General features: G+C 41.1%; 10 protein-coding genes across 17 annotated transcripts; 7 read left to right on the top strand and 3 right to left on the bottom strand.

The window, feature by feature from the left end:
- Positions 1–110,705: 110,705 nt before the first annotated feature.
- Positions 110,706–129,939, bottom strand: LOC137752178 (putative methyltransferase-like protein 21E). Of its 3 annotated transcripts, XM_068526916.1 has the most exons (6): positions 129,704–129,939; positions 127,753–127,883; positions 125,973–126,052; positions 115,384–115,550; positions 114,159–114,276; positions 110,706–111,373 (listed from the first exon to the last, which is right to left on the bottom strand). In XM_068526916.1, the coding sequence occupies exons 3-6, from the start codon at positions 126,040–126,042 to the stop codon at positions 110,970–110,972; spliced, it is 759 nt and encodes a 252-aa protein (XP_068383017.1). In that variant the 5' UTR covers positions 126,043–126,052; positions 127,753–127,883; positions 129,704–129,939; the 3' UTR covers positions 110,706–110,969. The 3 variants fall into 3 exon arrangements, with proteins under 3 accessions (XP_068383017.1, XP_068383018.1, XP_068383019.1); XM_068526917.1 differs by lacking the exons at positions 125,973–126,052; positions 127,753–127,883; XM_068526918.1 differs by lacking the exons at positions 125,973–126,052; positions 127,753–127,883; positions 129,704–129,939 and adding an exon at positions 127,008–127,082.
- Positions 129,940–130,987: 1,048 nt separating this feature from the next.
- Positions 130,988–159,288, bottom strand: ERCC5 (ERCC excision repair 5, endonuclease). 2 transcript variants are annotated; one of them, XM_068526912.1, is made up of 15 exons: positions 158,758–159,288; positions 151,880–152,055; positions 150,848–150,963; positions 150,330–150,416; positions 149,195–149,255; positions 146,959–147,102; positions 144,792–144,999; positions 143,330–144,454; positions 141,507–141,754; positions 141,030–141,149; positions 140,646–140,859; positions 138,722–138,866; positions 134,663–134,863; positions 133,424–133,508; positions 130,988–131,684 (listed from the first exon to the last, which is right to left on the bottom strand). In XM_068526912.1, the coding sequence occupies exons 1-15, from the start codon at positions 158,843–158,845 to the stop codon at positions 131,091–131,093; spliced, it is 3,612 nt and encodes a 1,203-aa protein (XP_068383013.1). In that variant the 5' UTR covers positions 158,846–159,288; the 3' UTR covers positions 130,988–131,090. The 2 variants fall into 2 exon arrangements, with proteins under 2 accessions (XP_068383013.1, XP_068383014.1); XM_068526913.1 differs by having other exon boundaries at positions 131,398–131,655.
- A 2,998-nt stretch (positions 159,289–162,286) lies between these two features.
- On the bottom strand, positions 162,287–187,859 carry BIVM (basic, immunoglobulin-like variable motif containing). Of its 2 annotated transcripts, none has more exons than XM_068526915.1 (10): positions 187,486–187,859; positions 181,243–181,843; positions 177,734–177,863; positions 175,148–175,243; positions 174,749–174,853; positions 174,436–174,530; positions 167,645–167,777; positions 165,851–165,937; positions 164,800–164,896; positions 162,287–163,944 (listed from the first exon to the last, which is right to left on the bottom strand). In XM_068526915.1, exons 2-10 carry the CDS (start codon positions 181,718–181,720, stop codon positions 163,651–163,653), a joined length of 1,515 nt encoding a protein of 504 aa, XP_068383016.1. In that variant the 5' UTR covers positions 181,721–181,843; positions 187,486–187,859; the 3' UTR covers positions 162,287–163,650. The 2 variants fall into 2 exon arrangements, with proteins under 2 accessions (XP_068383016.1, XP_068383015.1); XM_068526914.1 differs by lacking the exon at positions 187,486–187,859 and adding an exon at positions 186,337–186,532.
- A 138-nt stretch (positions 187,860–187,997) lies between these two features.
- On the top strand, positions 187,998–199,258 carry POGLUT2 (protein O-glucosyltransferase 2). 2 transcript variants are annotated; one of them, XM_068526568.1, is made up of 10 exons: positions 187,998–188,516; positions 189,752–189,957; positions 191,698–191,903; positions 192,081–192,158; positions 193,202–193,374; positions 193,496–193,733; positions 195,095–195,304; positions 196,008–196,097; positions 197,270–197,377; positions 199,039–199,258. In XM_068526568.1, exons 1-10 carry the CDS (start codon positions 188,335–188,337, stop codon positions 199,054–199,056), a joined length of 1,509 nt encoding a protein of 502 aa, XP_068382669.1. In that variant the 5' UTR covers positions 187,998–188,334; the 3' UTR covers positions 199,057–199,258. The 2 variants fall into 2 exon arrangements, with proteins under 2 accessions (XP_068382669.1, XP_068382668.1); XM_068526567.1 differs by lacking the exon at positions 199,039–199,258 and having other exon boundaries at positions 197,270–197,494.
- A 9,475-nt stretch (positions 199,259–208,733) lies between these two features.
- TEX30 (testis expressed 30) lies at positions 208,734–215,481 on the top strand. Of its 3 annotated transcripts, XM_068526702.1 has the most exons (6): positions 208,734–208,832; positions 211,954–212,027; positions 212,512–212,742; positions 213,524–213,575; positions 214,092–214,297; positions 215,129–215,481. In XM_068526702.1, exons 2-6 carry the CDS (start codon positions 212,013–212,015, stop codon positions 215,300–215,302), a joined length of 678 nt encoding a protein of 225 aa, XP_068382803.1. In that variant the 5' UTR covers positions 208,734–208,832; positions 211,954–212,012; the 3' UTR covers positions 215,303–215,481. The 3 variants fall into 3 exon arrangements, with proteins under 3 accessions (XP_068382803.1, XP_068382804.1, XP_068382805.1); XM_068526703.1 differs by lacking the exon at positions 211,954–212,027; XM_068526704.1 differs by lacking the exon at positions 214,092–214,297.
- Positions 215,482–219,743: 4,262 nt separating this feature from the next.
- On the top strand, positions 219,744–239,690 carry LOC137751885 (leucine-rich repeat transmembrane protein CCDC168-like). The gene is given in 8 exon segments (XM_068526531.1): positions 219,744–219,971; positions 220,096–220,129; positions 220,227–220,260; positions 224,785–229,138; positions 229,718–230,901; positions 233,371–236,810; positions 236,979–239,462; positions 239,611–239,690. Coding segments are annotated over 8 exon segments (11,838 nt in total).
- Positions 239,691–239,884: 194 nt separating this feature from the next.
- On the top strand, positions 239,885–242,886 carry LOC137751884 (leucine-rich repeat transmembrane protein CCDC168-like). The gene is made up of 2 exons (XM_068526530.1): positions 239,885–242,433; positions 242,841–242,886. Exons 1-2 carry the CDS (start codon positions 239,885–239,887, stop codon positions 242,884–242,886), a joined length of 2,595 nt encoding a protein of 864 aa, XP_068382631.1.
- A 289-nt stretch (positions 242,887–243,175) lies between these two features.
- On the top strand, positions 243,176–245,714 carry LOC137751883 (leucine-rich repeat transmembrane protein CCDC168-like). Its single transcript, XM_068526529.1, has 2 exons — positions 243,176–245,596; positions 245,691–245,714. The coding sequence occupies exons 1-2, from the start codon at positions 243,176–243,178 to the stop codon at positions 245,712–245,714; spliced, it is 2,445 nt and encodes an 814-aa protein (XP_068382630.1).
- Positions 245,715–246,256: 542 nt separating this feature from the next.
- On the top strand, positions 246,257–248,166 carry LOC137751882 (leucine-rich repeat transmembrane protein CCDC168-like). The gene has a single exon (XM_068526528.1). It carries the CDS (start codon positions 246,257–246,259, stop codon positions 247,847–247,849), a length of 1,593 nt encoding a protein of 530 aa, XP_068382629.1. The 3' UTR covers positions 247,850–248,166.
- Positions 248,167–277,969: 29,803 nt separating this feature from the next.
- METTL21C (methyltransferase 21C, AARS1 lysine) lies at positions 277,970–285,692 on the top strand. The gene is made up of 4 exons (XM_068526970.1): positions 277,970–278,078; positions 281,133–281,284; positions 284,079–284,196; positions 285,298–285,692. Exons 1-4 carry the CDS (start codon positions 277,970–277,972, stop codon positions 285,690–285,692), a joined length of 774 nt encoding a protein of 257 aa, XP_068383071.1.
- Positions 285,693–288,358: the final 2,666 nt, after the last annotated feature.

The raw sequence follows: 288,358 nt of genomic DNA, 5'->3' as shown, positions 1-288,358 counted from the left end.
AGACACATAAAACACTAGAAAACCTAAATTAAAATAATTTAGAAAGAAGCTTCATGAAATGGAGTGAGGAATGAGTAGATGGGTCATGAATGTCAGAGGCAGAAAACAGCGTTGGAATCCGGACTTATTAGCTTTCTAAGCCATTTCACCTCGCGGAGCCTCAATCTTCTTATGTGTAAAATAGAAACTATACTAATTTCTACCTCACTGGGTTTTTGAGAGACTCACATGAGACTGCAGACGTAAAAGTACTCTACAGAGTATAAATCCCAATCAGGTATTTCACTAACATTATAAAAGAAGTAGAGAATAACTGCTAAAATATGGTCAGAATATAACTGTAAGGGTTCATAGAAAGGGGATAGAATTGAATCGAAGATTAGAAATGGGTTCTTTGGAGCAGGTGTAATTTGAGGCGGGCCTTGAGGATCAGTCTAATTTGAGAAAGTACAAGGGAGGAAGAAAGTCTTCTGGGTGACAGGAGTAGGAAGGAGGTCGAGGGAGAAGTGAGGCTGGAGGGCAGCAGATGCAAAAGCAGGTGACAGTCACAGCATGGGGAAGGGGTGCTCATGGTGAGAACACTGGAGCCGAGGATGGGCACCCAGGAGGACAGAAATGAGTAAGAGTACTGTTGTGGACAGAATATTTGTGTCCTCCCCAAATTTGTTGAATCCCTGACTCCCAGTGTAATAGTATTTGGAGATGGAGTCTTTAGGAGATAATTAGGGTTAGAAGAGGTCAAGAGGGCAGGTCCCTGGCCTGATAGGATTAGAGCTTTGTAAGGACAGTCACTAATATTATAAAAGAATTAGGATACATACATACAATGGAATATTACTCAGCCATAAAAAAGGAATGAAATTGGGTCATTTGTAGAGACGTGGATGGACCTAGAGAATGTCATACAGAGTGAAGTAAGTCAGAAAGAGAAAAACAAATAACGTATATTAACGTCTATATGTGGAACCTAGAAAAATGGTACAGGTGAACCGGTTTGCAAGGCAGAAATAGAGACGCAGATGTAGAGAACAAACGTATGGACACCAAAGGGGAAAAGCGAGGTGGGGGAGGATGAATTGGGAGATTGGGATTGACATATATACACTAATATGTATAAAATATATAACTAATAAGAACCTGCTGTATAAAAAAATAATAAAATAAAATTCAAAAGAAAAAGAATTAGGGAATAATTAAGAGGTCTTGAGTACACTCAGAGAGATAGGGTCTCCTACAAGCCAAGAGAAGAAACCTCAGAATAAAAACCTACCCTTCTGGCACCCTTGATCTTGGACTTCCCAGCCTACAGAACCATTAGCAATAAATTTCACTTGATTAAGCGGCACCATCTATGGTATTTTGTCATAGCAGCCCAAGCTGGCTAAGACAGGCTCCAAATACGGAAAGCCTCAAAAAGCAGCCAGAGAGATGAGACTGAATACAGTGGGCTGTAGGTTCCTGAGAGGCATGACCAAATGAAAGGGGAGTCTTTGGAAGATGGTCTTGGTAATGGTGAGCAGGGTGAAACGGAAAGGAATGAGGCTGAAAGCAGAGAGATGAGAGTGTGATGAAAATCATTGGAAACAGCAGTGAGGGTGGAGAGACTGAATCAAACGGGCATTTGTAGGACTTAAACAACAGTATCCAGAGACTGGGAATAAAGGAGCGGGAAGAGTTAGCCTAAATCCTAATTTTGGCTCTCATCTTTGTAAAAAATGGTTGAGGGGCTTGGAATGAGCAGGCTGAATTGCTCAAAATAAGAAACTCAATTATTATTACAATCCATCTCCTTCACTATTAATATAGAGCCCTAAGCCTTTGCTCATGGGTTGGCCAATCAAAGATCAGCTGCTAGAAGGACTACGCTCTGTTTGGCTTAGTTCCAAGTTTCCAAGAAAGTTGCTGCTACATCCCCCTGCGTCCACATCGAGAAAAGCAGGACCAGCCAAGCACTCCCTCCTTTATCTGATAAGTTTATTTGTAAATGGGTGAGCTAGCATTTGTGAATAATATGGAGCCCTGTAAAAACACTGCCACTCAAACACAAAAATTAGTATGCGGAGACACACAGCCATGATAACAAGTATTCATGGTCCACGGAACAGCTAACCTTTAAAAATTCAATGTTTTCCAACAGGAACTTCCAGAATCATAACTTGGAATTTCATTATTGGGCTATCCATTAGTTATTCAAAGAATAAACTTATAATTTAGATATCTAAATCCTAAAAGTTTCGTGCTCAATAAAATTATCTTAATAGATATTATCTCAAATTTATAAAGTTGCTTCTTTCCTTCTGAGAGTCTATCTTTTTGTTACAGTCATTCAAAATGTTCCAGAGATGTAAGCGGAAGAAAATATGACATCAGACCAAAGAAATTATTTTAGACATTTCTTCATTACTAAAAAACTTGTGAATTGTTCATAGATAGACAGATAGATAGATAGGGAGAGATTATAGATACAGATATATAGAATCTAATTCAGAACATTAGAACTAGCAATAATTTTACAGGTCATCTAATGTAATGCTTTTATTTAACAGGTGAAACCACTGAGACCCAAGCTCGTACAGACATACCTCATTTTATTGCACTTTGCTTTATTGCAGTTCACAGACACTGTGTTTTCTACAAATTGAAAGTCTGTGGCAAACCCCCCTGTGTCGAGCAAGTCTGTGGGCGCCATTTTTTCAATAGCATTTTCTCACTTAGTGTCTCTGTGTCACATTTTGGTTATTCTTACAATATTTCAAACTTTTCCATTTGTATTATATTTATTATGGAGATCTGTGACCAGTGATCTTTGATGTTACTATTGCAAAAAGATTACAATTCGCTGAAGGCTCAAATGATGGTTAACATTTTTTAACAATAAAGTAATTTTTAATTAAGAGATACATACATTTTTTAGGGGGTAAGGGGAGGAGGGATAAACTGGGAGATTGGGACTGACCTGTACACACGACTATATATAAAATAGATAACTAATAAGTACCTATTGTGTAGCACAGGGAACTCTACTCAGTACTCGGTTATGACCTATATGGCGAAAGAAGCTAAAAAAGAGTGGATATATGTATATGTATAACTGATTCATTTTGCTGTACAGCAGAAACTAATACATTATAAATCAAGTGTACTCCAATAAAAATTAATCTTAAAAAGATACGTACATTTGAAATAAGGCCATTGCACACTTAATAGACTACAGTATAGTGTAAACATAACTTTTATGTGCATTGGGGAGCCAAAACCTTTGTGTGACTCGCTTTATTGCGATATTCCTTTACTGTGATAGTCGCTTTATTGTTGTGGTCTGGAATCAAACGGGCAATATCTTCAAAGTCTGCCTGTATACAGTCCACGGTTTCCACATCCACAGATTCAACCAACCAAAGATCGAAAAAAAATTTTTTTTAATTCCAGAAATTTCCAAGAAGTAAAACTTGAGTTTGCCCTCTACTGGCAACCATTTACATACCATTTACACTGTATTAGGTATTATTAAGTAATCTAGGGATAATTTAAAGTACTCAGGAGGATTGCATAGGTTACATGCAAATACCACACCATTTTATGTAAGGGACTTAAGCATCCTCAGATTTTGGTATCCTCTGGGGGTCCTGGAACCAATACCCATGGATACTGAGGGACCACTGTGTTCACATTTCACAAAGAAAAAAAAACTGAGGCAAGAGAGTTAAAATAATTGAGCAAGATCATCTCTTGGGTGAGTGGCCACGCTCGGACTAAAGCACATGTCTGGGATTCAGAACCTGTCCTTTCCAAAGCCCAAACTCATGATCTTTTCATTTTATCATCCTGCCGGCCTATCTTCTTCCCAGCCTGTAATCCAGGAGGCAACATTCAGAACCCAAAGCCATCCTAAGAGAACCAGAGGAAGTCACCCTGGGCCTAAAAACACCCAAGAGAGCCAGTCAATTTGGAGAAGATCCAAACTCATCCTTAACCAGGTCTTCTGAGATCTGATTTCTCATGCAGTTACTGAGTTGAGCTCAAAACCAGATCTGAATTGGAGTTCACAACAAATACATAACCCCTGTTTCCTTTGACCTGCCCTTCCCCTGGCTTCCCTTGGGAGGCTTGCCTTTTTGCCCTCTGAACTCTACCTACCCCCCTCCCATGTACCTTCTGCTTTAGAAGCACTCAGGTCCCCACTCTGAGCTCCATGAGTGTGGCCCCTCCCTCGTTTGAAATCAGAAGCTTGCTTTCCCACCTCTTCTCTCTCAGGTTCCTGATGTGGCAACCTAATTGTTACAAAACAGAATTTTCCAAACCGTTTCTCTAAACATACAGATAAACAGCTTTTCAAGTTCAAATCAGTTTTTCAAACTTGGTTGACTATATTCCCTTCTTGGGAATTCACTCTACACACATTAAAGCTTTGGGGAAATTCATAGCTAAAAACAGAAGAGACGAAAAAGAGATGGAGGAGGAGGAAGAGGAGGAAAAGGGGGGAGAAGAATTTGTTTCTATTTAACCCAGTGTTTGCCATGCTCATCTGACCGTAGACCTCTTTGTTTGCATAATTTCTCAAAAATAATATTCTGTGAAATGTGTTTTAGGAAAATTTGCATTAAAGTCTTTATGCCTGTAATTGGATTAGCATGTGACTTGTACCTGCTAATGTATTTGTGATTTAACTTAAACTTCCTAGAAATATACCTTAACCCAAAGGAACAATTCCCAGAGGGAGAATCTTATACAATTGACAGTCCCTTGAGGGAGCAGAGAGTGACAGTCTTTCCAGCCCCAGGAAATGTCATCAGGAAATGCAGCCAGCCTAGCCCGGGTCCCCAGAGGCACCTCCATGCCTACTCCCACCATGAACACCTACCAGGGGTTCAGGAGTCATGGTGGTAGAGCTTTTTTGTTTTAATCACATTTTTCTACATAAAAGCATACAGATCTAAAAATCCCTGAGGAGAAAATTGAAACGACACGGTTTATCACAGTTTTCTTTCTGCAGCGTTTATTGAAAAAGGCATCATCACATGGAATCCTTTTGAATTGAGTTTTGATTTTGTAATTTTATTTATTCATGGTTCGCTGATGTCAAGGTGTTGTGAGAGCTTCAAATTCTATTTCAGATCCACCTAATTGTGCTTAAAAAGATCTAGGAAAACAGTTCCCACCGTGTGAATTATCTGCGTTGTCTGTGCTCTAGGTAACGGCTCCCACAGCTTCCTGCAGGACTCAGACCAAAGGGTGGTCTTCCCTCTCACCATCCTATGGACAACTTGCTCCAACTGAGCCAAGTAAAGCCTGATTGACCCGCCTCAGGAAGACCCATCGCCCCTCACTGATGCTCCACTACCTCTCTGGAAATGATGTTGCTTCAAACGTTTTCTTTAGAGTCAGTGATGGATTAACCAAAGCCCACACTAGCCTGTACTTCTGCTTCTCCTGCCCCTACATTTATTGTCCACTGTCTGAGCCTGTTGGTTTCTCCATCTACTACTCATGTTCTACTGCAGCTGCAGCAGCGGGTGAGCTGGAGGATAAATAGAGAAAATTCCTTCTAAGGTAGCCTCATCTGCAGCCGTGGGACTGGAGATTGACAATGGCTTGTTGAAGCTTCAGACCAGCTCATGATTTTGTCTGTTTGCATCCTTCTCAGTCACCTAACATTCATTCATTCTTCAAAAGAAAAATGGGGGCTTCCCTGGTGGTGCAGTGGTTAAGAATCTGCCTGCCCATGCAGGGGACACAGGTTCGAGCCCTGATCCTGGAAGATCCCACATGCCTTGGAGCAACTAAGCCCACACCACAACTACTGAGCCTGCGCTCTAGAGCCCACGAGCCACAACTACTGAGCCCTCGTGCCACAACTACTGAAGCCTGTGCACCTAGAGCCCATGCTCCGCAACAAGAGAAGCCACCGCAATGAGAAGCCTTCACACTGCAACCAAGAGTAGCCCCTGCTCGCCGCAACTAGAGAAAGCCCGCACGCAGCAACGAAGACCCAATGCAGCCAAAAATAAATAAATAAAATAAATAAATTTATTTTTTTTTTAAAAAAGAAAAAGCTTTAAAAAAAAGAGAGAGAGAGAAATGGAGGGCTTACTTTTCTCATGACGAGGGCATATGAAGAATCACAACCCGGGATTATCTCTCACCGAATTTGCAACATAGCTGGGTGCACCACTTTATAACAAACAAAATGTTAAGGACACAGTTGCAAAACAACAAGGCAAGCAATGTCTCAGGATGATCTTTTATTCAATACATTCACTTTGTTTTTTTCCAGAAAAGCGTTATTTAGCTCCTACTTTGTGCCAGGCAATATGCGCGGGGCTAGGTATGAATTAAACGAGAGTTCCTGCTCTCAAAGTGCTCACTGAAGGTCCAGGGAGAGAGGGAGAAAAATGAACCAGCACCTACATGACAGCATAGACTTCTACAAATGCTTTGAAGGAAGTATTTCAAGAGCACTGTAGGAAAACAGGAAGTCCAGCCAAGGAGAGTCTAGAAAATAAGAAAGAGACCCTGAGGTGAGCTTTGAAGACAAGAAAATGTTTATCATGGGGATGAAAGAGAGCAAAGCATTTACGCCAGAGAGAGCAGGGAAATAAAGGCTCAGAAGGGAGAGAGAAACTGCTGAGCCCAGGGCCCTGGGTTCCTGGTTGTGGAGCGAGCATTTGTGGCCCACGGGCATGCCAGGGAACAATGACAAGACAGGAGGCAGCAGCCCAACCATGGAGGGTCTGTTGCATCCTACAAAGAAACCTGGACTCTCTCACCTTAGGGCAGTGGAGAGTCATAGCAGCATTTCAGACAAAGAAATCATATCATTTAATTTGAATATGACAGCGATGATTGCCGCAGCACTAGAGGGGTAATTGGAGTAGAGTTGGTGTGGAAACAGAGGGAGCCTGTGCTCCCAGGACAGAGCGGCGAGGAATGTAGGGCGATCTCCCAAATTCCGGCTTCGAAGAATGAGGAGCTGAGGGTTCCATTCACTAAAAGGGAACATGTCTGTAGAGGATTGAGTTTGGGTTGAGTAATTTCAGGTTGCCTATGGGGTATTCAAGTAGAGGCGTCCAGTAGGACGTTAAGGCTGGAGATTGAGGCTGGAGACCAATTTGAGTGTTTTCTGGATGTAGGTGGCAGTGGACGCCATGTGGAAACAGGAGTTTGTCAAATGGTGTCAGATCATCCAAAGGAGATCACGAAAAAGGAGAGGAGCAGAAAGAGGCAGGAGGGACTCTAGGCAATGCTGACACCCACTAGGCAGGAAGGAAAAAGGAAATACAAAGCAGATGGGTAGTCCAGAAAGAGCCAGGGAACCAAGATGACAATGGTGTTACTGAGGTGGTTTGCCCACACTGCTAGCTTGAGTGAGAGGAGGGATTCCTCACATGGCGTAGGCAGCTGGGACCTCTAATTTTTGCAGGTTTCCCTGGGGACCAAGGGCATGACATCGGAGACTTAGCTCCTCTCATTTGTGTTCTGAACATCGGCATCTATCTTTTGCTCTGCTCTTTTGCTGGTTTGGTAATCAACCAATGTGAAAGCAATCTGATTCATCACCCTTATGCATCTGCAAACTGGGAACATTTCTGTGGTTTTTCCGACCCCATTTCATTATCACTTTCATTTTACAGATAAGGAAAAGGAGGCTCAGAGCAGTTGAGACTTCGTTACTTGCACAGGTAATAAGAATTAGCACCAGTACTAAACTCCCACGTGGCTTTAGATCCTACCATTTTTCACTGGTTCCACTGGTTCTGATAACATTCCCCATTTGTACTCTTTCTGTCCTTTCCAATTCTTTCTTCCAAATGAATCCATATTGAAACTGGAGACTGTTCACACAATTTCACCTTGCCACCCTCTCGTAAATGGGAATCTCATTGCACATTCTGAAAACACAGCTTATAAAAAACACAAATCAGTGAAGATATTTTGTTTCTGTGCTGTATCTGTCTCTGCTATTTGGGGAAAACAAAAATGAAGATAAAAATGAATGGATGGGGCTTCCCTGGTGGCGCAGTGGTTGAGAATCTGCCTGCCAATGCAGGGGACACGGGTTCGAGCCCGGGTCTGGGAAGATCCCACATGCCACGGGGCAACTGGGCCCGTGAGCCACAATTACTGAGCCTGCGCGTCTGGAGCCTGTGCTCCGCAACAAGAGAGGCCGCGATGGTGAGAGGCCCGCGCACCACGATGAAGAGTGGTCCCCACTTGCCGCAACTAGAGAAAGCCCTCGCACAGAAATGAAGACTCAACACAGCCCTAAATAAATAAATAAATAAATTAAAGAACGTGAATTTCTTTAAAAAAAAAAAAAAATGAATGGATGAATGAAAACTTCAACAAATTTCAGTTAGGAAATAATGGCCTTAAGAATAATACCACTGATCACGTTTTAAGTGGAAAGTACCATGAAGGGGGTGGGCGATCAATCTAGGAGAATGTATACAAATGCTCTGCAAATAATACGTTAACAGAATTTTCATGACTATGTATCATATCCAGGAATAAGCCCCAGGAAACCCTAAAAGGCAATTGGTCTAAAGGTTAATATTTTGAGAGTCAAGACCACTAAAATCCTGAGTAAAATACACTGTGAGAATGGGATGTTGTGTAAGATTAGGTCAGATTAAGGGGGGCTATCCTTGTTTAGTCAAGGAGCATAACTCTTTTTTAAAAGGTGGCAGAATGTGTCCCTGATGATTCAAATTATTATGCTGCTACGAGGAAAGAACTGGGTCAAAACTCATTATCAAGTGGCATTTCCACAAGTAGCGAGGGAATACTCTATTTCCTATCAGACATTACATCCAGAGTCTGGGTAGATTTCCTTTCTGAATCTGAGCCTAAAAACCTACTTCATTTCCTCGCCTTTTCCCAGTATTTATAAGGATCCAAGTTTCAACAGTGACCATGAATAGCAGACAAACTATTCCAATCCCCTGCGCTGTAAAACTTATTTTAAAAAGTGACTTGTAAATTCAGCAGCTTGGGTCAGTTTCTTCCTCTCAACCAATAATGGCCAACCATCCCCATTCCTTGGGACAGACAGAGAGAAACCTTCATAGCCAAAAACTATTTTATTTTTCTTATTTAGAATAAATCATTTTTGGCACAACTTTGCTTCCATTCCTTCCTCCCTGGAGGATCATTATGGAAAATTTAGTAGCCTGGACTTGCATTATCAGCTTTGGTTTTTGCTTTAGGGCCATAATTGTAAGTTACTGAGAACATTAATTGTGGTGTTCTTTTGTTCCCCTGGCACCTTTCTTCAGACAACTCTGGGCAATACTGTTCAGTGTTTTATCTCTTGAATTCTCACAGAAGCCCTAGGAGATAAAAATACCACTATGATTAATCTACTTTTTAAAATATGTGCTTCATTCTACCCACTGAAGTAAGATGCCTACTTATTTATAACTTCATAATCAAACAAGAGTCATGGTCTATTCCTGACATTTAGGCTTTATGAGGGCAGATATTTTATGATGTTTACTGGATGGATGGATAGATGGATAAGTAAATATATACCATATTCTTGGTATATTTTATTCTTTTCCCCATTTGTTTTATTTCTGACAAAAATGAATGGAAAAATCGATGAATGGATGGGCAGATGAAGAGGTGAATGAATGGATGTAGGCTATATATATATGGAAGGATGGATGAATGGATGGTGGATGATTGGAAAATGCATGGTGGAGAGGTGAGTGGGTGGATAAATGGATGGATGGCACTGCTGATCATGACCCAAGACGTCATTTTATGCCACAAATGAGTCCACAAAGAGGAAGAATCTCAAATGACACCTAGTAGGAGCTCCAGCTGGGAAAATAGAAAGTCCATAGAGACAAAAGGAAGAACTACACTGGATTGGAAATGAGTAGTGTTAGCTGGAAGAAATCTTCAGGTAAACAAAGCTTATTTGTTTCACCAAGTTTGGGATTAAATCCAAATTCAGGATTAAGTGCTGCTTTAGTTCTACAAACGTGCCCCAGGGTTTGCTACAGGATAATGAAGAGGAAACAGAGAGCAAGGCCAACCCATCCCTTCAATCCTCCAATTGAACCAGAACAGATCCACTGATATCACTTTTATGTACTGTGGCTCCATATAAGAGTTTACCAAAAAGGGAGCTTCCACCGCTTAAAATAATTTTAAAACCAATCTCTAAACTAAGAGGAATAATGTCTTGCTTACGTCACAGAATCGGTACAAGAATCAAACGATCTACTGTAAGTGAAAAAGTGTTTTGAAAATCACCAAGGGCTTTATACGTATAAAGCATCACCAAAATCGTAAGAAATTTTTAGAAGATCTGAGATTTAGGAAAGAGCTAATTCATTTTAATTATGCCTTTCCTTTTTCTTCCTTTCTCACCCATCCACCCAGCCCTAGGTCTTTGCAGGTTCGATCTTCTTATAAAATCATAATCTTCGTATATCTTATCCTTTCCTCTATGCTTTTTACGTCTGACAAAGACTGAGGCTACGAATATTAGAACAAGTTAAGAATTTGGTTGCAAGTATGAGGGCTGGAGAAGACAAAATAGTGTTGGAAAATATTTTGATTTCTGAAGCTAAACTTCTGGGTGGGTGGGTGGATGGTGGGGGGGGCGTGAGGAGAGTCTCTGAAAGCATCCTTCATGTCTGAATTATATGGGTCATCTTGGAATTCTAAGGATCCTCAAAAATAAATCATTGGATCTTTTCAATATAAGCTTCACCTTAAATCAGAGTTGAACCAGTCTTGCAGCAACATCAGCCTGTCCAACAGCAGTTGGAGCCCTCTTGGAAACCAAGAATCAATCGTTTTCCAACATGTATGTTCTATCGGAGATTTTGGGATATGATTTTGATATTTTGATACTATTTTAGTTATCTACCGCTGCAGAACAAATCCCTCTGATGGTCTGTCTCCCTTGGAGTCCTTCATGAGATTGTAACCAGATGTTGGCAGGGGCTGGAGTCATCTGGAGGCTCAACTGGGACGTTGGGAGACTGAGTCCTTCTCCCTCCCCTTAGGGGCTCAGGGCGTCTCGGCATGGTTTCTTCAACAAGGTAGCCAGACTTCTTGCACTCCCAAAAAGGGACTGTTCCAAGAGAGAGGAGACAGAAGCTGCTGGTCTCTTAAAAGCTAGACCTGGAACCGACACAGTGTCCCTCCCTTTGCATTCCATGGTCAACATGAGCCAAAGACCAGCCCACACCTACGGTGGGAGAAGACAACACAAAGAAGTGGATACCCCGAAGGGTAGTTCATGGGGCTGTCTTTGGAGACTTGATGTCATACAGCATTACTATATCAGTAGAAAAGTGCTTCTGCTGATCAAAGTCATTAAAAGGGAGAACTTGTAACATCACATACATTATCATTCCTCATAATAAGAAGAATCCGAATCATTGGCAGGAGGACATTATTCCACTGACATACTTTAGAAGCACACTGTGTACACAGTGGCTATGGTCACGAGGAATTTGATTGAGGATCTATCTCTGCTTATGAACTAAGATTATGAGTGTCCTCTGTAACCTCAAACTCCTTTCTTGATCTTGAAATATTATTAGCTGTTAGGAAAGAAGAAATGAAAGTGTAAACACAACGTGTGTTTTCCAATACACTGTGGTCTGAACCTTTGAGTCCTCCACCCCTCAAATTCATATGTTGCAATGCTAATACAAGAAATCTGCAACTCCAAAGACGGCCTCAGCTGACCATGCTGGCACCCCGATCTCGGACTACCGGCCTCTAGAATGGTGAAAAATCAGCTGCTCCTGTTTATAAGCCACCCAGGGGGCCGTATTTTGTGATAGCAGTCTGAACAGACTAAGACACAATGCTATTCCTGAACACATAAATTACCTTCTTTAATTTGATTCCAGGTATCTCACTTACTTAGGTCACTTGCTTTTCTCAATAATCTTCTGAAGTAGACAGGGTTCATGTGTCCTTTTGACTCCTAGACAACCCTATAGATGTGCCCCATCCTGGTTTATCTTACTATTTTCATTTACGTTTGCCCGGTCCAATATGGGGAAGGGGGAGAGTGCTCTAAATGGTATTCACCTTGATCCATAAGCAAAGAAAGAGAAGAGAGAGAAAGAAAAAGAGTAAAACTGGAGAGGCTTATCTGATCAGCATAACTGATAAATCCTAACTTTGGAGCTTCATGTAACAAGAGCTGCAACACCCTCTAACATTAATAACTGAAATAGAGAGTCACAGACTCAGGCTCTGGCCCTTCATCCACAACCCTGACCTTCTAATTATCCTGCTTTCTTGGTTGCAATAATGTAGTCACACGTTAAAGCCTGTGACAAGTCACTGAGTTCACAACATATCTCAGAAGAATTGAGAACAAGCAGTTACTACAAAGTCTCCATCCTTACCAACAACAACAAAGCGAAGTAGGAAGTAAGTCCCCTACATACAAGCTTTCAAATTGTGAACTTTCAAAGATGCGAACGTGCGTTTGCATGTCCAATCACGTAAGTTAGTTCATGTGTCTGGCGTACTTTGTCATGTGCGTGCACCCTCTACAAGTGGTTGTGCTTTTGTGTACTTTACTGTGCAGTACTGTGTAGAGTTCAGTAGTACAGTATCTTTATTTCTTGCCTTTTCACTCAATACCAGCCCCTGGATGCCAGCTGTTGTCCTGTACTACTGTACTTTTCAAGGTACTGTACTGTAAGATTAAAAATGTTTTCTTTATTTTTTGTGGGGTTTTTTATGTATTATTTGTGTGAAGAGCATTATAAACCTATCACAGTACAGTACTGTATAGCCGATTATTAGTTGGGTACCTAGGCTAATTTTGTTGGACTTAACGAATGCGCTCTCGAAACGGAACTCGTTCGTATGTAGGGTACTTACTGTAATAATCTGGGCAAAATAACCCATTGTTATTTATATGATACTATAGTCACTACAACTTTCTCCCACTGTAACTTAACCTGTAAGTCTTATTGTCAATGAAGCCGCTTAATTGATAACTTTGTGAGTATATATGATTTGTTATAACTTAGTGTTTTATAGGGACATTTACTATCCTCCATCCTTATACAACATTCTTAACGGCATTTCATCAAAATAATGCTTCTAGTAAACCCCAAAAGTACAATCAAATCACTTTTTAAGATTATAATTTTCAAAGTGGATAATATATTCTGTAACTTAAAGAGAAAAACAACAAGGTATATTTCCCTCTATACTGCTATTTTGGGATGACATCTGAAAAGACCCACTTTAAAATGACTGCTGCAGAATCACATGGTCCTTTGTTCATTCTTTCATCGATCACTTGAGTATACACTCTGTGCCAGGCACCGTGACAGATGGCTCCTGCTTTCAGGTATGTTATAATCTATTTGGGAGTCAGACAAACAAGCAATAATATGTGATGCTTGGGACCATGGTAAGATTTGCAAGTGTAGAGGAGACATAAAAGACATAAAATCACACCCTCAGTCTGCTTTAGGGCATGAGAAAGATTAATAGAAAGAAGTAATCCTTGTGGAAACACTTGAAGGAAAAGGACTTAGTCATTCTCATCAACAGGACAAGAGAGTGTTTGAGAGAACAGTGTGTGCAAATGTGTAAAAGTGCAAAACACAAGAAATTCTCCTGTATTCAGAGACTACAAGAACCCAAGTACTGGGGAAGAGAAAAGTGCAAGAAGCAGAAGATGAAACAGTCGTGTGGGATGGGGTCAGATGGAAAAGGCCCTTGTTTCCCTTGCAGATAAATTTGGACTTGATTCCATAGGCCAAGAATTGACAGAAGAGGTACATCCTTAGCTTATTTGCTTGTGAGGAGCTGCCTCGAGGCTTAGCTCAGGCCCCTGGCTCAAGAAAACTGCATCTCCATCATCAGAGCCTGCATCTCCATATCAGAGCCTACAGAGCATTTCTCCATGGGGAAATGCCAGCTAGGCATTGCTTCCATAGCCACGGTATCAGCATGGTCATCTTAACTACAACGCCTGAATGAAGACCCAAACAATCTCAGGAAAAATCTATCCCAATACTATTCCAATATTTTTAGCTGGACACTTGTAGACTACGAAAAAGAACTAAGGAAATCCTTGTTTGAACAGATAGTATGTGCTAAACAACCTAAATTTCTCAAACCGGGATACACAGTTAGATATGAGTATGGTGTATCTTCCTGGTGTGTCAATTTTGCTCAACATTGTGTGTCAAAAATAAACATGTAGATATTTTTCTAAATCAACATGATATTTTAAGATTAAGAAATGTGACTTCAAAACGTTGTAACCTGCAGTTCAAACTCTTCTCCCGAATGCCCATCCCCCCTCCCACTCCCAGGGGACAAAACCATTCTTGGATGCAGTTATGGGCATCAATGTAAAGGTCTGAGAATCCAGTGCTCCATAAATTATGTATGGAAATTATGTTGCCTTAGGAAGAAACACATTCTAGGGAGCTGATACATGTTTTATACTTGGCCATAATTCAATGTTAGTCCATATACGTTAACACCCAATTTTTAAAGACAGGAATAGTAGCACACTGGCGTTCTCCTCAACTGTTTAGCCTCTTTCAACAGCCCTGCCTATTTCACAAGGTTATTTTAAGGATTAAATGAGGAAGTGAAAGCACTTTGTAAACTGTAAAGTACTACCCTGATGTAATGTTTCATTAACAAATTAATTTACAAATGGCTAGGACAAGGTGCCTTTTGAATGATGGTTTCATTCCTACAGGAATTAGAAAAAAAATGCTCTAGTGTAGTCCACTGAGCAAAATGAAGGGCTAGGGCATTCCGTGATGTCAGGGCACAGATGTGCAGAATTCCAATTGTCGACATCAGACAGTAGCAATCAGGCAGCATGTGGAAACCCATCTGGTTCTCATATTGCCTGAGCGAAGTGGTGAAGTGGAGGATTTTTCCTTCACTGAATTTGAACAAATCCTCCTGAGGTTACACCAAAAGATTAAAGACAGTGCTAACTGTCCCCAACTTGGTCCCCATTCTTTGATGAGCTCTGTCCGCAAACCCTTGACTATCACATAAGACAAAGGTTGAGGTGGTAGATGTCAGAAGAGAAATTTCAGAGTTCATGAGTGATTCCGTGAAATTGTCGCCAGTTCATTCAACTCAGAAGGTATGCATGAGATGTCGGAGGTGAACCAAACATAAACCAGACCTATGCAGTTTTCAATGCTCTCAGCTGTGTATTTGTGGGAAATACATTTCTTGGAGGCTTGCCACTTCTTTGTTGAGTACCATGGCTGGGGTTTCTGCTTAATAGTGGTGGTGGAGGTGCTGGTGACAAAAATCCTACAGCCAAACACAGAAGCCTGGCTAAAGAAAATGAACTTTGTCTCAAGAAGATGCACAATTAGCTCCATGTGTTAACAGAAGAACGTTATTAAATCATTTAGTCGATCATCTACGTCAGATGCAAAATATTTTACTTTAACCCCTTCTAAGGCCATGGTATGTTCTTATTAATAGACCATTCTGTGGAAATAAAAACATGGAAAGCTGATGGTAAATGACAGAAGAGATACATTGACATTTTAGAGGATCAGTCTTGGTTCTCGGGTGTCCAGCGTTAACCAAACGGAATCCATAGATGTAAAAATAAATTCTTCAGCTGACCCTGAAATGTACTTGATTACTAGTATATGTGCCAAGACCTAGTATACAAAAATGGGGTTTTCCTTATTTATCTTATCTACTAAAAGATGGACCCCAGCCAATAGCTGAGGGAGCTAATATGGTCCTTATAAACATGAAATACAGTTGGGGACATCTAAAGACATTTAAAATGCTTCTTGTTTAAGTAAACCCAGTGTACTGCTTGAAGACTGATGTTGTGGAACCCAGTATTAAAATGTCATTTCCTCCAACTTACCTAAACTTCAGACTGATGCCAAAGACCTGAGGGTTCCTCCCAACCAGAATCCTCTTGCCTTAGAATGATATATACCTGCGAGCAGTTCTGCAACTTGGTTCCACACAGTAGTTTATCTTGACATGTTATTGGACATAGCTCCTAAATTGGGGATCTTTCTTAATTCACATTTCTGATTTGTACTGTCTTTCACGTGCATATTTTTGTCTGATCTTGATCAAGATGAACACTTGTAGTTATACTATGGCTGCCCTAAACCCTGCTCTTGTGCTGACTGCACACAACTAGGATGACATCAGTATTAAACTGAGCTTTGCACAAAGCTAACAAGTGGAGGAGATTAAACTTCTCAAGAAATGGATGTTGGTGTTTGTTTGGTCTGAACAAAATAGCAGCCTAAAAGAACAGACACGGACACTTCCCTGGTGATTCAGTGGTTAAGACTCCGTGCTTCCAATGCAGGGGGCGCGAGTTCTACCCCTCGTTGGGAACTAGGATGCCACATGCCCCAATGCACGGCCCCCCAAAAAAAAAAGAAGAACAGACACTTCCATTGCTCACCAGGACAAGGTGTGTCTCAAAGACTCTCTTGATCAGGTCTTATCATTATGCTTATTAAGAATAGGAATAGCTAAGGACATTCTATGTTACAAAGCACTGCACACATATATTCAATGTTTTAAAAAAAACATCATAGATCAATGGAACAGGATAGAAAGCCCAGAGATAAACCCATGCACATATAGTCACCTTATCTTTGATAAAGGAGGCAAGCATATACAGTGGAGAAAAGACAGCCTCTTCAATAAGTGGTGCTGGGAAAATTGGACAGATACATGTAAAAGTATGAAATTAGAACACTCCCTGACACCATACACAGAAATAAACTCAAAATGGATTAAAGACCTAGGTGTAAGGCCAGACACTATCAAACTCTTAGAGGAAAACATAGGCAGAACCCTCTATGACATAAATCACAGCAAGATCCTTTTTGACCCAGCTCCTAGAGAAATGGAAATAAAAACACAAATAAACAAATGGGACCTAATGAAACTTAAAAGCTTTTGCACAGCAAAGGAAACCATAAACAAGACCAAAAGACAACCCTCAGAATGGGAGAAAATATTTGCAAATGAAGCAACTGACAAAGGATTAATCTCCAAGATTTACAAGCAGCTCATGCAGCTCAATAACAAAAAAACGAACAACCCAATCCAAAAATGGGCAGAAGACCTAGATAGACATTTCTCCAAAGAAGATCTACAGATTGCCAACACACACATGAAAGAATGCTCAACATCATTAATCATTAGAGAAATGGAAATCAAAACTACAATGAGATATCATCTCACACCGGTCAGAATGGCCATCATCAAAAAATCTAGAAACAATAAATGCTGGAGAGGGTGTGGAGAAAAGGGAACCCTCTTGCACTGTTGGTGGGAATGTAAATTGACACAGCCACTATGGAGAACAGTATGGAGGTTCCTTACAAAACTAAAAATAGAACTACCATATGACCCAGCAATCCCACTACTGGGCATATACCCTGAGAAAACCATAATTCAAAAAGAGTCATGTACCAAAATGTTCATTGCAGCTCTATTTACAATAGCCAGGACATGGAAGCAACCAAAGTGTCCATCATCAGATGAATGGATAAAGAAGATGTGCCACATATATACAATGGAATATTACTCAGCCATAAAAAGAAATGAAATGGAGGTATTTGTAGTGAGGTGGATGGAGTTAGAGTCTGTCATACAGAGTGAAGTAAGTCAGAAAGAGAAAAACAAATACAGTATGCTAACACATATATACGGAATCTAAGGGGAAATAAAGGTCATGAGGGGCCTGGTGGCAAGACGGGAATAGGGACGCAGACCTACTAGAGGATGGACTTGAGGATATGGGGAGCGGGAGGGGTAGGAAGTGACGGGGTGAGAGGGTGGCATAGACATATATACGCTGCCAAAGGTAAGATAGATAGCTAGTGGGAAGCAGCCGCATAGCACAGGGAGATCAGCTTGGTGCTTTGTGTCCACCTGGAGGGGTGGGATGGGGAGGGTGGGAGGGAAGGAGATGCAAGGGGGAGGAGATATGGGAACATATGTATATGTATGGCTGATTCACTTTGTTGTAGAGCAGAAACTTAACACACCATTGTGAAGCAATTATACTCCAATAAAGATGGAAAAAAAAAAACATCATGAAATTGATGTTATTAATAACTTCATTTCACAGAGAAGAAAACTGGGGCTCATGGTGGTGATGTGACTTGCCCAAGAACATACAATCAACAAGTGACTAAGATTAAAAGTCAGATTTTTTTTATTCCTAATCTTGAGAGTTTTTTTCCGCTACATGCATCTTTCTCCTTTTACATAACCATGTGTCATTCTTCTGCAGGTTACAGGGTAATAGAATACGGGATGGGCTTTTAAGCTCTGCAAGTTCAATGAAGACCTTCAATTGCATGGAGTATTTTTTGTTGTAAAGCAGTGGCTCACCTTGGTCTTTCTCATCAGTCAGCTCACTTGCAGTTGGGCTAGTTTCCACTGACAAGATCATCCTACCCCTTTCTGTTCACTCTCAAGGGGCCCTGGGCAGGAGAGCAGCAGGAAGAGGGGAGGTAAGTATTGTGGTTTCTGGTCCACAGATTTTGATCCCATCACTTTAGCTGCTTCCCACACTTTCCATCCCATGGGCATTTATTATTTATTATACATTCCTTCTTAGGAAAGAACACTGGTTAATTCAATCTGCTCACATGATCATAAATATTTTCGACTAAGGAACATTGGCCAACATGACTCACATAGTAAGAATCCCTTTAGCCTATCATTTCAAAAGGAAAGGTAAAGAAACCAGGTGCTTCCTGTGATTCTGTGGGTTTATCTATAAGAACAGATGTAAGTAAGGAGGTTTAAGGAGAGTGAGAATCTTCTCCCAAATCCTTTACCTAGCTCTGCCGCTTTCAGCTCTGCATTTGGGGACTTCCTAGAACACCTTTCTGTTAGCATTAGCGGAAGGATAAGAATGAACCTTCCTGGATTGGATGCCTTCAGACCCAAGATCTTCTGAGACCCATCCACCGTGGGCAGGAAAGGCTAAGTAAACGTCCTTCATATAATCTGGGGTGCTCTCATGGCCCATAAATACTGCCAATGACGTTCATCCTCTTCATAGCCAGGATCTGTGACTCTATCTCCTCCTTATAAGGAGACTTTCAGACAATTAAAGAATAAACACAAACAAATCAACAAATGACTTCTTCAGCAATATTGAAACTGCATCTTGACATCGATCTTAAAGTGGACTGCCTCCAAGTGGCCACCTACAAATTGTATGTTCATGATGCACTCATTATAGAGAAAAATACTCATGACGTTATGAACATTTCACACACCTCAAAACAGATGTATTATAAAATGTGTACCACGGTACTAGAGGGCTATTGACCACTGGCTCCTTTGGAAAGTGTTGGGTCTATTATTCCACAATCATTTGTTTTGTCTCTGATTCAGCATTATTTCTTTGGTCTACGTGAGCACTTGAATCTATTCAGGTACTCCACCTGAAGATTTGAGCAGGTTGTTGAACAAAGTGTCCATTTGATACTTAACAACCCTCTTATCTCAGATTCAATAATTCAGTTTTAAACAACTGCACTATTTCAACACTCACTTTATATATGCTCATAAACCATAATGAGAAAAAAGCCTTCCCTTGAAAATTACCAGCTGCTCTAAGCCTGGAACACAGTAGTTGCTCAATAAATAATTGTTGAGTAAAAGTAAAATGGACTTATCAGACAGACTTAGATCCTAGACATGATGGAGAAGAGGCACAGACAAGCCTATCAACTATCCCCAGTGGTATTTGGAGCCTCTCTTTCACCCAGTAAAAAAGAGCAGCCGGGACACAGACTCAGATGAGACCGGTGTTTCTGTGAGAAAACTCGGCAGACAAGCAATGCTTTCCTTTCCCATAAAATTGCACATTTTCACTCTCTCTCCCCAGTACGGCAGGACTTTCTGGAGGTATTTACAAAATCTTTTCTCGGGCTTCCCTGGTGGCACAGTGGTTAGGAATCCGTCTGCCAATGCAGGGGACACGGGTTCGAGCCCTGGTCCGGGAAGATCCCACATGCCGCGGAGCAACTAAACCCGTGCGCCACAACTACTGAGCCCGCGTGCCTAGAGCCTGCGCTCTGCAACAAGAGAGGCCACCGCAATGAGAAGCCCGCGCATCTCAACGAAGAGTAGCCCCTGCTCACCTCAACTAGAGAAAGCCCGCATGCAGCAATGAAGACCCAACGCAGCCAAAAATAAAATAAATAAAATAAATAAATTTTAAAAAAAAAATCTTTTCTCAAATCAGAGGCCTACTTTAGTTATTTGCTTTTCTAGCAGAAATTTTACCCAAGGGAATATCTATGTTTCTTTTTTCTGTTGAAAGACTGGGAATGTACATACCCTTTATTAAAAAGAAAATTTAAAAATCTCATCTGGGTGAAGGTGGAGAAGGCAGGCTGTGTGCTCTCACCATCTCACCAAGAAGCCTCCTTGTTATTCTTTGCCTTTTTCTTTCTTGGGTTTAAAATTCTGTGATATTATGAGAAACAACAAAAGGCTTTTATATAAATCATCTAAGTGCTAAGGTGACAGACACACTGAGGAGAAAAGAATTAATGTTTTTGGCTCTCAAGCTTCAACAGAAGGAAGGCTTTGTTAACTTTCAGCAAGGATCCTTCTGCAAGTCCTTGCCCCACTCCTAGGCGTTCTTCTCCAGAAAAATAAATTAAATAGCACTATTCAGACTTTAGCTTCGTCCCCAAACCAGGGCAAAAATGATGTCTTATCAGTGCCTTCAAGTACTATTTATTTGAGTCTGCTTTAGGTTCTGTCAAACATTTCCTCTGAAACTTAGGGAAGACCTGGGGCTCTACCCGAGGATGGGGTCCCAGGAGCTAACCTTGCCTTCTTCACAGAGGGGAAAGGAAAAGGCAAATCTGAATAAGGTGGCCTCAGAAAGTAAGAAATTGTTCAAATATGCCAAATCCACAAGGAAGAGATAAGGCAACATGTATGTGTTTTATTAGTGCTTCCTCATTGCCTAGAAAAGTGCCTGGTACATAATAGGCAATCCAATAACTGATCAATGAATGAATGAGATCCAAAATGTAGCGATTCAGGAAATATGAGCAATTGCATGTGTTCAGGATACAAAATAGAATGAAATCCCCTCTGTGTAGCATGCCCTCTGTGACGACTGAAGAAAGAGCAGTTGTTAGTTACGGAGTGTTCGTTCAAATATCACCGCCAGCAGCCCACTCCACCATCACATAGCAAAACACCATCTGGGTTTCTGTAAGCCAGTTAGGGGAAAGCCTTGCAGGATTCCTAATCCCTTCAGGGAAGTACTCTTCCTGTTGGACTGTCCATGCTGCATTTCTGGGAGTCTAGTACTGCCTGGACTTTTCTCTCTTTCATCAAGCCAATCACCTGAGTCAAAGAGAATGGCAGCATCTTGGTACATCAGGGAAAGCAGGAAGGAGTCAACAACAAGAGGGGCAATGGAAATCTACAGGCCACAGAGACGATCTCTTTTCACCTTGAAGTGTCCCAGAGAACATTCTAAAACTTCTGGCATAGGCAGGTGAAGTTGATGTATTGAGAGAAGCAGACATGATTCCATGACCTCTGTACATTGGGTCTTCCCTTTATGGACTTCAGGATCCTTCTAAGACACCTGTATTTCACTGAGACACTGGCTGCCCTGCAAGATGATGGTAGCACTAGGAAGTAGAAAGAAGGAATGGGATGTCATGCCAAAACAATATTCTACGTAGATGGGGTGCAGCTAAAATGTTACCTACAAGTCGGTAGGGGGTTCAAAGGTATAAGCATTATAGGGGTTGGTAAGCAGTATAGGGATTTAATGGGATGTGTCAAGTGCTTTTTTTTGGCCATTGGTTTGTGGGTGGTGGGTGGTGAAATAAGTATAAATGTGGGAGGCTTCAAAGAGTGCCCTCCAACATCAAGAGATAAATGGGGTCTGCTGTCGGAAACCTGGTGGTGCAGTCCAGGGACGAGGAAGAACTCGTAGGAGAATGGATCTGCTCTGACTGAGCATAGGGCAGATGAAGTGTGCCTTCCTGGTAGGTATCTCTTCCTTTAGAAAAAGTACCATATGGGGGTATGACTTTCAGTCCACAAACTCGAAGGTGCAGGAAATGGCACACATCTTTACTTTCTATAAATCAATTTAATCGCAGTTGTGAGCCTACCTTCTTTCATATTTGCAGGAAGCCTCAGTCATTCCTGGGGTCCCCCCCTCAACCAATCCAGGGCTACGCACAGTTCAGTGCTTTACACAGGAAACGCACTGAGATGTTCCCTTCATTTCTGCCTGATCCTCCAGCAGACTTCTGCAGCCCTGTGCCCACCCGGGGCAGAGGCATATCTGAGGAAGCTGTTTGTGAGTTCTCTCTGCCAGGATGCACCAGGGAGCTGTCCCTTTTAGGAAACTTACCCCATCCTCTGGGGGCTACCCTGGGGAACCATGAAAGTTTCCGATGCTTTTCTCACCCTTTCACCCACCCGCTTCTGAAACTTCTTTTAGTTGAGGGGGGGGGGGAAATTCTTCTCTGGTCATGTTTCTTCCAAGCCACTGTGTTGCTTTCTGTAAGGCATTCCACATACCTCCCCATCCCGGGACTTCCACTTTTGGGGAAAAAAAGGAAGTTTTGCAGACAGCTTCTGCTTTCCACTCTGCCACAAAATTTTCCTGGGGCAAGAAACACAAAGGTAGGCAAACTCTATGCTAGGATATGGGGGGAGGGGAAGGGAAAAACCAAGAGCGAAAATATATAAACGAATATTCAGCTATATAGAAAAGGGATAGACCAGAGCAAAAGTCCAGATTAACAATATTCCAGAGGTGCTTTGAAAGTCAGATTTCCTCATGAAAGGCCCTAACTTGGACACAGGTGTCACAGGTGGCATATAATGCAACATCCTTGATTTGCCCTAATATGAGGCCAACAAAACTCCACACGGCCACGAATATCCGTGGCCTTGTATGGGCCACAGTTACTGGTCAGGTTATAATCACCCACCTCACCCAGCAGGCCTTGCCTGCACCCTGCCCCTCTCTCCCCAGGGGCTACGTGGGACCCTACAGTTGATCATGCCAACCACCTGGATGGGTTTTATTATCTGTAGTTGAACTGAATAGCCATAGTTTTCCAGATGAGCATCTGCTGAGTAAGGCTGTTTTCACTTCCTAGGGCAGCCACGACAAATCCCCGCTGACTGAGTGGCTTTAAATGACAGAAATGTATTCTTCACAGTTCTTGAGGCTGAAAGTCTGAAATCAAGCTGTCAGCATGACCACACTCCCTCTGAAGGCTCTAAAACAGAATCCTTCCCTGACTCTTCCAGCCTCCGGTAGTTCCCGGAAATCTTTGGTGTCCGTGGCTGGCACATGCGTCGATGTCTGTGTGTCCACATTTTCCTCTTCTTGTAAGGACACCAGTCATGTCCGATTTAGCGCTCAGCCTGCTCCAGTATGACCTGGTCCTAACTGGATGACATCTGCAAAGACCCTATTTCCAAAGACGGTGACATTCACAGGTTCCGGGTAGACATGAGTTTTGAAGGAGCGCCACTCAACACAGGACAGAGGTCATCTCTGAAGAGGTGGCCACCTGTTCCTTTGGGCTGCTTGGAAGGACACACACGTTGGAAACTCAGAGCAGTAGGAAAGGTGCCTCTCTTCGTAATGAACGGTGTGTTCCCTCTTGCTGCAGCCATGACAGGCGGTGCACTGTCACTGAATGTCAACTGTTCTTGTCCTGTCTCTATAGCTCAAAAGCAGCTTTGACATTAGGCAATTCTCTACTGTTTACTGGACCACCCTGTAGGAGAAATGAATACACGGTTTAGGATTCCCAGACCGGAGTCTATTCAGTCACTTAGCTTCCCTCCCAGACTTGTCAACGAGAGTGTGTTGACGGCCACAGCTCTGTCCTCCAGCGGCTGGGGGAAGGGATAGGCTTGGATTCAGAAGCTCAAACTCTCCTTTATAGGATGGATAAGTTCCGGGAATCTAATGTACTACATGACGATTATAGTTAATAATACTGTATTGTATACTGATATTTGCTAAGAGAGTAAATCTTGTGTTCTCACCACACACACACACACACACACACACACAAAATTGTAACCATGTGAGATGAGGCAGATGTTAATTAATGTGATTGTGTTAATCCTATCACAGTGTGCACATATATCAAACCATCACATTGTGTATGTTAAAAAAATCACATTGTACAACCTAGACACATACAATTCTTTTCTGTTGTTGTTGGAGTATAATTGCTTTACAATGTTGTGTTTCTGCGGTACAACGAAGTGAATCAGCTATACGTATACATCTCTCCCATCCCTCTTGGGCCTCCCTCCACCCCCCCATCCCACCCATCTAGGTCATCACAGAGCACCAAGCTGAGCTCCCTGTGCTATACAGCAGGTTCCCACTAGCTACCTATTTTACACGTGGTGGTGTATATATGTCAATCCTAATCTCCCAGTTCATCCCACCCTCCCCTTCCCCGCACCCCGTGTCCACATGTCTGTTCTCTACGCCTGCGTCTCTATCCTTGCCCCACAAATAGGTTCATCTGTACCATTTTTTTAGATTCCACACATATGCATTAATGTAAGATACTTGTTTTTCTCTTTCTGACTTACTTCACTTTGTATGAAATCATACCTCAAGAAGGCGGGAAAAGAAAATAAATAAAATTCTGAAAACTCAAAAAGAAGCTCACATCCACTCATTTCATAGAATGGCCCTGAATAATTCCCAGGGCTGAGACCGCCGAGCTGACCATGCTTCTTCAGCTCCAGCCACACCCTGGTTGCCCACATCCCAGGTCCTCCCTGAAGGCCAGTTCAAGAAAGTAACCCTAAGGGCTGTTCATCACGCGCAAATCTGGCGCATCAAATGAACTGACATAAACTCATTTTCGAGAGCACAGATGTGGCGAGAATAGGGTCTCTGGGTCTGTGGTGGAGCAGCTGATGCCTATCCTGATTGATGGCAGCTTCTCTGGCTGAAGGTGGGCGCCACCCCACAGGGGTCAGTCACTTGGGGTGAACAAGTGAGAAGGGGCCACGATCCGCACCGCACTGGAAGCCCCTGCTCTTTTGCAGTTGACACTAGAGCAAGGGGCAGGTGGGCCGACTCCGGACAAGAAGTCCGGATGTCTCCTTTGCCCGTGAACAACTTTCACCCAGCCCCCGATTTTGTTCGAATGGGATTCAGAACTACAGGACAGCCTAGGAGCAGAGGCCACCTGATGGCACCATCTTTGAGGCCCCAGGACATGCATAAGGCCTTGAGAAAACCCTGCTTCCATCATGTTGGAAGCCGAGACTCCAACAAGAGGTGAGGTCTGAACTAGGAGTCAGAAAAACGGCCCCCAAACTCCAAAGGAAAACCAAAGGCCAGATCCCAGTAGGGTAGCCTCTGGGAGCAAGAAGTCATTCGAAAGCTAGGAAGCGCATAAGGACCAAATTCACCACGTCAGGTACTTAAGGAAATTTGCACCATCGGGGTCAACAAACTGAGCTGGGGAAGATGCTCTTTCTCACTGTAGCGTTGGCCTAAGGGGGGAGCTGAGGGAGCTGGTGGGATACCAGAACCGGACATCTATGGAGAAGCCGAGGGCAAGACAGGGTACCCATAGGAACTCCTCTTTGTTTTGTATCCAGCCATTTCTCCAACTTAGAGGTTATTAGGATCAGCTAATCGGTAGTAGGGGAAATGATGTACTGCTTTTGACATCTACTTATATTTATCAAAATACGTAGGTCAGCTTACTCTGCCTACAAGCCTTATTAAGATGTGGTAAGAAGTAGGGACCCTGATTTCTGTAAAACTGCCATTTCTTCGCATCTCACTAGAACGTTTAAGTGAGGAAAAAGAACAATGATGTGATTGCTTTTCATTGCAAAATACATTTTTCCTTCTTTACTTCTGGATTATTGCCACTCGGTTCCTTCTGGCCCCGCTCCCCATTCCCACCCAGTGAATCATAATTCTGTTCAGACTCAAGTCTTCTGTCTAACTTCAGATTTCTCTCCTCTCTGGGAGTTAGTCTTCTGGGGGCCCCAAATGTAATACAAACTGGCTCAACAATCTCACAGTCATGCACAAAAAATTGATAGAAATCTATTCGCTAGATGGGAAATCATGTTACGATTTAATCCTTTCCCATCTCTCTGCCAGGTGCTTCATGTAGTAAAGCTGTACTCAAGAATCTCAATACAAAAGAGATGTGATTTTTGGTAAGCCAGGCAAATCGAAAGATATGATATCTCCCTCTATCCAAACAAGAATATTGATAAGGCAGCAGTTTTCTGCTAATGTTGCCCAAAAGTATGACTTTGTTTCAATTCTCTGTAAGTGTCCAAAAGGAAATGCTGATGTAAATGAATACTCCGTGTTTCTGTTACAAATTCGCCATGTAACCTTGTAGGAAACATAAAGCCCGTAATCAAGTAAAACTTATCAACATATCAACAAATATTCATTGTGCATTTTTTGTGCCCTAAACATAATATACTAGGCCTGTTTACGGAACCAAACTAGTAAAACTTATATACCACCATGCCCAAACCCCCAAGGAGTAAATTTTTTTAATTTGCATGAAAAGATAACTAGCATAAAAGCAATGGAAGAAATCACAAAGGAAAAGATAGACTGACTTGACTGCATGAAAATGCAAACCTTCTATTTCTCAAAACACAAGTTTACCAGATGATAAGCAACAAAGTGAAAAATATGTATTATTACGATACACCAAGGATAATCTCCTTGATATATGATGAGGTTATGTTATGATAAGACACAAGGACCCAGTAGATAAATGGTACACGAACAGGACATTCACAAATGAGGACATATAATAGTTTATAAATATTTGAAAAAATTAACCTCGGTAATTAATCAAAGAAATGAACATTAAAACAGCAACAACAGCAACAAAAATTTAATTTAGGCATTTAGCCAAGACATTTTTAATGCGAACCGAGGAAATACAATCTTTTTTGTATGAATCTTACAAGTGAAGTAAAGAAACAAATGGTTCCTTTATCACCCAAGTACAGCAACAAAATGGGAGGAAAAATCCACATCAGTAAGTTATGGAAGAGAGAATTTCTGAGGAACAATAATTTTTTAATTAATAGAATTGGAGAACTGAAAGTATTTGGTTGAAGGCAGATTGTAGCCTGGAATCTGTTCAATCTCCTGAGAAATTAGGGAATAACCTTGGCTGTGGGGAGCTGGGAGGAACACAGGGGTCATGGAAAGGGCTTTGTGCTATATTAAACATTCAACTACATTCTTACAGTTGGCATAATTGTAACTTTCAACTGGCTCTCTTTTATGTTGGCCATCATTATAGGCTAAGATTATCAAACCAAAATTATAGTAAAGCAATTCTACAGACGGCCAGTACAAGAAGGTCTGAGCACCCAGCTCTCTGCTGATATGACTTAACCTAGCAGATTTTAGAATATCAGAAGGAACAGCTGGACTGCATAGTCTTCAAAAATACCTTCTAATTGAGTTTCTAGAAAATATCGTATGATGCCTATATCAAGGCAGTCAGAGTTATTGGGTCCCAGGGCAGACCACCCCAAAGTGGCATATTGATTATTTTGAATTAAAGTTACTCAAGAAACAGCCAATGCAAGAAGGACACTTGGACCCTCCTCTCTGTCTTCCTGAAAGCAGGAAATAAATCTCCTATATGACAGGTGCACTCCCTGCATCTGGAGGTAGAAGGACACCCATCACCAGAGAGGGAATTCGGGGCAGAGAATCCTGTATAGACAAACCTTGTTTCTTCTTTAACTGGCTACCCCAGGCCGAAACTCTTGTTTACATTCTTCACTAATTAAGCACCCAAAGCCTAAGTTTCTTGGTCCTGTCAATTTTTCACAAATTTATTGTTTCTTTGTCTAAAAACTATAAAAGGTGCCTGCTTTGGCCTCTTCTTAGGCCCCATTTCTATGAAACCTGGGTGCCCACAAATTAAAATTTGTTTCTTTTTCTCATGTTAATCTGTTCTGTGTCAGTTTCATTAGTAGTCCAGCCACAGGAACTCAGGAAGGGTAGGGGGTGGGACAGTTCCCCCTTCCAACAGTGTTTTTCATTAGGCACTACCTTGTATGCCTTACCCATCATACTGGGGGTAAAGCTGACGGCTCTTTTGAAAACTGTGGGGTTTAACGAGGATTCGTGCTTAACGAGAAACCACCACTCCTCTCTGAGCAAGAGGAGACAAGGCAAAAGCTACAAGCAGAACCAAGAGTCTCCTTCAAGTACTACCTTGAATCATAAAAATAAATGAGTGTCCCAGAACCCAACGCTCTACCCTCTCTTATGGTCACATTTCAGCCTAGAAAACTTGGAAAGTGGGTGTAAATATAATTCACAGCGTTCAAAGAAAAATGTCAACAACTTGCCCGTACAACACCTTCTTAGGACAATAAGCACCTTCCTTCCTGCACAGGTTATAAAGTGAACTCTCCAGTGTACGAAATGCTTGTTGGATCCTTTTTTGTGGACCAACTAAATGTTGGAGAACAAGTCCTCAAAAATAGTAACTTCGGTTTTAGAATATTGATCTGGGGCCCTTCTTTCAGGTGATAGTTAGCTTTTAGGGTCATCAGGCATCTTTTCAAGGCACTCTTGGTGCAAGATGATAAAAACCTGACACCTTGCAAGGCTTTCTGTCTTCTAAAGGAGAAGTTAGCTAACCCACTCAAAAGTAGTATATGCTCTTTAAGAAACTACTTTGAAAGACAACAGAAAACATTCTTTTTTAACACACATTTAAAAATTGTACATTTCCATCTGGCAGGATTCCTTAGCCTGTTTGAATGTAACTGTGGGTTTATATTCACGCTGTTTATGTAGTTTGGTCCAAAACTTACAAAATCAAAGGCTGAGAAAAAGTCGATAAAAGACATATGTATCTATTGTTAATTCCAGAGTATTATTTCCCAAGGAAGTGAAGAGGATAGTGGTAGATTACGACAGAATCAACATACCTCACGTCTCCGTGTTCCTCAGGAAAAGCACTGACCTATGAAAACCAGACTTGTAGTTCTTTAAACAAGCAGCTAGCATACTATTAAAGAGAAATCGTCAATAAACAAATGAGTTTGTAATTTGACAGGATAGAAAGTGTCCTAACTTTTAAAATAGATGAACTACATTTCAGACAAACAGTTTATTGAGAATGGAATTCCACCATCGAGTGATTCCTCAAAAGCTCTGCGGACAAAACATTATTAAACTTGATTTTTTTTCATCAGGTGAAAAAAAAACAACTTTGCACATTCAAAACAGAGATTCTTATCTCTTCATCTGTGCCTCCAAATATGCTCCTCCTCCATCTTTCATATCTCAGGAAAAGGCGCCATCAGCCCAAGTGCTCAAGCCAAAAACCTACTATCTTAGTCTCACACCACCCATCCAACTCTCAGCAAATCCTGCTGGTTCTCCCTTCAAGATCGTTTCTACCATCCTTCTCCAGGATACCAACTCCTCTTACCTTGACCGTGAAATTGCTTGCTAACTAGATTTCCTGCTCCCACTTTTGTCCACCTTCAGATAAAATGATACAGAGGGCCAGGAGCAACTTTTAAAAACTCAGATAAGATTATGTCACTCTTTAGCCCACCAAATCCTCTGTAGCTTTTGGATTACCCTCAGAATAAAATCCAAACCCTTGACCTTGACCTACAACAACACACAGGATCCATCCACCACCTATCTCTGAGTGGACTAATGGCTTGCCTACTCAGACTATAGTGCTCTTCTTCTCCCAGTTATTCACTCAGCTCATACTCTCACTTCATCTAAATCTCCACTCAAATGTTCCTTTAAAAAGGCCTTTCCTGGCAACCCTCTCAGAAATATCCACCTGCAACCTCTACTCTATCATTCTCTATGCTTTACCCTGCTTTGGGTAGCCCTCATCACTATTATATATTAATACATATTTGTTACTGTTATCTGTATTTCCTGCTAGGATGTTAATTGCATAAGTGCAGGATCTCGGCTGTATTCATACCTGTGTCCCCAGCCTTCTAAGGCGTACCCAAAATGCAGTGTCCATTCAATGAATATTTGTTGAATATTCATGCCCTTTAATGAAGACAATTACAAAAAGTGGGTGAGATGATTGCAAGCCTTACTGTTATCAACTAAAATCCATTCCACATATAAGAATGTACTTTGATCTAGAAAGCAATGTGAAAATAAGTATCAAGAGACTAAAATGTTTATTACACCAACTTCATTACATTATGGTCATATGTTACATTTTGTGTATAATGTAATTAATATGTACAATGTCAATTGCATTATACTTTTCAATATCCATAGCATCTCTTTACAACATATTATGCTGTCTCATTTGAGCCAGAAAAATAACTGTTTATTTTCACCTTGATATAATAAAATCTTTATCCTCCTTAGATTTGGTATTTCAAATGCTGGGAATTTGTCTCAAGAAAATTATTCAAAACTTGGGCAAAAATTTTTTAAAGTGAACAACTTAAAAAGAAAATCTAACAATATCCCAGAGGTTTTTAATCTCAATCCTACACCAGGTAAGGTGTCCCAACAGGATATCAGCTGTTTTAACTGATCAGAGAAGTCCCCAGACTGTTAGATCAACCCCTCATCATTTGGCTGAACCCAAACCAGAATGTCTTTCTTTCTTTTTAACATCTTTATTGGAGTATAATTGCTTTACAATGGTGTGTTAGTTTCTGCTTTATAACAGAGTGAATCAGCTATACATATACATATATCCCCATATCTCCTCCCTCTTGCGTCTCCCTCCCACCTTCCCTATCCCACCCCTCTAGGTGGTCACCAAGCACTGATCTGATCTCCCTGTGCTATGCGGCTGCTTCCCACTAGCTATCTATTTTACATTTGGTAGTGTATATATGTCCATGCCACTCTCTCACTTCGTCCCAGCTTACCCTTCCCCCTCCCCGTGTCCTCAAGTCCATTCTCTACGTCTGCATCTTTATTCTTGTCCTGCCCCTAGGTTCTTCAGAACCTTTTTTGTTTTTTTTTAGATTCCATATATATGTGTTAGCATACAGTATTTGTTTTTCTCTTTCTGACTTACTTCACTCTGTATGACAGACTCTAGGTCCATCCACCTCACTACAAATAACTCAATTTCGTTTCTTTTTATGGCTGAGTAATATTCCCTTGTATATATGTGCCACATCTTCTTTATCCATTCACCTGTCGATGGACACTTAGGTTGCTTCCATGTCCTGGCTATTGTAAATAGAGCTGCAATGAACATTGTGGTACATGACTCTTTTTGAATTATGGTTTTCTCAGGGTATATGCCCAGTAGTGGGATTGCTGGGTCGTATGGTAGTTCTATTTTTAGTTTTGTAAGGAACCTCCATACTATTCTCCATAGTGACTGTATCAATTTAAATTCCCACCAACAGTGGAAGAGGGTTCCCTTTTCTCCACACCCTCTCCAGCATTCATTGTTTGTAGATTTTTTGATGATGGCCATTCTGACTGCCATTCTGATGGCCATTGTAGTTTTCATTTGCATTTCTCTAATGATTAATGATGTTGAGCATTCTTTCATGTGTTTGTTGGCAATCTGTGTATCTTCTTTGGAGAAATGTCTATTTAAGTCTTCTGCCCATTTTTGGATTGGGTTGTTTGTTTTTCTGATATTGAGCTGCATGAGCTGCTTGTAAATTTTGGAGATTAATCCTTTGTCAGGTGCTTCCTTTGCAAATATTTTCTCCCAGTCTGAGGGTTGTCTTTTCTCTTGTTTATGGTTTCCTTTGCTGTGCAAAAGCTTTTGAGTTTCATTAGGTCCCATTTGCTTATTTTTGTTTTCATTTCCATTTCTCTAGCAGGTGGGTCAAAAAGGATCTTGCTGTGATTTATGTCATAGAGTGTTCTGCCTATGTTTTCCTCTAAGAGTTTTATAGTGTCTGGACTTACACGTAGGTCTTTAATCCATTTTGAGTTTATTTTTGTGTATGGTGTTAGGGAGTGTTCTAATTTCATTCTTTTACATGTAGCTGTCCAGTTTTCCCAGCACCACTTATTAAAGAGGCTGTCTTTTCTCCATTGTATATTCTTGCCTCCTTTATCAAAGATAAGGTGACCATATGTGCGTGGGTTTATCTCTGGGCTTTCTTTCCTGTTCCATTGATCTATATTTCTGTTTTCGTGCCAGTTCCATACTGCCTTGATTACTGTAGCTTTGTAGTATAGTCTGAAGTCCAGGAGCCTGGGCAAACACCTCTGTCTTTCTCCTTTCATAATGTACATATACATGTGTTTGACAGGTAATTGATAAGATGTTATAGAGTGTGAATACATGAGGAAAGAGGCTTCTAAATGGCTTTCTTTGTTATTAAAAAGACAAATAAAAATACAAAAGATGTTACTACCTATTCAAGATGGAAAGTGTCACAAATCTCAGAACAGTTACTAATTGGTAGTGACCCAATTCTAGCATACATTTTATGTTAATAAAAATATATCTGTAGTAAAGATACACAGATAGATCAATGGAACAGAAGTGAGAATCCAGAAATAGACCTTTAAATTTATGGTCAATTGATATCTGACAAAGTTTCTAACCCTATTCAATGCGGAAAGAATAGTCTTTTCAACAAATAGTGCTGAGACAATTATATATCCACATAACACATAATAAATTTAGACCCTTAGCTCATAATGTGCACAAAAATTAACTCAAGATAAATCATAGACCTAAATAAAAGTGGTAAAATGTTACAACTTTTAAAAGAAAACATAGAAGAAAATCTTCATGACCTTGGGTTAGGCAAGGAGTTCTCAGTTATGACACCAACCAAATGATAAATCGGACTTTATCAAAGTTAAAATCATTTGTGCTTCAAACAACACCATTAAGAAAATGAAATGACAAGCCACAGACTAAGGAAAAATACCTGCATATCATATATATGACAAAGGACTTATATTCAGAATATATAAAGGACTCATACAACTAAAAAATAAAAATACAGATATATATAGTCAAATAAGGAATGCTGAAATGAATTTACAAATTGTGCTAAACTGGCAATATCTGCAGGGACAATAATCAATTGCATTTTGCCAAACACAATTTGCATTTCTCTGGAAAGGAACTTTTATCTGCATTATCAGTTTTCGAAAAGTTAACTTTCAGCTCCACAGGGTTGGAAAGAATCTTAGTCAAGGGCAAATACAGGCAGAGATAATTCAGATGAATGATCAGATCAAGACACCCACTACATTTCAAAGTCTTTCACAAATTTTTATTACACAATCACATGAGATTTTCATGATAAGAAATGGTATTGAAATACGGACTATGTTAAAATTTACTAGTTGTTTACAATGAGATATCATCTCACACCAGTCAGAATGGTCATCATTAAAATCTACAAACAATAAATGCTGGAGAGGGTGTGGAGAAAAGGGAACCCTCTTCCACTGTTGGTGGGAATGTAAATTGATACAGCCACTATGGAGAACAGTATGAAGGTTCCTTACAAAACTAAAAATAGAACTACCATACGACCCAGCAATCCCACTACTGGGCATATACCCTGAGAAAACCATAATTCAAAAAGAGTCATGTACCACAATGTTCATTGCAGCTCTATTTACAATAGCCAGGACATGGAAGCAACCTAAGTGTCCATCGACAGGTGAATGGATAAAGAAGATGTGGCACATATATACAATGGAATATTACTCAGCCATAAAAAGAAACGAAATTGAGTTATTTGTAGTGAGGTGGATGGACCTAGAGTCTGTCATACAGAGTGATGTAAGTCAGAAAGAGAAAAACAAATACTGTATGCTAACACACATGTATGGAATCTAAAAAAAAAAAAAAAAAAAAGGGTCATGAAGAACCTAGGGGCAAGACAGGAATAAAGACCCAGACCTACTAGAGAATGGACTTGAGGACACGGGGATGGGGAAGGGTAAGCTGGGACGAAGTGAAAGAGTGGCATGGACATATATACACTACCAAATGTAAAATAGATAGCTAGTGGGAAGCAACCGCATAGCACAGGGAAATCAGCTTGGTGCTTTGTGACCACCTAGAGGGGTGGGATAGGGAGGGTGGGAGGGAGGGAGACGCAAGAGGGAGGAGATATGGGGATCTATGTATATGTATAGCTGATTCACTTTGTTATAAAGCAGAAACTAACACACCATTGTAAAGCAATTATACTCCAATGAAGATGTTAAAAAAAAAAATTTACTAGTTGTTGAACATTTTCCCAAAGTTTTCCCAATATTATATATATATATCCTTCCAATCTCTGTGGTTCTAAATTTGCCCCCCAAATACATATCCAATTGTGAATTGGGATTGACAACGTGGTTTCCTCAAAAGCACTTCTAAGTGTTATGACTTTTGACACCAGAAATCTAATGAAGGGCTTTTGTGTGCCTAGGAAAGCTGCCCAAAGATCCAATCAACATCACACAGAATCATCACCCACCAGGCCTATTTAGGTCTAAAATCCCTGACCTTCCCTTGCCCAAAATTTGCCCCTCAATTAAAGGTGAACTTCCACACTGGAAAATTAGAGGCTGTTTCTCCTCGAAGTAAGTAAGCCTTAATCTCCAGTTGCCATACTTCCTAAATCCCTAAATCACTTTTTGAGCTATCATCAGCACAGGAGCCACTTCCAAACTATAAAATAGACTTGTGTTCTGCATCTTCCATGTTAGTTAGCAAGGGCCTCAAAATGATTTCTGCCGCTTTATTTCCCATTCCAAAAACAGGTGACAAATCCTCAATAAAATACCAGCAAACTCAATTCAATAGCGCATTAAAAGGATCATATACCATGATCAAGTGGGATTAATTCCTGGGGTGTGAGGATGGCTCAACATATGCAAATCGATAAATGTGATACACCACATTAACAGAATGAAGAATAAATGTCATACGATCATTTCAATTGATGCAGAAAAAGCTTTCGACAAAATTCAACATCGTTTCATGATAAAAACTTTCAACAAGTTAGGTACAGAAGAAATGTACCTCAACATAATAAAGGCTATATATGACAACCCACAGCCAAAATCATACTCAATGATGAAAAACTGAAAGCTTTTCCTCTCAGATCAGGAACAAGACGAGGATGCTCACTCGCTCCACTTCTATTCAACATAGAGCTGGAAGTCCTAACCCGGGCAATTAGGCAAGAAAAGCAAATAAAAGGCATTCAAATCAGAAAGGAATAAGTAAAACTGCCTCTCTTCACAGATGACATGATTATATATGATATGACATATTTTATATATATATATATATATATATATATATATTCATATCATCTATATGTGTGTGTATATATATATATATATATATATATATATATATATATATATATATAAAACCTATAGACACCACCAAAAAATGGTTGGATCTAATCAATGAATTCAGTAAAATTTTAGGAAACAAAATCTACATATAAAAATCCAGAGAAAAGTATAATTTGTAAAGATACATGCACCCCAATGGTCATTGCAGCACAATTCACAATAGCCAAAACATAGAAACAACCTAAATGTCCATCAACAGATGAATGGATAAAGAAGATGTGGTACATATATACAATGGAGTACTACTCAACCATAAAAAAGAATGAAATAATGCCATTTGCAGCAACATGGATGCAACCAGAGATTATCATACTAAGTGAAGTAAGTCAGAAAAAGACAAATACCATATGATATCACTTACATGTGGAATCTAAGATATGGCACAAATGAACCTATCTACAAAGCAGAAACAGACTCACAGACATAGAGAACAGACTTGTGGTTCCAAGAGGGAGGGGGGTGGGGGAGGGAAGGACTGGGAGTTTGGGATGAGCAGGTGTAAACTATTACATATAGAATGGATAAACAACAAAGTCCTACTGTATAGCACAGGGAACTGTATTCAATGCCCTGTGACAAACCATAGTAGAAAAGAATGTTTAAAAAAGAATGTCTATATATGTAAACAGAGTCACTTTGCTGTACAGCAGAGACGGGCACAACATTGTAATTCAACTATACTTCAAAAAAAATAAAATTAGAAAAAAGATATCATCTCTACCTATTAAATGGTTATTATCAAAAAGACAAAAGGTAACAAGTGTTGGCAAGGACGTGGAGAGAAGTGTTATATGCTACTGGTGGCACAGTCATTAAAGAAAACAGTATGGAGATGCCTCAAAAAATTAAAAACAAAGAACTACCATATGATCCAGCAATCCCACTTCTGGGTGTATATTCTAATGCAATGAAACCAGTAGATCAAAAAAGGTATCTGCACTTTCATGTTCACTGCAGCATTATTCACGATAGCCAAGCTATGGAAGCAACCGAAGTGTCTGTCGACAGAAAAATGTGGCATATATATATATATATATATATATATATATATATATATGTATGTATATATGTATATATACACACACATATACATATATATATATATATATGAAATATTCAGTTTAATTAAAAAAAGGAAATCCTCCTGTTGGTGACAGCATGGATGAACCTGGAGGACATGATGCTAAGTGAAATAAGCCAGACACAGAAAGGCAATCACTGTATGATCTCACCTACGTGCAAAATCCAAAAAAGTCAAGCTCGTAGTATCAGAGTGGAATGGTGGTTGCCAGAGGCCGAGGGGAGAGGGAAATGGAGTGACATTGGGCAAAGAGTACAAAGTTTTGGTTATGTAAAATGAATAAGTTCTGGAGATCTATGTCCAGTAAGGCGACTATAGTTAATAACACTGTACTGTACACTGGAAAGTTGCTAAGAGAGTACTAACGTGTTCTCAGTACACACACACAACAAAAAAGGTAGCTATATGAGGTGGTAGATGAGTTAATTAGCTTCACTACGGTAATCGTTTCACATGTACACATATATCAAAACAGCACATGTACACCTTCAATATTTATAATGTTTATTTGTCAATTATACCTCAATAGAGCTGGGGGAAAAAACAAAAAATAAAATGAATATGTTTCCTTCATTCCAGCTGCCACAGTCCCTCATTTCACTCTTCAATCTTGAACATTCTTACCATACATAGTGGCTTCAGAGTACAAACTGTGATTGTCTCTGTTTGGCTGGCGCTAAGGAAGAACTAGGACCCAGATCCACCAGAACCTCCCCCAGGGCCTTCACTACATAACTGCTGGCCGGCAGGCTGAGGGTCAGCGTAACCCAGCTCAGCGTGAGCCTAGCTCTTGAAGATTTGAAGCAGTGGAAAAGATATACGAACACTTGCCAGCTCCTCTGTAATTTCTTCATGACAATGAAATGCTCGAATTGTTGGGATTATCATTTATTATGTATCAGATATATTTTGTTTCATTAACAATTAAAAACTTGTTGATTGGCATCAATTAACAAGTATAGATGTTTGAGTGGAGATATCCCATCGTCCTCACTACTGTCACTCCATCCACATTAAATGGGGTCATATTGGTAGAAGCACCAGCCATCATGCAGCCGTGTCGTATAGTGCTGTTATTTATGCTTACAGGATAGACCAGTCTCAGTAAGACACAGGAGGACAAGCTAGTTTGCTGCTAATAGGGCATGTCTCTTTCCTCACGTAGCTGAGTCATCAGTTCAAAACCTTTTGTGATAGAAAAAGTGATGTTGAGAGAGTTTTCTGGACTGTGTACCAGGGGAACCAAGCCAGCTCAAGACTGCATGACTAAGTGACCTGGGACATCCCAGTAATCTAGCCAGCTCTAGCGAGAATATGAGCTCTGGATCGAAATAATCTATAGAGTCTCTAGAAAATAGAGCAAAAGTTGGGACTGTCCTAGAACCTTTCATGTCCTAAAGAAGGTAAGAGGCTCTTTTTTAATGTCTCTCTTTTTATCTGGAGACAAAACAGAACGCTCTGATATGGACAATTTGACGCAAGCATTTCAATGTTTCTGTATTTATACAGTTGCATAAAAATGGACATGATAAAATGTTAAAAGCACTATTTTTTAATCACTAATGTGAATAACAGAAATTGAACTCCACTGTATCCCCGAGCCTGTTCCGCATGCCCACCCCAAGAGACAGATACAGTAATAGGATAAGTCTCAGGGACACAGCAGTGATATCTCTTTTGCACACTACATAGAATAATTTTTTTTTAAGTTGAGTGTTTCTTGAGCTTTTTTTAAGGAGGCGGGAAATACCTGCAAACAGCCACACCACAGTGTTACATAACCAACCATAGGATGCAATCCACAGCCATTCTATCAGAGACCGAATCTCAGAATTTCAGGATGAGACAGCACATCAATATTCACCCTGTAACCTTCTTCCAACTTCCTTCCTGGGCAATGGACAGGACATTTGAATTTGGTGAAAGATCCTGAATCAGCACTAAGGACTCTGACATCACCAGAGATGGATGCTTTGTGATTGGATGAAACGGTTTCACCTGTCATATGCTAAAAAGGTTTATCTGATAAAGAACAGGAGTCTGATATTGAAAGATGATTGAGGAAATCAGCAGCAGGTTAAATATTAAGCACTTCTTGGAACGTGGTCACTGTGTTACAGGTTACCACAGCATAGGAGATGAACCTTCAAAGGACCTCAAGGTCTTTGGCTCTGAGTCTCTGCTGAAGTGTAAGAATGTCAAAGTATCTAAATGGGTTCCAGAACTGATGCGAGAAGGAAACATGACTGCTTGAGGGTGCTTTACTTCTCAGATCCCCAGATATCTTCTATTCTGCCTCCAGGGCTGTTACCCTCAAACACCTACAGCTCTTGGGGAAATAAGGTTAAATCCATCATCTTGGCGACCTTCCAATTAAGATGCTCTCTTGACTTTGTAAATGGTTCTTATTGGAACAATGGTATATTGTTCCTATTTGAAAATTTTGCTCTCCTTCCTTCAAAATATTATCAGATCTCTCTGGTTCTTCATGATGCTACAACAAATGCTAAGTCAATCTTTTTATTCTTTAAATATTTATAGAGTACTTCCTATGTGCCAGGCACTGTTTTAGATATGAGAGAGCGGAATTAGTGACTAGTTGGCCTTGTCATTTCTTATCAAACCATAGGAACTGTGACTTTACCCATATTCTATTTTTCACACCCATGTTGTATCCCCTCCATAACACTGGGGACCCATCTTTTGTCTGCCGCTGACACTCTGTACCTTGTATACCTCTAGCCTGCAAGGATTTCCACACCTGCAGCACCAGATTGCCTCTCCTCAAACAATAACTGTCAGACTTAATTAGCTTCCATTTCGAGAATTTCCATCTTCAACCACCAACCAGTACAGCCATCCCCAGTCCTCTCTGTGCTACAACCAACCTTCTGCCCACCTTCACAAACGTGTTCGCTCCAACTTTCCACCACTGTGATCTCCACATAATCCATGACAGAAAAATATGTCTTAGTTTAAGACATGATTGAAGCTCATAAGTTATATTGTTTATAATTGACCCTAAAAACACTAATGATATGCTCATCCACTTGTGGCTCCATATATAGAAAAATGCTTGCCTGCCCCCTCTGTATCGTTCAAGCACACTCTCCTTCTCCTTCTCCTCCTCCCCCTCCTCCTTCTTTTCCTCCTCTTCCTCCTCCCCTTCCCCTTTCCCTTCCCCTCCCCTCCCCCTCCCCCTCCTCCTCCTTCTTCCTTCTCCTTCTCCTCCTTCTTCTTTTCCTCTTCTCCTCCTCCTCCTCTTCCTCTTCTTCCTCCTTTTACTTCTCCCCTTCTCCCCTTACTGTCCCTCTTCCTCCTGGGAAGCTGGTTCCAAACTTCCCCTCCTATCTCATCACAGGAATCAGGTACATTAAAAAAAAAAAAAAAAGTGGTAAATATTTGTTGAGAGACTAGTAACCAGATTCTAAAGATTTTTTCCTTGCTTGAAATCTATTTTTGTTTATTGTGATTTTGGTAAGGAGATACGTACAACTGAAGAAGCAAAACACAATATAAGAAGTATTTAATTCCTTCATAACTCTTAGAAAAAGAGAAAACTTCTCAGAGAAAAATAATTAGCATAATCGAGTTTACCAAGTAGATCAGGTAAGTGGCATCAAAACCACCATTTTGATGTTAGTACTTGCCCAAAACTGATACAGGATGAAATTAGAGGCATGGAAACCAACTAAGAGATGACCACGGTCCTAACCAAATAGCATAGTCCTCGCCAATTTTTCTCCCAATTGAAGACAGAAGCTTTTCTCTTTCACATTGTTTGCAAACTGACATCACCCCCTAGGCCACTTCCACCCTCCTCGCTGTGGCGTGCCATTGGCTTTGTACAAGATTAACTAAGAATAGTTAACAGCAACATATGAAAAGTGAATAACCACTTTTGATTGTTTGTATCTAAAATCCAGGCTTCCCGTTTCCTTTGAGTAACGGAAAATGTGAAAACTGATTATGAATTGAGCATGAAACGGTCAGAGCATTTGGCTTTTAAAGATGAAAGCACAAAAATCATTATGCTTTGCTGGAGCTCCGTAGACATAATGACAAAAATGGAAGGAGTCTTCCTGCCAGCCCTTGCCTTTGCCACTGGTAAGAGGAAGTGTTGTCAGAGCCCATCTCTCTGCTTCCTTTGACCTATTTCTAACGTGTCTATTATCAACCAACATTCGGCAGTCAGGGAAGCTCAGATTCAGGCAGTAATAGCCTAAGTAGGCAAACCATACCTATCTCTTATGCAACCAGATTTGATCCTTGATCTGAAGCAACTACAATAAACCTATTGAGACATTTTGTACAAGGATAATTGTTTTTATAGTAAGTCAGTATCCATTTACAGATTATTATATACTGTAAAACAACTAATATGCTATTTATGTGCAAACTATTATGCATTCTTGACACGTAAGACACCAATTCAGCTGGCTCCCTTTCCTAAGCAACGGTGACAACAAAAACACAGGGAGTTCCTGAGTTTCAGTTGTTCTCAGCTTGCTGTCAAATGTTAAAACAACATTCTTTCAGTTCAAAGTTAACGTAACATTTTCTAAGTTTCTAAATTGCATCCTTAGGCTTTTGACTTCTACTATTCCCACTCTCTGTTTCCAAAATGGGGGTAAAATTTTAAGAGACTGGAAACCCTCTGAGTAGCGTTATTCACACTGCCAAGCATTAGAGCCCTTCTGCATTATTTTCTACATGGGATAAATGAAATAAAGATTTAGGCAATAATTCCGAGAATTTAATCAATGTTAGTCATCAATATGGGTGATTCAAGACAGTACAATTTTAGTCCTTGGTAGTAAAAGTTTTCAACCTGGATTTTCCAGATAAATAACTCTATATTTCTCTTTGTCACTATGAACAAAGCTTTAGGAGGAAACTTTTCTTCTTTTTCATTAGACATACCTGCCATTCAAGTTGCTACTCTTAGAGAAGCATATTCTAAGCAAACCAAACTAATGGACTGTCTTGCACTATTGTTATTAATTTTCCTTACAGGTGGTGAAAATAGACTGTTCCCACATCTAGCCTCTTGATTGGTTTAATCAACTTCACCTCAAGCCCTACTGAGTTTTAACTGGCCAAAGTAAGTCATAAACAGCACAGCCATAGATTCAAGCAATGCTCATCATCATACAACTTCCCTGAAATGGAAATGCAAAGAACTAGGACAACAGAAAAACAATCACACAACTCTTACTCAGAGGGGAGTCAAGACAGAGAAAAAAGTCGCAGAGGAAATACGTAAGAACTCAGTGAGGTAATTCAACATTCCTGTGGGCGTCTGGAAGACACTATAGGAAAGCAACTGTGTATACCTAATGTATGGAATAAAAGAAGTCGGCCAGAAGGGGTTCTGAGAGGCTATGTTGTTTTTTTTTTTAAATCAGACTTTTCTGAAAAAGATAAACCTAGAATACTTTCAGTACAAGAGAAAAGTCAGTGTCACATCAGCCTGATGATTGCTACCCATATAGATCAGTCACTATCAAAAAGTCACTGTATGTCCTGGCTGTTGTCCTGGATAATTACAGTGTCAATTTTTGCTCTAAAAAATGTACCAGTTTAGAAAACAAATTATTCGGTGTCCCTAATTCTTAGTGGGAAAGAATAATGACATAATAAATACATGTGTAATCTTAAAACCGTCTCATCTACCGCCTTCATTCTGATATTCCTCAGTCTTGGTGAGAGTAACCAGTAAGAAACCAGCCTTCAACCCGACCTTTCTAATCCAGCTGAAACACACGCACGCACGCACGCACGCACACACACACACTCAGTAGTTTGGTGCTGCCTTTAAGTGTTTGACCAAACCTTCCCCAAACAAGAATCAGCTCTTGTTTGCCAATCAATGTATCACTTTATCCAATACCAAGATCAAGACTCAGTTGCTTACTTGGTCTTACTGACCCTTACTTCATTCCACCTCACTGGACACAGAACCTAAAGGTAAAATACATTATTTAATGCTTATTACATTGATTTGCTCAGAAATAGCTATACCTTGGATTGAATGTAGATAAACAGTGGCAAAATACATCACCCAAACCTTGGTGTGCTTGAGAAAATTCGGGCTGCCGGCCAGTAGCTGCGTCGCACTTTGGCTACAGAGGTCTGAAGAATACCTCCATCTGGGAAACTCACATCATCACCACCCCTCTTCTTGAAGGGCACTGTGCTAGATACTGTCAAGTTACAAAGAAAATTCCTTGGCCTCTTTTTTTCTCATCCATTTTTAGTTTCCTTTCTTATGCTGTAAACTCCTGTAAATCTTCTTAAATCCTTCTGCCACCATGTGGGAAACACACGAAAAATCAAAGATGGTTCTTGCCTACATAGATCTTAAAATGTAGAAGAACAGGGAAAACAGAAACCATAGAGCTGTAGCACAGAATGTGATGTAGTGTCATGAAATAGAGACAAAGTTCTGTTAAGCTTCCAAAGAAGGAAGAAATCATTTCCATGGGGAGGGGGAGAATGCATAATAAGACAAAAGAATCGGCACTGGAGAGTGGAAAGTGTTGAAACTGGTTATATAATGAGGTTACATAATGGCAGAGATATTATGGTGGAGGGATTGGTCATCCAGTTTCTCCCCCATCAGCACAAATAAAGGAACAGGGGTTGAAAGTGGAGAGTATGACTGGGATAAAGCAGTTAATTCAAAACAGCGGAATGAAGGACTCTTTAGGGGTAAGACTTGTCCTGTCTAAAAAGGGTAGATTTTTGATATGCCTGTTATATCTGGGGAGCTCAGACTGAGAAAGGAAAATATATGTGTTCATAGTATTTGTGTGTGTGTGTGAGTGTGTTTACAATGTTACTGAAAATGTACACAATTACTAGATGCTCATTTACAGAATGCGGGGATTGAAGAGACTACTACTGCATACATTCACACAATGGCTGCTTTCTGCTCAGAGAGAGAGAGAAAAGCGGGCAGGAGCTCCACGGGGACCTACTCTCCATCAAAGATTCAAATTCCGTGTGAGAGTCGGGAGATGGAATAGCCCCAGATCCACGCTCCTGTAGAAGTCTATGTTCGAGTTTGGCAGCTCTGATCTGGGATCACACCTCCTAGCTCAGATCGGGCTACATTTGCAGATCAAATGCTGGCAGGAAGGGGAGAAGAGGAGAAGCAATTACTATGGTGAAGTCGGCTCACTGTAGTGTCTTCTGGACTTGGTGACAGGTTCCCCCACTCGAAGTCTCAATTACTTTGATTGATGCACAGAACTGTTCATCTCTCTCCTCCCCAGGGAGAGAGACAAGAATCAAGTGCAATATTGCAGAGGAAAAAGTGGTTTTATACACGTCATCTTAATTTTCAGTGATGGAGAATGAAGAAAAAGAGCAAGAATTCTAAGTAGCAGAGAAAGGTTCAAGGTTAATTTGATTGGCAACGTATGAAATGCCACGTACCTCAGGCCATTTCAAATTGCCCCTCATTCTCTCCACAGTAAATGAAAAGATTCTTTCCAAAGACGGGACATCAGCGGATAATGGCTGCTATTACATATTCATGCACCACTTGACACTCGGTCGCTTACTTGGCAGGAATTCTTAAGGCCCTGTTCACAGACGCTGGTGTCGGAAAGGTGAGGTCGGGATTGAGCGAGCTCTCACGAGCACTTTTTAGTGGACAGAGGAATGCAGACGGGACAGTACATGGAGACACGGACCACACCTGCGCTGGGCAGGTGATTGATGCCTGCGCTGCCTGCCCCTTCAGTACATGCTGGGAGATGCACTTTCCGAAGACCATACCTTATATGTTATCTAAGGACCATTTGCATAAGCCATAGTTTTAACAAAGGGCACTTCTCAATGCTGGGAGAAAGATGAAAAAAAACCTCATTTGAAGACGGGAATAAAGACATAGGCCTATTAGAGAGAATGGACTTGAGGATATGGGGAGGGGGAAGGGGTAAGCTGGGACAAGGTGAGAGAGTGGCATGGACATATACACACTACCAAACGTAAAACAGACAGCTAGTGGGAAGCAGCCGCATAGCACAGGGAGATCAGCTCGGTGCTTTGTGACCACCTGGAGGGGTGGGATAGGGAGGGTGGGAGGGAGGGAGACGCAAGAGGGGGGAGATTCGGGGACATATGCGTATGTATAGCTGATTCACTTTGCTGTACAGCAGAAACTAACACACCATTGTAAAGCAATTATACTCCAGTGTTAAACAAATAAATAAATCAGGTGAGACAATTCTCCGTCTACGTAAGGATGATTGCCACTTCCTAGGGAAACTAAGACATTGTTTTTTAAGGATTAAACAAAACAGGAACCAAAACCACAGGGGAAGGCGTAAGTTTTAACATGCGGTTGAGTCCCTGAGAGGTGATGCAACCAAACCACACTTCTCTGGAGCACTGTCTGAAAGACATTCGTGTTGGACCCATCTGACACTCAGGCGTTTGCTGTCTAGTATGCTTCAGGCACAATGCTGGCGAGTTTCACCCCCATTTAAGCCAGTTTACGCCACGCAACGAAGATATGGCCACAGACGGAGTTCGTAAATGCAGCCCAAGAAGAGCTGAAAAGAAAACAGAGATGGCTGGGTGCACGCCATCCCATCTGAGAAAGAAATGTAAAGCACAGAGGTGACTTATGCAAGAGCATTACCTTCACATTTTGAAACCATGATACCTCTCTCCCTCCCTCTTTCTCTCTCTTCCTTCTTCCTCTCCTCAGTTACTTTAGTGACATGGCCAATTGCTGAATTGCTCTTCATGATTAGCTCTCTTCTTTCAAGGTCAATGATTGCCCTTAGCTTGATGACGGTACTCAAGGTAACGCACAATTCAGATAAACCTTGAAATGTTGACCTATCCTAAGTTCAGCGTAATTAAAAGGTGTGCCTACGCCTGAGCCAACTGTTTGAAACACATTCGCTAGAAACCTAATGTCTCTGAACTTACCCTGAACATCTGTTGGTGAATTTCCTCCACAGGCCCCTAGTTCCGAGCAATTTTCAGAAAGCTCTAAAAATCTGCATGAAATTAATAACAGCAAATACACTTGAGCTGATTCTTTAAAATTAACTCTAAATGACAATTTCTGGTTTAAAGTTAGGAGGAAACAGACTTTCTATTTATATACTCCTAGAGGATATAAGGTGGATTCAAATACTTTAGGAGTAAACTACTGCCCCGTTGGCAGAGTCTGTGTTTTGACATGCAGTGGCATTTCTTGAAGAACTGTTCCTGAGAGTTATTCTGACCACAACTGTTTTCAAGGCGATCGATTTTTTTCGTATTACTAATGGCATGGGTGCTCCCAAAGAAATAATAGAGAAAATAGGAGAGAGAGAAAGCGACATTCCCACTGAAACTATTCTAGAATAATCTTGCCCCCCTACCTCTAAACGTCATCCCGGATGCCAGCACGCATGTTGCCTGTTTATGTCTGGCAGGGCACTCAAGGGCATTGCTTAAAGAACAAGAGGCAAAATTCTTATTCCATGAGAACAGTTAATTCGTCCGAGTTCAACAGTAAATCAGCTTGAGATGGTTGAACTTGAGCAAGGAAACATGCTAAGAAACAGGAAGTGTATCAGAGTAAACTAAATTCATTTTGCAAAAAAAACAACTAACTAGAGGTTTCTGATTTAAAATATAGAAATGTCTAAATTCACCAGGTCACCTAGAGTGGGAAGACCAAATACGAGTGGACAAATGCTCTGAGGTAAAAGCTTGCCCGGGTAGTGACCATGGTGGTCTGTTCTACATCCATCAGAGCCGGGGCAAGGGAAGAAGCTGAATTGCCGTTACCAAAACACGCTGTAATCTCCAGTGCTCGGGCCCAGCTGCAGTTATAATGTTATCTTTCTGGCTATTCTCTAAACCTGATAATACTGTTATTCATCTGTAAAATGAGGACCAGAATACCTACCTGCTAGGGTTGAGGGAACTACATGAATATAAAGCTCAGCACCATCCCCGCCATGCAGTAAACTCTCTACAAATTAATGCTGTTATAATCACTGTCACGTGTATCATCTTGCACTCTTTAGTATTTAGCCATGAATTGATTTTATTGGAAAAGATGTATATTTGACAGTAATCCTTTTTTTCCATTCATCCAAAGGGTATGTGCTGAGTTCCTTCTAGAACATTCTAGGCAGCAGGCAAGGCAGAGGGACTGAAATCCCAGGTGATCAGAGTCAGGCAGGTGTAAGACTAACTGTGGCTGATGGGCTGCTGAAACTGTAGACCGGCCTAGGCACTGCCAATTCACAACTTCAGAGGCCTTGACCGCCCAACTTCTAGACGATAATGGGTTATTTGGGCTAAAAGTAAGTAAATAACACTTTCATTTCAGCAAACCTAAGTAAAGTCTCTCTCATCAGTATCCAGGCGTACTCCAAATAAAGGTAAGCCAAACAGGAATGTAAGAGGTCCATTTGGGAGAACCCATAAGCATTTGAAAGTCAGGAAAATAAAAACATAAATTCACTTAATGGAAAGAGAGCCTCAGGAAACACTAAGCCATTAGGACTGTTGCCAAAGATCTCAAAAGATGAAAACAGCATCTTCCAGCCCTGTCCTGGGTTTAATCACATCGAGCCACACCCACACACCCCTTTGCACACTCGTTCTTCTCCAGGCTGTCCCACGATGCACATTTGGCTCCAACACACAAAGCAGCCTTGCCAAGACCTTCAAGTACATGTGGATGTTCTGAATGATAAGCAAGTGCTTACATTAGCTTTAGCTCACACATTAAGTCTTAAGGGAAAAAAGAGAATGCATGCGTAGCTTTGGTGGCCTTTAATACTGACAGTGTTTTTCCTACCTTTAAAACATTCTTTTTGCCATGATTCCCTAAAACACCCCAATTTTATTCACCTAAAAATTTGCTATGTGCAATGCCATTGTATCCTTATAATTACTCATAACATTTTAGGATAATTTTTGCTGCTTTTAGAATGACACTAGCCTTCCCATTCAGAACCCCTCACTTTTACATGTTGAACATTGGTACAGATTTTAAATCTATTGATCATCTGTGGCTAAACACAGCATTGCATTAAGAATCTTGCACTTTCCTTTTACATCAATTTACAACAATTCTTTGTTTTAATTATCATTTGAACGTACCCCATACATTTTTACATTTCATCCTTCATCTACATTATTGCTAATTTTCCATTTAGATTCTGCTTTTTAAGTACTCAAAAGAAAATCCATCCTTATACCAAAGTAGGAGCTATTTATGAAATGGAAATGTTATCAATGATGTGGATGAAGAATGAAATTTAATAGTAAATTGTAGGACTTTGTTAGTGCCAGGCAGAAAGCAAAGCACTTTACATGTACCATCTCATTTAATCTTCAGGACAATCTTATAAGGCGCTGGTGTCATCACACCCACATTACAGATGAGAAACTGAGGCTGGGAGATATTAAGCCATTTGACAAAAAGTCACACAGCTAAGAGACAAAATTCAGAAGCCCCATTTGTCTAACTCCAGGAATGAGACTCAAGCATTACACCATGTGCAGAAAATTTTATGTGCTTTTTTATGCATGTGCTTTTGTGCAAAATATTTTTCAGTGTTGAGGCAGCCAAAGGAAATCCACACACAATGGAATAAAGGCTTTGGCCCTTTTAAGCCTCTTTAAACTTTCATTTTTTTCCTTCTAATATACCCCTTGCTATTGCATTCAGTCCCGGTTAGAATGCCATAAAAGAGGTAATAACACAAATGATACTAGAATAACACACATAGTCATAGCATAAATCCATGGGCAAAACAGAACAACAGGAAAGCAAAGTCTAAAGGCCCTTGCCTTGTGATGGCTGCTGCCTGCCCAGCTCCCTGGCTTTGTAGCAATCGGCTGCACACTGCACAACAAAAATTTCCATCTCTGAGATGTTATTACGGGCCTCGTAGAACAATCCACGTAAGGTCATATTTGCATAAGTCAAGTGTTCCACGGTCTCTACAGTGTCTTTACCTAAGGCAGGATTCAATCACTGGTGTGGACCATAATCAACCCACCAGATGCCCTAAATGCCAGCCAGCTTTCACTTAGATATGGAAGGAGTAAGGCCGGGAACTGAATTTCCAGAAGCCCTGGCTTCCTGCCTCAGAGCTGCTTTAGGAATGAGAGAGAGAGACCCAGTTAGAGGGGCTGCAGGTCTTCAGCCCTTCCCTTAACCAAGGTGACTTCTCTTCTATCTGGTTGGCACGCTGGAGTTTCACGAATGATTTGATTGGAAAGACTATCTGATGCTAAATACGAAGTTGGAACACCACGAATCCAGGGCAATTCCTACCTTATACGTCCACGTGGATGGGACTGGCCCAAGATTTAGTATCTTACCCGAGATTTAGTATCTTGCCCAATAAGTCAAGGCTGGAAAGTATCAAAACCTAGACTGGAACCCCAGCATTCAAATTCCTGGTCCTGTACTCAAACTCACCACAGCTTGAACCTTATCCATTACTTCTGCTTCTTTCTACTCCCACCCTGGGACATCCAATGTTATTTTTTCCAATTTTGGTAAATACATAAATGTGAGAGACCCACAGGTCATTCCTCCATCCAACCTTTAAAAAGTGGGCAGATCTAGGAGCCATATAAGACTCATGGTCTTTGGAGCAGGGGTACCTTTGGTGAACTGTGCCTGCTTCCAAATCCCGTACTATATGTCTGAACACATACACATTAATCTGTCTAGCCTAATTCCTTCAGCAATTATACTGTTTAGTGCTCTGAGCTTTACCAAGTACCTGCACATATTTTGTCTCCATGTAGAAGCTGGTCCTTTTGCAGAGAAGTGGAAAACTATCTACTGGGAATGTTGAAATTTAAGGTTAGATGAGGCTTTACCAATGATCCAGTCCAACTCTTTCAGATCTATCAATACAGCTGAGAAAACTGAGACCCGTAAATGTTAGTAGCTAAGCCAAGACTGAAGACCAGATCAACTGATTCCTAGCACCCCTCTCACCATGCATTCCAGTCCTGTGCAGTCAAACCCAGTGACTTCAATAAGCCATAATGTTCTTTATGATTTTGATAGCCCCACTCATACCTGAACATGTCACCTGGTATATGCATACCTGGTAGCTCAAAGCAGTTGTTTGCGTAACTGTATGAATAGATCTAGGTACCTCTATACATTCTCATAAATCCTCCTGCTTTCCTTCATAGCACCTATCACAGTTTTGAGATATCTATTTTCTCATTTATTTTATGCATTTATTTGTTTCTTTCCTTAATGCCTTTCTCTCCCTTGATGATATGAGCTCCATGAGGGCAGTTGCTAGTTCTATCTTGTTTAACGTTGGTATTTCCAGACCCTAGCACAATGGGTAGAAGCTGAATGAATGAATGAACTTCACAATGCCTTGAAAATATTTCTGCTACACTTAACAGTATTTAATTTGTGCATTCACGGTTTAATAAACTAGGAGTTTCTTGAGGGTAGTGTTAGTGCCTTGTTGTCTTGACAGCACCTAACTGATGCCTTATTAATACAAAGGCTCTCAATAAATATTTGTCAGGTGAATAAATTTATTCATTCATTAATATAATCTAGTGATACTGGACATATAATAGGTACACAAACACACTTACTAATTGTTTAACTGATTGATTGGTTGCTTGATTGATAAAGCTCCAGAAAAATCAGATGTTTTCAGGGGGGCATTTTTGGGGGGCCACCTCCTCATCACGAAACCTAGTGGTTTTTTTTTAATATATATTTTTTTAATTTTATTTATTTATTTATTTATTTATTTATTTATTTATTTATTTATTTATTTATTTATTTCTGGCCGTGTTGGGTCTTCGTTTCTGTGCGAGGGCTTTCTCCAGTTGCGGCGAGCGGGGGCCACTCTTCATCGCGGTGCGCGGGCCCCTCACTGTCGCGGCCTCTCCCGTTGCGGAGCACGGGCTCCAGACGCGCAGGCTCAGTAGTTGTGGCTCACGGGCCCAGTTGCTCCGCGGCATGTGGGATCCTCCCAGACCAGGGCTCGAACCCGTGTCCCCTGCACTGGCAGGTAGATTCTCAACCACTGCGCCACCAGGGAAGCCCAAAAACCTAGCGTTTTTATGAGGACCCAAAGATGTTTATTTGAAAAATTATCCCTCTGAATTTTATTCTTCTATCTTCCCTTTCCTTTTCTACTAGTTACAACAGAATTACATTAATTTTGTAGAATAACTTTGTACTGCTGGTGAGGACAATGTACAAAGGTGCACCGTTCCAGAGCAGGTTAGAGCAGCCTTCCTCTATACTCATCACTTCAAGTTCACTGATTCATAACTTCCAAAACCAAAAAGGAGCCAAAGTTCAGGGTAACTACTTACAACTGTGAGCATCACAGCGTATAATAAAATAATCACAGAGCTACTGTTTACTGGATTTGAGAAGGTCACTGTGAGTAAGGCTCAAGGCTAAGTGTATCATGGGGAATCCCTTGGATTTGTCTATACCTTTTAAGAACATCTTTGGAAAGCAGGTGACAGCTGTAGAAAATAGGACACACTCAAATACTCACACTCACATACCACACACTCACGTAGATCTTTTCCACTAACATTTTAGCTTTACTTTTGAAATTTTATGATGTCTATTCTACAAAGTGGAACGTAACAGAGATAGTTTCTCAACCACTATTGAGGAAGGAAAAAGCAACAGGAGTTAGCCTTTGATCTTTCTACCATATTCCAGGTGGAATGAAAAGAACATGCTGTATTTGGCAACCAGTGTGTATGTGGACATACAAGCACATAGAGGTTCTACCTGTTGTTAGCCCCGCGCTCAGGGGAATCGAGGAATCGATGGATAATTGAGACCTGCCACTGATTTCAAACATTTCATTTCATGTAATCATTTTACCCTCTTCCTTCACCATACACCTTGCTAAAATGATATTTAAGCTCCTTTCTCTCCCTGTTTCGGCCCATCTATTGGTGAAGGAGTTTAAAAAGCATGAACTCACTATGGCCAGGCACCATGACATGATACTGCAAAGATAAAATAAAGGTCCGAATGATACACAAACTCTCCCTCAAAGCCCGCATCGTCAAAGGCAACCCATATTATGGATATATCCCCTCCTGGGTGGTTCCTACATGAAGTGTACAATATCCAACATGTTCCAGACTCCATAAATTTGGGGCCCCAGCAGGAACCTAAGCTGATAGTCTCGGGTATCTGGGCTCATCTAGTGAATGGGTACAGTGAGCCCATCAGGATCTTATTTGGAAGAGACCATAAGAAACTGCCTCTCAGAGACCTCATCAAAGGGAAGAGAAGGTGGGCAGAATGTGCATGCCCAGAGGAAAGCCTCAGGTGGAGGTTCTCAGCTTGAAGAAAGGGAAAGAGTGTCATGGGGCGAGGGGAGGGGGCGAGGGGAAGCCGCAGCTGTTTCACTGAAACCACACTGCTTAGGAAAACACTCCTCTTCCTCCTATCAGAAATAATGATGGGGCTTCCCTGGGCGCAGTGGTTGAGAATCTGCCTGCCAATGCAGGGCACACGGGCTCGAGCCCTGGTCTGGGAAGATCCCATATGCCGCGGAGCAACTAGGCCCGTGAGCCACAACTACTGAGCCTGCGCGTCTGGAGCCTGTGCTCCGCAACAAGAGAGGCCGCGACACTGAGAGGCCCGCGCACCGCGATGAAGAGTGGCCCCCGCACGCCGCAAGTCGAAAAAGCCCTCGCACAGAAACGAAGACCCAATGCAGCCAAAAATAAAATAATTAATTAATTAATTAATTAAAAGAAAAAGAATTTTTTTAAATAATAATGATGATGGTGATGGTGATGATGATGATGATCAAGGTGGGGGAAGAGTGAGACAGAAGATCAGCAGTCGTTCCCTATTTCACAGTAAAACGTAGCACAGCTTCCATCACCCCAGGGCTATGATCTGCAAACATAGCAAAACCCAGAGAACGCCGTGTTAAAGCCCAGGGGTCGTGTTAGCATCCAGCAGTAATAGACATGCTTATAAGCACACCTGGGGACTTTCCAAAGTATTCAAAATCCTGTATGAGCATCTTGGGACGAGTGAAATTTGGGTCATTCCTGTTAAAGTGCTCCCATTTATACCCACAACGCAGGGAGGCCTGAGAAATCTCAGGAGATATAGATAGATAGATAGATAGATAGATAGATAGATAGATAGATAGATAGGCAGATAGATATAATCCCTTCATAGTACATTTTTTTAAAATTAAATGACCATCAGATATATGTGACTTGGGAACCCACACGATCAAGTTCAGATTGCATTTTCACAAAACTTACTAGCTGTCTACTATGTACAGGACACTGTGCTAAGCGCTATATGGGATTTAAAAGATTTTTTAAATATGGTACTTTTTTCTATTGAACATGATCTATTACTGAATACATATTTGCATACGGCCACACATAAGAAATGCCTGCTCCCACCACAGCTTTTACTTAGATCTCTGGCAAACTCTAGACATTCAGGTCACCAGCATCAGCCAAGTAAGTCAGCTTAAGGTCTCTAAGTTGCAAAGGAAATGCACTTCACTCTCAAGGAAAAGAAAGAGAGCCACCCTCAAGGCAGAAGCCGTGGGTTTGGTGTAACGTATAAATTTAACGTCACTGATTTTAAGTTTCGTTACCTGTATTTCCCTGGTAACCAACAGCTTAAGAAGTGACAGTTGACAGCAAGGAGGACAAGACAGAGAAACTAAACACTATGACAATCCCATGTCCTTGACTGAGGTGATAGGCTGAGGCACCTCCACAGCCCCAAGGGCACAAACACGTCAAGATGAGTCAGTGCGAAGTCCCTGTTCAACTAACTTCTCTGAGTCATCACAAGGAGGATAAGCTATGTTCTGTCTCTTCTGGTAACCGAGGCAACATACAGATACACCACACTTGAGATTCCCAGCATTTACTTCAAAAGGTGTTCAACTGACCACTTAAAGGCTAAAGCCCAGGAATATCCCTCATAAATTACAGCGACATATGGAAATGAAGACCCAGAACAACTGGCCTGAGTTAAACCACAAGTTGGAGGTAAAACCAAAACGAGAATCCAGGTTCTGTTACCTGACCGGGATGTGAGAGGAAATAACAGAGCCCGAGAACTCCGGAACCTGAACTAGATTTTCATCTCTAGCCTTATGGGTTTTTTTGTTGTTGTTGTTGGTTTGTTTTCTAATGCATTTTAAATTTATTTATTTATTTATTTTGGCCGTGTTGGGTCTCCGTTTCTGTGCGAGGGCTTTCTCCAGTTGCGGCGAGCGGGGGCCACTCTTCATCGCGGTGCGCGGGCCTCTCACCGTCGCGGCCTCTCTTGTTGCGGAGCACGGGCTCCAGACGCGCAGGCTCAGTAGTTGCGGCTCACGGGCCCAGCTGCTCCGCGGCGTGTGGGATCCTCCCAGACCACGGCTCGAACCCGTGTCCCCTGCATTGGCAGGCAGACTCTCCACCACCGCGCCACCAGGGAAGCCCTCTAGCCTTATGTTTTGCAGGTGAAATAAGTGAGACCTGGAGAGAGAGGTGACTTGCTCCAGGTCACAATTCAGGGATGAGTAGAATTGGGACAAGAACACAGGGGTCTCACGGATGCTAGTGTTATATTCTTTCCATCAGCATCCACTCTTTTCTTAAACAGTTTAAACGAACTTACATCCCACAGGCTAAACCGCATCGTTCGGTCTCCGTTTCACCGTCGTTATACTATTTGAAGCTGATACTTCTCCTACTTGCCTTCATCTAAATCAAACTAGAAGAAGGAAATTGGCCAGATGAACTCACTGTAAGTAACACAGCTTTCAACCCCTGTGGCAGATATTTTAAGCAACTGTTGCCATATATGTTTCAACTTGAGAGATTTAATGAGGAGGAATGACGCCCCGACCCACCGGTGGGAACAAGTGTAAGAAAGAAAATGCGGAATGAGCATATAGACATCCTCCTTTTCAAGTTTTCAAACATTTATTAAGAACCTACTGTATGGGGGCTTCCCTGGTGGCGCAGTGGTTGAGAGTCTGCCTGCCAATGCAGGGGACACGGGTTCGAGCCCTGGTCTGGGAGGATCCCGCATGCCGCAGAGCAACTAGGCCCGTGAGCCACAATTGCTGAGCCTGCGCGTCTGGAGCCTGTGCTCCGCAACAAGACAGGCCACGATAGTGAGAGGCCCGCGCACCGCGATGAAGAGTGGCCCCCACTTGCCGCAGCTGGAGAGGGCCCTCGCACAGAGACGAAGACCCAACACAGTCATGAATAAATAAATAAATAATTTAAAAAAAAAAAAAAAAAAAGAACCTACTGTGTGTGCGAACTCTGCCTACACTTCAAGTCTGCTACATTCTTAAACATAAGTGGCTCGGAGTCTCAAAAAGGGTGACCTCAAGTCTCTTGACAGTGCCTGTGAAATTTAATAATTGGGAGGCTCACACCAAACCTCATTTACAGCTCCTTTAAATGAAATAGATCACAGTTAATAAAGAGCCTGCAAATTAAAGTAACCCAGCAGTCTGAACTAGCAATTAAAATGACTTTTTTTTTTTTTTTTCCTATCCAAGGTGAAACCATACGCCGGAGCGGATTTTTGTCAGGTCCAAGATAAATGAGCAGTTTGGCTCAGCGGGGGATAATTCCAGTTCATACTGAAAGATCCGCTTCAGTATCAAAATCTCGTTCTCTCAATGCCAGGGTCCTGCCACCGATCACCTGCACGCACCTGGGTTCAAGAGCCTTCCCTGTAAGGACACAGCGTAAGGTGTGCGACCACCTCATTCCTCCCACACCCTCAGGAAGTGGGGAGTCTAGTACTGGCAGAACCCAAATGCCAGCAGAAGCCTAGACTGACTTTCACCTTCCTTACACATATTGATGGGATCACCCGGCACTGTTACAGAAGTACGTAGGGAATGGGGAACAGGCTGGGAGAGAAATGTGCATGGCAACATCTAATCCAGATCAAAGCCCATCTCACTTGGCCAGCGGACCCCTAAGAACAGGTGAGAAGGAATTCTGGGCTCTGGGAAATGCCAGTCACCTTCTGGAAAAAAGAAACTAGTGGCCCATGAAGCAGGACATAACTCACACATAATGTTTGTTATGTATACTACAACAGCAATCAATAACTTGCAAGCTCAGCTGTTTGGAGCACATCTTCCCAAGGACCTGACTCACCCCCATGTCTTCACTTGCCAAGGTGGGAAAGGGAGTGGAGATGGTGGAGGGGGCACGCCAGATGCAGAGTCAGAAAGTAATTACTGATACCAGAAGACAGAAGGAAAAGATAGGTTGAAAGAAAAGAACAAGGATAGGTAAACAGATGGTGGACAGATGGATGGTTGGATGGATAGATACACGGACAGATAGAGCTGTATACATATATTTATATCTCAGGGACAACAGGGGTGCAATGATGGACCAATGAATGATCAGTAGAAAAGGAGAAGCAAAGACATCTTTGTTAGAAGCCTACTTGTTTCTGGCACCGAACTTCGAGCTTCCCATGCATCATCTCATGTAATCCACCAGTGACAGCACTACTATTTTGCCTATTTTACACATACCGAAACTATCGACACAATCAATAATATTATCAGGGTTAGAGTTAAAACCTAGTTCTGGGTAGCCACAAAACCCTTTGGTTTTCCATTATCCACGCTGCTTCTCATCCAAAGTCATGCTAAAATTTGGAAGACGCTACATTAGAAAGTGGACTGCAAGCCACATAGTTCTGCTCTGTGAGCGCATAATTATAAACTACACCCTCAAACCTACTCAACCATTTAGCCTCCTACCAAACACCAGGATAAAAAGAGCACAGCAGACTCTTCCCGAACGCTCCAGGCCTTGACAACAAGCAGGTGAGAAGCACACTTCTGTCCAATACTGTCTTTCACCACCTCCGTCCTTAACACTCCATGGTCCCCACACCCCACCTCCCAGACCCTTCTTTGCTCCAGCAGTTCCCACCTTCTAAGGTACAAACAAATTGCCTAGGATTTTGTGATGTTAGAATCCAGGTGAAGTTGATGCTTCCCGTCTGAAGACCACACTTTATGTAAACTAACCTCTGTTCTATACCTCGTTGTGACTCGTTGTTCGAGAAGATCAACATGTGAAACAGAAAAGGAGATTTAGCATCATTCTCTGGGCACTAAGAGCATTTAGTACACATAACAATAGGAAATGTGATGTGGACCCGGGATTTGAGCTCTACGTATATTTAAAGGGAGTCATGGAATCCCCCAACGCCTCCCCAAATTACCCAGATGCAGTTTTATGTGAGTAAAACCAAAGGCTGCACAGTAAAGAATAATGCCATCTTGATGCTATTTAAATATATATTTACTTCTTATTCATGATCTTTCCCCCATTTAATTTTCTCTGAGAAATTATTCAGGTCACTTTTTAAATGGGTTTCAATGTTTCCAGGGCTGCAGCTCATTATAAAAATGTTCACAGCAGATAGAATCTTGCTTCAGCACAGCACTGTTTTCAAGCTGGCAGACACAGAAATAGGTATGTGGATATTGTACCATAAACATTAATTTAGTATTATGTGGAAGGTTGATTGATTAATAAATACATAAGCCAGGAAGCCTAGTTTAACTCTTAATTCACTTTTTTTTTATTTCACAGAGAGGGAAAAATTAATCTAGAAGTGTTGATTGATTGAGAGTTTTAGTCTCATCTAGATAGCAATGGAAAATGACTACGAACCTGAAACTTTGCAAACTGCATCATTTGCAAAATAAACCCAATCAACAAATTTCATCACACAGTGATGGATGGTCAGAAAGAAAGGGCTGTAGCGATCACGGAGAAGAAGAATGTGTAATCAACCAAGGAAGCAGCTCGCCATGCAGAGTGGAGAAAGGAGGAAGAATTAGCAAATATTTCCAGCTCAGGGGTGGACACAAATGAAAAAAATATATATATATACTTGAAACTTTTAAAATTAATGAGCATCAGAGCACTCTGGCAGACTAGCAAATTAGAATTAGTACATTGCGTTCTTAAGAATGTACAGAATATAAACATATTGTGCAGTTGTGATCCCACTACAAAGACTGCATGATGTACAGAACTGACTTACTCTAGTGCCATGATCAGAGGGTCATGTTTAGAACCAAATGTTCTATATCTAGACTTACATAGTGCTGAATTGTTTTTCCTGAAAACAAGGGAAACATCTTCATTGTTCTCTTTTTTGAAGAGTAGCAATGAAGCTGAGCAGGGCAATTGCTTATAAATTAGACCTGCATCTCCTTCCTGTGATTTTGTTTTTCCTTTCCAGATCATATTTACACAATGACAATCAAGGTCAAGTTCCAAGCCCTAAGCCTCAGAAAGCTGACATCAGAATCATCAGTACTGTTTGCATTTAGTGTGTCCATGGGAGGAAATGGAAGGAAGGAAAGAAGTTAACATTTGAGGACCTACTATAATAAGAACTGTGAAATATCCTACCAGAGATTCAGATCAAAGTTCTCACATCAACACTGTTTTATTAACCCCATTTTTCAAAGGAGAAAATGAAAGATTAGGGATGTTAGCGAGACTGGCCAGTGCTGCAGCAGCTGTTACGTGGCAGAACCCCATTTATGTTGGGCTCTGTGCATGTTCTAGAGAATGATCTTTCCACACCCTGCCTCAGAATGACTGCAGAGCTTGTTAAAGCAGATCGTGGGCCCCCACTCAGAGCTTCTGATTCAGTCAATGTGTTAGTTTCCTACTGCTGCTGTAACAAATCACCACAAACTGGGTAGCTTCAAAACACAATTTCATTATCTCACAGTTCTGTGGGTCAGGAGTTCAGATACAGCACAGCTCAAGTGGGTCCTCTGCTTAGAGTCTCCTGGGGCTGAAATCAAAGGTGCTGACAGGGCTGTCTTCCTTCCTGGAGCCTCTGGGGAAGAATTGGTTTCTGCTCTTATTCAGGTTGTTGGCCTAATTCAGTTCCTTGTGGTTGTAGGACTGAGGTCCCCCTTTCCTTGCTGCCTCTCAGTCAAGGTCCAAGCTTGGCTTGTAGGGGCGGCCTGCACTCCTTCCCATGCTTTCCGTGTGGCCCCTTCCAGCAAGGCCAGTCTCTCTCATGCTTTGACTCTCTCTAAGTTTCCCTTCTGCTGCATCTCTCTGACTCCAGCCAGAGAAAGTTCTCTACTTTTAAGGATGCATTGTGATTAGACTGGGCCCCCTGGATAATCCAGAATCATCTCCCTATCTTAAAAGTCCATAAACCTTAATTACATCTGCAAACTTCCTTTTGTATGTAATACATTCACAGGATCCTTGGATAAGAGGGTAGACGTCTTGGGGGGGGGGCATTCTACCCACTGTAGCCAGTCTGGGCTGGGCCCCCAGAATTCCCATTTCTAACAGGTTTCTAGGTGATGCTGCTGGTCAAGAGACCACACTTCGAGAACTCCTGCTCTGGCTTTTACTCCAAGTGTGGCCCAGGGTATCAGTATCACCTAGGATTTGTTAGAAATGCACAATCTCAGGCCTCATCCCAGACTTAGTGAACAAGAAGCTACTGCTTAACAGCATCCCCAGGTAATTTCTGTGCTCATAAAAGTTTGAGAAGCATTGCTCCAAGGCAATTAATAAAACGGGAAAAGGAATGGAGTGAAGTATATGTTTTATTTATTCTCAAAGCCTTTTGGAAAGATACAGCTCCTCCTTGGTCCAGGTATTGCCCTTTTGTTTTCTTGGCAGGAATGGAGGGAGGTATCTTACCTATAAAATTTGTACTTGTAAAGAATTCCTGCACTCGCTCACTCTCTCTGTCTCTCTGTCTGGCTTTATTTGCCCACCCCTACTCCCCATTTTAATTCAAAGGGGGGAAAATCTCCCCATGACTCAACCACAGAAATGTTTGGCAACCTGAACAATTGCAGGTTGGATTTGATTATTCACTGGGCAGCGTTGACAGGGACATCCCTCCTTTGGTCAAATCCAGGATTTGATGGGACTAGATTTCAAAGGCTTCTCAGATGAGTTCTAGGAGGAAATACGGTACTTGCCATCACCCATGACCAGAGACAGGGTGAGTGCCGACGGGTGCAGCATATTCTGCTTTTACTTTGACATTAATAGGATTTCCCCAGTCCTGGAAAGAGATTCAGCAAAATCTAAGGGCCCCAGAGGAGAAGGAAATGTCATTAACCCTTTTCTTGAGGATGTTATTGGTTTTCTGTGACTTACCATTAGACGAAAGTGACTGCAGTTAGAATATATTGAAGAAGACTGCAAAGTAGTACAGACAGGCTGCAACTAAACACACAGCTCACTTCTATCTCCGGCTCAGAAACGCCTGAATGTAATTACTGTAACCTAATCATTAGACAGCCAGAGGAAAGTGAAATATGTTTCAAGATGTAGACATTAACCGAACATTATCTCAAACTCTCTTGCTTTCTCTTAATTTAAGTTGAGATAAAGAGAACAAAACAAAAATGGAAGGATGTTTGGTAGTGAAAATAAGAACATATGAGTACAGTGAAGTTCTATTAAGTGTACTCTATTGGTAAAAGACAAACCAACAGACTAATCCCCCCCCCCCCAACACACACACACACTCTCACTCACTCACTATGCTGTTTCTTTTCTAGTGCACTGAGTTCCAGGCAATGAAGACCCATATTGTCTGCTTAAATCAACTGATTATTCCAGAATCAACACGAAGAATCATATAAACCAACTCTCGTTCCCAGCGCATTCTCATGATTCTTGCACTTATTCTCCTTTGATTGGATAAGGAAACCATGGGAGCATTTCCAGTACTAAACCCAATCCCCTAAAACATTACCAAAGTATCTGTGGGTACTCAATAATAAAAGTGTGTATTGACAAAGGATGTCAGCCACCCAGAAATGTTTAATGAGGCACCTGAAAATGTACGCAAATGATACCAGCAAAGAGTCGATAAGGCGATGGCCATTCAAGCAAGATATGGGACAAAAGCCAAATACATGATAACCACTCCAGAACTCTTGACGGGAAAAACAATTCCCACCTCTCTGATCAATGCCATTCCCCCACCTCCATTTCTGGAAGCTATTTACCTCAAGAAGCATTTACAAAGAGAAAAAAGTTTCGTGAAATCTGCAGAGTGTTTACTTTGGAAAACCACCTGGCAAAATAGCTCAGCTTTCAATCCATCACGGATGAGCCAGTGTTATCTTAGATCTGTGTTTACTGGGGGTGGGGGTGGAAATAAGAGAGAGTCCAGATCAAAGGTGGGATCACTCTGGGGTCACTGGGGGAACACAAGATGACCCTTCACTGGATTCTTGACCTGATGGCCAGTAGTCTGGTCGACTCTCCCCCAACTCTTCATCTCTTTATATATATAAATTTACTTAAAATATGTATATACAATTAAGTAATGATACATTGAAAGTATATATAATTACTTGGGTGCTCCCCCAACATACATTTCTGTCTCTCTTCTTTCTCACATGCTATTCTATTTCTCCTTTCCATTTTTGTGACCAGAAACCTCCTAAACATCTTTTAAAATCCTATCCAGATGCTGCATGGCCTAAAGTCTTGCACATCTGCTGTTGGGGATTGTGGCTCTGTCCCTGACGTGTGGTTGATTGCCACCACCGTCTCAACACTCTTGTTGCTTGGCCACCAGCACTCCAGTTGCTCTGGCCCTTCTCTATCTTCACAGCCATTGACTGCTAAGCTATCTGCTGCAGCTGCTAGCTGCAAAGCTGCTGCAGCACTAGCACTTTCCTATTAAAGGAAAACTTCCCCTCAGCGATTAAAGCCATTTGAGACCTTCTGTCCCTCCTCCCAGGGTAGTTGGGGCAATAAACTTGAAAACCAATCCAGAGAATATTTAAAGGATATTTAAAAATATTTAAAGCCTATATCTCATAAACTTTGCCAAATGTCTACTCTATACCTGGTACCCAGCTGAATATGGTAAATATGTTAGTAAGGACACAGCCTCTCCAGACAAGCAAGGCTTAGAGCAATTCAAGAAGTGCTGTGATCACAGAACATACAGTTTGTTACAGGAATTCAAGGAACAGCACACAACTGGTGACATGGGTTTTAGTGCCGGGAGACAACACTGCCTGGGTCTTTCTCATTTCTGCACATCTTCTGCATAGAGGTGCTGACAGCCTTTTCTTCTTTCAGGAATGTTTGTACAGCTAACAGCCTTGGAAGGTAGAAATGGTCTCTTCTGCTAGAACATGGGGAAGAAATGTTTTGCCCGTGAAAGATGTTCACTGTTGCTAATTATTGGAGAAATGCAAACCAAAACTACAATGAGATATCACCTCACAGTAGTAAAAATGGCCATCATCAAAAAATCTACAAACAATAAATGCTGGAGAGGGTGTGAAGAGAAGGGAACCCTCCTACACTGTTCATGGGAATGTAAATTGGTGCAGCCACTATGGAGAACAGTATGGAGGTTCCTTAAAAAATTAAAAATAGAGCTACCATATGACCCTGCAATCCCACTCCTGGGCATGCATCTGGAGGAAAACATGGTCCAAAAGGATACATGCACCCCAATGTTCATTGCAGCACTATTTACAATAGCCAAGACATGGAAGCCACCTAAATGTCCATCCACAGAGGAATGGATAAAGATGTGGTACATATATATATATATATGATGGAATATTACTCAGCCATTAAAAAGAATGAAATAATGCCATTTGCAGCAACATGGATGGACCTAGAGACTGTCATACTGAGTGAAGTAAGTTAGCCAGAGAAAGAGAAATATCATATGATATCGCTTATATGCGGAATCTAAAAAGAAATGGTACAAATGAACTTACATACAAAATGGAAACAGACCCACAGACATAGAAAACAAAATTATGGTTACCAGTGGGGGAAAGATGGGGGAAAGGGATAGTTAGGGAGTTTGAGATTGACATGTACACACTAATATATTAGACAAACGGATAACCAACGAGGACCTACTGTATAGCACAGGGAATTCTGCTCAACGTTATGTGGCAGCCTGGGTGGGAGGGGAGTTCGGGGAAGAATGGATACGTGTGTATGTGTGGCTGGGTCGCTTTGCTGTTCACCTGAAACTATCACAGCATTGTTAATTGGCCATACTCCAATATAAAATAAAAAGTTTAAAAAATGCTCATTGTGCAGTATAATAAAAATCTTGTCTCCCTCCTGGGCAAAAATCAGGCAAGTTTCCTTACAGCCCATTTCTTATGAAAGATTGGGGTTTCCTAAGCTCAGGGTTCCTCAGCTGTGAAGCAAACCCGGTCCATGTGCAGCATCCAGGATGCTCTGTGCCACCCCTGTGACTTTGGGGACAAAAGGAGCTGACACAGGCATGAAGCACGTGCTGCTTGCTCTGCAGGGAGTAGTAAAGTCCTTTGTCTCTTACCCGGGAGTGTCGTGTCTTCTCCCAGCATCCACGACACTGCACTGGGCTGAAATGTTACCCTGAAAGGGTAAAATCTAGGAACCTTCACAGTTCTTGACATTTAGAAGGGGTCGGAGAACTATTTTGTGGGCCCTGACACCCACTTGAGCTAAGACAGGCAGGCTTCGTGTAATTTAACCACAAGGACGTTCTAGAAGACAAAGTGAAGGGCACATGGGCAAGCAAGAAAGCATGACCATACAGCGCATTTAGGAAGACTCAAGTAGAGCAGGTTGGCCAGATTATCATCAGGGGTTTTACACACAGTCATGAAACTAAATCATTGCGTTCACTTTGGGCTTAGGGTTCATTTCAAGTTAAAATTTTTAATAATATTAAGCATAGTCTTTGAATTAGCTAACACAGTACTTCCCAAACTGATGTTAAAGAAAAACTGTTCTGTGTAGTGTTAATTGGTGTTCCAAGAAAAATAGACTTTCCTTGCACAATTAAGTGAGTTCGTTAACTGCAAGCAAAGTTCAATAGGTTTTTTTTTTTTCCACTGAAGCATCCCCAATACTTTAACATGGCAATACATATTTTGAATTACCAAAGGGAAGACTTAGCACGCAGCCTAGCCCAAGCTAACCTGATCAGATGTCCTTTCTTTAGGGAACCCCAATTAAACATTTCCCAGAATGATTTTTCTGTTCCTGCTGATACGAGTAATGTTTGTCTAATCCATTTAAAAATCACTATAGCCTTATAAGCAAACACAAAAAAATTATAATTGAATAAAATTAATCTTTGGTCAAATTTGCTTTTAAAATGTGTCCATGGGATTAGGCTTCTGTGGTCCTAAACCCTCATGACCTAAAAAAATTAAAATTTCATAAAGGCTGATGTGCATCTGTTCTCTGCCCTAATGACCTACAAATTAACAAATCATTCTATTAATCGCTCTAGTTAACTAACCCGTTCCAAGATCAATTCACATAATACTAAATATATATAGTATATGTCAATATATCACAACCAAACACAGCAAGTTGTGATCTACCCTGCACAATTCAGACGCTATATACTTTGCCAAAGAATGCACTTAGAGTTTCTAGGTCGTTGAAAATAGAGCATAGTATACTTACATTATTTTAATGTGAAAAATATACAATATATATAAAATACTGTGTGTATTATATGTGTGCATATGTATCATATACGTACGTTTTGAAAACACCTATGCAAGTTCTTTCAACTCTAAAACTAAGAGGATTAGAAAACCAAGTAGATAGCCCTCTACTGTGACAAAGTTGATAGCCCTCTGATTTTTAGACATTTTACAGCTGAGATAATGGATTAATCATCGTTCCAAGCACACACTACAATATAAAGGTAAATATCATTTCCTTAAAGTTGTAGGGAAAATTGATATTTCCCACATTGAAAAGCTCTCTTGACCAAAAATATTTGGAAGATTCTGTCATCATCAGCTTCGATCTATTGAGGAGCAAAGATTCAATTTGCTGGCTTTCTTCTGTCTGTAAAGTCACCCCTGAATCCCTCACCCCTAGCATAGAACTATCATATGGAAGACCTCCAATCAATATTTATTGAATCCATAAATAAATTTTTCACCTTGAAATTGATACAATAACTATATCTTACAATTTTAAGTACATTTGTTGATTTCTATGAACTGCTCTATCACCAATCCAGTTAATTCAAATGTATATAAAAGTTCACTAGAAAAACAGAGAAATGTAAAAGAAATGTTTAAATGGTTTGTCAGAAGCAATGATGAAATTACTGAAATCCTGAGGATTATATAAAAAATGAGACTTAAACAAAACAATGTAGTAAACATAGACAATATTCTGCTTATACAGATGTTTCATTTAAATTGAAAAGCAAACACGTTTGTCATTATAGTTTTTCTTTAGTAAACTATTTGACAGAGTTTTACAATATTTATTTATTTGGGCTCTTTGGGCTTCTTATAGCAAGTAGTGATTATTTCATAAATCCTCTGGATTTTAGCAAAGTAATATTTTGTCATTTTAAATGTCACGCAGAGAAGTCAGAAATTTATGGTGAAATCAGTAAAAGATTTGAAACCACACAGGTGACTTACCTGTCCTTATGTCTGAGTAACTTCCACGTCTCCTGGGTTCATGGGCTTTGTTCCTTCATTTCTTTGTTAGTCTTGGTGTAGCCAGGATAATCCTCAGCTGCAAAGTCTCTTCATCAATTTCACATATGAGGATGCACTGCCACACACATCCCTTAATTATTAGTGCTTATTAGACTCACATCAAGACCTTTCCTACAGAAAGATAAAAACAAAGGATTCCCAACGTCAATGAATTCATTATCTATATGAGAAGACAGTCATATACAAAACTAACCGTTCTATAGAATGAAATTCGTTAACTCATCCATTCGAGTCTTCATTGATTCATTCAGAAATGTTTATTTAACATATATTACAGCACAGGTTCTGTGGAAGACACCGCAGGTACAAAGACTAATAAAATACCATAGTCCACTGGCAGGCTTCTCCCTCCCCTTACGTTGCCTCTACTCTGCCTTAGTCCAGGCCCTATAGCTCCTCAACAACTGAAAAAGACTACTGTCTACAGGTTTCCCAAAATCTCCAGCCGAAAGACAGCTGTTCAATCTTCCTAATGCACAAATTTGTTTAAGTAACCCCCCTCTTCAAAAGCTTTTAGTTCCACCCCATAATCCATGGAGTAAACTATAAATTCCTTAACTGACAAGAATTTAGGGACCTCACTGTCTTGGCCCCAATCTGTCTTTGCAGTCTTAAAAAACGAACATATCAAGGAGTGATTTACATGACACCAGCCCTTTTGCATATAGCATTTCATATACATTACCCGAGCCTTTTCACATATACTAACTCCATGACAACAATGGAGATTCACAGAGCACTGTTGTGTGTTCCCCAAAAACATTTCATTTTTCCCCTTTGGCACACCAAAGGCTTGATTTCTAAGCTCCAGATATCTAGGTGGAGCTATGTGACTAGTTCTGGCCAATGGAATGTGAACAGATTTGGGTTTTGTATAGGCCTGGTCCCTAAGAGATCTCCCACACTCCCTTCCTCTCTCTTCCCTTCTGTGGCAAACTTGGGGGTCATACGTTAAGGATGACGGCATCCCAGGATGGAGTGCCTGAAAGTCATCCCCTACCCCACACTGCCTCACCACCACCCCCCAAAACCAAACGGACTGGGATGTCAGGAGACACTTGATTTTCATTGCTTTAAATCACTGAGATTTCCAGGTTTGTCTTTGTGGTGTAAGCTATTTATTCTGACAATGCAGACCGAAATTAATTTGATATCCTTTTAGAAATGAGAAAACTAAGATTCTGAGTGGTCAGTGACATCCAGATTCACAAGGCTCATGAGCAGAACTGTAAACGCGGGTCTTTACTTTCTGCGATGGTTAATTTTATGGGTCAACTCGACTGCACTAAGGGATACCCAGATAGCTGGTGAAACATTATTTCTGGGTGTTTCTGGAAAAGATGAACATTTGAATCAGAAACTGAGGAAAGATTATCCACACCAGTACGGGTGGGCATCACCCAATTCGTTGAGGACCCGAATAGAACAAAAGGGCGGAGAGAGGGTGAATTTGCTCTGTTTGAGCCAAGACATCTATCCTCTGCTGCCCTTGGACATGGGTGCTGCTGGTTCTCAGGCTTCCCGGGCAGACTAGGAGTGGGACTCACAGCACCAGCTTTCCTCATTCTCCAACTTGCAGACGGCACGTCGTGGGACTCCTCAGCCCCCATAAGCGTGTGAGCCAATACCTATAATAACACACCTTCAGCTCGTTTAAACTTCCCGTCTCATTGCTCTACTCTTCCTCCGCTGATGCAGTGACGCCCCTCAGGCATCACTGAGCACCAGCTAAACTGAAATGCTTTCTGTTCAGTAAACACTCATCACACTACCCCAACCTCCAGCTTTCGTCCACGGTGTTGCCCGGGGAAAAGGCTCTTCCTTCATATACGTGCTTCTAAACCTACTCATCAAGGTCTGACTCCAACTCCTTCCTGAAGCCCCTGAACAGAGGAATGCCTCACCTCTGTGTCCATGGAGCACCTGTCTGCCCCTTTCTTACAGCTCCAGCAATGTCATCCACCTGCATATATTCTCTCGCCCATTGGTCCAAAGGCTTTTCAAGGACAGAGACCATGTCTTATTCTTCATGGTAGAACCCACTCTGTTGAGCCCTGTACCTTATGTACGAGGCATTCAAAAATGTATGAACTGAGTTAAATTCAAATTTTTAAACTTTTATAAATGTTGATATATTTTCTACTTCTATTAATTCTTTTAAACTACCCCACCCCCAAGACATAACATACAAGGTATTATGACTCTTTTTTTTGAGAGTGCTACCTTAGTAGTTGCATTATAAAGACAAAAGAATCGAAAAAGACACTATAGGCAGCATTAGATTTATATTGCCTTGCACGTAAGTCACTCAATAATCGTGTTGAATGAATAAATGTGGTGGTTTAACTGTTTAACCTGTCATTAGTACCTACATAGATTTACAGTGAAGGTCAGCGAAAGTCACTTCTGATAATAACACAGAAGGCTGATGTTTTGCAAAGGATCTTCCGGACATGGTGTCAACTTTGATTTCCTCTTTAAATACAGGACATTAGTTCTAGTCTTTAAAGTGTACTTTGAAATCCTCTGATCTTCTCTAATGAGCCACTTGATTACATAAGCTTTGCTTCATGTTTCAGAAACGAACCCGCAGTGTCTGTTCACCAGAGACAGACTTAGGATATCTGAGTAGTGGAGAAGACTATTAACAAGCAGTTATTCTTGTTTTACTTTTGTTACCACAAACCAATTCACTTCAGCAGTTTTTACCTACTAAAAAAAATTACACAAATTAGAGCGTGTCTTTAAAAATGAATCGCTTCTAAATAAACCTTCGATGCAGTTAGAATTATGATACTTATTACGAAGAGCTGTGTCTCCTTCCATTTGGCGCTAGTGACAAAGGTTAAAAATGCCCTCCTATAAAATACCGCATAATTAAACAAAGCAATTTTGTAATTACCCACTACAGAGCTGGATAAATTCCAAGTTTCATAATTATTCCAACCTACGGATGATCCACTTGTACAAAAAAATAAGTCCAAAGGATAAAAGAACAGCATTTCTCTTCAGTACAGTTTCGTTTCCTTCCCATTTCTCTCAATTTGTTCAGCTACTCTTCTAAAAAAATTAAAATAACTAAGAGCAAACAGTCTTCTGCTCCTTGTGTCTCGCTCCTCCAGTAACAATGCATAGTTATGGGTATAGAATGTCAGCGTTTCTGCGTGAGAACTGCTGAAACCCAACACCAGAAATGAGACGTAGAAGTGGTGCATGGTCTATTGAACACTCAACCCCCGCCATCAACAGGTGCAAGAATGATGCCTAAGGAGATGTTGAGGGAACTCATTATAGTAATCTGATAGAGACAAAACTCTGTTAAAGGCAAACCCCTGTTTCCCAGTCGGATCAAATTACACACCAGACAGGCAAATTCCCACCACGCCGCCTTCCTTGTGTTGAGCTTCTGAAAATTTCAATCTAAGCTATACACTATCCCCTCAACTTCTTGAAGTGCCAAGGGGACAGGCTCTCTCACCAAGCTCCAAATATACGTCCAGCTAACTCAGGGTCCAGCTCCACTTCCCCTGTTAATGGAGGACATTGCCTGTAGGTAATTCTATAGAGGGAATCCATTATGTACAATCCAACACACCCTGAGGTGACCAAAAAAAAAAAATCGTTTTTAGAAACCCTCAGAATTTCCAGGTCACTGAATGAATTTTAAAATCACAGTGGTGACCAAGTACTTTCATCAAATATCCATGATATACCTTAGGCATTTTTCTGAGTACCAATGCTAATACCTTGGCCAAATTTCACCTTTGAGAAGGTACCCTTGTTAATTATTCAGTCGTTTTTCTCTGAAAGTAGTATTCTTGCTTTAGGCTCAGACCACTTCCGTGCAGCACAATGAATAAATGTTCCCACATGCCAAGAGGCTGGGTGGAGTTTCTATAAATGAAAAATCTAAAAAGTGATGACATCTGTTGAAGTTGGATTCAGATCTCACTATTAGAGCGTGATAATCACCTTCCCAGGAGGTCGCGTTTACCTTCTAGAAAAGTGCAAAACAGAACACGTTAAGCAATGATTCACAAAGTCCAAGTTCAACGTCCTTTAGAGACTCACCTCAGTCTGAGCATTCAGACCAAGGGAGAACAAGGGTCATTACATGAATATAGTGGTCCAGGCAAAGTGGCCTGGATTCGTCTTTCAGCCTCCTCTCTTTCTGAGTTTTGGTATAAAAATATAGGACTAAATGATCTGATCGCTACACAAATCGAACACCCAGTTTCAGCTGAAAACCACTTGGAGCAATTTTATATTTATATGCTGTCTTTATGAGAGCATGCATACACTTATTATGCCAGACACCTTTCTAGGTGTTTTATAAAAAGTTATCATTTTTAATCCCTATGACAAGTTTTTTTTTTTTTTTTTTTTTTTTGCATGAGAAGGTCGAGGTTCTAAGAATTTAAGTGACTTTGTCAAGGTCACCCAATAAGGAAGCAATATAACTGAGCATCTGTCTCCACAGCCCATGGTCTTTCTACTAAGTCATGTTACCTCCATGGATTTTAAGTTCAAAATGCTGAGTTTATGTTTCTTAACCTCTATCCTTATTTTCTTATTTGTAAAATGGTAACATTCCCAAGGTCACACACGGCTGGCAACTGGCAATGAATGATGGGATTTGAGCACTGGTTTTCTCTCTTTCCAACACACCACATTCAAAAGAAACCAAACATTTGGCCTTCCTCTGCCAATACTTTTCTTCCTCCAGTCTCCTCCTTCTCAAAACTTGGGGATCATCTTGAAGGCATGTTTCCTCTCAGTGACATACATCTTGCACTTCAAAAAGACCTGGTAATTCTACCTTCAAAATATTACTCAAAACCATCACTTCTCTCCACCCCCAACCCTACCCCTAGTACTGGTTGCCATCATCTGCGGCTGAGGCTAAGTGACCTCCTCCACCACCCAAACCCTCCAACAGAGTCAGAGGGACCTTTTGGAAAAAGAAATCAGGCCATATTACCTCAGTACTTAAAACACTTTGGCGACTTCCTATTTTAAGATCACTTTGATCTTGACTCCCAGACTCTCTCCTAGGCTTCTCATTCATTCATTCTGTTCTTCAGATGTATCAAGTCCTTTCCCACTTTGGGGACGGCATACATGCTGTTCCCTCCGCCCTGTGCACTCTCTTTCATCATCCCACTTCGTAGAGACTGCCTTGCTGGAGACGATTTCCTTGCCCCTCCACTCCCGTTTAAACTGGGCTCCCCTCTTACCTCTTTCATAGCTCCCCGCATTCTTTCAGCTGCAATAACAAAGAGATCCAAAGAAACAACAGCTGAAACAAGGTGGGAGTTCATTTTCTCTGCCACATTAGTTCAAAGCTATAAGGAGATTCTGTCATCTTCAAAATGCACCTTCCGTCTTGAGGTCCGAGGCTGCCATTTCAGTTCTCATCATCTTCCAGCAGGAAGTAGGAAAGGGCCAAAGGAAAGATTTCTTTTCAGGACACTCTCCAGAAATGGTAAAAGTCAGTTCTGTTCATATCCCGTTGGCCAGAACTTAGTTATTTGGACAAGCTATAAGAGATAATAGGTGTTTGCTGGTGTTTCCCCCCAAAACTCAGGCATTCTATTATTATATGTTCTCTTCACAGGATTTATTTCAGTTTATAATTACTTATTTACTTGGTTCATGATTTGTTCAGCATCAGTTTCCCCCATTAACCAATGTTACTTCTGGCCTCCTAACCAGATAGGCAAGTCATCCTTCTTTCATTCCTCAGCCACGATGATATCAATCCCTTCTTTCATTCCACAACTATTTGAACATCCACTCTGTTTACTCTGCTGGCCACCAAGAATACAAAAATATATAATATAATCTTGTTTCCCTAAGAAATCTCGAAGTCTATTTGGGAGACAGGCTAGAAAATAAACAATTCGAATGCAGCGGAATAGGTGCTATAAAATAGATATGCTTAGAAAACTACAGGAACACATTTATCGAACACCTGTTGTTACCTCATTGCATCTGATGTCATTATCATCAGATCATCTGAACTTTAAAGACAAGGAAGCTGAGGCTTAGAGAGTTCAAGTAATTTGCCCAAAGTCAGACATCTTGGAAGTGAGAAAGTAGAATTGCAGTTCAAGACTATCTGATAACGAACTCACTCTCTTTCCCATCAATGAGCGCTAATGCAATTCTACTTTATATTCTAACGCAAGTTCTTCTCTTAAGATGGTTCCCAGCTCTGCCTCTGCTTGTCCACAAGCACCCAGCTCCAGCCAGGCCCCTACAGTGTCCTCAGTCCTTTAATGTAATGGTCTCCCATGCTCTTTGCCTCAGTGGAGGAACCCTGCCACTGTGGAAGGTAGACAGCACAGAGAAAGAACACCTGTGTTTGCTGCTGTTCCAGTTACGCATTGCTGCAAACTACCCCATAACACTGTGGGTTAGAACAACTAGGTATTATTTTCTCTCATGGTTCTGAGGGCTGACTGGGCTCAGCTGGGTGGTTCTTGCTCAGGGTCGCTCATGCAGTTGCAGTCAGGTGCTGGCTGGGCCTGGAATCATCAGAAGGCGCCCTCGCTCACATTTCCAGTGCCAGGACTAAGGTGGCTGGAACAAGTGGGAACTGGGCAGACCTGTCCTTGTGGTTTGCTCTGGCCACCTCACAGCATGGCAGACTCAGAGTAGCGCTGGGCTTGCCACGTGGCAGCTGGCTTCTGCCAAAACATGCTTTCTAAGAGGCCAGGGAGAAAGCTTTAGGCTTCTTTTGATCTAGCCTTGTAAATTCCAGAATGTCACTTCTGCTCAATTCAGATAAATCTAATAAAGTCGAAACCACTAGTCCAGATCCCAGGGGAGGCAAATTAAACTCTACTTCTCAATGAAAGAAGTAGCCAAAAATCGGTGACTTTCTTAACTAACCTCATGTGGAATGAGACAGATCTCCGTTCAAATCTCAGCTTTGCCGCTTACTAGCTGTGTGGCCTTAAACCAGTTACTTAACCTCTCTGAAACAGTGTTCTTATCTGTAAAATATTGAAAAGAGTATCTGTCTCATTGGGTTGCTGTGAGAATCTAATGAAATCCAGTGTGTAAAGAACCAGGTACCAGGCAGGTAGGTGCTCCGTAAATGTTAGTATTCTTTCCCCACCATGATCCACCCTCACTCCCCAGCGGGTGGCAGAATAATTTCCATAAGCGTTTGTTAAATGAATGAGAAAGTGAAACTATGCAATTCATAGAGCTTCCAAAGTAACCTTCCAACACACTATTCGTCATGTCACTCTTGTACTTGAGAATGTAGAGGACCTTTCAGTTGCTGCATGGAGTAACCCAAAGTCCCCTGCTGTGCATTCAGGACTCTGGGACCTCGCAACCTCTGCTGTCCTGTGACAGGCCTCCCAGCCCTCTTGCTAGCACAGAGCACAGCACAGTATGGTCCTTACAAGTACCCCTCACTGGAGCAGGAGCCAACTGAAAGAGCCCCCAGTGGGCAAAGTGAAAGCAATCCCAGCAACAAAATGAATAAAGTATCAGTACTACTGGGCTATAACCCAAATTACAAAATAAATATTCATGCAACCATACAGACATAAAATAAATCATTGAATAAATTAATAATGGGGGAGAAGAGACATATATCTTGTGCAGAAGAATTCCAAATAATTTATGTAAATATTCCTCCCTCAAAAAATAGAGCATAACTCCCCACTCCTTAACTATGGGCTGCACGTGGTGACTGCCTTCCGAAGAGTACAATACGGAAAGGGAGAAACCTGGCAATCAGCACCATAGCCAGGTAATCAAGGTCAACCTCAACAGTTGTAAGTCATGTTGATGGTATGTACCCTTGATATGATGTGATGGGAATAGCGCTTCACCTCTCTGATCTTCCCCAAATCCATAAACCCCATCTAACCATGAGAAAAACATCATACAAATCCTGAGGAATGAGCACTTGATGAGTACTCCGCAAAACCCTCAAGGTCATCAATTACAAGGAACGCCTGAGAAACTGTCACAACCAAGAGGAGCCTAAGGAGACATGACAACTAAATATGATGTGGTATCCTGGGTGAGATCCTGGCACAGAAAAAGGACATTAGATTTTTTTAAAAACTGAGGAAATATGAATAAACTATGGACTTTAGTAATACTAATGCATTAACACTGGTTCATTAATTGTAACAAAGGTATCATAGTAATCTAAGATGTTAATAATAGGAGAAACCAGGTGAAGAGTCAGATCTTCCTCGACTTACAATGGGGTTACATCCCACTAAACCCCTCCTAAGTTGAAAATATTATAAGTCAAAAATGTATTTAACGCATCTAACCTACCAAACATCATAGGTGAGCCTAGCCTACCTTAAATGTGCTCAGAACACTTACATTAGCCTACAGTTGGGCAAAATCATCTAACACAAAGCCTACTTTATAATAAAGTGTACAATATCTCATGTAATTTAGTGAACACTGTACTGAAAGAGAAAATCGGAATGGCTGGCTGGGTGCAGAACGGTTGTAAGCGTATTGGTTGTTGACCCTCGTGATCACGTGGCTGACTGGGATCCAGGGCTCACTACCGCTGCCCAGCATCATGAGAGAGGCTCGGATCGCATGTCGCTAGCCTGGGAAAAGATCAAACTTCAAAATTCAAAGTATGGTTTCTACTGAATGTGTATTGTTTTTGCACCATCGTAAAGTTGAAAAATCCTCAGTGGAACCATCGTAGGTAGGGGATCATCTGTATCTGGAAAATCGCTGTATTTTCTTCCCAATTTTCTGTAAATCTAAACTTACTCTAAAACCTAAGTTTCCATTGGAAAAAACAAAAACAAAAACTAGCCCTTGCTGGACAATGTCCTCCTACCCATTGCACAGAAAAGACTGATGCCTTCTGTGGCTCTAACATAGTGGTCACAGCAGGGGAGGCTCAGATCCCGGAAGTTGACCTGTCTTTGTATCTGGGTTGAGGTGGAGTATGGTCTCCACAAACGGGCAGCACATCTTCATGCTAATCCAGCCCACTTCCTTCCTTTTGTTCATGCCACGAGCATCTCCCAGTTCCCTAAGTTCAAGACTTCAGAGTCAGCCTCTCCTTTTTTTGTCCCATTTTCTAAGCCCGGTTGCTTCTAACTCATCATTTTATCTCAAATCCAGTACGTCGACTCAAGACCATGGTCTAGTTCAGGTCCTCAGCATCGATCATCCACACACCTTTATAATTCTCCCTGCCCCCAACCTGTCTCCAGTTTCAATCTGTCCTCCAAGGTCACTGGAATTAGCTTCTCCAAACAGGTATCTGATGGTGCCAACCCTGCTTAAACGTTTCCCACTCCTTTCAGATAGAATGCACACCTACGAGCACTCACAGAAGATTCTGTGCTCTCTGACCCCAACCCACATTTCCACTTCCTTTCCCCACCCCTCCCTCTGATACACCTTACACTGAAGTCACACCAGGTTGCCACTGCACTTCACAAATACATTTTGGATTCTCAGGACTTCGAGCCTTTGCAGCTCCTTAGAGCTCCGACAGGAATGCTCATGGCAGAGGATACCTCTTCTCACGGCTTTCTCTCACTCCCCCAGACAGGGACTCTCCCTTACAGCGCCACCCACGTGATTATACCGATTTCCACAAGAAGAATCTCGCACGTGTGAGGACCACCTGCCACCCACCTATGTCCTCCACACCTACAACAATGCCTTTCCATGACGGGAACCCAATTCACGTGCGTGCACGCTTCCACTCAGCAGCTCCCCGCAGCCCCTCTGGGCCACACTCCCTGGGTGCCCTTGTCCTCACCACCCTCCACCTCCCACCCCCATCAGAACCTTCTTTCTGAGATGACCGCACCCCTGTTCACTCGGCTGAGGGTCAGCCAGGACTGTCTGCAGCAGAATTACAAAAGAGGTGGCACCTTGAGCTTGGCCGCAAGGCAAAAGCACAGGAGGCAACACAACTGGTGACCGTCTCTCTCCCCTTAGTAAAATATATTTCCTCGTGTCGCTGACTGGTGTCCTTTGTATCCGGCTGACTCGAGATGAAGCAGCTGCAGCCCTCGAGGGGACAAGGGAAACCGTCTGCTTTTCCTAATAACTCTAGCATTCCGGTGCTTCCTCTCCGACTAATGAGAGTTACAGATTCCAACAGAGAGCACAGGAGTGGTCCCTGCCCAGCCCCAAGCCCAGAGGCTGGTGTCCCACTAGCCTGGCTGACGTGTCAAAGTCTCCTCCTGGCCCTCAGAGTCGATGAAACACTCCCCCAAAGCAGATAGAGATACCATCAGATCACAGGTCCAAGAAAGGAGTAATGAATTGCTTAGAAACCAAATTCCTAAGAGAGGAAATTATAAAATAAATTTCCTCAAATCAGTCATACAGAAAGTCAAACATGTTCACACAAACTGGTTTTAAAAACTAAGCTTAAAAATTGGGGCCTGGACCACTGAATACCAAGGGGGTATCGAAGGCTGCAGTCTCAGACTGTTTTCCAAAGTTCTTTTTAAAGAACTCTTTATTTTATTACAGTAAAGCCCTTTCTTTGTTTTTGTACAATTTGTCTAATAATTTGAATTATAAAGCACATGAGTTTTTTCCTCTGGTTTCCTGTTTGTTTTTCACATATATTATCTCTTCTCCTAAATAGTAATTCTTCTTATTCTTCAAAACACATCAGGCTAACGATGGAGTGTGGAGGGGTGGAGTTTGGCACAAAATTACTAGAGACCAGTGCTTACAGGTGGGGCCCAACTCTGCCTTATATCAGTAAAATTCCGAGTGGCATGGACATATCTACATGGCCAAATGTAAAACAGATAGCTAGTGGGAAGCAGCCACATAGCACAGGGAGATCAGCTCAGTGTTTTGTGTCCACCTAGAGGGGTGGGATAGGGAGGGTGGGAGGGCGACGCAAGAGGGAGGAGATATGGGAACATATGTAGACGTATAGCTGATTCACTTTGTTATACAGCAGAAACTAACACACCATTGTAAAGCAATTATACTGCAATAAAGATGTTTAAAAAAAATAAAATTCCTCCCTTGCTGAAAAGAACTAAATTTTTTCCCCTGGGACCTAAACCTGTTCCCCATAATCCTGATAACACCTGATGTGGTTCTATACCCAAAGTAGAAATTCAGTGAATGTTAAAAGGCTAGCATTGTTTTAGGCTACAATTTTCTTAAAATTTTTTTAGCAAATTTTATAAATAAGTTTGCCAACGTCAAGAGCAACTAATATCTTAATAAGAATCAAAATCAGAAATACCGTAGTTTCTTATTTCAACAGGTTCTACATTTGATCATTAGAGAGCAGGAATGTAACACGTCTCTCTTTTTTTTTTGTTCTCCAAACTGATATTTGCATCAGAGTTAGCAGCTGATAACAGAGAGATTATGAAAATTCTGGCTAAAATTAAAATGCCAAAACTGAATCTTCTGGATAATGAGAAACTGATTGCCTCTATTACTGAAGAGGAAATGAAAACAGCAATAGAGAAGTTTGTAAGTAGCAAGTCTCCCATGATGATGAGTACCAATTGGAAGAAGATAAAGCTTTTGAGGGAGAATCAAAAGATCTGTTGTGCAGGATTTATGAGGACTGTCTACTTATGAGACCCATGAAAGCCCCAACGCAAGAGCATTTGTTCTTGTAATCTGTCAAAAATTCCAACATTGGTCCTGTTTGCTTAATTAATTGCACTGGAAAAAAAACAAAAAAAGCCCTCCAGGTAGAACCTGGATGAAATAATTCAGCTTGAGATGGGCGGCGGTTTTTCGCATGGCTGACTTACTGTACGTGCAAAATTTCTAATTTGCAAGTGCTAGCAAAGAGATCAGACCTCCCTTCTATAGCAACTTTTGAATTTGCACAGAAGCCTTTATCATGTAGAGGAGAGGTATTTGCAAAAGCTTTTAAACAAATTTCATTTTCAAGAACTGTAGTAAATGAAATATAAAATGTGAGCCTCTTTGTTACTACATCAGTTACCAGTAAGGGTGCTTCCTTCTCCCTGGGAAGAAACATGTGGTACCTAGATGCCTTTTCACTTCATTTCATCTGTTGACAAAAGAAGTTTATTTCAATTCAATAGTGAAGTGATTCAAGGTAAAAGTTAAAAGTCAACCATCCTTGGTAACTGTGTACTTCATTTCACAGTAATGTGTTCATTCCACTTTTCAAATTACTTTTAAAACCTGGCTTCATCAAAGCCAGCAGAATCTGCAAGTATACACTTAACAGAAAAAAAAAAAAAAAAAGACAAAGACAAAAACTAACTGCTTAGCAAGCGGTAAAGAATAAAATCCAAATCTCTTCAGCTAAAGGCAACTTTTCCGACAGACGGTCTTCAAGTAATCCTTACAAACTTTGCAGTTGATTGTTTATTTATTCCCTTTGGTTTTTCTCAGAAGATAGCCCCATACTCATTCACAAAGGAAAAGAGAAAATTCCATGTTATTTCAGTTGCTTCTGAAATCACCCTACGAGACAACACAAGCACACTTCACATCATTCAACTGAGAAGAACTTGGCTATGGTGACATCAGAATCTCCCCACACTCCCATCTCTCAGCACCTTTTGTTTCGATTTGACCTGAAAAGCCTTTGATACAGATGAACGACTCAGAGCGCAGGTTCTCCTTAAGGCAAGATTTTCCAGACTGGGAGCTTATTTGACTCAAAATATTTATTTCCTTTCCTTTTTATACAATTATTAAGAAATTTTATTTCCCAATGAAGTAAAAGGTTAACTATAGCATATTAGAGAGTGAGGAATTGTACCCCCATGTTCACTGCAGCATTATTTACAATAGCCAAGATGTGGAACCTAAGTGTCCACTGATGGATAAATGGGTAAAGAAAATGTGGCATATGGCATTAAAAAAGAGACAATTGTGCCATTTGTGACAACCTGGATATACCTTAAGGGCATTATGCTAAATGAAGTTGAGTCAGACAGAGAAAGACAAATGCTGTATGATCTCACTTATATGTGGAATGTAAAAACAAACAAACAAACCAAAGCTCGTAGATACACAGAACAGATAGTCAGTTGCCAGAGACAGGGAGTAGGAGTGAAATGGGTAAAGGGAGTCAAAGGGTACAAACTCCTAGTCATAATATAAATAAACATGGTAACTACAGTTAATAATACCTTAGTGTATATTTGAAAGACGCTAAGAGAGTAGTTCTTAAACGCTGTCATCACAAGAAAAAAAATGTGTGACTGTGTGGTGATGGACGTTAACTACATTTATTGTGGTGATCATTTTGCAATATATTCATACAAGGAATCGTTATGTTTTACACCTGAAACTAATAGTGTTATACATCAATTATATCTCAATAAAACTAAAGAGTCAGGAATTAGTAAACCTAGGTATACTTAAGGGTACTTACTGAAAGAATCTTTTAAAACATTAACAACTTTGTTATAATACATATTTAATTTATAAACTGATTTTTTGTCATTTTCTTATCCTCGTTTGCATGGGAAATTAATATCTCTACTTTTCAAATATCAAAACCAGGCTAACTAAAGAACTATTGCAGATTTTTATGGTTATAGGAATATACTGTTACTGCACCTTGCCAAAACTATTACACATTACTGGAGACGTCATAACAAGAAACAAATTGCTGGAGAAGCTATTAACTATTTAGTATTTCTAGCTCATATGGAAATACTAATATTATGTATTCATGAAGATATGATAGGTATGTTTAGTACGAAATTAATATTCTCTCAGTGGAATGGTTGGGTTTTTTTGGTTTCGCTTTTGTTTTTAGCATTTGGGCCAAATTCTCATAAGTACCGATGTCTTTCAAAGTTAGCACAGGTAGGTCTTCCTCATGATATAATGTATTGGGGAGACTGCATTCCAGAACAATTTATTATGGTTATGAGAGCTATCTCAACAGATTGGCTGACCCATCTAAGAAGGAGTATGCCGAGCACAGAATGGTAACAAGGCGTTGCTCAAGGGGTGGCCAGCTTTCGAGAAATTCTCGAAAAGGGTTTCATTAGGGGCCACACACTTACCACTCGGAATTATCAGACTCCAAGGCCTGTTGAGCCAGTCCTCAAACCTAGATGCAGCCTGAAAGAACTCAAAGCAGGCTGAAGGGCCATGATCGAATGGGAAGCGTTGGTGTCTGCGTGTGTTTGTGTGTTTGTGTGTGTGTGTGTGTGTGTGTGTGTGTGTGTACAGCATCTGTGCCTACATTCGCCAGAAGGTAGAAAGAGTCAGAAGAGGTGACAAGTGAGCTACATCTTGAAAAGTGACTCAGAGGATGTCTTATGAATAAGGAGGGAAAAGGCATCCTGTAAGAGGGGAGTGAGTAGCACGCAAATGCACAGGGGTCTGAGAAAACCCGCTGAGTTAAAGGACAGCAAGATGTTCACAGTGGCTGGATTGTAACGTGAAGGGGAAAGGTGTGGTGTAATGTCAGTTTCTCCCGGGAGAGCTGATGATTCTGGAGGACCAGCCTCCAGGACTGGCTTAGAGATATCAGCCAGGGCACGTGACCGTTTAGGGTCCAGAAGGATGGCCTAGGAGGGGCAGAACGGTATAATGCTGGCAGAGACTGTGGCCCAGATTCTGGAGCAGATTGCCTGGCTCTGCCCCTTTCTGGCTTTGTGACCTTAGGTGCTTTACCTACTCACCTGTAAAATGGGAATAGTCAGAGTATCTGTCTTAGGGTTATTATGAGGATTAAGTGAGTTAATTATTTGTAAGGCATTTTGCAGGCATCAGGCAAAGAGTAAGCATTACTTAAGTGCCTGGTAAATAAAATAGTGCTTGCAGCAATTAAAACATCAGCTTTTTATCAAGAGTACTTGCTCTGGATTCCAGGCTTGAAGAGAGCCATTTTTTACAAAAAGATACTTCAAGGATCACTGAGGTCTCTTGAGTCTAGAATCTTAACCCAATAACTTGCTCAAGGAAGAATTCCAGTCCTGACTCATGTATTAATTGAACTGAACATTAAGCAAGAAGTTATGGGTTGTATCCTAAAGGTGGTATGCCGAGCACAGAATGGTAACAAGGCGTTGCTCAAGGGGTGGCCAGCTTTCGAGAAATTCTCGAAAAGGGTTTCATTAGGGGCCACACACTTACCACTCGGAATTATCAGACTCCAAGGCCTGTTGAGCCAGTCCTCAAACCTAGATGCAGCCTGAAAGAACTCAAAGCAGGCTGAAGGGCCATGATCGAAACTTCCTCAACAGAAGTTGAACATGAGTCTCTTGGCTTTAGCAGACAGGTAAGGAAAAAGACCGCAGATGGATGAGCCCCAGGCAGAGCCAAGAGAAAAGCTTTTTCCCTCAGGACTCTCTGATTATCCTTTTCCTCTCTGAAAAGAAATCATTCCTTTTTATAGGTTCTTCAGAAAGAAATACAAGGTTATTAAGAACATTTTTTAATTCACATAGCCCAGATATTTTGGGGTAACTGTGTCATATTACTGAGTTATGTGTCCAGATTGTATATTTTAAAAATTGCTGTATATATATATGAGCAAATGAAAAATGAACTGTGAAATTCCTTATAATTGCAGCTGCAATCTCCTAAATGGAGCATTAAAAATTTTACAGGAACCTCTGGGTGGCACTTTGTCTTCAACTTAAGCCTGTGTGGCATGAGAGTCACACAAACCTCATTCGGACAAATAGAAATGGGGGACAGTTTGCTGAATTGTTTGAGATTTCTATGGCAATCTACTGTCCTCTACTCAAAATAATGAAAAAGACAATATGCCAATTTCATCATAATAAAAGAAATGCATATATACATGTATGTGACACAAAATTCTGACTTTTAAATTCAGTCATACTAATGAAAAATATGTCAGGACCAGCGTCTATTAAAAATTAATTATTGCAGTTAACAATTTCAGAATAAAAATCCCTTTCCAATGTTTACAACTTAGAGGCTTAACATTTCCTTAAAATGCAAATTAATTTGAATGTCTCAGCCTATCTCTCCGCCACCACACCATCATTCTTCCCTAAATAAAACTTTACCTATAAAAAAAATGGGTGAGAAAACCTGGATAAAAGATAACTTATATGTATCGATAACTTGGGTTGGGTGGAAACCATGACGGACTTTCCTATGTGACTTCTGGAAAAAACAAATACATCCAAAGATGCTTCATTTAACTAAATAATAAAATTTCTTTTGAAAAACAATAAGAAAATGAAGTCAGGAAAATAAAAAGAAGAATGCTTTCTATAAGAGACTAATGAAAGACTTCTCATGTCACAAGTTATATTACCTTTCAATACAACTGTGCTCCCTAGTGGGGACTTCTGAAAGGTTTCGTTCAAATTTTTCAGAAGTTCGTTTCATGTAAGCATCACCACATATGCCAAATGATCCATTAAGGATACTCCATTATAGCTTAAAGAGTTTTGAGTTAAACACACAGGGTATCGTGGCCTAAGATGCTAAGAAAATACACAGCTCCATTTCCATTTGATGTAACTCTGCAGGAAGATATTATCCACAGAACATTTGCTGCATTAAGGCAAGTATTTATACAATGGCTTCAGAACAGTTTTGAAGCTTCTGACCTCTCTGGACCAAAGTCCGTCTGTCTTAAGGTTTTGGAAAGTTAGTCGATTCTCATTCTCACACGTGAGATCTGTGTATACAGAGGGTGCATTGCAAACATGCCTAAGGATTTAAATTATATCCTTGTGTTTCCTAGAGAACTTTCTACCACCAAGCCAACCCACTCTTCTGACCCACACCTCCAAGACCTTCTGTATCGGGTCTCTCTCAAGCTGGGAATGTCAGAGGTTAGAGTATGGACTGTTTGAACTTCTCTCTGAGTTATTCTGCTCTCTATGTGCCATCCCACTGAGAGTCAAGGGTCCTGAAAACACCTTTGAGCCCAGATTACATAAGGAGTGTCTGCATGCTTGGAAAGAAAACCAATAGCTGCAAGTCACTGAGAATATCCTATACTCCAGACACTAAGCCTGCCCTGAGAATGTTCCACCACGTGAGCCCCTGAAGCCTGTTCAAAGTCAGTGGTGCAAAAATATCCCCAGGGGGATCTTGAACAAGTGCAAAGCCAAAGATGCAAAAGGAAGTTTAGACAGCTTACTTCTGGAAAGTAGAGTTCTCCCACATGGTCCTTTATGTTTTGCTTTCTTTCCACTCATTTGCTCTCGCCATAAATCACCAAAACTCAGTTACGCAGGATGGAAAGAATGCCAAGAACCCAACTAGTCTGAGAGAGATCGGGAGTGATGTGAGGAGGCTATAAGGACCAGGGAGGACGTGAGCCCTTATCTTTAGGATTTTTCATAAAAGTGGAGGCAGGGAAGGAAGGCATTCTAAGTGGTTGAAGGCAGGATGAACAAATCTGAAAGACAGGAATTGCCATGGAGTATTCAAGCAACAGAGAGCACGACTGCTTCACCGGGTGGAAGGTCTGTGTCGGGGATCACTGGGGTGGTTGGGGCCAGATAGAAAAGGTTCTTGAATGTCAGCCTAAGGGAGCTGGAATTTAGCACACAGAAATGAGAAGTCATTAAAGGCTTTTGAGATCCTGAAAACCACATTTCAGGAAGGCTTATCTGATGATGATGTGCAGAAGAGATTTGGAGGGACAGGGTGCGTTGAGGAAAACTGGAAAATAAGAAGTATCCACGCGCCCTCAGCCAAACCTCTGCCTTTAGCTCCGTTTGGTGACTTGGCGTCAGAGGGAGAAACCCAAGCAGGGGATAAATAAAGAACTTCCCCCATCCATCTCACCGTCTCCCCACTCCCCGGGGCTAATCCCACCCCATCCCCCAGAACAAGCACCCCTGGGAGAATCCGAAGTCCAGCTCTGTGCTCCTCCTCTCTTTATTCACTTACTGAAGACGTACAACTAGATAAGGAGAAGCCTTTCCTTTTAAGGGAACTGGATTCTGCTTAGCTGATAAGGACCCTTTAAGGTCGGCAAGTCCCCACCTGGGACAGGGCCAACTAAATAGGTCTGAATTGCCCTGGATAAAAGGCCTCAGTCTACAGACGCTCCTTATCAAAGCTACTAATCTTTCTGAGTATTCTTCAGGCTGTACTCAGCCCTATTGAAGTTTTCTCCCACCTGCTTGCCAAGTTTGAGGTCCAGAATGTTGCCGAATGCCAGGTCAGACTTGCCAGTCTCATTCTAAGGAGAGCACACCTCTCTTTCCAGCGAGACCTGTGCTGACCTCAGCTTGCTTGACCTTATCTTGTCTCTCTAGCACTGTGGGTTTCCAGTGACCATAATGGACCTGACCCACCTTCTCATAGGGGTGCAGTCACCTAAGGAAGGTGCAGCCATCCAGTCATAGGTGGGAAGGTCTGACACACATTGAGAGCAATGGAAGGAAAAAGGAAGCTTCCATCTAAGTATCCTGGATTTCTCCTATCATACCATAGTGAAAGGGCTAAAGTCAAATCATTCTAGAAGATACAACGTACAGATCATTTCCACGGGGTCTTGTGAAAGTCAGAATCATGTCAATGGAATTCAATCTTAAAATGCCTTTGTGGCACTGGTATTAGGTATAAGGCCTAGAAACTCATAGTGATTATGTGCACAGGCCAAAAAAAAAAAAGAGAGACAATGAAAAAGAGACTTCTTTGCCTCTCTTCTTTCAAAGAGATGTAAATTGGGTCATTGAAGAAAAACTCAGAATGCTGGCTCTCAAGAAATCTTCATCACTAAATTCAGGTCGATACATTTCTTTCCTGTTGTACAAATTTGGAAAGTTTTTTTTATAAAATATTTACATCCTAAATGAAGATGAGAGAAGGCAAAGAACAGAAAAATGGAATTGTTAATGAAATGCAATGGAAGATAACAAAGGTACTGAGGGACTTTTTTCTATTTTAGGCACCTACATAAAATACTACAGACTAAAAGTAAGATTTCTATAAGCAAACACAACCCAAAGTCCTGAAAATGCAGATGTGTCTGACAGTGATACACAGGGATGTATGATGGAAGGTCTGAGTTTGTTCTTTCATTAAACAGTTAAACCTTTAATAACAGGAACTTATTAAAGTTTAAGGAGAGATAATTGAGATCAGCCTTGAGGACCAGAATGAGTTTGGCAAGTGGAATAAAAGAAGAGAACATTTCTCATATAGAGAAGAGAATGAATTAAGGCCTAGAAGCATAAAGGGGCAGGAAGCCACTTTCAACTCTTCTTAGCCTGTGTTCATTCCAATGGAGGTAAATGACTTTTGAAAAGTATAAAGAATGAACAAATGTAAGGAATTTTATAATTGCTGTTATCCTTTGGAAGCTGAATTTGTACAATCTGTATTTCATTCTAGAGATACCAAAAATAGTATAGCATATAAGTGAAACAAGTCAGAGAAAGACAAATACTGTATGTTATCACTTATATGTGAATCTAAAAAATAATACAAACTACTGTATATGCAAAACAGAAACAAACTCACAAATATAGAAAACAAACTAGTAGTTACCAAAGGGGAGAGGGCCGGGGGGGGGGGAGGGGCAAATTAGGGATATGGGATTAACAGGTACAAACTACTCTGTATAAAATAGATAATCAAGGAAGAATCAACATTGTGAAAATGACTATACTACCCAAAGCAATTGACAGATTCAATGCAATCCCTATCAAACTACCAATGGAATTTTTCACAGAACTAGAACAAAAAATTTCACAATTTGTATGGAAACACAAACTACCCCAAATAGGCAAAGCAATCTTGAGAAAGAAAAATGGAGCAGGAGGAATCAGGCTCCCTGACTTCAGACTATACTACAAAGCTACAGTAATCAAGACAGTATGGTACTGGCACAAAAACAGAAATATAGATCAATAGAACAGGATAGAAAGCCCAGAGATAAACCCACGTACATATGGTCACCTTATCTTTGATAAAGGAGGCAAGAATATACAATGGAGAAAAGACAGCCTCTTCAATAAATGGTGATGGGAAAGCTGGACAGCTACATGTAAAAGAATGAAATTAGAACACTCCTTAACACCATACACAAAAATAAACTCAAAATGGATTAAAGACCTAAATGTAAGGCCAGAATTATAAAACTCTTAGAGGAAAACATAGGCAGAACACTCCATAACATAAATCACAGCAAGATCCTTCTTGACCCACCTCTTAGAGAAATGGAAATAAAAACAAAAATAAACAAATGGGACCTAATGAAACTTAAAAGCTTTTGCACAGCAAAGGAAACCATAAACAAGATGAAAAGACAACCCTCAGAATGGGAGAAAATGTTTGCAAATGAAGCAACGGACAAAGGATTAATCTCCAAAATATACAAGCAGCTCATGCAGCTCAACATCAAAAAAACCAAAACCCAATCCAAAAATGGGCAGAAGACCTAAATAGACGTTTCTCCAGAGAAGATATGTGCTTGCCAACAAGCACATGAAGGGATGCTCAACATCACTAATCATTAGAGAAATGCAGTTCAAAACTACAATGAAGTATTACCTCATACCGGTCAGAATGGCCATCATCAAAAAATCTACAAACAATGAATGCTGGAGAGGGTGTGGAGAAAAGGGTATCCTCTTGCACTGTTGGTGGGAATGTAAATTGACACAGCCACTATGGAGAACAGTATGGAGTTTCCTCAAAAAACTAAAAATAGAACTACCATACGACCCAGCAATCCCACTACTGGGCATATACCCTGAGAGAACCATAATTCAAAAAGAGTCATATACCACAGTGTTCACTGCAGCTCTATTTACAATAGCCAGGACATGGAAGTGACCTAAGTGTCCATCGACAGATGAATGGATAAAGAAGATGTGGCACATGTATACAATGGAATATTACTCAGCCATAAAAAGAAACGAAATTGAGTTATTTGTAGCGAGGTGGATGGACCTAGAGACTGTCATACAGAGTGAAGTAAGTCAGAAAGAGAAGAACAAATACCGTATGCTAACACATATATATGGAATCTAAAAAGAAAAAGAAAAAGAAAAAGGTTCTGAAGAACCTAGTGGCAGGACGGGAATAAAGACGCAGACGTAGAGAACGGACTTGAGGACACGGCGAGGGGGAAGGGTAAGCTGGGACGAAGTGAGAGAGTGGCATAGACATATATACACTACCAAATGTAAAATAGATAGCTAGTGGGAAGCAGCCGCATAGCACAGGGAGATCAGCTCAGTGCTTTGTGACGACCTAGAGGGGTGGGATAGGGATCGTGGGAGGGAGATACAGGAGAGGGGAGATATGGGGATATATGTATATGTATAGCTGATTCACTTTGTTATAAAGCAGAAACTAACACACCATTATAAAGCAATTATACTCCAATAAAGATGATAAATAAATAAATAAATAAATAAATAATAAATCTTACTATCTTCTCACCTGTGAGGTCTGTTCTGATCTTTCCAGGCATGCAATGGTAGTATAGTAGTTCTGCTTTCTCCCTTCTTATAATTTTTGTTTTCTTCCCAAGCAGTGATCACTCCTCTCTCATCTTCTTGCTCTGAGGAGGTTAATTTAGAAATAACTCTTGACGTCTTTTTCCTTTTCCACAAGCATTCTTTCATTCTGGGCTTAATCCTCTTAGCCACTATTCTTTGTCTGTTATGGCTACTCAATAAATATTTGTAAATTTAAAAAAAAAGTTTAAATAAATAAATTAAATTAAATAGATAATCAACAGGATATATTGTACAGCACAGGGAATTATAGCTGTTATCCTGTAATAACTTTTAATGGAGTATAATCTGCAAAAATACTAAATCACTATGCTGTGCAACTGAAACTAACATAATATTATAAATCAACTATACTTTAATTAAAAAAAATAGTAGGCATATTAGGAGCATTTTCCCTTTGGTAGACCATAGAAAAACTTAGTACCTAGGTATTTGCTCCTGAACAAAAAGAATAAAACAGTGGAAACTTCTCCTTCTTCTGCTCTTTCACCAAGTCATAAATCCCTCCTTAATTGACCTCATGGTCTCTACAGAGAAAAATGGAGAACCACAAAGGAAGAGTAGAAATGCAAAAGAGAAATCTAATAATTTCTTGAAACATTTTTTCTACTACTATCCCCTCCCCTCTGTACAGTGGTTCTTAATGTTGCTAGGTTCTGGATTCTTCCAAGAACTGATGAAAGCTGTGGACCCTCTCCCCAGAAAATTGCACACGTTGGTCAAAGTTCAACCCAAAGAACAGAATCCACTTGGGAATTGTATTTTGTATTTTTCACCCACGACAGAACAGAAAGGCTCCCTGGATGGCAGAAAGTAAGTTAAAAAGCATAGAAAAAGAGTTAATAGAAAACAAGCACAAAAATATCTGCACGCATGTAGCCTATCCAAGGGCTCCCAGCTCAAAACTTCACCATAGAAATAGAGACCTTAAAACAACAAGCCCAGGACGAGATAAGGCAGGGAACAAAGCACTCTTCATTAAGCACCAAAGAAAAACAGAACATGGTTATTCTTTCATGTCAACGTGTCCACCCTGCAAAAGCTGAATTGTAAAACCAACAGGAGAATACAATCATGTGACTTGATCTTCAATTTCCTCATCTGCAAAGTGGGTACAATAATAAAATCCTACCCTATCTACCTGCTGGCATGGCTGTGAAGGTCACCATAGAGAACGTATGTGGAAGAGTTCATAAGCTCTCAAGTGGCTATTATTATTATGTCTGATCCAAGATATAGATCACCTTTAGGGAAATGATAGATACTTCTATAAACCACTTGAAAGGAAAGGCTATTTATTACTACTGAAGTGCTCTAATCAGTTAATAGTAAATAGTGCATTCTAAAATTAGCTGCCTCAACATAAGTCCGCTAAATAATATCTGACTGATCAAGTAGCATTTCCACTAACAAATATCTATTAAACACGGGTGAATCTGCAGCAATGTTATTATTGAACCAGTATATATGGAACGCCAGATGCTCCAGAATATTACTCAAAGGAAACAAGCAGAGGGAGCTGAAGTTCAGCCTCCTACCGGAAATGCACTTTAAACTCAAGAGATCCCATTGGAACTCACCACCCTCCCCTCTGCCCAAACTTCCTCCTCTCTCCTTTTCATTCTCACCATCCATAGCATCACTATCCACCTGGGCTTTCATCACTTTCCATTCCACTTCCCCCTCCTTCGACCCCCATATTCAGTTAAGTAGCAAATCCTGTCATTCAACCACCACTTCAGCCCTTTCAATCCATCGATACTGTTTTTGTCTAGACCGACTTCATCTCTTGAAGAAATGATGGTAGAATCTTTCTAAATGTGAGTTCTTCATATTGGGAGCAGGTAAGTTAGATCAAGCGTTTTAGCTGTGTTGCTCAAATACACTCTAACTTTATGAGTTTTCATTTTGAATGATCTACCGGTGACTGACAGGAGTGTGCTACAAATCTCCCACTATGATGGCGGATTTGTCAATTTTGCCTCATAATTTTGTTAATTTTTGCTTCTGAAAAATAACCTGCAGAGTTGTTATATTCTTATGCTTCCTCCTGAATTTTTCCTTTTATCAAAATGTAATACAGTCATCCCTCGGTATCCAGTATCCTCAGGGGATGGTTCCAGGACCCCTGTGGATACCAAAATCCACGGACGCTCAAGTCCCTTGTATAAAATAGTGTTGTATTTGCATATAACCTCTACACATCTTCCTGTATACTTTAAATCATATCTAGATTACTTATAATACCTAATACAAGGCAAGTGCTAAGTAAATCGTTGTCAGAGTGCAGCAAATTCAAGTTTTACTTTTTGGAAATTTCTGGAATTTTTTTTCTGAATATTTTCAGTCAGAGGTTGTTTGAACCCACAGATGCAGAACCCACACATACAGAGAGACAACTGTAATCTTCTTTAGCCTTAACAATGTTTTTTACCTTAAGGCCCCTGCTGCTTGCTATTAATATATTTCAACTAGCTTTCTTTTGGTTAGTATTTAGCTGGTATATCTTTCTCTATCATTTAATTTCCAATAGTTGTGACCTTGTATTTTATATCTGTCCCTTGTAACTTACACACAGCTGGCTTAGTGTTTTTATTTTTGCCTTCTGATTGTAAAGAATTTTTAATCTATTCCAATAATCTTTGCATAGTAAGTGGGAAATTTAATGTAATTATATTTATTGTGCTTATTTCTGCCATCTTACTGTATGCTTTCTTTTCATCTTTTTTCTACAATGTTTCCTCCTTCCCTGCTTTCTGTTGGTTTCATCAAGTGTTATTTATCCCTTTTCTCTCTTCTATTTATTTGGAACTTACAAGTTCTATTTCTAGTCTCTTAGTGTTTAGAGTTTTAGTATTTTGACAAGTTGTCCCCATTTCTTGGTACACAAAAATAGGGCAGTTCATTTGGGATGATGGGAACGGTATCTAGGCAAAGTATGAGGGCAGAAGTGAGGTCCTCCACGTCCAAGCCTGGCCATACTCATCCTGTGTGATGTTCCACTCTCCTCCCCTCTGTGTGTATAAAAGCCACGTGGCTAAAGGCAGTGGTGTCCCAGACTGGAAGAGACCTGGATTGCTGAGTCATCACTCCAAGGACAATCACCGTGAAATTTCAGGGTTTACCTTAGCATAGTCAAATGCATAATTAAAGTCCAAAGATAATCAGTATATCTAACCTTAGATGATCTTAGAATAATTTAAGTTCAGACACCCCCTTCCCATCTTACACAACTATGCATACTGATTTTACCACCCTTCAAATTCATGGCCATCTTTGTTGTCCTATTCCTATTTACCCACATGCTTGCCGTTCTTTCTTACATCTCATGCCTTTCTTCTGGGTTCAATCTTCTTTTTCCCAAAGTAAATTTATACTGATGTTTTTAATCCGGAGTTTTGTTGGTGGTAAACTACTCAGGCTTTCTTTATCTCTAAACCTCTTTATTTTGCCCTGCCTCTTGAGATATAGTTTAACTGAGTATAAAATTTTTAGTAACTATTGCTTTCCCTTGGCACTTTGAAAGTATTATTCCATTACATTCTAGCATCTATTTTTGCTGACGATAAGTCTTATGTCAGTTTAACAGTTATTCTTTTGTAGTTGAGCTATATCTTTTTCTCTGGTTGCTTTTAAGATCTGTTTGCCTTCGGTGTTTTGAAGTTTCATCAGGATGTGTTTAGATGTGGGCTTATTTATTCAACTCAGGATACACCGAATTTCCTAATCTGAAGACATATGCCTATAATCAATTTTTTCAAAGTTTCAGTCACTAAGTCTTCCAGTATTTCCCTTTCCCCTCCTTCTCTTCTTTCACTCTGGAACTTCTACTAGAAATATGTTGGACCTTCTAATTCTATTGTCCACATCTCTAAACTTCTCTTTGTTATATTTCTATCTCAACCTTTCTGTACTGTATTCTTGACAATTTTTTTAGATCAGTCTTCCAGTTCACTAATTCTCTCTTCATCTGTTCACTAACACTGTAGCTCTATCTGGACTTTATCTCACCCTCTGAGAATTTTATTTCAAAATCTTTTTTTTTTTAATTTCTAGAAATTCTATTTTGTTCTCTGTCAGATACATCTGGGCCACTCTGATAGTCTTGTTCTCATTTTGATAACTTACGCATTTAATCATGCTGTAGTCACTGTCTGATACTTCTATCACCTGGCCTGCTTGGAGACGAAGCCCGTTGTTTGTCTTCCCTGCTGACTCCTTCAGGAAGAACTGTTTTCTACCAGCTTTGAGTCCCAGTTCCACAACTGAATAGGCATGTTATCTTGGGTAAATTACCTAACTAAATTCAGTTTCCTAGTCTGTAAAATGGAATTAGGGACTAAAGCACCTGTTTCAGAGTATTGCTGCAAGTGTTAAATAAGGTCATATGTACATAGCCCTTAGCATAGAGACTCAGCTCTAAAAACGTAACTTCTGTTACCAGTGCTCGGCTCTGGATTCTCTCTAGTACCTACCACAATGCCTGCTACTTGTTGTTACTCTGTGAATGTTTGATGAAAAAACAAAAAAGTAGATGAAAAAACTGAAAGTTAAATCAGTTATGGCAAACCTTGCTATAAAGGATTATCCAAATACTAGTACTCCTCGGGCTATAAATGCCTAACTTATAAATACCTCAAACATTCATTCATTCATTCTCTATACAAGGACAACCACTGTTCTAGTGATGCGATAAATGACAATGAATGATACAAAGTGCCTGCTCCCATGGGGTTTGCATTCCAGTGGGGAGGATCTGATTCTAGATAGAGAATTTATTAGATAATTGATTGATAGATAGATACATAGATAGATAGGAAGCAAGAGGGGAGGAAGGAAGGCAATAGTTAATGATTAAGGCTTAGAGAATTAAACTAAAGTGATGCACTGGGAAGTAGTTGGGTTAATACTTTAGATCTGAATGGACTTACGCTATAGTAACACTGAGCTGAGTGAGATCTGAAGGATAAGAGAGGACCAGCCATTTGAAGATACGAATCAAAGCATCCAGGCAAATGCGACAATGAATGCAAAGGCTTTTAGGGAGCAGGCTTTGCTCTTTGAAAAATCACAAAGGCTAGTGTGTCTAGAAGGCAGCCACATTAGGGGACGATGGTCTAAGACAAGGTCAGGGAAGTAGACATGGGCCATATTATGCAGGGCTCTGTAAACCACGGTAAGGAATCTGGAGTTTATTTGACCAGTGCTGGGAAGCCACTGGAGAGTTCTGAGCAAGAAAATGTCATCACCTGAGTTCCATTTCCAAAATACCACACTGGCCGATCAATGCTTGAGATGGAGAACTGTTCGCGCAGATGCAAAAAAACAAAACAAAACAAAACAAAAAAACAAACAACAACAACAACAACAACAAAAAATGAAAGCTGGGCAGTTGCATCCTTTTTTCCTGACCCCCAATCTACCCTGAAACTGCTGTCGCTGCCACCACTACCCTACCATCACCACCAGTGTCCACACACAAAGCTTTGGTCTCATAAGGCCATCTGGTGACCAGATTCGGAACTGTTTGATCCTGTAGCCTCTGAAAACACCAACATCTTCCCAGAAAAATCTCCCAAAGTCTTCTAACTTCTCAAGTCAAATTCTTTCCAGTCCTACATTTAAAAACATCTGTTATTCAATTTAGTTATTTTCTTTCTTTTTTTTTTTTTTTACAAATATGAGAGCAATAGGATCTTTTATTATTTTTCACTCTAAGTAAAACAAAGTCTAGACTAGACTCTAATGTCATAATCTTATATGGCTATAATTTTATTAGTGAAATTTAGTATTAATCATAGTAGGTTTCATGGGGGGGGGGGGGGGAATGAGCCTGAAGTTATTCCTCCCCTTACAAACCACTTACAAACACTTCTAGAACATAACTAAGGGGTAACCAAGATAATTTATGATGTTGCTTTACTAAAAAGGTTCGAAGTCAATCTCCTGTATGTATTTTTAGTTCAGAATGTGGTCCACATGTGTAATCATAACATCTGGAACAGCTGGTATAAGCCGAAAGAAGTTCATGATATTTTTTTTTTTCTTTGCTTAAGATAGTAACAGTTTGAAAGATGAAGCTTTGTTTCAAAGAGGAAAGCTATTTATAACTGGCAGTTGGCAATTGTTAAAGCTAGTTCTGGCTAAAATATATATATGAAACGAGCTGCCCTTTTCAGCGGTGTTAACGGTCAAATCAGAAAACTCTCAACTTTCTCCTGGCTAATAAAAAGCAGCTCTTTTTACATTCATTTAAAAATATTACACCAGGGCCACCAATCCCCTTTTGAGAGTATTTTTCCACTTGCAATAATGTGGCTAATTGCAATGATATAAGGAGACCTACTTTGCTACGCTGATATTTTCTCGTCCATCAAATTGAAAGATTTTAAAAGCGATGCTTACTCACTCAACTTTATTCAGGAAACTTTGACACATGATAGCATAAAGAGCTCCTGCTGCTTTGCTAGGCGGAGCTGAAGCAATGAATTTTTACCCCAGACATGATTAGTTGACTCTTACTTTGGGGATGCTTTTGGGTCTTCCAACATCAAAGCGAGACCTGGAAAAGAAGTAGTAAAATTCCTCTTTGTGGGAAAATTAATTAACGTGTGATTTTCAGTATCTGTGAGTGGATGAAAATAAGACAGCTCTGTTGAAAAGCACTGCGGCTCTCGGTAATGATCTTCTTTCTCCCAGCCCAGCCTTCTTGCTATCTTATCCCAAAGTACCTCCTCTCATGGGCATACTCTACATGAAATGAGTTAGGGGTCTTAGCCCTCTTCTTAGCAGACACTTGTCACAGAATCTTTCACCACCATCGGCAGCAATTAGCACTAATTTATACCCTGGACAGCCGTGGAACAGGAAGGTCAGTGATGGAGTGAGCGGGCCGAACGAATTACCCTCTCGCCCCTGGAAGTGAACTTATCAGTTCTGTGCGGAGCTGCTATGTTCCTGCTACCACTGCCGGGCCTGCGAGGTGGATGAAGGAGGAATTTAGTGGTGGATGAAGGAGGAATTTATTCTCTAAGGCTGTCCAACAAGAGTACTGGGGAAGGTCGGGTCACGGAGTGGGACAAACAAAGCTGCTGAATTATGACCACCAAGCAGCCATCACCCCAAATTACCTCACCCTTTTCCATCTCTCCCTGTCGCTTGAAGTTTCTTCCTATAATATTATAAATCCAGTCAAAGCAAGTGCTCTGTCAGCATTTTTCTCTCCCGTCCCAGAGCCCACACTGTTTATACTCATCTCTGCACAACAAGATCACTCGGAGGCTGGGAAGAGACGTCATCATTTGTCTTAGCTTTGCTTCCCTATATATTCATCCTCCCTCATTTCAGGAAACACAAGGGGGGATGGTGTGAAAATAAGGAAAAGAAGACCTGTGCAAAACTTTCCCTTTGTAGAATAGTCATTCTACTAAGTGCCCTTGTGTTTTGTCATTCTAATATCTTCACCATAGCTACTTTAAGTCAATGGTTTGAGAAATCCTTGAGCGAATTGTCAGGGAGTAATTAAGAACTCTTTCCTCAGCTACAAGTAGCCACCAGATGACTTGGCACCACTCATAAGACAGCAGAAGGCAAAGGAATGTTGGCATCCTGCCACCTTATAAAAGTCGCTCCTCCCTTCCACTTAACTCAGATGCCAGCGCTTTCCTGAAGGCTGAGAAGAGAGGGACAGAAAAGGGAGCGGGCATTTGATTAACAACATAACAACAAATAAACCAGAGCACCAGCGTATAAGTCAGTGCCCTCCCGTCTTCCTAAAAAGAACAATACGTTTGAAACTCAACCAAAACTATTCAATTTCCACCTTTGTGTTACCTAGAAAACACTTCTTATCTGAGTTTTTAAGCATTCGCTTGGAGAAAAGAACCAAGAAGAAATGGCTGACCTAGAAATAATTCAGCCTTGCAGGGATGCCGGGGCCCAGACATTAACCAAAGCCAAGAGGGACCTTTCAGGACCATTTATAACCAGATCAATATGTCAACTAATCTTGCCCTCAACTCACTCAAGCTTTTGTTGAAATTGAAAGATTAGCCCAGAAAAGAAACTGCCAGAAGAAACGTGTAGGAGACAAATTTGTTCTGCTTAGTCTTCATTTACCTTCCTCAGAGGAAGCCAGGATGAAGTTAATGAGGTATCTGGTCTGGACATCTTTTATTCTCATCCACTGATGAAACACCTGACAATAGAAAATGTTCCGCAGTGTTTGTGAAATGAAAGAATGGGTAAATACCTGGATGGTCATTTAAAGGCTAGTAAAGGAATAAACTCTATAGCAATTAACTGAGCTCATTCCATTCAGCCAAACTGATGCTCTTGGCTAAAGCCCAGAATTAAAGTGCCTGGAGCAAAATGAAAAACGTGTAACACTAGCTAGAGGGTGACGCTCTTTCATTTATTCAATCAACAAACATTTATCAACAGTTAGGATGTGTCAGCCCCCGCACTAGGCACTGGGGCACAAAGATAAAAAGCATCGACGCTGTGTCAGTCAGAGTTCAGTTTAGTTGACAGGGTGGAGATGAGAACAAAGAATGACAAAGCAGTGGGGAATCGCTCTCCTCAGTTACATCAGGAGGGTCCCGGGGAAGGGGGCTACCAGCCCTGGGAAGGTGATAGAGGAGGGACATTTGAGCTGGGCCTTTGGAGAGTGAGCAGGAAACCAAGATGGAAAAGGACGATGGTGTTCCAGGCCGAGGGGGCAGGCAGAAGAGAAGGAAGGGGCTCCTTGGGAAGAGAGAGTAGCTGAGTGTCCAGTTCATAAGGAAAATGAACAGGGTAGAGAAAAAAGGAGGCAGAAAAGGTGGAAAGAGGGAAAGAAAAGTTGTAGGGACTAAGAAAGCATGTGGGGTGGAGTGTGGGTGACCAGGGCCTGTGTGCTACCGAGAAAGACGTTTGGACTTGAGTCTACAGGCCACAGGGTACCACAAAGGAGTAAAGTAGGTGAGTTAGCTGCTCAGATCAGCTGGAGGACAATTTACCTAATTCGGTTGGCTGAGTCAGTGTTCCTTTGTTCCTGTTCACTTCCTGGGTGTCCTTCTGGAAGTTCTGAATGAGTGAATGTTCACAGAGAGATTCTTTTTTTTTAGAAAACAACACAGTGTGGAAAATAGGTTGGAGTAGAAGAAAAAGTCAAAAAGACCGCTTATGGCTACTTCAAGGGCAATACTTAGGAGGTAAAACGGATAAGCCTTGATGACTAAATGATCCACGAATTAAGAGAGAAAATAGACTTGAAGATGACTCTGAGGTTTCTAGCACAGCACTGGAATGGTTGAAGAAATGCTTATCAGAAGAAGACTAGAACCTCTATTTTCCACTCCAAATAACAGGCACTGGGCTCTCAACATAGATTCAAAATTTTCATCACTGTGTTGAACTATTACAGGCTTAAAGGCATAGGCCAATGGCAGGTTTCCCACCTGTGCCAGAAAACAGCAAGAAATACTTTGATCCTGACAAGCCTTACAGAGATCAAGAAAAGTATTATCTTAAAATATTGCAGTTTAGCAAAGGTATAGTTTTTGTTTTCTGTGCCTATGGTAAATGAGAAAGCAAAGGCGACGTTTGGAATTAAGCATGAAAATGCATTTCAGTGATAAAGCCCCATGTTCATTCATTGCTAAATTCCTGATTTTAAACACAATCTCAATTTTACCTCCCCTGAGAAAAGCACGCATTTGTTTCCGTATTAAAGTTGGAGCTCAAAAACCTGTGCGAGGTCCAGAAACAACGGACAATGATAGAAAAGTGAACCACGTTTCGTATGAATATGAGACAGACAGTGGCAGTGGCTTGTCTGGGCCAGGGTGGCCCCTCCCTCGGTCTTACAGACTTTTGCCTCCTCTGGCCCAGGCCTTGGGGACCCAGACCTGTGCATTATTCATTTTGCCTTTGGCACCCAGAGCACAGGCTTTCAAATATGCGGACAAATGGATGGACATAGCTATGCAAATAGTCTCTTCCCTGTTGCGAAATGTACCTGAAAAGTCACATTTTCCCAAGCTTCCCCTCAGGCATTTTAAATACTCAAAACCAGGTAAATGTTTCCATTTATGCTGAAGTTTGCAAGTACTCCACTATGTAGGACTCTTAACTCCGAAAGGAGAAGGTTTTTTTTTTTTTTAATTATAAGACAATTAAGTATAGTTTTGCACAGTAAGGTATTTCATTTGGTTTTTGTTCTGTATCCAAGTGACACAGGAAAATTATTACTACTTCCTAGCTGGTTCTAGCCATTGGTTTTATTTTTTGTTCTTCCTCTTTCTTTTCTCTTACAAACCCCGGGAATCAAGGGTAAAACATGTTTTAACAATATTTATGTTACAAATGTAAACACAGGGAAGTCAGAAAATATTTTAATAAGGTTTTCAAAGTCATTATAATTCATCCAAGCTGTTCTCATGCAAAATCCTATATTCTTGTCCTGTTTTCTAACTACATAGTTTACTGAGGAAAGGATAAGTGTGGGTAAACCCTGTTTGCAAAGAGAATCTTCATTTTTAACTTCTGTTGACTCACATTTGTAACCCAGATAAAATGAATGACTGAATTGTTTTACTTACACTCACAGGGAAGGCTTCATTTTTCTTACTCTATTTCTTGGTAACACCTATCAAGATAGCTAATTGAATTGACTATTCATAATCTACTCTACCTCCTCAAAGCCATGTTCTACTTCCCCTTTGATTTACTATCTGAAACATACCAAAGATGACCTGAAGCATGAGTGAATTTAAATCCCATATGAATTAGTGCCAGCTTTTGTATTTTGCCTTTACATTCAAGAAGAGCTTTTTTCTGACTTCTCATATAGAGACGGAAGAAAACAAAAAGATGGGTGAAACTAAGCCGCCTACAGAGCGCCCTTTAGTGAAAGACCGAGGATGCTGTCTTCCAACCTGGGTCTGCCCGGACAGGATTTGTTAGGGGAAAAGAAACTCCTCTTCCTGAGCCCTGCACAAAACATTTTAAGGATCTAACTCCCAATGCAACAGATTTCTTGACATCTAATCACAGCTGCCTGGTTGTATAGCTGATACTCTATTAAAATTCCAAATCAGCTTATTAAGTGTATGCAGTTCTTCCATGAATAAAAACAGGAATTCTAACAGAACCCTCCTTAAGTCAGTAACAAAGCTGGAAACCGTCAAGATGATAAGTCACTAAAACCTGGAGAATTCATCTTTAAATTGCTATCAAAGGAAAGAAAAACCAAAAGTGTGGCAGTCATTCAATGTAGCAACAGCCTCTCCTAATAAAAACCAACATGCCATGGGTGTAGATATTGACCAAGACAAAGGGGCAAAGTTATGTCTATTAAAGATTTTTCATCTAAGTGGCCATTTGACAAACCTTAGCATTGTGAGAACGTTAGGTAAATTTAAGGTTTCACTTTGTATGGCCTGTTTCCACAAAAGATTTGAAATAGTTCAAAACAAGATAGTATGGTAAGATGATCTATCGAGAGAAATAATTTCTCTAGAAGGAATTGAAGTTAGAAAATAAAAGCTTTTCCCCAATGACACTGGGAGGCCCTACGTGCTGCTTTAAAGCTGCATTGTCAATGGAAATGTGGCTATGAGTGGTGCCTACAAAGAACTAGATGCAGAGCGCAGACCCCTGGGAACACTGGCAAGGGCTTCCATGACCCCCTAGGAGAGGCAGTCACTTCCACAATCCAGCAGGAGAAGCAAAGCCCCACAGATGGTGAAAAAGCACTTTATACTTAAATAGTAACAGTATCAGCTGCCCTGGACCAAAAACTCTTCCCACTTTTTCCAGACCAAGCAAGCCTCTGGAGTTCTTGAACAATACAAAGAGTAGAGCCATCCTAAAATGAATACAATGTTCTTCCGCTGACCCTAAAGATTGAGAATACCAGTGTGTTCTTAATCTTTTTTTTAAAGTGAGAAGTATCATTTTTTTAACACCAATATTGTGGTTCATGTCTGTTCTCATAGTGAAATATAAACAGACCTAGGAAATTCAACTCAAATAAAAAGTGGACTAAATATGCCAACTCTAGTGGCCAAGATGGCTGTCTTTGGCTCGATGCTATTTTGAAATGATCAAGTGGCATTGAATGGTAAGTAGGATTTCTTTTAAAAGGGAAAGTTCCAAAGCAGGTTTATTACTATGACTTAACTTGAGCTTTCTGAAGAAAACACAAATGGTTTTAAGAAAATATCGAACGTGGCTTTCAAATTCCCTAAATGAATCTACACATATAGGAAAAAATGTCTAACGTCAGATACGAAGATCACATTCCTTCTTGACCCTTCAGCTAGGAGCCAAGTTCAGGTAGGTACTTACAATTTCCCATCTCCTTCAGGTGGATGACCGCTCCCTACCTATTACTCAACCCTAGCACGGGCTTGAGTAATTTCATCAGTTAGCAAAAGGGAAACGTTGGACTCTGACCTTGCAAAGCAAATAATTCTTTGAGTTTATGGCGGATAGGAATTTCTGCAGGAAATCCCATACTCTCCCTGGGTGGGCCCAGACACGTACAGCAATGCATTTCACTACTACATTTCCTACAGACCTGAAGTCTAAAGTCAGATTCCTAGAAGCAAGATTTCTTGATTCCTTCCATATCTATGAAGTACAGCCACTGCCTGCATTCCATTGTTAAAGTATTATGTTTAGAAAAAGTGCTTTCCACCTAGGTCAGACCACCTCTGTAGCACTGCCTCAAGTCTTGAAGACCACAATTTAAGAGGAGATATTGAGTAATTGGAGTATGTCCAAGGAATATAATCAAGATTCTCAAAGTAATGGCAAATGGCAGATGATTGAAAAAGAACTGGAAATGTCTGGCTTGAAAAGGACAGACTGTCTCATACTTCTCTCATTGCAGTTTTATAGAAAAGACTTGTTTTGTGTAGAGAGGCTTATTTTTTGTTATATCTAAGAGGCAAGCAAATTTCAGTTCCATATAAGTACTTTCTCATAATTAGAATATACTGCATTTTCAGAGATGATTTCACACTAAATAAGAGGTTGGACTCCTAACCTCGAAATTCCAGGTTCCTAATAGTCTGTATAGTTGGTTAGTTCTTCTTAAAAAATATATATTTTTTTTTGGCATGAGAATTTCTGAATCATTTCTGGAGTCAATAGTTTCTTCTATAGCAACTCAGTCAGACAAAAACACTTGATTTGAGGCCAGTAGGTACAATTCCCATTACCTTACAGATGGGGTAGTAGGTAAAACCAAGAAAGCATGGACTTCAACGTTTGACTTAAGTTCAAATCCTACTCCACCATTTGTAGCCTGTTGTGACCTAGGTTACCTAGCTTAACCTCACTAAGCTTTAATTTCCTCATCTGTAAAATGGGATAATACTATTTACGTACAAGACCGTCGTAAGAATTAAATGAGATAATGAATATAGGGAGCTTAGCAAAGTCCCTGGCTCAAAGAAACCCTTCAATAGAGGGCAGCTGTGATATCAGACAACTCACAGCCCTTCATTGCCCCTGCACCCCAAGCACTGCACTGTTTGAAGATTTTCCACATGCATCCTAGACATCCACGTACAGAGGAAGGTGGGTGGGGAAAGGGAAGGACAAAAAGTTTTGTATGCCTCATCCATACACAAAGAAATACCTCTGAACGCACACACATTTCTTCTTAAAAACTTTTTACTTTGGTATAACTGTGGATTCACATGCAGTAATAAGAAATAATACAGAGACATCTGATGTAGTCTTTATACATTATACGCCTTTTAATGTCATGTTATTTTCTCATGATGTTAGGCATTGTTGTCCGGTATTTTCCCTCCATCTAACGTATTGACGCAAAAAGTGGAAATCATAAATGTTGCTGAAAGCACTGAGAACCTGGGTGAGCGCCCTCCCTTGGGGCCTGTGGGTCACTGCTTTTCCCTTCTCTCGACACATTTGGCCCCCGGCTGAGTCTTCCTTTCTAGGTAACACCTGCCCACTGCTTTGTGGACACACAGTCCCTGTTCTAGGAGACTGAACTTCCTGGGTTCTTGGAAAATGGTGTTTTTGTGGCTTGTTGAGCAAAGGGTGTGGTTTGTGTTGAACATGGTAATATTCCAATTTCTATTGATTAATCAATGAATATTCCAGTACTGAGGTGAGGTGGTATGTTTTCTTTCTTCCCACAACAATTAATTAATCTGTATTGGCTGAGTCCCAGGGAAAATGTATCTTAGGATATATCTGAGGTTGGTTTCAATACAGTTGGGGGCTTTCAGGTGGAAAATTCTCCATTTAGCAATTACATGCAATGAGAAAACTCGGAATTCATAAGTGATTCAGTAACTCACAAGCCATGAGAGTGCAATAAAAGCCACAGAGGGACAACCTGAGCCGGATTCGTCACCTACACCAAACCAATACTTCTCCCAAAATGGCTAATCAACAGGATCTTGTAGGGAGATTTTTAAAAATACAGATTCCTGTACCAAAATGCACCCCTACCAACCCCTGAGGGTTCCAACCCAGTGGGTAAAGACAGGGCCAGGGAAACAGTATTTTCTCTAAAGTTTCACAGGGGTTCTGACTGCCAGCCAGGGCTGAGAACCACCGCTCTGAGCCAGCAGATCAACACGATGCCTGTGCACTCGTATTAGGAAAGAGAAAAGGAATGCTTCCCTCCAACCCCACTTTCAGAATATTCCAGTTGCTTCTATTTTTAAATATTTTTTACAGTGATGATGAGGAATTCCAGTTTTTCAAATTACTTCACGGAGATCATCTAGTTGGAGGTATGACTAGGCCAGTTTCATGGAAGAATGTGGCTCTAATTCATCACAAATTTGAAAAGAGAAAAAAATGCTACACCCCATTGCCAGAATATTTCACTTGTGGCAATAAAAAAAAAAAAAAAATCTCACCAATGCCAACATCTTCTAGCTTATTGGGCAGGTGGTGAAGGTAGGTGACAAATGGGGTGCTTGCCCAGATACCTACCTACTGCAGTGAAACCAACAACTGCCTCACCCCAGGCCTGACAAACTCCTTTGCACCACAACAAACCCTACCCCAAATGCTGTCACTCTTGTGTATATCAGAACTTTCCCTCTAAAAAGACAATACAAGAGTTGGGAGTCAAATCTCTGGTGCTAGGAGCATCTACACATATTTTAATTAAGAGCCCATTTGAATATGGAGCTATTACACACTGTAGCAATAAAATTAAACATTGTCACTGTCTGTTCTTTAATAGCTTACAAGCATTTTATATTCAGAGTCCCCAAGCTAGAGTTTCAAGAAATATCCCTTTAGTCTTTGACTGTGAAACAATCTCCATATAATTTTCCATACTCCCCTTCCACCTCACAGACTATTTGTAACCACACTTAATGAGCTAGACTCAAAATGAACATAAATGGTGCATCAACATAAAAGAACATTAAGGGCAAGCAAAAAGGTTAGTCTGTATCATACCATGCTGATAAAGTTGTCTTTCCAACAACTTAGAAAGGATAGAGCCCACAGGAATGTATGTAGGGGGTTCATGGAAGGTCCCACGGGGAAAAGTGTTCATTCGAGGAAGAGGGTGCATTTTAAGATGTGAATGATCGGACACAGAATAGGCGAAAGGGCGCATCTCCCTGATCTGCCAAAAATGCCCTCGTTTCAAATGATCAACATTCAAGGTTGAAGTGTCATGTATGACAACAGCAGTTCTCAAAGTGTGGTCCCCAGGCCAGAGAACCTGTTAGAGATGCACATTCTCAGGCCCCACTCCAGATCTGCTGAATCAGAAACTCTGGGGTTGGGACCCATCTAGTTGTGTTTACCAAGCTCTCCAGGTGATTCTGAGCCACTGTACTACAAGAAATGAAAATATGGCCAGATATTTACACTCTTCCCTCTCCTCCCCCCCCCCACACGTACACAAACACACACACATGCAGCCATGAACATGTGTATAGTGTTCAAATAACGGGAAACCAGCCCTTGTTTTCCCTTTTCTTGGAGACTATTTCATTTCGTGTGCACTGCGCTGAGGCAGGGGTGGAATTTAAACAATCCCTAATGAAGGCAGACGGCACCAGGTATTTATCACATTTTACTGTGCTGTATTTACCCCTTACCGCTTTGGGTACATTTGCATATAATCTTTCATAATTCAATTCACTTGTTTAAATCATTTCTTTTATTTTCACTTATTTATTCAGACAGGGAAGTTCATTTTACAGATCACTGGGGCCTCCCAGTGGCAATGTTTGGTAATTTCAGACTCGGATTTAATTCTCCGAGCTTTGAGGGAATGGTATCCAAATCCTTAGCCTTTCACCTAGTTGGTAGAAGCAAAAGATAGAATCAATGCACACTTTTTATCTGAAGTGGATTTCACGGGCATTCGAGCTGACACGTCCTCAGATGCTGGCTTCCACTTCTTGCACCTATCAGACTCCACGTTCAGGCACTTGCTGAGTAGAGAGGTCGGTCAGCGGCCTCCGGTATCCGCTGGTCAGTGCACACACCAACCAGGAATATATGTAATAAATAAAGAGAGAAGCTTATCCTGCGATTCCTTTTCCTCAGTAATGTTGAGGTTTTCTCTCTAGTTTCCTCCCTACCATCCCGCCTTGGAAGTTGTCACTGCCCCGGGGTAGCCAAGTCCTGCCGGAAGTTTACATACATCCTTCTCTGTTTTCTGGAACATTCTGTGCTCTGGCTCGCGTCGCCCTCCAGCGGCGATGGCCAGGGTCCTCCGAGCGGGGCCCTCAGGGACAGCCACTGACAGCTGCCCTGTGCTGACGTCACGGCAGCAGGCCCCCAGCCCGGCCCCGCCCGCATCGCCTTACATCCCGTCACCGGTCCAGGCCTCCCGCCACGGTGTGAGGCTTACTCAGCAGTATCAGTATCGCCCTCCCGGAACCGCGGGGCCTGTCAACGCATAAACCTCAGGCTGATGGACACCCTTGGCCGTTTCCACTTAGCCAAGTACTTTGGTGCCCTTCCAGTCTCCCCGGCACAGCCCCGGTGCCCTCTGCTTGGGCTGCAGAAGGCCACGCTGCCTGAGTCAGTTCTGCCCTCGCCTGGGAAGATTGCTGAAAACGTGGTTTCCTGGACTGGGGTGCTCCCGTCACCCCGCGGCTTAGCTCCGTGCTGATGCAGTGAGCCTTCCCACCTAGCAACAGCCCTGTAAACACCCGCGTCACTGACAGATCGGGTGATGTTCTAAAGGTCAGCCCCGCCCCCCTTGGCCTTTCCCGCTGAGAAGTCACCTGAGGGCATCCACTGCTTTCACTTCATTCGGCCTGAGCTGTTTCAAGATCACTACCTATCTTTAAATAAATTAATCTAATATGTGTCCGATTTCTTTTTTTTTTTTTTTGCAAAGAAAATTTTATTTAAATCTTTGTTTATACACTCATTCTCTTAGTGATTTACTGTTCACAATGCAGATACATAGCAATGGTATCCCACTTAGGCTAATTTGTACAAATAAAGACAGTATTCACTAAATTCCGAGCAATTCGTGAATTGCTCCGAATTAGCTAGAATAAAATTCAAATTCAGGATTTTCTTGCAAGGCTCAGAGTGGAAAATCGACACAGGGCAGTACTTGAAAAGAGCACAAGCTTTGGTGCCTTAGAGACCAAGGTTCCAATCCCAACCAGACACACATCAGAGAAGCTGCTCACCCCCACTGAGCCTCAGTTTCTTCATGTGTAAAATGGGCTAATACCTCCAGGGTATTAGAGGTATTCAGTGAGCTCTATGTAAAATATCTAAAACAGAGACCAAAGCTGTGAGTATTCCGTAAATGGAGTTGTTTCAGCAAGGATTATTAGAAGCTACAATTTTTCCAGCGAGTGGTTCAAGGGGGTTACTCTCGGCTGCCCAGAAAGCGCCCCTGTCTCCACCTCCTTTCCCAGCTACAGGTTATTTCTCCAGGAAGTCCTCACTGACGCCCTGGTTGTGGATTAGGTCCCCTCCTATCAGCACACCTGACACTGCACTGAAAACACGTCTGTTCCCCCCTCCATGCATTGACTTCGCTGCATCTGCCCATTTGCACTGAACTTGAAGCCGCCAGGAGGACTGCCCCATCCACCTTGTTCACTGTGTGTCTACAGCCCCTGCTTGGCATATTGTGGGGTTTCAGTAAATACTGAATGAATGAATGAATGAATGAATGACAGCCATTGGATGGCTACCTAGAGAAGAAAAATAAAATATCAGGAAAGTAAAAGGTATTTACATTAGTTATTTTGCATTCTTATAATTGCCTTTAAGTCTCCTTGAATTACCTTCAAAAAAATATGAAATCTGTTCCCAGCAGCTCTAGCACTTTGCTCCCCCTACCCCAAGAATGCTGCACATTCTTATTATATATTATATTTATTAGAATAATGGTATAATTATTCCAACTAATTATAATCATTAGAATTATTCCTCAATTCCTCTTTTGAATACATGATTATAAAATGTGTTTATCATGTTTGACACCCTTCTCATTCTTAAACTGACGACATATTAATCACAGAGATCCTAAGGAAGAAGGAAATCCTTGGTAGAAAAGTGTTAATAATTTACTAGTTGCAAACTGTACTTTTACCTCTGAACACCAGGTGGGTAAAAAACATTACTCATGTTTTTTAATCTAAGAATTTCTTACATTTTTATGGCCTGTTCTTGGGGCTTATTTATGATGGTTTGGGACAAAGAGACAACCTTTACCATTATGATTTATACTCTTCCAACAAAGGAAACACAGAAAGAGATAAGAAACCCAAATTAAACCATGGCACCAGATAAGAAAACCCAAATTAAATCATCACACACACACACACATAAAATCCAGTGAAGGTAAGGGGTGACTGATAATTTAAAATCAAAACAAAGAAGAGTATAGACATACAGACTGTGGACAATGAAAAATGGAAATTTTCAAAAGCCTAAGCTACAAAATCTAGCACTTACCAAATAAAAAACTTTCAGATGCCTTGTGTCCTGTATTTGTGGCATTATGAAATAATGCCTAGCCATTAAAGTATTTTTATATGCCTTATTTTAGTTTTACTCAGTTTGTGCTTTTGTTTAGAAAACCTAACAATACATTTTGGTATGCTAAAGTGTTAGTGATTAGCAGCAGATAGCCAACATTTTCCTATTTTTTTTCTATTAATGCCGTTTATCGAAAAATTGACCTGGACATCTGTTTTCATTTTTAGTGATGCTTTTAAATTCCTTGATGGTTGAGTGCCAATTCTAAAACTTGACTGGATTTCAAGGAAAGACAATTGCCTCAGAAACAAAGAAACTGAGAGAAGTGAGAGGAAAAACTCCTGCCTTCAAGCTTTCCCAGTATAAGCACTGTTGATGATAGAGGCCAAAGGTTAGTTCAATAGCACAGGCAGTCAATGGTGTGTGCCCAGCAATCTAACTACAACATAGCTATACGCAATCCGAGTGAATACTCATGTCCAGGCCAGAAACTCTTAGTAAAAGGAGTTAGTATGACCACAGAACCAACTGATGCTACCTAAGGCGACCTAAGACACAACTGTCCCATTAATACAACCACACAATTGTACAGAACACTGTCTTTGATTACGTGTGAAACTTGGAAGCAGAGCACATACTGAATTTGGGCTTGCAGGTAAATATTCTAGACTTAATTTCACATTACAAACTCAAAAATGCCAAAACCTGGATGTGGAAATCATTTGTGAACTATTTCCAGACTCCATAAAGCAGACGTGAAGAATTAGGTCCACACACAAACACACTACCAAATATCTATGATTTTTCAATTTTGCTTTGCCCGTATCCCCTACGTTTTGTGAAAGGATTTACCTGCTGCATTCCCAATTTTATTTAGTACTGCCTTATAATTTGGTGGAAAAAATGCACATATTTGACAATTTTTTTGCTTCCTTCACGTGTAGATTTCCATGAAAATTAAGTTAAAATGGAATCGAGAAAAGAGGCACAGTATAATTAACTTTCTTCTAAACTTATCACTAAGCTTACTTATCTGATCTACTTAATTTGACTTTAATTCTTTTATTTCTAGAGCCCAAGGTCCCAAGATTGTTTTCAAAATTAGTACATGTAAATATTTTCTTGTACCAAAATCCTACCCAGTGGATATGTTTTACTACCAAAGGATATTCAGAAATTACTTATCTGCTCTCAGGCCAACAGCAATGCTTAAAGCAAGTTGGACGTGATCTCTGTGTACAAAGACCAGGCATTCACAGAGAACACCAAGCTCCTGGAATCTGAGGATTTAAAGGAAAAAAAAAAAAGGAACATTCCATTCTGTTATGTTTCCTCATCTTCTTTCTTTATTCTATGGCTCCAAAATCTCTTAGGAAGTTACCCAATGCCACAATTCTTTATCCAAAAAGAGAACCAAATATTAATATGGAATGAAAACCAATGTTTTAACATTCTGGTAGACAAAAATTGGTACAAATGAAATAGGGTGGATCAGTAAATTCTAAGACAGAAGATTTGAGTACAGTATTTAGTTTCCTAAAGTCAGTTGATATGGCCTGGGGCACAAAAACTCTCGTGTTTACATGCATATAACGGAAATTTTAAGCTGCAGAGTATTGCCAGCAAGTTGGTATGTCTGCTGTGAAGCAATAATGATTCTGTGATAACCTCTATTAAAACCCTGACAGGCAGTATTGTTACTCTATTAGAAACCCAGAAAGTTACTGCAAGAAATAGACTAAGGTTTTCAGTAGCGTAGTTGAACCTGTCAGAATGAAAGACAGAAAGAGAGAAAGAAAGAGAGGGAGGGAGGGAGGGAAGGAGGGAGGAAGGGAGGGGAGCAAAGGCAAAATTCACAGTAAATTCTCTTGGATTAAAGTTAACAAATCAATTCCTAGCCATTAAAAAAAAAAAAAACACTGTAAGATAGAAAAAAGCTACTCAAATTACGTCTTTTGGAATTCAATTATTGTAAAATTGAATCCAGAAAAGTGTGGAGAAACGACAGCAAAAAGATAAAAGTAGACAAACACGCAGAATGGAGTGAAGCAGGAGCGACACAGGGTATGTGGGTGGGTGCTACGATTTGCAAGGGAATGCTATAAACAGGATAAAGCAATGGATATTGAGCATTGTGTTTACAGATTGACACTTAGAGAAAGAGGAACTGTTAAGAACCACACGGCTGGCTTGGTTCTAACAGTCTTTGAAAGAAGGACACTTTATCTAGTCTACCTAAAAATAGCTTAGTAGTGATATACAACCTTTTTTTAGCAGAGGAGCCATTTTTTTCATTTGTTACCCCAAGATTCATGCTGTTTCATCTAAAACCCTCCTAGAAGCCTCTGAGGCAGCTTCTAGGAACCTTGAGACTCTGCTGGCCAGCTCAAAAACCACAGCGGCCGTAAATTCTTTCAGAGTCAACAGATCCTAATATAATTTGGGGGAAGGAGGGCAGAACCTCGAAAACATGGCTCAGCTCCAGCTGCGTGTGACCTCAGCTCGGCCGCCTGCGGGCTCAGTCCTCGTTCGGCCCGTGTTCACTCTTGCTCCCTGCGTGAGCTGTGCAAAGCACCTCTCAGCTGATGACTCTGATGCCCTTTGCTCTGTGATGTCCAGCAGCTCGGACCAAACACTCCCGAGTCGGCCTCACACTCACACTCAACATGGAGAGAAGGTGGGTGGGCTTTAGCTTCCACACTCCTCTAGAAACGACCCCTCCTCGCCACCTCGGGGCACAGTCCCCGCTGGGGTGGGGGGGGGGGGCTGCCATCCTCACCACAGCCTCCCCGCGGGCCCCTCCGCCCTGCGTAGTGTCCTAGGAACATCAGCCAGAGCGGTCCTTCCACGGAGGGGTAACTGTTTCACTCCTCCACTCCAAACCGTCCCGCCATCCTCCACTTCGCCGGAGGAAAAGCCGAGGTCCTCGCAATGGCCTTGAGGTTACGGCTGCCCTCATGTGCTGCGCAGACCCTCAGGGTGACTCATCGCCTCCACGCTGGCAGTGCTGCTGGCAGGCGGCCCTGGGCTGTCAACGCCGGCGGGCATCGCCTCACCCCACCCCTCCCCCGGCGTAAGTCACCTCGCCCAAGGTCACCGCCTTCGAGGGCCACCCACGTCCGGTGACTGAGCGACACGGGTTATCAAGGCTCAGAAGTCTCAGCGCCCCCCATCCCCGCCCCCAGGTCCAGAGCCCCACGGGGGTGGGTCGGCTGAGGCTGTGCACGGCAGCTCCGCCTCTGCTTCTGCCCCGCCTCCTCCTGTTCCTTCCACAGGTCTTGATCCCAACGACACTCCCTAAAAATGACCTGCACACCAAATGCCACCTCCTGGCCTGCTTCCGGAGAACCCAGCCTGCCATGAAGGCCCGACGGGATCCGGCCTCCCCCTCCAGCCGCCGATGCCGAAGCTTCCTAGTCTCCCCCGCTCGCCCTGCTCCGAGCTCACCGGCCTCCGATGTTTCCTCCTGAGGACCGGTGGGCTCCTGCTTTAAGGTCCTGGCAGAGATGTTCCTTCTGCCTGGGACACACCTCCCCAGATACCTGCACTGCTGCTTCCCTCACCTCCTTCCAGCTTCGCTTAAATGTCACTTTCTAAATGAGCCTCCCTGAAACCAGAGAAAAAGATTCTAATCTTTTCCGGATGCATTTGCTTACCTTTCCAGGTATTGATTTCACTTGAAAGAAATGACTTCACTCACTTACAAAAGAGTTTGAAAATTACTGTTTTAAATACATAAAGGCAGAGCAATGGTTAAAAAAAAAAAAAAACACGGGCTCTGGACTCAGACCTGGGCCTGACTGCCTAGCACTGCCACTCGGAAGCTGTGTGGCTCCACCCCTGGTGGCCCCGGCTCCTTTATCTGTGCAGTGGGGATACTGATATTACACAGACTCTTAGAATGGTCGTGAGGATTAGTTGACTTTATGTACACAACAGGCTGTGAAAACTATAAAGGGGCGTATAAATACTGGTAATTATTGAGAGATGACCCCAGGAACCGTGCATACCAAACAAAACACCCACTGAGAGTACATTTGCATCCTGGCTTAAGGTCAGAGTCCTAGGAAATCAACTTTTCAGCTCTGTTCAACCCTGAGTAGACTGAGAACTTCCAGCAAAGCAGAAACGGCTGGGCAAGTACCACCCTGAGGGCACAGAGCCCGCCGAGCAAACATCACCGAGAACCCGGAAGAGTTACCAACCGCTAGTCTTGTTACATGGTACAAAATCCTAATATTTTGCTCTTCTTGCACTGACTTTAATTACTTCAGACTTTATTCTAATCTCTAAGGTCCTTGTGAAAAAAAAAAAAGCACACAGGATTTCAAATATCTAGGTCTCTATATGTTTATCAGAAGAGCTTTAAACTTTAAAACCAGCCATATGTCTGGTTATTTGAGATTAGAGACTGAAATCTTTTCATGTGTATTTTTATACACATGAAAAGTTTTTATATTTATCTCTCTTTCTGTGATGCAGAATAACTGTACTTGGCTTAAAAATAAAACAATGACTCCTCCAAAATCTCAACTGCTTTTATGTTTTCTTCCATTCATTTTTCATTTACTGGGGTGAAATGTCCTTGCCTGTAACCTCGAATCCACCAGCTTGATTGATTTCAGAGGGTGTGCTGGAGACCCACCCTGCCAAGCAGAGAAGACAGACCACCAAGAAGCTGGCACTAATGAAGCCACAATAATCTAACATTGACCATTACATTCTATGTCCACCTATTCAGATTCATTTGTAGAGCCCACTATAGTCCATTTCTTTATTTCTAAAGAGAGAATCACATAAGCTTATGTTTAAAACATTTTAGACACACCATTATTAAAAACCATCATTGGGCTTCCCTGGTGGCACAGTGGTTGAGAGTCTGCCTGCCAATGCAGGGGACACGGGTTCGAGCCCTGGTCCGGGAAGATCCCACATGCCGCGGAGCAACTGGGCCCATGAGCCACGATTACTGAGCCTGCGCGTCTGGAGCCTGTGCTCCGCAACAAGAGAGGCCGCGATAGTGAGAGGCCCGCGCACCGCGATGAAGAGTGGCCCCTGCTTGCCGCAACTAGAGAAAGCCCTCGCACAGAAACGAAGACCCAACACAGCCAAAAATAAATAAATAAGTAAAATTAAAAAAACCATCATTCTACAGTTATACATTAACAATAATTGCACCATTTATTAAGATGATAATAATTATAAATGGTACTATAGAAATATAAGGAAAGCAGACATTGTCCTAACCAATTACCACACAGAATGGCTTTGCCATTTTATACACCTGTGTGCTATATCTGGGAAAATCCCTGTCTGGGGCAAGGCATGTGTGCACGCGCGCGTGTGTGTGTGTGTGTGTGTTTGTGTGTGTCTCTCCCCTTGGGAAAGTCAGCTATATCAGATCATCCAGGTTCTTTGTTAAAGCAATAATAATCACTAGAAATTGCCTTCCCTTTCCAAGTCCTCCTCTGAGGATATCATGCACTCCTCCAATTTTTCTTCATAGCTTTATACAACTTAATATTCAGGCTAGGGAAACTGGAAATCTCCTCCAGGTTAAACAACTCCTTAAATCTATCTACAAATTTATTTTCCTTCTCCAACCTGAATTTCATGACCCAGAGGATGACGGTGGTTTCTTTGCACAGATGGTCAAAGGTAATGAGGAGTTCTTCCAGAAATGGATGAGCATAGACAACATCGGCCGCCAGGATGTAGTCAAAGTTGCTGGAAGCCTTGGGAAAGTTCTTGTCTAAAGCTACACCCCAGGAGAGCTCTTTAACCTGAGGCAAATGCTTACATTTCATTTTGGTGTTTTGGGAAATATTATATTGCAGGTTTCCAAGTAACTCAGGTAAATCTGTGGCAGTCACGTGTGCACCTGGGAAACAAAGGACAGTAGGAAAAGTAACCTTCATGGGATAAGGTAAAGCAATTAGGTTTCAAGCCACCATGCACTTTGAAATTCTGCACAAATGCTAACCTCATGTCAAGGACTGGTCAGTACACACACACAGGAGGGAAATCCCTTCAAAATGGATGCTAAGGCACCTTTATGCCTCCCCTTAAAAACAATTAGATTCCCCAGGCACTTCTGCACTCTGTTGCACTTTTCTGTTCTCCTGGTTTTTTGTCTGTCTTGTTTTGTTATTGTTGCTGTTATTTTCTATTTATCTACTTAAAAAATCAAGAGAAAGGGAAATTCAAAGTATTTGGTACCCTCACTGGAACAATCAGATGTCACAATTGAAAGATGAAAGGGCTCTTCACTAAAAGAAGTCTGAGCCCCAGTCATGTGAGACCAAACGGGTGTATATAACACTGGGCGTCCTATCGTTGACCAGGAAGTGCTCAAGTGTAAGAAATGGAGGGAAGAGAGAAGACTTTTCAATGTCATTACACGGAAAGTATCAGGACACCCATGTTCATGGCCACGTTTTCAGCTTGACCCCATTATAAGTCTGTCTCTTCCCATTAAGAGATGTTAAAACCTAGCTACAACCCACATACAGTGCTCATACAACCAAAGATCATAGACACAGGACAGAATGCTCAGATGAAGAAGATATAAGCAATCCCCGAGGTAAAAGTGAATACTGGTGGTCATTGTCAGGACGAAATCAGAAAGCAAAAACCAATAAAATTTGGCCCTTAAAGTGAACTTTGAGCAGTAGCAGAGCCTGGAAACAATGTGTAAATAAGCCTAGGACTGGCTGATTCTACATCATCAGACATGAAAGCAGAACTGGAAGGGAAGTCTAGTTCAGCCCAGACCGGTTTAGAGCCCATTCTTCACCCAAGATGGCAAGTTTCTCTGGCCACTGACTGTATTTTCTGGAAAATATTAAAATGGGAGGAAAATAAGCATTTCACTGGTAGAAATTCATATCACATTCATATCACAGAGATATGAATCTCTACATTCTAGTGGGGTGGGTGGGTCTATCATTTTCCACAAATCTTTTTAAAATCCCAAGAGAAGGAATGACCCCCTCTGTCCCCCGATCCTGCCCATAGGAAGAGAAACTATCTGCCTATTAAGATCTTTGTGTCTAGAGAGGTAAATATCACCACTGACTAAACAAAGTTTCCACCTTTTGATATTTGTTTCAAGTTATAGGAGCAGACCAAAAGGATCAAACCATAATTCAAAAAGACACATGCACCCCAATGTTCATTGCAGCACTATTTACAATAGCCAGGTCCTGGAAGCAACCTAGGTGTCCACTGACAGATGAATGGATAAAGAAGATGTGGTACATATGTACAATGTAATATTACTCAGCCATAAAAAGGAATGAAATCGGGTCATTTGTAGAGATGTGAACGGACCTAGAGTCTGTCATACAGAGTGAAGTAAGCGAGAAAGGGAAAAACAAATATCGTACATTAACGCATGTATGTGGAATCTAGAAAAACGGTACAGGTGAACCTAGTTCCAGGGCAGGAATAGAGACATAGATGTAGAGAACAGACATGTGGACACAGTGGGGAAGGGGAGGGTGGGATGAATTGGGGGATTAGCTTTGACATAAATACACTACCATGTGTAAAATAAATAGTTAGTGGGAACCTGCACTATAGCACAGGGAGCTCAGCTCAGTGCTCTGTGATGACCTAGATGGGTCGGATGGGGGGCAGGGAGGTCCAAGAGGGAGAAGATATATCTATACGTATAGCTGATTCACTTTGATGTACAGCAGAAACTAACACATTGTAAAGCAATTATACCCCAATAAAAAAATATTTTTTAATTCTTTTTAATGAATGAACGACTTCCCAAAACACAGATTCTGCTCTTAAATGAGGAAGTCTTCAGGTATACATCCAATGTGCCTCTGCCACAGTCCATACTAAATGGAATGGTGACTTTAGAAAGCAGTATCAGGACAGAGCAATCTAAAAAATATATTTGGAGAGGACTTCAAGGGTCTTATATTTCCCCAGTGTTTAGAAAGGTGTAAATTGCTAAATCGTGAATTCCTCTCAAGATTTTAGAGTGGCAGGTGTGCACTTCTGAAGAGCAAGGAAATCAAGACAGATTTGGGTAGCACACATCAGAGAAGGCAGCTAAATTAAGGCCGTGAAATAGATAACGACAACAAAAAAGACTGAACTGAAGCAGGCTCAGGCATACATAGAGACAATCACACATTTAGTTGGAAAAGAAGATGCTGGTGAAAGAACAAGGGATTGCAAAAGAAAAATGGAAATAACTGAGAAAATTAATTGATGGACAAATGCCTAAACTTAGAAGCAGACGTGATTTCTCATACTCTTTCTCTATTCTAACAGATGCTTTTTCATAAAAGCATAGGACTTCAAAACCCAAAAGGAATATACAAGTACATGGGAATGTTGAAATGGGGCTAACATTTAAATAAAGATCGTCTGAGTCCGCACAGTCAGCTCTGCCTATGCCTAGTATTTCACACGCCCTCCAGCAGTCGGGATGCTGGGGTGCACATCCCAGTTAGCCAGGATAAAAATCCAGCTTCCCAGAAAACCAAACGGGTGACTTTAACATCAGTTTCCTGATAAAGCCCATTCAACAAATTAAGGGGTTAAAAACAGGCCCAGGTCATAGTAAACTGGATAGTAAAAGCAACTAATGATACAGGATCATGGGATTCTCTGACCCCACTCAATCAAAAACAGCTGCTTACCAAGTAAACTCGCCACGATGGAGACTAACCCTGTTCCAGCTCCAATTTCAATCACATTTTTGTCAACCATGTTATACTGCTTTACATTTGTTTCCAGAAAATAGCATAGAACAAGGGCCTATGAAAATTCAAAAAAAGAAAAAAAGTAGTGTTTGGCAAGTAATCACAGAAAGTAAAATTAAACTCTATTAGATAAATACCCCACGAACGCTATGATACGTATGTGAGCCCATGTGAGTGCATGTGTACATACATACACATCACTACAGAAAATTATCCACAGAAGTACATCCTTCAATACGTTCAACACTTAGGATAGGAAACGTCCTTGGGGATTGTTGGGGAGAAAAGAGAACTAAGAATATAGAGTTCAGTTACTTAGGCTTGATTATCCTTAAAGGAAGCAACTTCCAATAGTAAGTCATTTTAAAGAAGTGTGTGGGGCTTCCCTCGCGGCGCAGTGGTTAAGAATCCGCCTGCCAATGCAGGGGACACGGGTTTGAGCCCTGGTCCGGGAAGATCCCACATGCCGCAGAACAACTAAGCCCATGCGCCACAACTACTGAGCCTGCACTCTAGAGCCCGCAAGCCTCAACTACTGAGCCCGCATGCCGCAACTACGGAAGCCCGCGTGCCTAGAGCCCATGCTCTGCAACAAGAGAAGCCACCGCAATGAGAAGCCCATGCACGGCAACGAAGAGTAGCCCCTGCTCGTCGCAACTAGAGAAAGCCTGCGCGCAGCAACAAAGACCCAACGCAGCCAAAAGTAAATAAATTTATAAAAGAAAAAAAAAGAAGTGGGTGTTTGGGATTGAGGCAGACAGTGAGGGGCAGGGGTCTGCACCCTTCATAGGACAATTGATAAATAAGTGGTGGCCTTTAGAATATTCTGCCTGTTGAGACTGAAACGGATTTCATTATAATTGTTTAACTCAAATGGAACCAGTTAAATGGGAAATTAAAACGTTTACTATTCTAAACTTCTGTGACTTACGGTCTCAAAAACCTGAAGGTGTAAACAACACTCTTTATTAACGCTACAAATCAGAAACAGAATTCATTGGTAGAAGCATCTTCCCAATTTCGTGACTTCTAAATTTTAGTGTTGTTTGAGGTCACAAAAGAGAACCACGGAGCCTCCTTTCTCCTTCCAAACGGTATATAATAACGAACAACACTGGATGAGAACTCACTGAAATGCAGCAAACTTTGTATGAATTCATACCGATGGCCAAACAATAGCGCCGTAACAATCCATGGCTTCAGTAATCCGAATCTCATGACCAACGAAATGAAATCCCTCCCAGGAGATGGCTGTTACAAGAGCTGGAACAAAACACCTCTGCATGATCTCTGCAACCACGTTCCTGTCATCATCGGCTTCTCTGTTCTCTGAAAGGAGGGGGAAAAAAAAAAAAAAAAAAAAGGCAGTGGTTGTGGTACTAAACCATAGCGAAGGGGAGCCGGATGGAGGTGCAGCATCTCTACTTATGCTAAGTTGCTTCTGAATAGGCACTGATTTTAGGTGCAACATAATAACAGCAAGGTAAGCTATTTGAAAATAACTCCTAACAGAAGCTAATATTTCATACATCAGGATAGCAACATCCTGCTGATTTTCACTGAGGCCGAAATCACCATTAGACATTTCTGCAATGCTATGTGAAATAAACAATAACTGACATACTTTTTTAAAAAGCAATGTGTTTTAAAGGCTACCAATCTATTCATAGAGCAAAAGGAAGATTGGTGATGGAATCTAAGATCTCAGCTATGCGTACTGGCTACACAGTGCGCTTCCAGTTATTTCAATAATGGAATAGTAGCAGATCCTTTATGACCTGCCTTTATCCAGACAAGAGACATTTGATACCACCCAGCAGTATACCCTTGCGTTATTTTATTATTACTTATTTTATATTATTATTTGGTGACAACTCATGGCATCTTAACATCCACAATATCGCGTTATGTTTCATAAGCAACATCAACCACCAATTACTGAGCACATACTTCACAGGCCAGACCACGGTAGATACGTATGTAATATTTCTCGTAATTTTTGCAACAACTTTGTGAGGTAGGCATTATTATTTGCACTTTTACAGATAATGAAACTAAGACTCAGAGGGCTTTGTCAGCTTGACCAAGCTCATGCAAATTGTAAATGAAGGAGCCAAAATTTGAGCTCCTTTTTGGTTGCTCCAAAGCCCCTCTCTGCACTATTAAAAAGCTATGATATAATTTTTAAAAATCCAATTGTCTCTAAGAATTCAGAAACTAGTTATGGAGCAAGATACACATCTCTCTCTCTAAGCCTCCATCTCCCTGTTTGTAAAATGTGAAAGATAAAAGAACCTACATCAAATAGTGTTGGAAGATTTAAATGAGATGATGTATATAAAGTGCTTAGCACTTTGTTACATAGAGTTCAATAAATTATTATAATTATTGTCATTGTAACTGTCATTATATTTTGGTCATGAAACTAAATGATAAAACAAGATCACCACATAAACAAAAATACTGGATTGTGTGGTATCTGATTGAAAATTCTATAGTTACTCGTAGAAGCAGTGAGTAGAATGGTGGTTGCCAGGGGCAGGGGGTGGGGGAAATGCGGAGATGTAGGTCAAAGGGTAAAAAGTTTGTAAGATGAATAAGTGCTGGAGATCTAATGTACAGCACCATGACTACAGTTAATAATAATGTGTTGTATACTTGAAATTTGCTAAGAGAGTAGATCTTAAATGTTCTCTCACACACAAAAAAAAAATTAAAGAAAATGGTAACAATGTGATGTGGAGTCTATGTATGTATACATGGAGGATAAATTAGAGATTAGAGGTATTTACCGCAGAATGGTGACATCACTGTGAACTGAGAAAGTAAGACTGTTACTCCAAAGAAGGGACTGGGAGCTTAAAGATGAAGAGGCGTCTTTGAACAGCCCTAGTTGGGGAATAATCCAGGAAACAGATGAGGTTACACATTAGGACACTCTGGCACATTTTCCCATGTCTTCCTCCTTTTCTAGTCCCTTACTAGCTTCTCCTTGCAAGAGAGGAGAAGCCATTCATCTGATTAGCAGCCTAAAATGTGGATTGGACCATGGTTTTTCCTAGTGTGAGGGGTAGCTGTGCCTTAAAATGTCAGCCCTCATGTGCTGATACCCCCTTTCCACCCCCCTTCATGAGGTAGGCTGAGCTGGGCAAAGTCCTGCCTCAGAGAGAACTTAACCAGTAACAGTATCTAGGGCTGCAGTCCTGTATTTTCAAGTAGAATAGAATCATTGCTTACATCTAGATGATATAATGTTAAATGTCGGCCATTCTAAACACGTCTTTCAAAATTCTTGTACACACCTCAAGGCTGAAATTACATTCAGCAGTCCCAAATTCATACTTGCTGTTTTGAAATATTTTTTAGTACAAGATATAAAAGATGATATGAATAAATGGAGAGAGGCTCTATGCACAAATGGGGTGACTTAATACTATAAAAATGTCATATATATTCAATACAATATCAATCACAATTCCAGTTAGCTTTTTTAAGAAACTTGATATACTCACCCCAAAACTTAAATGGAAGAATAAACATCCATAAAGAGTTAACTTTGCAAAAAAAGAATAAGAGGTAGGAGAATATTTGCTTTATTAGATATTTAGGTATACCACAAAGCCATAGTTACAAAAACAGTATGGTATTGGTGCAAGAGATAAATGGACCAGTGGGCAAAACAGGGATCTCAGAGACAAACCCATGTACATAGAGAGGGTGGGTTAGCTGCCACATTATATGGAGAAAAATAAAACTGGATCTCTACGTAAAATCTTTTATAAAGGCAGATTCCAGAGGGATTAAAGACCAAATGTAAAAGGAAAACAAAAATTTAATAGTATAAGATGATATCTTTGTGAAAGTAGGGAGGAGAGAAACTTCTTAAAATCTGCAATACCCAAAAGTGATGAATATTCTTATATCAAAAGTGAAGATTTCTATTCTGTGGATGAAGATTAAAAGTGTGGATGAGATTAAAAGATGACAGATGAGAGAAGGTATTCTACAATGTCTAAGACTGAAAAGAGATAATATCTCGAATATACAAGAAATCTGTATAATCTCCAAATTGACAAGGAGAAAGATAGTAACCACATTGAAAAATAAGCAAAGGAGATAAACTGGCAGATTACAGAAGACGAAACCAAAAAAGCCACAAAGCAACATGGAAATGTTCCAACTCAGATATAGACAAATTAAAACAAGGTATCTCTTATATTCATAAAACTAACAAAAATTAGAAGCTGGACAGTGCTGAGTGACAGGGGGCTTGTGGGGATGGCAGAACCTCAGGTGCCACTGGTGAGAATACAGAATGTTGCAGTCATTCTGGAGAGCAATCTAAGGTATTTTGTTAAATTAAATATACAAATGTCCTACAACCCAGCAAACCTGCCCCCACCCCCACATTTTTACACAAGTCCTTAAGTGGATATGCGTGAAAATATTTATCAAAGATACACATCAAACACACTAGAATGGTTGCCAGGAGGGAGTGGAAAAGGAAAGGAAGTAGGAAATGGGTAAAAGAAGAATAGATGAATGGATGAATGAATGAATGAATGAATGAGACAAAATACAGACAGATACACTTACAACAGTGGGGCCTTTCTGAGATGATGAACACGCACCACGTAAGTAAGTGAAGGCCGCAAGAGACTTTCCAATTTCTCCACGGCACTGAGGCAAGAACGGGAGTGAGGGATCATGAGTCTCTGAGTCCTAAGGGAAGATGTAGTTGTCAAACTGTCCTATGAGCTCCAATAACATCATTTCCTAGCATGCGAGGAATACGGTGGAAAGATGGAGGTAAATTAAGTTTGCCCCTGTTGGAAAATTCCTTCAGTGGCCACAATCCAGCAGGGAGATTCAGCCAAGATGATTTCCTGTCCTAAATTCTGTGATCCCTTCACAGAGCCCTGTCTAGGATCCAGACAGAACCAAGCATTCTCCAAAGGACTCTCTAATCTCACTGCGTGCCAAAGAGGGGCCCCCTCTACCACCCACTCTATCACCACCACAAACACTGACCTTTGGCAGAGATGCAGAGAAAACAAAGAGATGAAAAACGGATAGTCTTCAGCAAGAGCCACCTCTTCTAATATATTTCACTATATTTCTCCTTAAACCATGGCATGTATCCACATTCACAGGAAGAGCTCTAAGAACCAAATAATATTAGTAATATGTTGTATTTGAACTTTAACTTTCATTTCACTAGATTCACTTGCCTTGCTAAGATAGGGGGTGGAGGGGCAGCTTTTGCTCTGGAAGTTCTTTAGGGAAAAGCAGAGAACATTAATTGCTTCCTTGACCTTTAGCTGAATGTGCCCTCTTGGGCCTCCTTGCAAACCCCTTGTAAATGCAGCACTTCTTTGACAAGTCACCTAAGGTATCGGGGATTAATAGGTGTTAGAGTACACTAAATCCCAGGGCATCTCCTAAAGTTCCAATCATTGAATATCTACAATGAATCCAGTGAATATCTACAGCTACCACACTGACATCTCCGACTTTGCACTTTCTTTTAGAGGTTAGTTGACCAGATCAGTGCTGCTGTCCCAACAACTACAGTGTAATAACAAATGATTCCTGTTTTTTCAACGTCTTTCTAAATAAACAGAGCTAGTCATTTTTTTTTTTTAAAGAATGACATCTTTACTTCTATATGGAAATGAGATTAAAAATATATATGTGAATATATTACATAATCAAAAACGACTTACAGCCCTCCAAAATAATCTTCCAAGAGATTTCATGAAACAACAGTAACCACTATTAATTGCACATACACTCTAAAAGAACACAATTCTATCCATCGTACATGGTCATTTGAAATTAGTCATACACCTAGGATGACCACATATCCTTTAGAAAACATTATCAGGCTGAAGAAAATTTAACTGACAGTGTTTTAGTATTCTCTTTTGCATTTAAAGACTATGTAACTACCACTCATTCCGTAAGAAGAGACACTCATAAAAAATAGCATAATTTATAGCAGGAAACCAAAATATACTGAACTTGGCTACTTGAAATAATTTGTCTAGATGTAATACACTGGAGTTTAAAAGCAAATGTACACACACGAACAATTATGACCATCTTAACACTTTGCTGTTTTTCAGCATTAACTTCTATTTAAAGATTTTGAGGTAACAATTTTTTTTTTGGCAGCGCCTCGCGGCTTGCAGGATCTTAATTCCCCGACCAGGGATTGAACCCAGGCCCACCTCAGTGAAAGCGCTGACTCCTAACCACCGGACCACCAGGGAACTCCCTCAGGTAACAATTTTAACCGTAGTTATTTATTTAAATCAAAAGACAAGCAATATCACCACCCATTTCAAGGTTGATGACAAGAACCGTTGGACAGGAATCTAACGGAAAGAGCTGCACTATTACAAAGGTGTCCCTAATGTCACCTTGTCGCAATAACAGGGGGAAATCTATGCTCCAAACATAATACACAAAGAGTGGGTCCCTCAAAGTGCATGCTTAGTTATTTGTTGACTATGGGATTGAATCTTGAGACGGTTAATGAATGAGTGGATATTCTTCGGTTTTTAGGTAAGATCTGAACAGCAACTTTCACCAAAAATTAACAGCATTATCACACAACAGAATTCTGATTTACACTTCTGAAGAATAATTTTTCCATACATATTCTCTGCTTGTTATCTAGTACTGAGGTCTCAGGACAAATAACTAAAACGAGGAAATGTTACACAAAATGTTGGATTTGGTTTCCCAGCAAGAAAATCAGAAAACTTCTGATATCTATACCATTAGATAAGAGCTATCTACTAGAATCTTAGAGTATTATTTTATTAATGAATTTAATATGGAACACAAATATTAAAACAGATTGTAAATAAAACATAATCAAGAAAGTATTACAATTATGTTGCTCTCTTAGGCTTATCTATTTTAATGCTTTTTTATACATAAAAAGGCTTAACACCATTTTCCGGCTATTAAATCTTTGCTGATAGTGAATAAAATCTACCAGGTGCTCTTGTTCCCCAGAGAATTAAAGGGGTTTCAAGTATGAAGTAAAAATTAGCAAGATTCTGCCACCTCACGATGATGTTTTTCTTAAGAGGAAAATTCGACAGTGAATTGATTTCCAAGGCTGGATTGTAAGAAGCCTTCAAAAATAGAGGCTCTGTCTGTGTTCTTCTCTTTTATACTTTTAAGGTCAATAACAGCAATAATAAATGGAAGGGTCAGATCACAGAAATACATGAAAAGAAAAAAAATTCTTTAATAGCTATGACAAGTGAATTCAAGCTTCCATTTGAGGGCTGTCACGGAAACCTGTCTGTGAAATTTAAAGTAAAAACCCCTCAACGAAATGAAAGACACTGTCATTCAATCGAATCTTCTATTCAAAGATGAATGTCATGTGCTTCTTAGAAATACCTAGAGAATATTTTTTAAAGATGTTAAAGATATTTTCAGATTAGTAAATGGTCACAGGTAAACCTGAAAGCTACAATTCTGAATGCTTCAGCAGTGTCACGGTCTCGGGCCCTTATGTTGAAACTAATTCTTCAGACATTTTCACAAATGTTTTTTGTCTGGATGTCCACATACTTTCAAGAATAAAAAGAAGCTGTAACTTTCATCACGTGGCTCAAATGATAGCTACAATTACCAAAGAAAGAAAATTCATTTTTTTACTGACACTGCTCAGGATGCAAGTGGGAAAAAAAACAGAACCAAATCTAGTTGTACTCAGAGCCTGCTGCTGGGATCGTACCGGGGAGAGACAATTAAACAGATGCCAATGAAGTGTGATAAGTGGAATAAAAGAAATATTTCTGAGGTGCTATGGGAAGCACCACTGCTTGGTCAAATCAGGAGAAGCATCCTCAGGGAGGAGGCATTTGAGTTGAGGTGGAGAGAAGGGGAAGGCTGCCAGGCGGAGAAGGAAGGAAGCAAGGCCAAGGGAGATGCAACACTGCCAGGGTGTGGCGGCCAGCTTGAGAGCCTGGAAGGACCGGGGAGCTGGTGTACAAACTGGCGCAGAAAATAAGCCTGAAGAAAGCAGGCTGGGATCAGACCTGTGGGCAACGTTGACCTTTCTTCTACAAGGTGAACAGGAGCCAATAAAAATCATTAGGACAAGAACTGACACAATCAAAATTGGTATTTTAGCATTGACTTCTGGCAGCAGCAGCTGAGGCTACGTTAGAAGCTAATGGGAAGACGTAATGATCTAGACAAAAGATGCAAGAGTCGGAAGTGAGGCAGCAGCCCTGGGTCTGGGAGCCAAGCGTGAATTTGTGAGCTCTTGAGGCAGTGGTAGACGCCCCTGTCAAGGGCAATAAGTGACGTTCAAACTTGACATTCAACCCTGAGTTTTGAAGATATCTGAGGCAGATAATCATGTTTGAGTTATTTTTATTCAATACGTGGAACATTTATTAGTCTTATCTAGCAGATACTTATTCAGGTTACGTTTTAAACATGTAAAACGTGTCGATGGATGATTTTCACATTAGTAATTATGCGGCTATAGTACTCCAACTAGTATATTAATATATTAACTCAGACTCTAGTTTGGTATGTTTCTTAAGCAGCAATAGAATTACTCAAACTTTCTTCTTCCTATATTGAGGCAATGTTGCTTATAAAAGCCATATTTTCCATTAATCCAACTCTGTAAAGATTTATGAAGATCCCTGTGAAAGATTTTGTGCTATCCCTAAGTAATACATTGTACCTGGTCCTGAAAAGAGTCAACTGACTAGTGGCTGGAAATACAAGATCATCCCTAATGAGCAGATTTTAAGTCCAGCCATTAGGCCTCAGTTATAGCTAATTCATTCGTTCCCTCATTTACTGAGTACATGGGAACTATGAATACAAAGACAGAGCAACATGTAAGTGGTCGAATAGAGACTTAACTAGTTAACTCAAAAACAGAAAGAGAAAGCTCCATGCCTCAGAGAGCTCAGGAAAGAATGACCTGAGCCTTCATGACTATGGGTTTACAAGTCAGATAAGGAAGGCAAGATATGCCGTACGTAGGCATCTACGTGTGCAGAAGCCCACTGGCGAAAGACTCTTGACCAATTTTCCAATTTGGGAAACTCTGCGACCTCGAATATAGGATAAGTGGGGGTCATAAGCATGAGATAATACACTGTGTGTCATGCTAAGAAGTCTCGATTTTATCCTATAGGAAACACTGAGGCACTGAAGAATTTTAGGGAGGAGGAGAATGTGACAAGATGTGAATTTTTAAAAAGATCCTGTATCTGTGGAGAAAGAACTAGAGAGGATAAAGAAAGGGAGCCAGCCCAGGGTTGGGGAGGCCAGTTGGAAGGCAGTTACAACAGTCAAGAGAAGAAATAATCAAGATGATGCTGCAAACAGGGGGTGAGGGGTAGAGAAACATATTAGGAGGTAAAAATCAACGGGATGTGATGGTGATGGGTGTGGGGAAAGGGGAAAGACTGGCATGATTCCAGGTTTCGGGGTAGCCGGAGAAATGATGTCGCCATAAACTGAGATAGAAAATACCGGCGGAGGGGCAAATCTGCAAAAGGAAAATTATTTTTTAATGCATCTGGATCTGCCATCTGGCACGCTAGCTACAGAGGTGTGCCGCTTGGATTAAGAGAACGTGCTGCAGCAGGTTCCCCTGGCTCCTCGGAGGCCAGGCTTCCCCTGGGGCTGCCTCTAAGCCGGCCCTCTCCCGCTGCAGAGGACACTCGTCCAGGTGGCAACTTCTGTGGGGTGACTCCCCGCGGGCCTGCCCGAGACTTTCTCAGAGCTGTGATGCGGCCTCTGCCCACCCGGACCTGCAGTGATGCGAAGGCTCTCCCGGCCTCCTTCTGCCCCTTCCTCCTTTACCCTCCACAAACATTTCCTCCAATAAGTCTCGCGCATGTTAAATCCCATTCTGGCACCTGCTTCCTGAAGGAACCGAACTAACACAAGGCAGAATGGAGGATGTCAAGTAAGCAGTTGGAAGGACAGATCTGGGAGTCACTGTGCATGGGAATCACTGCGCCTCGGGTTAGTACGGACCTGTTCCAAGGCTGCAGACCCTGAGGAGCGCCCTTTATAACACACTGCTACTTGTGCTAACAGCTGGAGAGCCGCCGTTGGCAAGAGCAGGCAACCTAAGAGATTCGGAATAGTTAACGTGGATGAGGTTTTAGACGGTTTAGATTATAATGCAACATTAGAAACCATACACAGAGGAATTTTTAGCATCCACTACAGTCCTAACTTTAATCTGTGCATAACTAAGTGACATCCTATAATTCTTTGGATCTTCAGGCCAGTGTTGAAATACAAGAACTGGGCTGTGGGTTTGCTCCATCCTTTCCAAGCACAAGATGACTAAGTATAAACAGTTAGGACAGCAAAAGTCACTACCCTACAGTACTTGAGAACTGAGCGTTCTACTGGTTAGTGGGAGCTTTTCCAACAAAATGCAATCTGACTCTGTCCCAGTGGCACACACTTAATCCCCTTAGCACTGTGCCTATGAATGTATTTTTAAAGCTTCAGCTGACTATGTAGGTGATTATGGGCTGTGTTTGTTCATGTTGTAAACTATTTTCTTGTTAGTTCTGTCTCCACCTTACTTTGAACTTCTTCCATAGCCTTTGTAATTTGCCAAATTATCATATGCAAAGTTGAAACCAAGCACTGCTACTAATGGTAATGATAATGATGACATTTTATTCATAAACTGCAGAGAAACTGCATCTTCATTCAAATCATCTAAATGGCTGGATTCTCTAAGTGATTATGACTTTAAATGTTTAGATTTGCAAAAAATTACTACAGCAAAACCGTACATGTTGAAGCCACATAGGCTGCCAACACTGGGCATACACCCAGCTCTCTCGGCCTAAAGATATGCTCACCTAGGTAGAGGCCACCTGGTATGCCTAAAAAAGGTGAAAAAAACAGGACTCTAGTGCTTAGAAAATATCCACAGTGTAAAGGAGAAAGAGAAAGAAGCCAAGATAATTAAATTTGTACTACAACTGTTCTACAAAAACATGGTAATAATTCTTCTAGTCTATGTCAAGAGCATATGTCTGCATTTTTTATCTCAAGACAATGGGGATAGTTATATTACGTAATCTATGCAAAGTCATACTTGATATTTAGGATGATGTAAAAAACAGTGGGTCAATTCCAAATAATTCCACTGGTAGTAGAATTCAACCTTAAATTCTCCTTACCACAAGAGGTCAAAATACATTATTATTTGCCTCTAATTAATACATCAGAGGGACCATAGCACAGTCTAGAAGTATTGTATAGTCTAAAATCATTTTTCATGGAAGCATTTGTAAAAACTTTTAGTTTTACATAAAACTATTTTATCTCTCTTGCAATCTTCCTATCTGAAAAGAAATAACCATGAAATCACAATCATATATTTAGTGTATAGCACTTGGGGAGAAATTTACTCCACTTTTCCAGATTTAAAAAAAAAAAACTCTAAATACCTAGCAAGTCTATATACTTGATTTATTATCTGTCAAAGTTATCTCTAACATATCATCAGGCCCACAGGTATAGGAGGGGACATTAAACATTATAAGAGATAGTTACAGGTTAGCAAACATAAGCCAAGATATAATATGCAATTGATAAAAGTCCTAGCTCTCTTTATGACATCAGCTAACACTGCAAAGGTAAACATTTACATTCTGTTGTTTGTCTTCTTAGAATTGGCCAAATTACATAAAGAAACATAAAATAATTTACCTTTTTGAGCTTTGAGATCCATTAAGCGATGAACTAAGGGATGGCTATATATTGATGCTTTCTTGATCATTTCTTGAAAACTAGGCAAATCATACATTAAAATATCAAATGGTAATAATTCAAAATGTGTGTTAAGTGCTTTCATATTTACCTAATAAAGTTTAACATCAAATACAGCAGAGAAAATTATATTAAAATATCTTATTAATAAATCATGATTTTAAAAAGAGTGCACTGAAACGCAATCTATCTAGTACAACCAAAATTCAGGGTCAGAACTTTTAGAAGCTCCTGGAAAAAGAAAACATGTTCTTCACCAGAGACCACCTCAGCTATCATGAAGCAAGGCATCATCTTTATACTGACTGGTCAGAGAGCAATCCTAAAACTTAAGAGGTGATTAAAACTTTGGGAGAGAATGGGTTTCATTCAGTGTAGTGAAAACCATAGCATCAATCTAAAACAAAGCTTCCTACATAGTAACAGATGCAAAGTTGCTCTCATCCATGGTCATCAGCATGTACCCAGGGGCAAATAGCCCAACCACCAAATGGTTTTTTTAAGTAGCTTCTTCTTTAAAAAAAAAATCCATACCATCTCAGCAAACACATTTAAAATTAAAGAAATTCAAGTATTTTATGCCTCTCAAGCAGAGCATATCATGTGAATAAGCTTAAACAACCTGTAATTCCTACTTAGGAAAACAACAATTTGATGTTCTAGGTATCAGTTTTTGAATCATTTAATAATCACTGTACTACCATGAATTTATATTCACTCCTTTCTTCCAAGGCTCCCAAAACACATTTCATAATCAACACGTTTTTCTTTACAATATGCTCAGTAAATTAGGAGACAGATTATTTTCCCTACAGTTTACAAACAAGGAAAATCAAAGGTGACGTGGCTAAACAGTAGCCCAAGTGGTCACCCATTTTGTTCCCAATTTAGTTTCTCTTCCATTAAAGAAAGCGGTCTTTATGACACATGCCTACCTGGAGGTCAACATTTATTAAATGTTAAGCCTGGACATACCTATATATACGAGTTAGCTGAGTTTCTAGAAGGTTAAAAAGTATCATCCACAGCTCTTGCTTCGCTGAGGAGACCTCCGATGGTGCCTGAAAGGCGAGCACCGAAGCACGCACTTTACTACTGCACACACCGCCAGCGAGTCCTCACAGGGGACTAATCCTGACAGCTGCAGCTTCACAGCCTCTGATCATACAGCAGCGAGGCTGGAACGTCCAGAAATAAGGGGCTTGAAGAAAGTAAGTAGGCACATTCCATGTGAGTGTCTCGTGAACAGAGCAAGAGCCAACAGGTAAGGAAAAACTATTCCTGCAAGAAAGTGAAGGCTATCGGGGCAAAGCGATTATTTTTAACTTTGATGCCAGGAGTTATTTAAGAGTCCACAGCTATGACGTCCTGTGAAACGGAGGCCATGTGTTTTTCAGGTCACCTATCTGGGTGCAGACACCATTTTTAGAATCAGACAACCACACCAGAATGTTTGAGAGTGTGTGTGCAGCAGTGATTTGGACGCAGGGATTATACTTCCACAGTTCCTTCCTACTCAGAGTGAATAGGAAGGCTGAGGGTGTATGTCACCTGTGCACCTGCTCCTGTGCATTTAGGGCTGCATCTCAGAGTACGAATTAATTCCCCTGATCACTGAAAATAGCCTGAATAAGAAGTTATTACAGGTAATGAAATCGAGCAATATTGTAAAGTTAAACTTAGGAGTGTGGGTACAGCTTCTAAGAAATACTTCACATACCATGATGGACGGAGGTCACGTTAATGTACCGGACAGGACTAGTGGTCTGGGAGCCCGATTTTAGTCATTCCTGTCAATAATTAGCCTGTGATTTTTAGGCATTGACTCAGTGTGTTTCTTGGCTTCCTCATCTATAAAGCAGAGACATAAAAGGTACATAATATCTATTTGTGAGATGAATATGTAGGTAAAAAACATCCTGGAAACTGCAAAAGCCTAAATGATGAAAACAATTATTCATAGGCAGCTAATTCTGGGCAGAGGACACACTCCCTTTTTTGGGTCTTTTTAAAACAAGAATTAAGAATTATTTGGCACATAAAAACCACCTGTCTTCTCCCACAAGTTATTTAAAAGATCAAGAAACCTCAGTGCTGGATTTCCTAAGGGGCAGAATATCTAAATCAATCATCTAAACCGACATGATGACAATGATTAGTTCAGTTTCATTGAACGGTTAAAAAGAAGTACACAGAGACTTCTGCCTCCCAGTATAACTAGAAAAGCAGATTTTACACACACACACACACACACACACACACACACACACCTGTTACAAGGCATCAGACAGCTTCCAAGGCAGCCAAGAATTCCATGCTTTTGCTGATTATTGATGTAAAGGGGCTGAGAAGCCCAAGAGAGGAACACAAGAAAGGACACCAGCAGAGTTTTAGCTAGGGAGACAAGGGAACTAGGGAGACAAGAGAATAGTGTTTGGAGCTGGCGAGGCTGCCAGGAATTGGGAGCCCAAGATCCCAGAAAGAAGGGACAGAGAAGTAAGCCTGACACTCAGCACTGACTTTTCATTCAAGGTATTTGCACAGTAAGATGTTTAGGGCAAGAGGCTAATTTTCCAAGCATAATGTGGCTAAAAACAGAGCAAAGCTCAAAAGATGAGAGAAACACCCCAGCAGACGGTTAGTACCCCTGGAAAACTACTTTTTAGGAATGGGAGGAAACTAGGAGATGGAGTCTTACAAAGACTAGCCTTGCATCCACTCGGTCCTGATTAAAGTAGAATAACATTCCCCTCTGCTGCCTGCCGGAATACCTTGTGGAATCCTCTCCAGAGGAAGATGCACAAGATCCACAATCTTTTATACGTAATGTCCAGCATTCATTCAAAGTTTACTAGTCATACCAAGAAACAGACAATAGAAACAAACACACAGGTAACCCAGATATTGGAGCTTTTTGACACAGACTTTAAAGTAATTGTGATTAAGATATTATAAAAAATAGATGACAAGAATTACACCAGAGAACTGGAATCTATAAGTCAAATAGAACTGAAGATAGAATAAATGAAATAAAGAGCTCCATAGATGAGTTTAACAGCAAATACAAAGAAAGCAAAAGATTAATAAGCTGAAAGATAATTTTATAGAAAAAGTATATGATGGTCACCATCCTAAATAAGTTATAGGTGTCCCACTTACTTTGAATAATGATAAATTTGCTTTGCTGCTGTTTGTCTTTAACAGGCAACCTATTTTCTAGGTAATATAAGCACCCTGAATTTTGAATTAGAAGATTTGAGTTCAGGTCACAATGGTTTCCTACGAGTTGGGTGAATTTGGTAAAGTCAGTTAACATCTGTAAACTTGTTTCTTCCCTTGTAAGAGGATATACCTTGGTTGCAGGGTTAAGAGAAAAAAAGGTATAATATCAAACTGTTCTGTAAATACTGTATTTATGGCATAAGCTACTAATGATTTTTTTCCAGACTTCTATCTTTATTAGCATACAGACGAGTAAACAGGCTTTTTTGCAAACATATCTAGGTCTTCTATTAATGGATCCGAATATCTATTTTTCCTCTCTTTCTGGATACATAGCCCATGTAGAGATTACTTTTCTGAGTACTCCTAGTATATGGTCAGTTCAGTTCAACAGGATGGGAGCAGAAGGGATTTTTCTAGTCACCATTAACGTAAGACATTCGGCTCACCCAAGGACTCTGGTTCTTTCCTCTTCCAGCAGGTTGAAATGCAGATGTAGCCGTGACCCGGTATAGACAGCTGAAGCAGTACAGCAGCCTAGGGGATGGCTGAACCTGGGACCCTGAATGACATCAAGGTGCACAACTGCCTTACCAGCTCAGACTGGCCAGACTGTTGACTAAGAGGTAACGTTCCAGCGTTTAGGCCACTGCATGTGAACATCTCTTTGCTACAGCAGCTTAGCCTTCACTCCAGCTACTGCAGTGCAGGACAAATGTCAATTACCTATGAAAGGCAACAAAATTAAATTTTAGAAGAACTACTGCTTTTCTACCTACAAACACATATGCAGAAAACTCCCAATTATAAGTAGCTTTGAGAAATGAGAATAACGTGAAAAAGTTAATGTCTCTCTCCCCAACCCTTCTCCAAAAGTGTTCTGCTTTAAATACCTCCAGAGAAAAGAAGCATTAAGAAAAGACTTGAGGGGGCTTCCCTGGTGGCGCAGTGGTTGAGAATCTGCCTGCCAATGCAGGGGACACAGGTTCGAGCCCTGGTCTGGGAAGATTCCACATGCCGCGGAGCAACTAGGCCCGTGAGCCACAACTACTGAGCCTGCGCGTCTGGAGCCTGTGCTCGGCAACAGGAGAGGCCGCGATAGTGAGAGGCCCGCGCACCGCGATGAAGAGTGGCCCCCGCTTGCCGCAACTAGAGAAAGCCCTCACACAGAAACGAAGACCCAACACAGCCATAAATAAATAAATAAATAAATAAATAAATAAATAAATAAATAAATAAATAAATAAAATTAAAAAAAAAAAAAGACAAGACTTGAGTTTATGTGGAAGTCAGTGTTGATTTTAGTAGAAAGCTGTTAGAGAAGACTGAAGCAGAAGACGTATTTCAAATTATGAAGGAATAAATAACGAGCAAAGAAAAGCAGCAGCTGTAGTCCAAGTATTTGAGAAGTGGGACTGAAATGTAAATATAAATGAATATAAATATATTTATATAAATAAGATGAATATAAATATAAATATATTTTCTTCTCGTCTAGGTAGGAAGGTCAGAGGAAACGCACATTGAGAGTGAGTACCGATCAACAGAAATCCTTTTTCCCTTTTTAATGTTGTCAGAAAGCATCAGACGTTGTATAATAATAGAAACATGAACAGACAAAGCCTGTAAATACAAGGAAATATTCAATGAAGTGGAAAACACTAGAAAAAGGTAATATATTTAAAAATAAATGTCAAGTTTAACGTCCATATTTTTAAAAACCACACAACAAAGACTGTGCAAATACTCTGAATTTTATTATTTCCTCACAACAAATTCATGACGAAATGTTAAGCTGTACCCAGTTAGAGAGGATACATGTGTATTTAGGCGTCTTTAGATTTTCCTCTTCCTTCCTCTCGTCGTACTTCTCCGTTTCCCCTCTTTCTTCCCGAACACAGACCTGGCGGTGACCAGGACGGGCTCTGCCTTCTCCCCGCCGTCATCGCTGGAGCTGCTCGTGGCGGCACCTCCGTCTCTCCCGGGAGCAGGCCGCGCTGTGCTCTGTGCACCTGCAGAGCTGACTGTTGACTCTACGGCTGCTTTTCCCCTTTGCATGTTCGCTACAGGGAAATATTCCTCATCCCCACCTGAAGAGGCATCGGATGACTGCGAGAGGTAGGCCTCCCCCAGAAACCCACCACATTCATGCCCCCGTTTAGAATCCGAAAGCCTCTTTCTTTTCGGGCTGGATGACTCTTTCCATCTGTTTGTTGTGCCTCTCTTCTGGGTTTTTCCTTTTGCCTCATCGAGGAACTCAGAGTCTTTCTCCATGGCAACAGAAACTGCTTCTATTTCACTGGCTGCTTCTTCTCTTTCTTTTCTCAGCATACATGTCACAGCTCTGTTAAGTCTCTGGCTCTTAATACCCTTAGCCTCCTGTTTCTCCTGTTGAGCTAATCTAAAGAAAGAATCAATTCGGAGCTGCGTCTAAAAAAATGAAATAATATATAATAATAATAATAATAAATCAGACAAGTAAGTAAACTTTCTAAAGCAAATCGAAGAATTCCACCCTGATTACTGGCATTGGATGACTCTTTCAGAAAATACTAATTCATTCTCTCTCAAAGCCCATCTCTCCCAAATGAATGACTGGCAGCAAATTTTACTTTCAAGATCATACTTAAAGCAGTACACGTACCACCTCCGTCAACTAAGCCCTCCACCCACATATCAAGTAGGAAGTCCCTTCCTCAGCATCGAAAGAGAGTTAAATATTTTTCAGGGGCCAAATATATCATCTTCTTTTAGAGCAACACAACTTCATGGGGTCTGTTTCTAAATTCTACTCTTCCCTTCTTTGAAAAACATTGTCATCATATGATACCTTCAGGAAGAAACTTCACAGTATTATATATTAGGAGTCGTAGGAAATATTCTTGACTTTTGTTCAGCAAATCCACTTTCAGGAAGACATTCTTTAAAAATAGTTACATTTGAGAAAAGTTACATGCCTGATGTTCATCACAGCATTACATACGAAAACCTGAAAATTCAAGGTCTACTAAGTGAAGTGAACCAAGTTAAATCTCTTCGACAAAATGTAATCTGGCCATCTGAAACAATGAAGGCCATGCAATACACAGGAAAAAAACTTACCTTAACCAGTGAATGGGGGCTTTATTTATAACAAATTGCACTTATGTCTGATAATAAATGTATGTGGGAAGGAGGGGAAAAATAAGAGAAAATGGACGTAAATGTTAACATGTGTATTAGAGGAAGCAAACAATGAGTAATTTTAATTCATTTTTTTCACTTTCTAATTTTGGGGAAATAAACTTATATTAACGTCTACAATGAAAAGGGAGAATAGTATTACAACAAAATTTATCTGAAATTAAGGAGTAATCAGTCACTAAGCCAACTAGCTTTCCTTGTCGGTGGGCGTACAATGTTTCAGGTACAGAAAGTCATCAAACAACACGAAAGTTTCTGGAAAGGAGGTCTACTTCAGTTTTTTGTTTGTTGGTTGGTTGGTTTTTCCAAAATTAACCCAATCTAATGGAACAGGATTTAACTTAAACATGTATCTTGCAGGAGATGGTCTGAATTCTGCTGAATGGTCTACCTGTATGTATGTTTTGTGGCCTGTCTCTGGGGTGGGAGGGGGTTTCTGTGTGGGTAGGAACACACTCATGCATAAAGCGAGATGCTGTTACCTACCTAAGGGAACCGAGGGTCATACAGAGCCTTCTTTTCACCTCAAAAATCTCTCCTGCCAGTATACTATGACTGAATTAGTACCTTTGATGATTCATTTACAGAGTTAAAGAATATCAGTACTTGAAGACACTTAATAATCAGAACTGCTTTGGACTGGGCACTTCTTAAACTTTTTAAAAATGAAAATAGCTCTAAAAGGGTAAAATATTTAACCATAAACACACCTCAGTATGCAATCCATTATTAGATTGCTTTTCTCAAAGTCAGAGTGAATACAAAAGGATATCAAAGTTCAGCCCTAAGAGTGAAAGTGGAAAATGAAGACAAAGTCCAGCTTTCCCGTTTTCTGTTTTCCTCTGTTCTCTTACTAAAGTATAATAATTTTTAAACGTATGTTACGTGCCCTAAAATAAAAGTAACTGGTCTTTAACAGCTGGCCCTCACAGCCTTCCTAACTTTACTCTCTATCCTGAACTTAGGAAAAGAGCTGCCATGATTACCTGCTGGACATTCAGTTGCTTTAATACAGGAAACAGAGATTCATCTGTCTTCATCCTGTTCCAGCCAAAATACCGCTGACAAAATATGCAGGCAGTTAAGACTCATACATGTTTTTAAAGACATTTAAACAAGTGATAAATAAAAAGGTCCAAAGAAGCCACCCTTGATTCCATTCCCCATGTCTCCAAAGATTTTCTTATTTATAAAGATTAAAATGATAAAAGAAAAGAATAACAAAACAAATTATTCCAACATAATCATCTGGCACGATGTTCTTATAAATATCCTCTAAGATAAAAAGATATTCAACTCTCATTTTAGGACATCAAAGACTCATGACTATGAAAAAAGGTTAATCTAGAATAAAAACAAATTTCTAATATCACATATATTTCTTTTTTCTTTGAGAAAAGATGTAGTTAGATTAATACTATGGCAAACTTTTAAACATCTATCCAAATGATTATTTAAATATGCAGAAAGGAACAGTAATAGAAAGAATACAACTAAAAATCTTTTCTATTCTTTCAGAATGAATACTTAAGTATGTAGTGTATCTATGAATGCTTATCACTACTTACTTCAAATAAAGATTCTCTTTAAAACTAAAAAGATGATTCACAGTAACTAAAACATGGAAGCATCTCAAGTGTCCATCAACAGATGAATGGATAAGCAAAATATGACGTTACATACAATGGAACGTATTCAGCCTTAAAAAGGAAGGAAATTCTGACACATGCTACAACTTGGATGAAACTTGAAGGCATTATGCTAAGTGAAGTAAGCCAGTCACAAAAAGACCTATACTGTATGGTTCCACTTACATGAGGAACATACTTACAGCAGTCAACATCACAGGGACAGAAAGTAGAATGGTGGTGGCCAGGGGCTGGGGGAGGGGAATGGGGGAGTTAGTGTTTAACAGGGATAGAGTTTCAGTTTCACAAGATGAAGAGAATATGGGGATGAATGGTGGTAACGGTGACACAACAATGTGAATGTATTTAATAACCACTGAACGGTATGTTTAAAACGGTTCAGATGGTAAATTTTATGTTATGTGTATTTTACCACAAAAAAAAAAAATTAAGGAGAGAGAGAAAGGAATAGAAAGGAGCATCTTAGGTGATGCAATATTTTTTTAAAAAACTGATCCAAGTTCATGTCCCGTAAGTTTTAAACCAAAACACATATTAGACTTGCTATTCCTGAGGTCTGAGGAAGGGAAAGGATATTCTCTAATCTTGTCGAGATCGGGTTTGCCCCACAGAAACGAGCCCTTGGACTCATCCACCACAGGCTTGAGGTAAGCGTCCGCCACGGCCAGGTTAGGGAAGCCAGGCGTGAGCTGCAACTTGCGTAACTTTTTTTTCACTTTGGTGTCATAAGGATTAGGTCTTATCTTCTTATTCTTTTGAGCTTCATGCCACCACTCGCTACAAGGCAAAGGAAACGAACCTTCGTGAAGCAGTAAGACCTTATGGCACATGCACCGCAGACAAAGAGCTAAACGTAAAGTTCAGAGACGTAAAGTCAAGTCCCACCCAACTCCAGAACAAAGCCTGTGACTTACAAAATGACACTGGTATATGTCTCGTGTTATTCACACAGTATACAACGAGGCCATCACTGACCGCCCCCTTCCCCTGGGCTTGGCGCTGTGTTAGCTGCTCTACAGGCGCCGTCATCACACGAGCACAGCCCTCACCTCACAGACAAGGAAGCTGGACTCAAACAGAAGCCGCCTGCTCAAGACGTCACAGCTGGGACTGGTACAGTCTCCCTCCAGAGCCCACACTCATAGAAAAGTCACAGTTCCTCCCTTTCCCAGTGGTAAAATGAAGTAATATCAATGTATCCGTATTATTTACCTCCAGTCAACTACAATCAGGAACCAAGAACATTTAAGAAAATGTAAAAATGCCAAGAAGATGTTAAATTTTTAAAATGCAGAATATAACTCTACATCAAGTGTGATCCCAATACTGGAAAAAAAAATGTATATATGCGGAGAAAGAAAGAAAAAGTAAACAGAGATATTGAAAATAATAAAAAACACTAACAACTGTTATTTTACCGTGTGCTAGGCAACGTTCTAAGCGAGGATACAGCTGTTACTTTTCTTTATGTTTTATTCCTTTTTCAATTTTTCCATTGTGAGTATAAATCACTACGGTGGGTTAAAGCCCATTCTTTGACCCTCCTCCCAACAAGAAGTGGGGTCCATGTCCCTTACCCTTGAGTCGGGCAGGCTCCGTGGCCGAGGAAGGGACATTGTGCCAGGCCTTTAAAGACTGCAGTTTCCACTTCCTGTCTCTTAGAATATTTGCCTTGAAAGTAGCCAACATGCTGTGAGGAAGCTCCAGCTCGTGAGGGGGTCCAGATGGAGAGGGTCCAGGCCCCCCAGGCCACGTGCCGGCCGACAGCACCGCCTGCCAGCCACGAGCGAGCCACCTCACGGGGCCCCTCTAGCCCAGCTGAGACACCCCCGACACACCTGGCACCAGGAGAGACACCCCCACCCTGCGCAGCCTGATTGAACTGCGGATTCACGAGCAAAATCTCTGACTGTTGCTGTTTGAAGTCACTGAGGTTTAAGGTAGCTTGTAATGTGGCAACGGACAACCAGAAAAATTTACACAATTAGGATAAGTAAATGGCATAAAAGTTAAAAACATAAATATAACCCTCTCCAATCTACGCACTAACGGAACCTAAAACACCCTACCTCCGGGGCTTCACATACTCATTGGTCTCAGGACCTGACTCACAGGCTTGGTCTCCACCAGTGCTGCAGCTCAGCAAGGCAGGAGTGCCATCTAGTGTTCTAACTTCAGTCTTCGTGCAGGATCAAAATGCAAAAAGGAAAAAAAGATCTATCTTCATCAGTTTTAAAATACTGCTCAAGAGGGCGCTGGGAGAATAGCTATAATTCTCCCCTACTCTCTTGTGAATTTTCATCTCTGAAAGAGTAATCATGATTGCCAGCCTGGAAGAGCAGCACAACACACTGCAAGCTCACCAAACCAGAAGGATCACCCCTCCTTCAAGCAAGAGGGCCAGGCGCTTGAAGGTGAAAGGTGGCATCTGCCAATCAGCCAAGCTCGGGGGACACAAGAGGGAGCCGCAGCGACCGCGGTAAAATTGAAGGGTTTGTGCCCTGACCAAGCCAGTGGAGTGGAATTGCTGTTCTCTGTTTCTGGGCTATTTGGGAATTTGGGCTCAGGATTTTCAGATCTCATTTCCCCCCAGGAAAATCCAAAATTTTCTGTGAAATCTCCCCCAATTTAAATGTTGGTAGCCCACTCAAAATTAAAGAACATACTGTGTAGGCCAAAGCGAACACAGCTGGGCTGAACTCAGCCTGCAGACTCAGAGCAGCTCTGCTGTAAAGGGGGACTGGCGGGCCAGGGTCTGGTTAGGAAAAGGGAAAGCAGAGAAGAAAGCAAGGCGACACACCCTCCCAGTCTAACTGCTCTTCCACTGTCTCCGCGCCCTTTAACTGCACCTGTCCTAACCCTGCAGAGCCAGGCAGGCGGGGGCAGCTCCTATCTGCCATCAGCAAGCTAAAAGACCAAGGCAGAAATTGCTAGAGCTGACTAAAAACGTAACCATTCAAACAGCAACAAACGAGCAAGAACTGTTGAGAAAAGAAAAACGGCGTAAACAGGCATTCACTAGATCAGCATGGCAAACTGTCAACAAACATGAAAAAAAAAATTACTCTCACCAATAACCAGGACACCAAATCGAAAAGTTAGATACCATTTTCACTTATCCTAAAATAATAATCGGATAAGAACTCAAAGACATGTATATAAAGTCACTCAAGGCAGTATCTGTTCAGACTTTTAAAAAAAGCAGAAATAACAATAGGCATTTGATTAAATTAGTTATTCATGATACATCAAAAGACTCCTATGGAGTCATTAAAAACAGCAATGTAAATCTATGCGTCATTGATAATATGCCCTGTCCTATCACCAAATGAGTTGCAGGTAACATAAAAAGTATACAGCATCGTCCCATGCTTGTAAAAAAAAAAATAATAATAACAGACTTATATGAGTATACTTGTGCGTGTGTGTGATTATATATAAAACGCATGTGTATATTGTGCATAGAAACGACTAACACTGTATAAACCAAAATGTTGTCTGTAATCTTTTTAATTCATATTTTGTCATTTTTCTAATGTGTGTTTATTATTTGTATAAAAGTTACTTGTACTTTTGCAAGTTATTTACATACCATGACTTACAAGCAACCTAACAACGTACCTCCAGTATATACATTTCCTCAACAATAAGAAAATTATGAAAAGAGAGATGACGAAAGCAAAAAATAAAATACATCGCTACGTGTGCTAAGGCTGGAGGACAGCAATCATTCAAACAACTTTGTATTTAATTCTAATCACTGAATCTTCAGACCAGAACATTCCGAAATTTTTCAAACCAGGAGCTACGACTGGAGAGAACACTAAAGAATCATTAAATCAGCTACTGCCAAATAGTATCCCATGTCAAACTGATGATTAAAAGATGCCATCACAACCTGTGACTAGACGAAAAACCACTGAATTGTACTTTAAAAGAGTAAAATTTATGCTGTGCGAATTATATATTTTTTTTTGAAAAATGCCACCAAGGAGCAACCTTAAGAAAGAACTACTTTCACAGACAACCTCGTAACTAGCGCCATCTCAGAATCTCCAAAAACGAAGAGTGTACCCCAAGTACAGCACAACTCTGGGTTCCGGACAGAAGGAGACGCCACCACTGAATACGTCAAGTCTACACGCAGAGAGAAAACGTTCCTGGCATACAGCCCCATGCCCCTGTCTGGCCGACCTCCCTCAGAACACTCGGCACTCAGAAGTACAAGCATGTGGATGCTTCTCCCTCGCCCCCAGGGTGTGGCAGCTCCTTGAGGACACAGCCTGGGGCTCAGTCACCTCCCCTATTCCAGCCTAGCACACTGTCTAGCACATAGTAGCTGCTCAGGAAATATTTGAATGAATGAAACGGTAACCTCTACACTCCCAGGAATTCCCACTGGACTGGCTATGTATCCTTAAACTCGGATAAGCCTGGCACCTCTAAAAATAATTGCCTATGATTTCATCAAACTCTAGAAAAGGGAAAACAAACTTTAGTAACCCCAACCATTACCTCCTCCTGTTTTCTCAGGGAACAATGATTTGTGACAGTTCACGACGTAAATAATAGTTCTGTTTAATTTGGGTATTTATATATAAACACCTGAATTAAAGAAATTAAGAAAGGACTTACGAGAATCTTAGGAGAGGTTCCAGGCCATGTCCAGGGAATTCATTGAGAATTTCCATGGCTGTAACACAACCTACAGTTGGTATTCCTTCTGTATAATCACTTCCAAGCAAATAGGCCAAATTTATTAATTTGTTCCGGTCCAATCCTATAAGAGTAAAAGTTATTATATATTTTTCCACTTTTTATTTTATAAACATTTATTACATAACATTTATAAACACTTCATTATATAGATAATATACATGTATATATCCTTATCCAATATCCAAAGGTATCTCTCTTTTGCTATTTGAAATAGATTCCTTTTTTTTAAATGGCATTGGGCTTGGATTTTTAAAGTTTCACGCATCCTTGCAGTTTTAAATGCCACATAACCTCTGACCCCCAAATTCGGCCCTCTCACCAGGACCTCTCCTCTGAACCACAGTCACACACACTCAACTGGCACCTTAACGTCTCCGTCGGGATGTCTAACGGGCATCTCAGAGACAACACGTCCAGACCCGGGTCTTCACGCCCGCAACACCTGCACCTGCTCCTTCCCCCGTCCCGCCAAGGGAAGGTTGTCTCTCGGGAAGCCCTGGGAGTCACCTGTGGCTTCCCCTCACCAAGGCCAGCCCACTCCATGCGCTGCTGCGGGGGTGGAGGGGGTCATCCTTGACTTCTCCTCCTCTCACATCCCAACCCAGTCTACCCGCAGAGCCTCTCCACCACACTCTGGACCTACTGGATTTTGGTCTCCTCCTTCCTCTCTGACCTCACCTCCTGCCATCCTCCTCCTCGTTCACTCACACTGGCCCCTGAATTCGTTTCCCGGGCCTGCCGTAACAAAGTGCTCAGACTGAGGGGCTGAAACAAAGGATTCATTTCCTCACAGTTTTGGGGACTAGGAGCCTGGCCTCACGGTGTCGGCACGGTTGGTCCCTTCTGAGCCTCTCTCCTTGGCTGGCAGACGGCCGGCTCTCCACGTGTCTGCACGTGGTCTTCCCTCTGCGTCCTAATCTCTCCTTCTTACAAGGACACCAGTCGGACTGGATTAGGGTCCACCCAAACGACTTCATTTGACCTTAGTCACCTCTTTAAAGAACCTATCTTCAAACACAGTCATACTCTGCGGTACCAGAGGTTAGGACTACAACACATGAATTTGGGGGAGACACAATTCAGCCCGTAACTATCTCCATGCTTCCCTAGAACACACCAAGCAGGCTTCTGTCTCAGGGCCTTTGCACGTGCCAGTCCCTTTGTCTGACATGCTCATCCCCATGGTATCCACAGCACGCGCTTCCTCTCTACTTTAGGCTCCAGTCCAAAAGGTGCCCATTAGTAAAGCCTTTTCTGACCACAAAGGACATGCACTTCCTGCGACTGCAGGTCACTCTCGCCTCTCTTTTACTGCTTTGTTTTTCTATATGGCTCATACCACTGTCAAATTATGATTTATGTATTTTTTTACCATCTGTTTCTCCTGCTAGACTGTTTTATTCTCTGCTGTTTCCCCACTTCCCATTGCCAAGAACAACAACTGGCATATAGGAATCGCTCAGTGTGTATTTGCTGAATCAACGGGAGGATGAAGGATCACTGCCAGAAACAACAAGGACCACGAGGCTCATGATTCCAGGGGTGACCTCCACCTGTCTCCCCACTCTACCACCTTTGGTTTACTCTGGAGAGCTCAGGTAACCAGTTAGAGCGTAACCAGACCTGATGATTAAAACTGCAGAAAATGTCTGGGGTTTTAATTTCTTAGTTCCAAATTAAAAATCGTATTCTGCTACAGAAGCAAAAGATCGTTTATATGAAAACCTGTATAGATCTACCATTTCCATTAATGCACCGAACTAGCTCCTTGGAAAGAAAGAATTCATACTACAAATTCTGAAGGTAAATTTCAGAAAGCAGTCGTCTTCTGAAGTCTTACCTAATTGGTTGTGAAAGTCCACATACTGGTAATATTCTACAAACTTGTTTTTATTAAAAAAGTTTTTATAGACATGCCGTGCTCCGAACAGCCAAATGTCACTGTCATCAGTGATCGTTCCGGAAGTTTGATCAGTCAGATCCAGGATGGCGCACTGAGCTTCTGCTTCCATGGGAGCCTCGATGTAGGGGATGCCGAACAGGCGAAGAAGTTCCTGAAGAGGTACAGACACGCGATGACCCCTGCTGAAATGCAGGACCTGGCCTCCACCGGGAAGTGGGAGCAGTGCTTAAACAGGTAACTTAATGCACGAGTCCTCGGGGAGTCTGATTAAGGAAAGATGTCGGTAGGTATTGTTCGAGGACACCCAAGCTGTACACCTACCTGGCTTTCCTGGAACATCTGTCCCGTCACAGTAGCGGCGACCCGTTCTTGCTGCTGTTTTTGAGCTTTCAGTGAATTCTGCTGTGTTAAAAGGTTGCTCTCCAGCGCCTCCAGCTCCTCCTATAAGATAATTTGGTTTGTAGATAATTTTATTAATAACCCAATTAAGTTCATTGGTTATAAAAAGCCTGTATTTAGTCTGACTGAAGTTACCAATAAGCTTTTTCTCCTTATGCAGGTTTCCGCTTGGATTTCTGAGCAAGTCTGTAATACCTCTGGAGTTCCCTCACTAACCCACACGGGAAGTGGACACTATCCCAGCCAGCAACCTCCACAAGAAAGGAGCCATGTCAGCAGGAGTAAGAAGATGGGTGCAAAGAGCTATTATGTCTTCATCCAGCAGCTCCTTAAAAACTCAGAAGCTACTTAAACCTGGCTTCCTCAGCAATGAGTAAAAACACGATGTCACGTTATTACCAGGTCAACATCTTGCCATTCGTTGAGCAAGTCGTCTGCGTCTTTTTCAGTTTCTTCAGGTGGCTCAAAGTCCACGGCCTCCCTCTCAGAGTTGTCTCTCGGGAGGCCCTGGGAGTCACCTGTGGCTTCTTGCTTCTCAGTTCCTACTGGTTCCTCTTCACCTTGTCCAGAGGGAGGTCTGGAAGCTTCGTGTAACTCAGCTTGAAGTTCATCACTGCTATTTATACTCTGCACTTCGATGAAACTTCCTGTACCAAAATAATAAGATCATTTTGTCTATAACTAAAACATTTAAATTACCCTGAAATCATCAAGAGCTTTCCAAAGTATCCTGAAAAATGTTTTACCCTAAAAAGAAGAGATTTAAATGTCACAGAAAACATGTAACAGTAGTATATTGTTATTAAATAAATTTATTGATAAGTGCCTGTAACTTCAAAATAAGCCTTTTCAATTAGACACACTGGCACTGTCTCTGAAATTAGGGACCACGCTCTCAAACATTTGCACGTTTGCTTTATACAAAAACGTCCTCTGAGTTAACTAATATTGTTTTGAAATTCAGAAAGAACTACCAGGGTGTGTACACAATCATGGAGTTTTTTTAAAATGTTTTTATGCTATTTCACTATGAACACAGCAAAGAATAACACTGTGACACAGAAGAAAGAATCCTGAATAAGGACACAGAAGAAATAGCTCTTCCTCTTCCACTTCCTTCCTTCCTCCCTTGATGTCCTTTCTTCTCTTTAAAAAGCATTTATTGATTCCCTTCCTTCACTTCAGGGGGAGGAGTCTGGATCTGAGGACACACTCAGGACGGAGGGGCTGGGACCAAGGGGACAGCCAGGACCAAGGAGGAGGCCAGTGATATTGGGAGCTGGTTACACACAGAGACTGAGCAAATAAGTAAATACACTGAAGATGGCAGAAGGTCCCTCACTGTTAGACAGGGAAATTATAAAGAAGGCAGAGTGCAGAATGAGATCTGGGATGCTGGAGAAGAACTGCAGATACGAGCGTGAGCTCACGAGTGTATACACAGCCCCACGAACAGGTGCCAGGGTTGGGATTCAAACCCCATCCAATGGCCCCAGAGCCAGAGCTTCTTGGTCTACACTGCACTGCTCTCTCCCGTCTCCACCCTCTGGTCACCTCTGCAGGGGAGCTGAACCAAGAAGGCCAAGTGTCCCCCTGGCTCAACCTCACCTGGGAACCACGTGGCAACTCAAGTTTCTGGCCGTTCTACACATGTCCACAAACGACCACAAAGACACTACCATGAGGACTGACTCTGGGGTTAGATATAAATTTCAGTGAGTAGGCAATTTTGCAGATTTGAAATCTGTGAAAAATGAGGATTGACGGTACATAAGCATACATAGATATAGACATATAATATACATGTGTACATATAGATAGCGAGAGAGACAGAGAGAGAGAGATGATAGAGCCAATGTGGTAAAATGCCAGCCACTGAGGTCCTAGGTGAGGGAAATAGAATGTTTTGAGATACTTGTTCAACTTTTTAAAATTTGTAATTATTTCAAAATAAAAAGTTAAAAAATTAAAGGGAAACTCACCTTTACCTTCTCCAACTAGGGCACTCCCTCCCTTTAAAAACAACAACGAAAAGAGTAGCCAAACAGCAAAGGTCAAGATTCCATTACTAGCTATGTGTCCTTGGCAAAGTCACTTGACCTTTCTGGGCCTCTAGTCCACCATCTGAACGATGTGGATCTGGACTACACTAAAGCACCTCTCGGTTCCTGCAGATGCGAAATCCTACTTTTCTTTATCTCTAAAAGAGCACAAGCACTTACCGTCAGATTCACTTTCTTCAGAGTCTATTTCCGTTGGTTCCATGGACGCTGGAACTGAAATTAAACCCTGGCCTGCAGATTCAACGGTCTCATGTTCTTGGATGGTTTTCAAGAAATTCTCATGCTCTTTGGCATTAACAGATGCCACATTTCCTAAGTCACTTATTGTCTCTAAAGGGACACTTAGCGTATCACTCGATTCTTGCAAACTGACGGTGCCTTCAGGAGCAGGGTTTTTTTCAGATTCTGTTTCGTCATCACTTGAAAGAACAGAGGTGTCACGTTTACTCTCAGGTGGAAGAAGAAGACCTTGCTGTAGCTCAAGCACTTTGGTATACGTTCCACTCCTTGACACGGAACTTGGACTTGCCGGAGGTGTTGGTATCCGCTCTGGTCCGCTCTGGAGCCCAGGTGCGTCCCTGGGTAGCACCACAGTGTTTTCCAAAGGAACTGGGTCTTTTCCATCCTTAACTGCAGCCTCATCGCTTGTCTGAAAGGCTTCCTTCACCGGGGGAATAGACGACATCTGCTCTTTTGGCACGCTAGAGTTGCTGCCTTGACAAAAGGCAGTCCTCGGTAAGTGAGCCGATTCTGTCCGCTCTTTTTCAGCATCAGCGCTGGTCACAGGCTCCTCTGCGAGGCTCACACTGGCTGCGTGAGACGCTGCTGCCAACGGCGCTCCTTCCCCGTCTCTCATTTTAGGTCCTTCCTCAGTCTCCTCATCAGAACTGCTCTGGAGCGGTTTCGGTTTTCTCGCGCCTGCCCCTCCTGTCCGCATGTCGCTCCTGGCACGCACTGTCACGTCTTCATCATCGCCATCGAGAGCTCTCTGAATGGCCAAGAGAGTCAGCGGCGACACAGAACCCGCACGGGCGGTGGCGGGCGCTCGCCTCTCATGGCGCAGCCTGCAGGTCTCACTCTCCAGCTCATCTTCTGAGCTGCCGCCCAGCAGGGCCGCCTGCACGGCCAGTAAGGTTCTTGGGGAAGGAGGGGAGGCGTCAGGCTCTTCCTTTGGCTCCAGCTTTTCACACGGAGATGACTTCAAGTCAGAAGACCTGCTGTGCAGTTCACTGCATGAAGGAAGAGACTCTGAATCCACTTCTGCAACTTTCTTCGCTTGAATACCTTGAGAAAAATTAAAATATTCTCACTACGTAGTTTTACAGTGTGACAACATGCTTCTCGTTAGATGAATAAGAGCGTACGGGTTCTCATAAATGAATTTATAAATTCTCATTTAATCAGCAACTAAGTTAATTCGTTAGTTAATTTTAAAGTGGGTTGGTATGATACTACTTAATACATTAATAGCTATATACATTTATTATTGCATTAATAATAATTATAGTCAATAAATTAAGTAGGACTTCATTCATATTATCTGGGGGTGGTAGCTTACAGAATTCAGAGACACGACATATTTTTGGTTTTTAACCGTCAAATAAGTGATGGTACCTGATACCTTTAATCAAGATGTAATGTGAAGTATCTTCAGAGACCACCCTCCTTGACTCTACCTCCTTCAAAAAGCCTCCTTCATCTTCATATTGCCTTTGGATTTGTCCTGAATGTTGTTGATTCATTTCCTTTTGGACATTTTCTATGTGTTGGTTTAGATAGTTTTTTTTAAGCAAGCCTTTGAGCTGGTACTGTGAAAAGTCATTGGACTCCTAAGGCAAAATAAATAAATAAAATGATTTCTTATATTAAATACAGATAGTATTCCCATATTTCCATCCTTTTCCCACAAAGGGGATAAAGAACAATTGATTTTTTCCATTGGTGGTACTTTCATACTAGAAAAGTAAAATTTGAATAGTAGGAAAAAGCTATAATTGCTTTGTTAAAGGATAATCTTTCAAACAAAAAGAATTGGGCAAAAGAAAGGAAATCATGGATACTGTTTATGATTCCATCATTTACTCAAAAAACATGTATTGAGCATGTGATGCATGCCAGGCACTGTGACATGCTGATTCTGGCTAAACGGACAATCTTTTAGAATGCAAGTGAAGTGCCCAGCACAGTTCCTGGTCCACAAAAGACACACAATAAATCATTGCAATCACAGTTATTAGTAATACTTAACATTTATAAATCATTTCCTGAGTAAGACATTCTTCTAAGTGTTTTTAAATATATTATCCCATTTTATTCTCAACCACCGATGAGACAGACGTCACTATCTCCATTCCACAAATGAAGAAACTGAGACTTAAACAGCTTGAGTAACCTCTCCAGAGCCGCATGGCTAGTAAGTGGTAGATCTGGGGTCAAAAGCAGGTTACCAGGGCTTCCCTGGTGGTGCAGTGGTTAAGAATCTGCCTGCCAGTGCAGGGGACACAGGTTTGAGCCCTGGTCTGGGAAGATCCCACATGCCGCAGAGCAACTAAGCCTGTGCGCCACAACTACTGAGCCTGCGGCTCTAGAGCCCGCGAGCCACAACTACTGAGCCCACGTGCCACAACTACTGAAGCCCGCGTGCCTAGAGCCCGTGTTCCACAACAAGAGAAGCCACCGCAATGAGAAGCGTGCGCACCGCAACAAAGAGTAGCCCCTGCTCGCTGCAACTAGAGAAAGCCCGCACGCAGCAACGAAGACCCAGCGCAGCCAAAAACAAATAAATAAAATAAATAAATTTATTAAAAAAAAAAAAAAAAAGCAGGTTGCCAAGCCTTATACTAAATTGCTCCTATTACTATTACGATTATTACTCTTATTCCTTACCAATACTACTATTATCAATTTTGCACTTGCCCAATGTTCAGACAATGCAAAGGTCCAGCCTGTATGACTTAGAACTTCCTTTAGCTACCAGAGGGACGGATCCAACGAGCTGTGCGCCATCCTACCCAGGCCTACCCATCCCAGAGGCTCTGTGGTGGCAGAAAGAGAAAAAATGGAGCAAACCATCAGGACTGCCTCTCTTTCTCCCATCCTTCCCACTGTTGTTTACATAATCCAAATTCTATTTCCTCAAAGACCAGCCAGAGATCCATTTACACTCAAGAAACAAAATGCTGGATGGATAGACTGAACCTGGATGTTTCCCCTGAAACAAAAATAAATTTACTTCTGTCCTTTGGATATCATTTCTGTACACCTTAGCATTTTCCTATGTTCACGTTCTTCGTGGAAAAGCAGAAAGGAGTGATGGGAAAAGAAACAGCTCCTGCCTTTTTCATATTTTTGGTATCAAAACATGTTAATATTCTACAATGTATATTATGGGTTAAAATAACTTTTATGAACTAACCTAAGAATTGAACCACTAAGCATACACTAGGCACTTACTATGTGAAAGATACTGAGCTGAGTGCTAAAAATACAGAGGGAGCAGGGTAGGCACATTTGGGTGCTAAAATCTAAAGAGACACTACAAGGTGCTGTGAGAACACAGAGCAGGAGACAACACCTGGTCTTGGTGGAAAATCAAGAAAAGCTTCTCTGATTAAGTATTTATAAGTTCAAACTTATAAATGCATGTTTCATAGGCTCTCGGAGATACATAAATGCCGTTTACTGTAAACGTATATTGTATAAGTAATGCTTATCAATTTTCTTTTTCTAATGAAAAATTTTGCTGATATTCTTAATTCTAAGCATTAATGCGCTGTTGTATAGTTTACCTCCGGCATTGCTTCAAATAATGTTCTTCTCCGCTTGGTAAATTCTTTCATATCAGTCAAGATTTCATGCTTTATTTCAGGGGGCAGGCTGCTAAAGTCTTCAGACTCAATGTCTACTGCATGAGGATTCTGAAAGAACGCCTCCTGTAAAGAGTAAAACGTAACACCATGAAATTTACACTTTATACACTTAATTCTATTCACCATGACAGATTTTTTTCAGTGCTTATATCATAAACAGTGTTCTGCATAATCTACAATAGGCTAAACACAGTTGTACATTATCTGCCATAGGCATCAAAGTGAATAGGCAGATTAGGGAATGTATCCATTCACTCATTCATTCATTCAAAAGAAAAAAAATACTTGCCAGGCACTGTTCTAGGTGCTAAGGAACTACAGAGATCATGCCAGCTAAGGTCCCTACTCTTAGGAGCAGAAGAAGACACATGATAAAAAAATAAATGAACAAGATAACAATGAGAAAACAATGCAGGTTAATCTGATAAGAGAGTTAATTAGAAGAACAGAAAGAGAAAAAACATTATTTGATAGAGAAGACCCCCCCTAGAAATAATGACCTGCAAGCACGGACACAAAAGACACCCAAAAACCTGCTCTGGGACAGAGCATCTCAGGCTGAGGGAACAGCAAGTGCGAAGACCCTGAGGCAGAGATGAACCTTAAGAATTTGAACAATATTTATAGTCCCCTTAGTTAGATAAGCTCTGTCTTGCTCTTAACCTAAAATCAAAAGTAGTCATTAGTAAAGATAAAGTAATACAATTTGCTCTCTTGTATGTATGCATGTTGTGTGTGTGTAAACCAGCAAGCACTTAGGACAGGCCAGTCATTTCACTCAGAGCTTCCCATGTTTTCCCTCAGGAATGCTCCCATCGTCCCTACGAGGAAAGCATCAATATTATTGTTCAAAAAAAAAAAAAGGAAATAAAGCCTTGGAGAAGTTGATTTGTCTAAGATCTCACAGCTAGTGAGCTATGAGACCTGGACTTAACTGCAAGTCTTTCTGCCCACAGGGTCCACGGTCTTCACCAAGACTGTGCTCACTTGCTGCATTAATAATGCAGGACCTTCACAAGCTGAAGAATCTTGCAGTTTCAGCTCAAAAGTCTTCTACCAGACATACCAGAATAACGTGAACGTACAAGAAATGGTGAGCTTGGGAATCAAAGAATGCTACCCGCTCTTCTGAGAAACGTGGAAAAAATTTCAAAAACTTGTACATGCAGCACCACCTCAACCTGTAAGCAAGTTGTGCGTTAAGATACGCGTGGCGGTGGCTCTGCAACCTGTGCACGGTTCTCTGACGCTCCTGTTGCCTAGCTCCCCTCCCAGTAAGTGGGGGCTGGCCCTAGCCAGCTACCAGGGAACAGCACGCCGTGGAAGCAAGGCTGCGCACCTCCCACAGCTGGCCAGAAAGGGCAGCGCGGGCCCTGCTGGCACTGCCTCTTGGGCTCCTGCCCCGGGAACACAGCGCCACGCTGTGCCGGAGCTCAGGCCACACGGAGAGGCCACGGGCGGGGGTTCTGGCTGACAGGTAGCGTCAGTCGCCGGGCACGCAGGGCAGGAGGTCTTTGAGGGGCTCCAGCCCCAGCTACCGTCTGACTGCACCTACATGGGAGACACTGAGAGGGAACTGCCTCGCTGAGCTCATCAACCCCCAGAACAGAGAAGATGATGATGATAAAAGACTGTTTTCACAGCACTAAGTTACGCAGCAATAGGTACCACACCCTGTGCATGAACATACATCTTCATAAATATATACATACACACATACCCTTGATACACATACACATACCCAAACACACACACACACACACACACACACACACACACACACACACACACGTATTCAACTATACAGGGGCGGGAGGGGTACTAATATACAGCAAAATGTTACTAGAAGTTATTCATGGGTGATAGGCTTTCCATATTTTTATACAAGCATTTCTTATTATTTCTATTTATTTATTGGTTGGTTGTAAAAGCAAGATGGCTTACTTTGGATGTCGAGATATGCATAATTCCATACATATAAGTCTGTGTGTATTTTATATGTACATACATTCACATGCACACCCCGTAAAGAAGGTGTCTGTCTTTATTTTTTACCAAGAACATTCATAAATCCATACTACTTCATTAAAATTATTCATTTGCATGTTATTCATTTCAAATAATAGAATCCTGAATTCAAAATTTATTTAAATACCTGTAATGCCTGTTTTTGATTCATTCTCTCTTGCCATTCTTTTTCATCCTCCTCTTCTGAACTGAAAGTCAAACACACGTTTATAATATCTATGATTTAATGACAACTTACAAAAATATTTCTTGAGTGCAAGGTGCTGCTAGTTACGGGAGCTACAACAGTGAGTAAGACGGCAAGAAGTGTGCCGTCCTCGGTCTCACAGTCTGGTGGGGACACCTGTAAGCGAGCGATCATAACATGACCTCATATCTCCCATCACCAGGGCAGAGCAGGTTGCCGGAGCTGCAATTAGGGGTCACCTCACCCCAGGAGCTTTGTGAAATCTCCTGCAGTTACACTGCCTGATTAAGGGGTTGAAGTTTTATCCTAGAGAAGGAAGAATCTAGGAAGTGCTTTAAGCGAGGAACTGACAACGTCAGATTTGGGTTTAGCAGGTTCTACACTACCAGCCAGACACTGGACTTGGCAGGGAGGGGTTCCCGCAGAAGGGTACGATCAGAGATGGAGACACAGACAGAAGTGTGGAAGCCAGGACGGTAACCTGGAGACACGATGATGGCCGCAGCGGTAACTCACAAGCTGTGTGGCCTCACAGGAGCCCCGGGAAAGGAGCGGGGGAAGGACAAGCTGGCCCTCCACCTGCACGTCAACCAAAGAAGCCGCTGAGGACTGACAGCCAGCCGGAGGGAAGAGCGCACAGGGGTGCCCGAGGAAGAGTGGCCAGAGAGGGTCCCAGACATCAGGCTGAGAAATGCAAAGCAGCCGCTGGATTTAGCAGGGAGGACGTCGTGTGCGGACTTTAGTGATGGCGTGAGAGAGAAAACACCGGGCTGAGAAGCAGGTAGAGACAGCTGGTGTCAGTGAAGTGTAAGAAAAACCAGAATCCACGTCTCCACGAATTCTAAATGAACAGTGCTAGCACAGGCTCCAGAGAATGAAAAAAAAAACCACCACAAACCACCAAAACACAAAGGTAGTAAATAAAAAGTTTGGTCTTAAAAAATATTCTAAAAGGTGTCGAGAATGCGTATTTCAGATGCATTAATTCCCACATGCCTTATTATGTAGATAAAACAGAAAGGTTTAAATCTGTCTGAATACAGCAATAACACTTTTAAGTAGTTAAAACATTTACCTGTTTTTCTCTGCCTCTTGTAAAGGTGGCAAAACATAGATGTCATCTTCTCTTTGAACTTGAGTAAGACTGGGAAGTGCTTCCTCCCTGAAAAGCACACAGAGACTTCAGCAGAGATCACAGGAAACAGTATCCTGAGAGTCAATAATATTCCCCAGTGATCACACAAACGCTGACAAGGAGCAGAAAAGGGGAAACCCAGGGGTGATGGGTTTGGCCCCTGCTGGCCTGGCTGCCGGGCTGCTGGACGAGAGAGCAACCTCCAGAAAGAGGGGACCTGGTCTCGGCGTGAAGAAAAGTGTTCTGAGAGTAAAACGTGCAAAAGCAACGCGGCAGCTTTCCTTTCTCGTGATCAGAGCTGATTCTCACAGAACAGAGAGTTTTCACAACTTCAGTCAACTAGGTCAAATGGACACCCCATTGATTCCTCTCATTAGGGAAAGGCAGCCACAAGAATCTGATGCAAAAATTTTAAATGTTTAAATTAATCTTTAAAATTAATGTAATTCCCCTCTTGCCTTTTGCTTTTTAAGGCAGTTTTGATAACTTGTCTTTTCAAAAATGTTTTCAAAAGCTTCTCGGTAGTTTTTTTGGAGTCAGTGGTTGCCAAGTCCTTTCTCTGCCTTCTTTTAGCCTGTGAAAAGAAAGGATACAGGATTTTATTTCAAGGTATTAGTATATCAAAAACATTCCTGTGGGTTTTTTCCCTAGAGAATTTGGTTTGTCTGAGTTTTCGACTATGGTTGTTTTGGTATCTTCTCCTAATTACCGTATGAGTGAATACCTTCAGGTTTTTGCTGTGGAAAGGACACCCAGAGTTTCCAACTAAGGAGTACTTAATGGGCTGGCTATCATACAGTATATTTGGGAAGCTATTAATTTACTTTCAATTTCTTTTAAATGTCCTTTAATGTCCTTAAGAAGCCTAAAACTTAATGACATACAAGTCAGTAAATGCTTCCCTAAAGGGATTATTACATTAATTAACTAATTTCTTCTTTAAAATGCCACTGTTAAGCCAAAACCAATTCCCGATATTAGTTTTTATAAAAATACATTACTGGTATGTAACTCTGTCCTTCCACATCCAAGATTATGTCATAAGAAATCCTAAAATGTACAGAAATATAAGAAATGTCCAAAACAGGGAAAAATGGAAGAGTCTCGGTGCTTACAGTTTAATACAAGGCAGAAATATCAAAACATTCTTTTCATTTCTTCTTTTTTAACTGAGATAAATTGCCCTGTAACGTTGTGTAAGTTTAACTGTAGAACACCTAAGAAGACACTCTAAAGGGAAAGCTCTCTATTGTACCTTCAGTAGTTTTATTAAAAGTTAAATATTATTGCACCTGTGATATACTTTCAGAAACAAACCTCTTTTAAAAGAAAAAGTGTTTGCTCAAGATAAATGTTTAAAAGTTGAATTAAACTGGATATATGTCGAAGTTAAGTCTTGACTTCCAAAATTCTAAGGAGGAAATTTAAATTGTATGTGAACTTTTCCTTCTCTCTAAGAACGCACGAAGAACACAACAGGTGACTCTTACCAGCGTCTGTTTCTTCAGTAGTGGAGTGTCCCCATCAAACACAAAAACAGGGCGAATTCGAAAAAATAAGAGTTTGCAGAGCCGATGGAACAAAGTAAGAAGATGAGCATTTTCCACTGAGTTCCCGTGGCGATCCCGAACTCCTTTAAGTGCTTGGTTTAACCAGATGCTAATATCTAGAAGGATTGTTAATGGAAAACACTTTGCAATTTCTTCCCTCACCCTCACAATTTCAAATTCCTCATGTCTGATGTCACCCAAACATTAAAACTGAGCACTCATCACAACTCACTTGAAACTGAAAAATGGTTAGCCCTGATGGAATCTACCTAAAATCAGTTAACTTTATTTGGGCCCTGTTATCACTATTTACATTCCGAATTTTAAAATCTTACATAGACATATGTCTCCTTTAAAAAGTCTCATCGCAAAGGAGTGCTTCTTTAAAAAAAAAAACTAATGATCTGTATGGAATTTTAGTAAATAAACACAACTTTTTTGGAGAACAATTTGGCAATTCATAGCAAAAAAACTTCAAAACTTGCATTCTATTTTATGTAAGAATTCCAATTCCAGACATTTATCCTCAAGAAATCATCATAGACTTACAATAAGAGTTACTTATAAGACGGCTTGTTTATAATAATGAAAATACTAAGAATAAAAGTTTTCCAACAGGTCTTTTTTTAAATTAGATTATGATATAGTGATTTGCTGGAATCCAAGGGTCCCTTAAAAATGGAAGTCGCAGAAGCACATGAGGCAGAGTCACAAAATATTATTAAAGGAAGTAAAACAGGTTACAAAAGTATGAAAAATATAATTCCATTTTATAACATATGCAATATGCTAAATATAAAAAAAGACTCGAAGTTCAGACATCAAAATATTAAGAGTAGTTGTCTTCTGATGTGATTACCTAATTTTTCCTTCTTGGAGTCTTCTTATATTTTTAAAATTTACTAAAGAATGCTCTTTAACAGATTATTTTCTATTTGTTCATAAGAGAGGGACACAGCCCTCCGCCCGCTCCCCTGACCCACCAATAAAGTGCTGACTTCGGCAGTGATGGCCCTCGGGCCCTCCCCTTTCCTCCTGTCTGCACTGGCTACCCAGGTGACGTCCGTCCCCCCATACCACAGCCCATAGAGCACCGAGCTCCACACATGCGCGTCTGCCCCAGAGCGCTCTCCTGACCCCAGGTCGGACGGCCTCGTTGACATCTCTACTTGATGCCTCAGCCGTTTCAGACTTACCACGATCAAAACTGAACTCCGTATCTTCTCACCAGGCTGCTCACGCCCCCATTTCAGTGGATGTCACTCCCATCCACCCAAGACAGAACCCTGAGCGCCATCCCATGTACACCTCCACCCAGCCATTGCCAGGTCCTATCAGTTCTACCTTTTAATCTGTCTTGAAACTGTTATGTTAGATTTCACCGACAGACCTGTAGTGAAAACCCTTGGAAAGCTCCCACTGCCTTTAGAATAATATCCAAAAGTCCTTCCCACGGCCTACGAACCCTGAATGATCCGTCCTCTGTTCACCTCTCCTGGCTCAGGTCGAGCCACTGGGCTTCTCTCAAACCCTGGAAGTCGCTAAGCTCCTTCCTGCCTCCAGAGTCTCCTCCTTGCGCCTTCCCCAGCCTGAAAGAGCCCCTCCCTCTCTGAGCCTAGAGATCCCCTACTCTTAGGTCTCACTCTAGGGGTCACGCCCTCAGCCGAGATTAAGACCTCCTATTCAAAAACACCTTGCTTATTTCATAGCAGAAATGTTTCTATGCACTGGGGATACAGTACTGGACAAAACAAAGCGTTTGCCCTAATGGAGTTCACAACCAGTGCGGGGGGAATCCAGACTGTGAGCTCCATGACATGTGTAAACCACACTGCTGGGCACTGCTCTCCCTCTCAGAGCACACAAGAGGCAACAAAGACCTGCTTTCAAATGAGATGAATGCTTAAATATTTAAATGAATGTACATTACCTAGTTACTACCATAAAAAATTAGGCCCATCAACAATTAACTTAATAAACATTACATAAAAAATAACTAGAGGAGAGCAAGCTATTACTAGATTCATTCCTATAATATTTGAGGGCTACTAGGTGCCAGGCATATCTAAGATCCTAGGGATAGAACAGTGAACAATACAGCTATGAACAAAACAGACAGGGCCCCTACCCCTGAGAAACTTGCATTCTAATGGGGAAGACAATGAAAATCAAGTATAGACGTCTAATACATTAGGTTGCTGGTAAGTGCCAAGAAAGAAATAGAGCAGAGTAAAAGGACAAAAGTGTGATTGGTGGTCAATAGCTCTTTAGTTAGGGAAGTCCTATCGGAAGAAGTAACGGAGCCCTGAACGAACAAACAAGAGGAACGAGGGAGAAAACAGTGGGGCAGGAGGTACAGCAAATGCATACGCCCTGGGACAGAAGCAGGCTTCCGTTTAAGGACAACATGGCAGGTGCACGGCCAGAGGAGCAGTAAGAGGAAGTGATGGGTGTATATAGTCACTGGAAGGTTTCTAGAATGTGACTGAAGGAGCACCCCAGTGGACATGTGAGGAATAAACTATAAGGAAGCCAGCTTTAAACTAGTTACAACAGCCCGACTGAAAGCAGAACGCAGTGGTGAGGAGGATGAGAAGTGGTCAGAAAAGGATCCATCCTGGAAGTAGGATCTGGCATTGGCTTAGCTCTGTATTGGGTCAATGGTGTTGTTACTGGGTAAATATTTCTAATTGGCTTGTTTCTGGTTGCTACACCGTTGTATCGGATGGAGTAAGTTTCTACTTAGCCCATTCCTTCAAATGTTATAATCAATGAGAAAAATATAATTTCAGATCAGTAGCTCTCAACTCTGCTGTCCTCTGAAACCAGATATGAAGCTTTTGAAACACAGATTGCTAAACATAGGTACACCTAAAATTCTAAATCATAGAGATTGAGATTGGACTTTTTTTTTTTTTTTTAATTAATCACAGGTAGTGCCAATTCTCAGCCAGGGTTGAGCGTTCCAGCTTAAAATTCTTTTTTTTTACACTCTTTGACATAAACCACAGCAAGATCTTTTTTGACCCACCTCCTAGAGTAATGGAAATAAAAACAAATATAAACAAATGGGACTTAAAAGATTTGCACAGCAAAGGAAACCATAAACACGAGAAAAAAGAAAACCCTCAGAATAGGAGAAAATATTTGCAAATGGAACAACAAAGGATTAATCTCCAAAATATACAAACAGCTCATGGAGCTCAATATCAAAGAAACAAACAATCCAGTTAAAAAATGGGCAGAAGACCTAAATAGACATTTTCATCAAGGAAGACCTACAGATGGCCAGGAGGCACATGAAAAGATGCTCAACAACACTAATTATTAGAGAAACGAAAATCAAAACTACAATGAGGTATCACCTCACACCGGTCAGAATAGCCATCATCAAAAAATCTACAAACAATAAATGCTGGAGAGGGTGTGGTGAAGAGGGAACCCTCCGGCACTGTTGGTGGGAATGTAAATTGATAAAGCCACTATGGAAAACAGTATGGAGGTTCCTTCAAAAACTAAAAATAGAACTACCGTATGACCCAGCAATCCCACTACTGGGCATATACCCTGAGAAAATCATAATTCAAAAAGAGTCATGTACCACAATGTTCATTGCAGCTCTATTTACAATAGCCAGGACATGCAACCAACCTAAATGACCATCGACAGATGAAAGGATAAAGAAGATGTGGCACATATATACAATGGAATATTACTCAGCCATAAAAAGAAATGAAATAGAGTTATTTGTAGTGAGGTGGATGGACTCAGACTCCGTCATAGAGTGAAGCAAGTCAGAAAGATAAAAACAAACACCGTATGCTAACATGGAATCTTAAAAAAAAAAATGGTACTGATGAATCTAGTTGCAGGGCAGGAATAAAGAGGTAGACATAGAAAATGGACTTGAAGACATGGGGTGGGAGGGCGAATTTGGGGTAAAATGAGAATAGCATCGACATATATACACTACCGAATGCAAAACAGTTGGCTGGTGGGAAGCAGCAGCATAGCACAGGGAGATCGGCTCCGTGCTTTGAGATGACATAGAGGGGTGGGGTAGGGAGGATGGGAGGGAGGCTCAAGAGGGAGGGGATGTGGGGACATGTGTATGCAAATGGCTGATTCGCTTTGCTGTGCAACAGAAACTAACACAGTATTGTGAAGCAATTATACTTCAATAAAGATATACTATAAAAAAAAATTTTTTTTTTTAAATTTTATTTATTTTTGGACGCACAGTGCAGCGTGTGGGATCTTAGTTCCCCGACCAGGGATTGAACCCTCGCCCTCTGCAGTGAAAGCACAGAGTCCTAACCACTAGTCCACCAGGGAATTCCCGCAGCTTGAAATTCTTAAAAAAGAAATATGCAGAATTAGGCAAGCTGAAAATATTTCCATAATTTAATTTGTCTAATTTCAATAAGTTTATAAAAGGCAACATTAAATTTATCCCAGGACTGGAAAAGTTAAATTTGCAGCCAAGCCAAAAACCATTTTACAGATGAGACCCAAAAGACCAGTAACATTTTGAAACAAAAAATAAATTACTTTAGTTCTATTGTTAGGTGATGTAAAATTTAATTAACCCCTATTAGTATGCAAAGCCTAAAGAGACTGTAAGATTTTGTTAATAGAGTTAAATGTATTTTACAAATGTTAAGGTCCATAAGAGACAAAAGTTTAATTATTAATTATTTATTATTTGACACAAACACTTAGATTGCATAAGTAAACAAGACACTCATCTAGAAATGGTAAAAAGACCAAATTATTTTAGGGATCCAAGAATAAATTATGAACCTCGTATGTCATGAGTAATTTCTTCATTAACAAATAAAACCAAAAAACCTGAATATATTTCAGATACTTGACTTGGAATTCCCATGAAAATGAAACAAAGCAAAATCAATTACAGAACAGCAAACAACTAGTCTCCTTTTACATATATGTATATATGCATATATATATACGTATATATGAAGTTACCATTGTAACTACAGTACCTTTGACAGTCTTCTTTTAATAATTCATTCTTTCAGAAAAGCCTAATAACCCCATGAAAATGACTTCATGTCCCAAAAAAGTTTCTGAGTCATCTGAGAATAGATGATCTACATTAAATTCTTTACCTTTATTTTGGACAACTTTCTAAAAAATCAGAATGCTGAACTTCACATCACATCTCAATTGTTTTACAAATTATTAATTCTTCATACGGGCTGCAACGTAAACTGATCTAAATCTTTGCTGAAGTTTTAAGGGTTCCTGACACTGAAAAATGCTTTCATTCACATGTACAATATATATTGATAGTTCTGTGAAGAAAATCTTCAGAAAGCAGTAATTTGAGAAACCACTAGAGGGCAGCAATAGCACTTGTGCTTTAAAAAAACTTTCCCACAAGCTACCTGGCATAAAACTTTTAAGCCACAATTCATTACGGATGTATTTCAAGATGACTCACATTGCAAAAAACACAATCATCATCATCATCATCATCATCACGTTACTTTATTTAAAAAATTATCAATGCTCCATTATGTATAAGTTGTCTCCATACTAAAGTCAACGGCTCCTTTCACTGAATCCCCATATCCTCTGACAGTGCATTTACCACGGGACAGTAATTATTACATGACTGTCCCCTCCACTCCGAGTGGAGATCCTAGGCTCATAGGTTCCCACTTAGGGAACTGGTGTAAGGTACCACCAGCTTCTGGAACACAACAGACACTCAAAAAAAGAAAGAAAAGAAAAAGAAAATGAAGACTGCTTAATGAATAAAAAGATCAAAATGTCAGAAACAGCCTTTACATGTTTTGGTAATGAAGAAAAACATTAAACTCCAAAGGCACAAACAAAACCAGCCAAACATGCACACAATCAACAGTCCTTAAAATGTCCATCATAGAGGCTGGGAAGAAAATAATTCACTGCAGACCTTTTGAAATCTTTTCAGTGTTGTACTATACGAATTTCCTATTCCAAAACACATAACAAAAGATAATAAAAGTTACTTTAAAATAAAAAAAAAAAGAAAAGGTCAAACACTTGCCCACACTTTTCTTCCTCTAACATACATAAATAAAGCAAGACTCAGGACAGCAGGCAAAACTACTGGTCGGAAGTCCACTTCGTTTTCTCCATGCTGACCTCCCTGTCGGGATAACAGATTTAAAATTTACCATACTAGCAGCGCCAGACACTATTCTAAACTTCTTTCATTCAAATAACCCCTTCATTCCTCACAACAACCCTGTGTGCAGAGACTATTATCACCTCCACTTCCCGGATGAGAGAACTGACGCATACACAGGCGCAAAGCACCGCCCCTAAGTGATAAAACAAGACTCCAATCCAAAGCTGTGTGACTGCAAAGCCAGGGGAAAATAGACACTTAGAAAGCAAAAGGGGGGGGGGGTGTTAAATTGGGAGATTGGGATTGACATATACACACTACTATATATAAAATAGATAACTAATAAGGACCTACTGTATAGCACAGGGAACACTACTCAATACACTGTAATGACCTATATGGGAAAAGAATCTAAACCAGAGTAGATATACGTATATATATAACTGATTCACTTTACGGCAGAAACCAACACAACACTGTAAATCAACTCTACTCCAATAAAAATTAATTTAAAAAAGAAAAGAAAAGAAAGGAAACATCCCAAAGAAGACCCTATAGCTATCCCCCTGGGTGAGACCTTCAGCCTAACAACGCCCCTCTGCGCCCCCTGGAGAACTGAGAGCAAAATCCTGGCGCCCATCATGCATCCCTGGCACCGACGCCCGGAAAAGGATACCCACGGCAAGGACCTTCCCCTCCAGCGTCTCCGGGTTGACCTGCCGCCCGGAGCACTCCAGCAGCTTCCAGAGCCCCTGGACTCCCATGAGCGAGGTGTGCCCTCGGAGCGCGTCTCGCGGGCGGGATCGCGGGAGACCTTTCACTCCAAGTCTTCCACAAGGGCCTGCACCACCGCCCCGGACCCCGAGAAGAGCTCCCCCAGCTCCCACCCGGAGAAGACTGAAAACAACCAGGAGCGCACAGCTTTCCAGGGGAAACCGGCCCCGGTGAAAACCGCACTTCTCAGAACCTGACACGGCCTCGCCGAAGAAAGACGGGACCAGAGAAAGTCGGAGGCATAGAGGAACAGGTCCTCGTCTCGCCCAGCGCTTTGGCCCAGATTTCTGCACTCCTAAAAGACGACCAGGGTGAGGGGACGGCTCAAGCGAGATAAACAGCCAAAAGACGTCTCTCAGGCAACCCGGGTCTCCTCTGGCGGTGGGGGGCGCGTAAACCCAAACGAAATGGGGGCCTCCCGGCTTCCGTTTAATACGTCGCGCAGGGCGGAAGTCCCGCCTTCCCGCGCTGATGTATATCCGCTGCGCTGTTACACTCCGGAAGTGAGGGAGTGGTTCGGCATTCGTGTTTATATCGTGTCGGCGACCTGCTCCCTCCACGCTGGCATCTTGTTGCGGTTAAATGTTGAACCCATACGCAAAGCGTCTGCCTTCAGAGGTTACAGTTTTCTAGGTGCTTTACCGGTATCAGTTTCTTCCCACTGAGCCGCCACTTGTGAAAACTCTTAATACTAAATATTGTTTTACACGTGAAAGATGGACCCTTTGATTGGTGTTTGTAATTAATAAGTATTTATTTGTCCGGTAACTTGTGGTAACTAGGTGGTAACACGACTTAAAATCTTAACCCTTGAAACATAGTCTTCTCCGGCATGTAAAATTTAGGAATCCACGGCATGTAGGTCAGAAATAACAAACTAATTGCCAGATTAGCACCTGGGTAGACGGTGGCTCGGACCCTCGGGCTGAGATTCAGATCCCGACCGAACTACGTTATGATGTTTATCGTTCAAGTCGCATTTCTTCAGAGTTCGTCTCTTCATCTGTAAACTGAGGGGGCATAAAGCCAGTCTTGCAGACGGTTTTAAGCAAGGATCAGAGGTGCTGTTTGCAAAGTACTTACCACTAGGAGTTAATAAATGATAGCGTTATAGTACATATTGGTTCAAATTTGGACTGTTGAAACTAGACTCAAAATCAGTGAAAAGATTGACTAGAAATCAGTTTTTAGCAAAGCTATGTTCTTGCCCAAACAGATGGGTTCCCAGTAGCCAAGTTTACTTGGCCTAGTCACAACTAATTTTCTGTCAGGGATAATCCTGACAAAGTACTTATTTTCATTTCCTCAGTGTGTAAAGTAATCCCCAGAACTGTTGTTCCAAAATGTTTTTTTCCGGAATTAATATAATCGCCTGTTCAATTTTTGTCTCCCCCACCCCAGTAGTTTACAGTAGACTGTAAACTTATTGAAACCAAGAACTATTTTGTTGACGTATATACCCCATTCCTGATATTTAGCAGGAATCCTATAAATGTTGCCTAAATGACCACTTTCCCAGCCTCAAGTCTAAATCTCTGCAGGGCATCTTGCACCCTGTGGAAAGAGAATTTCCTCAAGCCAGGCAGATGTTAGTTCAGATCCCATCTGAGCCATGTAATAACCCTGAGTTATGGGCTGAATTGTGTCCCCTTGCAAAATTCATATGTTGAAGCCCCAATCCCCAGTACCTCAGAATGTAACTGTTTGGCGATAGGGCCGTTTCAAAGTTTAAGTTAAAAGGAGGCCATTAGGGTGAGTTAATCAGTCTGACTGATGTCCTTATAAGAGGGAATTTGGACACCCAGACACTAAGGATAATTGCACAGAGGAAAAACCATGTGAGGACACAGGGAGAAGGGGGCCAGCTGCAAACCAAGGAGAAAGGTTCAAGAGAAGCCAAACCTGTCAACACCTTGATCTTGGACTTCTGTCCTCTGGAGCTATGAGAAAATAAATGTGTTGTTTAAGCCACCAATCTGGTATTTCGTTATGGCAGCCCTAGCAAACTGAGACATCCTAGGATCCTAGGCAAGTTTCTTCACCATTGAGAATCTGAATAAAAGGGAGATGCCACTTCTTTTGTGGTTGCTCTGAGATCAGTGGCTTAACATGAAACACCTAGTGGGTAATGGTGCTCAAGTTAGTTTGTTGAGTGCATGAGGGGGAGAACTCTGGGGGTACAATTGAAATACAGAGTGTGACTGGAGTGTAGAGCACCTTGCCCGAGCCCCTCCAGCGTCTGGGAGGAGGCAAGCTGGGAAGTATTATAGATGGTGCACCAGCTTGGCCTGATGATGGGGCTTTAGTAGTGGGAAAAGTAACAGTTTCAGGATTTGATCATTTTTTACTACCTGAGAGCTGGGTAAAAACAAACAGCCAGTGTGAACATCCGAGTACTACAAGTGCTTGTGAAACCAGAGCAACATTTCTTGAATACAAAATAATTTTTAAGGAACAGCAACTAAGGAGTGTACATTTGATTTGTAAGAAATTGGTTCCTTTAGATGCTGTTTAAAGGGCTCTCCATCAAGATTCTGACAGGAAAATACACATCGTTTAGGCCAGTAATAATAGCAAGCACTTAAAGAGCAATTCCTATCTACAAAGCACTGTTCTAAACACTTTACATGTATTAACTTATGTATTCTTCAAAACAATTCGTAAAATAGATACTATTATCCCCCTTTTACCAATGAGGAAATACGCACAGGAAAAATCATCTTAACTCGCCCAAGGTGATACAGCTAGTTAGTGGAGAACCAGTAATATGAACTTTCATTGCTTCTATGGAGACTTCTAAGAAAAATTCACCAAGAAATTAAATATGACAGGAATGTTACTAATCTTGAAAGAGAAAGGTGCAGTCACTTGCTTACACATTCTGGAAAAGCAGTCCCTGTTAAGTCTCGGTGTGCTCTTAATAACTGCCAAACTTGTAAGCCAAGTTATTAAGTGATTGGATATATTAAGACATTTATAAAAGTTGATTATGGCCAATAAGCAATACGTATAAACTCATCCTCTTTTCCTAGATGTCACTATATTCTCTATTTTATGTTGCATTCGTCTCCTTTCTTTACCAATCTCTTCTCTGAAATATTTGGCTGAACTATATGCAATTGCTGATACTCAACCATATTTGACCTACAAAAATTACAGTTTAATTTGGTTCAAGCTAAAGAATTAAGTTTTCTATTTCCTCTTATAAAGTCTTAACAAAAATCTAAAATTATAGACATATGCATATTGTCTCACTGATCATAAAAGTCAGATAGATGTTTCTTATACTACTTACACAGAATTGACAAATTGTCATGTACTTCAAACAAGATTATAAGGGTACTCCCTTCTTAAAACAAAGGTTCAAAACATTCTCATGATTAAAAGTAGAAAACAAAACTTTATTGATGAAAACTTCTTAAAAGTTCCAGTATGAAGTAACAAAATCAACAACCTACAAATCTTTCAGTCCTTTGCATTTCAAGCAAAATATTCTCTTCAGAAAAATGCCCATTTCATAATATATATCCCCTTCTGTAGGCTAGGCATGTCTGGGTGGATAAATGGATATAAAATTCAAAAGAGAAGAAAATGAAAATATTTTAAAAATAAAAATCTGAACCTTCTCCTTGAGGTGTATTGCGATATGGTTACCAGCATATTCAGCACCTTGTAATAATCAAGTTACTGATTTGAGTCCCAGAACAGCCCCTGAAATGAAAGAACAAGAGATCCTAGTTGTTTGTGAGTCACAGGTTGGCAGCAGAAGAAAAACTGACAGCAACTGGAGAGGAGCTCAAATACATGAAATCCACACTTTCTGAACTATTTCACACTCACTTCAAGCAGCTAATTGTCTACATGTTTTTAAAAAGGAAAGAGCTCTCTGGAATACGGATAGTTGCCCTCTGAGCGATGGGGCATTCCTAACACATCCTTAATGCCGTTGTCAACATATGACTCCATGTTGGGGGACCAGTCAAATATCAGATCTCATCTCACAGGTTACCTTGGGTATAGAAACTTCAGATGCCACTTGTTCTTTTACTCTATCCCTAAGCAAGGTTTATTGTAGACTTACGAGTCTTTCAAGACCTAAAGTTCTTGTCAGTATTTGACAGTAACATACCAAGAAAGTCAAGAGTACCTGAATCGATGCACTAAGTCACCCATCTGCACTAATAGAAAAGATCAGTATCTTCAGTCTTTTCTCTTTTGCCTCTTTATTGAGAATCCTGAGAAAGTTGATCAGGAAAAAAAATGAGGCAGGCAAGATACCGCTACAAGTAAAAGAATTTCTAAACTCACTAAGTCATCTTAAATGAGCTTTAACCACTAGAGAAAAACTAGAAATCAACAGCCCCAATGTTTTTGGGCAGATAGTTAGTACCTTACATTTTGAGCTTGGGAACAAAACTGCAACAAATATCTGGGGGGGGTCAAGTCATAAGAAATCACTTCATGCGTAAGTATTTCAAATCATGATGCTATTGAGTGAAATTGTGTTTGATTTGTTTATGTGTAATTTTATTGGACTTTGTGAAACTGTCCAGAATGTTTATATACTCTTAACTTTTAAAAGGACAAAAAAAAAAATCTGTGCTTATCTGTTTATATATCTGAAATCACCCATCATAATCATATACAAGCTTATTTACTGGAGAAACTACAAGGTTATGTGTTGTACCACAAGATATGTTCCTATTTAATACAGACTTAAAATCTTGTACTGCCTTAATGCAGTCCTGTATAGACCAGCTGCGAGAATAACACAAGTCGTCAGTACGCAGCATGGTCAGTCATTCCCATCGTAATCACTGTAACCCTGGTAACCACTGTTCCTTCTCTCATGGATACTTGACATCTTTTTCCATGTCGAGTCCTGATGGAAACTAGCACTAAAAGACCGGCCCAGACGCCCGTGCTGCTTCTTGGAGATATTGTCCTCACTCTCAGATTTGGCAATTCCCTGGGCATGTGTTGAAGGTTGTGATTCTTGCCTAATGGTTCCAAATGGAAAGTTCCAAAGGCCAAATCTTTGCCAGTTAAGTCTCTGGAATGCTATGATGCAATGCAAATTTCCTCCAACCTGAGAAAAAAAAAATGTTGGGTTCAGAAAATGATAGGAAATTAATTATACTAATATGTGGGTTCCCATGAATTCCCTTATTTTTCCCCCTTCACCTGCATCAGAACAGTGCTGATCCTTTGAGACATCATCAGATCACATTATCCTGCATCTTTCCTGACCAGCTGCCTTTACAAAAATATAACAATGCCCATAGGAGGCAAAACTCCTTCCCCCCATATGCCTGTCTACCACTCTCACACGCTGTACCCGCCCAAGTTGACTAATCCAAACACCAAGATCATTCCTCTTCCTCTCCCTCCTACGCATTCTTCATATGATAGTAGGATAATATGGATGGGATGTCTACTCAATCCACAGAACATACCATTCCCTGAGAACCGCCCCCAGCAGCCTTGTTGGTACACATGGTTCTACCCCATGGCCACAGTTAATCGCCCTGGGAGTGAACACCTGACCCAAGCTGGGCCAAGACTACAGGACTGGACTGGAGGCATGCCAGCCTTAGTCTCGACCATTCATCTGAAAGGGAGACCTAAGTTGAAAGACGATCTTCGCGAAGTAAATAGTCAGACAAATAGACGGCTAAGAACAACACAACTCCCAAGAGAATAAGACAGACTAGCTCCCTGGCCCCTGCTGACATTCTCTTGCGTGGTACCCGTCCCTCCTGAATCCAGGCTAGACTTCTTGCCCTTTCCTTTTAAAGATACCCCTGTGTCCTTAAAGTAATTTTCACTTTTCTGTCTAAAATGGTCTGAACTGGGTTTCTGTTATTTACAACTTAGAGTGCTGGGTAAAATAACTGCATTTTGGCCAGTTGAGAAATACTTTCAAATACGATGGTGTTCTTACCTTCTTTGTTTTTCGATACTGCAGCCCCCTCTCTAAGTGCCGGATATCTAGATATTCTGGATTTTGAGTGTTTAGATCAGTAACAATATCTGCCCACCTATTGTTAAGGAAGGATAAAGCACAGTTTTCTTTAAGTTCAAAATACTATTGTAATGGAACTTTTCACATGAGCAATTTGCTACAAAAGCACCATGGCAATAATTCTCTTATCACAGGATTGTTGCATCCAATAAGCTTTCATAAATCCTTGTTTTTTTGACAATTCTGTTTATCCAACTATTGCCAAGGTTAAAAATGGTTACCGTGCATATGAAATAACTATATATCAGCCTGTTAGATGACATCCTGCAGGGTAACATAGAAACATTCCATATTTCCTTTTTAATTGGAGTCAAGTACATTTTCAAAAGATTTATAAGTTAATATGTCTTTACTCACAAACAACATGATTGATTGTATAGGAAATCCAAAACAATTTGTAACTGCTTTGGATTGCAAAACTATTACTAAAACTAATAAGTGAATTTGGTAAAGATGCAAGATTTACGGCCTATATAGAAAAATCCATTGTATTTTTGTACACTAACAGAAAATAATTGGGAAATGAAATATTTTAAAAATCAATTTGCAAGAACAATATTCAATATCTTGTAATAACCTATAATGGAAAATAATCTGAAAAAAAGAAAAAATATATATATATATAACTGAATCCCTTTGCAGTACACCCGAAACTAACACAACATTGTTAATCAACTATACTTCAATTAAATCAATTTACAATAGCATCAAAAAATATACACACTTAGGGAAAATTTTAACAAAATACATATAAAACTCTATGCTAAAAATACAAAACATTGCTGAGAGAAATTAAAGCTCTACTTAAGTGGAGATATAGTCTATGTTCATAATGGGAAGACTCCATATTGTTCAGATGTAATTCTCCCCAAACTAAACTATGGATTCTACGGATTCTACTCTAATCAAAATTCCAACAGGCTTTTTAGCAGAAATTGAAAAAAGGGGGAGAGGGAAGGAGTTAACATACTTTTTGCAGTGAATAGCAGGATGTTTTCTACTTGATTCTCCAATTAAGATCCAATATTCTACTTCTTGTGGTGAGAAGGGGCCCCTGCTAAATATAAAATACATTCATAGTAACCTTCATAAAGTCATTTACCCCCTTGAAAACATTGCTTCAATTATACACTGATAAAAGATACACTGAAGTTTATGCATAGATGGCAATCATCAACACTAGAATAGATATTGGAGTTTAGGCTTGAACAAATATCTGAAGGCCATTAAAGAGAAAGCATAAATTAAATTTAGGTTTAGATCCCCTCTTACAAAATATAGGGCTAAAAATGTTGAAATATACCACCTGTCAGCATTTAGGAGGAAAAAAAAAAAAAATCCTAGCATGCTACCCACCAGTACCCTTACGCTACACCTCTTCTTTCACTTTGCATTCAAAACGTTTCAAAAGGCATCCTAAAAATAAAACCCGAAAGCAGCAATACACCTGTGGAACTTTTAAACATACTGACGCCCTAATCCCACCCCTGGAAACTCTAATTCAAGTAGGTGTAGGGGGGAGCACAGGGAAGTATTTACGCAGCTGTAAAAGCATCTCAGGTGGTTCTTAGGTTCAGGCAGAGGTGAAGAGCTCTCCTCTAAAGGGGGCCAAGTAGGAGCACCTACTTCTTCACGTTTTACATTTGACAGGTGTCTGGAGTAAGGTGAAGTTGTAGGATCAAACTATAGAAAAACACCACAATAAACCCCACAGCCAGAGAGATGAATAGAACACTTCAGCATCTGGAGACACACCATGGTTTTCCTCTTGCTCCTCGTTCACAAAAATACAACATCCAGCTTCCCCACCCAAAGGCCGCATGGCCTCCAGCCTCAAAGAACCCATCCTACCCCAGATGACCAAGCCACGTTCTCCCAGCCTGACCTTCAGCCCTCGCTGAGAAAGCAGTGCTGCCTGTTCCTCCTTCTCGTTCACCAATGCCACCCACCCAGATAGAACAAACCAGAACTCAGCTGGGTGAGGACAACTGTACCTATCAGTCAACACTTCTACTCAGAGTACTCATGGCTTCCGTTTTCAACATCCTCAAATAGGACACTTCTTCCTCTGCTTTCAGCTACCCTGGCATTACCTCAACCCATCACTAAGAAAACTTGCTACGGAGGAAAAAAAGTACTAACATTCAGTCACCCTCTCTTATTTACAGGCTGTCTCTTCTAAAACAATACAAGTTTACCTGGAAGTACACGTACATAGTTAATAAAATAGAAGCTTTGGATCAACAAAGGAACAAATATAACCATTAGGGTAATGTGGTTCCTGATATTAGAAATAAAAATTGGCTGCAGGCTTCCTGGTAGCCAGGACAAAAGGGGAACCCTGATAAATTTCATGTTATTCACCATAAGAAAGGAAACGCTTTTTAATGTACTCAGTTGCGACAGTCTTCTTGACACTAGATTCCACAATACACTTTCCCTGTGGGATCCTGGATGAGATCACTGAGACATAATATGTAAAGTCCTTTGCGGCCGTTTTATAATAAACATAAAAGTGATTTGTCAAATGGCTTTCTCTTATCATGACTCTAACAATAGTATCTAAGTGGAAATGTAAAAGCACAATTAACCAAACACAATTCTGCAGAAGATTAAGCTACTATGTTTAAGAGACTAGTCTTAGTTGATGTAAGGAAAGCAAATCACCAAGTCTTCCGATGTCTAATCAACCAAATATTTCTTAAATGCTTTCTACAACATATTTTCCTGGTGGAGTATCCACATAAAATACAGAAATGCTTACCTGAATGCTTTATTAGCTTTAACAGGGGTTGCTTCAAAGCCAATTGGACAAAAATAATGATTTTGGCAATGGTAGATATAAGCTAACGATTCATCTTTCAATCCGTGAGTTAATTTCGACAAGGCCCCGGAAGCTACAAAAAACAAAAACAAACCAACTGAGGGACCATAAAGCACTATCTATGCTTTATACAAACAACTAGTTAAGGACTCAAAGACAGAAAAGACATTACTTGGAACACATGGACATTGCTGGGGAAAAACAATGAAAAGCTATCGAAAGGTTAAAAAATAATTAATGGATTTCAGTTTTACCCTTTAGACTGAAATTCAGGCAAACTGAACAGCAAACTAAAAAACTGAAAGTCCTTGCTTACCCAAACCTTCAAATAGCATACATGCTTGTCTGCAAAATTTAATTACCATGTAAAACCTAATACCTAGTGTATATAGCAATGGTCTCAACTTCTCTGGTTGTACACATCTGTCACTTGAAATTTCTGAGTAAGCATGCCCATTATAAGCATGTTTGTTTATAAGCTTTGTACATATACTACTGTACTAATATGTCTTTATAAAAGATACACAAAAAGTAGAAATTTTTAATTAGGTTAAAATATAAACATTCTAATACATTCTTCCCATACCACAATGATCACCTTGCAGCTGCCATAATGCGGACATCCCAATTTGAAGACCACTGAGGTATATGGATAAATATAAACTCCAAACAAGTTCCAAAAATGAAAACTTTTCCCCACTAACACACACTTCAATCCCTTCCACAAAAGTCACACAAACCAGAGGAAAGACTTTCAGAAGCCAAGTGATAAGAACATCTTAAGAGACGGGCTGGTAGTACCACAGCAACCTCTTAATAACCGCTTCTCCTTGTATATTTCCCATGGCTGCATATATTACTTATGAAGTAATTTCAAAAGTATTACCATAAGAAACGAGTTTTCACCAGCACTAAATACTTAAAGCCATTAACTGAGGTTTCATTAACTTGCATCTCCTGGAAGACACTAAATTATTCATGAACAAATAGCCCATTAAAACTGGAAATCCTAAAAATGGTTGAAGTCGACGAAAGCTTGCAAGTTATGGTTTTTCTGATTGCCTTTCTGGTCACTGAAATAGCTGAAGACCAAAAATGGCAGGTCAACGGCTGTAGAATAGTCAAGGAGGCGGGACCCCGCCCCGACTTCTGCAGACACACACAATTTGTGAGTTCCATGGAGACAGTAATATTTCTGTCTTAAACCCTTTCTCCAAGGTTTCAGCTCGGCCTTCCCCACAGATTTTTACTTCATGGAGTACTGCCAGAGCATACCTGCACACAAGGCAATCTTTTCTACTAAAATCTCTATTTCATAAGGATAAATAAGTCTTTCTGCTGTTTTGGGTTGAGTTCCCCAGACGAGTTAAAAACTGACATCCAAGGGCAACTCTAAATGAAGAATGATAAGACCTAAAATTCAGAAGATGGTCAATATTTCATTTCCATAGTTGAACTTGATTGTAGAGATGTTTCAGGATAGTAAGTGAATGCAAATAGACAGATTTAGACTCCTCATAAATTCAGTAAATACTAAAGATGTTTATACACATAAGTGGTTTAGAAAGAACTCTTGAAATCTTTTTAAAATTGTGAAAATGCCAAGTAAAAAGTTACCTGAAATAACTAAAACTTTTTAATGAAAGAATTTTATTGTAACTTCCTAATGGAAATTTTTAAGTATTTCACACTTTCCTCCTTAAGTCAAACGTAACACAAAACAGCTGATTACTGTGATTATGAACAGTAGTCACATAAATATACTAGAATATATTCAGGGGCAAATGAGATAGGTATGAACGTTTGCTCTCATTAATATTCACAGTATTTCATCTGCTACAAACACTCTTTGACCAAGTCCTAGTTTTCTAGAGGACAGAGGTGGTTTTTCTTCTTTGGAGTAATTATCATGCTCCTCAAGAATGTTTCTTCTTCTTACTTCAAGGTACATGACAACATTCTGATGGATTTAGATTAGGAATCAGCGAACTTTTTCCTAAAGGGCCAGTTAGTAAGTGTTGGAGGTTTGTGGATCCCGGGCACTACGTATACTACTCAACTCTGCCACTGTAGCTGAAAGCAGCCACAGACAAAAGCAGCCAAAGGCCATGCGTAAGCAAATGGATATGTCTTTGTGTCAATAAAACTTTATTCACAAAATGGGCTGCTGGTTCATGGGCTGTTGTTTGCAGACCTCTAATTTAGATCAATAATTTTCAAACATATTTTGACATGGAATCCCTTCTTCAAGGGAAGTTTACATGCCAGCCCAGTCCATAACAGGGATCAAAGCAGAGTTGCTGTGGCCAAAAAGGAGGTTTAGGGAATCTAGGTGCCCACCCCTTGCCCCCCACCAGCCCGAGGCACTGCCATAGAATTCCCAGGACTCAACTGAGCCCAGATTGAAATTTGCGCACTGAATTTCCTATCAATGGAAGGAAATTCCTATCTGAATTTCCTATCAATGGAAGACCACACTCTTTATAAAGAAGCTGAATAGCATCTCTTTAGAAAGACTACAGCAGTAGTTCTCAAACTAGAGCACAAAGGGCTTGTTAAATAACAGATTGCTGGTACCTACCCCCTCGGTAACTGATGCAGTAGGTCTCGGGTGGGGACCAAGAATTTGCATGTCTAACAAGTTACCAGGTGATGCTGATATTCATCCAGGGGCCACATTTTGAGAGTCACTAGTCTAAGATTAAGAGGAAAATTTCATTTAACTCAACTCAGGAAGTAAATTATGAGCATCTACTAACTACAACAGGAACCACAGGGAAACAAAAGATAAGGAATGCACAGTACCTCAACCTGCCCTCATAAAACAAGTAACTTTGATATAGGGTGGAAAAGGACAGTGCCACAAAAAAAGGATGTAATTCAAAGGAGAAAGAGCACATCAGGTTTGAGGAACAAAGAAGGGGGTGGCATCCAAGACAGAACATAATCAAGTGGCAGCATTTCAGCAATCCAGACAGAGGCAAGAGCATGAGGAGAAAACAGAACCACTGCAGGGGAGGGATGTAATCAGGGAACAGCGTGTAGCCCAGTTCAGAATGTAGGGCACGATAGTTAGTGTGGAGAGGCCTACAGTAGGGCACCCCCAGAATTTCAGGATAAGGTCAGAAAAAGATCACCCTCTGAAATAAAAGACAATATTTAATACATTAAGGTAGTCATCCAAGAAAGTGATTCTATTTAGGAGAAGGCATATAAATGTGTTACAGATGGAAACTAAATTCAGAACGACGTTGAGTCTAGACCAGAGTATATCGAAAAATCTGAAACTTAAGCGACAAAGCAACCACTACCAAACGCAGAGCCATGATGTGCACGGTGTAGAGAAAGCAGAACAAACTAGAATTAGCCAGCCTGCTGTACTCTGAAGAACAGTATATGTCCTGAGCAGCCGAGAGAATCCTGGTGCTTTTGATAGTGTATTTCTCACTCTCAGTTAATATATTAACATTCTAACATTTTTTGAGCTTGTTTAGTATCAGTCCGTTTTGTAAAGCCTTATCATCTATAGAAGAACTCCAGAGAGCTCTAAAGGAACTTATTAGGATGTATTTTTATACCCTCAAAGACAAGGACCAGATTGTGTAACCCAGCAACATAGTATCATCCTGCAAGGCTCCTACTCCCTTGACATCTTTTAAATCCAACTGGTACGTGGAGGACAGCAGGGAAAGACCAATCTGTTCTTGCCTGGAATGATGCTAAGGCGTTTACGCTTTAAGCAAGCACTGGAGAGCTCCCAAAGTAAAAAGGGATATGTTAGCACCGCACGTCGAAAAAATTTATCCAGCCTTGTGTCTAATATGAACTGTAGAAAACCAGAGGACGAGGAAAACAGAATCTGAATGCACAGTCCATCCAAGATGCATTAAGACACTGTAGTTAACTGGTAGCAGTGGCCAGGGTGAGGGTGTACATGAGTTATGTCAGGATAGGGCAGAGGTAGATATTCTTGGTTAAGCAAATATAAGAAGTTACAATATCTACCAGAAGAATAAAAATGAAATACATGAATATTAGTGTAATTTTCAAGCTAGGTATTAAAGACAAATGAATCTAGACATCCTTGGTAGCTAAGCGAACCAACAGTTTGAAGTTACTCAAATAATAATAATAATAATAATAATAATAAAATAATAATAATACAATAATAGGAAGTGAATAATAAATGAACCAATAGTTTGAAGCTAACATTGGCAGCTTCTGGCACAAACTTTTATTATGAGTAATTACATCTCTAAAAAAAATACTTCAACTCATATTCACAGTCAAATCTGTTAATTTTATCAAAATCCCTGGATTTTGTCTTTATTCCATGAGTGAGCTCAGTTTACATTTCCTGAAGGCCCACTGGAAATAAGCATGTCAATCAGCAAATAGGGAGTTACGAAAGAAGCGTAGTCCCCAGGACAACTTAAAGCCTGTTGTGGAAAACAGGCCTGATATTCCTTAAGAATAATCTAAACAACAACAACAACAACAAAAGATACAAAGTATTTTTTTAAATGCACACTAACAACTGGCAATGGTTTTCACTACTGAATATCCCAGAGACAAATGAGAAAAGCCTATCTCTGCAACTCTTTCTTCTACATTGAGAGGGAACAGAAAAGACTTCTGCTTGACACAGGTAATACTCTCCCAATTCTGAACACAATCAGAAGTCCCAGGGTCACACGTGCAAGGTCAGGGGGCATCAAAGGGCTATTGAAGGCACTCCCTATGGTGAAGGAGATGGGCAGACACGTTAAAAAGATGCAATGTAATATAAGGCTGCACACGCCAAATGCTAAACAACAGACGCAAATAATCAGAACTACAGGACTTAAGAGAAATCCGAGCATCAGAGATAAGGCAGGGCTTGCAAGGGACCACTGATTCTTGAAGCGGAAGACAAGAATATTCCAAGGGGGAAGCAGATCAAATATCCTTCAGGAAACACACGTAGACAAAGAGACAGTGAGGAGTCAAGGATTGTAATAGGGACAATGAAAACAGGAATCAAACTGGGAAAATGTAGTATTGAAATTTATTTAAAGAAATTACGGCAGCCATTTCTCTCCCCCTCCCAAAAAAAGAGGGGGGAGAGAGAGAAGAGCTTGTTTATCCTATTACTCGAAGGAAAAAGACTGACGTATGTTGGAAAGTATATTCTTTCTTAGTTTCTAATTGCCTGATCAATTACTGAGAGAGATTGTGTTGACAGCCTCACTGGAAACAAACAAAAAAAATTACACACCATATAAAGCCGCCCTTCCCACGAAGACAGGCCCCCCTGCAAATGCACAGAGTTCAGTTAGGAAGAATAAAAGCTAACATTTATTGAGTCCTTACTCTGTGTCAAGCAAGGTGTCAAGTGTATTACAAATATGTCTCCTTTTACCTTCACAGGGACCCCATAGGGTGGCTCAGTAAGTGAGTGTTTAAGTGCCTTGTTCAAGGTCACAAAACCAGTACATGCAGAAACCAACATATGAACTCCAAGTTTGCCTGACTCACAACCAACTTGATAGACCTGCTAAAGGTCAACAGAAATATACCCTATTCTTTGTTCACTCCTTGATTTTGATAAACCATATACCCTCTGTGCTGACAGACTCCCTGCTTGACCAAACTTCAGTTAGGCATCTCTGAGCCCTCTCCTCAGCTAGGCTTGGATCTTGGGCTTCTGTGTCCATCCTTGCTGAATCCAGTTTTAGCAAATATCCTGCTGAAATCAGTTTAGAGAGAATCCCCCCACCCTGGATACCTGATCAAGGACGTCACCCTTCACCCTTGGTCTGCCTGTTATAAGAATCCTGTTAGACCAATTTAGCAAGATTCCCCACAGCCCCACCTTGATGTCTCCTCTTAATAACTTTCCATCCACGGAACCGCTCACTTTGGGAGTTGGCTATAAATTCCCAGCTGTCTTTGTTGTATTCAGGGTTGAGCCAGATCTCTCTCCCATATCCCAGTTCTGCGTTACAACAGTCTTCAGTAAAGTCTTCCTTACCCTTTTAACAAGTGTCAGAATAAAATTTTCAAGTATCAGAATAAAATTTTCTTTAACACTGTATTGTAGGTTTCTGATTGTAAAGTCGAAAGATGACTGTGAAATTTTAAAAATGGAAATTGTCAAATATTGCAAATTATTTAACTAGCGCACAACTAAAACAATCCTTAGGATCGACTCCAAAACTCTCTGTTATAATCAAGACCCTTCTAAAATAGAACTTTGTCCCTTTCCTAGTCCATTGTCCTGTTGTTATATGTTATTATGCAGGTCTGACATCAAATATTCTAAAATCCTTGCTTTCCCTTTTAGGAAGAGCAACTGCAAATTCCACGCTGCTTCCTGAAAGGGTTTTAGTAGCAGGCAAGTAAGAGCATGCGTGCACACACACACACACACACACACACACATACACACACACACACAAACACCATGGACCCAAACGATACAATGTGCTGAAGTAGTGTTTATGACATGCCTTGAAGCTTTAAAAGTTCTTCATGCAAAGATGAAAAGAGTTAAAATATTAAACTGTATATTGAAAAGTGCCCTACATATTACTATTATGATTTCCCCTTGGATAAAGAGTGATAGACTGTATTTAGGATTTACATCATGTGCCTTGAATCAAAACCAATCTTCAAGATGGATCCTAAAGTGTGTGTGTGTGTGTGTGTGTGTGTGTGTGTGTGTGTAAATCTTCTATATATTTACTTACCAGTTTCTCCAGCTGTTTTATTCTTCCCATGAGGCTTATATAGAACATACGAGCATCCTTTTACGTGGAAGTGGTCGTTAATTTGTCTAAACCATCTGAAAATAACAAGAAGACTCGCTCATAGCAACAGTCCCATAACAAAGAAGGCACTATTCCAATTCCAGAGAAATTCAGGCAGAGCCCAAGTCTGGCGTATCTACCAGAGGTTGGGCCCAAACAGCTGGATGCATGGTTTACTATCAATGCACATCTACAGCATTATTATTTTGCAGAACTAGAAATAAGGTATTGCTTCTAAGCGAGGGCTTCGTACCTCATAAGTGTCGTATTTCCGGTGAAAGGGCCGAACCTAATATCCTCAAACGGGGGTTGAAAACCCAAAATATGTAAAGCTTCTTCTTGGGTGATAGCTGGAAGACTATGAAAGAAATATTGCCTTTCATTTCACAATTCCAATCATAGGCAAATATAACCTGTCTCAATGTCACTGTGTCTGTCTGATTTGCAAATAATTTTAGTAGTATTTTTCATTTTTATCTTATCAAAAATAATGCATGCACATATTTTTAGCTAAAAGGTTTAAAACAAAATACGGCAGTTTTTCCCCAATTTATGAAAAATCTGTTCTTAAAAATCTTCCATTATAGAAAAAGCAACACCAAATAACTTTTGAACTTGGAGTTGAGGGGTACCACTAAATTAACATACTTACCTTCCAGCTCCCATTGTGCTATATAAGAAATTCCAACAGGAAATTAATGAGGAGATACCACAAGAAGTCTTATACTGTGGTCGGCTTATGCAGTACCTGAGAAAATAAAAGAATGTTTTCACTTGAATGAATACAAAATATGCATACAGAAGTAGAACACTCATGGCAACTGAGTGTGTTACATAATGAAAACTTTGATCATTTAAACCACCAATGTAAAATCTTTATTCATTTAAAGTATTTTCATATTTATTCAACACATTATAAATGCATAATGACAATAAATCATGCATTTTAAGAATGATGGCTAAGTATGACTAACTGTTAGTTAAAGTGGATGTTACCCAAGCCAATGGAAAAAAATTAAAGATATATAAATTTAGACACCAACTATTAAAATTTCGATGTAAACTCCTAGTTGAGCTACACATATGATTATTTGCAACTTCAGTTGTAGTTCTTTATACAGTCTGGATATTAACCCCTTATCAGATGTGTGATCTGCAAATGTTTTCTCCCACTTTGTAGGTTGCCTTTTCACTTTGTTGATTATTTCCTTTGACGCACAGAAGTGCTTAAGTTTGATGTAGTCCCATTGGTTTATTTTTTCTTTTGTTACCTGTGCTTTTGGCATCATACCCCAGAAATCACTGCCAAATCCAATGTCATGAAGCTTTTCCCCTATGTTTTCTTCTAGGAGTTTTATTGTTTTAGGTCCTACATTTATGTCTTTAATCGATTTTGAGTTATTTTTTGTGTATGATGTGAAGAAAAGGTCTAGCTTCATTCTTTCATATGTGGGTATCCACTTCTCCCAGCACCATTTTCTGAAGAGACTGTCCCTTCCCCATCCTGTGGTCTGAGCACCCTTGCAGAAGATTATTTGCCTGTTTACATGAATGTCTATTTCTGAGCTCTATTCTGTTCCACTGGTCTATATGCCTGTCTTTATGCCAGTACCACACTGTCTTAGTTACTGTAGCTTTGTAATATGTTTTGAAATCAGGAAGTGTGTGGCCTGTGTTGCCCTCCTGCAATCACCACCCTCCCTGTAATTCACTAGAGGCAGTGTCCTCAGCTGGTATCTAGGGGATAAGCTGGAATCTTGGTGGCAATCAGCACAATGTTTCCTTCTGCAACCTTCTCTGCATTTCTGTAATGCTAATCTGGATCTCCACAAAGAACTCAGATTCTTCCCCACTGACTCAATGGCTCATACCCTTAGATCTAACCAAAGAGTCACCAAACAGCTTGGAGTCGTCCATGAACTTTAAAGAAACCTGCATTGTTTGAGGCCAGCAGAAAAAAAAGAAAGAACATGGACTTTGGAGTCCAACTCTCTTCAGTTTCAATACCACATCTGCGTATTTGCCATATGACGTTGAGTAAGTTTCTTAGCTTCTCTGAGCCTCGCTCCAGACAGGCTGATCTACTCTTCATTACCAACCTGCCAGACCCTTTCCCACCATCCGTTCAAAGACCTTTAGACCCTCCATCCCCTCAGATTTCCTCTCTTAAGATCCAGCTCCTCAGTGAAGCCTTTCAGTGATCATTTCCGCCTCTCATGTTGGTTGTTTGTTCCCACCCATCATCTGACAAATTTCCTGAGATATTTTACATTTTCCACTCTTCTCAACTAGATTGGAGAACAAACACCCGTTTTGTACATCTCTGTATTCTCAGCCCACAGTAAATGGTCCTATAATTATTAAATAAGTGAAAAAAATCTAATATTTCTAAAGCCTCACACAAAAGAATTTTTAAAACCTCAAATTATAGATCAGTAATATTTGAAAGCTATCACAAATTAAACATCTTTTTCTTTAGAATAGGAACTGTATGTTAAGGTCACCAAATAGCCCCAATTGATAAGTGAAAGATCTTCTTATTAAGAGAATGGCAGTTAGTAAAGGCAGAAGAAATGATAGAATTTTGAAATTTCACCATTTTATAATAGGATTCAGGCAGGGGTCTTCAATGGGTCTGGCTGAAACCGCTAGGTGAAAAGTTGATGGTTACCTAGATGTTAACCCAATGCCACCGTCACCCCACTGGTTACTTGACGGTTCCAGAAGAAAAAAGGGAACTTGACAATGTGGGCTAAGGCTCTTGCCACATCCTTAATCCAGTAATCACTCTTAGGATCTCTAATATCAGATGACCAGACACCATGTACCTTCTGATGGGATATAAGGATGAAGGCCACAGGGTCACCTAGGCAGTATTCTTGCCCAAAATGTTCAACCAGAATCTAATCAAGTCTTTATATCTAATTTCCAGTTTATAAGGACTGAGGTTATATGAGTAATTTAGACCACCAGCAGGAAAGGAATCACACAAATTGGGGAAGAATCAGATAGGGAATGTTCTAGTTCAAAAGAGATTTATGGGCTACAACAAGCAAACACAATATGTGGTTCACGGTGGGTCCCACTCTGAACAACCAAGTGTGAAGACATTTTTGGAAAAATCTGGGAAATCTGAATTTAGCCTGGAAATGAGATGCTAAGGAAATATTGTTAACTTCATTAGGTATGACAATGGTACTGTGGTTAGGTAAGAAAAAGGTCAATTTTTAGAGATTACCATCGTCTGAGGTCTAATACTTTCCGCTGCTTAATATCTTCAAGAGGAGAATACTGAGGCCACTCCCTTTGATGTCTTCTTCCTTTCTTGTCTGAAGTTTTTTTCTTGGAAATTTGCTTCTTTCCATTGCCTAGAATACAAGAGTATAAAATGAAGTCAAATGAAGTAAGATGCCAAGGCAATACAATTAATTATGTAACAAAATATAAAAGTAACTAGGTCTAAAAATGCTATTTGCAAACATATTGAAGAAATACATGTATCTTCAAGAATACGCCCCTGCCTTAAAGAGAGAGAGAGAATAAAAACACATTTAAACAACCATGAATGTTATTTCCTATCAGGTTCTTATATTCTGATTCCTGAGCTAGCTACTTAGCTAGTAAAAGAATCAATCACAAAATGTTTAGCCACATCTAGAAAATAAAATTACCAACAGTAAAATATTTAACTAGACCACTTTCCAGAAAATGAATCCTTTCTATAAAACAATAAAGCCACATTAATGTAACTCTGTTGAGAAAGTAAAAGCAGTAGATCCAGTAATCTGATGATGTGATATTTAAAAATAGTTCCAGGCCTACAGAGACCACAAAATGGATTAAGAATGATGCACATAAGTACATTATTAAAATGCAACTTTAGCACCAGGAGCCAGAATGGAAAACAAAGTCTCCTTTCTGTGTGCAAGTATGTACACATGTGTGGGCATGTGCACACACACACACACCACACACATTCACCAAAAAACACACAAGACAAATAACAGTGGTTACCTACAGGGGGAGGGGAAATTGGGAGCCACACAAAAGGGCAGGCAAAAGTGAAAGTGAGACTTTACACTTAATTTTTATACTTTTTTATTTCCATCTAATGGATCACCCAGTCAAAAAATTATATAAATTAAAATATTATTAAATAACGTCCAAGCCTCATTTCACTAAAACACCATTAACATTTCAGATAGCTACGTGCACTTTAAAATCTCTCACACATATCATATTTTACACAAAATAAATCTGTTACAAAAATTAAATAAAAGCTAATATTTCATTTTTATGAGTTAGTCATAAATTATAAAACATAGATTATATAGATATATGCCTAGAAAACAAACATGGAAAAGGATCCACTTTATTCATTCTACAATGAAACAATTTGGTGCCCAAAACCAGCTGGAACCAACAAGGACCTACTGTATAGCACGTGGAACTATATTTAATATTTTGTAATAACCTATTAAGGGAAAAGAATCTGAAAAAAAATATATATATATACACATATGTATAACTGAATCACTGTGCTGTACGCCTGAAACTAACATGACATAGTAAATCAACTATACTCCAACTTTAAAAAATACATTAAAAAAAACCCAGCTGGACCTCAGAAACTGTTGTCACACAGGGAATTTCTCTAATTTTTGTAAAATGGCATAATATTGAACTCTAGAAAAATCAAGAAGCAAGGATTTTTTTCCCCCTTCCCTTTAGTTATTCTTCCTAAGTCTTCACAGAAACACAAAGTTTCTCCCAGAGCTGAACAACCACTGGCAAACGTGAGCAAAATCTCATTCTGGCAAATTTCTTTCACTAATAAAATAAATCCTAGTGAGTGAGAAGATGGATGCCACTGGAATCTTCAAACATAACCTTTGCATTTTGAGAGCTTTGAACAAATCTAAGAGTGCTGTAAAACACAAGTATTGTAATAAGTACTCAGTAGTTTAGAAATGGTTAATAAGGTGGCTTGAATAACATACTATTTCATGGTTTTGCAGTGACATGAATCATATTTCTCAATTAAATATCTAGTTTTGGTGCTTCCCTGGTGGCACAGTGGTTAAGAATCCGCCTGCCAATGCAGGGGACACGGGTTCGAGCCCTGGGCCGGGAAGATCCCACATGCCGCGGAGCAACTAAGCCCGTGCGCCACAACTACTGAGCCTGCACTCTAGAGCCCGCGAGTCACAACTACTGAAGCCCACGTGCCTAGAGTCCGTGCTCCGCAACAAGAGAAGCCACTGCAGTGGGAAGCCCGCGCACTGCAACGAAGAGTAGCCCCCGCTCACCGCAAGTAGTGAAAGCCCGTGCACAGCAACAAAGACCCAACGCAGCCAAAAATAATAAATAAATTAAATAAATAAATTTAAAAAAATAAATAAATGGACAACTCCATAATCATAATTAGAGATTTTTAATACCCCTCTGAAAACCCCTCAAAAAACAGGAAGAGAGAATACTTCCAAACATGTCTTAGGAGACCTGCACAGACATTATGAAAAAAAAAAATTATAGACCAATCACCCACAAATAGAGACACAGAGTGAAATCCCCCGACACCGCGAGAATTACAAATTTACACCACATTCTGTGAAACAAGTTGATTTTGCAAATGAATGAGTAGACAGAGGTTTTACAAAACGATCAGAGAAGCCTAGAAGTAAAGTACAAACCTGACTTCTGCCTCTTTCTAGCTGTGCAGTTGTGCCCAAGCAATGTATCCCCTCTATGCCTCCATTTCTTCACCCATAAAATGAAGACAACAGTACCTACCTCACAAAATTCCTGTCTTACTGTGAGTTCCAAAGAAAAAAGTGAAGAGCGTTAGTATGTGCTCCAGAACCACCACATTGTAATTGTGAAGATTGTACACTGCACCCTCTTAAACTGTGCAGTGCACAACCTACTCAGTGGTACCTGGAGACCCTGTTGAGTGTTCAAAAATTTTTAACAACAGAAAAGCCAAAATGTTATGTAGTAAAAAAGAAAACTAGATATTTATTTAATTTTATTTATTTATTTATTTTGGCTGCGTTGGGTCTTCATTGCTGCGCACGGGCTTTCTCTAGTTGCGGCGAGCGGGGGCTACTCTAGGTTGCGGTGCGCGGGCTTCTCATTGCAGTGGCTTCTCTTGTTGTGGAGCACGAGCTCTAGGCACGCGGGCTTCAGTAGTTGTGGCACGCAGGCTCAGTAGTTGTGGCTCGCGGGCTCTAGAGCGCAGGCTCAGTAGTTGTGGTGCACGGGCTTAGTTGCTCCGCGGCATGTGGGATCTTCCCGAACTAGGGCTTGAACCCGTGTCCCTTGCATTGGCAGGCAGATTCTTAACCACTGTGCCACCAGGGAAGCACCAAAACTAGATATTTAATTGAGAAATATGATTCATGTCACTGCAAAACCATGAAATAGTATGTTATTCTAGCCACCGCATTAACCATTTCTAAACTACTGAGTACTTATCTACAATACTTGTGTTTTACGGCACTCTTAGATTTGTTCAAAGCTCTCAAAATGCAAAGGTTATGTTTGAAGTTTCCAGTGGCAACACATTAGTGAACTAAATGTCCTATGCCCAAGGTTATTTTGTTAACTATGTTGACAAACAACATGATAGCAATGTGCCTTGTTTGGTATCAAAAAAAGAAAATCTGTTTGAAGGCAAGTTTAAACAAGATATATTGCTTGTTTTCTCCTTATTTTCACATGAGAACATCATGGCTCCTTCCTTACCTGATTTGTGTTTCAAATTCGTGGTCACTCCATCAAATTCAGATTTGTCAATTTCCCACGCAAGAGGTAGCTTGCCCAGGCTGTTGGATAAGTTTTCCAAGCTATTTTCTTCATTGTAGATGATTTCCGATGTACTGGTCGGGATGCCAATGTAACCTGAGGAATTATTTCCAGCAGATAAAGAGGTACTATTGGGGAGGCAAGAAGAGCGGGTTGGATTTGGAGTTTTGTAGATTGAGGTCGCCTGGTTGAGAAAGGCATAGTCTGAACAGATGGCATAAATTTTCTCCCGAGTGTGGGTCACTGGACAGCTCCATGGATAATGACCATCTCCTTTGGGACCCAAGGGTTCTCCCGAGGCACGAGTGCAGAAAGATTGTACGGCACCTTGTAGATTCTCTTCGGGAGACCTTCTCTCAGATTTGCACTCACCATTTCCAGAATCATTTGTCCTTTCTGCTTCTGCAACGTTAGGCATTGAATGCAACTATAAAAGTTCTGTTATGAGGAAGAGGTTGCAACTCTTTCTATTTCTTGAAAAACAGCTGTGACAATTGTTTACAGCATTCTACAAAAACGTGAGCGCTGCAAAAATGGGCTCCTAAGAAAAGAGGGAGGAGAAAGAAAGATCAACAATCCACTAGACATTACAAAAACACTAAAAAATATTTTAAGTGTTTCATATGCCTTCATTCAATAAATATTTATTTTACAACTACTATATGCTTAAGTCATGATCACTTACCATCTGTCTTGTTAAAAATTATTTTTAAACGATGCTTTAGGATAATAAAAAAGACAAGTAACTCAATTTAAAGATGGGCAAAATATCTGAATAGTCATTTCTCCAAAGACGGTGTAGAAATAGTCAAGAAGCACATAAAAAGATGTTTGGCATCAATAGCCATCATGGAAATGCAGTCCAAAACCACAATAAGATACCACCTCACATTGACCAGGGTGACTCGAATCAAACAGATTAACAATAAGGATCGAACAGGATGTGGAGAAATTGGAACCCTCTTACACTGCTGGTGGGAATGCAAAATTGTCCAGTGACTTTGGAAAACGGGTCCTTGAACATTATACGTAGAGTTACCATATGATCCAGCAATTTCACTCCTAGGAATATATCTAAGAGAAATGAAGACATATGTCCACAAAATGTTCATAGCAGCACTACTTGGAATAGCTAAAAAATGGAAACAACCCAATGTCCATCAATAGATGACTGGATAAATAAGATGTAGTCTATCCATACAATGGGACGTTATTGAGCAATAAGAAGAAATGAAGTACTGATCCATGTTGGAACATGGATGAACCTTGAAAGCATTATGCTGAGTGAAAGAAGCCAGTTACAAAGGACCAGAAAGTGTTTAACTCCACTTCCATGAAATGTTCAGAATAGGCAAATCTATAGGGACAAAAATTAGATTAGTGATTACCTAGGGCTGGGAGGCAAAAGGGGATTGGGAGTGATGGGGTTTCTTTTTGGAGTAATGAAAATATTCTCTAACTGACTGTGATGATGAATGCACAACTTTGTGAATATACTGAAAGCCATTGAACTGAACACTTTAAATAGGTGAATTGCATGGTGTATGAATTATATCTCAATAAAGCTGTGCATGCATCACCACAATCAAGTTATAGCTAGTAGTAATTAACTTCTGATCAGTCTCAGGAAAAACTGAGTTTCAAGTGTACACTGATGCCTTTGGGGAAGTAAACAAAGAAAACTTTAATAGCAACCAAGGGCATTTGAGGAAGCTGAAGATTTATACAAAAGGAAGACCTTGGTGAATCAAACCATTATAGGTGGTGTGGGAGACCCCCTGAAGCAGGTGCCAGGCAGAGTGAGCCCACTTCCCAGGGCTCCCACGATAGAGCGGCACTTAATAGATAAAACCCACCCTGGGTGACCAGTTTGACTTTGACCAGTTAATCTCTCTGCCCATTCACTTACTTAAAAATTTAGAAGTGAGAATCATTTTCCCAGGTTACAGGAAAATGATTATATAAAACCCATCCTATAAACACTGAATAACAAAAACCTATGACTAAGGCAATAAGAAATAACAGAAGATGATTCCCACAAGAGACCTGGAGTCTGTGAGGAGAAACCAGTAAAGGTACTGCATGTCCTTCGTGGAATTTATGGACCAGAGCTCCATACAAGGAGGCCTCCACATGTCCTAGGAAAGATTTTATTTTCTTTCTTTTGAAGGAATGCTTCCTCTCTAGTCAAACCTTCAGGCAGTGATTTTTTTTAGGACTCTGTGCAGAGTTTATAGTTATTTGCAGGAGTAGGGCTGGCTTGGTGGGAGTTTCACCACCAAACATGGAACCTTTAGTGGTTTCACTTTGGAAACTTTCCTTTGCTTTTTGGTCAAGGAGTAGGTAGCGTAGATCTCTAGACAGGAAGCTTTGATGCTTTCTCCTTCTTCCTCATTTCCGGATGTGATGGTGATGGTGGAGGAAGATTCGAAGAGAAGCTCCGTTTGTACAGGTCAAACTCTGGGCTTCTCTGATTCTTAGCAGATGTCCTAGCAAAGCATTTTCTTTTTTTTTTTTTTTTTTAATTTTATTGAAGTATAGTTGATTTACAATGTTGTGTTAATTTCTGCTGTACAGCAGAGTGACTCAGATAGATATATACATTTATATCTTTTTTCATATTCTTTTCCATTATTGTTTATCACAGGATATTGAATATAGTTCCCTGTTAGCAAAGCATTTTCTACTTCTTTTCTGTTATCCTCATGCCTTTCACCAAAAGCCAGAGTGGTGGATAGAGGGAGGTCTTATTTCTGGCATTGGGGTTGCATGGGTGGGTTGCAGCAGGGTGGGGCATGAAACAGAGCATGTGGTCATGGTGAGGTGCAGTGAACAAAGCCTGAGGGGGCTAGTCTGGTGCGGGGGAGACAGAAATGTTCCAGGCCCTGCCCTGTTATCTCTTCATCTCAGGCTTAGCTTCTACTTTGACAGAGCTTCCTTCCTCACATTAAATAGAATTTTGCCTGTGGTACCAACTCTCTGTGCGGCAGCCTGGGGGTGTTTGAAGGATGCTAACTTGGAACATATATAGGAGAATATTCTTATCAGAAAGCTAGGGAAAGGGAAGTCACTGCATTTGTGTATAAAAGGTAGGGCGGAGCTTCCTGGAAGCTAAAGACAAGAAAAAACATAGCACTTGATTAATAAAAGGTTTAACAGTCTGGTTTTGCTTGTTTGTGTTTGGAGTTTGTTTGCTTTTAAATAATGGTCACTAACAAGACTGATCTCTTTGGTTGCACTTTCACCAAAAAAAAACAAAAAAAAAAAAAGCAAAGATCATAAACAAAAGTGCATATTGATTGTCATATTGATTGTCAATAAAAGCTAATAGTAAACTTGGAGTGGTATGAAAACTTTCTCATTTGAACCACTGCTTATGGAAACTTCTCTTTGAAAAACTGTCATATTTATACATTTTTCAACTGAGCGAAACAAATTACAGAAAAAGATTGCAAAATACCAAAAGATATCACACAGAAAAGGAAAATTATCCAAACCCCATGACCTAAACACTGCTGATGTTGATTTCCTTTCCTTATTATCTGTCTGACCCATGTCTTTTCTCCCCACGACAGCGACAGTTCCATGAGGCCAAGGGTGCTGGTGTTATTGTATCCTCAGGGTTCCTCACGAGTGAAGTAAGCACAAGTTATTACTGATTACAGAATCGTTATGGAGGTCAATTGCTGTAGTAGGTTGCAATTACAGCCTCAGGAAATGCCAAGGTACAGAGGGGCAGCTTGTCCCTCTTAGTTTGTCCCATTTAGGCCTGCAGCTCTCATGGTTTTGTCACATCTTGTATCTCCTTTTGTCCCTATTTTTATAAACCATTTCCACTCCTAGTTCCCCGCCCACTCCCGTGCATTGACATTTCTAACCTGACCTGTGCCTAGATATTGGAAAGTAAAGTTTGTACACATACATGATCATATAACTCCCCTGCCTAAAACCCTCTGCTCTTAGAACAAGCAGCCAACTCCTTACCGGGCTGTGATCTCTCTCTTTACCTCCACCTCACTCTCCTCTCCCCACGGACCACCTTTCCCTTCTCTGAATGCTGTCTACTCCTTCTTCCCCACCTTTATTTAGTTAATTCCCATTATCCTTCAGATATCAGCTCAAATGTCACTTTCTGGGGGGATGATTTCTTTGCTCCTCCAACCAAGCCAGGTCACCCTGTACAGACTCAGTACCTCGTTCACAGGTCTTACCAGGGTGCAATTCTACATTGTGTGTTAGTGTGTTTACATGATGAATGTCTGTCTCCTGCAAGTCTGGTTTTCCTGCCTACTGTATCCCCAGGGCAATTTGTAGAAGTCTCATCAGCAGATATTTTTAAGTCCCTGCACCATGCTGGGTATTACTGTAAGCCAGGGATTAGGAACCTAGATTCAGGAGGCCACCAGGAGTGGCCTTAGCAATCAAGAGCTGGAGTTCTAGCCGAGGGCACTCTTTTTCTCCTTCCTGGTTCTCATCTGTGAGAACTGAGGTTCCCTAATCCAGTAAACGACGTCATGCTGTATGAAGATTTACTAATAAAAGTGATTGCAGGACCTAAGCTCAATGACTTAATGATTTATTCATAAAATCATATCACAAGCAACAGAAGTACTCTTTAACTCTGTGCAAAAGAAATTTTATAAAATGGCCAGCTTTAAATGCACCGCTGCAGTAATGATCTTTAAGTCCCTGGAAGGAACTGCTCTGTAAAATAAACATTTGTAAATCCAATGTTCATGGCCTGGGTTACACTCTCTTTTCTGGTTAGATTCTTAAATCCTTATTTTTAAGCATCAAGTTTGCTTAGAGAACTAAACATCTTAAAAAGTCTCTTCAGTAAAGCCTTCCACGTATGACAACTATTATGATCTGTACTCTGCACGGAAGGCCGCTGAGACGCAGGGGCAGGTAAGGACTTACTAAGGATGGGATATTCTTCCGAGGGCCAGACGCACTAAGCCTCAGCAGGTCTGATCTCGGTCCTTCCCCTCCAGACCCCTCCCCACGCCCTCCACGCCCCTTCCGCGGTCAGACCTGAGCCCCTTCCCAGGCAGAGGCGCCGGCCTCCGAAGGATACCGGGGGTCCTCCCGCACTCCGGCCAGCGTCGAGCCCAGGCTCCCGGGCAGGCGAGCGGAGGGCCCTCCGCCCTTCTCTGCGAAGCTCGCGGCGCCTGGAGGCCCCCAGGATGGAGGCGACAATCGCGCAGGCCCGTCCCCGCCGCGCGGAGCCGCTGTGTGCGGAGGCGGCGCGGGCGGAGAGGAAGGAGCGCGCCGGCGCCCCCTGCCCGCGCCGCTCGGCGGTCCCGGCGCCTTCGCGGGCCGCGCGTCCCCGGGTCCCCGCAGCGAGGCCTCCGGGCCCCTCCTCCCGCCCTCCGCCCGGCGGGAAGCCGGAGTTCTCGGCGACGCGGAGCGGGCAGAGGCCGGCGGAGTGTCCGCCTCCTACCCGCCCGGGGGCCCGGGGACGCGCGGGTGCTCAGGGCGCCCGGGGGGCGAGATGGGACGCGGGCAGATCACTGTTCCCGGGAGAAGAGGGAGCCCCCGATTCGAGCTTTTGAATGCACGAGTTGATAGCATTACTAATGACAATTGCCGAAAAGGAAACCGTAAAGAAAACCCCCGTCCAGGCCCGCTTTGGCTGGCGGTTCCACCGGCCCATCAGAGTTTGGGGGGGCAGCAGAAAAGGTCGAGAGAAGGGGGGAAGGGGAGGAGGAGGCTCCCGGTACGATTTCGGAGCTGACCGTGACCCCTCCTGCGACCGCGCTGGCCCCGGGCGGGCGTGCAGGGGCAAGGGGACGGCCACCGCGCGTTCCGGTCCCGGGCCCTGCCAAGCGTGGCGTGGAGACTGCCGCCGGGCGGGAGCCACCGGTATCCCCGCGGTCCCTCCAAATCGGGCTTTGTTCCCGAGAGGACTCGTCCTTTCTCTCCTGGACCCTTCCCTCCACCCTGTGGCCCAGCTCTTCACCCCACTTCTTCCCCGGAGGACGGGTCCCCACGCACTGGCGTCCACTCGGATGGCCACCGGGCACCGGAGAGGCCAGGACCCCCCGGCGTGCAGGCTGCGTTGGCGACGCAGAGAGCAGGTGGGCGGCGGCAGGCCTGGCCCGCGGCGCTCCAGTGCCCGGCGGAGGGCGCAGCGCACAGTCGCCGGCGGCCACCTCGGCCCCTGCCCACAGCCCGATGTACCTCTGGCCTGTCCGGTGGGGTCGGGTCTCTGCGGCCGCGGCGGAGCCCGGCACCGGTCCCGGATCACAGCTTCCAGCGCTCGGCCCGCGACGCGCCTCCGGTTACCCTGGGACTGGCGTCTCTCGTCCCATCGGAGCGCGCGGGGACAGCGCCCTGACGGCTGTGCCGGGCGACCGATCGTCAGATATCATTGACAACACCTTCCTTTCATCGTGTTTTATACCTGCCCTCTGCACGTGCGGGGGACAGAGTGACAATTTTTAAAAAAAATCTTAGCTGTGCCTCCAGGCCCGCGTGCCCCTCTATTGGACAGCTACTATTTATTTGTCCCCTGCAAGCGGTGACGGCAAAGTAAATAAACAAGTGAGAGATGGTAAAACCTGGCGGGATTTCCGCTAGTCCTGTCGCGAACTACACGTCCCAGGAAGCCCTGGCGCCGGGACGCGTGTCCACTGCGCCATCCACTTGGAGGAGGCCTTACTCAGTCCGGGCGGACGCGCGGGCCAATCCCCTCGCCGTGCACCTTGGGCTGGAACCTGAGATGAGTTCGCCCTCAATGATGCTCCAGTTACAGAGGCAACGCAAGTTTGTTGTTATCCCGAGGAAGAGGAGCGGCGAGGTCCTTGCGCATTTCAGCAGAACTACGGGCACCTTTCAGCTGGACAAGCCAGCGCCCCGGTTGTGACCTTTCCGGGGAGACCCACGCGCCTGCCCAGCACAGCAAAGGACCCCACTTGGAGCCGCGTCTGCTGCTGCGATCGGCCGACGTGCCCCTGCCGGAGCCGCGGCTGGTTCCGTCCACCTCTTCCACTTCATTTATCTGTGGATCATTTTGAGTCCATCTTGTAAATGTTTAGCACTTTGCTGCTTTACTGCTTCTTTCTGGGGACAGTTCCAGCACTGGCCGAGACCGGCGGAGAGAGGCGACTGAGCCCGGACAGGAGCGAAATATGGGGACCCGGGCTCAAAGCAGCTGTGGTCCTTCCCGCGCGCTATTTCTACATCCAGGCGGTGGACACATCAGGAAATAAGTAAGTCGAGCAATGGCTCCCTGACTATTTTGGAATGCAGTTAAAACTTACTGGTTTTCCCCTTAAGTTTTATCCGCCCAAGAACTCGTTTCTCCACAGCAGTTTAAAAATCCAGGACATTTGGGTGCTATTCACATCTGGTTGTAACTTTTTACCCCACCCAATCAATTTTTCTCTGTAGCTTTACAAATAATTTCGAATTAGCTCTTCTCCTGCCTATTTTGATAGGGATTTCCCCATGACTGGGGAACAAACTCCTGTACTTTGCTGAAAGTACTCTTTCTAATTATTTTTGCATAAACTGTTATAAGGAATTTAAACCCAGTTGTTAGAAACTGGTTGGTTTCACCTTTCTCTGTTTTCAGGTGGACCTCTGCAGGTAAGTGGGTTTTGAAACTCAAAAAAGAAAAATAAAGCACTATTTGAAACTTCAGAGTGGAGGGGGAACATATCAAAATATGAATCTCCTCTGTTTGTTACAACTTTATTTCGTTCCACTGAATTCAACGGTTAAAAGTATACTTAAAACGTATTTGTAGAATTCACTTACTTCTGAAATGATTGTCTTTTGTTTAATTGGTGGATGCTGACTGTATTTTGTAGGCAGAAAATCTTGGGACTAAGAAGTTTCCCAAAGCAAAGAAAAGGAGAGTTATAAATTTTGTCACTTGTCTATAAATAGTACGATTGGGGAAACTAAATACCACCTTAATCGTGACAGCCAGAGCACTCACTCCAAAAAAAACTTTTGTACAACGTCACTTGGGTGATATACTACCTACTAGCTTTTGCCCATGGCTGAGCATGATTTATAATACTGATTCTTTAAAAAAAATCTTTGAGAGAGATTTTTCAGAAAATCATTATCTTTAGAGGCACCATTTGATCACAAATTTCCAGATGGGCATGAAATAAATAGTAGGTTGATAAGACTATTTTTATATATGAAATGCATAAGTATGTCCTATGTTTACATAAATTAGTAGTCAACATATCTCCTTGCAATTTTCTAATAAAACTGTTTTATGTTATCTTGGCCATTGTAATCCTCTTCTTTTTTTCCTCTCTGATCCATCCTATTCATTCTGGTACTAAAAGCATAAGGAAAAAGAAACAAGCATATGTTAGGGGGAGAACATGGAGGAGAATAGGAAGGTTCACAGACTACAGAACATAATCTTTGCAGGGTTGTTTCTTAAAATAATCTTTATATCTCATTGTACTTCCCATCACAGATTCACATCTTCTCCGGGTGAAAAAGTGTTCCAGATTAAAATCTCAGCCCCAGATGAGCAATTCACTAGAGTGGGCGTCCAGATTCTAGACCGAAAGGATGGGTCCTTCATAGTAAGATACAGAATGTATGCGAGCTACGCAAATCTGAAGATAGAAGTCAAATTCCAAGGTCAACATGTGGCCAGATCTCCATATATTTTAAAAGGTAATTTGGAACATAATTTTAACACAGCAGTATTTGAACACAATAATACATGTCATTTGCTCAACAAAAAGTTAGCGTGGTATTTTTTTCACTAAAAGAAAAAAATAGACATTTCCTACTTGAAAGCTAAATTGAGAGTCCTGGTATGAGAGAGAAATGCACGATTCAAATGGAAATTACAATTTGCTAAAGAGGAAAGAACATATTAATAAGAGAATTTGCTCCCTAAAGGCACAACATTAGCAAGAACAATCAAGCTATATATACGGTCATCGATGGCGCTTTCTTAGTTAGAGATATATGACTTAAGTAACTGATGAGTGTTATTGAAATTTGGTCGGTCACTTCAGGAAGAAAGAGGACTTGATGGGAGAGAGGGGGAATTGACTGTGGTTTTTTTGGTTTTGTTTCAGTGCTATTTTCCAGAGAAATTCTGTTTTCTTATACAGGATAAGAGTACAACGTTCTTACCTAGAGCCATATCATTCCCTCTCAGCAGAGACAGTACCCTAAAATATTAGAGAAACAGGGTGTATACAGACACACGAATCTTCCTTGTCCCCTTGCTCCACGAAAGGCAAACGTTTTTCTAGAAAGTGCCTCCGTTTCTTCCCCACACTCCACCAGGACCACACAGTACCATATAACCTGCTAACCTTAAAAAGATGTCCCATTGTCTACTACTGCCTGGGTCAGGTGACAGTCTGAGAATCATAGAAATAAATGACAGTAAAATCTCAATTCAGATGCTATACTATGTTAGTATTATTTCTATAAACATGTAATTAATTCATTATAATATTAATGAAATGGGTGTTTTGAGGATTACTTTGCTTCTTTATATTTTCTTTAAAAAAAAATATTATACTAAACATAGTAGGGGTGTTTTATTTATTTGTATTGGTTGTTTTTGTTGGCTTTTTTGTTTTTGCCTCACCTCAAGGCTTGCAGTATCTTAGTTCCCCCACCAGGGATCGAACCCAGGCCCCGGCAGTGGAAGCATGGAGTCCTAACCACTGAACCGCCAGGGAATGCCCATTTGTATTGTTACTTATGATGATTTATCCATTGAGAAAAGTACCTTAGACACTTTAAGAACTAGTTTGTATAATAGACCATTGAAATATAAATTTCTTATCATTTTGTCTTTCATTAAAACAGGTATACTCCTCTGATATCCTTTTACCAATGTTTGGTTATTCTTAAGTACACAAAACATAAAGAGTAATGCTTTGCCATACAGCAGAAACTAACACAACATTGTAAAGCAATGACACTCCAATACAAATTAATTAAAAAAAAAAAGAGTAATGGACTATGGGAACTTCCCTGGTGGTCCAATGGTTAAGACTCTGCAGGAGGCATGGGTTCGATCCCTGGTCAGGGAACCTAAGATCCTACAGGCCGCACCGCCAAAAAAAAAAAAAAAAAAAGAGTAATGGACTATGGTAGCCACTTAGAGCAAAAAGTAGCACCGTTGGCTTTCTTTTGAACTCGTGCCAAGTGGGCCTGACTGTGAAAATATCGTAACACCTATCTGTGAAGAGCGGTCAGAACAGACTTAACTTGAGATACACCAGAGTAATAAAAATGTTTTTCTTTTTAAAATATGTTTTCCATCAAATTGCCTTCCCTATCTAACTAGGCAAAACTTGTGAAGTCATATTACAAATATTTGTTACATGTTTCAAATGCTGAGTGAAATTATTACTGTATACTTTGTTCCTTGTGTGTAATTAGGGCCAGTTTACCATGAGAATTGTGACTGTCCTTTGGAAGACAGTGCAGCCTGGCTACGGGAGATGAACTGCCCAGAAACCATTACTCAAATTCAGAGAGATCTGGCACATTTCCCTACCATTGATCCAGAAAAGATTGCAACAGAAATCCCGAAAAGATTTGGACAAAGACAGAGCTTGTGTCATTATACCTTGAAGGATAACAAGGTACAATTCATGACTGAGGTTTGCTTGCCTTAGTGATTTTTGATTTTGACCATTTGGCTACAACTAGCTACATAGTTTTATTAAAAATCATTCTACAGATCATTGTGATAAGACTGATCTCAGTGAAGTCAGCGGGTACTTTTAGACTAACAGAATAAACATTCAATTCTCTTCTAGATTTATATCAAGACTCATGGTGAACATGTAGGTTTTAGAATTTTCATGGATGCCATACTACTTTCTTTGACTAGAAAAGTAAGTATTTCTTTTCTCAGATGTATAATAGACAATTTGAGCCCAATTTTACACTATAATTTTTCAAAGTAAAAATAATAACAATACCAGGGTTGTTCTATTCTGGACCCTTAAGGACTATATACTATTCTGAAGTTTTATGTCAGGTAGTGTACCTGTATTAGTCTCCTAGGGATGCTGTAACAAAGTACTGTAAACTGGGTGGCTTAAAAACAACAGCAATTTGTTCTCTCACAATTCTGGAGGCTAGAAGTCCGAAATCAAGGTGTCAGCAAGGCAGTGCTTCCTCTAAAACCTATAGGGGGGATCCTTTCTTGGCTCTTCCTAGTTTCTGGGGGTGCCCGGCAATCCTTGGTGTTCCTGGTTTGCAGCTGCATCACTCCACTCTGTTGTCACATGGTGTTATCCTTGTGTGTTTTGACATCTTCATCTCTTCTCACAAGGACACCAGTCATATTGGATTAAGGGTCCACCCTACTCCAGTAGGATCTCATCTTAACTAAATACATCTGCAGCAGCCCTATTTCCAAATAAGGTCATTCTGAGATACTGGGGTTTAGGACTTCAGCATATCTTTTGGGGGGATACACTCAACCCCAAACAGTATATTATAGACGAAAATACCTGGGACTTCCCTGGTGGTCCAGTGGGTAAGACTCCGCGCTCCCAGTGCAGGCGACCTGGGTTCGATCCCTGGTTGGGGAACTAGATCCTGCATGCATGCCACAGCTAAAAGATCCCTCATACCACAATGACGATCCCACGTGCCGCAATGAAGATCCCGCGTGCCGCAACTAAGACCCAGTGCAGCCAAAATAATAAATAAATAAGTAAATATTTTTAAGAAAAGAAGATACTTTACAGTAAAATCATTTTGGTACTAAAGCTACTTTGAGCCTAAAGGAGACTTGCCATATGCTGAATCCTGTCCCTGGGTGTAGTGTGCTTTAGCAGGGTTTTAGTGGAGTTTTGACAATGATAGTGAAATGGCTGATATGAAAAACTGTACCATCATTTTAACCATCTTGGCTTTCTTTTCGTAGGTGAAGATGCCCGATGTGGAGTTTTTTGTTAATTTGGGAGACTGGCCTTTGGAAAAAAAGAAATCCGATTCAAACATCCATCCGATCTTTTCCTGGTGTGGCTCCACAGATTCCAAGGATATCGTGATGCCTACCTACGACCTGACTGACTCTGTCCTCGAGACCATGGGCCGGTGAGAGACGGGTCCCAGACGACCCAGAGCCTTGGTTTTCTTTCCTTGGTGAGTTCTTTCCCAACAACCCTTGCAGTGTGATGGTTTGGGAGAAAAATCTGTTGCACTCTCTGTCTTCCAGAGTCAGTCTGGATATGATGTCTGTGCAAGCCAACACGGGTCCTCCCTGGGAAAGCAAAAACTCCACAGCTGTCTGGAGAGGGCGAGACAGCCGAAAAGAGAGACTTGAGTTGGTTAAACTCAGCAGAAAACACCCGGAGCTCATAGATGCTGCTTTCACCAACTTTTTCTTCTTTAAACATGATGAGAGCCTGTATGGTCCCATTGTGAAACACATTTCATTTTTTGATTTCTTCAAGGTATGACATCATCCGTGGCCAATCCTTTGTGTTCTTCCAAATACCTGCATTTGGGGGCGGGAATTTGAGGCCTGTAAATTACAGGGGGTGGGAGAGGTGAGCACATTTTAGAAACAGTAAGGAATGGAGCCCCAGGGACTAACCAGTCCCTAGGGGGGCAACCTGGGTTGTACTCAGTACCTAGACCTGATGTTAAATAGGCACCACAGGAGCTTGGGACCTGGGTAGAACTATAATTTTTCCCCCAACTGACCCTCAAGAAGAGCACATTTCAGCTCCAAATCCTTTTTTATTAATAAATACATGTAAGTAATTTTACAAATATTTCTCCCCAGAGCCACAGCATCACAATAGACTAAAGGAGAAATATAAACCAGGTGTCTCTTATCGGGCCTTCCGGTAGGGAAATGACGGAATCCATCCAAACGCTCTGCCCAGGAACTCTGGGGATGCTACACACTTTCTGTGGCTAGAATGTGCATTGTTCCTGTTTCCCCAGGATGGATCCTTTCTCTGACAACTCCCCTTTTTCAAGCAGTGGGATACTGCCCTGATCTCTAGACCACTGAGGGGTTTTGAAGCCCCATGTGGTGAAGGGAAAAGTGGGCCAAAAAGTAGTCAGCTGTCTCCTGCAGGTGGGAAGGCCAGTGATTAGCTGTCTGTGCTGTAAATGGCCTGATTTTCTTTTGATGGGTTACCTGGTACGAGGAAAACCTAAAGAAGGCCATAAGTTGAATTGTCTGTGTTTCTTCCACGTGCATATCACAGAAATTTTGGAAAGAAATGGGGGATTTGATACCAAATCAAATCTGATACCAGCCATCCCTCCTCAGAGGGTGTTTTGTCAGACCTTTGCTTTCTTTCTACCTGTTGAATTTGCTACAGCTAAAGACTGTTGACTACCACAGTGCTATAAACATTTTGATTCATAGATGTTCTTGCCCCAGAGCTTGTTAATTTCATTAAAACTTGCATGTGGCCACCTGATGTTAAAAGGTAACGCAGCATAGAATGTGCCATCGTGAGGTGCTCATGTGCCATCAAGAAAGTAGTAAAGGGATTACAGAGTCACGATAAATCTTTCCTTAGGTTGTAGCCTTAGGACAACAGTTTTATAATTTTATTGGCTGCCCCACCGTTAGCCTTGGGGACCCTTTTTGAAACTTGGGAGAACATCAAAATGTGCCCTTAGCTCTAGGTCAGCATGTTATATATAATAGCGCTTACTAAGTGGTGGAGGCCAAGGGCAAAATCTGGCCAGTTTGTATCTGAGGTTTGATGTGTGGAAAGAGAAGGAGAATAAAAAAGAGTGGGAAAAAGGAAATTTAATGGAGGTTCTTCTACTTTACTGCTGTTTGCAGCATAAGTATCAGATAAACGTCGATGGCACCGTTGCAGCCTATCGCCTACCATATCTGCTAGTAGGTGACAGTGTGGTGCTGAAGCAGGACTCCATCTACTATGAACACTTTTATAATGAACTGCAGCCCTGGAAACACTACATTCCAGTTAAAAGCAACCTGAGCGATCTCCTAGAAAAACTTAAATGGGCAAAAGATCACGATGAAGAGGTAAGGTCAGTCTCTTTGTACCCCAATTATCATGGATTCATTTTCAATGTCTTGTGCCTGGAAAGCATTCGGGATGCTTAGATGTAGACCCTTACCTGTAAATGGGAAGCCACCTCCCCGCGGATAGCACAGATCCCTTCAGGGTAAACACAGGCATAGTGGCTTGGATTAGCTGTGTCCACTCTGCACATGACACAAAAAGCTAAACCTTGGCCTTGATTATGCTCTCTCTTTTAGTCAGTTTGATTTGAGCCCCAAGCACTGCCTCACCTCCTCTAGCAATATGAAAATGAAGATGGCCAGCCTGGCAGGAGGAAAAACTAACTGTGCTATGGATTAAAATGAGGGATTGCATGAAAGAAGCATCAAACTAATTGTCTGCTGAAAATTGTTAAGGCAGTGCATTAAGCTTCATCTTACATTTACTTTGCAAAGTCATTGTTAGTTCAATTATTGTATGCCTTTTCTCTCCAAGAGAGGCCAATTCTAGAAGGCCCAATATGACTTCTCAAACTTTCGAGTCTTAAAATTGTCCCTTTGATTTGAACAAACATACTCTGTTAAATGTTCCCTTTACCGCACAAGACCCCAAAGATATTTTTTCCACTGTTGTCCCACTAAAACGTACTCTGAAGATCAGTTAGCATATGTCTGTATGGGGAAAAATATGTTTCATTAAAGGATATTATTCTTGTTCCCACAGGCAAAGAAGATAGCAAAAACAGGACAAGAATTTGCAAGAAATAATCTCATGGGTGATGACATATTCTGTTATTATTTTAAACTTTTCCAGGTCAGTATTTTCTAAGAAAATAGACATACTTGTAATTGGTCATGTTAGTAGCAAGTAATATTTCACTTAACAATTTCTAATAGTATATTCATTAAGGAGATATATGTATACCTCTGTAGGCAAAAATCAGGGATAAATATTAAATAATAATGAAAATAGTAGAAAGCCAAAGATTAGCTAATGGAGAATGCTACAACCTTAAAAGAAAAGTATTAATGTTAGAACCATGTGGTATGTGGTTAGAAAATTGGCTTCTGATCCTACAGAGTTACTGTGTGTGGATTCGTATTTCCTCTCTGTACAATATTGCTGCTGCCTTACCGTTTCTTTTTCTATACAGTGCAAGGTATGTTTGGACCTGTTGTGCTGACCCCATATGGGCCATGACTTTTCTTGGAAATTGTATTTATGGACCTACCCATTTAGGCATTGTAATCAGAGCGTATCTGACAATTTGAAAGGTTCTTTTTTTAAAAAAAAATGCAGTAGTAAACAAGTAATTGGCTAATAATAGTACTAGATCTAAGTTAAAATTTTTTTAATTCATAATTGCAGAATTGCAGATATTGAGCCCCGTGTCTCAGGCTCTGCTGCAGAACAAAGTTGGTCATTCCTGGTCCCTTCCCCCTTTATAACCTTTCCTAGGGGATGGTGAAGTATGTAAACTGAAGAAGGAGCTGGGGGGATGTACTATTTGAATTCCTAAAGAGCCACAGGGTAGAGTTCATTCATTCAACTCACATTTTTCGAGCCTAAGCACCTCGGCCAGAGCTTAGCCCAGAGCAAGCACATGATGAATGAAGATGCGACTGAGGCTGTACCAGCCATGGTGGGTCAGGCAGAAATAGTCTGTCCTCAGATTCTCAGTCTAGGGAAGATGGGGAGCACAGTTATTTTCGCTACATGGCAGAAGGTCAGAAAAAAATACCATACGAGTCATATCACTGAAGCGTAGACTAAGGAGTGGTCCCTTAGAAATAGGCAGCCCAAAGGTCAGCCGCCTCTCAGAAGCTCTGTTGTTGGGCTTTTAAGGGGAATATGGAGGACCTTGCATATCACCACTTGACACATGAGTTAAGTGGACTGTGCCCTAGCAGACTCCGGCGTATCTAATTTGGTAAGTGGACGTTAAGTGATATATAAGGCCTGTTTTTGTATTGTTTCCTATACAGGAATATGCCAGTTTACAAGTGAGTGAGCCCCAAATCCGGGAGGGTATGAAGAGGGTAGAACCACAGACCGAGGATGACCTCTTTCCTTGCACGTGCCATACGAAGAAGGTAACCAGAACTCACCTTCTAGCCAGTGTCAGAGTAAGAACTAACAGTGATCCGACTCTTCATTCATTCCTTTCCTCGTTCAGTCAGGCAACAGCTACCTGAATTCCTCCTGGAGCCTCCAAGCAATTCATTCTAGCAGAGGCAGATAAAATAGATCCCAACAAGGCAAAAGGCAAGCGCTAAGATGCAGTGAAGTGAGCTCTCAGCAAAGTGGAGGGAAGCCTTTTTCACTGTGAGAATTCACATCACGTGGCATTTGAATAGATGTTTACAGTTTGAAAAGTGTTTTCACACCTGTCATCTAAGAGCTTCATCTCCCTGTGTGATTTTTTCTGCAGAGTTCGTCATCCCAGTTTAGAGATGGAAAAAATGTATAACCATCATTATTCATGTTAACAGAGTATTCATTTAAAAGCAATCTCGGTTGATACCACTACATACTGATTTTGTTTATAAAAGGCGGATGCACATATGGACTTGGCAGGCTGAAGAGGACCTTAGAGATCACCCAGTAAATGCCTTCATTTTATAGTTAACAAAACAGAGCCCAAAGAAGAGTTTAGCTCAGAATCATCTATATCTGGATTATAGCAAAGCAAGAACCAAAAGCCAGCGTATCACCTTCAAATTGTGTGCGTAATTGTGCGTAAAGACAGTGTGATGGGTTGGGGGGGGCGGTGATTATAGGTATTTTTCATTTGAAGGAATATATATTGTATAAAGTTACTATATGTATTATATATGTATATAAAATATGCTGGCTTGACATTATTTTAAGCAACAGCACCATGTCTCTGAATGGACAAACTCAGAACTGTGGCATTGGAACCACAGTTGAGAGCGCAGATTTGGCAATTATTATGTCTGCCTCTCAAGGGGGTTTAAAAGGAATAAGGTGACTACCAGCCCCGACGGTGTGATGGAGCCAGCTCATACAAGTTCACAGATGGTTAAATATTTAGGAATTTTTCACGGGTTAAATTTTGGTAGCTTGGAATCCACCTGGTGGAAGTATTTACACCATGACAACAGTACATGCTACAGATCAGTTTTGGTTGTCTGTTTTGTTTTGGGGGGGAACTGATTTGCCACTAACTGGCTCTCAGAAGTGATACATCATCAGCATTAATTCCTCTCAGTGCTGCAAGGCCATAAAATCAGTGAAAGCCAGTGACAAAACAGAAATTGCCAGAAACGAAACGTGCTCCCACATGGAGTTAGTGATTTGATATCAGAACGCTTCTGTTGGCTCCAAGTGAAAGTGGGCAGCTCCCTTTCTCCACTCCTCTTTTTAAATTTTTATCTCTAAGTGACTTTGAGGGGTGCCAAATGAGTCCCCTGATTCATAGAAGTTAGGGACGAGAATGATAGCTTTGTTTATTTTTTGCCCATTGTCTACTCTAGCCGTTCACTGATACCATTCCTAACGCAAGCCTTTTACCGTAATACAGACCCTTACATGTTCAGGTTCCCCACCAATGTGACTTTACCCTTGGGTGATTCCAAATAATAGTCCTAAAAGCCTCTAGCAATAACTTGGCTTTTTTTTTTTTTCCCCTTCTTTCATCTTTACGGGAAAATAATTAATAGACTAATGTAAGCCTTCTTTGACTCGTAGAAGACTTCCTGATGGCTCTAAATATTTTGTTTCTTAATTGCAGACCAAAGATGAACTCTGATACGCAAAATACCTTTCCTTCAAATAATGGTGCTCTGAAGACTCTTCTTAACTGAAAAGAAGAAGAATGTCTTTTAAATATTAATTCCATGGACAATATAAAATCTGCTCTGTGATTGTCTGGATTATGAAGATATGTTTCTTCTTGTTATGCAGTATTCCCGTGACTGACCTTTAAAGCACATTTTTAGAATTTTATAATAAAAGCACTTTTATTTGAAAAGGCTGTGTTGTGCTAATTGTTAGCTGTGTTTGGACCATGGAGCCTTAAAAAGAGAGGGTGTCTGGGTCCTGGACTCAGAGTGAAGCGTCACAGAAGCCCCACCTACCCACACACGGGGTTTACATGAGAAAACCATAAACCTCTGTCTTTTTTTTTTTTTCTTAAAGATTTTTTTGATGTGGACCATTTTTAAAGTCTTTATTGAATTTGTTACAATATTGCTTCTGTTTTTTTATGTTTTGGTTTTCTGGCCACGAGGCATGTGGGATCCTAGCTCCCCGACCAGGGATCAAACCCACATCCCCTGCATTGGAAGGCAACGTCGTAACCACCGGACCACCGGGGAAGTCCCTAAACCTCTGTCTTGTTTACACTATTATTTTGGATAATCAGTCCCTCACAGCCAAACCTAATTCTAACTAATACATCTTCCAAGGCTTTTCTTAATCTGGCCTCTGCCTGTATCTTTAATCAAATCTCTCACAGCTTCCTAATACGTACCCTGTAGTCCAGCAAAATCAATCCCCGTTCCTTCTGTGCCTTGTTCCTTACCTTCCTTGTACATGCTTCCCCTTGGTCTGGAATGCCGTGACCCTCTTCGTCCTCTGGCTTAGATATTCTTCAGTGCTCATTGCAGGAATCACTCCCCTGAATCTCTCCGTCTGTGTACTTGTATCGTCTTTTCCCTCCTATGGGGTCATGATCTAAACTGTAGTCTCTCTCCCTGACCAGATGTTAAGCAACTTGATTACAGAGACCGTGCTCTTCTTCTGTTTCATAGTGTGCCTGAAACTAGAAAAATGCAATAAGTATTAAATGGACGAATGAATGAATGAATGAAAATTACCCTGAAATGTGATTAAGAGAATTAAAAAGGAACTTGAAATCCTAACACTGAACAGTAGCATATGGCCCACAAATTCCTTTCCTAATTGTTTCCCTTCTACCCATCTTCCAGTTAAATAATGTGTTATAAATTTTTTAAATTGTGAAATGTTTCATATACACAAAAGTATATAAAACATAAACCTCCAGCTTAAAAATAACTATAAGAACACACTCGTGTAACTACTGACAAAGAATCCTGAACCTTCTTGGCCCATCTGCATTTCCTTGTAAAGTCTAGTCTGCTGGCGATTCTTGGTGTTCCCTGGCTTATGGACACATCCCTCCAATCTTTGCCTCTGTCATCACATGGTCTTTCCCGCTGTCTCCGTATCTTCTCTTCTGTCCCTTATAAAGACACTCGTCATTGGATTTAGGGCCCACTCTTAAGTAAGTCCAAGATGATTTCATCTTGGGAGTTTTAATTACATATGCAAAGACCCTGTTTCTAAGCAAGGTCACATTTCAAAGTAGTCAGGTTAGGACTTGGACAAATCTTTGGGGGCCCACTATTTACCCACTACATCTTCTAAAAACATTCCTTTTGAAACTAAGAACAACATAAGGATTCCCACCATCACACACTCCATTCCACCTAATGCTGGACGTCTGAGCTAGCACAGTAAATCTAGAAAAGAAGGAGAAAGTTGAGGATTGAAAAACAATAAAATATCATTAAAAGCAGATGATAGGGGACTTCCCTGGTGGTGCAGTGGTTAAGACTCTATGCTCCCAACGCCGGGGGCCTGGGTTCCGGTTCAATCCCTGGTCAGGGAACTAGATTCCACATGCATGCTGCAACTAAGGAGCCCGCCTGCCACAACTAAGGCCCAGCGCAAACAAATAAATAAATATTAAAAAGAAGAAAAACAGGTGATAGGCTATGGTACACAGAAAATCCAAATGAATCTACAGATAAGTTGTTGGAATTAACAAGAAAAGTTGGCATTTGCTGGGCTTCCCTGGTGGCGCAGTGGTTGAGAATCCGCCTGCCAATGCAGGGGACACAGGTTCGATCCCTGGTCCAGGAAGATCCCACATGCCACGGAGCAACTAAGCCCGTGCGCCACAATTACACAGCCTGTGCTCTAGAGCCAGCAAGCCACAACTACTGAGCCCGCGAGCCACAACTACTGAGCCCGCATGACACAACTACTGAAGCCCACATGCCTAGAGCCCGTGCTCTGCAACAAGAGAAGCCACCACAATGAGAAGCCCACTCACCGCAACGAAGACCCAACGCAGCCTAAAATAAATACATTTTTTTTTAAAGTTGGCATTTGCTAAATACAAAACTAGTATATAAAATTCACTTGTATTTTAATATACCAACTAGTAACAGAAATAAAAATGTTTAAGGTAAAATTTACAGTAGCTCTGAAAACTATGACGTAATTATTCGAGGAATTAAATCTAGCAAAAAGGGCCAAGATCTTTATAGAGGAAATTATGAAATCTTTTTAAAAAGTAGTTAAATCGAAAGACATTATATGTCCACGGATTGGCAGACTCAATATTAAAGATGTCAACCTTCCCCAACATAATATAGAGTCAATGTATTCCCAACCTAAATATACTCTGCCCCTTTTTCCGTGGAACTTTATAAAATTTCCTAAAAAATGTATGGACCTGCAAAGTCCAAGAAAAATTAAACACTTTTGAGGAAGTATGAATTGCAAGAACTTTCCCACCGTATAGCAAGACACTTTATAAAGCTATAGAATTTGAGACCGTGTGATACTGCTTCAGGGATAGAAAAAAATAGAGCAATACCTGAGAGCGATGCATAAACAGACTGGAAACTTGATCTGTGATCCAGAACTACAGAGAGTTGGAAAAAGGTTCACATTTCAGTGAATGGAGCTGGGACTGTGTAGTGTATTAATGATTCTGATTCCAATTTCAATGTGTGGTGGTTCTCCCCACACCACCAGGCTACTTTCCAACACCAGTTGGGTGTCCAACAATTCAACTCAATTCTGACACACTACCCAGAGATAGCATCAGATTCCTCAGGTTAACGGCTCAGTCCTTCACTTCAGATGCCAATCACAAGTCCAGGCTGCCACCTGTGCTTCCAGCCGACTGGCTATAAATCAGAGGTGCTCACAACCCCCTCCATGGGTTCAATTAATTTGCTAGAGCAGCTCACAGGACTAAGGAAACCAGGTTAGTCACTAGACTACCAGTTTATTACAAAGGATATTAGAAATATAAAAATCAGCATCCAGATGAAGAGATACACAGAGCAAGGGCCCAAGCAAAGGAACTTCTGTCCTCATGGAGTTTGGGGCCAGGCTTAATGACTTGTGGAAGCATCTAGGTCACCAACCTGAAAATTCTTCGAACTCCACCCTTTTGGGTTTTTGTGGAGCCTTCATTACATAGGCATGATTGATTAAATCATTGGCCAGCCCCCTCCCTTCCCCAGAGCAGGATAGGAGGATGCTAAAAGTTCCAATGCTCTAATCACATGGTTGTTTCTCTTGGCAACCAGCTCCCATCTTTTGGTACTTTCCAAAAGTCAACTCATTAACATAACAAAAGACCTCTTCATTGCTCTGTTGCTTCAGAAATTCCAAAGGTTTTAGGAGCTCTGTGCCAGAAATAGGACAAAGGAAGACAAAATACGTATTACTTATTATAAATCATAATGTCACAGATATCCATATATGGAAGAAAAACAATTGGATCCCCAGCATACACTCTATCCAAAGATAATTCCAGGAGGGTTAGTGACAAAAGGCAAAACATAATATAGGTGGGCTTCCCTGGTGGCGCAGTGGTTAAGAATCCGCCTGCCAATGCAGGGGACACGGGTTCGAGCCCTAGTCCAGGAAGATCCCACAGGCCTTGGAGCAGCTAAGCCCGTGAGCCACAACTACTGAGCCTGCGCTCTAGAGCCTGCGAGCCACAACTACTGAAGCCCACGTGCCACAACTACTGAAGCCTGCAAGCCTAGAGCCCGTGCTCCACAACAAGAGAAGCCACCGCAATGAGAAGCCCGCGCACCGCAAGGAGGAGTGGCCCCCGCTCGCCGCAACTAGAAAAAGCCCGCGCGCAGCAACAAAGACCCAACGCAGCCAAAAATTAATGAATTAATTTTAAAAAAAAAACATAATATTTGTAATTAGCAAAGAGGCTGTCTCTGCATTATAGTAGTATAATAGTAGTATGCTGGCAGCTGCAGTGGCTGAAGAATTATTAATTCCTTCACTTTGTGGCTCTGATAAATTAAGCCTTATAACTTATTATCAAAAAATGCCAACTCCAGAAGTTTCTGGAACATGTGTTTCTCATTGTACAAAACTGTTTTTCTTCACCCTGAGAAGCTTGCCATTTTAATCCGTCACAGTGGCACTTCCATAAATGGCCCGTATGTTCCTTGGACCTCAAATGACACATTAGCATAGCAGGAATTCCTCTGTCAACACTGCCCCTTGTAAAAATAAGTGAAAAGTAGGTTCTGACAGGGTGGTATTCATACTATATCTCTGCTTGTCTTATAAATCTTTTGTTTAAATGAACAGAGTTGAGATTCCAGTAAGGAACTCAGGAGGACTGACTTTGGTTGCTGAACTTGGAGACTGTGACCTATTGATGGATGATTAACTTGACAAGTCTCCTCTGTCAGTGTGTTTCAAAGTTTGGTTTAGAGAACCAGATTTTCAGTTTGAACATTTGAATTAGGGTATAAGAAATTGAATTGAAAGCTTCATATGCTCATATAAACGTACATAAATTTTTCCCTCCCCAAAAACATTTTTCTGTAACAATTTTTCACTCAGCAATAAATTATGGCTCTCTTTCCATAATCTTACATTTTTCTTAAGAAGAATATTTTGGATATGAAGAGAGAACGTGGCTGTAAAGGTGTGGTGTAAGGGTTGCTTGTGATTATAGATCAGTCCTATATCTTCATTAGAGAGCTGGTTACATAAATATACACGTATGATAAAGCTACATAGAGCTACACACACACACACACACACACCCACACACACACACACACGTGCACCTGAATGCATATAGAGTTGATGAAATCTGAATAAGCTCTGTGAATTGTATAATGTCAAGCTCCTGGTTTTGATACTTTTTTAACTTCCCATGAATATATAATTATTTCAAAATGAAATTTTATTTTTAATAAAATTTCAAAAGTAATACATGCTCATAATAACAAAAAATCAACTTCTTCCAATCCCTACCTTCTTCTCAGTAGAACACCTGTTAAAAAGTAGATTTTCAGACATTTTTTGGATCCATAAACTTGGAGGTTAGGTCCTTCAAGGACCCAGATCACAATAATTTATCTTCTCCATCCTTTCTACTAGGTAGGAAGGATTGTTTCTAATTTTCAGCTCTTCTAAAAAGAAGGCTGCCTGCTGGTAGTACGATGGGATAAATTTCTCAAAGTGAATTACTGAAGCAATGGGTAACTTAAATGTTTATAGATAAAGCAAAGCAGAGAGAGACTATACAAACTATTCTCCCATTACTAGGGTTTTAAAATCCCATTTTTCTATATAGTCAGCAACACTAGGTATTATTCATCTTTTTCATTTTTGTCAATTTGAATACAAAAATTGTTTTTAAAAATATTACCCTGATTATTTATGAAATTGACTACCTTTTTTTTCCTTGTCTTTGACTTTTCGGCCTTGTCAAATTTTCAATTTTAAAAATTTTCTCTTACTGATTTTTTTCAACTCTTTATATATTATGGACATCAACGCTTTCTATTATGTTTGCTGCAAATGTCTCCCAGCCTTTTTTGTCCTTTGACTTTGCTCACAATGCCTATATAAATATAGATGTTCTTAATTTTTATGTGGTCAGATCTGTCCATTGTAACTTTATAATTTCTTGGCTTTGCATCTTACATAGAAAGACCTTCTCACCTTGAGATATAAAGAACATTTTCCAAATTATTTTAAAATATGATCCTGTAAATTTTTAGGATCTTTTGATATCAGTAAAGATCCCTTCTTACTGTTCTTCTTAAGATTGTTCTCAAATTTTTTTTGTCTATTCTTCCAGTTGAACTTTAAAATCACTGTAAAAATTCCAAGTGAAATTTCATTAATTTGAATAGTTGATGAAACTAAAATGTCTATTGTGTTTTCCTATCAGGAAAGTGGTGCATATTTCCATTTATTCAGGTCTTTTTTGGGGAGGGGGGTGGCTCTTAAGTAAAATTTTATGTTTTTTCATATAAGATCTTGAATGTTTTACATTATGTTTTTTCTTGGGTAGTTTCTACAATTGTTTCTATTTTGCTTAGGCTTTTTTTAAAAATTATATTTTTCTAGCTAGTTATTTAACGTGTTTAAGAAAACTGTAGTTTTTCTGTCCTGTACCCAACTACATACTGCACTATTTTATCAGATCTAATAAACTTCACTTGATTTTCTCAAAGAATCATATCTGAAAATAATGACAGGGTGTCTTCTTTACCATATTTATAATTTTATTTATTTTCCAGCCTTATCGCATTGAGTGGGACTTCTAGCACAATGTTGAATAATTGTGGTGATAACAAACATTCTTATCTTGTTTCAGACTTCAGCGGTGCATTCGTCAGGGTCCTCCAGAGAAACAACCATTAGGTTGTGTGTATACAGAGAGATTTAAGGACTGGCTCACGCCTGATTATGAAGGCTGGCAAGTCCACAATCTGTGGTTCATGTCTGAAGGCCGTCAGGCTGGAATTCTAGGCAAGACCTATGTTGCAGTTCCAAGCAGAAGGCTGTCTGCTGGCAGAATTCCCTCTCACACTGGGGATGTCAGTCTTCTGTTCTCTTCAGTTCTTCGACACATTATGGAGGGCAACTGACTTCATTCATTATGGAGTCCACTGATTTCAATGTTAATCTCATCCCACAGCATACAGAAAATCCAGAGTAATATCTGGCCACATATCTGGGCCCCTTGGTCCAACCAAGTTCACACATAAAAGTAACCATCACAAATGGATTTTATTCAACAAGTATTTATTAAGCACCTAATATGTGCCAGACATTGTATTAGTTTCTGGGCATACAGCAGGGAACAGTCACTATCTCTTCGGAAAGAAGAATGAAATAAACCAGTAAAAATAAATAAATTAGCAGCACAATTAAGGACTGATAAATAAAACCAGTTATTACAGAGAGAAAGTGGGCTGGGTGGTGGTGACTACTTTAGACTGGGTGACCAAAGATGCTACTGTTTTCACTGTTAAGCAAAATGTTTGTTATGGTTTATGATAAACAACCACTATTAAAATATGAAATTTCCAATTACTAACTTATTAAAAAGGAAGAGCATTAAAATCTTATTAAATGCTTTTTAGGCATCTATTTAAATGTTTGAGTTTTATTTTAATTTGTTTTTGTTATATTAATTCATAATGACTTACATTAATAGTGTTCTAATTTTGAAACATTGTAAAAACTCCATTATAAAAACTCTAATACATCTAATTATGTATTATTCTTTAAATCCATGGATGGATTAATTGTGCTAATATTTGGCTAAATCTGGCCCACCACTTTTGTACAGCCTGCAAGCTAAGAATGATTTTAACATTTTTAAATGGTTGAAAAAAATCAAAAGAATAATAATAATGATGATGGTGACATGTGAAACTCATCTGAAATTGAAGTTTTGGTGTCCACAAATAATGTTTTGTATTACTCTCCTATTGCTGCTGTGACAAAGTACCACGAATTTAGTGGTTTAAAACAACACAAATTTATTCTCTTATAGTTCTGGATTTTAGAGTCTGAAATCAGTGTTTCTGGGATAATGCCAAGGTGTTCATGGGGCTGAGTCCCTCCTGAGGCTGAGGGCAGGATGCCTTTTCTGGCTTCCAGGGGCGCATTTCTTACATTTCTTGTCTTGTGGCCCCTTCCTGCATCTTCCCAGCCAGCAGCTTAGGGTCTTCAAATCTCTCACTGCTTCTGTCGTCACGCTGCCTTCTCTCTCCCTGAGTGTTATAACGGTGTTATTCATAATAGTCAAACAGTGGAAAGAATCCAAATACCCATCGACTGGCAAATGGATAAACAAAATGTGGCTTACCCATAAAACTGAATACTATTCAGCAATAAAAAGAAATGAGTTATAAGAGGGAATAAAGTACTATTACATGCTACAGTATGGATGAATCTTGAAATCATGATTCTGAGTGAAAGAAGCTAGCCATAAAAGACCAAATATTGCAGGAAATGCCCAGAAAAGGCAAATCTACAGACAGAAAGTAGGTTAGTGGTAGTCTGGGTTTAAGGGTAGAAGGCAATGAGCACACTTTTCTTTTGGGGGTGATGTAATGTTCTTAGATTATGGTGATAGCTGCCAATGGTTATAAATTTACCGAAAGGCACTCTTAAAGTGAGTGGCTTTTATGGCACGCAGATAAAGCCGTTTTTTAAAATCTGAGCTAGAAAATTAGGAGACACGTAGAGAAACGTTCATTAAGCCTCTGTAATGAGCGAAAACGCTTGAGATAAATGACCATCAGTGGTTTTCTGCATTGTTATCTCCTTACTTGGGCTGCGACAGAAAAGAGGGCGGTTCCTAACAGCCCTGGGCTTGGGGAAGATTCATTCATTTGAGACGTATTGATTTGCCAGGAATTCTTCCATACGCGGGAGATTCAAGACGAAATAACAACGACAGTAAAGACCCCTGCCTTCGGTCCGGGAAGGAGACAAATTCACCGTCTGTTCGGTGACCGGGGTGGAAGGATGATACATGGAAGGTCTTTGGTGGAAGGACCAAGGTGCGCGTGAGGCGCTTAGAAAAGGCCTCACTGAGAAAATGGCAAGTTGAGCGAAGACCCCAAGGAGTTGCAACGGTAGCCACTGGATCTCTCCGAGAGGAGGGAGGACCAGGACAGAAGCCCTGTCGTGAGGCCTCGCCTGGTGGGTTTGGGTGTGAGGGGAGTGAAGAGGCCCTGGCGTCTAGAGCCGAAGGAGCCGGGGAAACTAGACGAGTAGGAAACGGGTAAGAGGGGAAGCGACCGATCGTATGAAACCTTGGTCTCTGCAAGGCCTTTAGCTCTGATTACGGGCGAGACGGGAAGCCTTTGCAAAAAGCGTTGAGTTGAAGGTGCACCTTTCAATGGGGTCCAGCTGGCCACTGCGTCGATAAGTAGCGGAAAGGTGGCGGGCGGGCGTGGGAACGAGAGGCCCTACGGCCGACTCTTTCAATAATCCGGACAAAGACGGTGGTGGGGCTCGGGCGGGTCTGGTGTTAGCGTGAGAAGTGGTCGGATTCTGTACATATTTGCCAGTCGAACAAGCGGGGTCGCTGGATTGACTGCGGGGTGTGTGAAAAAGAGAACAATCAGAGCTGACCCCGCGTTTTTTGGCCCGTGCAACTGCTGGAATGGAGTGGCTGGGACGGGGAAGGGTCCTGAGCGGACGCAGTCGGAGCTGAAGCAGCGACAGGTGGCGGCACGTCAGCGCCCCCCGCGTCCCCGCCGGCAGCGGCGGGAAAACTCCCGCTCCCAGCGTGCCCCGCGCGCCGGCTCGCGCGCCCGTGGGTGGGGCGGGGCCTGCGCGCGCGTGCGCCGTAGCGGGACGCACTGGCGGGTGCGGCGAGGCGGTCCCTTCGAGTGTGGAAGTTCGCTCCCTGAAGAGAGTGAGGGCGGTTAGGTGCTCCCGGCCACTTTCCCGTCCTCGGTAAGCGCGGCGGCGGCGGCGGTTGGGGCCGCCAGATAGGAGACGGCTTCCGAGGGCCCCGAGGGCTTCCCGCGGCCCCGCCTGAGGCGTCTCGGGCTCGCGGCCGTCGCCCCTCAGGGGCTGTTGGGCGGCTCTGTGAGGCGTTCGGCGTCGGTTCGGTCTCGCGGGCCGCGGCCGCTGGGGCTCCGGCCGGCCGGCCGGCCGGTCGGGAGACGGCGTGAGGGGACGGTGCGGGCGGGGAGAGCCGAGCGGCTCCGGCCTGGGTCCCGCGAGCTGGGCACCGGCGGCCTCCGAGCGGGGAGAGTCGCCGGGGCCCCGGCGCCGGCGGGCGGAATCGGACGGTCGTCGGGCGCCTTTGCGTCCCGAGCTCCGGGAGTGTCGGCTCTCGGACCGCTCGTTGTTGACGCGGCCAGGTTATCGACCTCCCCCCCGCCCCCCAGAGGACTTGAACTCTCAAGGCTGGCGTCCAGCCCCGCGGTTTCCAGCGTCCCGCTTCGACGCGGGGGATGAGGCGCAGGCGTTTTTCCCGTGGACGGTTACGGGAGGGGTGGCATCTGACCCCCCGGCATCAGATGCGATCGCCGTCGCCTCGTGGGCGTGAAAACGGTCGCGACGTGGGCACGCGACTCCATGCGATGAAGCTCCGCAGCCTCCCCGAGGTTGGCTGGTGGCGTCGGCCGCCTTTGCAGCCGAGACGCTGGCCCGTCTGACCCCCCGGAGCCCGGCCTGATGACAGCCTGGACGGTCTAGGCCGGGTTGGGGTTACACCGTGCAGCCGTTTCGCTGTTTCCCGAGTAGCCCCGCTCGCGCGCACCGTTGCGGGAGGACGGACTGCGCGCACCGTTAAGTCTGGAAGGGAGGGGCGTTTTCCAGAAAAAGGGCCGCGGCAGCGCAGAAAGCCCAAACGCTCACGGCCGGCAGACGGATAGCAGAGCACGCTAGGTTAAGAGGGTGGCTTGAATACGTGTGCACCTAATTTTCCTCCCTCCGTAATCTCACTAAAAGTACAGCAAAGGGATTTTCAAAAAGACGCACACCCACAAGGATGAAGAGAGTGCGACAGGAAACGACAGCAATAAGATGCTGGGCTCCGGAAAGCACAAGCCTGAGCACATCGGCTTAATTCTAAACCAGCAGCAGGGAGTGCTGGGGGAACAGTTCTACGGCAGAAACAGGGTCTTCGAAATGTGCAGCAGGTGGCAGCGAAAGGAACGGCGCTGGGCATGGATGCGGAGGGCTGTACCTCGGTGAAGCGCGCCGGGGAAGAAGGTAGACCGCTGGCTCTCTCCCCGTGTCACGTCGCTGGATACTGCTTCTCTCCCGTTAGAAGCCTGGAGGCTGGTCTCTTGAGAACGTAAAGCAGGATCTTCGAACCAGGGGCCCCAGGCACAGTAACGAGGCTCCCTTTGTGAAAACAGGGACAATGAAGATTTACGTCCATCATCCCCCAGTTTAAACCCCAGAACTTTCTGCAGCCAGTCTGATACCCTTCAGGCTCAAATATGAGAATTCTACACGCGCGCACACACACACACACACACACATAAAGGGAAAGATATACACAGTAAGTAAGTCACAGTGGTTGCTTCTGGGAAGGGAAAGGAACTTTGTGGCTGGGGGAAAAATGGGAGGAGACTTAACTACTGTTAACTGTTTTAACATTGTGTACCATGTGCGTATATTACCTATTCAAAAATGAAATGTATTTCTTAAAAAATAAAGGCAAGTGAATACACCCTTTGACACAGGAATTTTTCTTACAGATATGTCTACACACGTGTGAAAATAATGTCAAGTACAGTGCCACTCATTGCAATATGGTTTTAGCAAAAGATTGGAAACAATCTCATTTTCATTAATAGATGGTTGGTAAAAATAAATTATGTACAACCTTTCCTTGGAGTACTCTATAGCCATAAAAAAACAATGAAAGAAGCTCATTGTATAAGGAAAAGAGTAATCACCAAGATACGTATTGGGGGGGGGGGTTCAGAAAAGTAGGTCACCAGTTTATAAAAAGAAGGAGATGTGTGTGTCTGTAGGTATATATATAAAATATCTGAAAGCAGAATACTGGTTGCCTTTGAAGAGGGGATCTGGATGGTAAGGCAAAAGTGGATTGAGGGAGAGGCTTTCCATTGTATATTTTTGTACCTTTTTAACGTTGGACCATGTTATTGTTATCTATTCAGTGAATGAATTAGTAAATGTTAATGGGAAAAAAGATGAATAATGGAGATCCTGATGCTGATGATATCCTGAACAATAAAAGATCTCTTACTATAGGAAGGAATGCTGCCTAACAACCCTGAAATCTCTGGCTCCCAGCATTTCATGCTCTTGGTTCTTCAGGTAGACCCTTCATGGTTCTTCAGTGATTTAGATGTTGGTTGGACTAGGCTGGACTCCAGACTTTAGTTTTGGGTTCTGGTCTGCTCCATGTGTCTTCATTCTGGAACCCAGGCTAAAAAAAGCAAAAATACATGAAGCATGTTTTTCTCAGGGCTGAAGGCAAGAGTTCAAGAGCACTTCTGGAAATTTGCCATGCCTCAGCTCAGAAGTGGCACATTGAAACATATTCTGTTGATTAAAGCAAGTCACATAGCCAAGCCCAAAGGCAGTAGGGTGGAGATTTACACTCTGCCTACTGGGAGGCTCTGCAGAGTCTCAGGACAAAGGGTGTGGATGTGTACTTCCATTGCAGGGGCCGAGGAAGAGCTGGGAATGATAAAGACGAAGGAAATGGGTTAATAGAAAGATGCTGTGAAATTCAGTTGAAGATGGTTGAGAATAAAGATGCTTAGGGAAAAAAAATATATATATATATATATATTTTTTTTTACAGCATTACCAAGATACAGCATCCTACTTTGATATGAATTTTCTTAAGGCATCCATGTTAAGATATCACATTGGCTTTATCTTAAATAACATCTGCCAGCCCCACACCTGGTCCTATAACCAATTCTGAGTGACCGTAGGAATGAAAATAAATAATGTGCTTGTAAAGACATCAGTTCTTAGAGAAGTAGTTCTAAATGTTTACTTTAGCTACTGAGTGTGTTCATTCATAGTTCTTGTGTCTGCCAACCCACCTTTCACAACAGAATCTTCTTTTCAGGGAGATGTCCTTTGCTTCTCAGATGTAATGCACTTTAAGTTTGTTATTCAACAGTGAAAATGAGTCATACAGAGGTAATACATATTTTCATACATTCTGCATCTTCAAGGTTCCTTTTTTTTTTTTTTTTGTAGTCATATGGCTCCAGAGTAATTTTCTTATTTTCATCTTGTACTGTGAGAGACAGCATAGCATTAGTGGTTAAGAGTGAGGACTTTGGAGCAGACTGCCTGAGTTTGGATCCTAGCTAATTGGATATATAACCTTGGGCACATTATGTAACCTACTGTGCCTCAGTTTTCTCAGCTATAAAATGGAGATAGTAACAGTACTTGCCTCAGAATTCTTAGGAATGTTAAATGATTTAATACATATAAAGCAGTTATAATAGTACCTGACACAATAAGTATTTCTTAAATATTAGTTATTATTAATATCATTGATATTTATTTGGAGGCTGTGACTTGAATCATGGGTCTTGCAGAACAAACATATATAGTTATTCATTTGAATAGGCAAGGAAGTAATTTTTGATCCATTTATTCTCTTGAATTCCAGGTTAAATTAAAAATACCTTTTGGAAATAAATTACTAGATGCTGTTTGTTTGGTACCTAACAAGAGCTTAACATATGGAATAATTCTTACACATGGAGCATCAGGAGATATGAATCTTCCTCATTTGATGTCACTGGCATCCCATCTTGCATCTCATGGTTTTTTTAGCCTGAGATTTACCTGTAAAGGCCTTAATATTGTACATAGAATTAAGGCATATAAATCAGTTTTGGTAAGAAAATTTCTTTATATTTACTTATGACAGAATTCTGTTTTTAAAATTCATAATAAATTTAAGACAAATTTTATTAGCAGTCATTTGGTTTAACTTAAAAATCCTTTAATGAGAATTCTTAGAAACTCAGCAGTGTATGAAGGCTGTGTAATGGTCAGATTTCTCTTTTTTTGCCATCAGTTAGTTTCCATGGGGATGAGTGCTTACATCATAAATGTTTCTCCGTGATACTGCAAAGAATCTACTTATGATGTAATTTCCATATTGAAATTTAGGATATATAATTCTAGGTATTCTGCCTTGTATATATACTATGAATGTACAAATAATATATGATTTCTGTATTAGAAACTGTAAAACCCCTGGATAAAACAAATCTGAAATTTCTTTTAATCCAGATTACTTCAAGCTTACTGAGTTTTTCAGAGCTTTAAATTAGATGTTAGTATTATCACATTTTGTATTAGTTGGAAGCTTTTACTGGCTTTTTTTCCCCTCCACGATTTGTTCTTTAAAACTATTTTAGTACTTGAATTTGTTTTAGACAGTGTTTTTTTTTCACTTATTTGCCTGTATTACCCAGTTTATGATTTGACAGTGAAGGCATGACCAGAGAGCAAAGAATTGGTTACCTCTTCCAAAAAGAATCCCTTGAAATTTCTTGATTGTTTTTGCAAAAATTTTCATACATTTCAGTAATGATGAGAAAATATATGTTGGTTTTCCAGTGGAATATTTCATGGGAGAAGAATTGATATTTTTTGGTCGATTTTTCTAGAATTACCTAAAGACCTCAGGAGAATACAAACTTGCAGGTGTTTTCCTTGGAGGTAAGTTTTCAATACTTGTGAATACTTGTTCTAAAATCTACTCATATTAATATAGGAATAGGTAATCGAGAATTAAAATTAATGACAGGAAGAGACTTAAGGATTTTTTGTTTTGGTTTGGTAAGTCACTTCCTGGTGTAACACCAAGATACTTTAATATTTAAATCTAATTTAAACCTCATATATATGTGTTATAACCTGAAGAGGTCTCCTTTTATTTATATCCCTGAATCACCCCCTCTCAAATGATTCCTTCACAAGGATTGTCTTCACCACTTCCAGTATTCTTTTGGAAAATAATTCCTTTTTTTTTTTTTAAGATTTGACTTAGGATTTAGCTCTTTACAAGTCTGTGGGTATTGCAGCTTTTTAATTGGCACCTGTTGTAGTTAATATTTGTTGATAAGCAATATGGTGGATGAACAGTGAATGAAATCTGATTTGCCACATTATCATCACCACTATTTTATGTGAATGTTTATATTTCAAACTGAACTTAATTTTAATTGGTTTTAGGTCGTTCAATGGGCTCAAGAGCAGCTGCTTCTGTAATGTGTCATATTGAGCCAGGTGATGCTGATAATTTTGTTCGAGGTCTCATTTGTATTTCCTATCCACTGCACCATCCAAAGCAGCAGCATAAACTTAGAGATGAAGATCTCTTTCGTATAAAAGATCCTGTACTGTTTGTGTCAGGCTCAGCAGATGAAATGTGTGAAAAGGTGAATTATAACTTGATATTTGTGTGAATGAGAGAGAAAGAATGAAAGAAACATCTTGGGAACAAGATATTACCTGCAACATTCAGTCTCTTTAAAAAGATGCTGATTTTAGGGACTTCCCCGGTGGTCCAGTGGTTAAGACTCTGCGCTTCCAGTGCAGGGGGTGCGGGTTTGATCCCTGGTTGGGGAGCTAAGATCCCACGTGCTGTGGCCAAAAATAAATAAATAAATTAATTAATTAACTATTTTTAAAAAGATGCTGATTTTACTAATGCTAGTTTTTTTCCTTAGTTAACCCTGTTGCTTTGGAGAACCTAAAAATATAAGCATACTGACAGTATTCATCCCCCTGTAAAGAGTGTTGGTAAATGGATTAACTCGCATGTAGAAAATGAAGGATTAATATCTGAATCTTGTGAATTTCGGATTACTAGACTGTACGTTTGGTTTATCATTTCAACATTTAAGCAGATCTCTTCAATTTGTTATAAAATTGACTCTTGAAAAAAAAGTAACTTGTACATATTACTAAATTTTAGTGTATTTCCCAGAGCGTATAAATAATTTCCTTGGGGAAAACATTTTTTAAGAGAATTTTTTTGGCTCTAGTTTACTTAATGACCTTTTAGCATCAATAATGAATGCCTAATCTGTTCTGTTGTGTTGCTGTATCTGAAAAACATGGACTGCCACTTCTTGCACGTTCCATTGCCTCAAAAGTTAGCTGTAGACTAGTGAATGGATGCCAGTATAGGTGCGGTGGGAGAGAGGAAATCTTTACTGAACACCAGTAGAACATTAGTCTAGTATCCTCTTCTTTTTTCCCTTTAGAACTTGTTGGAGAAAGTGGCACAGAAAATGCAAGCTCCTAATAAAATCCACTGGATTGAGAAAGCAAGTCATTCCATGGCAGTGAAAGGACGGTCAACAAATGATGTTTTCAAAGAAATAAATACACAGATTTTGTTTTGGATCCAGGAAATCACTGAAATGGACAAGAAATAATTGTCTGTAGTTACAAGCTATGTTATTTTGAATACAAATACAGTTAATTTGTTAAAGAACAACATACCTCTCAGCATTCTGAGATATATTTCAGACTAATTTAATGTTCTTTAATGTTCCCCCATTTTTAAAACACATTTTGTGAAATTAATGTATAAAGGTGATGTACAAATATTGAAGGTGGTCTAAATATAATTTATTTTCTTTAATATAGTTAAGTTTTGAAAAATTAAACATTGAATTTTGTTACAAGAGAACTTTTGTCTTATTGCCGCGCAGCTGAGAAAGTACTCTTAATTTTGCAGAGCAGTGTCATCTTTATGAAAGGAAAACAACACTTTAGTAAATTTAGTCAGTTTTATAGAGTATACATCTATTAATCTAATCTTTTAATAAATCTCAAGGGATAGATGACGATACATTTTCAAATATGGGGACTCTGAGCATTGTTTTTAGAATAAAGTAACAACTTGCATTCATTAAATGTTTACTGAAGGCCTGTTATAGGCAAAGCCTCATGAGGTTTGCAATGATGAGTAAACACTTGGAGTTTGGTATAGTGGGGGAACTTGATGTCTAAAGCTGTCTGATTAAGGGGAGAATGAAATAAGGAGTAAATAGTGGGACTAACATCTCTGCTGTATCTAGGCAGAGTTAGGGCACTTAATTTTGCCTTGAGAAGTGCAGGTATCCCTTGGACTAGACTTGAATGGTATTGAGTTATATATTAAAAACATAGGTTCTATATTTCCTGTAAAGAACACAAAAATGTGATGAGGCTGATGAGATATCTATATATCTATATATCTATATATATATAAAGTTTGTAGTGAGCAGTGGTTTTCTATAGTAGGAAATTAACTCCCTTCCCTGGTTTCTCTACTGCCCTAATGTTAGGCCCTTCAGACAGCCAGGGTGGCCTGGGAAGCTTGCAGATTTTTGAGGTCCCTCACTCCTCCTGCCCTGGTGAAGTTAATGGATTTTAATTACTTGTTAATTTTTCTAAATAGTGCATAAAGAACAAAAACCTAGATAACGGTATCTAAATTGTGTGTATTACAGAATGAAATCACGTACAACTACAAAATCGAAATTTCCATGTCACTCAGTGTACAATAGTTACTCACTCTTTGACTGAATTTCTTGAACAAGGCCCTAACTTAAATAGTATATAATTCTTAACTTTTAAAACAAGAGTGATCAAAATATTATAAAAAATATTTAACCAGAGCTGACAACTATAAAAATGGTCTATTTTAAATGTAAATCAATTGGAAAATACTAATACTGTAAACCAGAAGTGAAACTAAAAAGGAAAATACAAAGGAAAACTTACTATAAAGCAGACTATAATATAAAAGTACAATGAAGAAATAGATTTAAAAGGTTACTAACCAGCTGTGTAATTATAATATTCAAGTTTTCAAATTAAACTATAGGCATAATATGGATGACCATTCAAAGATACTACTACAAATACAGGGATGTCGTAGAAGGTCATTAAAAGTTGATTTTACCCTGAGTTATCTATGAGAAACTACTATTCTTGATTGATGAAGTAGCTTGGCATTTGAGAACTGTGTACCTAGCCATGGGTGGGGAACATAACAACTGCTAGAGAAAGATATGAGTGATACGTGTAAGGCCAAAATAAACATTTGTGAAAAGGTCCCATCTGCTCTTCTGCACAGAATTGACACATCTTGCAGGGAAAGGGTGCAGCTCCTTCAAGTTTGAGATTATGGTCAAAGAGCTATCCTGGCACCGGCTCTGGTAGGCCCTGATTAATGGCACAACCATTCACCTAAATCAGTAGTTCTCAACTAGGAGTGAGTTTGTTCTCTAGGGGACATTTGACAATGTCTGGAGACATTTTTGGTTGTCACGACTGGGGTGGGGCTGCTACTGGCCTCTCATAGGTAGGAGAAAGGCATTCTGCTAATATCCTGCAGTGTACAGGACAACCAGCCATTACGAAGATGCACCCGGTCCAAAATGCCAGTAATGCCTAGGTTGAGGAAGCTAGTCCTTGACAAACCAGCTTTGGGATTATCTTTAAATCCTTTCTCCTTCACCATTAGCTTTTCTACACCACTTCTGAATCCATTTGCTTCCTTTTAGTTGCCAAATACTGTGTTTTCAGTATCAAAGTCTGATTCTATCCCCATACTGTAAAATGAATTACAGTAGCCTAATTCATTTTACTATTTTATTGTCTCCTTGGTTCAATAAACCATTTGACACCTCTAACTCAAAAACTGTTGGTGGATCTCCAAGGGTGACTATTAAGATTAAAGACCTTAGTTCAAGGCTCTCCACGATAGGCCCTATCAACATTTTAACCTTATTTTCTCTCCCCCATACTCTTAACCTGTACACAGTACTCCAGCTAACCTGGATACACAAAGTTTATGAACAAGTCTTTCTGTCTTCTCTTCCTGAAACTTTTTTCTTTGTCTGTTACCAAATCATACTCATCCTTCAAGGCCCTTAAATTCTCTTTCCCACTTCACAGTGAATTACCCCAGCCATCTCTCCTTCAAAGCCACATAATTATCTTCTCCGTTGCTATTCACACCCTGCCTTTTCAGAGATTATTGACATATTTGCTCTATACAACTAATTACATACTGCTTCGGGTCAGGGAATGGTTTTACTCATCTTTGTATCCATAAAGCACTTGGTGTTACTTGCTCAGTGCGTTAGTCATTGATTATTCAATAAATCCTTGTATTGAACTAAGATATTAATATCCTTGGTTTTATATTGCTATTTTATACACATTACTGGGACTTTCTCTTTACATGTAAAGAACAAAAACCTAGTTCACAATGTCCAAATAGTTCAAAGAGTGTGGCATTGGTAGATATATTTTTTTAAACTTACTTAAATAGAATTATTTTCTGGGTGTTTTCTTTCAGTATCTATATTACTGTTAGTAATGGGATTTCTCTGCTGTTATTTTTTATTGTCTTCGTGACTTTTAAAAATAAACATAGCATTTACTTTTTTTTGCTGCTCACTTGAGATTGACATAAGAAGAGGTTTCTAGTGCAAAGGACAGAAGTGTCTATGCTGAAAAATAGGTAATTGTACTTTTATTAGTAGTCAAGTACTTAAATAACAAACATGACAAAGCCCTGGAGGGGATGGGGATACTCTTCTTTACCTATCTGCAGACTTAAGCATCAGCGGGAGTGGTACACAGAAGTTCCTTTTCAGTTCTTATAAGAGCTATTCGTGGTATACTAATTAGGGATTCAGTGTCATCAAGCCCTAAAAGATCTAAGGAACTAGAGAGTTCCTTAATGTTAAAACGCTCAACCCCCTTTAAGATAGTTAACATTAAATGAATTAGAGAATGTCTGCCATCAGGCAAGAGAAATTGAGTATTTTGCCAGCTGCATTAAATATTATAGAAAACCCCAGCAGAATAAAATCACCCTGATCGTGTATATGAATGGGGAGTCAGAGAGGAGGGTGAACCTTACCCTAGAAAAATCCAGAGGAACTGTTGAAGTTTCTTCTAGAACTAAGGAATGCCTACCATGCATTCCGGAGAGCTATACTTTGCAAAGACAAACCCCATGATCACAGTTTAACTAAATTAAGATCATAAATACCTGTCAGCTATGGTCCAGTAGACTGGGAGAGTGTAAACTCCTAGGATGCGTCATTGATCTCATTATCTCTAATACTCAAGGGAAGTAAGAGCTCAATAAATCTTTCTTGCACTCAGTTAAAGTTATGTGACAGAAGAGGCCTGAACAGTTAACTCTGGTGTAAAGAATTATACTTCTTTCCTCAACCGACCTTGAATAAGTGAAGACAAAGGAAGAATTAATTCATTACGTCTTCAAAGGGAAAGTGCTCTAAATCCAAGGTAGTATTAATATTTTCATTAATAGTACAGACTTTTTTGTATACTTGTGACTAAACTACTCTCTAGACTTTGAGGGAAGGCGAGCAGTACTTAGATCTGGCTCTGCCCCACCCTAATTCTGACATCAGCAAGCGTCACAAATAGCTGCTCCTTGGAATCACCAGAAACAGGGTGAAGAGGAAATTCACCAGGAGACCATTCCAAAATCTACCAAAATCTAACCTGGGTTTTCAGCATCACAGTAGATTGTCGAAGAGGAACACGGCTGACAGACCCCTCTAACAAAAAGAAACATAAAATGAGGTGTTCTATTTTACTAAAAAGTCAAGTTGGTATGAGCTCAGTTAAATACCCACTGTGACACGTACCTCACTTTTCTTAGACCCAGAGCAATCACTGCTGCACTTGACAAGGCACTGGGCAGCACTGGACATTTTTTTTCTGGCAGAGCATTGCATGTGGTTATGAGATGGGCATACCACCTTTTTGTGTTTCGGGGCATCCAGAATCGAGGACTTTGGAATGAAGACATCAGTCTATTTCACCTATTACATAAAAATGCCAAAGCAATTTTATTTCTTTAAAAAAGTGGGTGGATTGGAAAATAATGCATTTTTGACATTATGGGACCTTCTAGAGTCCTGGACTTCTCAAAATAACTGGATGGCAATCTTATTTATAATTTTTCTGGGAATTATCTTTGAGATCATACTCATAAAGATTTGTACAGCCTTTCAGAAGAAGCCTGCACTTCCTTCAGAAAAGGATAATACAGATGCCCACAAGGTAAGAACAAATGCTTGATTTCCTTTTCCCCGATTTTTCAAAGTAACACATAAGAATAACTTATAAAATTGTGGAAGTTTGGTATTTGGATTACTCTAATATTTTATTGTCTCCCTTGAAACAGAAAGAAGACAGTTGCCTTAAAAGCATGAAATTTGGTAAGTATCCTACAATTTAATATTTTAATATAAAACTTGTTCAGCCTGAGCTTCTCCTTTTGGTGTTCTGACATTTTTTATTCCCATTTATCTCTAGATAACTGGTCAATTCCTTCATCTTCAGAAGAAAGGTAAGTGATGTATTCTGAAATTAGATGAAACAGGTTGGTTTTGTTCTACTCAAAATTACATCTGAATTACAGAAAAGGGTTTTCCCATTTGTATAGAGGTTGACAGTTGTTCAACATCTTAATTCAGTCGAACTCTGATTTTTTAAATGGTTGCTCTGTTCCAAGCTGTGTTAAATGGCTTTTTATGTATTGTTGAAATTATCATTTTAGGTAGGTAGACTCATTACCGTTTTTACAAATGAGGAAAATAAAGCTTAGAGAGGTTAAGTGGCTTGCTTCCCTACCCCATCCTCTCTCTCCAGTACACATGAAGAAGAAATAATCACCAGTTCTGAAAATTCAGTTGAAAAATATTCATTTAGCACCTACTGTGAACCGAGCAGATCCTGAGCTAAGTGCTGCAAGAGTGACATGAAATGAGTTTATATCATCAGCATCCTAAGGATGCCTGAGTGCTAGAGATTAAATACAGACACCACTACTCTTGTTGCTATCAATATCTTAATTGTTTTCATCAAAGTCCGTTCAGCAATCATTAGATATCCCTATACAATGGACATTGGCTTTTATACTGGGATACAATTAATAAGATAGTATCTGTTCTCTGGAAGCTTATACTCTTGTGGAGGAGACTTAGCTATAAGCATGATTGCTTGCAGTACGGTAACACAGTGATAGGAGTACTATGAGAACATTTAGGAGATACCTAAGCCAGCATAGGGGTGTTGGGCTGGCTTCATGAAGAAGGTTATACTGGAGCTGAATTTTAAAGGTAAGTGAAAATTAGTCAGAAAAAGACAGTGGGTTAGGAGGATAAGAAAGGCAATTATAAACCATGAGCAGAGGCAAGGAAATAAGGAACAGGGTATGTGCAATAAATTATGATGATTTCAGAGTTGCTAGAATGCTAAGGACGGGTCAGGGAGTAGTGGGAGATGAAGGTGAAAAAATATGCCAGAGTCAGATCATGGGGGACTTTCTATACCCTGTTAAGAAGCTTGGAGTTTATTCTGATAGTGAGTAACCACTGAAGGTGGTTAAGCGTAGGAGTGACACAGTTTTGTGTTTCAGCTGGATCACTAGTAGCTAGCTGTGTGGAGTATGCATCTGAAAATTACTTTAATTTCTTTCAGTTGTCAGGTGTAAAGGGGCTTTATTCATTTAATCTGGTTGCTCTATTTTTATATGAGTACTAGCAACTCTAGTTATAAAGTGGGTGTCCTGAGAAGCAGTAACAGTATCTGGAAGTACGGGGAGGTGGAATCCCGGTCAGAGTTGGTTGGGAACAGGAATGCCAGAGCAAACCAGGACCAGAAGTGCAGCCACCATAAACGATCATCCAGAAGTCAACTGGACAGACCAGGAGTTGGTGTTTGAGGTGTACAGGGCTTAGGTGTGCACTGTGGTTGAAGATTCTCATGTAACTAAAAGCCAGAGGATTGACAGACAAGAGAGGAAGCCACAAGATGAAGTGGGGAGGAAAGGATTTTTAGCACCAGGATCAAGATAATCTGAGAGTTTCCCCATCCCTCTGTGCCATTATTCCATTCCTGCTTAGGCGGAATTAAATACTTTTAATAGGCTTTAGGGAAAAGTAATTGAGAAGAAGAAATTGGGGGGGATGGTGTTGAGGGAAAAGGGTTAGGAAAGAGATATGGCTTCCATGGTGGCAGTACATTGTAGTGAAAAAACACATTTTGAATTAAAAAGGTCTAGGTGTATGTCATAGTTCTGCCTCTAAATGATGGCATGGCCTTGGGCAAATGACTTAAGCTCACTCCTTTTCCTTACTTTCAAAATAGCAGTTAGAAGAATTACCTCTTAGGAATATCAAGAAGATTAGTTAAAGTGATATGTGTAACAAAGCAAAAATATTTTACCGTGGCACCAGAATTCCTTTTTGGGGTAGAATTATATTTGCGAGAGCATCTTAAATTATTTTGAGATAAAAGGGCTTAAATATTGGTAGAACCTCAAGCATAAAAATGGTTAAAGTTGCACTGCATCAGAGACTGAGTGGGTTTTGTCTTGCTTATGAGATGAGAGAGAAGAGAAAGGGGAGGGGTGGGCAGAGAGGAGGGAGGAGCAGGGGAGGCGGTGTGAGGCTCGGGACTGAATGGCACGAGGGACGTCAGAGGGTGAGCCTACCACCCAGTATCCGGAGTCAGGGAGAGCCTTGCTGGCCAGGCACAGTCTCAGTGAGCAATGCGAACTGCTGATCTTATATCCATTGAGTTTTGGGAGATGGTTTGTTTCAGGGTTGACCTCAGCCTTAGACGTGTGTTCCTGGGAAAGTCTGCCATCAATTGCCTGAGTTTCAAAGATTAAAGCTGTCACCGGTTGGTTTCAGAAGTGTATTTCCTGAAGCGAGTTACCATTGATAGACAAAATTGTTTAAAAGCAGATTTGGTGTTTGTTACTATGACTCTAGGATTATGCTATGACTCTATGCCATTGATTGATTTAATTGATTTACAACCACTTCTAGTACTTACTTGTTGCCATGGCTATAGAGCTGTCAGTCTCTTCCTAGGAGTATGGGGAGTTCTTTTTAAATTTTCAAAGGCCAGTTGAGATTCCCTGGTGGGGAGAGGCCAAAGGACATTTAAAAAATAGACAGACATGCCTAACGGTTAAGTGGGAGTTGTTTGCTTTGCTGTAGTTAACTCCCTTCTATATCTGCCTCTAGCTTTTCGTTAAAGTTAGCCACATGTATGGGTGGTTTGTGTATGTGTATTTTTCCCCCTTCATTGAACCTGAAGAACGGGTTGGGTTGTATGTCTGGATCAGCTTGCTGTGGACAAGCGTTAGCCATCAGAAAGCTAGAGGTGAAAATGGCCACTCAGCAAATATTACTGAGGGCCTACAATGTGCTGCAGGCCCTTGAGATACAGCGGTGAACAAAACAGACATTGCTTCCCACCTTACGTTTTAGACAGAGGGGAGTCTGATAGTAAATGACAACATGATAAATAAATTATATGGGAGGTGGTGATAATTATATGTGATATGGTAAAACAAAAGATAGTGTAGGGTAAGAGGAATCAGGGTGCCAGAAGTAGGAGAAGAGAGGTAGGTGCAACATATGTGGTGGGATTTAACTAAAGCCTTGAAGGGATGGGGAGTTAACCAAACAGAAATGGTAGAAGAGTATTAGAGAGGTTGGAGAATAGGTGACCAGATCATGGTTGGACCCTGCAGGCCATCTTAAAGACAGTGGCTTTTACTCTGAGTGACAACAGGGGATCATTGTAGAGTTTTATACGGGAGAATGATATGTTCTGTCTTATATTTTTAAAGGATTATTCTGCCTGCAGTGTTGAGAGTAGACTATACTGGGTCAAGGGTCTAAGCAGACGGCAGGCTTTTGCAAGTAATCCAAGTGAGAGATAAAAGTAACTTAAACCAGGGTGGTAGCAGTGGAGATGGCAAGAAGTGGTTAGGATATACTTCAAAAAGTAGAATCAGTGGGGTGTGTGGATGTGAGAGAAAGGAGGCAAAGATGACTCCAAGATTTTTACCTGAGCAAGTAGGAAAGGTGCAGTTGTCATCAACTGAGATGATGACAGCTGTGGGTGGAGCAGGTTCTGATGGGGAGATGAGGAATTTTGTCTTGCAACCGTTGAGTCTTAGATTGATTGGGCATCCAGTAGAGATAGTAAGTAGTCTGGGAGAGATGTCTGATAGAGACAGTGAGTTTGGGGGTTCTTGGCACATAGGCAGTATTAAAAGCCACAGAGAGGGTGAGATTACAAAGGGACTGTGAGAAGATAAGAGGAGCAGGGGCTGAGCCCTGGGGCGCTTCAAAGAGGGCAGGAAGAAGAGGAGGAACCAGCAAAGAAGACTGACGAAGAGCTACCAGTGAGTTAGAAGGATACCCAGGAGAATATGTGGTCTGGAAGCTCTCCAGAGCAGGAAAGACAAATAGTTATATAAGGTATACAAGTTAGGTATCAGACCACTATCCCTTATGAATATAGATGTAGAACCCTCAACAAAATACTAGCAAACCAAGTTCAGCAGCATATTAAAAGGATTATATACTCTGACCAAGTGGGATTATCCTCAAGAATGCAAGGTTGGTTCAACATACATCTAGCATTGTTTTATTATGTTTAAAACCATAATATTAAATTGTTGAAATATTGGTCTTGCATTTCAGCTTTTTTCTATATTTTCCCTGAAATGTGCAAAAAACTAATTCTGTTTATGTCTCATATTTTCACTGTTCACTTTCCTAAGTGAATAATACTCCTGTCCTGAGGAAATTTTATCCTAATTATGTCTGGACACTGCTATAACTTGTTAGGGTCACCTGGATTCCCTAGAATGCTTATGCATCCTGCCTGTATCAATTAGAATATTTTAATTCTCAAGTAACAGAAAACCACGATTCAAACTGGCATACCAAGAAGAGAATTTATGATAATCATATAATAGGCTTCCTTAAATCTAGAAGAGAGTTCCTGTAGAAAATAGGTCCTCAGTGACAATTGATTTACACACTGCTTTCTTATATTTCAGAGTTGATGACTTTTCAGAAAGAACAATTACTTCATCACTTACATCTGAAGGAAATGAAGGTAACTTTGGAGACGGAGTTTCACTGCCAGATGAACCAACACGGGCAAGTACCAGTGAAAGTAAATATCGCCTAAGTCACTTTAGTGAAAGTCATGAGCCATCTTCAGATGGTACTAGCTCGTCTTTGTCACTGTTTCATTCAGAAGTACAGGGAAATTTTCCAAGGTGCAGAGGGTGTCCTGAAAACGAACATGAAACAATACAGTTTTCATCTAAGAAATTATTTTCCATAATGAAAGACAACGAAAATAAAAATTTGATGTTTTCTTCTGACTTTAACTTTTCAAGAATTTCTAGAATCATTATAGAAAGTGAAGATATAGATGTGGCACCATGCCCTCCTGCCCATTTATTACTTTCTAGAGACCAAGTCAGACTTCTGGAAGAAAATGTGAGAAATCAAATTCCTTTAAAATCCAAAGCTACTTTAGAGAGTAAAACTCCCTATCTGTACTCAAGGTCTCAAGAGCCCTTGATTCAGAATCAACATTCTGTTAGAAGGGACATTTCTGCCGAAGCACAAGATTCTTTTCCGGGACAAAGTGCTCTTCCGAATCAAGATTTTTCTGAAGCCCAATTTACTAGTCAAGCCCAACAACTTGTTAACAACCAGGTATCAATCAATAGCCAGCCTGATATCAAGGCCAGATACGTTGCTCTGCCTCAAGATTTGATGAGGAAACCACTTTCCAGCAGCACACAAGACTCCTTCCAGACCCAAGATAGGGACAGGAGCCAACATTTGGTCCAAGTCCCACATTCTGTTGAGACTCAAGATTCAGTCAAGGACCTAGAGTCTGATACAAAACACTCAGAAGAGGCCCAATATTCTGTTTGGTTTGAAGATTCAAACAAGATTCAATATTCAATCCCAGGGCAAAATAATATTTTTAATAATGCCAGACATCTAGTTTTAACTCTAAGCCCAAATTCAGTTGCTAAAGTGATGCCACAACTAAAGAGTGTAAAGACAAAGGGCCAGAAACAAATTGCTAGCTCAGAATTAAACCAGTATCCTGCATATGGCTCAGTGCCTCTTTCACCTACCATGACCAGGCAGAAAAACAGAAGAAAAACATTACACAGTAAAAGTAAATTTAGTCTCAAAGTTCTACCTCAAAAGTCAAAGAAAACACCAACTTCATGGGTATTTCAAATCACAGTATGTCACACTTCAGAATATAGCAAGTTAAGACACAGTTATAAAACTAAGAAGAAAGAGTTACATCAAAGAAAAGGTATATCAGGTTTAGCATTGCGTCTTATTTATGCTTTCAAGCTTGTTCCTCCTTATATTAGGAAGTATTCCAGGAAAAGACTAGCAAAATTTATGCCAGGTTTAACAGGATGTAGGCATTTTCTGCTGAAGCAAAATAAGTCACTGTATGCAGAGAAAGTCAACTATGCAGGGCCTGTTGAGAAAAGAGGAACCTCAGGGAGTACTAAAAACGAAAAACATCATGGCAGAGACAATAAAGAACTAAAAAACATTTCACCAAAAATTCCACCTCAGCTAGAAGAGTCTTTCATGGTCAATATTTATCAACAAAAAGCACCTTGTTCTTCATTAATAGAAACAAACTGGAAGAATATAGAGTCTCTTAAAGACCCAATTTTACAAGCAAAGGAAATGGACATTACAGAGTTTTGTGCCCCAAATAGTGAAAAAACATCTGACCTGCATATTGCAAAGCATGAGACACCTTTAGAAGAAGCTATATCAGCACCTTTGCAGAAATTTGATTCCTCTCCCAAAATGGAGTCAGACAGAAGAATGAAAACATGCGAGGACCTAAAAAGTACAGAGAATTCACATCTTCTACTTCCAAGTGGAGAGAAGTTACCAACTAGTACGTCAGAAATGCAAAGGTGCTTTCCAAAGGGAAATACCCATGAAAAAGAAGATTTTCTTGAAATTGTTCTGGAGTCTTCAGATGTCAATTTGCTCATTTCACTAGGAACCAAAAAGCATAAAAGCAGTGAACAGTCAGCAGGTGTAGAAATTCAAGAGAGTCCAGAAGGTGTAATTGAGAAGGAAAAGAAACCATTAATAGTTAATGTTACAGAAGATGGTGACCTAAGTGAAAGTGAGGAACTCGAATGCAACACTAGAAGCAGCATAAAAAATAGGCAAGATGAAAGAATATCTGATGCATTTCACGATGCCACTCACACTGCCCTTTCTGAACCACCTCATATGGAAATGCAGAGCGGATTAAAAACCAAGACAGATACATCAAGAATAGGGCTTAGTCATTCAGCGGTAAAGCAAGATGAATTACCAGATGACAAAAAAACATGGAGTGCAGAATACATTGAGAAGAGATGTATATTTAAAAAACCACAAGAACATGACAGAGAGGAAGAACAACAGGCTCTGCAAGAAGCAGATCCACAGCTAACACCAGGTTTCACGTTCAGTCTACAACTAAAGCAGAAGCCCAAGTACGTCAAATTTGAAATAGGACAGAGCTGTTCAGAAACTAGAACAACTCAAAATGAAGAGCTAGAGGTACAACCACACACTCTTTCTACAGAAACGATTGTGGGCACTGGTCCATGCCCCACAATGGATCCATTTCAAGTTGAGAAGGTGAAGCAAAGCACAGACAGACCTACAGGCAGGGAAACTGCAGATCCAGTGCATCCTCTTACAGTGTCACAGAGCTTGCCAGTTTTAACTGAAACAACAGAACATGGTGTCCCATTGTGTGGAAGCCCCGGAAAGCCCCTGGATGATCAAATTACAGAAGAAAAGGAAGACTTAAAAAGAGTTTTACCTGAAGTTGCCCTGGGGTCTCTCCATAGGCGTATGCTTCCTTTATCAAGTGAGAAAAGGCAGAGAATCAGAAAAAAATTACCAGAAACCAAAAATGTACGCTGTCTCAACCGTGTAATTACGAAAGTAAAGACGCCACCAATACATCGTAGAAGAAGATTGAGAGATGATTTCAAAATCATGATTAAACAAATACTGCAAGATGAAACTGTGGCAGATATGCTTCTGAATGTTATTGACCCTCACGTGTCTATTTTGCCTTATATTATAACACACAGCAGATTAAATGCAGAGAATCACAGTCATACCAAGACAAGAGACAAGAGATATCAAGAACAAGAGATATCAGAAGTTGAAAGAGAAGAAAAGTGTTCAGATACCATTACTAAAGGAAGTGACTCTGGAGACACACCAGAAGCAGCTAAATTGCAAGATGAAGTGAGTGGGGAAAAAGAAGCTTCACCAGAAGCAGTCCTTGAGGATCGCTGGAACCTCAGATTGGATGCATATCCAGAGAAAGAGCTTAAAACAAAGAAAGAAATGCAACAACCAATCACATTTGCAGAAATCATGATGGAGTCTGTTTACTCGGCCATAACAGATCCATTTCATGCTGAGAATATGAAGAAAAGCCTGACCACACAAACAGATTTAAGATGCACTGCACATTCTGAGATGCCTCCTCCAGCATCAGAAAAATCACTGATTGGAGACCCTTTAACAACAAGAGAAAGTGATGTTCCAGATTATGGAAGTGATACAAGGGAAATGGTTTATTCTTTTGCAGAAACAAAGGCAGAATTACCCAAAGATTTACCAGCAATTTTCCCAGAGACTTTTAATTGCCACATGCCTGTTTTATCTCATTCTAAAGTGAAGAAAAATAGAGTAAGATTCTCACACCTAGAAAGCAGAGTGAAGTCCAATTCTGTACACATGAAAGCATTGAAGCCGTCAATTTCACAAATATGTAATATCACAGGTCATAGAAAGAAACTGGAATCTGACTTTAAGGCCAAGTTTGAAAAGATCAACCAAGCTAATGGGCTGGCTTATGAATTTCTAAACACCCTTTACTCTCCTGTGTACAGCAGGTTACAAGGAGAGACAAACAGCTTCTGCCATGCTCAGGTAAAGCTCCAGGGACTAGCACATGAGGGGAGACCACAGTATGTTGATTTCTTTGATAAGAGTAGTGCATTCTATGACAGAGAAGGAAAAGTACAAGATGGAGAGGAAGAGGAGCAAAAAACGTTGCTGGTAACTGCTCCGCAGCATACCCAGTGCCTCTGGATCAATGGGTATCAAGGGAAAGAGACCCACCTTGCCGAACCAGACCCAGCACTGGACCGTTTAACACAGGAACAAGATATACAGCACCGAACATGCTTTACACAAATTGCTTTGCAGACTGGCCTCCAGATGGGTCCTCGAGAAGCTAAGGAACTCCAGAAGATCAACAAACCAGAAGATGACATAACAGCCCCTACGGGTCTGGAGATTCCAGCTCCCGAGGCAGGGAACTCATCACTTGATAAACTTTTGAACACTACAACAGAGTGTGGCTTACCATCTGGTGGAAACCTTAAAAGGGAACTAGATTCTTATTTTGTGGGGAAAAATTCAGAGTTACCAGAAAATTTGCAAGTGACCTTCCCACGGTTTTCTGATTCTGTTGACCCCTTTGTTTCTAAATCTAAAAGAAAGAAAAACATATTAAAATTAGCAAGGAAGCAAAAAACAGTGAGTCGTAGGTATAGAACTATGAGAGAACAAAAGCCATCAATTTTGCATATGCTTAATGGCAGGCAGAGCAAGGCACTGCAATGCAATTTAAAAACAAAGATGAAAAATCCACAGCAAAATAAAAATATAGCAGATGCATTTTTGGATATCATTCACTTCAAGGTGCCTACTTTGCCCAACATCAAAATGAGTATTGGATTAAATGTGGAGACAGATATGCAAACGGTAACAAGACTTAGTCATATGCAGCTAGTGCAAGGGAAATCGCCAAATGGAAGAAAAATATGTTGCTCAGATTCTATCAATATGAGTAGTTTATCTAACAGTGTGAAAGATGGGGAGGAGAAGGCAGGGGAACAAGATTTACCAGCTCCAGAGACTAGCCAAGGCCTCATATTCAATATATATCAGAAGAAGAATCATGACCTTGTCAAATCACATGAGGAACTGAAACAACCAGGAAGTATAAATATTCAGGTACAACCACAAACACATTTTGCACAGATTATTTTAAGCTCTGCTTCATGCCCTACATTGGATCAGTTTCAACTTAGAAAGCTAGAGAGCTATGCTAGGTTTTCACCTCCAATGTCAGGAGAAGCAAAGATTGATGAACACATATTTTCTGCAAGAGAATGTGGTGTTCCATCTGATGCAAACCATCAAAAGGAACAAGCTGATGGTATTGAAAAGAAAGAGACAGTGACTTTAGATTTCTGCCTGGCTTCTTTATCTATATCCAAAAGCAAGAGAAACTTCAAACAGTATTCAGACTTGAAAACCTTAATGAAGCCCAAATGTGGAATTTTAAAAGCAAAGAAACCATCAATTTCAAACATGTTCAATATCAAGGGTGGTGCTAGCCCAAATCATAGAAAAGAATTGGGATATAACTTAACAACCAAAATTAAAGAGGTGGATGAAGGTGAAAAAATGGCAGACGACAGGTACTCCCTCACGTCTATTATACCTGCTGTTAATAGGTATAGCAAGAGAGAAAGGGAAAAAAACATGTTGTTAGGAGAAAAAAGACTCAGTTCTAAACAAGTAAAGCGAGAGATATCACCACATGAAGGTAATATTACTCCAGGTGACACCAAAGAAACCAATCTTCAAGATGAAGAGGAAGAAGAAGGTGAACAGGAGATGTTGTTAAAGATAATTCCACAGCACAGCCAGCATTTCGTCTTCTGTTCAGGCCAGAGGAAGGAGCTTGACCTTCACAAATGGGGAAACAAAGGACGTGGGAAAATTCTGTTTGTTACAGAACAAGACGTCCCACGACAAACGCAGCTTCCAGATCCAACCCAGGCAGAGGAGCCAAAGAGAAGCCAGCAGACACTAAATGGCACGGTGTGGTCAGCGAGTTCAACCCTTCCCTTTCTAAAGTCAAAGGAATCACTAATTGGTCGAGTTTTAATTGATACAATGAAATGCGATGTCCCAAGTAATGGGAGATGTACGGGGGACCTGTACGATCGTGGTAAAGAGGAAAAGACAGAGTTTAAAGAAGATCTACAAGCAACTGTCCTGGGGTCTTTGGATGCCTCCACACCTGATCTATTTGAATCTAAGAGGCAGAGAAAGACACTTACATGTAGAGCCTTAAAAAGTAAAATGAGTCCCAGATGTGTTATTATGAAGACAAGGAAGGCACCAATTTCACAGATATTTAATATCCCTGGGAATGGTTGTCTAAAAGCCCTACCTCCAAAAACCCTGAAATCACAGATTGTTGACTTTTTAATTCAGATAAAATACTCTGGGGTACTGGAAGATCTTACTGCAGAGAGAAAGGAAGGAGTAGCCCAAGAATTACCAGCAGCAATTCCGGAGGTTTTGGATTTATCCACACTTGCTTTACCTGTGTCGAAAAGAAAGAGAAACAACTCAAAACTTACAGACAAGAGAAATAAAATGAGTCCCAAATGTGTAACTTTGAAGGCAAAGAAGACACCGATTTCAAAGACGTTTAGCGTCACAAAACGTGGTGCACCAAGCCGTGGTAGGCAATTGGAATGCAACTTCAAAACCATGAGGAAACAAGGTCAGTCTGTGGCAGCTGTCATCCTGAATGCCTTTTCCTCTCCCATGGCGGTTTCACTGGACATGAAAGTGCATAACAGAAGTAAAGTAGAGATGGACATGCCGTGGAAGATGAGGTTCAGTCATGAGCTGCAACACCAAGGGCAGTGGCCAGATGGAGAAAGAGCCTCGTGTCCCTATTCCAGGGGCGAGAAGGGCAGGGCCTCAAATGTCAGGAAGGAAGTCAAAGACCTCGGTGGAGAAGCAGCGCCATGGAATTCCCAACACCTCACTATCCATGCTCCTAACATGAAGGAACCTCGCTTTGTGAAATCAGATCTAAAATGGAAGTATTCAGCAAGGAAAAAAATCCCAGAATCGCTTACCATAGCTCAGGAGCTGCAGCAACACACACTTTTCACACAAAGTGTATTGCATTCTGTGTCTTGCTCTATTTTGAATTCACTTCCATTTGAGAAGCTACCAAAAAGAACAAAACCACAGAGTCCAAAGATTTTATCTCCAGTGACAGGGAAATCACTTAGTGAACCTTTAATTGTCAAAGCACCGACTGATACCCTATCTGAAAGAGGCCCTGCAAAGGAACTTGCTAGTTCTATTCCAGAGGAAAAAATAGGGTTACCAAAGGATTTACGAGTGAGAACCCTGAAGTCTTTTGGTATCTACATGCCAGCGTCACCTAAAATTAAAAGGTTGAGAAATGCAGCACTAACCCCTAAGTCTAGAACTGGGAAAGCCCAGATGGCATCGATTTTAAAGACAACTAATATCACTAGGTCTGGTGCCCCCAGCCATGGAAAGGAACAGGTCTACACCTTGGATGACATGGCCAAAGAAATATCTCAAAGTATGTCAAATATATTTATGAATACCTTTTTTTCACCTGCACCTGTTTTACCTGCCATCAAAACACACAAAAAACTGAAAGCAAAGAAAGACCCATTAAGCAAAAAAGTCAATATTATACAGTTAAAACAAGAGGAAGGGAAAAGAGTGTGTAAATATACCTCTAATAAATGGAGCATCTCAAGCAGCACATCAGAATCAAGATTGCAAAATGAAAAAGAAAAAAAGGGCAAGGAAGTTTTATTCGAAGCAGGTCTACAATTCCTGAATAGGACCGGAAGTAGAAAAGATCAAAATATGCTTATTACAGAGCGAGAAGCGTGGCAACAAGCACTAGCTTTGGAAAATATGTTGGAGTTTATTTGTTCTCCTCTGATAACTCCATTTCAAACTGAAGAGCTGAAAAAGAATATCCTACCACAAACAGACATACTGCATAGAATAAGTGAAAAGAGTTCACGTCTAAAAAGAGGGAAAGCAATGTTTGATGGTCTTTTAATTGATGAGACAGTGTATAGGACTACGTCTGATCAGAGCCCCACAAGGAAGCTGGATGTTCCCAGTGCAGCTTCCCTACAACTTGAAGGAGAAGAGGAAGACATAAAAACTCAAAAAATAACAAAATACACAGTTGATCAAAATATCCCACCTCCCAAGTCAGGGATCTCAGTGCTTGGAGATCCATATAATGAAAGCTCTAGAAGGAAAGTGGGTGGTCGTATTGCCAAGAAACATAAAGAGTTGCCAAGAGATTTACTAACAATATCCATGATGTCTGTTTTACCTGAATCTAAAAGGCAGAAAAAGGCATTAAAATTTCCAGGAAGGAAAGATCTTATGGGTCCCAAATGCATAACAACGAAGGCAAAGAAGCCTCTTTTTTCACAGGTGCTTAATATCACTAAGGATGGTCACCTGTACTGTAGAAAGGAAGAGGAAGGCCATTTAAAGTCTATGATAAAGGACATGCAACAAAATAGAGGTATAGGTGATGCGTTTTTATCTCCCACACCTGTTTCAACTGATAACAAAATAGATATTGAAATTGATAGCACACCAAAAACAGGGACGGATCGACCAAGAGTGAAAATATACAACCGTACCTATCCAGAGCTAGAGAAATCACCAAGTGATGGGGAAGCATGGGAGGCCAATTTGGCTGATACACAAAGCAGATCCAGCAACACAGGTAAAATGAATGTGCCACATAAAAAGGAAGAGGAAAACATCCCAGAAATGTTAGCAGAATCAATTCTGCACTATAGTCAACACTTCCATTTCAGTTCCCATCATATGAAAAATCTTGGCCCTTGCAAACCAAAATCTAAACTGAATAGTTCAGAAGGCAGAAGGACTTGGAATTTGTCTTGTGCCATGCAAAATATGAGGCAAGAAGAACACATTAGAGAAACTATTTTAGAGCCTGTTTCTAGAAACGTGATGAATTTTATTCGAGTACAAACATTGAAGAAAAGTCTTCATACTCAAGAGGGAATACAATATATGGTAGGTCTAAAGACCCCATTTCCAAAAGCTAGAAAATCAGAGACTGGTTCCATACAATGTGATGGTCTCTGGGATGGAAATCCGAGGAGGAAATGGGATCACCCTATTTCTAAGAAAAAGACATGGAATCAAAGTGACTTAGTAAGAACTGTCTTAAAGCCTTTAGATTTCTCCAGCCTTGATTCGTCTGAACCCAAAAGCCAGAGTTACACATTAGAGGTTGCAGACAAGAAAAATACAACGAGTCCCAAGCAGGTAATTCTGGAGGCAGAGAAACCATCGATTTTACAGGTGCTTAATAGCACAAGGTGTCTTACAGGAAGCCATAGAAAAAAACCCCACGAAGTTAAGTACAAGATAAGAGAGAGGCAATGGAATGAAAGTGTGAGAGAGACATTACTCCTCACCACTGAGGGAACTAAGATTCCAACGCCCAAGTTAGTGATTGATCAACTCTCATTCCATACAGCAGCGAGGGACACTCTGTATAATGACAGAACACGTCACAAAAATCTGGGTGGTCTTATTACAGAGAAAAAGGCAGAGTTGGAGGAAAACTTAGCCACAACTCTCTTGGGGCCTTTAGATTTATTCACTCCTGTTTTATCTGACTCTGAAAGCCAAATAAACACAGTACAAGAGAAAATCATACTGAATCCCAGATGTTTAGCTCTGAAGAAAAAGGAGCCACTCATTTCACAGATACTTAAAATCAATAGGCAGTTTGCCACAAAGCAGAGGACAAAACTTAGATCCAATTTAAAAACCAAAATGAAAGAGATTTGGCAAGGTAAAAATGTGGCTGTTATATTTACAAATGCCATTTACTTCGCATTGGATACCTCTGACGTTAAAAGGCAAAGCAGATTCAAAACAGAGATAGACAGAGTATCAAGGTTTAGTCCTGTACAACCAACACACATGGAGTCGCCAGTTGAAAGCCGAGTAATTTTACAGTCAGTTAATGCCACAGGTCATGCTGCTTTAAGCATTAATAAGGAACAGGAACAGGAACAGCGGATGGACATAGAGAGAGAGAAAACTGTGTTAAATGCAGACCTAAAATCTACAGATGCTTCTACGTCTATTCCACCACACATAAAAATGGAGCAGTCACCTAGTACCTGGGGTAACTATGAAGAATCTTCTGAAAAGAGAAATGCCCTGAACAAAGCAAAAGTTACAGAGGAAGAAGAGTATGAACAACAGGTTTTGTTTGGAACACCTCCACAAAATACCCAGCCATTTGAGTTTCTACAAACGAGACAGCAAGAACCATGTGTCTCAGGAACCATCCAGAATTCTGCTTATGCTTACAATCCTAAATATCCTAAAATCATAAAACATAAAGCTAATGCAAAAGCAGCAGGTGTGAAAAACACTATGCACACTGAACAGGAAAAATTGAAGGCAAAGAAACCACTTGTTTCCCTGATGTGTAACACAACAGGTTATGGAACCCAAAGCAACGAAAAGGAAACGAGGTGTAACATCAAGAAACAGAAGCCGGGGTTCCAGCAAGGTAAAGCTGAGGTAGAGTTAGTCCTGAAAACTATTTGTGACTCTGGGTCTATTCCACCTCAAATTCAAGCGTTGATGGAAGCAGAAAGGGAGAAAGGCAAGGCACAAAGGCTGACACACATTCCTCCAGAGCCAAAGCTGGAGAAAGCGCTAAACAGAAGACAAATAGCATTTTCACAGTCCATTGCTAAGAGTGCTAAATCAAGAAATATTAAAACACTGAAACAATATATTAGAGAGCAAGAAGAAAAGTACCAAATTGCTTCACCAGACGTTCTCCCACAATGTAAATACCGATTCGTGATGAGCCAGCCACTGAAGAAGGAGCCCGACGATGTCAAATTCACAGTAGATTTGAAAAGAGAAGTATATCCTGATCGACATTCACAAAAGAGGGAAACCAACTGCACTACGTTTGACATCTCAAGAATTAGATTACACACAAAACACAAATTCCTTATCACACCAGGAGTAAAGGAGGGAGATGGAGACATGGCCCAACATCCATTTCCAACTCTACAGTGGAGAGAAGTATCCAAGAAAACGGACATTTCCTTAAGTTCAAAAGGACAGAATATGTTTCTTCCAGAGTTGGATGCTTCTCAACAGAAGACTTGCAAGGAGCAGAAACTGCTGAAACAAGGAAGTATTTCAAGGACACACCTGGAGCATACTTTGTATCCCATTATGGAAACTCCTCATTTGGAAAATACAGGAAAGGTCTCTGAGGAAGGTACGTACATTGACAGAAAAAATATTTCACATCTATTGGGAAGAGAAGGATTAAGAGAAACTGATATCTTACAAGGTTCAAAAGGACAGACATTTCTTTGTACAAATGTAGAGGCCCAGCAATATATGTCTGCAGTGCAGAAAGGAGAAGTGAAACCAGATCACGCTCCTGAACGGATTCTGGATTCGTTATCTTGCCCCAGTGAGGAGGAGCCTCTTCATGTAAAAGGGGCAAGAAATACAACAGGGAAAGAAAATGTTAACATGCCTATCGTTTCAAATGTAAATCCATGGAGAAAAGAGAAGCCAAAGTTAATGGATATTCTGTCAAAATCAAATGGACAGAAAATAAAGTTTTCTAAAAAACAGTGGGCAAAGCAACAAAATAGTTCTAACCAGAAGGAAGAAAATCTTCTGGAATCAGTTTCCTCTTGCATACTGCATCAACTCCATATTGGAAAGCGAAAGAAAGAAGTCTCAGCCAGAGGAATCAGTCCAACAGTTTTGAGCCCAGTGGTAGAGAAAGCATCAAACAAAGCAGATATTCCAGTGGATCAACCTCCATGCTCAGAAGGAATTAATTTGCATATTGGAGGAAGAAAAGAACATCAACAAGAAAATACATGCAAGGCTCTTCTAACATCTGTTTCTCATTCTTTGATGAATATACTTCAGATTAAATTGCTAAGGGTAACGAGAGCATCAAAGGAAGTCGATAGTCCAATGTACCACACTTCAAATACAGAAGGAATTGGCTTGCCTATTGCAGGACGAGAAGAGCAACCAGAATGTATACAACATATTTGTCCAAATCTTGCTTCTGACTCTTCGAGAGATATATTTCAAAGTAAGATGCTGTGTGAAAAGAAGGCATCGGAAGAAGTAGTTAGCACAGTGGATTACACTCCAAGTGCAGAAGGAATTGGTTCACTTATTACAGGAAAGGGAGACCAGCAAGAGAAATGTACTTATGAGGCTCTTCGAAAGTCTGCATCTCACTCCCAAGCAGGTCTATGTCAAACTGATACCCCAGTGCAAGAAGTAAAACTAGATGGCACAAATAGGATGAACTGTGAATATTCACCTCCACAGGCTAAGGAAGCATTCAAAGGAATGGGTGTTATTGTTGGACATATTCAAAAAAGTGAAGAAAGACAAAACTTACCCAGTATAGAACAAAGCCAGCAGCACTTGCTGACTCCCTCTGAGAATCTTCTGGAGCATACATCTTACCCTCAAAATGATCTCTGGCTGCTGCCACATTTAACACCTCTGGCAAAGGAAGCATTATCGGAAGTAGGTAGTGTGTCAAGCAGGACAAAAGGATTAGACTTGATTTCTAAAGATCAACTAAATACCGGATGTGAGTATGGCCTGGAATGGACTGTACCCTCGATTCCTCCAAGGCAAACAACAAAACAAAATACAAGGCCGCCTTTAGAATCATTCACTAAAACTGTAAAATATCAGAATGTCTCATTGCCGAAAGGAGAGAAATCACTGGATGGGGCGCAGGTAACTGATTCAATATCAGATGTTAGCTCCCCCAAGCTAAGAGTTAGAAAGAATGTGCAATTACGTAAAGCGTATCAAAAAAAGGTGCAAAAAGAGGTATGTCTACCTGGATTATTTTCACATTCTCTTTCTATCCATATGCCTCTTTTGCCTGAAAATAAAAGACAGAAGGATGACTTAAAGCAAGGAGTTAAGAAAGGCATAATACACCCCCAAAGAACTTTGGAGAAATTGGTATTTTCAAATATATTTAATACCAGTGACGGTGGTAGCCCAGGCAATAGACCAGAACTGCAGTGGAGCATAAAAGAGAAAATGGTAAATATAAAACATAGAAAGGTCAAACCTGATTTGGTTTTGACAAATATATATGAGTGCATCCCTTCTTTACCTTACCTCAAATTGAATAAAAAGACAATTGATGAGATTATCTCAAATAATGTAAAAAGAATAAAACAACCTATATCACAGAAAAAGGAGAAGGAAAGAAGAAAAGTCAATATGAAAGGAATAATGGATCCCAACGTTATCCTGAAAGCAAAGAAATCATCACTGTCACATATACTCAGTGAAAAGGAATTGCCAGGGCTGTTGAACATTATAAAACAAGAGAGCAATGTGCAGATAGGTAAAGGTAAATCAGGTGTGAAACTGACAAACCTGTTTACTTCCTTACCATCTCTATCACATCCTAGTTTGATTTCAAGAGCAAAAGGAGGAAGAGATAAGTCAGGAACACCATGGAACTGCCTTCCACCACTAAACCTCCAGGCATCATCAAATATCAGGAAAACATCATTTGCAGAGTCAATTAATAGAGACAGTTTAAGCAACATAATAGAATCAAAACAACGTTTGCCCCAGAAAAAGAAGGAAGATGGAGACAATATAGTATATATGAAAGATATAAGGGGCTGCAAATGTGCCCCTTTTAAAAGAAAGAAGAAACTTTTTACACATACACTGCATGGAAACGAACCACAGTGGAACAATAAAGAACAAGAGAAAATGATGCAGGAAGATAAGAGTGATCTAGTTGTAGTTCAGAATAAGCCCTATGTTTCCATTCTGTCTTCACCTCACCTGGAATGGGGTCCTGCAGTGAAAGAAGAGGCATACATGCGAGGAGTATCAGGGTTCTGCCTTCCACCGTTGACCCTCCAGGAATTGTCAGATGCAGTGATAATATGTGAGGAGCCAACTGATGATATTTTAAGCAGCATAGAAAGATCAAAATATATGTCACAGGAAAATGAAGATAAAGTGGAAATGGCTTTGGAAGAGAAAAGGAATCCCAAAAGAATAGCTTTGGAGGCGAACCAGTCTCCAATTGCACGGGAATTACAGTTGAACATCAAAAAAAAAGAGGAAAAGATGCAGGAAGATAAAGATGAACGAGTTGGGATTCAGAGAAAATCTTGTGTTTCCATCTCTTCTCCGCCTTACTGTGAAGTGGACACAAGAAGGAAAGGAGAAGCAATCATGCTAAGAAAAACAAGATCCTCTTTTCTACAACCAAAACTCCAGGGTTCATCAGATACAGGAAACATAGCACATAAAAAGTCTGTTTATGGTGATAACTCAAACAATGTAAAAAAAGCCAAAGAACATATAATGCAGGAAGAAGAGGGGAGAGTAAAAATGGCAAAAGTCCTACCTTTGGAGAAAAAGAAATCACCAAGTTCACAGGAAATCCAGTTGGACATCAAAGAACAAAAGAAAAAGATACAAAGAATTCAGGGTGAACCAAGTGTGATTTTGACACGTACTTCCATACCTGCTACTTCTTTTAAATTGGATACAAGAATAAAAGAGGCAGACTACAGAGCTGAAGTAAGAAGGTACTCTCTTCCAGAACCATCACACCAGAAATCATCAGATGTAGTGAAAAAAGAAAATAAAGAGTTCATCAAGGGTGATAGCACAAGTGATGTACAAGCAGCAAACGTATATATGCCCCAGAAAGGAAAGGATAGAGGAAAAATAGTAAATATGAAATATATAATGTACTCCAAAGAGACAACTTCCAAGGCAAAGGTATTACCACTTCCACATGTACCCAATACCCCTGGCAGGTGTAGCCCCCAAATTAGAGAAGTACAGACAAACAGAAGAAAAGACTTGGGACATGTACAGGAAAGAAGAAGTGAACTAGATGAGGTTCTGACAGGACCTTGTCTACCTCAGTTTACATTAAGCAAAGTTATAGAAGGCAAGAAAGAGAAGCAAGGAGTAATAAAACCCGGTATTCCATCCTCATGGCACAGGGAATCATCAAATGCAGAGAAATTAAAATACACACTGTCACCTGTGAATGATATCTCGAGTGATTTGAAAAGAACAAAATACATGACACAGAAAGAAGAGGATAAAGCAAATATTTTTGTGAGAGACCTAATGCATCCCAAGTGCTTAGCTTTGAAGGCAAAGAAATCACCCCTTTTCCGTATACTCAAAGCAAAGAAACTGCAAGTGAACATCAAAGAGCAAGTGAAAAGGGGGCAAGAAGGCAGAAGGGACACAGTCGTGCTTCTGAGCAAAATTTGTCCTTTTGTCACTTCTTCAGTTCATCTTAAATTTGACACAACAACAGAAGAAGAAGGTGGTCCAGGAATCATAAGGAATTATGTGCCACCCCCTGAGCTCCAAGATTCATTGCCTTCAGTGCAGATAGCACCTCCAAGGTCAACTGATAGCCACAGAAAGAAAGGAAAACAACATCCACCACCGAAAGAAAAGGACAGAGTACAAACAGCAGCCATGAGCAGCTCAGTGCGCGCCAGTGGCACAGATTTCAAGGCAAAGATATCGGCCCCTCCTCATGTGTTCAGTGTTGCTGAGCACGGTGCTCTAAGTAGGAGAAAGGAACCATGGCCGAGCATTGAGGAGAGAGTAGAACAGGGGCAGGGAAGAACAGAAGACCTTGATGTGGCTCCAACAAAAACTCCTCCTTCCTTGCCTTCTGTATCTCACCATAGATTGGATGCAGGAACCAAAGGAGACAAAGACTTGCCTGCAGTTGCAGGATTCTCTCTTTCACCATTTCAGCTCCCTGAGTCATCAGGTGCAGGGAAAATCAGATATGCAGAGTCCAGTCAAGGTATTAGCTCATGTAATGTAATAATAAAAACTAATGGACATATGCCATATAGAGAGACAAAGGTCAGAGTAAAAACAAAAGACAAGAAAGATAGAATATACCCCAAAATAATAACTTTGGAAGCCCATACATCCCCACTTACACATCTACTCAGTAGAAACAGACTACCTTTGAATGTCAAAGAGCAAGGGAAGGAAGTGCAGGACAGCAAAGGTGAGCCAGAAATTGTTCTGAGGGAAACTCGTGCCTCCTTACTTTCTCCATCTTACCTGAAATGGGACACTAGCAGGAATGAAAAGGAAGACACAGAAAGAATAGCACAATCCTGTTTTTCACCACTGAAGGTTTATGATCCATTCAATCCAAGCAAAAAAGCAGATGCTAAGTCATTTGATGGTTATTCGTTAAAAGACGAAGATAGACTCAAAACAGGTATTGAAGACAAAGTGCTCCCAAGTGAAAAAGCAGATACTAGGTCATGTGATGGTTATATGTTAAAAGAGGAAGTTAGACTCAAAACAGATACTCAAGACAAAGTGCTCCTGATATCTATGCATCAGAACACAAAGGAATTACCACTTTCACATATACGTGATACCAAAGAATTGAAATGGAAAATTAAAGAGCAAAAGAGAAGGGTACAGAGAGAGGACAGTGAACTAGTCACAAAACTGAAAAACATTTATACTTCTTTACTGGCTCTACCATATCTTAAATCTGATACAACAGAAGGAGAGGGGTACATGATAAGAATTACAAAATTGCCTCTCCTACAAGCACAGTCCAAGGAATCATCAGAATATGCTGAAACCAATGAGGGACAACTTTCAAAAGATGTAAAAAAATTAAAAGAACACATGCTACAGAAAGAAGAGAAGGAGAGAGAGAAATATGTGGATATGAATAGTAGAGTGGACCACAATAATATGGATTTGGAAGCAAAAGAATCACCTATTTTACTTACATACAATCTAAGTGACCTTCAGTGGAAAACTAAAGGGCAAGAAGGGAAGGTTCAGGAAGATAAATGGGAGCCGGGTGATGTAACACTGACTGAGACTTGCACTTCTAAATCTTCTCCTCTTCACCTTGACAAAAACACCAGCATCAGAGAAGAGGGCATGCCAATGTTATCAAGACCCTCTTTTCCCCCAGTAAACTTCCAGAAATCATCAGGTTCTGAGGAAGTGGTACATGCAGAGCCAGTGGCTAGTGATACTGTCATCAGTCCCCCAAAAGAAAAACATTTGCCCCAGAACAAGGAAGAGGATGGAGTAGAAAGAGGAAACCTCGTGTCCCCCAAACATCATGAAAAGGAGATGCAGAAAAGTAAAGATGGACCAGGTATGGTTCTGACCAAATCTTCTACTTCATCACCATCTCTCCCTGCCCTCAAATTGGATAAAGAAGTACAAGTCAATGATGAAATGCTAGCACTTAAAAGGTCTGTTTTGCCGAGAATATCGTATGCAGGGGAAATGGTACATACAGATTCAACTAGTGGTGATACCATGAAAGATGTTCAAAACCTGACCAAATCTTCTACTTCATCACCATCTCTCCCTGCCGTCAAATTGGATAAAGAAGTACAAGTCAATAATGAAATGCTAGCACTTAAAAGGTCTGTTTTGCTGAGAATATCGTATGCAGGGGAAATAGTACATACAGATTCAATCAGTGCTGATACCATGAAAGTTGGTCAAAACCTGATGAAATGTTCTACTTCGTCACCATCTCTCCCTGCCCTCAAAATAGATAAAGAAATACAAGTCGACAATGAAATGCTAGCACTTAAAAGGTCTGTTTTGCCCAGAATATCAAATGCAGGGCAAATAGTACATACATATTCAATTAGTGGTGATACCATGAAAGATGCTCAAAACGAGGAACAACCTATGCCTGAGAAAGAAGAGAGGGAAAGAGAAAAAACGGTAGATAGGAGAGGTGCGATGCACACCAAAGATATAACTTTGAAGTCCAAGAAGTCACCTTCTTCATATATGCTCCACAGAACAGAATTACATCTGAACATTGGAGGGACAGAGCAAAAGAAACAGGAAAGTCAAGGTAAACCACCCAGTACGGTGGTAAGAAACATTTATGTTTCCAAACCTCCAACTAAGCTGAAATTGGATAAAGGTACACAAGTAGATGAAGGAAGGCTTGGAATTAAAAAACCCTCTCTACTTCCACGAATGCTTTCAGCATTATCAGATGCAAAGAAGAGACCAGATACGAAGGGAATTGGTAGTGATGTAATAAAAAGAAAACAACATATGTCAGAGAAAGAAAAAAAGTATGATGTGAAAAAAGTAGATATGAGGCTCAGGACACATCACAAAGAGGCAACGATTTCACCAATACCACATGTCCTTAGTATAAAGGAATTTGTGTTGAATGTTATTAAAGAGCCAGGGGGAAAAGTGCACAAAGGTAAAGATGAACCATGTATGGTTCTGACAAGAACTTTTCTTTCCATCCCATCAGCACCTCTTTATCTAGAGTCAGGGAGCAAAATAGACAAAGACACACCAGGAATCATGGGATCCTCTCGTCCACAGCAGAATCTCCAGGAATCATCAGATACCCAGAAAACAGCAATTAGAGAGTCAGCTGCTGGTGAGAGTGAAATTGTTAAAAATGCAGAACACTCGGTGCCAGAAGAGGCCGTGCAACAGTGGACCTCAAACTTCATGATCAGTGTACAGCGAAGGAAAGAACCTCCACAAGTCAAATCTGAAGGATATTTGAGTCGGTTACTTTTAAATTCACAGCATGAGGACTTTTATTTCACAGGATTTGGTACCATTACAAGTGGGAAAAGGCTGGAATGTTTCTTTTCAGGGCCAGAAGCTCAGCGAGAAAAATACAAACCAGAAACTTTTACTATGGTTCTTTCCTTCCCCATGATGGATCTAACTAAAATCGAAAATCTGAAGAAAGAAACGGAAATAATGAATAACTTAAACCATAAAATAAGTCCTCAGGTTTTAGTTTCACTTCCAAGGAAACTATCCAAGGACATATATGCCACACTTGGCTCCCCTGTCAGTTCAGAAGGATTTTCTGCTTCAGAGCAAGGTGCCTACCAACAAGAAACTTTATCAAAAGCATCTCCAGGATCTGCAGAGTCATGTAAATTTGATAGGCCAGAGGAAGACAGACGAAATAATGAAAAAATAAGTGAAATGTCCTCTCCCAAAGTGTTAGCACCACAGACAAAGGAATCACTTGAGAAAATGAATATCACAGAGTCAAATGACCCCCAAAATATAGAAAAAGAAGTTGTCATGAAAAAGCAAGTGTTGGTGCAGTCTGGGAGTGGACAGAAGACCAGGGTGGATTCTAGCCTTTCTCTGAAGATTCCACTTCAAAATGTAAAGCAGAAGACACCACTGGAAATAGATATGCACAAGCAAACTACAGTGTACCCCGGAATACAAATACTACCAGGAATACACATGGATATTACAGAGTTTGATGCCCAAAGAGGGAACAGGGAGCAGACATTGCTTGTTCCAGAACAAGAGGAACACAGTCTAGAATCACCTCAGAAGTCTATTTCCTCCTGCTGGACTTTTGCAGTTCAATGTGGAGATCTGGAGGAAAAAAACAAAACTGACACAAGCTCTACTAGAAATCTGGTGCAAAAAAGGTTACAAATAAAAGAAGAGATATTACAAATAGACACAAATATAGCTGTCCATCTGGAAGAGGACAAAATAGAAATGCACAAACACACCGTTGTTAATCTGGAGAAGGAGACAATAAAAATGGACACAAGCAATACAGTAAACCTGAACACTGCATCTCTAAAGGCAGAGGAACCTCAAATTAAGAGTCAGGTAATCACTCATATGGCAAACAGCTGCCTAATCAAGCAAAAACATAAAAAGGAACGAGAAGTGTCTGGTGCAAAACAAAACATTCAGCTACAAAAAATGTTTCAAAAACATGTTCTGGATTCATTTTACGCCTATATTCCTCTTTCTCCCAAATTTGGAGGCCAGAAAGGCAGATTAACAATAGCAGACTTGAAAAGAGAATTGAGCCCCAAATATTTAAATATGAAAACCCCAAAGCATCCAGTTCTACAGATTCTAGGCAATACAGGACATGGTACTCCAAGCAATCGAAAGAAATTAGAGTATAACTTTAACAAACCAAAGAAAATAGCTTTGTGGAGAGAAGATGCCTCAGGAATATTTGTCAGAAGTCTTTCTATTTCCATGATGAGTCCATCTCAGACTAAAGAAACAGTAAAATCTGAGATAAACCTAGAAAGAGCAAAGAGAACCTGTCTTTCAAAATTCCAGAAGAAATCACCGAACGCTAGTGAAACTATGAAGAGGGACAGCTCGAGCACTGTAAAAGAAGGGGACCAGAATTTTACAAAGACAGTTCCACAGGATTCCCAGCCCTTCATGGTGGATGAACGACAAATGCACAAGCTTCCTAGTGTCAAATCAGAAGCAAACCTTAGCAGTGAAATATATAAAAATTTAGCTCCACAAACAAAAGAAAGTGTTGTTCCACGCGATGATATCTCAAGGATCGTAAAAGAACCTGACTTGCTTATGATCAAGCAAGAGAAGGCACCAAAACCCATTCAGACACCTACAGAGTGTCCATTCATGTCTAAAGATCCAAAGGAAAATGTGGAAACTCACATGAGAAGTACCCTAAATATGAATAGTTTTCCTCCATGGGTAGAAGAACCACAAGATGAGACTCAACTATTTGATACCATGGAGTGTGCCTCGCCACCCAAGCATAGGGATCAGAGTGAACCTGTGCAGGACACAGCCATACAAAAGGTCCAGCAACAAAAAACTTCTCCAGGAACTGTGCCTGTACCACCCCAAGTTAAAAGTAATGAAATAAAAATAGTGGCAGATAGTCCAAGTGCAGAAAGTTTACTTCCTCTTTATGAAGCAATTAAAAATGTCATTGAATCCCAGGTAAAAAATATGATTCGAGACAAATTTTTTCCTAATATACTGGAAAAAGTAAAAGACAATAAGACTGATGATTGGAAGTCACCACCTTTGGCAGGGGGTCCAGATGCAACATCCATGACAATACATCACAAATTGCAGCCAAAACCTATTTTAGAAAATTTTACTTGCAAAGAAAAAACCAAGCCCACCAATCATTTAGAGTCAAAAGCACCTGAAATAAAACTGAATTTGATACCAGAGGTGGTAAAACAATCCTTCCAAAAGTTCAACTTTTATCAAAAACTGGCTATTTCAAAACATAACAGTTGGAAGCTCTATCCAAGACATAAAAAAATGTTCATTTTGTCTCTGGAAGGGATTGATACTATAGAATTTAACCTAAAGCACAAATACCAAAAAGACTCACCTCCTGTCAGCTGTATGAAGTCACTGATTGTTAATGTTTCAAGGGGCAGTGAAAAGATCATTACAAAGTTAAAGAGTATAAATGAGCTAGAAAGTGGAACATCTCCTTTGACTTCTGCTAGAGAGATGACATTGCCTCATATTCTCCAAAACTATTCAGTAGGAGAAAAAAACAAACTTCTCATACACTTTTCTATGAAAACACTGGAGATTCAAATGAAAGCCTTTCCCAGAATTGTAAGAGAATCTTACACGATGGCCAGGGCTCAGGATGGAAGGAAACCTTTATCTAAATGTATTCATTCTGGTGTCAAAGTACCAAAACGAAAAAACAGAGTTTTGTTACTTTTTGAGGAAAAATCTCTTCATCAAATAGATCTTGATTTACAATACAAATACCTTCATTTTCTCCTGGGCTCTCCAGTCAAAAGTATGTTCCCTAAGCCAAATGCACTTCCCAAACATATTCTTAAATTACAGACAGTTGCAATACGTAAAAAAATAGACAATAGCGGAGAAAGTGGTGGTCTTTCCATTGATACAAGCCCGTTAGAAGAACATATCTCTTTCAAAAAGCAAAGTTTCCATGAAAACTCATCATTAGTCAGAAATTTCTTGGAGCCCACCCAGGTGTGTGCCTCTGACCCTGATCAACACAACACAGTGCAGAAAGATACCATGGCTCTTTCAAAGTTAAAATCTCATGTGACTCCAGAAAAAGATAAACGATGTCATGTATGGTTTCAAGAAACAAATACATGTGAATCTGTTGACTTAAAGACTCAGGAAAAGACTCAGGATTTAGTTGATTCCCATTCAAGTCAGAATTTTGAAGATTTTACTGATAGTCAGACAAATATTGAGAGTTCCGATAACTTGGAGGAATGCTCAGCTCTTGATGTACACGAGAGTGAAGAATGTATGTTTTCAGATGCCAACCCTTATTTAAGTTGGAAATCACAGAATATTCTGTTTGAATTACAGAAAGGCACGCCTGTGGAAAATCTCTACAAGAAGAAAAAAATCAAAACTGATTTGAAACCACTTTACAGTGAAGATTCAGGTTCCCATCATATTAGAGGCTATGAAAAACATTCCTCAATTGTGACAACACCTTCTTATGAATCCCACAAAAGCAGGAAACATAGGTCATCCTCCAAAATGACACCACCTTCTTATGAATCTCACAAAAGCAGGAAACATAGGTCATCCTCCAAAATGCGACCTCCTGACCCATGGTGTCACAGTTCCTTAAATACTGTAGAGGTTTTGTCTGTATCATCTTCCGTTCTGTTCAGTGAAGAGAAGCTTTCGCAGACTACAAGGAGCGGAAAACGTTATTCTTTAGTCCCCTTAATGGAATCAGACATTAAATTACATCTTGCAAAAAGCCAAGGCAAACCTCACAGGCATTCAGAAAGCAAAGAACGGAAGAAGGCCAAATTGGATATATCTAGAAAGAACAACACTCCTTGGGAATGTGATGACAGTTATACACAGAGTAAAGAGAAACACACAAGAAAGGAGAAAGTACGGGATTATGAGTCAGAAAGATCAGATTATTTCCCAAGCAAACATAAGTCAGCATCAAAACCTCCTCAAGAGGATATCAGCTTCCATTCTGAAGGAAAACAAAACCAGCCATTTTTTTATGCCTGTATACCATCAGACTCGCTGGAGATTATACCCCAAACCGTTCGCTGGACTATTCCCCCCAACACTTTAAGGAAGAAGAACTTCAGAATTCCCCTGGTGGCCAAGATTTCAAGTTCTTGCAACATATGGAGTTCATCCAAAAAGCTGCTGGGGTCGCTGTTAGGGTCCTTCAGCCTCGCTCGTCAAAAATGATGTTACCATATCAAGATTCATCTCGAGGGGAAAGCTGGTCACTCTTGTGATATTCTTTGAAAAATACAATCATATAAAGTCAAATGGTTTCCTCATGAAGTGTTTTCTAAACTGATACCTTTTATTTCTACAGTAGATTTGCACAGTTCTGGGAGGGATGGATGGGAAAGCAGATGATTTCCGGTTTGGTCCAGCCATGCGTGAAATCTCCCCTCAGTTTATGCTACCTCCTTATAATCCCCAGAGGAGAAGCCCACAGATGCCCAAGCCCCCTTCCCACCCTTCCCACGCCCCCCCCCCCCATGACTGAAGGGTGAGTCGGAGGAATTGTAGCCCATACATGAGATTGGGAGCACCCTGAAAGGTAGGAGGACATAGATACTGAAGGGAGACAGTTTCAAGTAGCAGTGAGGGTTCAACAATGTCAGATGTCACAAGATACAGGGATAAGTACTGGTTTTGAGAACCCAGTTTCCTCTGACGGCTTTGTCCTTGTCCCCAACCACAAGTGGAACCCACAGCAGCTCTGTGACCCGTACCTGCTCACCACCTGCCATGCCATGGCTAGGGCATCAAGGCACTTGGGGACCTCGGCACAGAGCACCTGCCACTGCATCCTCTGGGAGGGGCAGGGAGCCGCCCCACAGCACTGCCAGGTGAAGGGAGACACCTCTCAGTGCACCTGAACTACCTGCCCTCCTCTTACCACCTGCCCTGGGCTGCCAGGGCCCTGGTGGGGGATGGAGCAGGTCCACCTGTAGACAGAGGTGATTGCGAGATGCAGTGTGATCTGGAGCACTACCAGCAGTGCACCCTCACCTTTGCCTCACCCTCACCTTTGCCCTCAGGGCTGGTGACCCCGCCCCCTGCCCCCAGGCTCTTGCAGGAGGCCCAGGAAAGCTGAGTTGACCCAGGGGCTGCCAGGAGAAGAACCCAGATGTGTGAGATTGGGGGTGGGGTGGTGGTGGAATTTTTAGCGCCAAGTGAATTCTTTTGAATGTATTTTGTACTGGCTTATTTCTTGTATGTAAATAAAATATTGGTCTCATTTGGAAAACAAAAACATTTTTTTTGCCTCATAAAAATTCCATAATGTTAATCATTTTATTATATTTTTCATATCACCATTATATTCATGCTAGGATAACAATGCTTCCTCTATTATAAATGCTACATGATCTCTTTAAAACACATATTTCCTATGTGTGGAATATTTGGGCATGCTTAATAAAATACAAAACTATAAGAATTTCCAATTTGTTTTTTACCAAGGAAAGTATCTAATTGTATACAACTTACACACAACTTCTAATTTTAATAATAGAAACAATGAAATTGTTTCACTTCTTGACATTTATCAAGACTTTAACTCCCCAAGACATGCACTACAGCCACGCACTAGATTCTGTCATCCGTATGATGGTCTTGGCATCTGAGTCATGTCTGTTGGGTTTGACAATCAAATTGAGTATTTTACTACTTTTTATTATAGAGAATTTTGAGCATACACACACAAAAAAGACAATAGTATAATGCACCTCTATGTGCCCCTCACTCAGCCCTTAAACTTAACCTATAGTCATACCTGCCTCATCCACTTCTCCATTAGTATTTTGAAACAAATTACAGGTATATAATTTTATCTAAAAATATTTTACATATCTCTACAAGATAACTATTTTTAACAACCATCTCATATCTAAGAAGTAACAATAATTACGTAATATCAAATATTCAGTCAGATGATTTCCAACTATCTCATGAATGTCATTTTCTAATAGTTCCCATTCCATTGCTTTTTTTTTTTTTTACAATTTTTTCAAATTGAAGAAACCAGGTTGTTTGTTCTGTAGAGTTTCCCACAACCTGCAGTTTGCTGATAGTGTCCCCATTTCAGATTGAAATTATTTAACTTTGAATTCCTGCTTGTTCCTTAAAAGGTCTTTAAATAGATTACACAGTGTGCACCATTTAGAGTAAAATGCAGTGTTTCAGAAGACTGCCTGTCACTTCTGGCAATGCAAATTAGAGCTGTCACAGCTATAGGGCTATTATATATTTATCTGCTGTATAGAGCTGTCCTATAGTTACATGTTCTCTAGGGCTGTTATATAGTTATATGTTATATAGAGCTGTTGTATACTTAGAGCTGTTATAGCTGAAATAGCAAAATTTTTTACCATCAATGGTAGGGAGGGATTAAGTGACTAGTTCTCGTATTGTGAAGAACTTGCACTGAGACATCAAATGTCTATTTGTCATTCTATTTGAAAAATATTACAAAATTTTGAATACCAAATTAGATATGAAAGGGAATATTTATTTAGAGTGAGAAATCAATACACATTTCAAATTGTATAAAGCTGATCAAACTAAAACCATCATGAGTCCAAAAAAAAATAACTGCTTTTTATACTTGTTATTAACTGCTTAGTACACCTTTTTCCTACCTTTTTTTTTTTGGCTGCATGCTCTTTGATCACCCTTCATAAAACAACAATTTTGTAATACAATTTTTCCTATAGAGATCAAAAGTAAACCAGTCTTCTGGGGGTTGATCAACACTTGTTGTTTATTATTAACAATTTAGAAAGTTCAGGCACCTTTGCTGACTCAGTGACCATTTAGCACACCATTTCATCTGGAACCACCAGACTTCATCCGAACAGGATGCAGAAAGTACTGTAAGATGCAAGCTGACAAGCTGAGATGCATAAATGTGTTACTTTGCCCACAGATGCCCTTGCTGTTTGTGGTACTAGTATAGGTTTGTACTCCAGAAACAAATATCATAAACTCTATGTCATGGAATCCTCATTAAAAAAGAAAGTATAGTGACTGCATCTGCTCTTTTGATTATCTTCCTTTTGGAAAAGAACGTCCTTTTTGACTAGGTGTTGTAGAGAATGATTTGTAGCTTATAATTTTACACACCTGATGCATGGAAGACTTTTCCAGTTTGCTATCCAAATCTTCCAAGTCTTGTTTCTCCTCTGTTACACATATTCCTCCTGCTCTGGGCACTGTAGGAAGCTATATAGCCTTGCACCCTCAAGTCCCAACCTGGGATGTGTCCTTCCCAGTGGGCAGGATTCCTAGAACTTATCTCTATACCAGGATGGCCAGCATAGTTATAGACAGAAGTGAATGTCAATCACATAAACATGAAGCCCACTAAAACCAAACTAAATGCATCCTGACTCAACTTCCCCTGAGCCTAAACCCCCAAACACGAAGTCAGATGTGACAAAGTGTAAATCAAAGTGGAAAGCAAGAATACTTTTAACTAATTGGAGTTAAAATGTCTCACTCTCACAAATCTTTGAGGCCCTGAAGCTCAAGCTTCTTTAGCCTTTATGGTACATCTGCTTATGCAAATCAGATTATATTAATTAATTAATTTCCATATTCTAGCAACAAACATTTATTCAGTGTCTGCCATGTGCCAGGCCTTGTCCTGGGTGCCGGACCTAACAAAGCACAATCTCAACTTGGGACGCTCACAGTTAACAGGTCGAGAAGAGACAGTCTTGCATACGTACACAAACAAAGCCCGGGGCATCTAATTTCCCCAACACATATGCATATCTTCCTGGTATCTTTGCTGGAGAAAACAAAAGCAGTTCTGAGGCCAAAATTATTTGTCCTAAGCCATCTGTCAAGAATTACCCATTTGGAATGGGTATTGGCAAAATGATGAACACCCAAGCCAAATCTTCTGGTGACCCACATGGCCTGCCTTCTTTTAGACGCACAAGACTCTGGAGAAACCAAGGCATGTGCTTCCTCCTGGCTTTAAAGACCCAAGTTACAACAGATGGTGATGGTGTAGCCATGAGCCGTTAAAACTGGAGAGAGAGATTTAGGCTTGTGTTTTGAGGTAATGAGGGAACTTGGGAGGACAGAGACAGCGTTTGTCATAAGCAAGATGTACACTTAGGTCTGAGAATTTCCTAGTTCTACTGTGTACAACTACACCCCTGCAAGGCCTGACGCATTACTTGGAAGAAATAGAGAAAGCAGCAGGAATTCATCCTTGAGTCAGAGGTTACCAAACTTTCTCAGGGCTTTCAGTGCCTCTGGTTTTTTTCATTACACTCCTAGGGCAAAATAAATAAGCCAACAATTCTGCATATTAAGTAGCATAGGTCCAAACAACTTAATTATGATTTATATCTTAACCACTTAGGAGTTGCTTGAAAAAAAAGCAATATAAATCAAAAGAAAAAAATATTTTTATTTCATTCTTAAATAACCACACTTACTAGTTGGATGTGTATACCTCTTGGGCCCTGCACAACGTTTCAAACTTTGGGAATCAGATTGGACACTTCACGTTGATTTTTGTGCAGTACTTGCTTTTCTTTTCGCAACAGCTAAAAACCTCAGCTTCACAAAGAATTTACATAATGCAAAGGAACGTAGCACCACTGAATGATTGTGAAGTCCCTTGAGCTAGTAGTTCATGCTGTGTCCAACAGATGTCGCTGTGTTTCCCTCACAATTTAAACCAATTCCACGTGGCCACAGGGCATAGGTTTGGGACCGCCCAGAAACACTAACAAAGGGAGCAGGCGAAATAAAAGCCCCGAGAAAAGACTGATCTCTGTACCCAAAGGACCAGGGAATGGGAAGCTGAGCAGTACAGAACCCTTTTCACAATACCTGGTCTTTTCCAAATACCACGAATAAATCACACCCTTTCCTCTCTCCACTGGGAACAGTGCCGGTGTAGACTGTTCCCTGTCTATGAGCTGACACATGGCCCCCATCCTACCAGCCCAGAGGTAAAGTGTCCACAGAGCCTGAGGGTGGTGCCCAGACTTCCACCAAATAAGGTAACTAGCTGGCCAGTTAGAAGATTTATAGTGGAACTAGAAAAAAGTCCAGAATATCTTCAAATATTACTCATCACACCAAGAACCAGGAGCATCTCATCTCACCTCAGTGAGAAAAGACAAGAATCTGTGTAAGATTTTAAATCAGTCATCATAAAAAATGCTCCAATGAGCAATTATGAACACTCGTGAAACAAATGAAAAAAAAAATAATAAAGACACAGAAAAGAAATACAGGGTAAAAGGAAGAGTCAGTTGAAATTCTTCAAGCTGGAAAATGAAATAAAAGGCTCATTGAATGCGCTCAGTAGCAGAAAATGGAAATGACAAAAGAATCAGTGAGAAACTCCCAAACAGGATAAACCCAAAGAAATTCATGCCAAGATACATCACCATAAAATTTTTGAAAATAAAAACAAAGGGACTTCCCTCGTGGTCCAGTGGTTAAGAACCTGCCTTCCAATTACAGGGGACGTGGGTTTGATCCCTGGTTGGGGAATTAAGATCCCACACACCACAGGGCAACTAAGCCCGCACACTCTGGAGCTGCTGTGCCACAACTAGAGAGAAGCCCGCATACCCCAACGAAGAGCCCATGTGCCGCGATGAAAGATCAACTACTGAGCCCATACGCCACAACTATAGAGCCCGCAAGCTGCAGCTACAGAGCCCACACGCCACAACTAGAGAGAAGCCCGCGCGCCACAATGAAAGATCCTGCGTGCCGCAGCTAAGACCTGACGCAGCCAAAAATAAATAAAATTTTAAAAAAAATCATTACATAGGCAAAAAGTTGTTAAAAAAAAAAGAAAAACAAAGAAATATATTGAAAGCACTCTCTGCTATTCAATACCTTCCAGTGAAGCCCCGTTTTACTCAAAGAAAATAATCAAAGTCCATACAACAGCCTCCAAGGTGCTATGTGATCTGGCTCTTTACTAACCTTCCAAGCTCATCTTATATTTCTCTTTCGTTGACTACATTCTAGCCACACAGGCCTCCTTTCTGTCCCTTGAATATACTAGGTATGCCTCCACTTGGGGTCCTTGCTCTAGTTATTCCCCTTCTCAGAATTCTCTTTTCCCAAATATTTGTTGAATTAATTGAATGACAAGAGTGGTAAAATGAGAATAGCTACCAGACACACATTCTAAAAGGCTTCCATTATTTCACTAAAATATTCTATACTGGCTTCCCCAGGTGCTACTCTGATAACATCCAGGTGTTATCTTGAATAATATGCACTTCTAGTGTCCAGATTATTGTCCCTTGTACTATCATTCAATAATAGCAACTAGTAGGAATTTTTAGAAACAGTCATTGCCAAGTACTGTGCCAGGGAGAGCAAGATGGACCTAGAGTGAATTCAGTCAAGTTACAGGATACAAAATCAATATACAAAAATCTGTTGTGTTTCTATACACTAATAATGAACTATCAGAAAGAGAAATTTAGAAAACAATTCCATTTACAATTGCATCAAAAAGAATAAAATACCTAGGAATGAATTTAACCAAGGACATGAAAGATCTGTTCACTGAAAACTATAGGACATTAATGGAAGAAATTGAACAAGACACAAATAGATGTAAAGATATCCATGCTCATGGATTGGAAGAATCAATATGGTTAAAATGTTCATACTACCCAAATCAATCTACAGAGTCAATGCAATCCCTGTCAAAATTCCAATGGCATTTTTCACAGAACTAGAAAAACAATCCTAACATTTGTATGAAACCACAAAAGACCCCAAATAGCCAAAGCACTCTTCAGAAAGAAGAACAAAGCTGGAGGCATCAAGCTCCCTGATTTCAAACTATACTTCAAAGCCATAGTAATCAAAACATATGGTATTGGCATAAAAACAGACACATAGATCAATGGAGCAGAATAAAGAGCCCAGAAATAAATCCATGCATATGTGGTCAATTAATCTACAACAAAGGAGGCAAGAATATACAAAGGGGAGAAGGCAGTTTCTTCAATAAATGCTGTTGAGAAAACTGGACAGCCACATGCAAAAGAATGAAACTGGATCACTATCTTATACCATACACACAAAAATAACTCAAAATTTATTAAAAACTTGAATGTAAGACCTGAAACCATAAAACTCCTAGAAGAAAACATAGATGGTAATCTCCTTGACATCAATCTTGATGATTTTTTGGATTTGACACCAAAAGCAAAACAAGAGGAAAACAGGAAGAAGAAGAAGACGAAGAAGGAGGCAGAGGCGGAGGAGGGGGAGGACTGCATCAAAAAAGTTTCTGCACAGAAAAGGAAACCATCAACAGAAAAGGCAAACCTACTTAATGGGAGAAAATATTTGCAACTCACATATCTGGTAAGGGATTAATATCCAAAATGTATAAAAAACTCATACAACTCAATAGCCAAAAATCTAACGGAATCACTTTGCTGTACACCTGAAACTAGTACAATATTGTAAGTCAACTATACTTCAATTTTTAAAAAGACAAGAAATAACAAGTTTTGGCAAGGATTCAGAGAAAAGGGAACCCTTGTGCATTATTGGTGGGAATGTAAATTGGTGCAGCCACTATGAAAGACAGTATGGACGTCCCTCAAAAACTTAAAAATAGAGCCACCATATGGTCCAACAATTCCACTTCCTGGGTACTTATCCAAAGAAAATGAAAACACTAATTCAAAAAGATACATGCACCACTATGTTCGTTGCAGTATTATTGACAATAGCCAAGACAGAAACAACCTCAATGTCCATTGATGGATAAATGGGTAAAAAGGATGTGATTGATATATATATATATTTTTTCAGCCATTAAAAGAAAGAATGAAATCTTGCCATTTGTGACAACATGGATGGACCTTGAGGGCATTATAATAAGTGAAAGAAGTCAGACAGAAAAAGATATGATCATATGATCTTATATGTGGAATCTAAAAACAAGCAAAAAAACAAAAAACAAAAAACCCAAACTCATGGATGTAGAGGACAGATTGGTGGTTGTCTGAGGTATGGGGTGGGGTGTAGAAGAAATGCGTGAAATGGATCAAAAAAAAAATCCAGAGGGAGAGGGAGATGGGGGGAAGCAATTCTATTACTTGCAGCAACAGCGATAGCTTGATACAACTTAACATTCCATTTCTTCTAAAATTCATAGTTCCCTGCAGGGAGAACATACTACCAAATTCCTATATTTTTACTTATTTCATTCTACAACATATAAATTTCATATTTAAGATGTTTGCTAGTTTAAAAATAAAACAACTGTCAAAGATCTATTCCTGATTCCTCTGGACAACATATAAACAATTCCATGGCTTTCCCAGCAACTCAGATAGACATTCCCCCTAAATATCCAGAAAAGCATAGTACTGCATCTTAGCCAACTCATTAGTAGATTTAGAACATGCATATCATCATAGGATTACAAGAATTATTACAAAATAAGCCATATCACCTCTCCTTGCTGACAAAAATAGACTGGAACTCTGGAAAGGAAAGCTTGCCCTTCATCCAAGAATCTCAACTGATTGTGAGCTGCTGCACAGTAAATTTATCAGGACTCAGCATTACTCTGTGTTCATTCTAAGTTAACATGTCATCAGTTCTTCAAAACTCAGCTGTTGCTGCTGTATCATTTTCCAAAAGGAGTAAATACATTGCAATATACATTCTATACAGCGAATAATACCGTCCTGATGCACAATGCAGAGCCATGTGACCAGACCGTGAGTGACCATTTCTTTAGGGAAGTTCTGTTGCCCCCGATGCCGGGGAGAGCTCATCAGCCAACACTAATCAAGCACCAGGCACGCTTCATATACATCATAACATTTACTTTCACGCGGACCCTGGCGTTATTACTCCCATTTTACAGATGTGGAAACTGAGGTTCAAAGTTTCGAAACTTGGGCTTCCCTGGTGGCGCAGTGGTTGAGAATCTGCCTGCTAATGCAGGGGACACGGGTTCGAGCCCTGGTCTGGGAAGATCCCACATGCCGCGGAGCAACTGGGCCCGTGAGCCACAACTACTGAGCCTGCGCGTCTGGAGCCTGTGCTCCGCAACAAGAGAGGCCGCGATAGTGTAAGGCCCGTGCACCGCGATGAAGAGTGGCCCCCGCTTGCCGCAACTAGAGAAAGCCCTCGCACAGAAACGAAGACCCAACACAGACAAAAATAAATAAATAAAAAATTAAATTAAAAAATTAAAAAAAAAAAAAAGTTTCGAAACTTGGCCAAAGTCACCAATTAAGGGGCAACATCTGAGTTCTACCCCCAGTCTAATTGCAAAGCCTCATTAGAGAGCAGGATACACAATTCACATTACCTTTAAGATCGGGTATGAGATTTCAAAGGCAGCTACTTTAGGCTGTGTTTCCAGACACAGAGGGGAGGCACTCTTTGGCCCCCCTTTCGGAAGCTTCGGTCTCCTCTCTGCCCCTCCTTGAACTTCTCCGCACTCCTGTTTTTCCAAAGCTGCTGCTCTTCCCCAGCCGGCCAGCTGAAGCAAACAGGAAAGTGGAGAGGCACAGAATTTCCTGCCAGGAGACCATGGGGTCAGGTCCAGCTCTGTTACTATCTGCCCAACCTCCCTGGGTTTTCTATTGTAAAATAAGAGCGCTGTACTAGGTTAATGGTTTCCCCTATGTGAGCCTAAATAAAAGATACCTGACTTTTTAGCTGGCGTAATCTCAGCTGTCTCCTAGCCTAAAATACCATGACTGGCAGTGAATTCTCATGAAGCCTTTCTTGACAGCTCACACCAGCCCATCCTCATCTCCTTCTTCTCTGAATTCATGGCTCATCATGTGTGTATACAAGGCTGCCCTGACATTTACAGGGCCCAGGGCAAGAATGCAAAGGGAGACCCACATACCATTTGTCTAAATATGCAAAAGTTATCAATAAACTAACAAGCCATTATATAGAACGTGTTCTATCCTTCAAGGTGACAAATAAATCTTCATAACGCACTGGGAGCCCGGGCTCAAATTTAGAATCCTCAGACCTCTTGGAGATCTGCACGGGAAAGTGACAGTGCAGGAGGGGTCATCTTGGCTCAGGACTCTGGCCCACAGCCCTCCCTGCCTCCTTCCCAACTTGGCCCGTTCCCACAAGGAAGGACATCATGTTTGCGGGTGTGAACACAGCAGCACACGCATGCAAGGTACACATGTTCCATCAACCTTCCCCAACACACACACATACACACACACACACACACACACACACACACAGAGCTGTCCCTTGCCCACCGCTGGGTCCTACCGTGTGTGTTCATTCTCTGGAGAAGAGACTTGGAAAAGAACACATTCAGACCCTGAGGGTTGGCTCAGGACCACTGGGATGGGGTGGAATCCTAGGAACCCAGAGCACGGTCCGGAAGAAGGTGGGTGGACGCCTCGCCTGTCACACACTTAGCACACTGCTTCCCGGGAAGGTGGGCTCTGTACCAAAGAAAGCCGAGCCCACCAGGACATGGGTGCAGAGCAGGGGACCCTCTTGCTGGAGACTGAAGGCAAGAGGGTCATTCCTTTCATGCTTTCTTACTTTTAGCTCCCCTTATTTTCCTCTTGTCAGATAAGATCTTTAGACAGTTTTGCTTCCTGTGGGTACCAGGTTTAGGTAAGAGAACTGGATATTTTACTCCCAGCCTATGGACAGGGTTTCCTTTGCAGAACACCTTTTCTCTTGCAAGATTCCTTACTTAACATTTATACAGAATTCTAGAAACCCAATCTACCATCAGCCGTTTGGATTTAACTATATATCACTAGAGTCATAGCTCAAAACTATTTCCTCTCCACTTCATCTTGAAGTTGATGTTCTAATTTACTTGTTGTTTATTGTAACCAGATTTCTCTAGTATATTCATCACATGAAATATCGATGTTTCAGTCTTTGAAACCACGTATGTCCACGTAGGTGTTTCTGTTGCTACCTGGAGGTATGGTTCTTAGCTGGATGTGGGAATCTTGGATTACAGCCTTTTCTAGCAGCAGTTCGTAAATACCATCTAACTGTCTCCCAGCCTCAAGTAATGACAAAGGAGACATTCAACACTGCTTCAAATCTTTTTCTTCAGTAAGTTTCTTATATTTTAGTTCAGAAGCTGTTCTGCTTTGTAGGGGGTGAGCCCAGCAGAGAGTGAGGGGGAAGCTAGCAAGGTCCTCTGCACCTGAATCCTGGCAGATCCCCAGGCAAAATATGGAAGTCTGGAAGCCCAGCAGCTATTTTGCTCAAAAGAAGTAGTTGGGCGAGGAAGGGGGCACAGAAGCATTTGGGTCACCATCTTCCCAGAGAACTCCCTACATTCAGAGCACGTTTTAAATGCACCTGTGAAATCTTGAAGGATTCTGACAAATTACCCTCCACAATGCCATTCCCTACTCATATACCATAATATATGATAATGTTCTTTCTTCTACAACCTCGTAATGATTAGATACTGTCAATCTTTTAAAATTTTTCCATCTAATGAATATTAAATGGTATTTCATTGTTATTGTTTAAATAGCTTTATCGAGATAGAGTTGAACACAGTAAACTACATATTCTTCAATTGTACAATTTTCTAAGTTCAACACATCTGACACCCATGAAACCACTACCACAAACAAAATAATAAACATATACATCACTCCCCAAAATTTCCTTGTGCTTTTAAAAAATCTCTCCATCCTGCCTTTCTTCACCCGCTCCACCCTCATTCTGCAGGAAGCCACTGGTCTGCTTTCTGACACAATAATTAGTTTGCATTTTGTAGAATTTTATATAAATAACGTAAGTATTTTGAGATTCATCCATGATGTTGCATATATCAATTGCTCGTTCCTTCTCACCGCTAGGTAGTACTTCATTTCGTCGTATGCATATACCGTAATGTGTCAATTCACCTATTGTTAAACATTAGAGTAATGTCTAGCTTTTGGCTACTGTGAATAAAATTGCTAAGGGCAGTCATGTACAGATCTTTGTATAGACGTACTCCCTCATTTCATTTATGTAAACACCTAAGTGAATGGCTGGATTTTATGTCAGACCTTTGTTTAACTTTTTACTAAACTATAGAGCCATAGTTCTGGAACATAGTCCTGGGTTCACGCCCACTTCTCTATGGCCTGGAAACTTGATGCAAGAAAATGGGTTAATCATAGGGCTCACCTCTCTTGTTTTCTCTTTCTCTGGGATCACTTTCTTTTGTTGCCTGATGTTCAGTATGTTGGCAACCACTGTTTTCTACATGTTGCCTAGTTTTTTGTTGTTTCAGGCAGGTGGGTAAATCCAGTCCCATCTCAACCATATGCAGAAGTGTACCTTTTCCTAAGCTTTAAATTCTTTTTTATTTTTGTCACGCTTTAAAAAAATAATAAATACATTTAAGGCTACAATTTTTCTGGTGAATATTTTTTACATATCCCCTGAATTTTTGATACTTAGTTCCTTTTCTGCTCATTTTAATGGCTTCTAATTTCTACTTTGTTATGTTATTTCATCTATTGTCTAAAAGGCCTTAAATGATTTTATTATAAAACATGCCCCAAATTTCAGAGAACAGTGCCATGAATGCCTATATACCATTTCCCCAGATTCAACAGTTAACAAGATTTTTCCACATTTACTTCATCTATGCATGTCTGTTTTCTTTTTCTTTGCTAAAGTATTTTCAAGAGAATCCTAGACATGTCATTTCCCTCCAGCATATTTTAGTCCCTAAAATATAAAAACATTTTCTTCTTTAATCACAATGTTATTATCACACGTAATAAAATTAACAATAATTCTTCAGAACCATTTTATGACCAAGTTCTCCTGATTATCTCAAAATATTTGTAGACATTGTTTATTCAAAATAGGATGGAATCAGGGTCCACTCATTACATTTGGTGGTTGTGCTTTTTAAGGCTCTTTTCATCAAACTGAGGCCTCCCCTTTCCTCCACCATTGGCTTGTTCAATAAGCCAGACCAGTTGTCCTGTAGAATGTCCCACATTCTGATTTGTTTTCTCGTATCTCTGTGATTTTATTTAACTTCTTTTCTATCCCCTGTATGTCTTCTAGTTCGCCCTAGAGACTTGATTAGATTCAGGTTTAACTTTTTTTTTTTGGCAAGAATATGTTACAGCTGGTGCTGTGTTCCTCATATTGCATTACATCTGGAGGCACCTAATGTCTGGTTTCTATTTTTAGTGATGCTAAGACAGATCAAAGGGTTTGGGTGGTGACAGCCTGATCTCTCCATCGTAGCTCCCCACCAATCATTGGTCAAGTGATATTATCCTTTGATGACTATTGCCTGATTCAATTATTTCATTAGGGGTGGCTAAGTGATACTTTCATATCATTTCTTTCGTATGTATTAGCTGGAATTCCTCTGTAAATAAGAACTGTCACTCTTCAGTTAGGGCTATTTGTTTATCCTGAAAGGCAAGATAACTCTTTCCTTCTAATTGCCAATTTTCAGAGTAAGAAATTGGTGTCCTCAAGTGGGAAGCAGCCGCATAGCCCAGGGAGATCAGCTCAGTGCTTTGTGACCACCTAGAGGGGTGGGATAGGGAGGGTGGGAGGGAGGGAGACGCAAGAGGGAGGAGATATGGGGATATATGTATACGTATAGCTGATTCACTTTGTTATAAAGCAGAAACTAACACACCACTGTAAAGCAATTATACTCCAATAAAGATGTTTAAAAAAAAAAAAGAAAGAAATTGGTGTCCTCAGACAAAACTACAATTCAAAAAGCTACACGCTATGATCATAGCAGCATTATTCACAATAGCCAAGACATGGAAGCAACCTAAATAGCCATTGACAGATGAATGGATAAAGAAGATGTGGTATATATATACAATGGAATATCACTCAGCCATAAAAAAAGAATGAAACAATGACATTTGCAGCAACATGGATGGACCTAGAGATTATCATGCTAAGCGAAGTAAGTCAGACAGAGAAAAACAAATACCATATGATATCACTTATATGTGGAATCTAAAATATGACACAAATGAACTTATCTACGAAACAGACTCACAGATGTAAGGAACAGACTTGTGGTTGCCAAGGTTGGGGAGAGGGATGGAGTGGGAGTTCGGGGTTAGCAGATGTGAACTATTACATATAGAATGGACAAACAACAAGGTTCTACTGTATTGCACAGGGAACTGCATTCAAAATCCTGTCATAAACCATAATGGAAAAGAATAACTGAATCGCTTTGCTGTACAGCAGAAACTAACACAACGTTGTAAATCAACTCTACTTCAAAAAAAACAAATGAAATTGGCTCCCTGGTACTTCCAGTGATGTCCCATGAGCTGGGTCGCTTTCTCTCTCTCTTTTTCTCTCTTCCACATATTCAATTGGTTAAATTAATTGAAAGAATACATGTCTCTTATTAATTCCCCAGCTGTGCCCCTTTGTGAGTTGAGGGTCCCCTAGAGCCAGCAGCTTGGCTTTATGGAAGAGGCGGGGGATAAAATTGCCCTCAGAGAGCTAGCGGCCACTTTTTCACAGAGCGCTGTGACGCTGCAGGCTCAGGTGGGCTGCAACCTTCGCAAGCAGGGCTTGTTGGGTTCTCCGCGCCTTGTAGTCATTGAGTTCAAGTTTACCCGCCTCAGATGGGAATATCAGGCAGGAGGGTCACCTGGCCTTCATGAGCGCCCAAGAGCCTAGCAGCTGCTTCTCAAAAGCGGGAACGCGGGGTGGGAGCGATCGCATCGGGGAGTGACACGTTCAAGACCCCTAGGGGTGCGTCTGAGTAGAGGCTGCCTCTCTTTGCCCGAGACTCCAATGGGCATAATCGTTAGTCACAGGGACTTATGGCTCAGAGGAGTCAGGATGACAGGTCCCCAAGGGTGGTAGTACTTCTCTACATGACCAGAATCATTCCCTCTGGCACTTATGGGACAAGATGTACAAGCACATAACACATCAATGCGTGCCATATGTCCAGATGTAAAAGCAGCGGCGCCAGCAACATTCATTAACTCCACACCTTATTAGAGAAATATACATTTAATATACTTGCTGAAAGGGACACTTGCTGGTATCTACTTCTGCTTGGGTCCAGTCAACAGAAAGAAACCACACCTTAATTTAAAAGGGAAAGTTGAATGTAAAGAATTAATAACTGTAACAGGAGATTGGAATGATGAGGCGAGAACGAAAGAATGTAGAAAGAGCAAAAACAGGGAGCAGCCACTGTACTTAGGGCTGAGATGGAACCCCCTTTTCTCCACTTACCCCACCAGTTGGGCTGAAATCCACATCTTGTTGAGAGGGCAGGCTGCGGCTTGCTGAGAAGTTGTCGTGGTGTTGTGCTGGCCATATTCCTTGGAAATCTGCGGAAATCTGCCCTAGAGGATGCCAGGGAAAGGTGTTCATGAGGAAGGACGGAGCTACAAAACCGCCCAGGAGTGCCGGGGGAGAGGGCGGTACGCTGCTGCCGCTGATGCTGCGGGCTGCCGGGTACCGCATGCAGAGCAGTGGAGGAGCTGTGAGCTCTGTGGAAGCTGGGTCCTGGGCAAGCCACCGGCTCCAAAGGAGGCTTACCTGGGGATGTGTGCTGGGCTGAGGGAGACACCGGAACTAGGAGGCAAACCCCGTCCTCCTGCGCCCTCTATCGACAAAGTTTAGCATTGTTCCATCTGGCAAAGGAAAAATCTTTAAAGGACCCACACCTATTTTCGCAGAGCAGGCAAAAAAGGGTGAATGTGAAGCAGAAAGTCAGGAAGCCCGTGATTGGCACCGTATACCTGTTGAAAGGGACCTTTGCTTGTATCGATATTTTGAAAAAACTCAGAATAAAATACAATAAAATGTTAAGTTAAAATTGTAAGTGGCAGGACTTTCGGGGTTTATTATATCCATTTTGTAACTTTCTAGATATTTTAAATCTAGTCTTGGTGAGAAAAAGTGCTTGATATATTACTTAAGCTTGAGAACTCTTGAGCTGGTAGATAAATCCCTCTACGTCTAAAGAAACTGATTTACATGAAATTTTTAAACTTGTATGATCTGAATTCTGTTGAAGAAATAAGAAAGAACTTGTTCCCATCCTTTATTCATACTTTAATTTATTCATTAAACATTAAGAGCATCTCTTCTATGCTGATAACAATACCGGGTCCCAACACTCCTGTTCCTCACATCCAGGAGGCGAGAGACAAAATCTTGGCTAGTTAAACTGGACAGAAGAGAATGTAAGAGCCGTTTACACTCAGAAGGAGTTTTGGAAGTCCTCCTGGTACAGTGGTGCCTGTGTTGCGCTGAAGGAAATAATAAGAATTATCCAAGAGAGAATATTTCAGAGAGAAAAGCAATTGTTTGAAAAAAGTAAAAAGTCTAGCTCAATTTTCACCTATAAATTAATTAAACCAAGAGAATGGGAAAATGTATACTCTAAATAAGAAACACCTAAAAATTTTAAAATGAGATACAGTCCAAATAAAGTGAGTAATAAGTTTGATGGAATTGAAGCATTTATAAATGATCTGTGATCCTACAGCTCTCATTGTGCCAGAAGAGTTAAGAGAGAGAGAGAGGCTAAATTTGGGTCACAGTCAATTTTCTGACCATCTGCAATGCTAAAAGTTGTAAATGGTTGGGATAACTCAGCATGCATTTCAGACTAGAACCAACACATTCTGGGACAGGTAACACATATACCTTTCATGAAATGTGCATTTAATCACATTCATCTTCTAAGTGAAAGAACATTCGCATGTTCTCTCCTGTCTATCCTGGGCTTCTCAAAGAGATACTGCAAGATAAGATCGCTGTTTTCCATGTGTGTGCAACTGAGTATTTCCGATCTTATTGTCTATGTGTTGAGGCATCCTGCAATCCTTTCCTTTGGGAGAAGCCACTGTGCTGTTATTCCAATACCTAGAGTGATTCATATGTCTGGAATGAAAAGACGATCCCAAATTGGTTCCACTGATAATGCCACTGTCATTGCTGTGCTTGGCAGAGGACCAAGACTCTAATTAAATTGGCTGACCTTTTGACACATGTGTAAAACACTTAAGCTGCCCTGCCACTCGGGGTTTCAACTTGCACTGACTTGTCGACTGAATTCTGATTTCTACTCAGGGTTTTCTGTAAGGGGTTAGAAACAGATCGACTTGTTAAATTTGTTTCTTGCAGAACACTAAAATGGAATCCATCCTGTACTGCGATTAAAATCTCTTAACTGAAATGTTAAATCTTGAGGCTTTTTATTGTCATTTCCTTTTTTAATTAATAACTTTATTTTTTAGAGAAGTTTTCAGTTCACAGTAAAACTGAGCGGCAAGTACAGAGAGTTCCCATATACCACCCCTGCTCCCTCACATGCACAACCCCCATCAACATTTCCACCAGGGTGGTACCTTTGTTACAATCTATGGACCTGCACCAATACATCATCATCACCTAAAGTCCATAGTTTACATTAAGTTTCATTCTTACTGTTGTACGTCCTATCACTTTTTAAAAAAAATTTATTTATTTTTGGCTGCTTTGTGTCTTCGTTGCGGTGCGCGGGTTTCTCATGGCTGTGGCTTCTCTTGTTGTGGAGCACGGGCTCTAGGCACGTGGGCTCAGTAGTTGTGGCTCGTGGGCTTAGTTGCTCCGCGGCATGTGGGATCTTCCCGGACCAGGGCTCGAACCCGTGTCCCCTGCATTGGCAGGCAGATTCTTAACCACTGGGCCACCAGGGAAGTCCACATCCTATCACTTTTGACAAATGTATGATGGTGTGGACCCAGCATGACAGTATCATACACAGTAGTTTTACTGCCCTAAAAATCCTATGTGCTTAATTCCCCTTTTTATCCCTAACTCTCCCTTAACCTCTGACAACTACTGATCTTTTTACTATAGTTTTGCCTTTTCCAGAATGTTGTATAGTTGGAATCATACAGTACATAGACTTTTCAGATTGGCTTCTTCCACTTAGTAATATGTATTTAAGATTCCTCCATGTCTTTTTTTAGCTCATTTCTTTTTTTAGCGCTGAATAATATTCCATTATCCAGATGGATCACAATTTGTTTATCCATTCATCTACTGAAGACAATCTTGTTTGCTTCCAAGTTTTGCCATTATGAGTTTATGAGTAAAGCTGCTATCAACATCCACATGCAGGTTTTTGTGTGGGCGTACTTTTTCATCTGCTTTGGGTAAACCAAGGAGCAAGGTTGTTGGATCATATGGTTAAGAGTATGTTTAGTTTTGTAAGAAACCACCAAACTGTCTTCCAAAGTGGCTGGACCATTTTGCATTCCCACCAGAGGTGAATGAGAGTTTCCGTTGCCCCATATCTTCACCAGAATTTGGCCTTGTCAGTGTTCTGGAATTTGGTCATTCTAACAGGTGGATAGTGGTATCTCACTGTTGTTCTAATTAGCATTTCCCTGATGATATATGATATGGAGCATTTTTTCATATGATTATTAGCCATCTGTGTATCTTCTTTGGTGAGGTGTCTGTTAAGGGCTGTGGCCTATTTTTAAATCAGGTTGTTCATTTTCTTCCTGTTGAATTTTAAGAGTTCTTTATATATTTTGGATAACAGTCCTTTGTCAGATATATCTTTTACAAATATTTTTTCTCAATCTGTGGCCTGTCTTGTTCTCTTGACATATATTTGTCCTTTACAGAGCAGAAGTTTTTAATTTGAATGAAGTCCACCTTATCAATTATTTCTTTCATGGATGAAGTTTATTTTTATTTGACCCATTATTTTACTTTTAACCCTGATAAACATTGCTGTCCTCTAAGCTTGCTGCTGCCCTCATAGAGATGATTAATTGAAACTTTCCTCCTACACATTGATGCTGTTTCTGTGGATCCCACAAAATTGCTGTGAGCATCAAATGAGACGATGTTTATGAATAGGTTTTGGAAACTGAAAAGCACGTGTTCCCATGTCAGGTAGCATTACTAGTCTCTTGATAGCAAACACACTTTTATTTTTTCTTTGGCCAATGGACTGTATTCATGATACCAGTTAAAAAGAGATCAAGTTCATATTACAGTCGACAATACCATTTGGAATCTAAGAAATAAGAGGCAGCAAATGTCATCTTTAATTCCAGAGGTTGTCAACTTTCACTCTCCTACAGAGAGAGTGGGTCTGTTTCAGTGCTTTCTTCTGTCTCTGGAAGCACCAAGAATTATTTTGATTTTGCAAGATTTTCCCAGTTTACATTCATCTCCTGCTTCAGGATTTTCCTTCCATTTATTTTGGTATAACTAGATAAAAGTGCAGTACACTTTAACTGAATAAGTGAAGACAAGAAAAAGAAACCAGAGAGAGAGAGAGAGAATAGGTGACGCTCCAAAAGTTTCTGAGTTTTCTTGCTGAAATTCTAGTCAACAACTATAGAAAGAAAGTGTCATTATTGGCAAATGTCCTAATGAAGTGGTTTATGACAGCTCATGTTACCTCTATCCCACTGTAATGAGAGTATATATTTGGAGCTGTCTTTCCACTAACTAGAGGGAAAGATCTTGAAAAAAGACAATTTCTTAGAGCATCTTCAATAGATTTATTCCTTGGTTCCTTATAATTTTGGTTATGTTGCAAATGGCATCTTTTAAAAATTATCCTTTCTAAAATGTTGTGGTTAGTGTATCATATAGTTTTGTACATGATCTTGTACAAACTCGAACTCTTTCATTAGTTCTAACAGTTTGTTGATAGAATCTATTGAATATTCCATATTGGAAATCCTATGGTATGAAATTTATTTCTTCCTTTCTAATCATTATACCTCTGACTTATTTCCTTGCTTCTATTGTAGTGTCCAGACCTGCAGCACAACACTGACTACAAAGAGTGATAGCAGATACCTTTTTTTTTTTCCTGTCTTTGTCATTTTTCTCCATTTAATATAATTCATGCTGAGGGCTCTCAGAGGATACCATTTATCATGTTAATGAAGTTTTCTGGCTCTTATGTTTGTTTAAAAAAATCGTGAATGATGTTGACTTATAACAAATCTTTTTTTTTTTTTTTTTGTATCTTTTAAGGACATCATATGGTTTTTCTCCTCTAACCTGTTAAAGGGAAGACTTACACAAATAGATGTTTTTTCCAACAATGAAGGTAGAATTCTTTTCTGATTAGCTCAATAATGGGCAGTCACTGGAGAAAATTCAACCAGTATATGAGTGTGTACGAGACACGCCTTGTGCGGCTCTTCAGATCATGCTTTCCTGCTCTCTGCTGCCTGACCCTGGGCTTCTTCAGGCCAGGGGGTCGCTTTACATCATCAAGAGAAAGTGCAGAGAGCTTTGCTTGATAGGAACCTATTATTAAGCGAGAAAACAACTCTTTACAAGCGGGGAGACTTGGAGAGGAAAAGTGGTCAAAGCTGAGCTCTCACCAGCTACAGCTCTGCTAGTAAAGAGCAAAGAAGAAAGGAAGCCTGTTGCTTTCTGTTGTGATGGGTCCCTAGGAACTTACATCTCTTCTAGGGTAGCACACTGCAGAGGCCTGCTTGTTCCAGGCTGACCAGCCAGGATGCTGGAAGGTTACCCGACACGGGGAGATCTTGTGTTCAACTTGAGTTTTCTTGCTGAAGATCCAGCCAACAACTGTAGGAAGAAAGGTCATCATTGGCAAGAGTCCTAACAAGGTGGTTTATGACAGTTCATGTTACCTCTAACCCACTGAAATGGGAGTTTTGTTGAAGGTCAGAGTTAGCGTAGTGGGGAAATCAGGACAGTTTAAACTTTGGTTATGTGACTATGAGTATTTGGTGTAGGGCAGTTTTCAAACTGGGGCTTCCATTTTGGTTTTTCTTTAATAATATCTTCATTTCCAATATTTTTACTGACTGTCTGTCTCTCTCCATCTATATATGAGAGAGTGTGTGTGTGTGTGTGCACGTGCACATGTGTGATATGTGTCCTTTCTCTCTTCGTCAGGTATGTCCCCTTAAGTGCATTAATTTTTCCTCTGTCTGCGTCTTGAAGTTCAAGTCCACAGATGCCTGGAGTTCATGTGCTTAAGCATAATTCTCCTACCAGTTAATAAAAAGGAAGGAGTAATATGAACACATTGGGAAAAAAGATTAAACTTCTTACTGTTTAATATTAAATGCTGACACTGAAGAAGATAAAAATAAAACTTATAATTCACTACAAAAACAAGGGCATAGATCACAATCTGGTCAATGAGTGTTGTCAATTCAAAGAATATTTACAGCCAGTCTCTTCATAATTTAAGTGCCCTGTAATCTTACAAGTCATGTATGAAAGAAGCAAATTTGATAACAACCTAAAAATTCACATGACATTACCAATAATGGGTTACAAAGCTAAAAGAAACTTTATCAAAATATCATTAATTATAATAGATTTAAATTAATCATGCCAGAAGAAAAAAACTTTATTAATGTTTTATCTTCTCTAAGAAATATGATATTATATTGTTACCATATAAAGTAATCAAAAAGTAGGCAGGCAAAAATTTAGGAAATATTTTTAAAGTGTGGTAGGAAGTTTATATATTGATAGAGTATTTAATATATTATTATATAATAATGATTATATTATATAGTTATAATTATATAATGTATTATATAGTTATAATTATAAATTATATACAGTAAATCATGATTAATATATTATTTTTATGTACCCTATTTTTCCTCTTTAAAGAATTTTCTTATTGAATGAAAGAGTCTTTAATTCTATAGTGCTTTACAATTTTCAAAAGTTTCACACACATGATTTTATATAATCCCATAATAAGCCTTTTTTTTCTCCTAGCCCTGTATTTCCCTCTCCCTGCTGGTAACCACTAGTTTGTTCTCTATATCTATGAGTCTGCTTCCTTTTTTTGTTTTATTCACTAGTTTGTTGTATTTTTTAGATTCCATATATATAATTATTATATAGTTATATTATATAATGCATTATATAGTTATAATAATTATATTTATTATATATAGTAAATCATGATTGGCATATTATTTTTAAAATACTCTTTTACATCTTTTAAAATTTGTTAATTTGGGTGATTTCTCATTTTAAATAAATATTACTTTTGCACCAAATTTTGTATTTGTAATTAAAAATTTTTTTCCTTAAAGAGGACACTCCCCCCAGGTTGTATAAACATCAGGCCCTGCCCCAAACCTGGATTTACCCAGATCGCATATCCTGTCTGCCCAAGGACATATCTTCTGTCCTCCAAAAGCATCAAAACCCCAAAGCCTTTGGATGCCAGGCCTGCACCCAAGTCTAACACACCCCACGCTGTGGCGGCATGCATTAGTTCACTTATTATTGTGGCTTTGATTTCCCTCTTCATTTATGGCATCTAGGGGTTTCCCTTTCTTTCAAGCTTGGATATGCATTTCTAAAGCATCTTTGAAAATACTTTATTGGGTATTTTATGTGTTGGGAATGGAAAGGAACGCCTGCACCATGTTCATCAGTACGTGGCCAGAAGTGAACACTTGCTTTCTTTCGTAACTTTATTGACGCACACATGACATAGGATCCAAATTCCTCTTGAAGGAACTAATGATAATGCTGAACAGGCCTTGTACTTTTCAAAGCTCTTTCATATACTTTGTTTCATTTGGCCCCTGATGGTGAAGGGGCCAAATGAAAAGGATCTATGAAGGATCAAATGAAGGATCTATGCAGTAAGTATGTAAGAGGTGTTATCACCCCTAACAGATGAAGGAAAGGGAGCCTGGGGACGTGACTTCTCTGGGATCCCACAGTTGGAAATTGGGAGGGCTAGGCTCCCATGGAACTGCCTGCCCCTCTCTGCTCCTCCACGCCCCCTCACTCCTTTTACCTGGCTCGGTACTGAAATCATTCAGCATATCTCCCCAAACCCATGACAGCACAGCCCTAGATGAGAACCCGTGCTTCTCAAATTGAGTCTGCCCTAGAATGAGGGGAAAGAATGAAAGGAATTCTCCACTGTGGCCCATCCCAGAAGAGTCCCATCAGGTAAACATTCTTTCCTAGTAGAAATCTGTTGGGAAAAAATTATCTTTCTGAACACAGGTCAACTGCTGTTGCTAAAATTGGAGCATGATTAGTTACCACTAAAAAAAGTCCCTCTAAAAAGTGCCATTTCCAAGCAGCTGACGGCAATATGGAAAGAACAGATGGTATTGGAGGCATCCGCGTCTGGCGGGGAGCAGGAAGGGTTGTTGTAGTCATTTCTGCTTCCTGGGTAATAAAACTGGAACTGGGGGAAGGGTCATCTCCCATCCTCATTCTCAAAGTTGAATTATTGTGAAGGGATTTTTTTTCCATACTGATAGATTCATTTGGTTCCATCTATCCTACGATTAAGGTGAGCATCAGAAAGCTATTGTTTATTAAATGTTAACTTAAGAGGAATGTTACTAGCGAACTAACCCTTATTTCGTAGACATTTCAGTCAGAATTTCTTATCTAAACCTACTGCCCAAGCATTATGTTCCTCCATGTGACTAATATCACAGGTTTATAGCTCAGCTCCAAAGCATTTTTGTCTCTTTTGATGACATGAACCCTGGCAATTACCAATTGTGATTTACACACGGTTGCAGTCGAAGATTCTTCTAAAACAGCAATGACATTTCTTTGAGGGGAGATCTGTTTTAAGAACTGGCTTGAGAAAAAATTAAAAATAGAAACAAACAACCAAGTACACCCCTTCTTCGAAATGCATGTTAAGTCCATCAAGGTACTCATGGTTTCCTGTCAGAGCCACTTTGTAAGGCGGATAATTTATGGGGAGCCATGCCTTTCCGTGTGGTTAAGTGTGGACTCAAATGCTTAGGACCCGGCAGGTGCTATTTTTAAGATGAAAGGGCTATAACTTCACTTGCTGTTTCCAAACATACTGGATGATTTCACTCATACTGTTTCTTCCATCCTGACTGGTAATGTTTGTCATTATATAAAGGGAATTTAAAATGAAATAGAAGCAAATTCTTCTATGTCCACAAGCTTGACAAAATGTAAGTGTTGCCTGAATGTGTTTTAACTCCTACTTTAAAATGTCTCATGGTGGTCTCTCTTGAACAAGACAAGTAATCCATCATCTTCATGTCTCAGTCAAACCAAGACAAGAAGAGTCCCATTTTAAGGTCCTGCTGTGCAGGCTTCCCATGTCTGAGCCTCCACAGTGCTAGCTGGTCTAAATCTTTACATCTCCCAGAGCAGCATCAATGAACCCTTTCCTCTGGCACCCTCAGGGGCTCCCCGAGAAATCTGGCAAATGAGGGGAGGGGGCATTGCAGCAGCCCTAAATCATTTGACAGAACGGATCATGAACTTCGAGCCACTGTGTTACCAAATAGTTGAGGGACCAGAAATTCTGGAATTACACTTCACTGTGACTAAATATTTTCTGCATAACACACTGAAAATCACACACTTTTTGAATGCTAGTGGTTACCAGGGTTTTTCAGGAACTTCTAGTTTTCCGCTGAGACCCTCACCTCCCTGGAAGTGAATTACCACCGTAGCCTCCCTTATAAGTAAGGATGGTGGACATATATCTGTCTCATCAGCAACCCTTCCGTTGTAGAATTTTTGGGGAAGGTCACGTGAGAAGCATGAGCCTCTCGTTCACATTCTGCGATGGGACTAGCGGCCTGTGGTAAATGGTGATGAAACAATTAAGTTAGTGTCTCTGGTCTCCTGGGAATGCCTGCCTATTAAGGGACAAGCGTGGAACTAGTGAAGAAATGCCATTGTCTAGAGGTTTCAACTTGAAGAATGGCTCCATTCTCTCCAGATGCAATAGCCAATGAGACTAAGATTATCCTCCATTATAGAGAGGATGGGTCCCCATTTTGAAATTGTATTTATGAAAATAAGAAAGTGTGTATGCATAGGGTGGCAGGGAGGGGAGGAGGGCCACACACAACTCTTGCTTGTTATGGGCTCAGCATCCCTCCCGGAGTTGCCTGCACTACTCCTTGTGATGTGGTCGGATGCTTCTCTCACCCCGACCAGCCCTGACTGTGAGGCAGAGCTTAGGACCAAGTTAAGACCAATCAGAGTCATGTCCCCCAGATCTACAGTTACACAAGGCGGAAGGTGAGTGCAGTGAGGCTCCCAGAGCACTGTTCAAAGAGAAGGCCATGAACGCCTGCAGCTGCTGAGATATATGGGACCAGAGCCACCCTGGGTCCGTTATTTCTGAAGCCCCAATGCTCAGCCTTTCCATCTGATTCAGAGAAATGACCCAGAGCCCTTCCAAAGAACCCTGCTTGTCCGACCCACGACTTGAATGGCATACAATTTAATACAAGACATATTACTGATGACCTTCTAGGACACCAGACGCTGTGCCAGACTCTTTCAGATGTATAAAACTTCACTTCTTACCATGGGTAAAGGAATGACACCATCTCACATCCCTCGGACACATCAGGGCGCTCCATCCGCTGTCTCTGCATCTGTGCCGATGTGTTGGTGTAAAGACAGCCCAGAAACCCTCTGGACCTGGAGTAGAATAGTTCTGAGGTCTGTATTTTGCCTCATTTCCAAGTCTTCCCCCACGGGATTAAGTCTTTTATCACCCCCTGCGGTAGGTATTGCTTCATAAACACCCATTGCTGGTGGCCTCCCTTGCCCTGGATTATTCTCCCTTCCTCACTTCCCCAAATAAACTATTTTCTCTCAAATCCTTGTCTCTGGGTCTGGTTCTGGGAGAAACCAGACAAAGCCAGGGGCTGCAGCGTTGGATCTCTGTGAGGGTGTGGCTCAGAGTCTGTTGTGTATGAGCCACTCTGTAAACGCCAACCCACCCATTTCATGGATGAGGACGCTGAGACGGAGGCGGCAGGGATCAGCCTGCCGGTGGATGGCATTTGCAGGACGGCAATTAGAATTTACCCTGCATTCAACTCCTACCCATCGCCTAGACTGGGGTTCTCAGCCTGGGCCCTACTGACCTTTGGGCTGGATGGTTCTTTGCGGGGGGCAGTGGAGGGAGGTTGTCCTGTGTAGAATGTCTGGCAACATCCCCGCCTCTCTGTACCAGCACCCTCCCCCAGCGGTGACAAGCAAAAATTGCCAGATTGTCTCCAAATAGCCAAACTGCCCTGGGAGGAGGGGAGGATTCCCCCTCGTTGAGGACCACCAGCCGAGAGAGCCGGAAGAAAGCCCGGTGATCCCTCGGAGTCCACACTGATGGAGAAGTGCAGAGTGGAGGCATGTACGCAGCCTTCTCCTTGACCCTGCATAAACCTTTATCCAATCTTGCATCCTCTGACTCCAAATCTGGCCCACTTTCCATCCTGCTAGGCTCTCCGAGACCAGTTGCTCCATTGCTCGGCTTGTTACAAAGTTCTTTCCTGTTGCACCCAAATCTTCCTCCTGGGGACTTACTTCATCAGCGTGTCCTGCGGGGCCAGGCGGGAGGCTAATCCCTCCTCATGAACTGGCACTTCAACTATGGGAAGACAACCCCCACGTCCCCTGCCCTACGATGGACACTACCGCGCGCCCGTGCTACAGACACGCCGGGAACAGCTGTCAGGCGGGGAGTGCAAAGTCCTAGACACTCTCTTCGACCTTGAACAAGAACTTCCAGGAGCCCAGAGTCTATGTACTTTAAAGCTTCCAGTTAACTCTGAGGTACCCTGACCACAGCGCAGTGTTTAGGACCCTCGGACTAACTTACTCCAGCTCCGGGCAGTAGAGTTCTGATTTGTTTCCTAAAGCAGCTACCGAAAAGATGGTTTTTGAAGAAAGTATTGAAAAGAAACTCTTAAAATAATGGACTAGTCCATACTAGGTCAGAGAGATACATATTTCTATCCAGTTTCATTTTCAGTCAAATAGTTTTGATAAGGTTTATACAAAAAAGCCCAGAAGTTGACACCCAAAAATGTTGGTTCAGTTTCCTTCCCCAGATAGAGGGATTAAAGAAGATTCAAAACATTTTTCTTCTTTGTTCTTTTCTTCATTTTAAGGCGTGTAGAATAAACGTGTGTGTGTGTAAATATATATATATATATATATATATATATATATATATATACACATATATTCGTATAAATTGCGATCAGTTTTTGAGTTATTTATTAAGTTGTAATGATGACCATCTTTTTGCTGTTTCTTATAGGGGTGATGACACCTGGTGGAAATAAGTCACAGAAGAGCAGGATCAGTCACAGGTCTGGACCATCTGGGGAATAAGAAAGTGTTCGAATGACAGGCTTGGAAAAGACTGCAGGTCACCTCCCTTCATTTACGGGAGTGAGAAAGAAGATAGTCATAGGGCCACAGCATGTCCAGATGAAGATCCCGAGTTAAAAGAAAGGGACTAAAGAAAAAAAAAGTGACAGCAGAGAACAGACTTCCAAAGTTGAGTAAAAAACTAAATAAAAATAGGCTCGTGTCGACTCGAGCTAAAGCACTCACTCGCTCACCGGGTAAGCGCAGTCCCTCATAAATGTGAAGGATTATTCAATTCTCATTTGCCTAAGGCTTTAATTTACGTGCCCTATATTCTATTTTAAGGGTTTCCAGTCTTCCCAAATGAGCACATGATTTTCCTCCTTCCTTTTTAACTGCCCCTTATTCGAAGAAATTATTGACAACGGCTGGCTTTTTTCTGGGAAGAGTTTTCTGATTTCCGGTTCACTGTTGCCCCAACTAACTTTACCCCTTAGGCAACTTTAAGCCTTTGACTCACATCCCTTCTTGTGGATAGATGTTCTCTCGCCCTGCTCTCAGTAGAGTCTTAACATTCTTTCTGGCTGCTGGAATCAGGGTCCAGGACAGAGCCCACGTCAGTCGTGCCCCTCCCTTCAGCCACAGGAGTTGGGCTGATGGGCACCCAGCTTGCAGGTTTGTACAAAACTCCACCTGTGCACCCGCCCACTCCTTTTTAAAATGAAACGTGAGTCTACATTTCAAACCGCATCACGGCCACTGGATACCACAGAGGACAGCCTCTATTCTGCTGGAACGATTTTCTGGATCTTTTGAGAGTGATTCCATTTCATGTTGAAAGAAGTGTGTGTGTGTGTGTGTGTGTGTGTGTGTGTGTGTAAGACAGAAAATTGAGAACTGAGAAAGGGATAGAGAGAAAGAGAGAGAGTAATTCTAGCAAAGTAATGTGTATGGGTACTGGTGGGTAATGCTACCCTAAATAACTTGGACTTCCACTGGCTGGCTTTTGTTCATAAAATGCTAATCCTCTCAGGTGCAGACCTATATAAAACATTGGGGATTAAAGTCTGCACAGAAATCTCAAACCTCTTCTGCTGCATAAGGTAAAGATATGTTTAAACTAACCGTTCGAAGTTATTTTGAGGGTACTAACAAGGAGTCCTTTTCAGAACTTCCCAATTCTTTATTAAATACTAACATATGATATAGATCATATGATGCGTTGAGCTACTAATGAACACTAGGTAGATTACTGTAGTTATTTTCTAAGTTGCTTTTTGGGGAAAGAATTAATGTCTCACGTCAACTATAATGATGGGGGAGGGGAGTCATTTCATTTCACAAGGAAAAATACTACCTGTTATTGGAGGGAAAACAGGTCTCCTTTTCTTGCATGCAAAATGAAGAAATGTCTAACTTTAATGCACAGAGTCCCGCGGTGCTGGGTGGGTGTCCTGTAAGGAGTGCTGTCTTGCCTGACTACTCTCTGGCTTTGGAGATGAGAATAACAGTTAATACTGTTTGCGCAAGAGGCTTTGCACAGGTTATCTCACTTAATTCCTACGACCGTCATGTGAGGTCAGAATCACCATTATCCACAATTTCAACAAAATTAGCGCATGGCAGAGCCAGCATTCAAAGGCAGGGCCCTTCACCGCAGCGCTGAGACTCTTCCCTGGAGATGCTCTGGGTACTCACCAATAACCAGTCAGCTGTCTTTTAGGGGAACAATTAACCTCCTGGAGTCCAGGGCAACTTGACGAGATGGAGCAAGTAAGTATCTGCAAGAGAAAAAAAACTTCCTGAGTTGAAGAATTGGGGTAAATATTTGATTGTTTGATTCTAGAGCCGGTGAAAATGCTAAATTACCTTCACAGGAACCTCACTGATTTGAAATCCTGTTGCACATTAACGTGAGGGGCACACAACCCCTCCAGGTGTGGAATAGTTAGTAATGCTGTGGCTGGTTGCCGTCCCCAGCTGGCCAAAACAATATGATGGGGCAACTCTGGTATATAAAAACAAATTAGGAAAACGATTTACATTTTGTAAAAAAAAAAAAAAAAAAGACTAGAAAACGTCACTGTGACAACTAAGCATTATGAGTAATTTCAGGGCAAACTCAGCCAGAAAACCCACCGCTGAAGCAAGGCAACTCAAGCCGTGTCCCACCACATGGTCAAGAATATAGATCCTGCAGCTGGACCTCCTGGATTTGACTCCTGGCCCTGCCACTGGCCGGCTGCGTGTTCCTGGGCTCCTTTTGAATCTCTCTGTGCCTGAATTTCTCTCATCTGAGAGGAGGCATAATAATAGCATCCACTTCATGGGGTTTGTTGTGAGGATTAGATGAATCAATTCACTGAAAGCACAAGAACGGTGCTTGGCAAAAACACGCCAAGTCCCGCAGCGATGTCACGTGTTCTTATTTGGATGCTGATCAATGATCCCAACAGCCAGGTCCTCTTTTCTTAATCAGTAGAGTTTTCCTGAGCTGCACTAATCACTTTTGCTCCCCTGTTTCTTGCCCACAGCCCTAGGAGGCAGGTAGATGTCATCCTTCCCTTTTCTGCTGATGAGGAAATGGTGTGGAGGGGATTAAGTGAGTTGCCAAGAGCAAGAGTGGGGAGCCAACCAGCCTCCTGGCTCTCAGCCCCCAGCGCCTTCTACTACCTTGCGCTAAAGCCTCCGATGAGGAGGGAGCAGCCCCGCATCTGGGGCAAATCCACGATGCCATTAACCCTGGATCCACAAGGTACCCTTAAAGACGTGTACGGCTGGATCAGACCTTCTTCACCAAGATTCAGTTCCAAAAGCTCTTAGGAATACACCCTAGACCGCAGCAAGGCAGCACCTGTCTGGCTACAGTGGCCCTGCTTTTGCGTTTCTCCAGGCGATGGAAAGGTGGGGTGATGTTTCATGGTCTCCTTCCACTTTGCTCTGCAAAACCAGGATGGCAGCGCCCAGGGCGGCTGCTCTCCCCACCCCGCCCCGCCCCGGGGAACTAAGCTGAAATGCAGGTGTTCTTTCCGGCCCAGCAGATGCTAAGGCGATAAGCTGCACCTTGCAGAGGCTCTGGGCGAGTCAGACCCGGAGGAGCGCTCAGTCCAGGCCAGCTCTCTCCTCCCTGGCGGCTCCGGGATGGACGCGTGTCTGTGCTCAGGGCAGCAGCCCCAGTCCCTGGACGAGGCACCGAGACCCCCGGATGAGGAGGGTCTACAGACAGACGGCAGCAGCGGACCCCCGGGAGGTAACCTCCTTCCTCAGCTCCACATCTTCTCCCCTCTTTTCCTGGGGATGGCGTTTTGCAGTGAACCTCAGGCACAAGAATATCCATTTCCTTTTAACCCTAGATCTTTTTCTTATCATGATGCTTAGTAGAAAAATGCCTTTATGCAAGCAGAAGCATGACACTAAAGGTAACCCCTATGTTTTTATTATTTACCTATCAAAGACCAAAACTTTGTTTTATCCAAATCTGAGTTAGATTTTTGTAACAAGAACTTTTAAAAAAGAAATGAAATCTACATTCCTTCCTGCTTTTCGCCAAAATGTATTCCTGGCAGCTGTGTCCTTCGGTGGATCAGTGTAAAGTCAAGTGTACTTTCCCATTATGACAACAGAACCCTTTAGTGTTGCTTTTCTGGGCAGGGAATCAGTAGTAAATAAATAACAGACATAACAAATGATGTCATAAGAGGCAAGATATAACATTCAAAACATTTACAGTCAACAGTGAAAAATTATGTCCCAACTCTGTTAAACCAGGATGGTATTCGTTTTTACTAAACTGTTTACATAAAAATGCAACTCTGCCTATCCTGAAAATCTGATGTCTCTAAAACTGTCAGACGAGCATAGATGCAATAATTGAAAATCATGCGCAATCAACATAAATTTCTTTTATCTTTGTAGCATGGAAAATGGCCTTATGGAGAATATTTATATGCCCATGTTTCTTTACAATGTTGATCCAGAAAGTACAACCATCAGCTTATGATCTGTCATATTGTGAAAGGATGAGACACTTAAAATCAGCACATAGACCTTTCCTACAGTCTTGAGAGAAAAGTTAGGCTTCAGCCGGTTATTTGTGGGAGGAGGGGAGGAAGGAACTGTCTGGGTGATATCGAGGGGACGGAAGCTGGCAGGAGGTGGCCTGGGTCCCTGACGGTCTGGCTGCTCCAGTGATGACAGGCTCAGAGGTAAAGAGGGCAGCCCGGTACCCACTCCTCATACCAGATGGCCTGTACCAGCTCCTGCATTTCAGGACTTCTGCGAGCTGATTGTTAAACACGGCCATTGTTAAAATTTAAGTCATGTAAACGTACAATGAAATGGATTATGTAAAAGGTAAAGGAATATGAAAAGACTTGGGTAATAAATACTCACGTCTCATCAGGAATTATTTTCCTACACTTTGCGATGACCTGTGCCCTTGAGGCTGTGGAGGGAGGTCGTATCCGTGTGGCAGAAATGCCTGTGGTGCTGAGCCGCGTCACCTCTTTCCCAGGGATGGCCACTGCGGGAGTGTCGTCACCATGGTGACGGCCAAACCCTACCCGTCAGTGCTTCCTCACCACCCCCAGGCTGCTTGTTAAACGTTTCTGGGCACAAGATGGTCTGTTCCTCTCTGCCTTCTTATTTTCTCTGAAACAGAACTCAGAGTCAGCCTCTCAGCCTATGGGAGAAGCTGGGTCCTCTTTGTTGAGTGATAAATTTCAGGTTCATGTTTTTAGATGTTGGTAGCTTCCCTTGTAAGACATGGGTGAGGACCAAAGGTCCTCTCCTCTCCCCACGGCCTCTCCTGGGGCACATGACAGGGAAGGATGACATCTCAGGACTGACTTGGCCACTATTCATCAGCAGGTTCTTGCAAGCTCAGGGAAGTCCTGGGTTTCTGGAAGCTCGCCTTTGTGGTCAGGACAGAGAATTCTCCTTCCAGGAGATCAGAACCCACGGCCGAGAGCTGCAGGCGTCATTGTGCTAATTTACAAACTGGTCATTTGGCCCACACTGTGGTCAAAGACCATTTGGACACTTTTTTGTAAAATGCAACACAAATGAATTTCTGGAAGAACAACATGAAAAGAAGTACAAAGACATACACAATACAAGCTTTGGTTTTTCGTAATCAGATTCAACAGATATGGTCAAGTTGTTGTAAACGCTTCTAAGTGTTCACTGCACATTTCTGGACTCTTCTGGCTGTGACCCTGTTACAAAGCGTTTGCAGAGCCGTGGCACAGAACCGTCTAGTGTGGGTGGAAGTCAGTGAAACCTGAACTCTGAGGGGTGGACCCCTGATTAGGCTTCTTCAAAGGCCCCCTACCCCTCACCCTGCACTCACCCTGCCCTCACCCTCCTCTACCTCCTTGAGTGTATGTTTCTGGTTAGAGACCTTCAGATGTGCACTGAGTGCTCCTTCCCGCTATTCCATCCCTGGTTACACGTCCGCAGGTAGAGCTCAGGCAGCCGAGGCTGGTCTCATGCAAGTTCCCCCCCAGACCCCTCGCTGCCCGTGCCTCTCACCGAGGGTCCCAGCAGCCCCCGTCTTCTGCGCACGACCCCTCCGTGTGCTCAGCACCCTCATTCTGACCTTATTACTCGCTGTTCTTTTTACGCTGAAACCCCCTGCGAAACCTTTGACATTCTGGGCTTCCGTGATGTCAGCCCCGATCAGGTGCTCTTTTCCGCTCATTTTATATGACATCTGAGAGCTGCCTGAGTGGGTCATGAGCGTAAAGGAGTATTTCAGGAAGAGTAATTTAATAGCTGGAGCTCATCTGACAACCTCCCCCAGGACTGCGGAGCTGGCTCGTCTTGGGGTGACCTGTACCTTTTGAGGAGCAGTTGTAGAAGGACTTAAGGAACACGTTCCAGCCAACATGCGGGCATGTCACATCACTTCAAGACCCAAAAATAGTCAGGTCCACGCTTGCCTCGGTCCTCCTTATGCAGATGGCTCATTCGTGCCATTCTGTCCGGTGGCCTAGCTTCCTCCTCTCACCAAAACAGAGGGAGGGACGGATCGACACCGCACTGTCTTCTCCTAAATCGAGGGAAGGGCGCAGGGCATCCTTGGGCATTTTGTCATATGATAAAAATGTCCCATAGAAATGTGAAGTCCCTGTCACCCCATATCATTCAGTTTGTGCTAGTTTGCAGCCGTTGCCACTGATAGCACTCCCCCCCTCTGCTTCTGGAAGATTGCTCAGTCTCTTCCCATCTGACTTATTGTACCGAGTGTAGATTTGCACTGGATCAACAAATCATGAAACCGATTTAACTTTCTGTCCCACAGATTCTAACAAGATAGAACCATCGCCTCAAAGCCTCCAGAAATTTGTTCCTATGAATTACGCCAGCTACACCCAGGAGTACTATCAGTTTGCAGGCAAGAAGATTGTCATTCAAGAATCGATCGAGAGTTACGGAGCGGTGGTGTGGCCAGGGGTGAGGGAGCTGTCACACTGGGGTATCGGGGATCCTGGGGATGAGAACAGCGATTTTGTACAACTGTGGCGCCTTGGACGACTTGCCACGTGCTCTAACGTCCTGTGCTTCTCAAACTGAGGGTCCATGGATGGCCCCCCAGGGGTGTTGCTGGTGTACCTAGATGCTGCAGAAACACGGCATCTTTCCTAAAAACAACGATTTTCCTCTATGCTATGTTTCTTGAAACATTATTTTTTCATATTAACATAAACTTGAGTATATTGGGAAGTAGGATGAAAAATCCATATGAATTGTTAAAAACTCAGAAGAAAAGTCTGTAGAGTTTAGATTTTGTAGCGGCCACAAAATGAGCGTAGATTTTGTTGGGCCTCTCCCACAGACCGTCGGGTATCCACTCGCCTTTTACAGTGTGGCTAGTCCAGTGGAGACGCTTAGGAAATGGTGCTTTATCTCATGCTCTCCCTGCAACAGTCCCCAGAGGATGGAGCTGAAACAGGGGCAAACACTGAATTCAGAGCCAGAAAACCTGCTATGTTCTGGCTGAGTGCACTGTTTCCCCTGGCGGGGCGCGGTGCAGAACCAGGCTGGGACGACGGACCTCGGAGGCCAGCGCCCTCGTTCTTTCCACTGCAGAGGTTCTCAGCCTGTGCTTAGAGAGGCTGCAGGTCAGAACTGTTCCACTGTTAGCTTAGATGGGAATCCTTCTGGGTTCTTGTTAAATGCAGACTCTGATCCAGGAGGTCGGGCTGGGGGAGGTGGACTGGGGCTGCATTTCTGACCCACTCCCGGGCGACGCAGACCTGCTGGTCCACTGCGTGGCTGTGATCAGAGGTTCCTTGGAGCGCCCTTTGCAGTCTGGGTACCAGCGATGGGGGAGATGGAGGGGGGGAGCAGGGGAGGGACAGCCAAGGGCTCCAGGCTCTTAGAGCTCCCCCCTCACTGACCCCAGCCAAGGGAGCTCGATTTTTTCCCCTTATGCTTAATATAAGTATGATTTCCTTCAGCTAAATGTTTTTCTTTGGCTTAACAAGTTTGAAACCACCAAGCGACTCCACAGCTTTGTACTACAGTTGGCAAACAGACACCCAGAGCTGGGTGATCAGAAATCAGGAGTGGAAAAAGACGATTTGTCCACTGGACTGTTTTATTCTTAATAAGGCCTCAGCCTTCCGTGCACCAAACCCTGGCCCTTCTCGGGACCTCAGTTTCCTGAAGGCTGCAGAAAAAGGATCCGTATCGTGCGGGGAAGCACCCTTTCCTCGTGTGACTTCAAGAGCAGCTGTGAGAGATGACTCTTCGGAGTTTGCTAATAGGACTAAGAAGCGGGGGAGTGTTTGCTGAAAGGTGTAGCTGTTCCTGAGGGAAGATCTGTCCCCAGATGGCACCCACCGGGCCAGCCTGTCACAGGGCAGGGCCCTTCGGGAAGGACGCCTACAGCCACCCCTTCAGGAACTCCTCAGAGCACACGTCTTGGTGGCTCTGGGTGACACTCTGCCAAATATTGAAACCCCACACAGTGAATAATGCTCCTTTCTCCTCAAGAACCAAAGAAGGCCTCTCCTCAAAACTGCCGCCCCCAGCTGCAGAGCTCCTTGCCACGGCTGGATGCTGGTGCCACCTCGCACCTGTGCCGTCCCGCCTGTCCCCCCCAACCACTCATCCTCCAGCGCCCAGGGCCCCTTGACGCCCCTCACCTCCCTCCCGTGCCATTGGGAATTGGTTTCCGTCCTCCCCCCACCCCCGTCCCTGGCCCCCGACTCCCTTGAGAGGAGCCGAGGAGGAAAGGGAGGGACCCAGGGGCTTGGGGCTGCCACCAACCCTGGCGCAGGCCACCGTGAGCGCGGCGTGTCTTGCCCCCTACAGCAGCCTGGGCCCCAGACGGAAAGTGAGTCATAAGGAGCCCAGAGCGTCTGCAGGAAGACAAGGGCTAGAAGTGTGTGCAAACGAGAGCGTTCACGTTGCCTTTTCGGCGCAGGATTCGCACTCCCAGCTCCGGCAACGCCCTCGCGCCCACGTACCTCTCCCCAGTCTCCCCCGTCCGCGACATCACCAACCGACGCCCATTGGCTCACACGGGAAGGGACCTTGATCTTCTGTATAGAAATCGATCTAAATTTATTCATTTTTTTTTTTTTTTTTACTGTGTAAAGGATGTAACCTCCTTGCTGCTACCCCCCAAAGTGTGGTCCGTGGCTTGTTAGAAACGCAGCCTTGAGCCCCGTCAGCCCCACTACACGCGGCCGGGCATCTTTCACCAGGCCCCAGGTGACCTGCGTGTGCGCTAGAGTTTGGGAAGCACTGCCCGGCCAGTCGAGTGTTTCTTAGACGAACTGCTTTAAAAGAAAAATTCCTACACAGTTGTTCAGTGCAGCAGGCAAAGTCCAGAGCAACCTGAACGTCGGTGGAGTCAGGAGGGAGGGGATGGAGCCGCTCACAGCACAAGTCTTACAGCAGGCGGAGGCCTGACACGGCTTAAGCAGAGCGAGGGCTTGCTGCCCTGCAGCCCCTGGTCTCCTGGTTCTGGAAGAGCCGAGCTGACCTTCCTGTACCTGGAGGCTGGTCAAGAGTCTTCTGGTACAGGCGCTTTCACGAGTCTGTGTCTCTCGTTCCTCTGAGGCATGTTACAGCCTTCATATTCCAGAGGTCAAAACACGCCGTTGCACGTATATTTTGATTCGTGTGAGCCCCCAGTAAGCTGAAACTGTTAACATGTCTTTGAGTATTTAACTTGCGGTGGGGAACAGGGTCCCCGGTTTCCAGTGTCCAGGTGACAACTGTGAATGTTTTTCAGGCCATGGCTTTGTGCCAGTATTTGGAGGAACACGCAGAGGAACTCAGTCTCCGAGGTGCTAAGACGCTCGAAATCGGTGCTGGACCAGGCCTCGTTTCCATCGTGGCCAGTATTCTAGGTTTGTCTGTCTATTCTCGGCCTTGTTTCAAAAGACGGTTGCGGTGACAACAGTGAAAATAACCACTTACTACTGTGGGACGGGCTGTGGTTTAGGTGCTCGGCCATGATGGCGCTCCCTGAATCTGCCCAGATGTCCAGGCTAGAAGGACCACTGTTATCCCCAGAGATAAGATAACTGTGCCTTAGAGGCTAACTCGTCCAATCCATTGATTGTTACCACGTGAGAAAGTTGAAATTCTGAAGGTGTGACTCTTGAATTCCTGTTGTAAACAGCTATGTTATGCTGTCTCCTGCTTTTCAGTGCAACTATTATCAACTAATGTTTTGGAAAAAACAAAAATTAAGTGAGTCAATCCGAGGTGAAGGCAGATTTATACCCAAAATGCCAGTTGTGAGTCCTGGGAGCTGGGCAAGAGGCGGGTATGTCTGGCCTACTTCAGCCTACACTATTACAGGTCTTCTTCTATCAAAACCAATCTGGAATTATGATTTTGTGAACCTTTATCGCTAGCATTAAAATGCCTAAAAATTAATTTAATGCATTTAGTAGGGGGGAGAGTCGTTCAAAATAGATCATCCCTTAGGAAAGAAAACTAGGTGCTGACACCTCACGTAAGAGAAAACCAAAATCTTCAGATAAAGACAGTTTGGGAAGGAAAACCATTATAAATGATGACAGTAATCAAACGCTAAGAATCCTGGTATGTTTAGTTAATTATTTCGAAATCTCTCAAAACTGCACTGCCGTTTAACTTAGTTTCTTAAAAGACGGGAATGTTATTCTATTTCAATGGTTCTTAACCAAAGGTGATTTTTGCCCCATGAAGGACATTTGGCAGTCTCGGGGGACATTTTTCATGGGCACGACTTGGGGTTTGGGTTGGGGAGGTGCTACTTGCATCTCGGGGATGGAGACCAGGGACCCTGCTAAACATCTTACAGGGCACAGGGCAGGGCCCCCCAGGAGAATTATCCAGCCCATATGTCCACAGGGCCAAGGTGAGAAGCCCAGTTCCATTTCCCCCCCTGAGAGCATGTGTACCCTGTGGCTGCCCAAGTGTTCCAGGTAATGCGTACAAGTTTCCTCTTTCTCTCTTAGGAGCTCAAGTCACAGCAACGGATTTGCCTGACGTCCTAGGGAACCTTCAATACAACCTTTCAAGGAACACACTAAACCACACAGCACATCTGCCTGAAGTGAAAGAGCTGGTGTGGGGAGAGGGCCTGGAACAGAACTTCCCCAAGTCCACGTGTTACTATGATTACTTGCTGGCTTCTGACGTGGTCTACCACCATTACTTCCTGGACAAGCTGCTCGCTACCATGGCATACCTTTGCCAGCCGGGAACCGTGTTGCTTTGGGCAAACAAGTTCAGATTCACCACAGATTATGAATTTTTAGATAAATTCAAGCAGGTTTTTGACACAACACTCCTGGCTGAATTTCAAGAGTCATCAATCAAACTTTTTAAAGGAGTGCTAAAATGGGACTAAATTCAACAAGATGCCTTTCGAAACATTAGTGTGTCTTTTGAACAGTGTTAGAAATTTTATAAGATTGCAAAGGCAGTGCACGGAAACAACTTGCATAACTAGAATAAACATAATATTATAGCAACTCTCCAAAGCAACCAGTTTAGGATTATCTGCTTCATCTAAATATACACAAATAACATGAAAACATGAAAGTAGCTTTGTTGGCTTCCGAGAGTCTCAATTAAGTGTTTAATAAATTTTACACAAATAAATTAACAAACAAGTGGATTTCCCCTCGTTATTTCTGCTGGAAAGCATGGTCTTAAGCCTGTCAATATACTTTTGTCACTTGCTTTTTGAAAATGAGCTTGACAGGGTCAGTGTATCTTAATCTGAAGAGTCTACTTTGTACAGACTTTAACTGTAGCAAAGGGAGAGGGTAAAGAGTAATGGAAAGCAGTTCTAGGCTTTACACTGATTAAAACTGAAAAATACGGAAACAGTGCTGGAATGAGAAAATGGATGTCATCTCAGGGGCCCAGAACTAGTGCCAAGCACACACTCTGCACCATCCCTAGTGCTTCTTTCAGAAGTTATTTATTTGCATCCAGCTCTTTCCGTTGTTTTCAGTGGTGTGGTGCAGACATTGGTCACCGTTACCTGAAGTAGGAAAACTGTCCCGACTTTTAAAAGAATTTGAAAAAGAATAGATACATGTATAACTGAATCACTTTGCTGTACACCTGAAACTATCACAACACTGGCAATCAACTCTACTCCAGTATATAATAAAAAGTTAAAGAAAAAAAAAGAATCCACTTTATAATATAAAGAACCACTTTGTCTCCTGTTATCAATCACACAGAAACGTCATAGTTTTGCCGGGGATGGCTTCTCCTGGAACGTTATGTGTCGGCATGGAGGCACAGAATAATCTAGCCTGAAAGCAGGGCTGACAAGGCAGCTTGGCGTCACCGCCCCAGACGCCGGTATCACCCACCACGGGTACCACTGATGGACCAACCTTTCTAGGAATCACTGTTCAAAGCGGACTTTGCCAGTCTGTGGCTGTCTCTCTAACTTCCACGGCAAACTTAATAATCTTCATTCTAAAATTTCATTATCTGAGAAAGACTTACACCCCACTGAAAGAGAGTAGTAGTAATTACGGATAGAAAAGTCCTTGTTACAACAGAGAGCCGGATGTGGCTCACAGATTTAAAAAATAAAGAAAAAAATTTGCCTGTGAACTTTCACGATGTACTGCACGTCCTAGTAAAAAGCGCCGTTATTCACCACCTCCCCCTGCAGACACGTACCTCACTCGACTGCTTCTCACTACCAGTCAGGACTGTGAGAGTATGTCCAAAACCCACCATGAACTTAACTTCTCCTTCCACATTAAAAAATATAGCGAAAAGACCAAAAGCCGAAGAATAAAGTGAGAAATTAGGGTACTCTGCAACAATGGTGATTTTCAGGTAAAAATAAGTCATATTTGAAGGATACCAGAATTTATTGTATCTTGACATAACTCAGAAGGTAGTACTTCAAAATCAATCTATTACTAGGAAGTTTCTAACCTTAAAATTACACTAAAATTGGACACTAAAGGCATGTTCTAAAAAAAAGGTGTGATTTCAGTGAAACTGGTAGAACTTTTTGTCAGTGAAAAAGCACCTCCGAAAATTCTCTCCTCCGTTAAAGTCATGAGAAAACTGACAAAAATTCTCAGAAGCACGTAGCAATCTTAACCAAAGGCATGTAGCAATCGGAAGCATGTTCACTCAGAACGGCTGAACCTCAGTTAAGAGAGCAATGTGCTTTGTGATGTTTTCCATGGCCCTGTCCCCGTCCCATCTCCTGCTCCACGGCAGCCTTGAAAACCAGCAGCCTGGCAATCCCTGGAGACTGTTCCCCAGAAAACACCACGGGCAAGGCCGTCTTTGACTGGACTCAGATCTCTCGCAGGCCGAGAAGCCTTTTCCCAGGGGTTTGTCTAGATGATTCCAGGCAACTGTACGATTTTGTGGCGGCCTTAGATGATGGCTAACCGTTGGGACTAATTAAAAAGCTTAAAGGGAAAGGCTGGGAAACGTCCAGAGGGGCTCAGAAAGCTGTCAAATTCCTGGGTACCAGCCACGCAACATCGCGGGGCTGAATGCATCCTCAGGGAAGACCTGGGAAGGACCCAAATGCTCACCCCTGGCTGACCCTGAGGCTCTGTGCTGCAGGTAGTACTTACAGAGATGCCAAACCCGGTTGTAAAACACGTTCTCTAATTAACATCCAGCCAGCAGCACGACCCTGGGGAGTCACCCTACCCCTTCTGAGCATCTCAATGCCCTGACTGGATTGAACCTATGTATGTGGGAACCTGTATACGTGTAGGTGAAAGTATGTGTTTGTCAGAGAACATGCATGCGGTTGCTCATGGGTGGACTTTAGACTCTAGATGGCTCAGAAACTGTGCAAAATGTCTGCACGCATATTTGCAGCACTTTTTCATAAAGGGTCTAACGTCTTCATCAGATAAAGGAGTCAATTACTCAAAAAACAGTTACGAATGACTAAGACCAGATCTCTGGTAGGCCTTTTACAGTAGTAAATTCTAAGGGAAGATTTAAAAACCATACACACACAAACACATTTGCTATAAGACAGTAGAGGCCTTTTAATATTGT

The sequence above is a fragment of the Eschrichtius robustus genome, chromosome 18, assembly GCF_028021215.1.
Source record: "Eschrichtius robustus isolate mEscRob2 chromosome 18, mEscRob2.pri, whole genome shotgun sequence".
Classification (NCBI taxonomy): domain Eukaryota; kingdom Metazoa; phylum Chordata; class Mammalia; order Artiodactyla; family Eschrichtiidae; genus Eschrichtius; species Eschrichtius robustus.
The sequence above is the reverse complement of the archived record's forward strand: the minus strand, read 5'-3'. Positions and strand labels throughout refer to the sequence as shown.

Excerpts from the sequence above, each read along its gene's own strand:
- POGLUT2 (XM_068526567.1), top strand. The coding sequence starts at position 188,335 with ATGTTTAGCACTTTGCTGCTTTACTGCTTCTTTCTGGGGACAGTTCCA. Across the intron at positions 193,375-193,495 it reads GTCCTCGAGACCATGGGCCG|AGTCAGTCTGGATATGATGT; the intron begins GTGAGAGACGGG and ends TCTGTCTTCCAG. Across the intron at positions 195,305-196,007 it reads CAAAAGATCACGATGAAGAG|GCAAAGAAGATAGCAAAAAC; the intron begins GTAAGGTCAGTC and ends TTGTTCCCACAG.
- METTL21C (XM_068526970.1), top strand. The coding sequence starts at position 277,970 with ATGGACGCGTGTCTGTGCTCAGGGCAGCAGCCCCAGTCCCTGGACGAG. Across the intron at positions 278,079-281,132 it reads CAGCAGCGGACCCCCGGGAG|ATTCTAACAAGATAGAACCA; the intron begins GTAACCTCCTTC and ends TCTGTCCCACAG. Across the intron at positions 284,197-285,297 it reads CATCGTGGCCAGTATTCTAG|GAGCTCAAGTCACAGCAACG; the intron begins GTTTGTCTGTCT and ends TTTCTCTCTTAG.
- LOC137752178 (XM_068526916.1), bottom strand. The coding sequence starts at position 126,042 with ATGATCAAGAAAGCATCAATATATAGCCATCCCTTAGTTCATCGCTTA. Across the intron at positions 115,551-125,972 it reads GGATCTCAAAGCTCAAAAAG|AGAACAGAGAAGCCGATGAT; the intron begins GTAAATTATTTT and ends CCCTCCTTTCAG. Across the intron at positions 111,374-114,158 it reads CATCGTGGCGAGTTTACTTG|GTGCACACGTGACTGCCACA; the intron begins GTAAGCAGCTGT and ends TTTGTTTCCCAG.
- LOC137751884 (XM_068526530.1), top strand. The coding sequence starts at position 239,885 with ATGACACAGAAAGAAGAGGATAAAGCAAATATTTTTGTGAGAGACCTA. Across the intron at positions 242,434-242,840 it reads GAAATGCTAGCACTTAAAAG|CATTATCAGATGCAAAGAAG; the intron begins GTCTGTTTTGCC and ends GAATGCTTTCAG.
- LOC137751883 (XM_068526529.1), top strand. The coding sequence starts at position 243,176 with ATGGGATCCTCTCGTCCACAGCAGAATCTCCAGGAATCATCAGATACC. Across the intron at positions 245,597-245,690 it reads AAAATGTCATTGAATCCCAG|GGGGTCCAGATGCAACATCC; the intron begins GTAAAAAATATG and ends CACCTTTGGCAG.
- BIVM (XM_068526915.1), bottom strand. The coding sequence starts at position 181,720 with ATGCCTAACGTTGCAGAAGCAGAAAGGACAAATGATTCTGGAAATGGT. Across the intron at positions 174,854-175,147 it reads AGCACAATGGGAGCTGGAAG|TCTTCCAGCTATCACCCAAG; the intron begins GTAAGTATGTTA and ends TTTCTTTCATAG. Across the intron at positions 174,531-174,748 it reads GGAAATACGACACTTATGAG|ATGGTTTAGACAAATTAACG; the intron begins GTACGAAGCCCT and ends TGTTATTTTCAG.
- ERCC5 (XM_068526912.1), bottom strand. The coding sequence starts at position 158,845 with ATGGGAGTCCAGGGGCTCTGGAAGCTGCTGGAGTGCTCCGGGCGGCAG. Across the intron at positions 141,150-141,506 it reads AATGGCAAGATGTTGACCTG|GAGGAGCTGGAGGCGCTGGA; the intron begins GTAATAACGTGA and ends ATTATCTTATAG. Across the intron at positions 140,860-141,029 it reads AGATGTTCCAGGAAAGCCAG|GAACTTCTTCGCCTGTTCGG; the intron begins GTAGGTGTACAG and ends GTACCTCTTCAG.
- LOC137751882 (XM_068526528.1), top strand. The coding sequence starts at position 246,257 with ATGGCCAGGGCTCAGGATGGAAGGAAACCTTTATCTAAATGTATTCAT.
- TEX30 (XM_068526702.1), top strand. Across the intron at positions 212,743-213,523 it reads AGGCATATAAATCAGTTTTG|AATTACCTAAAGACCTCAGG; the intron begins GTAAGAAAATTT and ends CGATTTTTCTAG. Across the intron at positions 213,576-214,091 it reads TGCAGGTGTTTTCCTTGGAG|GTCGTTCAATGGGCTCAAGA; the intron begins GTAAGTTTTCAA and ends AATTGGTTTTAG.